General features: G+C 37.6%; 11 protein-coding genes and 2 long non-coding RNA genes across 19 annotated transcripts; 7 read left to right on the top strand and 6 right to left on the bottom strand.

Moving 5' to 3' along the window:
• Window positions 1-3,001: 3,001 nt before the first annotated feature.
• LOC145770817 (uncharacterized) lies at window positions 3,002-4,564 on the bottom strand. Its single transcript, XR_014289177.1, has 3 exons — window positions 4,540-4,564; window positions 3,525-3,637; window positions 3,002-3,031 (listed from the first exon to the last, which is right to left on the bottom strand). It is a non-coding gene; the product is annotated as an uncharacterized LOC145770817 (long non-coding RNA).
• A 19,807-nt stretch (window positions 4,565-24,371) lies between these two features.
• On the bottom strand, window positions 24,372-36,177 carry LOC145771373 (microfibril-associated glycoprotein 4-like). Its single transcript, XM_082583129.1, has 7 exons — window positions 36,006-36,177; window positions 35,058-35,168; window positions 33,674-33,810; window positions 30,368-30,464; window positions 28,810-28,906; window positions 27,959-28,026; window positions 24,372-24,671 (listed from the first exon to the last, which is right to left on the bottom strand). The coding sequence occupies exons 1-7, from the start codon at window positions 36,157-36,159 to the stop codon at window positions 24,415-24,417; spliced, it is 921 nt and encodes a 306-aa protein (XP_082439255.1). The 5' UTR covers window positions 36,160-36,177; the 3' UTR covers window positions 24,372-24,414.
• Window positions 36,178-54,685: 18,508 nt separating this feature from the next.
• LOC145770710 (VWFA and cache domain-containing protein 1-like) lies at window positions 54,686-91,404 on the bottom strand. 2 transcript variants are annotated; one of them, XM_082582406.1, is made up of 25 exons: window positions 91,149-91,404; window positions 88,566-88,631; window positions 87,851-88,009; window positions 84,650-84,852; window positions 83,597-83,756; window positions 81,418-81,562; window positions 80,638-80,727; window positions 73,781-73,924; window positions 72,907-72,956; window positions 71,953-72,091; window positions 71,368-71,517; window positions 70,299-70,416; window positions 69,310-69,421; window positions 67,538-67,703; window positions 66,827-66,963; window positions 66,009-66,187; window positions 65,688-65,798; window positions 64,434-64,559; window positions 63,645-63,837; window positions 61,948-62,112; window positions 60,790-60,856; window positions 58,855-59,110; window positions 58,117-58,229; window positions 57,775-57,920; window positions 54,686-54,877 (listed from the first exon to the last, which is right to left on the bottom strand). In XM_082582406.1, the coding sequence occupies exons 1-25, from the start codon at window positions 91,302-91,304 to the stop codon at window positions 54,740-54,742; spliced, it is 3,489 nt and encodes a 1,162-aa protein (XP_082438532.1). In that variant the 5' UTR covers window positions 91,305-91,404; the 3' UTR covers window positions 54,686-54,739. The 2 variants fall into 2 exon arrangements, with proteins under 2 accessions (XP_082438532.1, XP_082438533.1); XM_082582407.1 differs by lacking the exons at window positions 54,686-54,877; window positions 57,775-57,920; window positions 58,117-58,229 and having other exon boundaries at window positions 59,001-59,139.
• A 2,454-nt stretch (window positions 91,405-93,858) lies between these two features.
• LOC145770424 (VWFA and cache domain-containing protein 1-like) lies at window positions 93,859-137,032 on the top strand. 3 transcript variants are annotated; one of them, XM_082582068.1, is made up of 26 exons: window positions 93,859-93,967; window positions 94,048-94,181; window positions 94,975-95,131; window positions 95,907-95,966; window positions 97,697-97,861; window positions 98,521-98,735; window positions 99,515-99,674; window positions 109,177-109,321; window positions 109,546-109,617; window positions 109,991-110,134; window positions 113,346-113,395; window positions 113,770-113,905; window positions 115,661-115,810; window positions 116,935-117,049; window positions 119,631-119,742; window positions 121,361-121,526; window positions 122,934-123,070; window positions 123,715-123,899; window positions 125,130-125,240; window positions 126,156-126,281; window positions 131,082-131,280; window positions 131,734-131,922; window positions 132,098-132,201; window positions 133,292-133,407; window positions 135,237-135,391; window positions 136,447-137,032. In XM_082582068.1, exons 3-26 carry the CDS (start codon window positions 94,985-94,987, stop codon window positions 137,002-137,004), a joined length of 3,717 nt encoding a protein of 1,238 aa, XP_082438194.1. In that variant the 5' UTR covers window positions 93,859-93,967; window positions 94,048-94,181; window positions 94,975-94,984; the 3' UTR covers window positions 137,005-137,032. The 3 variants fall into 3 exon arrangements, with proteins under 3 accessions (XP_082438194.1, XP_082438192.1, XP_082438193.1); XM_082582066.1 differs by having other exon boundaries at window positions 131,073-131,280; XM_082582067.1 differs by lacking the exon at window positions 94,048-94,181 and having other exon boundaries at window positions 93,907-93,967; window positions 131,073-131,280.
• On the bottom strand, window positions 136,644-166,039 carry LOC145770425 (VWFA and cache domain-containing protein 1-like). Its single transcript, XM_082582069.1, has 24 exons — window positions 165,881-166,039; window positions 165,343-165,408; window positions 164,856-165,008; window positions 163,791-163,996; window positions 162,693-162,852; window positions 161,909-162,053; window positions 161,057-161,137; window positions 158,585-158,716; window positions 157,824-157,873; window positions 156,443-156,581; window positions 155,438-155,587; window positions 154,950-155,067; window positions 152,878-152,989; window positions 151,984-152,152; window positions 150,839-150,972; window positions 148,611-148,792; window positions 147,520-147,630; window positions 147,049-147,174; window positions 145,980-146,166; window positions 144,209-144,373; window positions 143,461-143,570; window positions 142,507-142,625; window positions 139,806-139,942; window positions 136,644-138,596 (listed from the first exon to the last, which is right to left on the bottom strand). Exons 1-24 carry the CDS (start codon window positions 166,025-166,027, stop codon window positions 138,453-138,455), a joined length of 3,243 nt encoding a protein of 1,080 aa, XP_082438195.1. The 5' UTR covers window positions 166,028-166,039; the 3' UTR covers window positions 136,644-138,452.
• Window positions 166,040-188,992: 22,953 nt separating this feature from the next.
• Window positions 188,993-191,789, top strand: LOC145770816 (uncharacterized). 4 transcript variants are annotated; one of them, XM_082582543.1, is made up of 4 exons: window positions 188,993-189,079; window positions 189,741-189,993; window positions 190,511-190,640; window positions 191,282-191,507. In XM_082582543.1, the coding sequence occupies exons 2-4, from the start codon at window positions 189,985-189,987 to the stop codon at window positions 191,494-191,496; spliced, it is 354 nt and encodes a 117-aa protein (XP_082438669.1). In that variant the 5' UTR covers window positions 188,993-189,079; window positions 189,741-189,984; the 3' UTR covers window positions 191,497-191,507. The 4 variants fall into 4 exon arrangements, with proteins under 4 accessions (XP_082438669.1, XP_082438671.1, XP_082438670.1 ...); XM_082582545.1 differs by lacking the exon at window positions 188,993-189,079 and adding an exon at window positions 190,222-190,305 and having other exon boundaries at window positions 189,199-189,993; XM_082582544.1 differs by lacking the exon at window positions 188,993-189,079 and adding an exon at window positions 190,222-190,311 and having other exon boundaries at window positions 189,203-189,993.
• A 1,066-nt stretch (window positions 191,790-192,855) lies between these two features.
• LOC145770422 (uncharacterized) lies at window positions 192,856-197,116 on the top strand. The gene is made up of 3 exons (XR_014289151.1): window positions 192,856-195,096; window positions 195,998-196,110; window positions 196,604-197,116. It is a non-coding gene; the product is annotated as an uncharacterized LOC145770422 (long non-coding RNA).
• A 3,568-nt stretch (window positions 197,117-200,684) lies between these two features.
• Window positions 200,685-222,421, top strand: LOC145771134 (FERM and PDZ domain-containing protein 2-like). Its single transcript, XM_082582871.1, has 14 exons — window positions 200,685-200,832; window positions 201,731-201,817; window positions 202,255-202,376; window positions 203,015-203,251; window positions 203,693-203,775; window positions 204,155-204,237; window positions 204,523-204,713; window positions 211,246-211,435; window positions 211,712-211,838; window positions 212,729-212,861; window positions 220,167-220,370; window positions 220,924-221,064; window positions 221,566-221,636; window positions 222,028-222,421. Exons 1-14 carry the CDS (start codon window positions 200,685-200,687, stop codon window positions 222,419-222,421), a joined length of 2,211 nt encoding a protein of 736 aa, XP_082438997.1.
• Window positions 213,023-219,203, bottom strand: LOC145770128 (uncharacterized). Its single transcript, XM_082581714.1, has 11 exons — window positions 219,032-219,203; window positions 218,482-218,681; window positions 217,686-218,107; window positions 217,265-217,513; window positions 216,687-216,967; window positions 216,020-216,180; window positions 215,483-215,587; window positions 215,010-215,147; window positions 214,576-214,722; window positions 214,210-214,279; window positions 213,023-213,769 (listed from the first exon to the last, which is right to left on the bottom strand). Exons 1-11 carry the CDS (start codon window positions 219,201-219,203, stop codon window positions 213,639-213,641), a joined length of 2,076 nt encoding a protein of 691 aa, XP_082437840.1. The 3' UTR covers window positions 213,023-213,638.
• Window positions 222,422-223,178: 757 nt separating the features above from the next.
• LOC145771308 (uncharacterized) lies at window positions 223,179-225,011 on the top strand. Its single transcript, XM_082583053.1, has 4 exons — window positions 223,179-223,252; window positions 223,755-223,910; window positions 224,284-224,440; window positions 224,860-225,011. The coding sequence occupies exons 1-4, from the start codon at window positions 223,205-223,207 to the stop codon at window positions 224,874-224,876; spliced, it is 378 nt and encodes a 125-aa protein (XP_082439179.1). The 5' UTR covers window positions 223,179-223,204; the 3' UTR covers window positions 224,877-225,011.
• Window positions 225,012-227,360: 2,349 nt separating this feature from the next.
• LOC145769917 (cytoplasmic tRNA 2-thiolation protein 2-B-like) lies at window positions 227,361-233,812 on the top strand. Its single transcript, XM_082581466.1, has 7 exons — window positions 227,361-229,458; window positions 229,971-230,042; window positions 230,381-230,519; window positions 230,903-231,067; window positions 231,628-231,752; window positions 232,175-232,415; window positions 233,276-233,812. Exons 1-7 carry the CDS (start codon window positions 229,400-229,402, stop codon window positions 233,810-233,812), a joined length of 1,338 nt encoding a protein of 445 aa, XP_082437592.1. The 5' UTR covers window positions 227,361-229,399.
• A 1,734-nt stretch (window positions 233,813-235,546) lies between these two features.
• On the top strand, window positions 235,547-240,554 carry LOC145769916 (glycerol kinase 5-like). The gene is made up of 5 exons (XM_082581465.1): window positions 235,547-235,716; window positions 236,406-236,499; window positions 237,007-237,135; window positions 237,786-237,929; window positions 238,300-240,554. The coding sequence occupies exons 1-5, from the start codon at window positions 235,616-235,618 to the stop codon at window positions 239,398-239,400; spliced, it is 1,569 nt and encodes a 522-aa protein (XP_082437591.1). The 5' UTR covers window positions 235,547-235,615; the 3' UTR covers window positions 239,401-240,554.
• A 21,239-nt stretch (window positions 240,555-261,793) lies between these two features.
• On the bottom strand, window positions 261,794-267,743 carry LOC145771133 (helicase POLQ-like). The gene is made up of 12 exons (XM_082582870.1): window positions 267,658-267,743; window positions 267,154-267,267; window positions 266,438-266,570; window positions 266,089-266,205; window positions 265,856-265,955; window positions 265,398-265,502; window positions 264,667-264,815; window positions 263,860-264,021; window positions 263,174-263,347; window positions 262,873-263,001; window positions 262,334-262,453; window positions 261,794-261,862 (listed from the first exon to the last, which is right to left on the bottom strand). Exons 1-12 carry the CDS (start codon window positions 267,741-267,743, stop codon window positions 261,794-261,796), a joined length of 1,458 nt encoding a protein of 485 aa, XP_082438996.1.
• Window positions 267,744-288,358: the final 20,615 nt, after the last annotated feature.

The raw sequence follows: 288,358 nt of genomic DNA, 5'->3' as shown, positions 1-288,358 counted from the left end.
GCAAAGCATTCACGGCGATTGATAAAATTGACGAAGTTATGTCATGAGCTATAAGCCTATAACCGATGTTGGTACACAGGATAAAAATCATTAATCTATAGTTGTTCCAGACGGTTGTTCGCCTGGTCAAACGTCATGTAGAAACCGTTCGGGTCTACTGAATATTACGTCATGGAAATTCTTAAAACATGAGCCAAAATTGCACCATCGTCCGTAAGACTCGTGTCAAACCTGTTGAAACCGGTTTAAACATTGTGCCTTTGAGTTATCACAAATTTTTCTGATTCATTCTCGAAGTTGTTTGTTGGAAGTCGGTCGCACATTTAACTGGTTTATTTGGTGCTTGCTAGCTGGACAAATTCTCCGTCTTTTATCCAAGTAATCTGTATCGTAGTGACAGTTTTGAGGTGTAAGGCGTTGCACCAGTCATCTCGATAGCCGCGGGCTAATTTTACAGAAATACACTGTTTGAAAAGAAGTTCAAGTGTGTGTTTCTTCGGTCATTATATACAGACGAACGGATTCGGGAACTTTATGTTAAAATTTTCCCACGAAGAGATTATGGTTTACCGCTGTGACCATAAAAAATAAAAGACGAGTTCTTGTTAGCTGGTAGGCCAAGAAAAAATTAAAGCAAATAAAAATAAAAGACGAGTTCTTGTCAGTTGGTAGGCCAAGAAGAAATTAAAGCAAAAAAAATAAAACGACGAATTTGTTAGCTGGTAGGCCAAGAAGCACTTGAAGGCATAAAATTAAACGACGTGTTTGTTGTCAGCTAGTGCAGAAGAACTAATTAGAAGTACAAGAAATAATAAAAGAAGATTTGTTGGTTGGTAGTCTACACTCTTACAGAAGCAAAGAAAAGTAAAGACATTTCTTCTCAGTTTGGTACAGAAGAAAAATAACTTTGACAATCATTGGCAAGAAAGAAGATTAAAAGACAATCCGTCTGTGCTTGTAGATTCAAGTGGAAGAATCCAAGCAAGTTTTGTGGACTTTATGACTTCATACTCGTACAGCTACGGTATCGTGCATTTAAATTCTTTTTTGTATTTTTACGGTCTTTGCAGTTAAGTTTTTTATAACTACTGTAGCCTAATAAATTTGTGTGTTTGTGTAACTTAATTTTTTTTAATTGTTAAATTTAGCCCCAACATTTAATATGTCTACACTCGGTGGCGACAAGGACTCGACCGCCGTAGACTCGACTGAGTTTAAGCCTGATGATGTTCTTTGCGGTCGGGCAGGCCATTCTGGGGAGGGACCCATTAACGATGAGGCTAAGTCAGTTCGAGAGGCCCGGCATCTTAGACGGGATATTTTGACTGAAATTGGGGAACTTTCTGTAGCCCTAGGTTCTTTGAGTGATAAGCAGGAACTGTTAATTTTTAGATCTAAGTTATCTACTTTAGAAGAGGAATTACGGCATTTCCATGCTCTTTTGACTAAAATCTTTAACTCTGCAATCTTGGCAGAACTTCGTGATAGGGTAGATCCCGAATTTAACTCGTTAAAAAATAACTTTGAACAAAAAGAAAGTGAGTTCTCAGATATGTTGGATGCTGACATACATCCTGAGGATAGCGCCTCAAATGTAAGCACTAGGATGTCTAGGACTTCGTCTCGGATAGTGGCACAAATTAACCTGCAGCTAAGACGAGAGGAGCTCCAGATACAAGCTGAGGCCGAAGCGAGAGCTGCTGAGGCTGCCGCGAGAGCTGAGGCCGAAGCGAGAGCTGCTGAGGCTGCCGCGAGAGCTGAGGCCATTCGAGCTGAGGCTGCCGCGAGAGCTGAGGCCGAAGCGAGAGCTGCTGAGGCTGCCGCGCGAGCTGAGGCCATACGAACTGAGGCTGCCGCGAGAGCTGAGGCCGAAGCGAGAGCAGCTGAGGCCGCCGCGAGAGCTGCTGAGTTCGCACTCAAAGACGCTCAGTTGAGGGCTGAACAACGTAAAGAGGTAGTTTTAGCTGAATATCGATCAGAGGTGGGCTCTCGGCGTAGCTCTAAGAAGGGCTCTTCTAGGCATTCCAGAAATGAACATCAATCGCAGTTTAATTTACATAACCTTTTCCAAACGCCCGTTCAACCTGTGAGTGGACCAGGGCAATCCACACGTTTTCCAGCTGTTTCAGGAGGTCTCGGGGCCGCGGCTAAGGGTCTTCCGAATGCTGTAGAGCCAAGGTCTGCGAATTACAACCGAACTCCTCCCCCAGAGCGTACAGGTCACGGGGCCGCCATTACCCAGCAAACATTGTACTTCGGCCCAACGTAGTGTGACAGTTGGTAAAATAATGCTCCTCCGTTGGCACTACGTTGTGGCCGAAGTTGACCCAACGTATCTTGCACCATTCGTCGCAGTTGGGACAACTTCTTTAAAATATTTGGGCCAACGTTATCCCAACTCTGCACCCAACGTAGTTAATCGTTGGTACCCTACGATGGCCCAACGTATTTTGCACCATTCGTCGCAGTTGGGACAACTTCTTTAAAATATTTGGGCCAACGTTATCCCAACTCTACACCCAACGTAGTTAATCGTTGGTACCCTACGATGGCCCAACGTATTTTGCACCATTCGTCGCAGTTGAGCCGACTTATTTTAAAATCTTTGGGCCTACGTAATCCCAACTCTACTGCCAACATAGTTCATCGTTGGTACCTACGCTGGCCAAACGCACTTTGCACCTTTCGTCGCAGTTGGCCATACATATTTTGCACTAATCGTTGTAGATGAGCAACGTTGGTTAAACTTAACCTGCAATTTCAAGTTGACACTGTCCTGATGATCCATATGCCAATACGATGACCATCTTCTCATACTGAGCAAATTTAAGTCAATGATGTAAACAAACGTAAAGTTGTTGAAAAATACATTTATTCGAATGGTAAAATGCACCACCCATGCACAATTCACAGCTACGACAAGACATGCACAAAAGTCTAAAAACACAGTGGACTGAGGTACTTCATGCCTCATCAGAAGACTGCGCCTGGATGTAACAATGTGATCTGTGGCGGCCTCAAACGCAAGTACCTATAAAACAATATGCAACATATGTAAAGAAAATATACTGTACAGTGCAAATTAGATCGTGTTTACAGCACCGCGAAAGAACAGACTCTAATTGCTACATATCTCATGGATATGTGTATGCAACACCCGGTTATTTTACAATAACAAGCATTTTTTTAATACATCTTAACATTCCTCAGTATGTTTTAATTCTGTAATTCGTAGCCTATACGATGGGGTGGGGAATGGGTATACTGTTATGTTCTATTAACCTCTAACATTAATGCACATTCGTTAATCGTGTTAATGTAGTTTGCCTTCTCTAACCAGTGCAAATTATTATTGTTATCGTTTGATAGATCTTCGAAGTCAAGTCTTAAAATGTGTGCATATTTCTTGAAGTTCTGCTCCAGTAATAAACTAATCGCTGGTTTAGTAAACAAAAATGCTTTTATTGCCCTTATTGAGAGAATAGTAACGATTTGTCAGTGACGGAGAGAACAAATGAACATACCCGCAGTACTTTTTTAGCAAGACGTTTAAGCCGGCCCCCATCGCGGTCTTCCCACGTCAGTTTGTGGTCGAGTTCTTGTAGAGTGCATGATTTCGTATTGCTCTGGACAACATCTATAAGTAAAGCAGTTTTGTAAACAAATAATGTTACATCGATTTTTATTTTGACACAATCATCTACAGCAGTGGCCAGCGGCTCTTAACCTGTGTGTAATTACTCAATCTGGGGAGGTTTGAGGTCTTCCAGAGGGCAATGAGCAGGACAGTGCAAATTATTACCAATTTTTAATCAAACTTAAATCATTGTTGGGTTTGGCTATTCTATTCAATTGATTGCCAAAGACTAATAAAATTGGTACGAATGGAATTAATTTTATGCTGCTGTTTGGAAGTCTTCACGAGAAGATGCAGAACAGTGTGTTCTTGTCGAAGGTTGCTTATTTGTGCGACTTTTTCTCTGACATAAACGCCTTGAACTGCTTGCAGGGCAAATGGACAAGGTTATGGGATTTAATAGACAAATAATAGATTTAAGATGCCCATTGCCCACCATGCTTAAGTGGGGTAACGGGTCAGAAAAGGTTAAGAACGTTGCTCTACAGTCTGTTTCACGTGCGTGGCACGAACATCAGGAGAGCTGTAATGAAAATAAAAGCGAGGACATCACCATAAACATAGCCGCCGAACCCGGGAAGGTCGGCCTTCCGGAGCTTTTCGCAGAGAAGGCCACCCTTCCCTGCGAAATCGGCCAGATCAATTTTCTAATCTCATCTTTTTTATTGCACACGAGTAAACAGCAGGTGTTTTTCAACTGGATCTAGACTGAGGCATTAATCAGGGATAGTAAACAGCAAATTGACAAAAAAGGATTACGAAAAAGGTAAACTTCAGATGCTGTAAAACTTATATCCAAGGTTGTTATTTCATTGAAAATTAATCATGAACAGTAAGTATTCTTTCTGGAGACGATATCATACCAACAAAAGGTGAATACAAAACTTAAACAAACTACTTACCTTAACCATGTTCTTTAAGTTTTGCATGGAATCACAAGAAAACTTTTTCTCTCCACTTAATTTATTTTTCCCCTTCCCTGTCCGCGAGACGTAACTTGCGACTTCGTTTAACAGCACCTGAGGCATCAATCGATTAACCGTGTCGTATAGGCTTCTTCCTCCTATACGACACAGTGTTTGAACTGCAATAGAACAGATGGATGTTGAAATGCATAAGCCGAGATTGTTAAAACAGCCCCATCAAACAGTCGCGGTGCGTACCAGGCTACCAGCGTACAATAGCATGAATTTTTTTGTATATTGGTGTGTACCATGTGATTATGTGTGATGAATTGTGCAATAAGCCTGTTGAGGCAGACATTAAATGGTTTAGAATTTATTCATTCAAGTTTAAACTCATTTTAGGCTAAATAGAAAAACTAACTCCCCACACATACAACTCATGTATTACCAAAAATGTGGGTAACTTTAGATAGGTAATGCGCAGTAAGAACTAAGAACATATCGTGTTCACTAACCACAATCTGATAGGTCTCCTCATTCTCCAGCATGCTGTTTACGGTTTTTAATTCCGCTATGGTTGTAGCAGGAAGAGTGACGTTCATTTGACGTTGCTCTGTCAGAATTGTTTGAAGATAAGTGAACACTTTTCCTTCTGTAAGCAAACGTAAATCCTGGTACAGTGAGCATCTGTATACTTAATATCTACTAGTAGTTGGGCTTAGATTTGTGCTTGTAACCCAATATTGATAACCTTAACCACAATGTCTGGTTGGCTAAAGCTTGCTTTCCAATAAAAAGCACTGTTCTTACTTTTGCAATACAACCGCTTTGAGGACAATCATGGGTTCCACTCCGATACCAAGTTTGGTCAGTTACTCGGGAGATGACAATAGGAGGGGAGACTAGATCCGGGTGAGAATCTTTTTCAAGGTGCCACACTTGACGATTAGGATATATATTTAAAATGGACAAAAACACTTTAAAGTTTTCAGAAAAGAGGACAGAAAAACTAGCGACAATCAACAAACAAGGAAGAAATTTTTACAGAAGCAGATAATTCTTTATATCCGATTTATCCGGGTCAGCCGTTTTCTTCAGGACTGCAGACTGTGGGGGGAAAAGCACTTTGTTTTTTAGGAGGGCAATGAAACAATGCAACAACGTAATCTGTACTAAGTGTACTAATCTGATTATGGTCTAACTTGTGTCGTATCGTAAAATCCTATAGGAAGTATTACAACAGTTAATCGCTGTTTCATGTTAACAATTATGTCAAACATTAGATAGACATACCTGTGTTTTCTCTTTTCGTGCAAAACACCTTTGGATGAAGATTGTGATTCATTGTCATCTGTTGATGACAATTCAACATCACTTCGTAATGTGTATTCTTTACACCATCTTTCAGCCCTTCGCAAGTCATCTAATATGTATATGAGGCATTCCATTATAATTCAACAAATTTTAGAAAGAAAAATGTAACCACTAGGTTTCAAAAGATGCTGGTTTTGATATATTTTGTTGTGTTCAAAATTTGAACTTAGGCAAAAAAAAAATTTTGAAAATCGTACAAGTGGTTTTTGAGATATCGCGTTTTGAAATTTTGTTGATGTCACTAGGTGGCGCTGTTGATGTTCCCAATGTTTTTTGATTTTAGGGTTATATTTGGGGTAGAAAGTTGGTTGAAGTGTCTATTCCACCATTTTTCATAATGCAGAATTCAAAAATGGTCTCAATTTTAGTCTAAAAGCATTAGCTAAGGAGTTATTGGGCATTTAAAAAAATTTGGGGGACCAAATTCCAACCCTCAAATTGTCATGTGGGTAACGAGATATCCCGAAAAAAAATTCTGTTCTTGAAAGCTTCTTGCATATACTTCATGATAGTATAATATTTTTTTATGAGACTTTTGTCCTTTTTGCACAATGCAACCTTATATCAAAGATCTATTAATGCAATGTTTGAATGATGCTTGCTTATGACGTCACAATAACAAATTACAGATTTCCCCAAAAAACTTTTTTTCATTGTGAAAATTGCCCGGGAAAACAAAATTTGACTGCAATTTTGAAACAAGGGCTGGTTTTCCTGAGCAATTTTCACTATGAAAAAAGGTTTTTGGGAAAATCTGTAATTTGTTATTGTGACATCATAAGCATGCATTATTCAAATATTGCATTAATAGATCATATAACTTCTCATGCAAGTCTTTGATAAAAGATTGCATTGTGCAAAAAGGACAAAAGTCTCATAAATAAACAGTATATTATCATGAAGTATACGCAAGAAACTTTAAAGAACAAAAAAAAATTTTGGGATATCTTGTTACCCACATGACAATTTGGGGTTTGGCATTTGGTCCCCCAATTTTTTTTAAATGCCACATAACTCCTTAGCTAATGCTTGTAGACTAAAATTGACATCATTTTTGAATTCTACCTCATGAAAAATGGTGGAATAGACACTTCAACCGACTTTCTACCTCAAATATAACCCTTAAATCAAAAAACATTGGGAACATCAACAGCGCCACCTAGTGACAGCCACAAAACTTCAGAACGCGATATCTCGAAAACCGCTTGTCCGATTTTCAAAATTTTTTTTTTGCCGAGATGCATTTTTCGCATACTATGACATATGCTTTAGTCATCAAAATTGAAGACTTAGTGGTTATTTGGATTTGTTGAATTATAATGGAATGCCTCATATATATATCAAAATATATGTTAAAGCTTTCATAGATAAAACTAAGTCTCATTATAAGTACTAAGTTCAGGTGTCGTGAGTGGTCAGTAAAGCCCATCGCCGCATGCTTTGTATCCGGGCCGCACAGCTACTCGAGTAAGATTACTGCATCAGTAGCGAGTCACTGGCAGCACAATGTGTGAAACTTACCCTTACTTCATTCTAACACAACACAGCTAGCAAGAATGAAGTACCAATTTATCATCTTGGTGTGACTCAGTCCGAACTTGAACCCGATACCTACAAACAGAGGGTGCACAACTGCACATGCTAACCACTAGGCCAGACAATCGGTAAAAAAATGCAGATAATTCAACTGAACAGCAGTGGACACTGGAGAATGTGCAAAATAATGGTAAATCAAGCATTTTAACACAATTTGCTATTTTATAGAAAGCATCAGAACATAGAGTTCGAAAATTAAACTTCAGTCATATAACATGTACCGGTAATATATTGAGATGTAGCCCACCTGTTTCATAAAGAATAGTTACACTGTATTCTGCTCAATCACTTTTAAGGGTGGCCATTGATTCCAACAAACCTTTGTAGTGCAATTTCGATGCACAAGGTGGCCATTTTGACAAATGTTTTTTATGGTTTGACCAAAGTGAACATATTACTTCCACAGGCATGTTCCGCTCTTTACAAAATTGCACAACTTGGTACCGGTACATTGCATTAGTAATTATATAACTAACACCTACAGAAAGTTCTGATATAAACTGAAACACAATATGATGTAAAGAAGTGGTTGTCAAAAGCCGGTCCGCAGAAGATCTTACTTTCTGCAAAGCTTATTTTAATATGGAGTCATTAGCATATTGTCAAATTGTGATCGTACTGTGAAACATGCACAGCTGTAAAACTGACATGTCTCTATGTAAAATTGTTTGATAATATAGGTGAACTTTTTGATGACCTAATTCTGTGCTGTTAATGATATTTTTGTGACAAATTGTGCGTAGTTTTCAAAAAATTTTGCAACACAGAAATACATAACCAAATGGGGAATTTTGTCCTTGATTTTGAAAAATTTCAAAGTCGTTGGTGACGAAAATCTAGAATTAGATAAATTTGAAGTTCCAGGATAGTCAAAGCCTGCAATAGAAATTTGCCAGAACCGGAGTTTGAGAAAGCAAAGATCTAAGTCATATATTTTTATTTGAGGAAAAAACTTGATGTTGTCCAGTGTAATAATTGTATGCACTGGCAAGTAAACACAGTGCAAACACACGCCATGTAGCTGACAACTGTTGAACTTCAAATATCACTACTTTTTGTTAAAATATATGCTCTTAAGATCTAAATCAAATATAAGCACTTTTTGTAGTATTAATAGTTTACCCTGAAGAATATATCTGAGTCAACTGAAACAAACCTTACCTGAGTTTCATTATGTGCGCTACTTGCGTTTTCCTGCACTAACCTGCCAGCTATGAAGCTAATGCAATGTGCAAAACTGCAAATGTCAGCCAATACAAATGTCGTCACGCCGTCAGCTTTGAAGCTAATTAATGCAAATGTCCTCCATTGGGGTTTTCGCGCGTTTTTTACTATCGCACGTCACAGACAAAGTAGCTTCTGATTGGCTCGAGACACTAACAATGGCGGACATTTTTTTTAATTTTCTCAATCGAGATGGGACAAGCGCAATCTAGTTGTTATAAGATGTCTATGGTTAAAGTGCTTACCTACGAACACATGGTAAAGGGAGCTGTGGTACAATTATTCAGCTCAGTGTTGTCATATTTTGTTTCAAAAATAAAATAAAAAAAACAAAAACAAAAATGAACCGAGCACGCAAAAATTGCGAGATGAAACTACAGCCTTGATTTGCGAATTAGTGTTTTTGTTCAGAATTAGTGATCCTCATAGTGATGCATGATTTAGAAAAACGTTTCAATTTTTTTTTTTTTCCTTAAAACAATAATGTAAAAAAATTGAGATATTACCGTAGTACATCCGCAAATAATGACGTTGGCCCAACGTTTTGTACAACTGCACACCAACATTAGCAAGACCGACTTTCTAATTCTAATTTTTTTTGCATTTTTATTGTCCCATTACAATTGTAAAAGGAATACAATAAAGCAAACTTAAATAATTCTTCGTAGGTATTATCAATTAAAATATTTCCAAAGTTGGCAAAGTTGGCAAAACTACACTACCCTCAGCCAACCCGAACAACCGTCAGCCAACGTTGGGCCAAAGAAAAATGTTTACTGGGTAGTAGTAATGCTTTGCCCCCTTCACAGTTTTCTGCGCCGTTAGGTTTTGATCGCCCAGCTACACGTAATTTGGGTGGTTGTGAGAGGCGTATTGCGTCTCCTGATTTTAACGTGTGTGAGGATCGTGGTCGGGCTGTGCATGTGACTGAGCCCACTCAGCCCCTTAAGGGATATAGCTTGTCTTCTCCCGCTAAATCGAGTTCTCAACAGCAGGATTGCTTTTTTGAATACCAAAATAGTAGGACGTTTTTCGATAAGGCGGCCTTGATTGGTTACGATGGTAATAATATGCCATTTATTTTCTTTAAAAATCGTGTTACGGCCTTAATGGCAGCTTCGCCCTTTAAGGGGACTTGTTTGACTTTGTTACAAGCAGCTTGTGTTAGAACAGCTGCGCAAACGATTGCTAATTTGGTTTCTGACACCCCTGGCTTGTCAGAGGAAGACAGGATAGAAATGTCGTTAGCTCGCTTGTCCCAGCGTTTTGGGGTTCGTGGAGGTCTTTTTGCAGAACCGGAAATTAGAAAGTATCGCTATGGTAGCAAATTGACTTCGACCTCTTCCAGTGATCTGAAAGAGTTTAAAGATGAATTATCGCAGTGTTTGCTTTACGCGCAAGCTTATGGTCAGCGTGACAAATTAGAAGGACGTTTTGTTTTGGATTTGGCTAAGCGACTCCCGTTTGACGCTAAGCAGCGTTATCTTGACTTTTTAGGTGATCAGTATGGTGGCACTGATGAGCCTACTTTTCAGAGTTTGTTTGAATTTGTAGTACGGGAGGAAACGCGTAAGTCGACTGATTTTAGCATTATGCTAATGGGCGATTCTGGTGAGTCGCAGCAATTTAAAAAGTTTGGCAAAGGAAAATTGCCTTCATGTCCGGTTAGGCAGACGTCCGTAAAACCCCATGATGATGTGATGTCAGGGAGTTCGCAGTACTCGACTGTTGTTGGCGCACCGCGCGGTGGTGAAGCCAGACGTAAAAACCTACCGGCATGCATTTGTTGTTCGTCACGTGGTCAAGTTGAATATCATTTTTTGTCTAATTGTAAAGAATTTTTGCGCTTGACACCTAAAGATCGGAGAGATGTCATTGTGAAAGCTGGCAAATGCTTGAATTGTTTGCGCCAGCATATGGTTAGGGATTGCGTTCATGCAAATAACTGTCGTAAGTGTGGGCCTAACAACGATAGGAAACACTATTTTCTTCTGCATGATTTTTATGTGACGTCACGTGATTCTCTGGATTCGGTTGGGAAAGATGATGCTCGTGCCAGAGTTCCTGTGCGTAATGTTAAGATTGGAAATGTTAAAGCAGCCTTTAACCGCGTTACTGCTGCTCGTGTTTTGAATCCAATGACTGGCAAATCGAAGTTGGTGTATTGTCAGCATGATCCTGGTTCGCAGTTGACGTTTGTTTCGAGTGACTTGGTGTGTGAACTTGATCTTAAACCGTACGATAAAGCGTCGTTTAAAATGGATACCCTGGCTGGTCAGAAAGCTACTTGTGCTGACCTTGTCAAACTCAACATCCAGTCGTTAGAGACAGATGAACTGTTTTGTGATATAACTTCGGTGGTTAACCCAGCTTGGGCTGATGATGTTAAGACTTTACCGCATAAACAAGATTTAAATGGTTTCCGTCATTTTCATGACGTGAATATGTTTCATTTGAATGATTGTAGTACTGTAGATGTACTGATTGGCAACGACAACGCTTATTTGATGTGGGCAAAAGAAGAACGTGTTGGTGAAAATCGTAGTGAACCGCATGCTTTACTCACTCCTCTCGGTTGGTTGGCTTGTGGTGGTAAGTCACCCTTAGAGGAAAGCGTTGCTAAAGTGTGCAGAGTGCAGACGTCTTCAGAGTCGGATGTAATCTCTGGCTTTCAGCGTAAAATTGAGTCTCGTGATATGGAAATAGCAGACCTGAATAAAGTCATTCAGGATTTGACGTTGCAAAATGAAACCTGTGAATTGTCTCGCAATGATAAGTTGGCTAGAGAACTTGTTGAACCGAATATTGAGTTGAAAGATGGTCGATTTGAGATACCTGTTCCGTTGAAGGAAGATATTGATCTACCTGACAATTTTGTGTTGGCGTCAGATAGAGTTGCTGCTTTAAGGAAGAAAGCTTTAAAACAACCTGAACTTCGTGATTTCCTTACTGACACCATGAAAGATCTTAAATCAAATGGCTATATTGAGCGTACTGGTGAAGCAGGAAATGTCAAGGGATTTGAATGGTATTTACCGTACTTTGTTACGTCACAATTAAAAAAACGCATTGTTTACGATGGCAAGTCTCAATTCCGAGGAACTTGTGTTAATGATGTAATGTTTTCGGGTCCTGACTTGTTAAACCCTCTGGTAGATGTCTTGGCTAGATTTCGGCTTGGTAGATTTGGTCTCATGGCTGATGTGACTAAATGCTTCTTTCAAATAAAGTTACCTGAGTCGCAAAGGGATTTGTTTCGTATATTGTGGTTTGAAGATGATGACCTTGAAAATGGTAGGATGGTACCATTTCGTTTTTGTGTACACCCTTGGGGAATAAAGAGTAGCCCGTATATCGCTTGCTTGGCTATAAAGAAAATGATCGAGCAGAATCCCAGCAGTGCTGGTGAATTGACTCTCTGCAATATTGCAAATAATATGTACATGGATGATTTTATATTTTCGGCTGATAGCTTAGAGCAGTGGTTCCCAACCTTTTTGACCTTGCGGCACCCTATCAAAGAGATAAATAGTTTGCGGCACCCTGGCAAAACTGGATCAATTTTATGAGGATTCTGTATTTCAAATAACTGTATGAAATGACACAGAATGAGTTGTACAGTAGCCTATAGTGTGCATAAATAAATGTATTTATTTAAAAGTCAGTGTGAAATTTGGGCTTGACTTCTTGCACAAAGTCCCTTAATATCTGGGGGCACATTCGATAAAGCCACCCGCATTTCTTCCTCGACTATAAGCAGTCGTTCTCGTTTTTTAGTTTTTATGTTCGTTAATACGGAAAATCCACTTTCACATAGGTATGACGTGGAAAACTGCAGCAAGCAAAAGCTTATAATAGCTTTCTTTCCAACGCAACGATATTCATTTTGAATTTTTATCCAGAACTCGTCGAGAGGCATCTGCTTATGCATAAGCTCAAAATTTCCATTGTTACGAATGTCAATTAATTCTTTTTCTTTAAGATTCAAAACAATATGAGAGTCCAATAAAAATGGATTTCTTGATTTCTTCGCAAAATAAAATCATGAAACCTGGCGATAATGATGCGTTTTAAACGTTTTTATGGAAAGAACAGCAACGAGTCAAAATATCTTTCACGCTGTTTTTCCTGGGCGAGAAAACAAAGGCATACCGCAGATTATGGGCCGCAGTATTGCAATATCTCAATTATCTCGCGGCACCCTTGAGCATGGAAATTGGCACCCTAGGGTGCCGCGGCACCCCGGTTGGGAACCACTGGCTTAGAGGAAGCTCAGCAAATCACTCATGAATCAATTGCTTTGTTTGATAGCCGTGGGTTTAAACTTGGTAAGTGGAGTGCTAACAAGGAGGCTATGATTGTCTTGTCAAATTTGGATAATGAGATGCTTTCACCTTTGATTCGTGACATTGACTTTCAGACTGAAAATATGACTTTGCCATCAGCGAAGACATTGGGTTGTGTGTGGCAAACCGAGTCTGACGAGATGCGTATCGTATGTTCCTTAAAGCCCTTAACTAAACACACGCGCCGAAGTATGCTCAGTCAGCTTGGACAAAATTTTGATCCGCTAGGCTTTGGAGCGCCATTTTTTCTAAAAGCACGCCTTATACTTCAGCAATTGGCGATAGACAAGTTTGATTGGGACACCGAGGTCCCTGATAGCTTTGTTAAAAAGTGGGAGTCGTGGCTTCGCTCTTTGGACCTGCTTAAGGATTTTTCGTTACCGAGATGGTATTTTGCAAACTCTGGCAGTGCCGTTCGGATCGTGAACGAACGCCCTTTGGTACCTTTGAGTGACGACCCTAGGGATTTTACTGTCATCACCCCTGCCTCACTTTTGACCCCATACTTAGACCCATACTGTGCTGTTGGGCAACCACATGATCGTGACCAACTAAGAAGGGATTATCGGTTCAATTTGTCACTTTCTTATCAGTTTTGGAGTAAATGGATCGATTTTTACTTGCCAGGTCTTCAGGGCCGGAAAAAATGGCTAAAAATGGCCGAGAATTTGGAGCCTGGTCAACTTGTAGTGGTAGGTTCTCTCCAGGGACATTGGTAAACGTGGGAAGTATCAACTTGGGAGGGTGCATGAGGTAGTTCCACAAATTAGGAAAGGGAAGCCTGTGGTTCGTAGAGCTAAAGTTGCCGTCTGCAACTATGATGAGAGTACGGGGAAAGTGAAAGTAGACTATGTGTTGAGGGATGTTTCGTGTCTCGCCCCCGTAAAGAACATCTAAGTGTTAGGGTTTGAGCCTGGTTTTGTCTGCGGTGGCCGACACTTGTCTGAGCCCAGAACAGTCGGTTATTAGCGCAATCATTGTATATAGCATCATTTTTGCGTGTACCTAATACCTATGATACCAATTTCATGTATCGTCGTGTTCTTATTGCTGTTCATTCTTCGCATGCCCTTTGTATTTGCGTATTAACTTAAACGTGAGTGATTCAAACAATTTGTGTATCATGTGTTTTTATTCATTGGCTCACAATTGTCGTCAATTCTTTTTTAGTTATGCCATGTCAGACTGTCATAACTAGGGGCCGCTATGTTCCAGACGGTTGTTCGCCTGGTCAAACGTCATGTAGAAACCGTTTGGGTCTACTGAATATTACGTCATGGAAATTCCTAAAACATGAGCCAAAATTGCACCATCGTCCGTAAGACTCGTGTCAAACCTGTTGAAACCGGTTTAAACATTGTGCCTTTGAGTTATCACAAATTTTTCTGATTCATTCTCGAAGTTGTTTGTTGGAAGTCGGTCGCACATTTAACTGGTTTATTTGGTGCTTGCTAGCTGGACAAATTCTCCGTCTTTTATCCAAGTAATCTGTATCGTAGTGACAGTTTTGAGGTGTAATAAGGCGTTGCACCAGTCATCTCGATAGCCGCGGGCTAATTTTACAGAAATACACTGTTTGAAAAGAAGTTCAAGTGTGTGTTTCTTCGGTCATTATATACAGACGAACGGATTCGGGAACTTTATGTTAAAATTTTCCCACGAAGAGATTATGGTTTACCGCTGTGACCAATAGTATATATGCTGATGTAATGGGTGGCTACCGAATTTGGGGGCCTTTTCGTCTTTCGTTGCCATCGTTGCTGTGCGAATTATTTGTGTTTATTCATTGTGTTTTGTATATTTTTGTTTATTCGCCAACAGTACAAAATAAACTCAACTGATATTTTTCTATAAAATTGATTGAAAATTAATAAAATCTTAGCGGCATTTACAAAGAATTTATATATTTTTTTCATTTGTAATCAATATTTCGTTGTAATCACAGCCATGGCAAAACTGTGGCTGCTGATAGACTGTTGACTAACGTTTGCATTTCTAAGCTAAGCATTGATCAACAATCTTCTGTCTCAAAACTAGTTGAACATACATAGCCTTATAAAACATTTATCTCTAAAATCTAAACAGAACCTTTGTGCGATGTCCTTCAAATTTTCAAACGACGCACAGTTTAGGGATCACTGTAACATACATACAAAGCACAACCAATATTTAAATGTCGTAATTCATCAATTATGCTGTAAACTCGGAAACTTTTATGGACCTAGAAAACATTTCGCGGTCTCCTTGGGGCTGCGCCTGCCTCTCCCCCGGTTAAGAACCGCTGTTGTAAACTGTTGAAATATCAATTTGTTTTATTAGTGCCAGAAAAACTTGTAAACGAAATCGTGTCACCGTTCCCTTGTTTTTTTGACAACTTTGTTTCATTCTACAATTAAGAAAAAACGTATCAGAAGAACAAATTGACACTACATTGACTTGTTTTAAAATGCTTTTAAACAAATATATATTTAACATCAATAGATATAGCGCGTCGAAGATGATAAATTAAGACGACCCATGATCATATTGGTTTAAAGAACAGAACAGCTAAAGATTATGGAAAAGCAAGAATAAAGAAATAAACAAATCATTCCTGTTATTCATACACGACTGTTCCTTCACAATCCATAGTTCTAAAGTTGCATATCTATCAATGATGAGTCACAAAAATGCAATTGTTTTAGTGATAGATTAACTCAATTAGCCTACTCGAATTCCAACAGGACTCAGTATCGATAGAACTATTCGATTATATCTATGGCTACTAAATGTCTGCTGAATCAAGCCAATTCTGTTGTGAAATTAACAAAAAAATGTTATTTAAACAGATGTAAGTGCAGGTTACCCCTTGCAAAAAATAAACAAAACACTGATCCACCAATTATTGTAAACATTTTCATATGATCTTCAGTTATATAATCCAACCAAAGCTACAATATCACTCTTGAGCACGAAAAAGTCAGTGAAGATATACGTCAAAGTGAGTTTAAATCAGGGAAGTGCCAAGTGGTCTCTATGAAACAAGTATTGCTCATTGTATTTGTATATAGTACAAGGTTGATTTAGTTGTTTTTATGTTTTCATCTGCAAAATATGTAATAAATCTTGCTATTAATTAACTAATCAATATTGCAAACAATAACAGCCATCAGTTGAGAAAGCCATGGAATAAGTCAACTATTCTACAACACCAAACTGCACTTCTCGCTGGCATAATTATGTTGCTCAACAGCACACCTCGAGAGTTAAACAAATAAACAATGGTTACTTGATCTTACCGCTTTATCATTTGAAGGATCGATTGTTTACTAAAAAACTTTCTGAACAAACAACAATCGTTAAGGCCAATGTGTGTTTGCAATGAAAATTAGATTCACTCATGTCAAAATATAATAAAAGACCTATTGCTTTTCTCTATATCTTTTTACGTCTCGCTAAAACAAAACTAATACACCTACATAAAGCTTGCATACCACGACATCTTTTATCATGAACTCTTTTAGATAGAAAGCTCTGGAGATTAAATTTGAAAAAAGCAAATATATATTGCATTGTTTTGTTTGGCTACAGATTGATTTCATTTGCAGATATGCCACAAACAACAATTATTGGAAACTAATATGCAAACTTTTCTTCCACTCACAAGTGTATGATTTGAACAGAAATGCTGAATATGTCACGATCATAATGTATTTCTGCCAAGTTACCCGCGTATACGTTTCTTGGAAGATATAATTTAATACGCTTATTCTGAATATGTTTGCATGAGAAAATGATTACTGGCTTGACGTTTTTATAACGTTAGCTTAAATCGTTTTAATTGTATAGTTTTTTCAACGATCGTTAGCATGCGGATTAACTTCTTTACTCTTAGCTGTTAGTTTTAAACAACGATTCTTAACTTGCAGTTTATTTCTGGAGGTAAATTTGCTTATTCTTGATTCATAAGGGAAGATCATTTGCAATAAACCGTCACTACCGGCACGTAATGGTAAGCTTGCAGTTTTCACCAGTGCTGAAGCTGCTTGTACCACAGTGAAGTAAGATTGCTTTTTTTTGGTAATCTTTTGAAGTGTATTTGAATTAATCTGGTGACCTTGATTGATGAAGAGTTTAAATGTGCAAAAAGGCTAAAGAACCTCTTGTCTGCAAAATTGGTTTGGTTCACTTAAGTTCCATTATTGATTTGTTGGTTTGTCTATTTTATAAAGCTCATCCCATTGTCGGAGTCAGATGACAGCATTGTTGGCAAGATTGTTTGATTCGTTGTCGTTACAGGAATGGTTATTGAAAATATGTTTTACTATCACGATATCAAGTCCTCAGTGCAGAACACCTTGACTAAGGATATGGACATTCTATCTTCCTATCTGCACCAATGGCGCCTCAAGCTGAGTGAAGCGAAGACCGTGACTTCTGTCTTTCACCTATGTAATAGAGAGTCAAACAGGAAAATTAACATCAAAAATAACGGCCGAACACTTCCTTTCGAAGCCACACCCACATACCTTGGAGTTCGACTTGATCGGTCCCTGACATACCGCAAACACCTAGAACACTTACGCGGAAAAGTGACAGCTCGCACTGCTCTCATGAAACGTCTTGCTGGTACAAGGTGGGGTGCTAGCCCCTCAGTGCTGAGAACAAGTGGTTTAGCCTTAGTCTACGCCCCTGCTGAATACTGTGCTGCTACTTGGTGCAGAAGTGCCCATACTGACCTTGTCGATGTACCAATCAACAACTGCCTGCGAACTGTCACAGGTTGCCTCCGCCCAACTCCAACTGACTGTTTGCCTGTCCTTGCAAGCATTGAGCCAGCTGCACTACGGCGCCAACGTGCTGTTCTTTTCCTGAGCCGTAAAGCCCTAAACCCTGGCCATCCGCTACACACAACCACGCTGAGATATCCACCAAAGCAGCGGCTAAAATCAAGAAAGTCATTTGTACGCGCTGCACAAGACCTTCTGGCAGCCTCTGGTGGAAGCCCTAGCAAACAGTGGTGCCACGCGGCGTGGTGTGAACAATGGTCAAGCAGCACGTCCCCACTTCGCCAAGTATTCAGATCCCCGTCCGAAAACCAGCTGGGACATGGCCTCTCTAGACTTGCCTCATCAAGGCGTAACCGTTTGCTCACTGGTGTTGGACGCTATGGTGCAGACATGTTGCGCTGGGGCTTGGCAGAGAGTGCTGCTTGTGAGTGTGGCGAAATGCAGACGGCAGCCCACATTATCAAGGATTGCCGGCTATACAGACCACCCCATGGTATGGAAGGCCTATAATTTCCATCGATGACGACACCAGGCAGTGGCTAACCAACGGATGCCCTGACATATAGCGACAACACGAGAGAAGAATTGTCAAATCAGATCGTGAGCCATCTTCTAAGGCTGTTCGAAACGAACGTTTTCAAGTTGAACCGAAACGAAATCAACATTTTCTTAAACATTTTTGTTCCGAAACGAAACCAAGATAAATAATTTTAGGTTGAAACGAAACGACATTAAGATAAGGAATTTCGCTTCGAAACGACACAAAATATTCTTGTTTCAAACAACTTGAAAGCGAATTTATTTTGACTTATGTGTTTTGGGCACTTTTAAATTCTTAAATTCTTGTATGTTTCGTTTCGAAAGCAAAAGGAAACGAAATAGCTTGGATTTTGAAATGAAACGAGAGGAAATTCTTCACACAAAAATTATTTTGAAATAATAAGAAAGTAAGACCAGGAATCTCGTTTTGAAACAAAACGAAATATTTCAAAATTTTAAAATATTTTGTTTCGAACAGCCTTACCATCTTTCATTGAAAAGGTTGTTTTCGTATTTTCCGGGTCTGCAACTGTTTTTGTTTGATGTGATTTATGAACTTCTTTGCTCTTTGCTGTAGTAAAATTTAGCCAAGGCTAAGCGTTTAAAAAATTGCAACTCATGTTTTTTTGACGTTTCTTCCTATTCGATATGTAGTTTCAACGACAGTTACGATTGCAAAATTTATTTTGACAAAATATTTAGTATCTGGTGCCCTTGCACAGCTAGGCCTGTTCGACCAGTAGCGAATCATCGCGTTAAAAAAAATTATATTTTTCTGTTATATTATATCATCAGTTGCCAAACATAGCAGAGGTCTAGAAAAAGGTAAAACGACAAAACGAGGACGTTATAACGTGCATGATACCAAAGCAGGTATGATATATTTTGATGTATTGTTGCTAAAAGGCGTTTATTTTGCGTTGTGAGATTAATATGATTGAACTGTTGATAAATTTACACGATCGGAACTAACATTATTGTTCCGAGGTAGTTTATCAAAAACCAGTTCACCAGTGTGGTCCGTGTATATCCGACAATGACTTGTGTATGTAACATCTGTACATCGATCCGTAGTCATGAGAACACGGCAAGAAATATATCATCAAAATATATCATCAAATAATTAATTAAAAACTGAATTAAAATAATTAAAATTACACCGTTGCAAGAATCTGCGTTTTGTGGCTTTATTGATCGTCACTCAGTGTGATAATGAATTAATGAATATAATGATGTGATATTTTTTATCTATTTTTCTTTTATTTGATATATGTGTAAAAATACTAGACCAAGATATCTTTTATGAACTCTTTTTTGGAAAGATCTGAAAATTATAGGAAAAAAACAAAAAACAATGTGCAATGGGAATTAAATACTTAATTTGTTTTTTTGACTACATATTGGTTTGTTTTGCAGAGATGCTACAAAAACAATTCCATTGTTTATGCAGATGTTTCTCACTCTCACAATATCTTCTGTCGAGATTTTCCTGATTTCATTTATATCTAACAACAAAGCTAAACTGCAATGTGTATGGCTTGAAATAAAGTACTGAACATATCACGATCATAATGTATTTCTGACAATTCATGCAAGTACGCTTCTCGGGAGATGTAATATAATGTGCTTCTTCAGAATATGTTTGCATGCGAAAATGATTGCTGGCTTGACAATTTTACAATGTCAGTTTGAATAGTTTGAATAGTTTTAATGGTTTAGTTTTTTCGATGATCGTCGGAACACGGGCCTTTTGATCACAAAGCAAGCAAAGGAAGTAGCCTACGTGATAAAAGAGTAACTAATATTAAAGTTGTAAAATTACTTTATGATAAACGAATATGATAAGTCCCATGAACCTCACACTGAAGAGCAATATTTTATATTTTTTGATGTGTTTTATTATCACTGGTCACAGATTAGTGATTTCACAGACTAATGATTGTGTGGCAAAAGCTCTATAATAAACTTTGTTTTATCAGTTTGGTGCGATACTGTCTGCTTTTTTAATCGTGTAATATATTTTATAAATACAGTTTTCTGTGATGGAAAAACGAAGTACCAAATCTCTTGAAAGTACATAAAAACATGGAAGCTTCGTTGTCAAACATAGCCTATACAGAAAAGACAGGCTACAAATGTTGACAGCAATTAGGTTACAAATGTTGACAGCAAGTAGGCTACAAATGTTGACAGCAAGTAGGCTACAAATGTTGACAGCCAGGGCCTCTGAGAGAAATTTTCATCAAGGGTACAAAGAGTCATTCCGGGCCCCCCCTCTCACTCCGGGCCCCCTTCGTCTTGGGCAAAGCGCGTGATGTTTAATTAGGCGTATTGCACACCATACAACATTTTACTGCAGAATTAGACATCTGTGCGATATAATAGTATCAGGCTGCAATAAAAATATTACTTAATATTTTAATAGGCTATGCACAATAATATTGAATATGAAAGATAAATATGTCACTTAATTACCTCATATGATATAGGCCTACCCTGCCGTGCTGCCAGATAAGATAAGACTGAGCATCATGAAATACAAGTTTATGAGAACAGAGAATTAGATTGGCCTATTCTAAATTAAATTCTATTCCTATGCATCTGAATAATGACAGTTCAGTTTATTTTTGTTTTGTTGGCGAAAAAGAAAAGAACAAAAATATACAAAAACACAAATAATTCACACAACAAGGATGGCAGCGAAAGACCAAAAGGTCACCAAAGTCAGCTGCCACCCAAACATTTAAACAAAAGACCCAAAATTAAGAATATTAACACATATAGCACAATACCAGCATTCTACATAATACATTAACAGTGGAGTAACACAGGGCAACATAAAAAAAAAACTGTGCAGAGAAATAAGCAGATGATATGTTTCAGGAGTGATCATTGTACAAATTCTTTAATAAACATTTATATTTAAAAGCATTATAAGACTTCCTGTATTTCTTTTGGAATTTGATTCCATAGTTTCACTCCATTAAAATATAGCATCTTCTTACCAGATTTTGACGTTGCAGAACATAAATGACCGGGCGCCACAATGCTCTGCACCTAAATATCCTGACACCACAGTGTGTGCCTATTTGACCGGCGCCTAATTATCTGCACCTAAAAGACGTGGACCCACATACAGTCAGTAGGCTACTATTGTACAAAGAGAATAATTTGTACAGTTTAACAACTACATTAACAGTATAATGTGCTATTACTGTACAACTTTGATGTAATGGACCAACACTCTGGTCAGTTTTTTTCTCCAAGGCATTTGGATGTAACAGATGTCAGATTTCTGATACAGGAAAGGGCAAAAAGTGCTGCCCATGAATAGTCCATTATATCCAAATTCTGCTGAACATAAAAAATTCACTATTTCTAGTTATTAAACAATCAGTCCGTCATTTAACTTGAACATGCACAAAATTTTGCTGAGATTGAGAATGACAATGACCGTCCAAAAGCAAAAAAGCTCAAGTAGTTTCAAAAGTTCACGCTTCAACAGGCTCAAGAGCATCAAATTAGTAGCTGTAGTATGGTATGATTGCAAGTTAGCCCACAATCAAAACTAAGACAATATACTGTAATACCTGTACTACAATAACTTCGTGATCGGTATTTAGTTACTAGTTAGTAAAACAGCTTGTCTGGACTTTTCTTTCAATAACTTTTATAACTTGGCCAAAATAAACTTTGTCAGGGTCTTCTTTAACTCTTAGCCAATGCTTGCGTGTCAACTATCATCATCATCCGTTCAGTCGTTTACGACTCTCGGTCACTCTATACGTCATCTTTCTCCACATCTCTCGATCCCACGCAGCCTCCTTCAATTCATGCATTCCCATGCCACTGTCATTTACAATCGTGTCAAGCCATCTTGTTTTCGGGCGCCCCCTTCCTCTTCCTCCGCTCACCAAACCAAGCATGATGTCTTTTTCCATTGATTTGCTTCTCATTATGTGGCCAAAATATGAAAGTTTCTGCCTGACGATTCTAGCTTCTAGGGATATGTCCGGTTTAATTTGTTCAAGAATTTTCTCGTTTGTTATTTTGGCTGTCCAAGGAACACGCAGTAACCTTCTCCAACACCACAATTCAAATGCGTCAATCTTTCTTCTGTCTGTTTTGTTCATTGTCCATGTTTCGCATCCGTAAGTTGCAATTGGGAATATTATAGTTTTGATCAGCTTCTTTTTTGTTTCTAATTTTATATCCTTGCTCTTCCAAATGCTATTCATTCCAACAAATGCATTTCTTCCCAGCGCTATTCTTTTCCTTATCTCTGGTGAGTTATTAGAATCCCAGCTTATTTTTGAGCCTAAAAATATGAATTCATTCACTGTTTCAATTTCTTGATTTTCGATCTTGATGTTTATGTTATCTGCTTTACCAGTTGTTATAATTTTTGTTGTGTCAACTATATAGCCTACTAAAAGCAGTATTCTGTAGCTTACATCGCTGACTTCATTTATTCAGCAAAACAGATTTTTCTTGCCTTTTTTTCTGCGAAAACTTTAATACCGGTAACTTTATCAAAATTAACTTGTCTGGCCAGGCCCGGATTTAGGGGGGGCAGAGGGAGCAGGTGCCCCGGGCCTCCCGAGTTTTGAAGGGCCCCCTACGTGGAAAAAATGTGATTTTGTGTTATTTTTTCTTCCTTTCAGCCTTTGAAGTTTCTGCAAAATGCTGTGCAGTGCTGAATTGATGGTACTAGACGCAGAGGTGGTTTTTCGCGACGTAGGCGCAAAAAAATTTTTTGCAGGGGGCCTCACGATCTGAAAGTGCCCCGGGCCCCCCATCAGCTACATCCGGCCCTTTGTCTGGCTAACTTTGATTCTATGCTAAGCCTTGCCAGATTGACTAAACGCTCTTCACCTGTTGTTGATCTTAAATAATTTTTGATCAGCTTTAGTTTACACAAGCTTACCACCTTGCTTTGCGTTTTTAATTAGTGTTTTGTGTTGTGCATATCATGTGATTTGTCACTCGCCAATTTGTGTATCCTGCATTGAATTCATGTGTCAGTTGTTGATGGTGCTGTTGAAAGGTGTCGCTTGTACAGCTTTAATGTAAAACTTTCAAACTTAGTTATTTATCTTAGATGTAGCCTATAATTATTCCAAATGAGGACACAATGTAGTGTCGAAAACGTTGGATTTAGTAGTTTTTTATTGTTTTTTTTTTGTGTTTAATAAAAAATGTTAAATCCGTTAACGTTACTGAGTGTCATATGTATCTCGTACAACAAGTCAAGCTCTCTACCAAGGCTCAAACACAACATCAGGTGAAAACATAATCAAATTAATCATCTGACCAATAACCTTTCTTCATTAACTTTTGCATTCACCACATGCTTAGCAGAGGTGAATGAAGCCACCTTTTTTTACTTCGGCTCCGCTCCAGCTCCGAAAGCATTGACTCTGGCTCCAGCTACAACTCTTAAATTCATTTTGAAGTAAAATAAGCGTGAAACTACCTTTTTCAAATAGTTTTTAAAAAACAAAAAACAAAAACAAAAAAACACCCGGGCTTTTAAAAATAAATCTGGCGTGTTAGGCAATCTCAACCTTGCGTTTGCTACGCTATGCTCTCCCAGACAGGAGAATAACCAACTTTTATGATTTAATTTAGGGTGCTTTTAACAGAACATTTTTAATGTAAAGCATTAAATCACCACTTTGGGCCCCTAATTTGCGCACAATGCACTTAGTTACCTTTCCGGGCCCTCTTGCTACATTACGGCCCCCTCCCCCAGGACTAAAGAATAACAACGTTTATGCTTGAATTTAGTCGTTTAGGATGGTTTTAACCAAACATTTTTGCGCGTACACTATAAAATCACATTTCCGGGCCCCCCAACAATCACAGGCCTGGGCCCTCAAGAGTACGCCGTACCCTCCGTACCCCCCTCTTATAGGCCCTGTTGACAGCAATATGTTTATAACCAAATCAACAATAAAAGCAAATTTATTTCGTATCTTTTGTTTGTGAATTTACTGAAAATGAAGTTTTTTATTGAAGCATCAAATTCGTTGGATCTTCATTTCTGCCTTTTTCATCGAATAGCTGTCTCCCTTCCAATGATACCAAATGATTCCTTTATAACCACTCGTACGCCCTCCATCGATGTATTCTCCATTCAAGTTTGAAAATAAGCAAGAGCGAAACCACCACGCACCAGGATATTTCACGGCACAATTGTTCCCCCACGCGTCATTATCGTTGTCTTTTGTGGTGAATGGCTGATTATTGTGGTAGGCCTGGTAGGCCAATGAATCACCTTTAAAAATAAGAAAAAAATAATTTGAAATCAAGAGGAAATTATTTTTAATTTTTAATCATTCATCATTAAATAAGAATTAATTTTTATTTCATCACATAGCCGCCTTCTTTCCAGTGATACCAATAGATTTTTTTCCAAGCACTGGTACGCCCTCCATCGATGTATTTTCCATTTAAGTTTGAATAAAAGCAAGACTCAAAACACAGCGCTTCATGATACTCCATAGCAGAATATTGCTCGCCCACACAGAAATTGTCAATTATTATTTTGAACGTTCATTGAGTTACCTTTAATTGTACCAATTAAAATGGTTTGAAATCAGAATGAATTTAGCTTGAACACACAAAGCGATGAATTGCTGGCTGAAAGGTACCCCGGCTTGCAAATTTTTTTTTCCCCACGAACTTTTAGCTACTTCGTATAGAGTTTGCATTTACACCGTGTGAATGCAGACATTTTTCGTTGGCGTATTTGGTTCCGTAGTTTCGGCTTTTGCCTTATAATCGTGAGGACGTCGGTTCGTCGCCCATCGAAGTCAATTTTCTTTTCTTTAGGCCTACATTAATTTTTGCGCTGCACAAAAGCTTTTCAAAAAAGTAAGGTTAGGGCTAATGGATTAAGGTTAGGATTAGAGTTAATTCGTAATCAATTCGGAAAATCTTACTTTGAGACAAGTGACCACAATCAATTTCTTTTCTCAACTTTTTTAAACTTGACTAGACTAGGTGTGTCTCCAGGCTACGTATTTTTTCAAGTTCAATGTTTAGATTTGGACCTGGAAGGCGAAAATCGGCTGCTGTGAGGGCGAAAATTGGTATAAACATTTACACGCGACGCGCGGTAACCTGTAATGGCTACACTTACAGAAATATGCAAATGAGACAGAAAGTTCGTGGAAAAAAAATTCGCCCCCAGCTTAGAGGTAAACCAATCATTTGCTCTTTCATAAAAATGTTTTTATTGACAGTCAACACTAGTAAAGATAAAATTCACATTTATTCAGTTAGCTTGTAGAAGGAAACCTTACGACAGTTGTTTAACGCTAGGCCTACCCATGGCCACCTGGAGATGTGGCCATGGCCATTTAGGTGGCCATGGCCTACCATATTTTCATCGCCTAAAAAGAGGACATGTTTTGCCAGCAAGTAGAGTTTTACGCTTGAAGAATCGTTTACATCATTTTAGAATTTAGATCATTACAGTAGGCTATAGGCCTACGCAGCAAAAGTTACCGAAAAAAAAAACAAGAAAACAGATTGACTGAACGTTTAACTTACTTTTTCTCATTTTTAGTGCTTCCATAAATCCTTAAGACAACAAATGATTTTATATTTTTAAAAATCAGCAAAAAGTGAAAAAATACCTAATTTTTAGACAGTTTCATTCAGACAGCCATGATCGCAAAAATCTGCAAAATGTAACACAATGAAGTGCGATCTCCAGGTAGCCAAGCCTTAACTTTTTCAAAAAGGAATGGTCAGCATTAACGAAATTGTTAAATTACTTGCAAGAAATATGATTAAAACAGTAGGCTGCACATAACCGTTAAGATGCTAAAACGACGTGAACTAATAATCTGTCCCTTTACTTGTAAAGCTGTAGGCCTATCCATGCCACGATTTCTTTTGCTGGAGTTTAGGTGTTATACACATTGCATGTTTCAAGTAACAAACGAACCAAACTGAGTTGGTAATCAACAACGTTTACAAGCGTTGTATCAATATAAAACGTATTTAGGTAAAAGAATATTTTTTTGTGAAAGTGTGAGGTGAGCAATCTGAGCATGGCCTTTAAAATGTCGTTTAATATCTTACAGTGAACCAGGCAATGAACGCTAAACAACAGTTCCATAAAATGCGCCGATTTCTTGTAGAATTTATAAATCAGCATGTTACATTGGTAGCTTATACAAAATGTTTATAAAATAAATAGCCTACATCAAGCTGTCGCTGAAAAGTCATCAAGCAATATAATCTCGTTGAAAATACTGTATAAGCAAGAAAACCCAAATTGTCAAAAACGAGGACATTTGAACATTTTTTAGTGTCCTCGGAGGACAGTTCATTTTTCTTGAAAAAAGAGGACAAATCCTCTTAAAAGAGATCGTATGGTAGCCCCATTAACGCCGAAAACATATTTTTTTAATCTTTTGAATAGATATACACAATACTGTAATACAAAATTAGCCTATGACCAGTTTTGCCTCTCACTACCCTAGATACCTTAGTTGATTACTTAGTCATAGGCCTATGCAGTTTTAAAAACATCGTAAATTTAAATAGTTACACTAAGTGATGAATTGTGTTCGTGCGGAAAATATCATTCAGTTGCACCATGGCCATCTGGAGATGCGGCCTGATTTGTCACATTTTGCAGATTTTGATTACAGCTACTGCTAGTGCTTGACTGACATTTTTTGAGATGTTTCACTTTTTGCGGTTTCCTAATGACATAAAACTTCTTTTTTGCCTTGGGGAAGCAGTAGCAAATGAGAAAAAGTAAGTTGAAAAACGCAAAGTCAGACTGTTATTGAAAATTAACAGTCTGACTAAAATTTTCGAAATCAAATTTTCTTTGTTTTTCAACATGTGAAGATGTTAAAACCTATTGTGTCATCTGAGGAAAACAGTAAAGAAAGCGTAAAAATCTAATTTTTAGAAAAATTTATTTAAACCTTCGCCCAAAGTTAGAAAAACCTGGAAATTTCTGCAAAATGTGACAAATCAGGCCGTATCTTTAGGTGGCCATGGTTGCACCTAGTGAACAACACTTCAACAATTGGAAAACTTCACTCTGTCAAACTCGGTAACCGGCCCTGCGTCAAAAGCCTCTACAAGTATGCGAAACTACCAGGAATAACCTATCAAGGCTTCGTCAGTCCGAGGATAAAGATTCAAGATTAAAAAAACAATCAAAACCAAATTTTTATGTGCCTATGATCATTTATCACATGAAAGATGATTAAGTTTATAGCCTACACTTGGAGATAGACCTAATTTGTTGCATTCTACAGACGTTTACAGATTTTGCCAACGTTTGGTAACTGTCTGCATGAAATTGTCAAAAAATGATATTTTAACGTTTTTTTTACTATCTTTCCAAGGTGACAAATGGAGTTTTAACATCACAGTCTTTGAAAAAGAATGATATTTTGATTCAAAAAATTTTAGTGACAATTTAATCAGACAGGAGTAGTAGCGGTAATCAAAATATGCAAAATGCAACAAATCAGGTCTCACCTCCACGTCGCCATGACACTTTTTTTCAAATAAACAACAACTCACCTGCTGTTCCACTATAACTTCCGATATTCAATCGATAGTTTGTGCTGGCATCTCCTACAATTATGGTACTGAAAAAGTAATTTAGCCTTGTTTTGAATTGCAAATTAAACGCTGAATTCTTGCCAATTGATATAAAAAAAAAAAATTCAGGCTAAATTGATACAGGACATGATTTATGGACCTGTTTTAATATTGCTGGTACAAAAACTTCAGTCGTAACGTCAGGCGCCAATGATGTACACGTTGTTGCCTACAGTGTAGCCTACAGCTCTACACTTTACTTACGCCAAACATTCAGATTGCACTGAAACGGGCATTGAGTATATAACCACAGTGTAATACTACGTGTTGTATGAACAAATAGACCAGCTCAGTGGCCGAGTGGTTTCGCCTTCGGCTCTGGTGCTGGTAGATCTGAGATCGATTCCAGGTCGGGTCAAACCGAAGACTTTAAGAACGGTACCGATTGTGTTCTTTCCTGCATAGTGCAGTGAGAATGAGTCGGGTAATAATGTGATAACATCGTAAACCTGATACAAATTAAAAATGAGCCCTGTCGCTAAAAGACCTTAGCTGTTGTAGAGCGACAATAAATAAAACCATAACATTATTATTATTATGAACAAATAGGTGTACAACACTGTCAACACATATGTTATACTGGCGCCCACAGGAACATCACCGTATATCACATATGTTATGCACGTTAGTCAACGTGTGAATATTAATATTTCATCAAATATAGTCCTTCGATAAAATACCGAACTGCGACTTTGTAAAATAAAAATTCCATCCAAGATGATATGGAACAGCCACCAACATTGTGATTTTTGAACCAGGTTTTTGTTTACCTGTACTCAGCATAAGCAGTGTTTCCTTCCCAGTCTTCAAGATCAATGCGAAGTTTGTATGAACCAGAACTGGTGATTGCATGAAGATTATCCAAGCCTAATGAAAGAAAAAAGACAAAATTGTGCTGTAGTTAAGTTTATTTATTGTGATGCTGGAATTTAGGCTTAAAGTAAACCGTTTCTATTTCTAGAAAGTTTGTGTATTGCGATGTATTTGCACACGTCATTATTTGGGACTTAATTTAAATGCTTGAGTGAGTATGCAAGCTTTAAGAAATGTTACTTTTATTCATTTTTGTTCACTTTTGCATTTACAAGATCATTTAATGATTGAAAAGTTAGACTAACTAAGTAGAAGTGATAAAATATTCTGGACTACTACCAGTACGATGTAAGCTAAGTAGTCAATTAGTGTTAAAAGTGTCAAAATTTGGAATCTTTGATATTACAAGTTTTAGCCTGCAATTCTTTTGAATTTTTTTGAGATTATGCTGTAACATAATTTGCTTTACTAGAATTTGATATGCATTTTCACGCATTGTAAATACGTCTTTTCTTTTACAAAATAATTTTTGCTCGTAGCCTACTTATGGTGTGAGTAACCTTTAAACAGAAAAAGCTCGTCTTGAGACTAACGTGTAACTCGTGACCAGTGCTTCCACTTTTACAAAACTAGATTATCACTTGTATTACCACATTTGTCCTCAGATTACCACATTTTTTACTGTGAGTTTCTTCCCGATTTTAACCGAATTTCGACTTACTTTTACATTAACAAAGTGGCTATTTTTACCCACTTGTTGCCATGGTTACAATCAGGTGTTGCCAGAGTTAGGATTAAAGTTAAGAAGGTAAGGGTTGGACTTAGGAATAAGATTAGGGTTTTGATCTTTACCCAGACTAAAAAATTCCAAAATGCAAGTTTTTGTTTTCAACAGCTTTGAACTTTTCTCAAATTAGGACAGAATTCCTTATCTGGCAACGCTATTATTTGGCTATATTTACACTATATAGTGTAAAATAAGGTCTAAAACAACTACTCAGTTTATTAACGGTACCGGTTATTAAAACGTCCAAAATAAGTAAGCAAAGTACTGTGTCTGTACTTGACACCGCAGCTAGAATCTGAAAGACATCTTAACTATGAATATGATCACACGGTCACCCCACGTTCAAGGTCAAAAGTCAGGACGCATTCCAAAATCAAACCGAAAACAGCGGAACATGCTAGTCACATGCTATTATAAGTAGTTTTTTGCATATCTGTTCGATTTCGGAAGACAACAGTTTAAATGCTCTTATTTAATGATAGTATTTTATGTTAAATTTTCAAAATTTATAATTTCCACATTTTGGCAACATTTCCACACAAAATTTCCATATTACCACAAATTTTTCATTATCACATTTTCACCACAAGCATGATGAAAATACCACAATTGTGGTAATTACCACCAAAGTGGAAGCGCTGCTCGTAACAAAGTCGGGTGTAGTGGTATCCATCTTGAACTTTGAGCGTTGCGCAAAAGAAGAAGAAAAAGAAAGTCAGGCAACCTACCAAGCCAAAATTCACCACTTTTGTTTCCGAACCCAGCTTGATATTCAGACCAACCCAAATAAAAATCAACTTCTCCTGAGTTTCTTCTTTGAAACACCTGGAACAGTGGAGATGTGAACGCTTAAATTGTGTATTTTATTTTATTTAAAATGCTTAACAACAACAGGAGTGTATTGTTTAAGCAAATTCATACAAAACTAATTACGAAATAAATGTTTAATTAATTTTTTTCTGTTTCAAGACAATAACGTTGCCATCTATGTTTTGGCAAAACACGGGAATATGGATTAGAAACGTCGACTCTAGCAAATGCTTTTAAAGGAAGAAAGTAAAAACGTGACGTAATTGAATCAGAAAAACCACACAGTAAAAGAAAAGCACAAATTTCTTGTTCAAAGGTGGATTATTAATTTGGAATGGCGAGCTTCAAATTGTGTCAGTTGAATTTCCTAATTGCTTCAGAATAGGATTTTAAAATGTTAACTTGAAACATTACACTGGGGAACAATTTTGAATTTTTTTTTTGTTGACTTTGATTTTGCACTTGATTTAGGCTAATTCCGGCGTGCTGATTTCAAAAATGCCACCAGTTTTCTTCTATCACGTCAAGTTTTTGCTCTACAGCATACATCCAAAATATGCAACTTTTCACGAGTTTAGCCGTGTTGCTTTTCCATACGTAAAAGGAATGCACAAGCTAATCATATAGTAAGTTATATACAAGGAGGTTCAACTGAATTATTAAGTAAAAAAGGCACATGCATCGATTTAGGTGGATGCTAGGCTATTTCCCCATTTTTGGTAGGAGGATGCAATCATCCAACGAAACTAGATTACCGTGATGAAATTGAAGTTAGTTGCTTTCCACTTTCAACCATGTATGTACTACAATCTACATGTTTGTTTGTTAGAATACTATCTTGTTTGCGTCTGGTGTTTCTCGTCGTCAGTGTCTAAATAATCCGGATTCCTTTTGCTATATTTGCAGCAGTTTTACTATTTTTAGCCAAAGAAAAGACGTCATTTGTTAAACAAGCCTACTTCACATATTTTAAAAATAAAACTTGGTGATCAAAATAAGTCTTGGGCACCCCACAAGGTATGCAAGCAGTGTATCGAGAGTTTGCGGATGTAGACCAAGGGAACACGTGACAAATTGGCATTCGGTAGACCCATGGTTTGTGGCGAGAGCCCAAAGATCATTAGTCTACACAATTACTTTTGCTTGGTGCAAACTTCAGGGTATAAAAAGAAAAACAAACGTAAAATTGAGTATTCAAGTCTTCCATCAGCTATATGTCCAGTGCCTCATTCAGTTGAAATCCTAGTTCCAGTTTTCGTTCAAACACCTACGCTCGAAGATTTGGATCATGATGAATGTTTTACTGATGAATCAATCATTCTTTATTACAAAAATATATGGAAAATCAGCAGAGCCCAATGGGCATATGCATTTCGCTCTAACTGTAGAGCATCATTACTCATTAGTGCCTTATTCAAATAGAAACTAAACTGTAACTGTAACTAATACAATAACAACAATAAATAATATAATAATAATAATATGTAATAGAAACTAAACTAAACTCTAACTGTAGAGCATCATTAGTGCTTTATTCAAATAAAATCTATTTGAATAAGGCACTAATGATGCTCTACAGTTAGAGCGAAATGCATATGCCAATAGGGCTCTGCTGATTTTCCATGTATTTTGTAATAAAGAATGATTAATTGATACTTGATGGAGAATAGCTGGCCTGCTGCTTCTTAGTCTGGAGATCCCCTAGCCTATCCTAAATGGAAATCAATATATGTATTGTTTTAGTGATGGCAGGCCTAATGATGAAGATTTTGAAATTGAAGACGATTCAGAACGTGGTGTATTACATCAACATGAGTTGAATGATTTGGCACGAGATTTAGAACTAGGAAAAAAAGCTTTGGAACTCTTAGCATCCAGATTAAGTTAAATGAGAAAAATTTACTTTGAAAAAGAGCGAAGGTATCATACTTTCGATCGAAAGAAAGTGCGTTTTTACCGTACTTTCGAAGTGACAGTAGCTTTGTTACCGAGATCTGACCTTAAACCTGGTGATCTCAATATTCTACATGAGCCACTTGTTGACAGAGAGAAAATTATTTTCCCACCTCTCCATGTAAAGCTCGGCCTAATGAAGCGATTCGTTAAAGCATTGCCAACTGAAAGTGAAAGCAACTGTTTCAATTACTTCGTTTTGGCTTTTCCTGGCCGGTCAACACAAAAAATTAAGACTGGTGTATTTGATGGTCCACAAATTCGGCAACTGATCAAAGATGAACGTTTCAGTGGTTCAATGTCAGAATTGGAAGAAAATGCGTGGTTATCATTTAAAAACTTTGCCAAGGGGTTTCTTGGGAATACACGGGCAGAGAATTATATCGAAATTATTCAGAAGCTATTGGAAAGCTACAAAGAACTCGGCTACAACATGAGCATCAAGATGCATTTTTTGCATAGCCATCTTGCTAATTTCCCGGAAAACCTTGGTGCGATCAGCGATGGGCAAGGAGAAAGATTCCACCAAGATCTGAAGGTGATGGAGGAAAGATATCAGGGAAGATGAAACTTGCATATGCTGGCTGACTATTGCTGGAGTATTAAGCGAGACTGCCCATAGCTTGAACATGCCAGGAAAAGCTACAAGCGTAAATTTTGCCCTAAAAGTCGCTTTTTATTTGTCCTGCAAAAGCAATATCCGTTTTAAAAAATAGAATATAGCTGTACAAATGTTTATTTGAAAACCATGGAGTTACTTTCGGTTGCTTGTAGTTCTTAAAACGTTTTATACAATAAACGCAGATGTCTTAAATGTTGTACTTTTTGTGGGTTATGAGACAAAGTGGTGGGTGCCTAGCTCAAAAACGTGACGTGATAGAAAAAAACTGATGTCATTTTTGGATTCAGCGCCCAAAAGTTAGTCAAAAACAATTGTTAGATCGAAGTCAACAAAAATTGTGTTCCCTTGTGCGTAAGCACTTTCGACCAACCGAAAATCAAATCTAGATGCAATACATTACATATGTTGCACCTAAAAAAATCTTTTACTGCCTCATCATATTTGAAACAAACAGTGGATTAATATAGCAAAACGTTAATGAGAAATTGAAAATTAAGGGGACAAACATATTATATAAGATAGTTTTGGAATTATTTATCATGAATAGGATGCAAAATTTTGCTTTTGCCTCTTGAAATACGCGTCTGAAATGTAAAGCAAAGAAAATAAATCGAAAACAAATGTGCAATTGGGTTAAAGTTTAACTTACCAACCAGCTTCTTTCATCAGATTCTAAATCGCAGTACACATCTAACAGTCGTTTATTCACTAAAATCGTGTAGATTCCATTAGCGGTGTGTCCTTCCTTGGCTACATCGTTGCAGCTATTTCTTTGAAGGAAAGTCGCTTTTATTTAAAAACAACATAATTAAGTTAAGTATTGAGCCAACAACATGTTTGAAATAAATTTAGTACACCGTGTAGTTAACTTGTTTAGCCTTTAAGTTGTATTGATTTTGCTAAACCAAAGTTAAGGAAGTCCGGTGACCTTCGTATTTCTTCGGTTAAATATGATCTGGAATGGTCACCATTTTACAATGGCACAAGTTGAATTTCCAAAATGAATGGAAAATGATGCACCTAAGTGCAAATCGTATTCCGAATCTGTGTGCTATTCTTGCTTTTTATTGCATGATTCTAAGTCAGGGCTACTCAACTAATGTTAGCAAAGGTCTATTTTGACAAGTTGAATATTTGTGCGGTCCGGTAAATATTTCATATGCAACCACGAAAATTAAACAACCAGTAGCCTATGAGCAGTTGAGCACCGAAACACTTTTGAAGTAGTATGTAACACGACTTGGATTTTTGTCTGACACAAACAAAGAAATATAAAAGGAAAAAAATGTATTGTGTTTCTTTGTAGTGTAGCTGTGTGGATCCGCACATCAGAGAAGACGGCAAAGCGCTGGGGGGTCTGGGGGCGAAGCCTCCATCTCCTCGGATAATCACAAAAATTGCTTTTCCCTAATGGAAATCTGTTTAAAGAGGCCCTAAAATGTGGCAATGAGGTTATTCTTCCAGAAGCCCGAGTTCCACCTTCAACACCCAGAAGGTCCGGATTCGGACCGCGGTCCGCCAGTTGAGTAGCCCTGTTCTAAGTTTTAAGTTTCAAGACCAAATTGGTGTGGAAAAAATATTTTCGTGTAAGGAATGAAATTTTTAACAGATCTGTACTTGGTGTATGGAAATTTTTTATCTTTACCAACAAAACAAGGAACAAACTCAAATCAGTGTTTTTATTTTATACGATGGATCTTTTGGCCTTTTTTTCTGACTGGACGTTTTGTAGGTCTGCATTTACTTTTTTCCATTTGTTTTGTGTTGATAATGCAATTAACAAAAAAAATTATCTCTTATCACCATTTACCGGTCAACTGACCGCTATGGTAGTTTTAGGAATCTAGTTATACTTATTACTTTTTCGAAATTTTTGGTATAAAGCGATTACCTTGATTGAGCTCATAGTTCATATTTAATTAAAGAATTAAACGGAATATCAGCTGAATGCGGTTATTTTTAAGAAAATATCGTTAACACAAAATGCCCTAGCAATTACTTCACTTGTATGATAATTGTAATGTTAAAAAAACCTGCATAATTTTCTACTTTCCGCTCCAGTGCAAGTAACTTGTTTTGCAACCTCTCCAACCCAGCGCTGGTGTCATCAGCTTGTCCTCTTTCACCCTTCATACCTTGGTCACCTGCATTAGTAAAAAAAAGTTGATTTGTCACAAGCGAAATGACAGATCCCGTCCCTATGCAACACAATGAGCAGTTCATGCTGCACAATGACGTCATGTAACTTTACTTGATTTAGACTACATAAGTTTACTATCGCAATGGTGGATTTTAAGAATTTCCTTGCAAAATGATTAATTATGTTTTCCTAAACTTGTGTTAAGCTCAAATTATTTTTTCAAACCATCACCATCATGATTTTCCAATTTGCTTTGCAGAGCATCAAGTCTCTTTGTACATACCCGTGCTGAGAGTAATCCTACTGATGCGTGTACAATACTTGTACTTAGCGCTGCTGTGATTGGGTTTTCTTTTTCAACTTTTAAAGCCTTCTTATTTATAAGCACAAAGAAGGAAAAAAATTGAACAATCAGAAAAACTGGTCATTATGGATCAGACCACAAAACCTGAGCATGAAGCAACTTTGTCTTCTATTTGACATTTTAGTTGAAATACGAATAGGCTAGCTCAAACAATCTCTAAACGAATAAATTTTATAGGATCTCCTAACAATTTGGATACGTTCATGTAATTCATAGAAATTTCAAGGCAGGCACCTATCAAGCAGACCAGTCTTTTCATTAAATTAGCGTCTACAGACGTTAAACCAATGTAAAAAGAACTGATTTTCTTGGTTAAAATAGATGTCATGAATATGAAGCTGCAAGCCAGGCCAAGGTAAAAAAGCCCAGGTAAATACCTCATTTTACATCTAATAAGATGCACCAATGTATGCATTTATTAGGAAATGACAAATTTATACCTTAGTAAGCTTAGTCAAAGGAAAAAAATACACTTACCCTTCAAGCCCGGTAAGCCCATTGGACCCTTCTTGCCAGGGGGCCCGGACAATACCCTTTCATTTCCACAACTGTCGTCCGGTCTAACTCCACAGGAACAAGTCACTTCTCGCGTAGCTTTGACAACCAGCCAACAAATGGTCAAGATGCTCATGGTGATGAACAATTTTGTTATTTTCATCTTTTATGGAAATCCAATGGCAGTGAAGAGAATGTTTGTATAATTATTAAAACAATTTTTTTTATCTTTTTTAACAATAACAATAGATTTGCTTTGAACCCTTTATAATATCACATTGTTTGCTGATGCAATGCAAAAGACAACAGGAAGCAGCAAAGAAGCATATAGTTATCGAGTCTGAAGCTCTTTTTATTCTGACATGTTTTTTAACTGTTTTGTCAAGACGCAATCGCATACTTTGTAGCGGTATCAAACTGACGTTCTTTCAAATTTTGTGCAGGAGATCGATTTTATTGGCATCTCAAAAGAAATCATAGTCATGAATAATTGCAAAAAAAACAAACTTGACTATAAAATTAAAAAAAAAACGTTTAACACACGTACCAAGATAGGTGAGATATCGATGTAGCAAAGCGAGCAAGAAGTTTATCTAATTTTAAAAACTGAACAGCTAAAATCGCCAACGTTTTTAATAAAAAAAAAAAAAAAAACAAGATGCGACTTTTTTACTAAAATAGTTACTTAGTGATAGAGATGACATCATATTAGATGAATGGTTAAAATTCACAACAGCACACAATCCACGGATTAAGCTAATGATAATGCGAAATTGTCAGAACCAGTAACCTAATCACCTTAGCATGAAAAATATTCTTAATGAACATATCAAATTATGACGACTTCCAAGAAAAAACGTGTGTGCATTAGTAATGCGCGTCGCGCCGCTTGCCGCGTAAACTTTCAAGAAATTAAACTTTCGTAAACGTAAACTTTCAACTTTTCAAGAAAATCAGTTATGAAACTTCAAATTTAAATTGGAAACACGGATCAGTTTTTTTTTTTCCTTCGAAAACCCTAAGCTGGAAAGCTATGTAAATGGCTTGCAGTTGACATGGTTTTTGGGGATAGCTTATGAGGAAGCTGTACGAGTGTTTTTGGTTAATAGCCTGGCTGATAAACTCTTCTCCCAGTTACCAGGCTTTAGGCCTAGCGCAACTACTGCATTAGTCACTATAACAGTGAGTTCAGTGAGTACAGGCTATAAGTTTTACTTTTGGTGTCTTGTCTGTCTGTGTACGGTAGTTCATGCAGCCACTGACATTAAAATTGCATTATTGCTTATAAAAATTGTTCAAAAGTCCAGATACTGGATCCAGCAACATTCTATTTGAAAAAGCATGATGTCTTAGAACTTAGATGCATTGCTGATCAGAGAATATGATCTGGTTAGCCTAGTCAATTAGTGCACAACTGTACCATAGGTTACCAGATATATGCCATGGGTGCTTTTTGCCACAATTGACTTTCTAAAAAATAACGCGTTAAAATATTTTTTGAAAATTTTGTAATTTGCAGTGTGCGGTGCGGTGCAGTGTCAAAGTTCCAAATAAATTGCGGTGCGGTGTGCGGATAGGTGATTCAGTTGCGGTGCGGTAGGGACAGTACATTACAGGACGCGCAACTCTGTTGTTCCGCCAACATTAGAAGGGTCAATTGCCAATTTGACATTTTTTTTACGCTTTGCTGCTGGCTTGCTTTCAACTAAAAACCTTAAATTACTTTAAAAACAACTTCACTCTTCTTATATAACCCATAAAAAGTACAATATTTTGTAAATTACAAAAAAACGTAAGCCAAAAGCGGATGTAGTTTCGCATCCCTATGATCTACAATCCCTACGGTGCGGTGTGCGGATAAAAATTTTCGGTTTGCTGCATCTCTAGTGTGCATTTCTGGACAGCAAAATCCGTCAATTTTACAATAATTGAACGTCTGCAGACTTTGAATCAATGTAAACTTGAAATATTTTGCTGTTCGGGTTAAAAAATATAAATGCAGTATATGATCGTGATATGTTTGGCAGTTTAGTTTTAAACGTTGCAGTTTAACCTGGTCGTTTGGTCGTTAAATATCAATCAAATTTGGAAAACCCAGAGTCCTAGATCATGGGATTCGAAAGCAGAAGAAAATCTGCATATAAGAATTCAACTTTTCTCTGCTGCAAATCTGCAAAAGAAACCATTCATTGTCAAAAACTATTTAAATTTAATCTTCAGAGATTTTTAATAAGATGAGTTCAAGAAAGATGCTTTGACATGTATTCTAAGCCTTATGTTGGTGCATTAGTTTGATTTGTATGAAATGTGAAAGAATCCAAATAGGAAGAATAGGTTTCGAAAAATAAAATTGTACTTTGTTTTGATATCGATGATAAATGATCAGTTGCCACTACATAATAAATGCTATGTTGTTTTACTTTTCATAATGAATGGATCTAAAATTTTAGTGCAAAATTAACAATATTATTCTTGTCAACTATTGTCCATCTCCAAAGGTGACAAAAATGAAGCGTCAAATTGAAGCGACGATTGTGTAATGAATGCTTGAGTGAAGTCATAATTACTGCTTACAATAAAGTAATAGTAATTTTTATTGTATATTTTCTTAAAATAATAGAAAGAAATTAAGGTTGGCTTATATACAAGTAGGCAGTGTTTGTGCAGTGCAAATCATTTGATCCTCATCTAATTGGACTTCCTTTGACTTAGACATCTGAAAAACTTTACAAGAATTGGTGGATAAAGTAAAGATAAAGATGATTTTGACGAAGTTTCAAAGCTTCTCGCAAAAAATGTTGCAGAGATACAGTAAAATAAACATAATTATTTGCGATTTTTCCTGATGACGTTTTGCAGCATCTGAAAAGTAAAAGCAAAATAATGACAAATAATTTCACAAAACCGTGGTTTGTAAACGCTTCACAAAACAATTTTGCGAATAACGTTTGTAAAAGAAAACTGTCGGTTTACTTATTTATAATGTCTGTAATGGTGTGTCACAATCAATATACCAAGCCTCATGACAGGCTACATTATTATGTGTCTTGACCAAGGGTACTGTTTTAATTGTATAATTCATACGAAATGTTATTATCGGTTACTGTCCTATAGTGACCTTTGATTGCGAAATTCTTATTGTGTAATATATTTCTAGAAGATTCTGCAATCTGCATACGTGCAAGACTTGAAGGTTCTCCAACTAGATCGAACAATTTGTCAGGTAAGTAGGTTGTTATGACATCACAAAGATGTTTACGGGTAGCAAAACTTGACTAGAACAATGATTTCTTATGACGTAACATTATCGTACCTTATGGAAGTGACTGGTAAAAAAACTTGCTTAAAATAGTGGCGTAATTTGCCTAATTGATATAGTAATTAAGATTATTATTGAATGAGAGTTGAATTGAAGTTGAAGGTTTTAAAGTTATGCTTTTATGTGTTTTATTTTTGCTGTATTTTTAAGTAACGTGTGTTGTAGTTGTGCAGGTAGGGCAGGCATGTAAGTTTGTCTTAAAGAAAAAAATTTCATGGTAAATACTTCTTAGCGTAGAAACCCAGCCAGGAAGTCAGTCCATTGAACCTTTGCAGACGATAGAAATGGATATAAAATTGAAAGCGCATATAAACCTTTGAATGGGAAGCTAAAGCAAATACTTCATTTGTCTTTATCAAATTACACAACTGCATGTGTTTATCAAAAAATGACCAACTGATAACCTAGTTAAATAAAGAAATTTTAATTTATCTTTTAAGCCCGGCAATGTCAAGACACAATCGAATGTTTTGGAGCGGTGTCGAACTGACCTTCTTTCGAACGTTGTGCAGGAAGTTGAATTTACAGTTCCAAACATTGATCCAAGATAACAAAGAAAAAGTTTACTACCTACCACACCCAACTAAAACAAGGTTGGAAATCCTTGTTCTAGAATCTAGATTAATTGAAATACAAATTCAGTCGAAAAATTATCGAAAAAATGCTGTATAAACAAATAGTAGTACAGGTTACTCCTTGTACAAAAACAAAACACAGATCCCTCAATGACCGTAAGCTTTATTACATGACCAAAGCTCCAATATAACTATTGAACATACAAAAGGCAGTGAAGACATACAGTACGTCAAAATAGGTTTCCAGCAAGTTGGCACTAAATGGTCTTAGCAGTACAAGTATTAATCACTTCCGCCCGATAGCTCAATTGGTTAGCGCGTCACTTCTGGAACGAAGAAGCTTCAAGATCAAGCGGCGCTGGTTCGACTCTGGGTGTGCGCTTGAGCAACGCACGTTAAGGACTGCTTTCCATTCAGCGGCATCTAATGGATGGAATAGTTCCCCGGCAACAAGACTTCAACAATCGGAAACTTCACTCTGTCAATCTCGGTGACCGGGCCTGCGTCAGTGATTCAAAGCCTCTACATTCTACAAGTATGCGAGGATTAAGCTCTGCAAGAAGCTTTCCCAGTCCAAGGATAAAGATTCAATCAATCAATCACTTGCATGCAACTGAGTTTATTCGATTTAGTGTGCAAAATATGCAAATAAACATGGCCATTCAATCATTGCAAACAACAATTTAAAATTAAGCAGTGGCAACTCCGAAAGTAGCTGAACAAGTAATACAAATTTTGTAAAGAATTTCACTTGCCAAGAGTTTCACAAATGCATGTTTTAGAAAACCAGACATTCTCTTTGCTAAACTTATCGATCTTACTCAGGTTCAGAAAAAAAACTGATTCAAGCTTGAGTTGGCAGATTGACTGTTTTAAGCCAAGTTTGACAAACGTCTTTTGTTTTTGATATGCATTGAATTAAAAACTTGCGTTTGGCTTTTTTGGACGGTTTGTTAACTTGAAAAAGTGCAATTTGGGTTTTTAGGATTTTCAGGGTTTGATAAGATAAGTAGACTAAATGCAGTTTGGTCTTTTGCTAATTTTTTAGCACTAAGTTACTTACACCGGTTGTTTTACCCAAGCGTTTCACTCAGTGCTCAGTGGTCACACATCGCAGACATTCAGCATGAGTCGATACTTTGACATAGGACAATTTTCCACACAAAGCTACTGATTGTAGTTATGCAACCAATGCACGTCATATTGTTAACATTTTTTTCAAAACATTTCTGATAGAAAGAAATTAAGTAGGCTAAATGTTCGCCGTCGGTAGGGTGGCTCAGAAGTCTAAGGATTAGGGTTAGTGAAGTAGTCGTTTCGAAACAAGAATTTCGAAACAAAAACAAGAAACAAATTTCGAAACAAGAATAAACTCTCTGGCTGGGCGCTAGAAGGGTCACAATGACTGCAATCAGCTGGTTCATGATAGTGTGGGAGCCCGCGACGTATGTGTAACACTATAAGGTACAAACGGCTTGATCGTTTTATCAAACTTGTCCAACTGTGAAATGTTCAAAAGCCCACATCCGGGGTTTCACTGCTACGGCTTTTGGGGGCTACAAGCCTAGTGAAAAAATTATTTGAAGTTTAAAAATATCATAAGGTATAAGAACAAAACTTACGCCAGAATTTTTTTTCTTTATTTGTGGACTTTGGAAAAGTCGATCTGGGTGCCCCAAGCGGGGCATTCCCGAATAAGGGTCACACAGAGTTGGTTCAAATCATGTAAAACAACATCATGAAATACAAAAATTGAACATGTATTATCAGTTGGGGCACATGATCCACTGAGTTGGAAATAACATTTCTTATGGCCTCAAGGTGGAATTTAAGTACATTTTGAAAATACAACCCCTCAAATTCACAAAATGCACGTCATGAGATACATAGATGAAACCAAGTGTGGTGATAGTACCTTACTTAGAGATTTCAGAGCACCAAAATTTGGCAGCCCCAGATAGATCATTTCTGAATAAGGGGCTCCTAAATTTGGGGCAAATCACGTAAAAATAACATCATGAGTTACAAAAATTAAACATGTATCATCTGTTGGAGCACGTTCCGCTGAGTTCAAAACAACTTTTTTATGACCCCAAAGTGGAGTTTAATCTCATTTTGGGGGTACATCCCTTTATTAAATTTTCATGTCGCACATAGATTTGTAGCGCGAATTATAGCCTATTATCGTTCGCTGTTTTATGTTATAATATTTATAATTTAACATGAGCCTGAGTAACGACCAAGACCTAGAGTCACCCCACAGCTGAAGTGTTCTCTATCAATGACTGCACTTTGCTCTTCACGGGTGTGAAGCGCACCCCGGGATGTTGACAATTACCTGTTCGCTTTTCATATTTCCTTTAATCACTAGAAGCACAGTAACTCCGATAATTTGTTTTTCTTGTCTTTTCCACCAAATTGCAGCGGATCTGATGATATTAAACTTAATACTAAAAGTTGTGTTGTTTTCTTGTAAACTCAAGAATTCGGTGAATTTTGCTGTTTTTAGCTAACTTCCAGCAAAGCATGAAATCGATTGCATTGCGTTTACAAACCATAAGCTCATAATTGCTTCCTGTATCAATATGCGCAAGCAGAGAGGCGCATCGTCTAGTTTTCCATTGTTTGGTTTGACCACAATAACACAAAGCGCATTATTTCTTGTGCTACAATATAAAAGCCAGTGTACACAAGGTTTTTAATTAAAAGTAATAATAGCAAATGTTTTATGCCTTATCAGCTTTACAAAGAACAGCAATCCACGATCAAAATAGTATGTAAGCCACGAACTATTCAAAATAGTTGTTTCAACCAGCAACTATCCATTTACGAATAAAAAAACGTTACAATAAGAAATATTTCCTTGGGTGATGAGTGACATGAAAAACCAAGTTTCGAAATCACTTAAGACGAACAACAAATCAGCTTTCTTTGATTCATTAATTCAACATCTGGAGACGTTGCGCCAATGTACAAGAGACTGGCTATTGTGAAGACCTGCCAGTTCAGTTCAGTTCTGAACTGAACTTGGAACAGACTAATGGATCAAAGAATAAAAAAACAATACAGAAAAGCTAAATCTAAGTAACAAACAATTCTGACAACTTCATTTGTCTTTGAAAAATGCCGCCCAAATTCATCAACAGAAAATACTGCAAACAACGACAGAGATCCCAAAAGCAAAATGTTCTGGACGTTAGCAAGAATTTAGTCATATATCTAATAATTCCACATATACAATATTGGTCACTCAAAAGCTGTAAGATGCAAAGTCAACCTGGTTCTATCCAGTTTGTGTAACAGTTCAGAGGAAAACACCACTTGACATGTTGCACTACTAAAAAGATTTTCAATCAAGACTGAGTCGAAAAAGTGGATTGTGGATTGTGCTGCAGAGTGACTTCAAGTCTGGCACAGAAAAGCACAAAAATATCACGATAAAGACAAAGAACATACTGCAGTAAGTTACTGCAGTAAATCCAAGATCAAATACTAACCGTAAACATCTTTGTGACGTCATAACAACCTACTACCTGTCAAATTGTTCGATCTAGTTGGAGAACCTTCAAGTCTTGCACGTATGCAGAACCTTCTGGAAGTACATTACACAATAAACATTTCGCAATCAAAGGTCACTATAGGACAGTAACTGATAAGAAAATTTCGTAAGAATTATACAATTAAATCAGTACGCTTGGTCAAGACACATAAAGTAGCCTGTCGTGAGGCTTCGCATATTGATTGTGACACAGCATAATAGACATTATAAATATATGTAAACCGACAGTTTTCTTTTACAAACGTTATCCGTCTAATAGTAAAGTTGCCGCAAAAATGTTTTATGAAGCGTTTACAAACTACGGTTTTGTGAAATTAATTATCATTATTTTGTTTTTACTTTACATATGCTTGCAAAATGTCATCAGGAAAAATCGCAAGAAAACATTTCATTATTGTAATATAGTCGGCCTATAGCTCTTTATTTTTTTATATAATAGAAGCCGCGTTGTTTCAATAAAGAAGCCATTTTTCGGAAATAAAAAGTTATAAAAAATAATTGCAATTCTGAAAATGTCTGGAAAAAAACTAGAAAATCTTTCATAATCTGGCATAACATAATTATGTTTATTTTACTGTATCTCTGCAATATTTTTTGGGAAAAACTTTGAAACTTTGTCAAAATCATCTTTATCTTTACTTTATCCACCTTGTAAAGTTTTTCAAATGTCTAAGTCAAAGGAAGTCCAATTAGATGAGGATCGAATGATCTGCACTGCACAAACACTGCCTACTTGCATATAAGCTACCCTTAATTTTTTTTCATTCATTTAAAAAAAATATAGCCTACAAACTAAAATTGCCATTACTTAACTGCAAGCAGTAATTATGACTTCACCAAAGCATTCTTCAAAACTATTTCGCTTCTCGCCTGGCATCTGTTGCTCAGCAGCACATTACAAGAGTTACACAATGGCCGTTTCCATTTTACGCTTCATTTTTGTCATCTTTCAAGATGGACAACAGTTGACAAGAATAATATTGTTAATTTTGCACTGAATTTTAGGTTCATTCATTATGAAAAGTAAAACAACATAGCATTTATTATATAGTAGCCACTGATCATTTGTCATTTGCTGTATATCAATATAAAATACAATTTTTTTCCAAACCTATTCTTAATATTTTGATTTTTTTCATATCTCATACAAATCAAACTAAAGCACTAATATAATTAGAATATATGCCAAAACATCTTTCGTGAACTCATCTTATTAAAAACCTCTGAATATTAAATTAAATACTTTTTTGACAATGACTGGTTTCTTTTGCAGATATGCAGCAGAGAAAAGTTGAATTCTCATATGCAGATTTTCCTCTGCTTACAAATTCCATGGTCTAGGACAGGGGTTCTTAACCGGGGATAAATTTACCCCCTGGGGGTAAATTTCACCTACCGAGGGGGTAAATTTACTGAATCATAAATTAAAGCAAACTTCATCTTTTCAGTTATAAAAACTGGTAGTGTTGCACTCGATTTTTATTCAAATTTATGCTTATTGTAAGTTTTCGTCTCTTATCTCCACGGAAGTAGACTACCAGTTTCATTTCAGCAGCGTAGCCTATGTGTGCTACATTTTCACTGTACACAACCTAATTAGGACTTCGAACCACAAAGACGAAATTTGAGCTAGTAAGGCAAGAATTAGTCTTCAGCTAGACGAGTCAACTGACTTGTCGAACTGTGCATATTTGTTGGTTTACTGTCGATATGTGCATGCTGGTGAGTTGAAAAAGGAATTCTTGATGTGCAAAAGTTTAGAGACGACTACCAAAGCGGTTAATGTTCTGAAAAAAATAGATAATTTCTTTCAATAAAATAATATATCCTGGAATTATGTGGGTTCACTTTGCACAGACGGTGCCCCTTCTATGTTCGGTGCTAAGTCTGGCTTTACAACTCTGGTGAAAAAACGCGCACCTAACATCATTTCTACTTACTGTGCCCTTCATCGACATGCACTGGCAAGTAAAACTCTTCCAGAATATTTGAAAGCAGTATTGAAGCATATGGTTAAATGTGTGAATTTTATCAGGACATGTGCTCTTAATCATCGTCTTTTCAAAGTGGTTTGTGATCAGATGGGATCAGAACACTCTGTTCTCCTTTATCCCACCGAAGTTCGGTGGCTCTCTTGGGGTCTTGTTTTGTCTCGAGTTTTCGAACTACATGGTGGAATCGAGATTTTTCTTCGAGAACGCAAATCCCCGTTGAGTAAGCACTTTGGCGACAACAAATTTATTGGTGCATTGGCTTACTTGACAGACATTTTTTCAAGTTTGAACCAGCTCAATATGCAAATGCAAGGAAAAAGCGATACCGCCGATACCATTATAGCCTAGCCCTAGATGTACATGATAAAATTCAGGGCTTTCAGACAAAATTAGATCTGTGGAGTAGAAGAATTCAAAAAGGAATTTACTTAAATTTTCCAACATTTGATGAATGGAAAGTCAGTAGAAGTCACAACGAGATTTCTGACCTCGAAATCTGGACACGGACATCACAAGGGGCCACCAAAACGGTGGGGGTAAATTTTACTTTTTTCATTCGGCAAGGGGTAAACGAGACAAAAAAGGTTAAGAACCCCTGGTCTAGGAGTCTGGATTTTCCAAATTCGATTGATATCTAATGACCAAACGACTGAGTTAAACTGCAACGTTTAAAACTAAAATGCTAAACATATCACGATCATAATATTGTTTAACCCGGACAGCAAAATCTTTCAGGTTTACATTGATTCAACGTCTGCAGAAGTTGAATTATTGTAAAATTGACGTATTTTGCTGTCCGAAAATGCAGACACGTTTTTTTCTTGGAATTCGTCATGATTTCATGGGTTCATTAAGAATATTTTTATGCCAAGGTGATTAGGCTGCTGGTTCTGACAATTTTGCATTATCATTAGCTTGAATAATTTATTGGAATAGCTTTGTGATGTTTGTTGGCACACCGAATATCGGCTTTAGCCTTAGTTGTTGGTTCAAAACAACATTTCTCAATTTGGAGTAAATTTACATCAGAATAAACTTGTTTGTTCTTGGGTGTGAATTTATGCAGTCTTGACTCAGTTAATGTTTATGCTGCTGATTTGAATAGGAAACCAGAATTATTCTGGTCCCAGGGCAACATAGACAACACAGCACTGCCAATGCTACCACGACTCACTTTCGAACCGGCCCTTACTTTATGAAACGCCATATATAGCCTACATTTTATCGCCGTTACCAGAAATAAGGATCGACCATTGATTTTCGCAGTAAGGGAACGAGATGGTGTTCACACGGCACTGACTACAACTCTTGCAACTCTAGAGTCTACGTCTCACGTTCTAAAAGTACAGTATAGGCTACATCTCTCGGCTTCTAAAAGTGTAATTTTCTCAATCTATAACTGTTATTGCAATTGAACAGTCGTCCATTTAATCAATATATTCAATTTCTAGAGATCTGCTGTCATTGACTCATTGTTATAAGGTGGTAACGTTTTGGAAACATATTTTTCAAATAGCTTTGTTTCAGCTTTCATTGAAAATCCATAGTTTCAGCGGATTGCTGTTAATGCGTTGACAGAATCGTCACCGGTGCATTGTGGTAGAACTGGAATAACATGAGGAATCGCTTTCCATAATTTTTGGCAGTTGCTGAAAAGTTGTAGTAAGCATCGTTAACTCGCTTTTTTTTATGTTGTTTCACAGCAGCCGACTGTAGCAAGAATTGACAGCGATTGACACCGTGTATCGCCCATGAGCCTGGGCTCGTCGGTAGCGCACCACTAATTCATGTCACCAGGGTTTTCGTCTACCGCCATTTGATGCGTTTTTGCTCACACTGTAGCTGATTTCATTTTCCAGAGTTTGTGCTTTTAAGAGATGCATTGATTGCTGGCTTAGTAAAAGTTAGGCGCGGTTACATATCGTACAGAACTTATGGTTTATAAAGTAATAATCTTAACTGTTTGAAGGTTGGGGGGGGGCTGTCAATTCAACTTTTTTGCATCAACAGTTGTATCTCTAAAACCACTGAGGCTGCGACTACGAGATTTCTTGACTTTTCCTAACTTTCATTCACCTCTATTGAGCTGAAATTTTGAGCGAATAAAGGTTATAAATTGAGAGATATAAGGCATTTCTCAGCACATCCTCTGAAATATTTCATATTCTATTGTTCAAAACTTTCCTACCAGTTGGATGAAAGTAATTAATTTGGTCCATGTCTCGTTAATCCTAACTGCTTCACAGCGTGAAGGAAATTGGCAGAATGCGTGGATCTTTTGTTCTCACCACGGCTTATAAGCGACGTCGATACAGGAAAAGCTTCAACTTTGATACGATGATTTACCGTCGCTTGCGGTTGAAATTGCGTAAAATTAAACATAAGACTTGGTGACAATACATCTAGCGCGACAATTGTTATTCGCAGAAAATGATGTCCTTTCAATCAAACAAAGCATAGGCTACAACGTTATTACAATGACTCAGCGTCATTTGGAGTAGATTTGATATAAAATGTGAGATAAGTATTGAAAGTGATTGGCTGGTTTCTTTTGATTGCATTTTCCTTTCTCGTGACATATTCAACGTTATTCAACGTATTATCGAACTGTAAATGTGCAGCCACTTGTAATTTCAATGTGCCTCATTGCATATTCCTAAATATTTCTGAACTTGTGTGTACATAACCTGACAGAACACAGGTTGCTTTACCATTGAATCAAGTTGAAAAACGTTGCTGCAAGAGCCTTGTGCCAATTGCTGCAGTCCGGTATTGCTGTAACCAAATCAAAATACTTATCAATATCTTGCTGCCAAACTGACATTTTTATCGCATAAACGCCCATTAGGCAGCTAATTCTTTGTAAAGTATTTCTCCAGGTTCACAATGATTTGACGCATAATAAATACTACTTTGAATAAATCTAAATATTGTTTGGATTTTAGTGTGTGGCATATGAATCTTAGAGAGCTTATTGAATCCACAAGAAAATGACCCGAGGCATTACAGATTTTCCTTTTGGTGAAAAGCGTTGTGACGTTCTGTTTATTAATGAACCGTAACTGTTTTATTTTGAATTTCTTTCTGACTTCTGTTTACGTAGAGCATCATCGACTTTATCGGGTAATCTTACTCCTAGTACTAGCCTTGTATGTAGCCGAGTTCACATTGAACTTACATTGAGAGACGCTGTTGCAACTACAATACATTGCATTTAAACCGCGTTTTTTGTTGCATGATCTTCCATTCGTTTCGTGGATTACATAATAGTATTTGATAAACGCGACCCTGCTTCTTCAGCTGGTCTACATTTGTTAATAAAGCGTAGGAGTTGCTGTTCTTGGAACCGAGGTCACAAGATCATAATCCAAATTGGTGTGACACGCGTTCAGAAATCTCATTACTGCATGTAATAGATGAAGCATTGTTCTTTTAGTCAAGTAGCGAGGTTTATTTTGAGCGTGGGAAAAGTTATTATTTTGCATGAAAAATATAGATTCAAATTGAGATTATGTAAAAAAAATTTAATCACAACATTGCAATGCATGTTCTTCATTACTCTACCAAAAAATAATGTGTAAACTCACGCTACAATCGCTTTAATCGCAAAATAATCCAAAAGTCATAAGTCACCTCAACATTTCAACGTCTATGAGCAGTTCTAAAATTCACATAGGTTTAATTTTCGGATATGCTCAGCGTAAATAATTTTACAAAGTGAATCCCAAAGTTTGAAACCGTACCTTAAAAAATAACAGAGATATCACTCCTAAAGCATAAGAAGAATCGACAGCCCCCCCCCCAAACTGAGCAAGACTCCAGGGAGCCCAACCTCGTAAGGGTTAAATTGTCTGCTTTTAAGAAAGCAATTTTTCGTTCGATAACTTTGGTGAAGCCTCTTCGTTTCTTCCATTAGCCGTGTGATACCTTGAAGATGCAGCCATTTTTCTACAAATTATTGATAAACGTTCTCTGTTAGATTGTCTTTCGGTTTATTGGTGAGATGGTGTATGGAATTTGCTGTAAATTAAAGAAAAGTTTTTTAATTAAAATTAGCAATGTTAATTTATAATTAATCATAATAATTTATTGTTAATTTATAATTAAACATAATAATTTATTGTTAATTTATAATTAATCATAATAATTTATTGTTAATTTATAATTAATCTTAAAATATCAACTAGCACAGCATCTATGTTAGAAACATCGATGTAAGTGTCTACCCAGAGTTACATTAGGGCTCATAAAGGCCTTTAGACCATACCAGGATACCTTCGTTAATAGGAACTGAAGCTCAGCGAAAGTAAAACGGTGATGGCAGCTTGTCACCTCAAAACAGGAAGGCAAAACGTGACTTGAAAATGATTATCAACAGCATGATCTTACCGTCTTGTCCAGAGCCTACTGTACATACCATGGGGTTACACTTTCTAGGTCACTCACACACCGTCACCATTTACAGTCACTACGCAAAAGCTGAAATCTCGCATCGCCTTGCTAAAACGCTTGGCAGACACAACTTGCGGTGCTGGTGCCGATACCTTGCGCACTGCAACCCTGGCTTTGGTTTACTCTACAGCTGAATACTGCCCCCTGCCTGGTACCGCAGTGCCCATACCCGCCTCTTCGACCGCTCAAACAACTACACATTGCAAACTGTGACTAGATGCCTGCGCCCATATCCATCACAGAAGGCTACTTACCAATCCTCGTAGGTATACACCTTCTGAGCTTCCCCGAAAGGGAGCCATTATACAAAAAGCTCGTCGGGCCACTTTGTATATTTACGTTCAAGTTTGTGCACCCAGTTTAGTTCCTTTAAACCGCAAGATTAACTGAACGTTTATTGCTTTTAAGCATGAAACTTTTATCTGCATTTCTTCTCTCTTCACTGGATTTTCCATCACATCATGAATGGCTGTAGCGAATAATTGAGCATCTTAAGATAGCGGGGTGGCCTTAGGTTGAAGGATCAGATACGAAGCAACAGCTTGCAAAGCGAAAATCAATTTTCTCATTTTCAAACCCCTTCAAAAGTATCAAAACTAAAGTTAAAAAAGATGGGACCAAAATCTTTTTACCAAAGATTTTTTGAAATTGCAATTTTCTTACAATGTTAAAATACACAGAGACAAATTTACGGATAAAGTTAAGCTAAAAAAAATTGAATTAGCAGAATCAAAACGAAACTCCACAACTTGTTTTTATTATGTGACTTTGATGAAACAATTAAAGTCAGCGAGGTACCGTAGTTGGATAGAAAATTTCAGAGCAGCAAATATCACTGTCGTGACTCAAACATTTTAATATTTGAAATGAACAGTTTGTTTACAAATAATAGCTACTGAATGCAACCAAAAATTTACGAAACTTTATTCCACATGTAATAAGATGTCATTAAAACTCTGTGAGGGCATAGACCTTTAAAAACTGGGGTAATTGTTCAGTGTTCACCCAAGCGACCCTCATCCGTGGGTACGTCTGTGACTAAAATTGCCTTGTTCTCAAGCTTGTGCTTCAGAAAATCATTAGTTACTTCCATAAAAAGTTACAGTTGCCGAGACTTGTTATAAAGTATTCTAGTGTTTTCTACTCCAAAACTATTTTTTTGTAAAAGGGCTGAATGAGTTGAAGGAAGTAATAAGGTTTCGATGTTTCAGGCCACTGGAATTCCAAGTTGTAAGGCTTGCCAATTTGACATTAATTTAATGTTTACTTAAGTTAAATTAATATCAAGTTTTGCTTGTTGAAAAAACAAGAAATCGTTATCACGGTAAACCTATATTCCCATTGTATCTTATAAACGCAGGGCACTTACATAGCTTTTACCTTAAAAATGCTCACAGTGCAGTTTTCGCAAAGTTTTTATCAAAGTTTCAACTGAAAAAACAAAGTCTTGCAGCAACAATGGATTGGCTGGATATAAGTTCATACCATAGGATTGACAAATTTTAAATTGTAATTGTGAAGTCATAAACACTTTGTTACCTATTAAAAGTAACATCGTGTACTAGATATATAGCTAGAATGTTTGTCCAAGCTGGATAGAAAATAAAAGTTCGGAATGCAATCAATCATTGTATATTTCATCATTAACGCGTCTGGAACAAAAAAATATACTACTAGCAACAATAGCCGCAATGCAGCACGTCAGTGAACGGGAAAAGGTGGCAAAATATTGAAAAGTTTAAAACATGCCTGAATAGTAGTTTATGCAGTTGGTATATCTCTGTAGCTAGCATGCCAACACAATCCCTCTCCGCCAAAAAAATAACCATAAACAGCAAAAAATATAACAAACACAAACCGAAGCACGAACAGTATGCACATAGGCAGTGTAAAATAACAGCAGAATGGAAAGTGTTGTGGTTTCAATTTTGCTAGTTCCAATATTTATGTGGATAAGCACTAAGCAGTCCACAATATCTGACAACAACTGAAGGATGGCAACTGTGCTGAAGTTGAACTTCGTTTGTGAAGTTACAAAAAGCTTCGACAAAAAATACAGCCAGCGAGTTAGCTTGAGATGAAAAAAATCTGCTAGTTGCAGTGTATCGTTATGCGATTGTTTAATGTACTTGAGGGCCTAAGCAATGTTGTTTCATGCTTGAGAATAGACTGAACTGATTCTCAGGCGATGTCAATACATGTCCTTACAACATGCCACGTTGACCTCGATAAAAAGTAAAAAATAATGAGCTATGTGGGGATCATATGAGGCACCATTAGCGACATGCTTTGAGAAAGGAACGTGAGGGCCTAGTTTTGCTCGATTAGCCACGCTGCTTAACGAGTAGATAAAAATGTTCAAGCCTATTTAGCTTGCAAAAAAATCAGTGCCATCTAAAAAAGCGTTTTTACGTCAGAAATTTTGCCCTGTAAACGAAGTGGCGCAAGCGCAATTTTGTGTGAATTTAGAAAGGATAGAGATGAATTTGTACAGTAAAAACTATGCCAAAATTTCGCAGCACAGTACAGAAAAAAAGATACAGGAGAGAAAATACAAGAGGGTTTATTGCGTATTACTGCTCTTCAATCAGCCGTTCCGAAAAAGCTGTCAACAAAAAATACTACTTAGTTGTACACTTTGAATTACACAGGCATTTATCTCTATCGACATTCATCGAAGTGAAATAATGTTGTTTCTGTGAAATAGGCAAAGGCGCTATCTGCTTTGTAGTTAAAATGAAATACTTTGGAATGGATGAGAGACAAGCGCATAAGTTAATTTTTATCATAGACCTTTCAACGTAAAAAAGCTCACCACCATGCTCTGCGGGCCACATCGAAAAGGCTTCTGTTTCAGTATAGATTTCTTTGATGTCTGTTTTTTTTTCTATCATATTATGATAAGTGTAAATCCACATCAATATTAGAAGTCGAAAAATTACTTTTGAAATTCAACCCGCAAGATTCTTCATTAGGTTGTGTATGTATGTTGCATATGTGCTGCATGGCCACCTAAAGATACGGCCTGATTTGTCACATTTTGCAGAAATTTCCAGGTTTTTCTAACTTTGGGCGAACGTTTAAATAAATTTTTCTAAAAATTAGATTTTTACGCTTTCTTTATTCTTTTCCCCAGATGACACAATAGGTTTTAACATCCTCACATGTTGAAAAACAAAGAAAATTTGATTTTGTAGATTTTAGTCAGACTGTTAATTTTCAATAACAGTCTGATTTTGCGTTTTTCAACTTACTTTTTCTCATTTGCTACTGCTTCCCCAAGGCAACAAAAAAGTTTTGTGTCATTAGGAAACCGCAAAAAGTAAAAACATCTCAAAAAATGTCAGTCAAGCACTAGCAGTAGCTGTAATCAAAATCTGCAAAATGTGACAAATCAGGCCGCATCTCCAGGTGGCCATGTGTGCTGCTATTTGTTTTGTTCCATTTTATCTGTTTGTTGATTTTTCTGATTTAGTGTGATACTGTCTAGTTTGTTTTCAACATTGACTAATCAGTATTTGTGATGAAGAACATGTTTTTCGTGTAGTCTGCTTTTTTGAGCTCATCGAGATGAAGAATGTGCATCTACATTGCATTTACGTCCGTTTTTGATTGAATAAGAACAGATTTTTTTTTTCTCGGAGGTTGTTTTCAATAGGTTGATGCGATATGACCGAAATTTTTCTGGTTTCCAAAACTATTAAACCAAGCGGGATTTGTGAAATCGCAAAAATTCCAAACTCTGAAAGATGTTAATCTGCAAATTTGGTGCTTGACTTGTTTCTTGTAATCTTATGTATTTCGCTCTTTACTTTGATTTTTAAGATTTACATAGCATCCTTTCTTTTATTTTTGCATAACTTAGACAAATTGCATAGGGGCTATTAGTACTTATTAACACAAGAACTGTTCCATTACCTGTGCATTTGTGTGATATTAGCATTGGTCATGAAGGCTCCAAGTCATGCAAGAATTGTAGTTGGTTGGTTGGTTTTGAATCTTTATCCTCGGACTGATAAAGCCTTAATTGGTTTTTCCTGGTAGTTTCGCATACTTGTTTAAGAGGCTTTTGACGCAGGGCCGGTTACCGAGATTGGCAGAATGAAGTTTCCGATTGTTGAAGTGTTGTTGCCGGAGCATTATTCCATTCATTAGGTGCCGCTGAATGGAGAGCAGTCCTGGAATGCGTTGCTCAAGCGCACACTCAGAGAGTCGAACCAGCGCCGCGTGATCTTGAGCCGGCGCGTAACAACTGAATTAACGGTGGTATTATCAATCTGTTCCTTCGAACATTTTATTGGAAACAGAGTGAATATTTAACCCGAAATAAATTTTTATCTTTGACATCCTCAAACTCTTGTCTGATGATTTATGATGTTTCTTAAACTGTCGTTATCGTTGATCAATTATTATCATTGCATCTATTATTATCATTTGGCAAACTATTCTTCAAAGAACCGTTGTTAGAAAAAACTGTTATTTGCGCTGCTGTCGCTATACCATTGTAATCAAGATCTCACGCCAGATCTTTATGTAATGACATAATAGCATGGCTGGGACAACATTGGTATATTGATTCTAAACGTGTATGCAGCATCAATCTAACAGGATTTGAACTTTTTTCACCAACAGCTTGTATTTTTTTGCCTAATTATAGCATCTTTTCTAGAAAAATAAAATCACTGTTTCAATTTTTTTGTGGTTTGAAAAATTGTCTTACTGAATAGGTAAGGATTAAGAAGGGTCAATTTTAATGACTTGGACTACTTATAGCACATTTTTAATGTTTGAATTTAAACAATACATGTAAGCGCATTTCAATTCGACAACGAAGCCCTTTGCATGACATGGCGTTCGGCAGAGTCAACTCTCTTCAAGGCTTTGTTTGGATAGGTACTGTTGCGTCGTCCATCTCTGGCCGATCTCAACGCGTTGGTGAACTTGACAACTTGAGCCTAACATGTAAAACAAAAACAGATACTCAGTTTGTTTTTGTATTTATACATACCATTTGTATTTTAGGTTAACAACTAGTTAACAACTGTTGTAGTTAACAACTGGTTAACAACTAGTGCTGACAAGAAGCGTTTAGGAGGTACTTGTACACTTGGCCATGAGATGATTTTAGGGTCCTCTTAAAAAAGTATTTTTAAACCAACAAACCGACAAAACTAACACCAACATACACCTAATACACAAAGCAAACAACAGAGAATCTTGGAAAATTTTCATACAAGAGGAAGTCCATGCTTGGAATCAAGTGCGACAATAAAAAAAGAAGAAGATAGGTTACTTTGCATCCAAACTATTTGTTTGCAATAAAATTATGCTTTTTGTGAAGATAAGCCAAAGCCATCGCTTTTAAAAATGATTTTATCAGTATCTTGCCCTTAAGAGGATTGTTTTTGAAGAGGTTTCTCAATTTGAGGTTAAGGCAATAGGCATTTCATTGAAACAAGGTCAAAAATAGTTTTCAAATTTCGTGTCAACTATATCGGAGCTAACTATGGCGTATGGTCTGGAAAAAGAGCTGCTTTGGCCTCATGAGTCTCATTATTATCGTTTCAAGTTCTGAATTATCATAAATTATTGTAAGACAGCAGCAAACCTTCTTTCTTGTTACAGCAACGGAAAAATTTTTTAACGCCATCAATACTACAAGTTGGAAGCCCATGAACAGTCGCGTAACCAAAAGTAGTTTTTTGAACCCAATACCGGAAACGTAAAAAAATGCATTATTATTAGGTGTGTACAATTAATATGCATCAAATCCATCTGATCTTGAAAAAATCTTTCTTCTTAAGAGAAAACTATCTCTTGCCTGGGTGATTGTATGAGTATTTCCTTTTCTGAGGAATTTCACAAGAGCTTACAGTAGGCTATTTCAACAGTGTAGTGTTTTAGGGCCCAAGAAGGTCTTCGCTACTTAACTCAAACCACCCCTTCAACGACTCTGGGTGTAATTATATGTTTGTTTCATCAGAGGGCATGACTGTGACAAAAACGTCTTTTCTTACGCAAAATATAAAATAAAACAAATGTTTCACGTTTAGCTTGCAAAACAGGGCGGCTTGGCTCTGAAACTCTATTAATGTTCTCCGATATATCTTGCAATATTTAGTGGCACAGATTCGACTTTTAAGGTGTGCGCTTCTTTTTGTCACGTGTCACACGGACGTAACCCAAAGCATTACGCAAGCTCATGCTATATTGTTGAACTCAGCTAAATCCTGTGCAGGCATCTTGCTGTTAGCACAGGCCATTCGAAAACATGCTGCATCGTTTTCTCCTGTGCACATTGACAACTTGTGCTTCCCAAGGAATACCCCAGTGTCGCATCAACGTCTTACATCCTCAAATAAATCCTCCGTCTCACGTCCTGAAGCTTTTAAATGGTCGAAACATCGTGAATACTTCTAGGGTTCCAGATTTTCGGGAGGAAGACTTTCTTTGGGAGAGAACTCCATATTGGCTGTAGTCGGGCTAGCTGCCAACTCCTCTTACCACAGTTTGACCCGCACATTGGCGGCGACCTCATCTTGACCCAGTGAGACAAATGAAACAAGGAAACTTTCTTTCCACTTCAACTACCTGCGTGCCGGGATTTGGTCATGTAATGGGTGTCTCAAATCCTGGTCCGGACAAGATCTTTCTTTTCTGCTGGTCACGCTTCTTTTAATGTTGGGAGAGCAATTACAGACAGAATGTGTAGGGACGTAATGTTGGTTGGTTTGAGACAGAGTGTAATTAAACGGCAATTTTGATTCAATATTGGGTCAATTTTCTTGGCATGTGCCGAGCGTTCCTAAACTGGGCAGGCATATTCTGCAATCGAACAGCATAAGGCTAAAGCAGTTGACTGTATTGTTTTCGGAAGGGTGCCCCAATCAAAGTTTCTTAGTTTCTGTAAGATATTATTTCGAAAAGCCACCTTAGCTCTTACTTTTTTGAAATGGGATTTGTATGTGAAGGACCTATCTAGTTTGACACCGAGGTATGTGCGATCGGTACAGTGCGCCAGTTTAGTTCTATTCCAGGAAATGGCTAGTTGGCGTGATGCATCCCTGACGCTTAAGTAACTCATTTCAGCTGCACTTGGTGGATGGAACAATTTACAGACAACAACACTTCAATCAGAACAACACCAATCTTGCTGAATGAACCGGCGTCAGTGTTTCAAATCTTTAAAACATGGATATCGAAAGAAGAGGATACGAAAGCTCGTAGCGACTGCCTTATTTTTACGACACAAGCAGAGCGATAGTTTGTAGAGTGTTAAACATGCGGTTCTTTTTTAAATTGCAGAAAGTTTTGTAGTGCAGCTGGTACAGTAAGCTACAGAAGACAGTTAGCAAATGTTATGTAAAGCGTATATAAAGAATAGGCTACTTGTTTGGAAAGACAATTGAAAAGTTACCAGTAAGCTGTTTTTCTTCACAAAAGTTTTGCAGTAGGCTAAATGTAAAGTAAGTATACGGGTAGTTGAATTAACAATTAACCATGAGCATGCAGTGAATACCCAGGCCTGATATAGCGCAATGCACGTTATCATAACAAGATTTATTAAACTACTATCGGTGTTCGGTGCCAATTGTCGTTTTACGATAAACAGAAACCTTTCTTTCTTGTCACACGTAATAAAAGCCTTTGTATCCCCTCCTTTAAATATCCCTTGTTTTAAGGCCTCTATAAGTATGCGAAACTGTCAGGGTTAAGCTCTCAAAGAAGCTTTCTTAGTCCGAGAATAAGGATTTCCACAATCAATATATATTTACACTACAAGTTTACTATATATCAATCTACATATCTACACTGCAAGTCTAGTATTGTATTGGTAATGTACAAGTTTTACCTGTTGTTCGCGCTTCTGTATGGCCTTCTTGTGTATTTCTGCTTGAACATTTGGGTGGTTGAACAAGACAACTCCTGCCATCGTGACTATGATGCCAACAAGGCATAGGGCAACCACCAGGGCAGTGGGAAACTCCTTTTCAACAACTAAAATACATTTTAATAAAAATCTGGGAGAATCAAAAGTTATAGAATATGACTAAGTTGAAATAATGTTTAAAAGAACTGGTTATGTTAGCAAAGATTTAAATTTTTTGGTAGACTCAATATGCAGTTGTCAAACTATTTCCAACTAAAAAGGAAACTTTCCATAAATTGATTGTTATATCAATGCTTTACGAACATATGAATTTTTCAAAGGCTGTGTTGTAGCACTTATCCAATAGAGTGAGGTCATCAAGGTGTTCTAAATGTACCACCGGTTTGCTCAAAGGAGTGCAAGGAGGAGCACTTTGACTGAAACAACAACAAAAAGTTTCCACAGACCAGAAATTACTTGCAAGTCAATGTTAAGTACTTCTAATGCGTTTAAGGTTAAGTATAGTATACAGTACATAAGGATAAGTTTCGCTTTCAGCAGCATGATCGTTGCTTACTTCACAAAGATTTACTTCACTATAATTGTGAAGTATTGTAAACAATTTCTTACTGAATTGTTTATTTTAGTTAGCATCCCTAAAACGTAGGCTGCATCAATCTTTTTGTACAATGCTTGATGTTCTGCAGTACAGAATATTATTAATTTTTTGTAACATATACTAGATGTCTTATACAAGCAATCTATGTTGAGATAAAAATATCGCTTACTCTGAATGATTGCGATGGAAGTAGAGAGTTCTATAAAGTACTTCTACCAATCAGAATTTTCAAACTTTCTTTCTGTTAGTAAAAAAGCAACCTGAACCACTTACCAAAACCAAACCTGTTCGTTTTTTACTGATTTTATACGTTTGGTTAAATCCTTTTACATGGATCCTACAAATAATATATGTCCTGCAATTCTCTAAACACCGAGAAGCCAGAACAGAGGTTAAGGGTCTTCAGATACATTTTCTTTTTCCTTCTATTTATATGTATTTACCTAACAATTGAATAGTCGTTGAGACAAGAACTAAAAAGTGGATTTTCGCTGGCACACGGACATTCGCAATACGAATCCTCCCAAGTGGCCATGCACAAGCCCAGTGTTGAACTAACGTCAGGCGGAATTTGTTCGAGAGAAGACACTTCCCCAATGAGATCATTCAGATAAGAAGCATCGTGGTCCAAATCCATTGTCTGTTCGTCTTCATCACCACTCCCGGAAGCGTCATTGGTTCTTGGAGAAGTTGATGCAACTAATGATGGAAGTGAGGAAGAGTTGGTCCTGTTACGTACTTACGTTATTACTTACGTTTACTTACGTACTTACGTTACTACGTTACCATTTACGTTTAGTTACGTACTTACGTTACTTACCCATTGCAACTAAGAAAAGGTGTCAATGGTGTTCAAAATAAAAAGCATTCTGTTACATTAAAACAAGAACAGATTCGTTCCAGATAGACTAGGATCTTAGTTTTATTTCCGGTTATCAGCACCCTATCGCCTGTACCACTGTTGTTATTATTACGGTATTTGGCTATCATTAATATTATTCAGAGCTGTGGAGTCAGAGTCTTTGGGATTTTGGCGTGTCTGGAGTAGAAGTCGTTAAAAAAGGCCGACTCCCACTTGATTCAAAATGATTAGCACTAAAATTTTGTTTGCATTTTCAGTAAAATATTGTTTCTTGTTTTCCGTATTACTCTAAAAATTTCTCTGAAAATAGAAGTGTTTGTTTGCGTCAGTTTTGTGAAAATCACATTTTGCGTTTCGATCATAACTGAAGTGAAATCAAGTTTTAAAAAACATTAAAAAGTAAAAATAAAAAATCCGGTAACCCCGAAAAATCTGGCAACACAAGCCGAAGTCGGAGTCGGCCACTTATAAACCGAAAGTCGAAATCGCATATTTTTTGCCAGACTCCACAGCCCTGACATTATTACTTAATGTTACAGTAGCTAAAATATGAATGCCTACGAAAAAATATGATCAAGGTCGGCTGACTTCAATTCGCTTTACAAACGATCCATTCTTTTATTATTATGTTGTAATGGTCATGTCAGTTTGTAATCAATTGCATTCCCAGTGAGCCAAACTAAATTACTTACTCTTCTTTTGAGAAATTATTCTTGAGTTAAATATAAAAGTATATGGATGTAGTTGAGCAATGAAAAAAAATTTAGTTGAGCTATGTAGGCCTATGTATTTTTTTTTATATTAAATCGTATCTTTGCTCTTTTTTTTAGTTTTTCTAAATTCTTGCAGTCACACTGAGCCAGTTTCCTGTACTTTTGCCTTGCTGAATCTTTTATAGCATAAACTTTTTTAAATGCTTTTGAAGACTCACAAAGCAAAAGTTCAGGAAACCTGTTACAGTTTGAAATTTTTCTTTGTGTTATAAAGTTTAATCGCCCTTGCACTTACAAGTGTTAATTGTAATTGTAGGACTATTTCACAAAAAAAATTTCTATCTCGCTTTCTAGGTTTGGTGGCTGTGCAATTTTAAGATGGTGGTAACACTGTTTTATCGATGTATATTTTAAAATTTTGGGTTTTGCCATCTTTCCCTTTTGTTGGTGTCAAATTTGTATGTTTACTTTGCCGTTCTGTACATGTTTGCGCCAGCAGCAAAAAAAAAAATTGAATTGAATGGAAACTTTGCACAACAGAATATCACAACTTGTGCTACGTTACAAGCAAAATAAAACCGATTAGTCCTAGTTTTGCAATACCTTACACTGCTGCACGTTAGTTGAGATGAACATAACTTTTGGAGTTGCAAATCATCAGCAATCAATCTTTCACACTGTTATCAGTTCATTTAGTCTTAATATCTCTAAATATTGAACTGAATCCGGTAATAAAATCATACTATACCATTAATATTCCAATGACTAGCTTCTCTGAGTAAACTAAAGGTTAATTTTCAAACCTGTACTGAAACTTGTACTTTGTGCAGAGCTTGTACTTATTGATGAGGTGCCTGTTTTTGTAGAAGCCTGAAAATATAAAACACTTTTTAAGTCTAGTTGGACGCTGTTGGCTGAAAATTAATCGCAAAATTTGTCATAACAACAGTACAGCGTGTATATTGCAACTCTACAACACCATAAACTTTTTATGTACCATAAACTTTTTATGTACCGTAGGCAACTTTTTCATTTTTTATTTATTTTATAATGTGACCACATGATCCACATCGTTGCTTCAATTTTGTTGGCTTTTTGCAAAATGTGTGCAATCAGTTAATTGACCTAATCTTTAACTGGAGCAGAGCTTACTAAACCTAACATACTGATCATTCGGGCACTAAACAAAGTTACTGTTCTTCCAAGTGAATTTTCATGATAATAATTTTTTACTTGATTGCTTAGCTTACAGCTATGCCATGTAAATCAATCTACTGTATTTAGTTACTTAGTAGGTTTTATTTGCTTCAGTTTCTACCAGTATTAAACACGAAATAGACAACTATAAGATGTTGAAAGTAGTGCACAGCTTCATTTCTAACGTTTCGTCAGTCAATACGTTTGCCTTCACCATTTTAATGGCCTAAGACAGAAAGCTAATATTGTGTTTTGTAAACTACTTGACTACCCTAGCATAGTACAGATATTAATTGCTCCAAATGCCTCTACAAATATGATCTTGTCAGTATTGCTAAGAGGAATTGATTTTTCATATTTATTTTGTGACACTTTTGCACATGCCTCGTGGTCGAAGATTTGTATGAATAGACATGAGAAAAAAAATGTATTTATCTTCAAGTAAGTTAATTACACATCTTTTCGAGCAGTAGAACGTAACAAACGTCAGTTAAACGTCATAGAAAGATGCAAATGCGTGTTCTTGGTAGTAGTTGAACCGATGCTCCCACTGCTCCGCTAGTAGTTGTAATTTTTGGCGCTAGAGTTAGTTTTTTGTTTCAGACTAAATTTTTGATAGTGGAGTTATTTGGTGTGCACAACTTCCCTAATGCATACAGAGTAAAGTTCCAACAGAGGAACGCATAAACATAATGATTGTTGTAAATAGATTTTTATTACTAAAAAAACGTGAATATTAGGTAAAACATCGTGCAAAATCTCACTTGGTTTCCACAATGGCAGAACAACGAATTGACGCACGTGCTGGTTGTGCGTGTCCGGATTATCAGATAAGAATTTGTTTGTGGAACTGGAATAAACTTGAATCCAAAAAAGTGTGAAGATCCGTGTCCGTAAGTTCCCCAGTATATTGACTGGCTGTCCTTCACCTTTTAATTTAAATATATCAGTAATTAAAAAGTTTATTACTTTAAAAGTATTATTGACTCAAAAAGACATTACGAAAAGTACTTTTACGAAAAGTACGAAAATACATTTACGAAAGTACATTTACGAAAAGTACTTTTCGTAATGTTTTATTACTTTAGTTGGTGATCGCTTTGTCTCCCTGGAGACTGTTAAAAACATAAAAAAAACTTACAAAAAGAACTAGATTAATTAAAAGAAAAAGAAGGGGTGTATAAACTTTGAGGCAGTCCAAGACAACTTTCTATTCTCATTTTTCTGCACTGAAGAGATTCTTAAGATCGAAGCATTGTCCGTTGCCTGCAGGTAACAATGTCATTTTAGACATTTTTTTTTCTAAAAAAAAAAAAGTTAAAAGTCATGTAATTTTCACTTTGTATAGCTACATGGACTTGACAGATTACTGATATTTATGATTTAATATATTAATTAATTTGGAGGTTTGCAGGCTACGCTATTAGAATTACCAGCAGCTTACCTGAAGTGGACCTGTTGTGAAAGTAAAACACGCTAAAAAAGTCGCAATGATGAACAATTTCTCAATAAAAAAAAACTGATAAAAAGAAAATCTTCCTTATTCGCCAAGTGATGTGCAGTATTGTATTCAACAACTGGAGTAAAAAACTTTTTTATAAATAACATCTCAACAAATTGTTGGAAAGTGACTTTTTGGCATAATTGCTTTGGTTGGTTGGTTTGAATCTTTACCCTCGGACTGAGAAAGCTTCTGAAAGTTCATTTCTGGCGGTTTCACATACTTGTAGAGCTTTTGAATCACTGACGCAAGCGCGGTTACCGAGATTGTCTGTGTAAAATCTCCATTTGTTGTTGTCTTTAAAGTATTCTATCCACATGGTGCCGCTAAATGAAGAGCAGTCTTCAACATGCGTTGATCAAGCGCATACTCAAAAATGTGAACCAGCGCTGCTTAATAATACAGTACTGTATAATTTAGCAAGTATGATACAGTATATAAAAAACGCAACATTAATTCAGCAAGTGGAAGCTTTACTCTGCCAGTCTAAGTGGCCATGTCTGTGCCAATGGTTTACTGTAAAGCTTCTGCACGAGTATGAAACTTCCAGAATTAAACTTCTAAAAAAGGTTTTTCAATGCGAGAATAAAGATTTCCATAAGCAAGTTGGCATATCATAAACAATGTATAGAATTTTAAAAGTGTAGTATTGAAAGTGCCTAAGTCACATTTTGCTAAATTGTAGTTAGCATTGGAAAAAGTGCTTTTAGCATTCACTTAAATGTTGTTGCAATATTTCAGCACAAAAGAGTACCGAAGTCCACTTTAAAGTGTGACAGATTTTGCAACACGCAAAACTTTTATTTTAAAAGTAACTACAGTAAGTTCTGTTTCAAACTTAAGAGCTTAATTTTGAAAGTTTGGACTTACGTACTTTCAAAATTACACTCTTCATTTAAACAATTTGTTTAACGGTTTAAATATACTTTCATCATGAGGTTTTGTAAAAAATATATTTACTTTGTAACTTCTCTGTAACAAGCCAGTAGCAATATTAGAACAATTGATCCTCTCCAACACGCTATCGCGAATCAGAACACGAGTAATTTGTGGTTCTATTTGAGTTAAGTGTTTCACTTCGGGGTGAGCAGATTGAGCTGTAGCGTATTCGTCCGTCACGATTACAAACCCAGCCTTGTCAATCAGAAGACATCTAATAGACGCAAATTTATTCCAAGTTAATTAATTGCTATTTCATTTTGTTTTTTCACTGTTTTGACTGATCATATGACTTTTTCAATTTTTTAAACATCCTTTCAACAGTTCTATTCATTAATGAATTCACCCTTTCTTGCCCAACGTTTTTTCGCAGTTTACCCGAAAAAACTCAGACAGTTCTGCAGATTTCTTGCAAGGCTACATTTCTGATACAATTTCGTAAAATTTAAAAGTTTCCCTAATTCCAACTTTTTTTTTCTTCTCAGTAACCTTGATATTTCCCATTCAAAAACTCATACTTTGAAAGCGATCAAGAATCTCGTAGATATTTTGTTGCGAGGCAAAGCTTTGTATCACGCATGTAGCTAGCATTGTTTTAAAATTACACTGGGTATCAAAAAGTTAAAATGAATTTCAAAAAACTTCAAAAGTGAGTTTTATTTATTGATCGTATCTAGTAGTAGGCTCAAAAATCTACACTCCGCTTTGCCTAAAACAGCTGTATGCTTTGCCTAAAACAGCTATTTTTTCAAGTGCCTTCCAGTACACAAATATTTAAGCTAAGTTAATTTTACAATGATTTAGCCTTACTTAAATGTAGCTTGTTGTGAACAAACGGGATACATTTCCATCAACACGCTGAAAAAATATGTCGGCAATAGATCAATTCCAATTACAGCAAATATTTTTCTGTTTTCTGTGTCGTTTCCTGTTTCCCTAAAGGAATATATTTTATTAATGAAGAGATTTTAGATCATGGGTGTGCGAAGCTACATCCACTTTTGGCTTATTCGCAACACTAGAAGGGTTACCGTTTTTTCTGATTTAGGTCTACAAAATTATGCACTTTTATGGATTATATAAAGAGGAGTAAAGGTGGTTGAGTAATAGGTTTTTGTTGAAAGTAACCTTGTAGCGAAGGGTAAAAAAACTTGACAAATTATTGGCAATTGATAATTCTAATGCTGCCTGAAAAGCGGAGCTGCGCGTCCGGTAACGCAATATCTCTACCTTACTGAAGCACTGGTTATAGCTTTCATCTATGTAAATTAGGTCTTCTAATTGCTTGGCAGAGTGGCTAAAGCTCCATTACAACTTCGCAAGATTTAAATTACAACTTCGCAGTGTAACTTCGCAAGACTCTTACAAGCATAACACCATGAAAGTAATTGACTCGATGGCTGAACAGTCTTTCGCTGCTTCTACGTGTCTGTTGTGGTACAGTCTTTCGCTGTTCCCACTTGTCATACAACAAAAACAACGGACTGCACTAACACTGTCTGCTTTGTAAAGCGCTAAGGAGCAATGCATATCCGCGATAGATATAGCGCTATAAAAGCACACATTATTATGATTTAAGAATTGAAAACTTTTGAAAACTAAAGTTTATAAAGCTTTGGTAGAGATTTAGCTTTGTTGAACCATAAAGAAATAGGCTAGAGCAGAGTGACCTCAGCGGGTCATACATTTTTACACACAAAAATGGCTATTTTTGTGTGTAAAAGAAAAATTGATAAATAATTTTATAAAACAAATTAAAAAAAAAGTTTGTAAATAAAGCAACTACGCTAAGGCGAAAACTTTAATTTTCATATAATAATCATTCGCTATCTCCGCTTGCAGCAGATTGTGCATTGACATGGGTTACTTGACAGGGTTCCATGTGATTTTATGAGCCATACTGCTTCCATGCTGGCGAAGGCAGATTGGAAGAGGGTGATATGTCACCAGTTTATTACCCGATTTATCCTCACTGCGTTATGCATGAAAGAGCACAATCGGTACCCTTTTTAAAGTCTTTGGTATGACTCGACCTGGAATCGAACCCAGGGAATTTTCATATACCTCTCTTCAAACAGAGCACTACAAATTGAAATGACTTGTGACCCGGATGCAGCATCGATGTAAGGAGGAGTGATGATATCTTTTCCACGAGATGCCACAGCAAGCTGAAACCTGGGCAAAAAACAGAGAAAAACATGAAATTGGTTCCGTACCAAGAAAAGCATTAGACTAAAACGTGCAGACAATGTTTATTATCTAAAACTGCAAATAAAAAGGAAAAGAAAAGACATAAACAAAATCTTTTTTGATACGATACAGGAACAAAACAACTTAAATATAAATCACTTTAGTTATGACTGAAACAAAAACAAAAAAAATTACCAGTCTCGTTCTGTAGGTGCAAATGCTTCAGGTAGTTGAACACCAGGAAATATACGATAAACTCCTTTCTTTGTACTTAAAAACCTCCACAAAATTTGACTTAGTTGTTCATTGTATATTGTAGAAACCCATAGTTCTTCAGCTTTTTGAGTTGCAACTACCTCATCCTTAACCCCTTCCTGAATATAAATGATGTAAGTTGTTATAGTGTCGCATCAAATACAAGTCTACAAAAAGGGTTCTCTATACCAAGAAAAACGCCAAACAAAGTAAATTGAAAAAACATAGTTATTTCTATTCAAAAAATCTTCACAGTTTGTTCACTTGGGATAAGATTTTCTTAGATTTATCATCAAAATAAAATCTATTATCATATTATTTCATATAGAACCTTCTACACATCCCATCAAGCCTGAAACAACCCGTTAAATTTGCTTTTGTATAGAAATATACAATGTGTTACATAATATTTGAGATAGTGTAGTAATTTCGAACCAGTGATACGCGACCCGGTGGTACGCAGTAACGGAGAAAGGGGTGGGGGTCCAGAGGGTATTTTTGTAACCGAGCACGAGATAATTTCATAAGCCCGTGAACATTTCACCGAGCCAGGAAAGTTGAAGAAACCATCGCATATTCTTTGGATGCGGTATAGTTCATGTATTGTAGAATTTCTTAGAATTAGAGGCACAAAGATATCATTGGTACCAGTGATAATCTGTTTTTGCCTCACTGTTCAGAACCTCTGATTCCTTAAGTTTAATTTTCCCTTCTACCTTGGAGCGTCAAAGTTCAACGTTTGTTAAAATACAACGTACTTTAAATTCACTTAGAATAGGGCCAGTTCCATCCATAAATTGTCCTATTTCTTCTACTTTTTTCCGAGTAGTCCGATGGAACAATGTGTATGAAGGATCCTCAAAAGCTCTCCATGAAAAAAAGACCGAACTTTTGTCTGACAAAATCACCAAAAGATGAATCAGTGCTAACTTAAAAGTTTTTTAAAGTTGTGAATCAAACTCACGTTTTAAAACAAATCATTCAGAGAAAAGTATTTTTTCTTTATCATAAATAAATTTGTATCAATAGAGTATTCTAGTAACTACTGTGTCATTGTCAAACAACGATGTTGTAAGAAGGTATACCGAAGAAGATAAGAAGAAGAAGGTAAGAAGAAGGTAAGAAGGTAAGGTAAATGTCTATATCTGACACACATGTAACAAAGTGATATTTAAAACAAATCTTGTCATCTTAAAAGTAATGAAATGTATGATGTATGAATGTATAAATGATGTATAAATGTTTGAAAATGAAATGAAAAGAATATTTATTGACTAAGGGAAATAACAGATTTCTATTTTCTCAGTTTCCTTGTTGCTTGTAGACCTGTACCTTAATATCATTAATATGCAAAAAGCATTTTAAGCAACCTTACGAGATTTTTTGCCAGCTTTTTCTATTGGCAAATTGAGAGATCACACACGGAAATAATAAATACGAATTCTAAGGATAAATATATATCCTCCTACCTTTGGACGCTAAACTGTTCAAATGGACACAAGGAGAAGCTGGCGAAATAAAATTGAGACCATGGTGGAAGAACGATCCACGCGGCAAAGACCCCTGAGAAGCAAGCTGAGACTCGGTGCTGTTTCTAGCCAACACAATACAGACAGAAAAATTTGTCTTTGGAATCTAAAAAAACACCAGAAAAAGTTTTTTATTGGTATATTTATTACACAGTAAATGATATATGTGCTATCTTCAACATAGCTTTTGTGTTTTTTATCTTCATGCGTGGCATACGAGAATATTTCTTCATTTCAGTTTATCTACATTTTTTGTGTATTCTATTGTCATACTTGTAGGTATGTAAGGTAGGTATGTACTTCTTAATACAAATAAAACTAATTGAATAGTTTGATAAAATCATTTCATTTGATATGCCACATAGGATCCTATTTAGAGGGTGAAGAAATATAGGATCCTATGCAGACGGTGAAACATGCTGTTGAAGTTTCTTCATAGTGATTTGATTCACTTAGAATTTTTACTCGGATTTGCACTTGACATTGAGAATTTTGTTTTGTTTTATTGATACCAACTTTTAAATCGTTTCATTGGTAAAGTATATTTTTGCTTGAGTAAACTTTTTTTCTTTTGTCTGCATTAAAAAGTGTGGTATGAGCCTCTGGGGACGAGGGTTTATCTTTTCACCACTCTAGATTTACAATGTTTCCGGACTAGGTTGCACTGGAAGGCTACTAGAGAGCATTCAGTCTTTGATTTCATCGTCTAAGACTCGCAGACCTTCCACTTCGTTGGGTGGCTTGCAAATGGTACAGTCATTGATGATGTGGTCTGCGATCTGTTCCTCAGCACCACATTCACGGGAGGAGGAAGAGGCCATTCCCCATTGGTGCATGGGTAAGTGGAAAAGTCCAACTTCCGTACGAAGATACTTGAAGCGCACCCACGCCTGTCTTCGTAGTGTCAAAGCGATGGGGCGTGCGTCGGCGTAGGGGATGAACGAATGGGGTATTGTGGTACTTAAATTCTATTCAGAATTCCATTTATGGTCCGCCGAATTAGCCGCAAAAATGTCTTGTCCATCAGCTTTGCGAGTGAAGGATCTTTGTAGACAAGTTTCACTTCTCATCTGCTTGGGTTCAGATGGTACTCACAAGATGAGGCATGGAGAGCCACTTGTCGTCCATCCCTTGTGGTCTATTATCTTATTGCAACACATTCAAAGGTCTAAAATTAGAATCAGAAACTTCTTTCAGTGCTATTTTGATACTGGTATGTTTGTTCAAGCTTTTACGTTGTCCACGTTAAACATCAAGATACAACATTACAGCATTGTGAACTGTTGTTTATTGTTAAGATTAAAAGTGTCATCTTGAGATGACGTAAGAAGATTTTTGATTTTTTTTCTCTAGTAAACTATTGTTTTGTTGAGTGAATATCATCATCATTTTCAGCCTGTGAGAGCCCACTGCAGAGCGTAAGCCTTCCTCTTTTCATGCCAATTTACATGATTATGTACTAGTTGGTACCAATTGGTTGTATTGCATTGTTTGTCAATGTCGTCCCTCCATCTCACTTTTGGTTTTCCTTTCTTTCTTTTGGTTTCTCGTGGTGTCCATGTTGTTAATTTTTTAGTCCATCTATTGTCCTGATATCTTGCTATACGACCTGCCCAGGACCATTTAAGTTTCTTGAGTGAATATAGGTTTCAATAATAAATATAAATAATATATAATTATAAATACAGCAAGAAATAGGTTTTAGTCTGTACCGCTTTCCAATAATATGTCGACAGCACGCGGTGTTGTATCACTCCCCGTTTATTGCTATCGCCATTTGGAAGAACCTTTGTTGCAAGGAAGGTTTTATTTCCAGATTCACCTCTGTGAACGAAATTGAAGTAAGCCAATTGTAAGCTAATCTTGATTAACATTTGTAGACCTATAAAGAATATCAATAATGATTTGGTTAAATGAGTAAAACTTTACATTTCTTAGAGTTATTTAGATTTTTTTGTTGATGCTAAGAAAGCATATATTTTCGTTGACTTTGTTAATTAAACAAGTTGAGTGACTTATCCAATTTATATTAAAAAGTATAGCAAAATCCAATATTAAATTGGACTTAAAACAAACTTTTCACACGGAAAGTATTAACCATAAAGCGGTAGTACAAAAATTGTCTATTCAATTCCTCCCAGAAGGTTAAGTCATATTGAGCTGTCTACTTTCTTCGGATTGTTGGCAATGAGTTAAACATCCCATAAAAACACTTAATTTGTTTTGCCTTCGTTGTGACAACACTAAGAAAACATGATTTTCTTAATTTTGTTGTTGTGACATACATAATTTGTGAATGCGACAGCCTAAATGCACTTCAACACAGCTTAAATGCACAGTAGAAGATGCAGCATAATAAAAAGCAGAAACCAATCAAAACTGTATATTCAACTAGTGAGCTGTTCTGATTTTGCCATTATTTTCTTGGCAAGGGACAGTCAACTGCTCATAAAGAGTTTTAAATCAGTATTGATGAGAACGTTAGTTTGGATGAAAACTTACAGTCAAAATAGCCTACTGTTCACACAGTACATGTAAAAATCCACGGTTTAACTAAATCGTTTGGTTTATGAAAGACTGATCTTCAATGAAGTGTATTCGTACTAAAGCATTGATGTTTTCACATTACTTTATAAATACGATAAATCTTACTTCCAATGCACATGAATTTGTCAGTATGACAATACTATTTTGGAATTACCTTCTCATGGATTGAAACACAGCATCGAATTCAGGTTCCCTTTCAAGGGCCGTCGCACTGACATACAAAGCGTCGGCATTATTCAAGTATGGATAAAGGGGATGATTTACAATGAGGCCTAAGCAAAAAAACCAAATCCGTTTATGTATAATTTATAGTAATGTAAGCACAGTGAATACTAATATCAATAACCATATTGGTAATACTTGCTATTTCTTTTTAAATATTTACTTTACTATGTAGGTTTTGCTAGTTTTGTGCAGCATCAAAACAAAATTTTACAAATTAAAATGTTATTAATGCTATTTTTTGCTATCATTGTGATTATACAATTTTGGTAGAAAGGCGACTTTCTTTAACCATAGACAAATAAATCCAAGCAACCACACGGCATTTAACATCATGCAATTAGAGTGAACATAATCTATAAACTACGAACGTTTTTAGCCATACTCAAGTTAGCCCTTCTCAAGTAACGAAAATAACTGATTTTACAATAACATCTACATTGAAAATAACTAATCTACACAATGAATGGTAAAACGAAATGCGCAAGAATGAAACTGCAAAGCAGAGGAGAAAGACACATCACATGGCGGTTAATTACGCGAGGCAAAACAGCGTTTCCTCGCCTCAATACGCAGTTGTTTGCCGCAGGTGCTTCCTATCTCCTAAACGTTTTTTCATAATTCGTTGTATGATGAGCTTTTTGCCTTTATTACTAATTATTATCACATTATTATTTCATTATCAATTATTATCACCTTATTATTTTATTATCAATTTCTATCAACTTATTATTTCATTATTAATTATTATCACCTTATTATTTTATTATCAATTTCTATCAACTTATTGTTTCATTATCAATTATAATCATCTTATTGTTTTATTATCACCTTATTATTTTATTATCAATTTCTATCACCATATTATTTTATTGTCAATTATCATCTTGTTAGGTAACCATCTAATTTTGTAAAACATTAAAATGTTATTAGTATTTTTGTTGTTGCTACCATTGTTATCATGATTGTTATTGTTATTATAATCTATGAGGTTGTGATACCAAGTTTATCAATGACGAAAGCATAGGAATATTCATTTGGTCGAAAATGTGTTGACTCAGCAAGCAGGTCTTCCAGAGTAACATCAATAGCAGCTACTCCAACAAATTCATTGGCTACATAGACGCGTAATGTACCAGTGATTATTTGACCTAGAAATAAATAAACAATATTCAAGCAACGTCAATGGAAAATCTTCTGCAATCAGAAATTAGCTTTTGGTTTTCATCAAAACATAGCTACCTGGAAATGCAACGTGATTTGTCACATTTTGAAAATTTTGACTACCCCTACTGCCACTGTGAGACAGAAATTTTCTAAAAAATTTCAATTTTTTAACTCCACTTGGAAATATTACTTTTAGAAGCTTTCAATCATTTCCTGCACTCAGTTACTGCGCCCGGTAAGATGACAATTTTTGCAGTGTTGAAATTTTATTCCGTCTGTAAATGTCATTGTAGTCAGCATTTTATCATGGATTCCTTGAAGGCTAAAAGTTAATTGTTTTTCTTAGTTCTAGCTTAGTTTATTTTAGTCGCTTATACCAAAACAAACTCAAAACTTTCATAGAAGTAGATGTCACTTACCCAATCCACCCCAGTCAAGGTAAGGCACGGACCAAATTGGGTTATCGCTAACTGGGGCTTGTGCGTACTTTTTTTTGTAGAAATCGGACAGCTGTTCTCGGAGCAGACTGGGATCAGTCACTCTGGTGAAATTTCCACCCTAATGAAAATAATATGTCATGAATGCAACGACCAAATTGTGAAGGTTAAAGTTTATTTTTCGTGTTGCAAATCTGCAGTAGTAGTCTAAAACCATGTCGTTCTTGAATGTCCCATTTACAATGCACCAAATGGAACGCATGGTATAACAGCTCTAGACAAAGCTACACTCAGCACCTGGCTTTCCATCACCTGCCCTGAAATTTGAACAATCTTGTCTCAAACAAGAGAAGAAGATTGCAGGTAAAAAACTCCAGAAGTTTTCGGTTTCAAACCTTCACGATTATGTTTCGTAGTGCAAAGAAATTCGTATAGCTGAGTAGCTTGCATTATGCGTAACCAAGCACTAACGCCTGAAAGTTATGACCTACAGCAGGCTTAACTTTATTTTGAAGCATAATTCGTTTTAAGCATGGAAACTGCCTTTAGGCTACATGCTTTTTAATAGTCAAGAGTTGATTAATTTTTCTTTATTTAAAATAACTTGATCAGTTCATCACCCCACGGCTGTGATGGCTATCCTTATAGTACAATAGCAATCACTAAAGTTATCATTCTCTAAGCTTTTTATGTCCAAATCCATGATAGCAAGTTGTACAGACTTTCATTGAATGTTATTAAAAATTATACAGTACTAGTAATTACTCGGACCTAACACGCTGAATAGTTTATGCTGTACAACAAAGTAAGCCAATTTATCACCACAAAAAAAACAACAACAACAACAAAAAGCCAAGACATGAATATTTATGCAAAATAACGTTTTAAAACCGTAAGTAGTCCAAACTGCATCAAGAACAACTTCAAAAACTTTACCTGGAGTTTTCCGATGCTTATGTTTCCTAAGTTTTTCAAAACTTGAAATTCTACAAATAAAATTTTATAATTATTAAAAAAGCAACAAAGTTTGATGGATGAGTTCATTTACAAAATATTGTACATTTTGTAGGTTATATAAGAAGAGTGAAGTTGGTTTTAAAGTAATTTAAGGTTTTAAGTTGGAAGCAAGCCAGCACCAAAGCGTAAAAAAATGTCAAATCGGCAATTGACCCTTCTAATGTTTGCGGAACAACGGAGTTGCGCGTCCCGTAATGTACCGTCCCTAGTTAATAACGCAACAACATCTTGTTTGCCTCATTTTCCCTTTTTTCATCATTTGTCGCTTCATTATTTTTTCATCATCTTTATTAAAGTGAGCCAGGTAAACTGTTACTGCGTTATAACAAAGCCCCTTATATTGTAATAAGCTATGCTATGTTTATTCAGAAACAAACTACTGTAGCCTACTACTGTAGCTAGGTGTTGGGTTTACTGGTAAGCAGTGAGCACACAGTCCAGTAATCTAGGCCAGCCAAAAACACTTACTCTTTCTTCTCTTATTATTACCTACAAACCTACTTAACATCTAGCAATATCTCCACCAGATCAAGTAAGATCAGTAGCCTACTGCGTCTGAAGATCTGCACCAGATTAAATGGCTTTGTTGGTTGCTACACCTCTTTGCAATTAAATACTACATAAATGCAATGCACCTTTTCAAGCACGACAGAATCTGTTTGATAAGCAATACTAATTATTATTGTGAAAAGTAACAATTAATACTTATGGTTATTTTGGAACAAACCGCTAAATTATCATTTAAAATAGTTGAAAATATTAACGTGTGTTAAAAAGTACACAAAAACTTTACCAAAATTTCCAACTCCGTAAGTCAAAAGATAAATTGGCCGATTAAAAGTTTGAACTTTTCTTCTTCCTGCCGCCAATAAGTAAGAAGTCATGTCATTAGGCGATCCATCAGAAATCATGTGGATCGTGCAACCAGGGAAATTATCTGAAGCACAAAAATATCATTTTTTTTTTTTTATTGACAGGCAATATGACCTTCAACCCTTTTTTGATAGAACGCTTTTCAAAACTCAATAAAACAGTGCTGGCTATACATATATGTAACTTTTTTGTGATCCCTTCCCTGCTTTTGTTCTTTACGAAAAAGAATTTTAGTAGAAGGAGCGATCTTAAGGCTGAATAGCCTATCCTTACTTTAGATCAGAGAGTATTGCATATCACTTATCATACACCGCATATGGTGATTAATCAATATACTGGTGCAGCCACACTGATTTTTCTAATCTACAAATGTTTCTCTGCAGTCGAGGGTAAAAAGAATATATAGCAATGAACAATGGACGCGTGTGTCGGCTGAGGCTGAGCTCATTAGTATTGTGCCATTAATTTATGCTACAGAGTGCCACAGAATATGAATTAATTGTTATCAACAAAAGTAAATTACGGAAGGTTGCAATTACGTAATAAAAAGCGAATAAGAAGAGCAGTTTAACAAATGTCAGTAGTCGCAACAATCATCATCATCGACCAATTTTGATTATACAGGCTATGAATTAATCCTCATGTCGAGGGTGTGGCCTGTCTGTCTGTCGAGAACGAAGTCTTCCGCTCCACACCTCGCGACTTATTGAGTTGGCAGAGTCCATGTTCAGGGCTACAAGGTCACGTTTTACAAGTTCTTCCAAAGACACTATGTGTCATTTTATAAAAACCTTTGCCCAAAAGCAATTAATAATGTACTAATTATAATAGGCTATAGTGTAATATTTATGAAAATTATGTATAACATAAACATAAAACAATAATTACAATAATTATAAAATTATATTTATTATAATCATAACAATTATAATAATTAAAATATTCATAATAATTGTAATAATGATGTGGAATAAATAATTATAATAATGGGTTTTCTGAACACAAATTTAGTATGACACATTTCACAAAAATTATTCGCTTTTATAAAGTTTTCATAAATGCAATCGTAAAATTCCCAAAGTCTCTGATCTAAATTTGAAAAGAAAAGAAATTTCGTAGCGTTGCAGCAATATCGATTGAAAAGTCAAAAGTTAATGGATCAAAATGGATTGTAGAATCAAAATCATTAATCGCATCAGACAAATCCACTAGGGCAGGGTTTCCCAAACTGTGGTCCGCGGACCATTGGTGGTCCGCGACGACTGCACAGGTAGTCCGTGGCGATATGACAAGAAATTAAAAAGTCACACATATACGCTGTACAGTACGTACCGTACCCTGTCAAAGAAAATTGCCGCGGTTCTTTACAACTTAAATGATTTCGAATGCTTTTGCCATCCAGTATCGTAAATCTTACTTGTTGCACCTTCGTTGGCGTTAAACAGTTGTTTATGAAAAATTGTCCATGGCCCAAAAAATTTCGTAAACAGTGGTCCGTCGCCCAAAAAAGTTTGGAAAACCCTGCACTAGGGACAACTAAGAGTACTCCAGTTCTAATCTCATCTGTTACGCCACTACAGTTCAGTGCATAACAGTCTCTGCTGTCGAGTGAAAATTGATGTGAGAGGTTGAGGTGGATGGATTAGTTCAAAAGAATGTACAAGGTTAAGTGTATTTTAGCAGACTTCAGCACAAAATACACCATAGTGTATGTTACGCTTGTAGGTAAACGTAAAGAAATTGAAAAGAGGTCTCAACACGAGTAGAGCTAGAAATGAACTAAGGCCAAATCATTGTGTGGCTACCAAGAAGTCCTGCTGCCGTAATTACCAACTACTCACAGCCACAGGGCGGCACGACGTAATCATGTGCACGTGACCCGGTGCAATGCACTAGGCAATGACCATAACGCAAAATAAACGTTACTAACTGTATCACTCTTCCCTTATAAATTAACACTTAGCAGTAGAAATAAAACATTACAGCTAAGAGAGGGTGATACTAACCAAGCATTCACGACTTAACATACACAATATATATAGTGCTTCTGACAGATCACTGCAATAATGGTCGTATTACAATTAGAGTCAGAAGCACATACGACTAACAAACGTATTGACTAAGCCTGATAAAAATCAGGTTTGCGTCTGTTTCGAACTGGATAGCGTCTCTGTGGGACAGCTTTACTATGCCCAGAGTGTTCATTGGTATCGGTCGGTTCGAAATCTTTCTTTGGACTTGGTGCAACCTTAACTTTACTTGAATCAGAAAAATCACTTTTACTTTCAGTATGAACGTTTTGAAACCTGGGCTGAAGTTGATTGATGTGTCTCTTCCAAACGCCTCGTTCCGTTCGTACGTTGTACAGGACACGTCCCCGTCTTTTAATTACCGTACCCGGGAGCCACTTCGAACCAGATGCATAGTTTCGAGCGTAAACCAATGAACCTTCTTCATAGCTTCGCTTATGAGATGCAGGTTCTTGTTTTGAATTACTTTCTTCCTTTGGCGAGAACAAGGACAATAGCGTTTTCGGCTGGCGCCCATGAAGAACTTCGGCTGGAGTCTTCCAGTCGAGGCATGGGTGAGGTGTGCTTCTGTACGTTGTGACTACTAAGAGATGAGCATTTTGCTTGCTCACTTCTCCCTTATAGTTTTTTTCCATCGCCCTTTTAAAGGTTTGGACGAAGCGTTCCGCTTCGTCATTTGATGCAGGATGGAACACTGGCGAGGTGATGTGATGTATTCCTAACTTGATGCAAAATGTCTTGAACTCTCCGGACGTAAACTGGCTTCCGTTGTCTGAGACAATCGTGTCCGGAGAGCCTTCTATCGCAAAGATTTGTTGAAGTGCGCTGATCGTTGCTTTAGAAGTTGCCTGTCCGATGTTCTGCATAGAAACATAAGGATATTTTGAGTGGGCATCAACGCAAATCAGCCACATCTTTCCTAAGAAAGGTCCAGCATAGTCGAGATGAATCCGCTGCCACGGCTTTGTAGTTTTCGGCCATGCTTGGTACTCTTTGTCCGGAGCTTTTGCGACAAGCCTGCATGGTCCGCACGACTTCACCATCTCTTCGATGCTTTTGTTCAACTCCGGCCACCATACGTATCTGCGTGCCATCTGCTTCGTTCGGGTGATTCCCCAGTGACCTTCATGCAAGAGTTTTAAAACCTGTGCCTGCAAACATTGCGGAATTACTGCTCGTGGAAAACCGTCACGTTGTAAAAGTATTACATCGTTTTCTACCCACATCGAGTCTTTATACGAAGCATAGCAGCGCAGCTTATCATTGTCAGGTAATCTTCTAGGCCAACCGTCCTGGATATACGACAGAACTAATTTTAAGACCGGATCGTGAAGCGTTTTTGTTTTAAGCTCGTTCGAAGTTAAAGGTAAACCGTCCATGGTTTCCTCTACAGAATGCGAAACCTCCGCATTCTCTCGCTCCTCGTTTTCATCAAACGCTTTGTCTACCCCCATAGGCAATCTAGACAGTCCATCTGCATTACCATGTAGATTAGTTGGTTTGTACTGAATATCATATTGATATGCCATTAAGGTAATAGCCCATCGTTGAAGACGCTGAGCTGTTAGGACTGGTAGATTCTTTTTTGGTGAGAAAATCGAAACTAGTGGCTTATGATCCGTAATTAAAGTAAACTTCCTACCGTACAGGTATTGGTGAAACTTCGTTACTCCATAGATGATAGAGAGCGCTTCTCGTTCAATTTGTGAGTACCTCTTCTGGGTTTCACTCAAAGTTTTCGATGCATGGGCGAGTGGACGTTCCACACCATCGTGCTTCTGCATCAAAACTGCTCCTATTCCGTACTGGGATGCATCGGTGGCTAGTATGAGTGGTTTGCTCTCATCGTAGTGACTTAGCGTGGTTGCATTGATCACGTCCTCCTTCAGTTGTTGAAAAGCGAGTTTGCAATGTTGTGTCCACCTGAACACTGCTCCTTTCTTCAACAAAGAATTTAAAGGTTTTGCCTTGTCTGGAAGATCTGCTATAAAACGACCATAATAGTTAATTTTCCCTAAAAAAGCTTGAAGTTCTTGAAGGTTTTGCGGCTGGGGTAATTGTTTTATTGCTTCGACTGATGTGCTCGACGGTCGCTTGCCGTCTTTGTCGATTATATGACCAAGATATTCAACCGAATCCTTGAAAAATTCACATTTTTGTACTTTAACACAAAACCCATACTCGCTTAAACGATCCATAAGCTTATCTAAGTTATTCCAATGATCTTTTTCTGTCGGTCCCGTAACTAAGATATCATCTAGATATGCTGCTACACCAGGGATTCCCGAAATCATTTTATCCATGCAACGTTGAAATTGGGCTGGGCTTGACGCCACACCGAAACACATACGATTGTATTGGAAAAGACCAAAAGGTGTGTTTATGACACAAAGTTTTTTTGCTTCGTCATCAAGCTCTAATTGCAAGTAAGCATCCGACAAGTCAATTTTAGAAAAGTACTGACCTTTTCCCAGCGATTCCAGCAACGTGTCCATCGTCGGCAACGGATGTTGATCCACTTGTATTTGCTGGTTCAGTCCCTTGAAATCGCCGCAAATTCGTATACTTCCATTTGCTTTCGACACCGCTACGATCGGAGCTGCCCAGTCGCTATAATTTATTGGCTGCAAAACGTTGCGCTCCACAAGTCTGTCCAATTCTTCTTTGATAGCTTGCTTTTTGGAAAATGGAATTGGTCTTGGTTTGGAAAAAACGGGCTTTGCTTCCGGTTTTAAGTGTATAGAAACTTTTGTCTTAACACATTTACCAAGATCAGACGAAAAAACTCTGGAAAATTTGCAAGTTAAAGCTGAAACTTGCCTTTCCCTCTGCTTTAGTAAGGATTCTTCTGTCTGCTGAACTTGTGAAGATACGAGATGTTTTTTCTTGTCTGAAACTTGATCTAACACCGAAATACCCTGACTGGTCAAGCCAAAACTGTCACTCCAGTCTAGACCCATTAGGTTTGTGCCTTTGTTTTCATTTAGTACGATTAACTTCATCCTTGACTTTAGTTGACAACCTATTTTAACATTTACGAAGCATTGACCTTTAACATGCAAAGGCCTACCACCATAAGCATGTAGTGAGGTTTCTGATGGATAGCACGTGGGAGAACCTAACTCATGATATCCATCTAATCCAACCATGGAACATGTTGAGCCAGTGTCCCACTGGCACGTGAACGGTTTGCCGTTAACTTCGGCACGGATCCAAATTTGCTTTCCGATGCGTTGGTAAGCTTTTGAGTTCCGCTTTTCCTTCCATGGAGGTGTCTTTCGAATTTGGTTGCAACTGCTTACATGGCCTATAGCTTCTACTCGGTCTTTCTGCTGGCGTTGTAACCCCTTTGCCTGGCACACAGATTTGATGTGCCCTTTTTTTCCGCACTTGTAACACACGTAACTTTTGAACGGACATTCACCCTTAGAATGTTTAGAAAAACAATCCTGACATGACTTCCACGCCTTGCGACCTTGATTCGTGGGACCAACTGAGGGCGTCTTTCTCTTCATGTAGGTTGCGGACATCTTATTAACGACAACTTCATCTGATGTTCCTTCCCCTCTTAGGATGTTATCAGTTTGCACAGTTCTGATATAAACTTCAGCTTTGTTGAGAACATCATCAAGTGAAAAATTTAAATTCGTCAAACATTGACGCCTGACTTCAGGGTGCGGGGTGTTTAATACAATAACATCTCTAATCTGCTCGTCGACATAGCTGAGATGATTGCACTGCTCACTTTTGCATATAAACTCACAATTTTGAGCAAGCCCTCGTAAAGTTGCTGTCCAATCTTTATAAGACTGACCCACTTGTAATTTACAGTTGTAAAAACTATGGCGCGCTGCTTGAACATGGATGGTTTCTTTAAAATGCGATGCTAACTTATCTGAAATTTGGTTGAACGATTTATCACGTACGTTTTTGTCACCAAAAAGATTCTCAATCAAACTATACGTCTCGGGGCCAACCCAGGATAACAAACATGCCTTTTTCTTGTCATCAGTTGCAACATTGTAAATGTCCATGTGATGCAAGAACCTTTGCATATACTGTTTCCATTTTTCCTTATCCTGGTTGAAACTTTCAAACTTTGGCGCTGATTCGTTGGTTTGCATTCGACTAATGTCATTTAACGTTGATAAAAACTGTTCCTGCTGTTTCTCCATTGTGGCTAGCATTGCTTTGACTGTTTCTTCCATGACTAATTTGTGCAGAAATCACTGCGACAATGTAATAACTTCTCACTTCAGAAAACTGCAACGTGGATTCTATTTTACTTCTGACACCACTGTTACGCTTGTAGGTAAACGTAAAGAAATTGAAAAGAGGTCTCAACACGACTAGAGCTAGAAATGAACTAAGGCCAAATCATTGTGTGGCTACCAAGAAGTCCTGCTGCCGTAATTACCAACTACTCACAGCCACAGGGCGGCACGACGTAATCATGTGCACGTGACCCGGTGCAATGCACTAGGCAATGACCACAACGCAAAATAAACGTTACTAACTGTATCAGTGTATTCAATCATTGCAGCAAGTCAAGAGGTTTTCCTAAATTGCTCATTTCCCTAACTTTGTCCGAAGTAAGTATGAATTTTCCAATCTAAGAACAAATTTCCTAAAAATGAAAACGCTGGTGGTGTACTGAAACCAAGCGTTTTGAAGGTACAAATTAAATCATACTGTTGCTCCATTTATCCCTAAATAGATTAAAGAAAGCAATCAAATATTGGTCAACCTGTCGTATTGAACTGAAGAAGATGCGCCTCGAAAGCAGTTTCTAGATAAGTAAAAGCCTTGTCAAAAGCAAGTTCATAGTAAGATCCACCTAAAATAAATACATTCATTAACGTCAGCTTCAAAACATTATTTTGTGCAACAGCATAATGAAGCCACAACGAAATTAACAAAACAGGAAAAATCGTGCAATGAGCAATATTTCATATTTGAAATGAATACAAATGCAAAATATTGTACCTACAATCGGATTCTATAAAATATGCGAATTTTTTTTCAGTTTTTTGACACATGGGAAGGTTGTGGTCCCTTAAAATCACGCCTGACCAGGTTTTAAATACTTCTGCATCCCTCTGTCAACTCTACTGTAATTGGAGTTCAACTTTTTGTCCAAGTTTTCAATAATATGACCTTTGAGCGTTGACTAGATCAAGCTTCTCAACCTTAGCTTAAATTTTAGCTTGTTGCTCGAAAAACAACATAACACTGAATGTGTTTTTGCTCTTCCACCTTTATAATGAAGTAGAAATGCTTCCTCTAGAAACAGACATATTTGTTCATTTTTGTTTTTATTCTAATGGGTTTCTGTTTAGAATCTTACAGTAGGCCAAAATAAATATTTGTAGTTGTGTTCCTTATCTTTAACACGCCTTTACTTCAAATATTTTATTTGGAAGATTAACTTCTTTTTAAACACTTATCATTTTGCAACAAGAAACACATACATAACATCCATTAGTGAACAAATACTGATGCTTTTTTTACTTATCGATATATTTACCAGCTGCTTCCAAAGTGTCAATATATCTGGACAACCTTTGTTTATTCTGTGGAGTTGATTGTGCAAGTACCTTTGTAAAGCACCCTCCGCCTTCTGTGGCCTCTCGCAGGGTTTCTGGTCTGTTTGCAAATGCAACCACAGCAACCTACAGTAGATTGGAGTTCTTGAAATTATAATTGGACAGAATAAAAAAACAGTCACCTTCACGGGGTCCCCCATGTAAGTAGACTTATAAAAATGCAAAACGAAGACTCCCAAACCGAACCTCGACCCGGAACGCTCAGCACAAGACCCCACGAGAACCGCTGTTTTCAGAGCGCAGCAGTCCCACTTTCGACAAGTAGGCCTACCGTCATTCCACCATCTTACAGTTGAATGATGGGAGCATCACATCCAGCAAGGTTGATGTGATCGAGCAGCTCGCTCATAAGCACCGAGCTTTTGTCATCCTCATCATTGGCACACTCCATTTAATCAGGTGTTGCAACATAAACGTGTGTTACAAATAAACTCGACTTGTAATTGTGTGTGAGCAACTTGTAAAACAACGACGCACAACGAGGTTTAGTCTACACTCCAACAACGAAAATTAAGATACTACATAGAACAGTAACAGTACTACAGTATCTGAATGCGGTAGGATGGCGCAACGGATAAAGCGTTGGTTTTCCAATTATGCAATCCTGGTTCGACTCCCGGCTTCAGTTGGTTATTGAAAACACCGCTCACCTCTACCTAAGGTGTAATAAATTGAGTGGGCATAATTGCTGCAGGAAAGGCGGCCGAGAGAAAGGAACTGGCCACCCTACTCACCTTAGTGCCGAAGGCTTAGCCTTAGTACAATGAGAACGTTATCTTCTCATACCTAACACTTGAATCAAGTATGGGACCACCTTTACCTTTTTAATATCTGAACCATGGCCACCTGGAGATGCGGCCTGATTTGTCACATTTTGCAGATTTTGATTACAGCCACTGCTAGTGTTTGACTAACTTTTTCTGAGATTTTATTACTTTTTGCTGTCTCCTAATGATATAAAAGCTTTTTGTTGCCTTGGAAAAGCAATAGCAAATGAGAAAAAGTAAGTTGAAAAACTTTAAATCAGACTGTTATTTAAAATTAATAGTTTGACTAAAATCTTCGAAATCATATTTTCTTTGTTTTTTAACATGTTAGGATGTTAAAACCTATTGTGTCATCTGGGGAAAGCAGTAATGAAAATGTAAAAATATAATTTTAAGAAAAATTTAATTAAACATTCGCCCAAACTTAGCAAAACCTTGAAATTTCTGCAAAATGTGACAAATCAGGCCGTATCTTTAGGTGGCCATGTCTGAACGTGCAAAAAAAATAGTGTTGCAAATAAATTAAATTTTGATATATCACCATGATACTTGCCTGGAAAAAGAGTTCTATTTTTATAAAAAAAAAAAACACTGTTCGACTTAATTTTTTATTGACAAGTTTTTCTGTTGATTACAAATATGAAGTCGATTATTTTTCAAGTTTGTAGTTTTTTACAATTTAAAGTTTAAATTTTTTTTTTTATACTGCTAATTATAATTTGTTTTGAAAAACATGTGTTGTTGTGCCAATGTTACCATTGTCTTAGATGAATCACTTTTTATGAGATCAGAATAATTCCATTGTGGCATCACTGAGAAGTTTTATCATTAGTAGAGTACTTGAGTTTATCTCCGTGAAGGTTGAAATAATGACTAAAATATGTAATGTTGCATACACTTGGAAATTATCTAAATCCATAAATGTATTAAATTTGGAAATTAGGTTCCCTTTGTTTACAATTTGGTATTAAACTTCTTGACCAAGATGAATATTTTCCTACATATTGCATGGAAACCGTATAAATCTATACTGCACATGTCGTGTCAGAAAAGCCTCAAGATAAAGTTTTTGGCATCCCTACAGTATGGAGAAAGCAGGATAACCACCAGGGCGATTGTTATTTTGTGTAGTAAATACTAAGAAATTTATACAAAATCTATAATCAAGTTATTCAATTTCAGCAATGACGCCTCTAATCATTTCTAATGTAATTTTTATGCCGCATTATTCAACAGAGATAAATCGCAACAGAGATCAATTGCTCTTAAAAATGTGAAAGGTGCAAATGATACAGATCACTTTTGGACAATGGTTTCAAGCTGTTTTCTTTACCCTGTCGTATGGATTCAGTGTGTCAATAATTGCTTTTGCGGTTTTGATTGCCATGCTCATCAACGAATTTCCTTGATAAATTCGTCTCATCGAAGAGCTTTTATCAATTAGAATCACAACTTGTTTTGATTCGTGGGCGTTTGCTTCTATATACCAGGGTCTGTAAAGAGTACTTTCTTATTAAAAACTTTATTGCTACAAGCTACGCTAGCTGTTGAAATATATTTTTTAAAAACTATAGGTTAGATTATAATTTTTATTTTGTTTGTGTTAATCAAAACACTGTTGTAAGCTAAAATTGATAATATCAATGAAACAACTGTTTTATACTGTACTACGGTTAATTTGGGAAAGCCTCTTTAAAAACTTATTCCTAGCAGCTTCGCATGCTTGTAGAAGATTTAAACTACTGACTCAAGCATGGTCACGGAGATTGGCAGTGACGCTTCTACTGACTCAAGCTGACGTGTCGTTGTCTGTCAATTATCGTCTTAACCAGATGCCTCTTAAAGCTGTCATTGAAATGCGTTACTCAGCCAGCGCACCAAGAATCAAACCACGTTGCTTTATTTTGTTGTTTTGTGTGACTAAGTCAAGTCTTATGAATGCAAATTAGCAGCGCTGCAAAAGCATTGGAAATAAGCATTGAGATAATTCTTGAGAATTTGAAAAAAAAGATTAATAATTCTTTGTGTTTACCTAGTTGATTTGAAAGCTTTGCAAAAACAAGGACAGTATAGTTCTCAAAAAATGCTTTTTAACCTATTCTAAAATGTTAAAATTTAATTGTTTATTGAAATCTATATTTTGAAATACTTTATCTATCGCTTTATAAATGGGAATAGTATGTTTACAGTAACATTTTTTTTCGCTTTCACCCTTTTAATGTATTTTCGTAAGTAGGTACAGACAACATATGTTTCAGTTTTAAAAACTTTTAAGAAGTGACTTAATATCGACGCTTAATAGCACAAAAAAGGATAAAATAGAACAAAATTATAACAACAAAATTGACAAAGTAAACATTTTAAGTACATGCTGGTATTCTGTCACCTAAATCTGCTGTCAAAATCAGCGCACGCTTTACTGGCTGGAAAAGATGTCATGACTCCTTGTTCGCTGCCGAAGTATTGCCACTTCAATGACGGAACTATTTTTAAGTTTTGAATGCATGCATCTTTAAACTCATCCAGTAAAGTAATGTAATTGTTTGAAACAGTAGGTGCTGTCCTTTCACAAACTCTATCAGTGACGACCTAGAAAGATCAAATTGAATGGTGAGTTACAAACAAGTGGCATCCAGCAAGTAACTTGAGGCCAAGGAACAATGTTAACAAGACACAATTATGTGTAGGTCTACATTAACTCGACCTTGCTAGTAAGTCGAGAACAAATTTGTATTTTAGGGGGGTGGCGATGGTTCCAATTGTCTCCCACTATTTACAAAGCATTATAAAATCGTAATTGATCTAAGTTAACAATTTGGTCCAAGTACATATCATATATAATAACTACAGCAAATATAGTTATTACTATTCAAACCCTTGACAGCCTGTTTCACCTAAAGGAAGATCATCAGAAGCCCAGAAGGTCCTTATTCAAATAGAAATAGATTCTATTTGAATAAGGACCTTCTGATGATCCTCCTTTAGGAGAAACAGGCTGCCAAGGGTTTAGATAGTAATAACTATATTTGATCTAATTCACTCTGCTTTGCTTTTGCTTGGCATTGAGCACTTTTTGTAGTATTAATAGTTTTCATTGTTTAATAACTACAGCATATGACAATACAAACGTGTAATTCAACATTTTAGAGAACATCTGTAAAATGATGCTTGTAACACCATGGAAGTCAATGCTCAATACCATAGCCATCAATGTCTGCCTAACAAAGACATAGCCAAACTACAGATCCGACCACATGTTTACCACAAACAACCCGGGAGAGCTATTTTGAAAACATAGTTGTAAATATGTTGAACGATAAATATTATAAATTATATATATAATAATAAAAATAATAAATACTGCATAATACAAAGCCTAATTTTTAGTAGAGGTTTTACTTTTGTACAACAGGCTTATAAAACTGAGTATCGTTAAGGGTTTAATATAGTTTCTATTTTTGTATAAGTAAAAAACATATGTACAAAATATGAATGATCAAAAGTAGGAAAAGCTAATTGAAAAAGGCGATCTGGTACTACGACAATTTCTCAAATGAGCGATCTACCTTATAATCAAAAGCAATCACTAAGAAAACGTTTAGACTTTAAAAACTGCTATTGATAATACAAATGAAATAGACTTTCAAACGATTTCAATATGCTATCATTGTGGCCTTATTAGTAATAGCCTAATTTACATCTGCAAAACAAAAAGTAAATTGATATTAGAAGTTCAATTTGACTATGCATTGACTGCAACAAATAATCATTCAGAACAAAACAGTTTCTGCTGTTCAGTTCAGGATTTTGCAAAAGATGCCAGTATAGCAAAATGGCTCTACTGTATAGCCGAAGTCACAATAGTCGAGTTTTACCGTAGTCTTCTAGTAGTAGTGCGGGTGATCACTTCTATTGTATACAAAAAAAACTTATTATACATTTGTACAGCAAAACTTAAGAATGAAACCGTCCGGACCTCACAGTCCTGGCTTCAACATTTCTGCATTTACGAGTTTAATCCTACAAAATCAGGCTGTTTTTTGTAATTATCTGTAAAGCAACTTGCAATAAACTGCCAGCCAAAAAAGTGACAACGTGTCATACACAATTACACAGCCTATTATCCCATGGCCGAAAAAGTTGCTTTGTAGGAACATTTGTAAAAGTCTTAATTGTTACAATCATAGTTGGTCTGTCTGCACTGTCTAAGTACCAAAGGATTGGTCAACAGTCTAAATACTTTATTAGAAATCGATTTCATGAGAGGCCGTAGCTCTCACATCTTCAGTCTCGTATCAAGTCTCTTCAGTCAAGTATCAAGTCTCGTAGCATAGTAGCCGCTCAGATAGTCAGGCAGATCTCCTCCATCAGTTTACTACTAGAGAACTTCAAAGACATTGTTACAATCATGATTTTTTCCTACATAGCAACGTATTTGGTCGTGTTCTGGTAGACCAGGGGTGTCCAACCAGTTGGAAGGTTATGAATGGCTCGGGCGGTATTTTTCGAAATGACTTATATTATCAACTTTATAGTCTCTTTTAGTACAAGGGTGCACAACTGTTCAAGTTGATTTTATTGCTTCTTCTTCATCCGTTCAGTCGTTTACGACTCTCGGTCACTCTATATGTCATCTTTCTCCACATCTCTCGATCCCACGCAGCCTTCTTCAATTCATTCACTCCCATATCACTGTCATTTACGATTGTGTCAAGCCATCTTGTTTTTGGGCGCCCCCTTCCTCTTCCTCCGCTAACTAAACCAAGCATGATGTCTTTTTTCATTGATTTGCTACTCGTTATGTGGCCAAAATATGAAAGTTTCTGCCTGACGATTCTAGCTTCTAGGGATATGTCCGGTTTAATTTGTTCAAGAATTTTCTCATTTGTTACTTTGGTTGTCCAAGGAACACGCAGTAACCTTCTCCAACACCACAATTCAAATGCGTCAATCTTTCTTCTGTCTGTTTTGTTCATTGTCCATGTTTCGCATCCATAAGTTGCAATTGGGAATATAATGGTATAATAATTTTATTGCATCACAATGCATATTGTTGCGCATCACATTTTTCTCAGTGTTATGTTCACATCGTTTCCACACAACCGTAGTCGCGCTTCAAGAGTCAGTCAGTCAGTCAGTCAGTCAGTTTGTTGACTTCCCTATATCTTGGTATGTCTATTGTTCTTATAATTGTAAAAGAGGATAAGTTAATACACATTTCTAAGATTAAAATTTTGTTGTGAGGGTTTTAATCACAAATTATAGTCGTTTCTAAGATTACAAATTAGCAGTAAACACTCACGTGGCCGGCACAATCATTCGTAAACCGCATGTGGCCTTTTGACCAAAAAGTTTGGACACCCCTGTAGTAGACCGTGAGGTCATGCAAACTCAAAATTGCAATAAATGCAACTGAAGAACCGCATGAAACAACAACACAATGACTCCAACACCATTCGTCATATAGCACATGACTAGGAACTGTGTTCCGAAAGCTAGTGCAAACCGTTACTCCCACAGCTAACTCGCAGCATCAGGCTAAGGTCGTTTGTATCTACATTGTGAAGTAGGCTAAGCTCAAACTTACTTTTCCTTTGAACTGAAAATTGTATTCTGCTTTGAATTCAAAGCAACAAAGCCCATTCGATTGATGATTCTGTGCGAGAAATGACTTGATAACGGCATTCTTCAATCTTTGTACAGCTCGAATTCTTGCTTGAAATCTTTTGCTAAAAATGTCAACCATCTGAAAGAATTGATTGTTGCAATAAAAACAAATTGGCAAATGATAAGCATAGGTTACGTTTAAAAGTCATGTTCGTAATTTGTAATACGATGACTTCAACTTGTTTCTAAAGCATGTTCACCAGAATGTTTTGCACGTTGTACTTTCATTGGTGTTAATCGTATCAACATATTTTGTCGTGGGATGTATACTTGTATCACAAAGTGTCTATGTGGTCCAGATGAGCACAGCAGGCTTTACTGTCTATTCAATATTGATGTTGATCAACATTTTGAAAATTTGTTTGTAGAGAAATTTGTCAAAATCCTGTTCCTTTCTTTGAAATCTTATGCATTTAATGCTATCAAATCTCATAGCGTTGGTTTGGGATTTTTGAGAAAGTAAATCTTTTTCATATTAACATTATGTTGAAATGGGATTTATGGTTTGAAATCTTGTTATCTAGAAACGTGTTTAGATAAGAGGCAAAAATACATATGGCAGTTGATTAGAATGAAAACAGAATTATCCTAATAACAGATTCTTTTTTCAAATTTCTTCACAGTTCTGTGGTTACCAAACTCAGCTCTTTTTCGCCGTCAATGTCTTCATTGACATTTTTCAGGTTGTCCCAAATATGGTCCTGCAAGAAAAATGCTGCCGATGAAATTTGACAAATATTTGTTGATATCTCTAAAAGAATTTATAAAATAAAGCCAAGAAGTTGTAGTATTTTCATGGCTTCATGAGCCAAAACTTTTGTTGCAAATTTATTGAGCTACAAACCAGTGACTTAACGATAACGTACAGACTTGTTTTTGATGAGTAAAAATAACGAAGTTGTTTCAATTACTGTTGTGTCACTTGAGCTGTTTCCAAAATCTAACCAGCAACACATTTATTATAAATCAGGTTAATCAATCTCAAACGCAGGGCCTGGGTTAATGTTTGAAAACGTCTCCTAGTTCAATTCAGTTTACCGTAAGTTATACTTCTGACCTGTAGCGCACCCAGCATGGGGCTAAGGGGGCTCAAGCCCCCCCCAAACTCACCAACAAAAATGAATTTTTTGTATGTTCAACATTTATACTTTTTGCTTACAGGTTAGATATGAATAAGACACAACAATACAACAGGGCTAAGGATCATAACAATATATTTTACATATTTACAAATAGTTTTAACAAGTCGAAGGTTTTCGGCTTAACTTTAGCCCCCATCAAGAATCAGAAAATATTTATAAAAATGCAATAAATTTCAACTTCTTGAAGATAAAATTACATTAGGAAAAGGCAACTACATAAATAACTACAAAAAAATTGCACCACAGGGAACGTGATACATCAAGTAAATGTTGAAGAGAATGGACGCGCCTCCAGCAAATAATTGTTTGTTTAAATTTGGGTTGTAGCGTTTGATCAACAGTGCTTCCTATCATAACAGTGAATTTTAGTGTCAAATTGGGATTTGCTTTTGCGTGAAATTTTAAATGAGTCGGCAGAGAAATTTCGATCTGTGCAAAAAGAACAATCCATGATATGGTCTTTGATGGCGCTTTTCTCCAACTCCCTAAAGTTCAGATGCTCCCGTACTCTCGTGGTCAAATGTCTGGTGGACGTACGGATATGCGTACGTCAATGCCGAATTACACGGACATGTAAAACTGCATACGACATTTGAGCAGAGAGGCGAAGGCGTCTGGGACTTTAGTTGAAAATACGAACTAAATTTGAATGTTTTGTAAGTAGGAAAAACGTCCACGTCAAATTTACTGTTTATAAAATTAGTGTTTTGTTTCAAACTGTTTTCGTGGTAGTTCTTGTTTTCGCATTTATTTGTGTTGGCAAACGGAAAGCTAATTCTATTTTGTCATACATGACAAAAAAGTCGAGATCTATACATAGAAGATTACGAGAGTGGACGTAGGGATGAGGATGGTGCTAGTAGCATGGGCAGGCGCGGATTTATGGGCGGGAAAGCCCCCCCTTCCGACATTTTGTGAGGAATTGTTGAAATTGTATGTTTCCGCATCAAATGGTTTGATATGCTTCTAAATAGCTGATCTTAGTCCCACAGCGGACTTAACTTATCCCGCAAGGGGATAATTTTTTGTTATTATTATGGTTGAAATTATCCATCGATCAGACTCCGTTATTTTCTTTCATAGAACTTCAAATACATTTCAATAGCAACATTTGTTTGAGCTGACTCAGCTGAAACCAAATGACGTCAGTTGAAACAATCTGAAACCTTGAATGGCTGTTTTATAGTTTTTATTCTTCACATGGTCTTCATTATAATTTCAATCAATTACCATATAAGCCTGCAAACATACAAATATCCAATTGGTCATGGACACTGCATACAGGGTTTTAAACCAGATTTCAAGTTTACTTTGCATGGTTAGCAATTTTTATTCAAGCAAAATTTATTTTTTAAACATTCACAATTGATGAAAATGGCTGTTTTAATGTCTATTTTATAGCATATCGTAAATGCCGTAGCATCATTTTTCATATCTGTTTTATCTTTTTCTTTCTTTTTAATTGATTTTTAAATTTTCTGCCCCCCTCCCCGAAAAAAATTCCTAGATCCGCGCCTGAGCATGGGGTTCACCAGGCCAACTTCTAGTCTGATTGAGAGAACAAATCCTGATATATCGGCAACCGGTGGATTGTAAGTGCTTTTAAATACCGTATTAATCAAAGGGATAGGCATTGGCCTATTGTCACTGTCACTATTGTCGCAAATCATTCGGCCTGCATTTCTGAATTAGCCCCCCCCCTAAATTTTTTTCTGGGTGCGCTACTGCTTCTGACCATTATGAAAATAGTACATTTCAAACATAGCAGAGGTCTAGAGAACGGTAGAAGCAACAAAACGCAAAATGTTGTAACGTATTTAAATCAAGAGCGGATCCAGTTAGGGGAGGGGCGATTTTGTCAATAATGATGACAATGATGTGTAGGTCTGCATAAATTCGACCTTGCAAATAAACCGTGAATAAAGTTACTTTTCTGTGTTTTGGTGTTACTCGATAGCCCCAATCGTCCCCCTCTCCCTGGATCCGCCGCTGATCTAAACAGTATCTAAAATTTACAATTAAACTTTTCGGGAGGCTTTTTCCTTCCCAGAATAGAAGCAAATGCATCTATGCAACCTGCAAATCTTTTCTTTTTGCTCCTTCATCCAGAAAATCTTTGATTTTTTTAGTCAATAAAACCGGATCCAAAGTCATGTCACTGGTAGATGTGACAAAATAGATACAGCGTACCAACAAAAACACATTTGTTACAAACTTTATTTTTATTTCCATTTGAATCCCAAGTTGAAGCCGAGTTAACTTATTGTAAAAGTAAGCACTTTTTTTAAGATAATATCAAACTTTCAAGATTTAGGTCAATATAACTGCAACATTTTTTCATTGACACCAAAAATTATTTGTAAAAGGTAGAAACTATTGGAAACCAAATGAGTTATCACTTGTGTCGTGACAAAGCCGCGTTGTTTCATCATTAATCCTGTTTCTTCATCAATAATCCCACTCTAAACTTAAAAAGTATTAAAATTGTCAGATTTTCTCACAAATGCAAAGTGTTTTTGTATGGAGCCAACTGCTAAGGAGATGTAAAAAAAATTGCGCTTTGTGCAAATGCAGAGACTCTGTAGCTAAGTTAATGTCCTTACCTCTGCTATTTGTAAACCTATAATCCGATGCTAGGTTGGTAAATACCAAATATTTTAAAACCTGTTACGCTTGTGTACTTTCTTGCGTAAAATAGTGAAGACGCTGGGAAATAATGCAGTCACATTATGTAATTAAAAAATTGAAATTAATGAATCGCTAAACAGTGGTTGAGCATCACACGCAAACAAATGTATTCATTTCTATTTATAGAGGTGTTCTTTTGAAAGGGCGTAGACATTGGTGTAGGAAAAGGTTGTTAGTGTTTGTGCACGGCCTACTAGAACACGGCCAAATATGTTGCTATTTGAGGAATTTTCTAAGAGTCTGAATTGTTACAATCATAGCTATGACAAACCTGTCATCTTCCCATTTCCAGAAGTAAGTAGAATAAGCAATATTTGCAACTAGACATATGTTTGGCTTGTTTAACCGAAGATTAGGTTTTTATGTTAAGCACAACTTATGCAATAACAATGTAAAATATGTAAGATTTTCCAACTGCATCCTGGAGGTAATATCGTTTGGTGTGTCGCTTTTGGTGCAATTGTATGTTCCATTTAAAATATCAAGCATTTTTGTGAATTCTATATTGTAAGCTGTTCATTTGATGAGCCAATTTAAATTTTAGTTCGTTTTGTTTTTCACCAAGTTTAATTTTGCAAGTAAAATGTGGCTATTGGCAAAAGATCCTGCTATACAAAAAACCTAACGACTGTATGATGAGACTACCTCCAGGATGCAGTTGGAAAATCTTACATATTTTACATTATTATTGCATAAATTGTGCTTAACATACATATCTAATCTCCAGTACAACAAGCCAAAAAGATGTCTAGATGCAAATATTGCTCATTTTACTTACTTTTGGAAATGGGAAGATGTCAGGTTTGTCATAGCTATGATTGTAACAATTCAGACTCTTAGAAATTTCCTCAAATAGCAACATATTTGGCCGTGTTCTAGTAGGCCGTGGTTTGTGGGTGCGAAAGAATTATTTTCCTAATAGCCTACTAGATGATCAATTGCGCCTAAATATTTTTGTCACAAATCAATCATAGACTACCTAATTGAAACTTTCACATATATAATCTTGTGTAGAAGAGCATTTTGTCAACTTTTTTGACATTTGACAGTAATAAAATTCAACATGAACATTCCTTAACATCACACTGGGACTCAAAAAAATCATAGCTTTTAGAGTTTTAATGCAATCTGCCAGTTTTTCTTAAATAAACGTATTGGCCTTTCGTTGATTACTTAATTTTTATCCATGACGATGTAAACGGCGTACTTGTCGAAACGTTTGCTGAAGAAAAGTATAGTTTCTGCATTTCGAGCTCTTTATTATGTATTCAGCTTGGACTAACATTTCAACCATATTTCTTGAAGACGTTTTTCACGTCGCTGTCCTTCTTTTATGACATCACAAGTTCGTTTATAATTGCCTTAAAACTTTCTAAGTTAAAAGTTCGAGGAACTTTTCACGTCTTAAATTTGGTAAAGTTTAAATCGCCCTTGTTGCAAATGTTAATAATTTAATTGTAATTGTATCCACGTTTTTTTGTGTTTTTTTTTGTAAAACAGAGGGATTGGGCTTGTTTTTGCAACTTCAGCAAGTATTGTGCGGGGAGCTGGCGGGTTTGGCATGCACGGGGGTGTTTTTTTTCTGTGCTGTGTCAGTTTGCAGGTGCAGTGGAGGCTTCTGACTTGCTATAGATAATCGTGAGGTTCTTCGATGCTTTCAGTTGTGTAATCATTTTTTTTGCGAATTGACGAGCCTGGAGTGCGGCTATTTTTGTGTATGTTGCTTTTGCTTTGTTTACTGTGCAATGCGTGTTGGAATTTGTTCTGAAGCAAACTTGCTCTCTCATGTTTACTCCACTTGTCTATGTTACTTAATTTGTCTTTGTAACGCGAAAAAACCTCTGGCTTTTGTTTCTATTGCATTAAGCATAATAATGTAACGTTTGTTTTTTGTAGGTTGTGTATTTTTAAACGCGTAAACATTGTATTGATCTGCTTTCTTGTCGGTAGGCGATGTGGCAAGAAATGACAGCGATAGACACCGTGTTTCACCGATGAGGTTGGACTCTATTCATTTTCTTTAATTGATTGGTTTTTACTTTGAATATAGACTAAGGTGTTTATGACTTCACAATCACAATTTAAAAATTATCACACTGTATGATTTTAATGGCAGGATTTTATATCCATTGTTGCTGCAAGGCTTCGTTTTTGAGTTAAAACTTTCATAAAAACATTGCGAAAACTGCATTGAGAGCATTTTAAAGGTAAGAACTATGTAAGTGCACTGCGTTTAGATGATCAAAATGAGAGTAGGTCCATCATAAAAAAATCTTGAATTTTTCAGCTGAAAATCTTTGTACTGATTTTACCTCTGTAAATACCCAATCAATGCCAAAACGACTAGTTTACAAGCTGGAACTTCAGTGACGTTACACCTCGCTACCTCACTTCTTTCAACGCACTCAGTCCTTTCATAAAGTAAGAGTTTTGAGGTAGAAAACTGAAGTAGCCTAATTTACAAAAACAAAATCTCTGTAACTGTAATTATTTATGGAAGTTATCAATGAATTACTACAGCAATCAATCATTCTTTATTACAAAATACATGGAAAATCAGCAGAGCCCTATTAGCATATGCATTTCGCTCTAACTTTAGAGCATCTTTAGTGCCTAAAAAGCAAACATAAGAAAGCAAAACCTAAAAACTGTCACTAAATAAATAAATAAATGAATCTGCTAAATAAATAAATAATTATAAATAAATAATTATTTATTTAGTGACAGTTTTTAGGTTTTGCTTTCTTATGTTTGCTTTTTAGGCACTAAAGATGCTCTAAAGTTAGAGCGAAATGCATATGCCAATAGGGCTCTGCTGATTTTCCATGTATTTTGTAATAAAGAATGATTCATTGATACTTGATGGAGAATCGCTGGCCCGCTGCTTCTTAGTCAGGAGATCCCCTAGCATATCCTTAATGGAAATCAATATATGTATAATTACTACAGCATATCAAATGAAAGATTGACAACAAGGCAACTTTAGTTTCATTTAATCAAATTTAAAAAATGAAAGAATAAAAATTTGACAAATCATAGTTGGAGATTGTTCATGTAACTCAAGTTAGAAACAAATTGTGGAGTCTAATTTTTATTCTGCTGATTGATTTTTTTATAATTTTATCCACAAGTTTGTCTGGGTGCATTTTGAAATTGTAAACAAATTGTGAATCCGCAATTTTTTACTCAATTTTTAATTGTAATGCTTTCAAAGGGGTTTGACTATGAGAAAATTGATTTTCGCTTTGCAAGCTGTTGCTTCGTATCTGATCCTTCAACCTAAGGCAGCCCCGCCATCTTTGGATCCTCAGTTATTTGCTACAGCCATTCATGATGTAATGGAAAATACAGTGAAGAGAGAAGAAATGCAGGTAAAGGTTTCATGCATAAAGCAATAAACGTTCGGTTACTCTTGCAGTTTATAAGAGCCAAAATGAGATTACGAGTTTAGACACAGATATACAAAAAAGTAACCGTATAACTTTGCTTTTTTGATGCAAGTTACAAATCCTTTTGACCAAGACTAATTTTTATAAGAAGTTTCCATTACGTGTACGCTAACTTATACAACTTAGCCTACAAGCTTATTCGTGAACTGATTTTGTCGTTACAATTTGAGTATGAAAGCAATCAGAACAACGACCTTGCTGTTTAGCCATAAGGCTAAATGTCTGTCAGCACAAAGGCGATTTCCTGACGCGTAGGTTGGCGCACCGGTCTTTCTAAGGTCTAAGCGAAGTGCAGCAACTAAAATGGTTGAGAAACACTCGTGTAAGTTATTACAACGGTGATATTGCAAACATCATATCAACAGTGAAAGATCAAAGGGGACATTTGGTATACAGGGGTGCACGGGTTTTTAAACAAATTGAGAAAAAATATTATTTTTATCACTAAAATTCATCAATAAACGATATTCCATGCAAAATTGTAAATCATCATACTAATGAGTTTCTATAAAATATCCACATGAACTTCTATATTTCCTGATATATTATATAGCCTACTACTTCAATCATAGACTTGTATGTGGGCTGAGCAACTCTATAATAAACTTTATCAACTAAAACGCTTTTTTTATTTTGCATATTTACAGACAAAATGTCATTTACGCAGCAGAACAGAGTGACATTTATTTCTTTTCAGACTTATTTGGATTCCCTTATATACGAAGAAAGGATACCTCAAGAAGACCAATTGGAAACAGTAACTTTTTAACCACTACTCGAAATAAAGTTGTGCTTACTTCACAATCTAGATATTAACGACCTGTTTTAGCCTGATGCTGCGAGTTCGCGGTGGTAATAGCAAATTGCATTAGCTTTCGGAACACAGTTCCCAAGTCATATGTTATGACGAATGGTGTTGAAGTCAGTGAGTCGTTCTTTAATGCGGCTCTTTTGTTTGACTTGAGGCTGCTGTCTGTTGAGTTTCTGTGTTGTTAGGCGTTATTGCAGTGAAATTTTGTTGAATCAGTTGATTAATAGATTAGGTCAGTGGTTCCCAACCGGGGTGCCGCGGCACCCTGGGGTGCCAATTGCAATGCTCAAGGGTGCCGCGAGATATTGTAACTTTAACCCGTTAAGTGTGGAATTTATTTATTTATTTTAACTCTAATCCACGGTAGGCCTTTGTTTTCTCGCCCAGGAAAAACAGCGTGAAAGAGATTTTGACTCGTTCCTGTTCTTTCCATAAAAACGCTTGAAACGCATCATTATTGCCAGGTTTCCTGATTTTATTTTGCGTTTCACGGCGCACAAAGTCAAATTGCAGTGATGGATTAATTATAGGATTGTGTGACCCAGCACGATTATAAAATTGCACGATTGTTTGCGAACCATTATAAAATAGAAACTTTTGCATGGGGAATACCATACCTGCACATACAAACACGATAGCCTACAGCCCTACATAGCTAATCGAGAAAAGGCTAAGTTATAATTAATTTGTTCTTTATAGCCTACTTATGAATGTATTTTGTGAACTGCTTTGCGATTACAATTGGGTCTCCAAATTAGTGGATTTTCCGTACAAACGAACATTAAAACTAAAAACGAGAACGACTGCTTATAGTCGAGGTAGAAATGTGGGTGGCTTTGTCGAATGTGCCTCGAGATATTAAGGGACTTTGTGCAAGAAGTCAAGCCCAAATTTCACACTAACTTTTGAATAAATACATTTATTTACGCGCGCTATACTGTACAACTCATTCTGTGTTATTTCATACAGTTATTTGAAATACTGAAATCTCATAAAATTGACCCAGTTTTGCCAGGGTGCCGCAAACTATTTATTTCTTTGATAGGGTGCCGCAAGGGCAAAAAGGTTGGGAACCACTGGATTAGGTGATGTAGTTTGTCCCTTTCGGCACGGTTATTGGTTAATGAATTCTGTTTACTTATGAAAATGGCTTCTTGGAGGCGGAATTGTAACTGTACCAACGATGTGGTACAATTACGCTTCAAAGAGGCCATTTTCATAAGTAAACATAATCCAAAAATGAACAACCTACGATCGGTCCTGTATTAGTAGTGCATAGCCGCTCAGTGGCATTGAAAGAGAGTTCAGGGGGTTCTTTTGGATCCAGCACATGCATGATATTATGGATCCAATATTTTTTCAAAGTGACCGGAGTTTGAAGAAATTATCGCGCATTTTTTGGATATATCGCGTTTTTTGTAAGTGTCTTAAATTGGGCCGGACGATCCTATTGGTACCAGGTCTCAATTATCATTTCAACAGGTCTGTATCTGTGGCCGCTAATACACACGTATGTGGAACTGCCTGGATTGAGCTTCCTTACTTGTTCCTTAGATTGAGCTTACAAAATTCCACATCCAATGCATTGTCACAATTTTTATTCCTACGTTTTCCCGTTAATTTCTCCTTTTTTTTTCAGAGCAAATGAACTTATTTTCACATTAACATCTTCTTAGATGGCAGAATCTATGGGCAAGAAGTTTGAAATTCGAGAAAGATTGATACGGAGGCTACAACAAGCCGTAATCGACGTCTATGAAAAGAATGCGACTGGACCCCCGCCCGTTGAATGCTGTCTTATCAAAGAACAGTTCGAATTCAATCAAAGATACAATTTGAGCGTATGTTAACATGTTATGATGATAATGACGTTTAAAAGTAATATAAATGCACAATGGTTCATGCAATAGCAATGTGATTGCATAATGATTGCATAATGAGCATTATGATTGCATAACACTGACAACGCTTGTTAATTGACTAGGCAGGGTGATTCCAAAAACGAGATCCGATCCCAAAGCCTCTATTTTAATTCACCACTGCAATTACAATACTTACTATTAATACTACATACTACTAAATACATAATACATACTACATACTGCACACTGCACACTGCACACTGCACACTGCACACTGCACACTGCACACTGCACACTGCACACTGCATACTACATAAATAATACATACTACATACTACAGTACCACATAGTACTTATACTACATACTCAATCATTAATACAAATTAAAGCCAAAGGAATAACCCTGTATCACACAGCTTATTGGAAGTGGAGTTGCATTTCTTAATCCATATTTCTTATAAATTGTGATTTCGAATTCTGACTAACATCTGCAAGGTAAAACGGACGTTAGAATAGCGGTACTGCAAGATCAAAAATAACTTTGCTTTGCGTTTTATGGACATTTTCCACTGTCCCTAGATATTTTTAAATGCTCTTTCATTCTTGTGACGCACATGTAATGAATTTTCAATAAACAGATTAATTCCGCGAAAGTGTGCTTCATTATGCGGGTGCTGTCTTCTCGTGGCTCTTACCGCATGCCTGCGGAATCTACTTTTAAAGAAGCATGCCTTAAAAACTTGGAAGAGCTTCCCATTTTGAGATGGCAGTATTTTGTTAGTGAAAGAGGTGTGGCTACAATATTTCCAGCATTTAAGTTGCGATCGTGCAGAGGAAGAGATTCAAGAACTAGGTAAGAAATCCCATACAGTACTCAGTACTGTGTACACTTGCAGTAGAGTCGTGTGACCTATCCACGTACGTACAAAATGTGTTAGGTTGAAAAAATGTATGGAGATATATGATAACAAATTTATTTTTACTTGTGTAGTCATGATGATGCAGCGGCAGACCTTCGCTCCAGTGCTAATGGGAGATAGATTTCACGCTATGCAGTAATCAAAACTAGCAGCAGCCATAATTTCAAGCAAAGTTTTAAAGTTTATTTGCTGCGAATGCATTTATGAAAAAGCACGGAATTGTTTTCTTTTCAGCTTTTCCAAATTTTACTTTCCATGATAAGCTATTACATGATAAGCTTGAGGTGTAGTTAAGAAAACATCTCTGATCTGAATTGATCAAAAAAAGGCACAGAGCACTAGGGCATTAATCTTCTTGGTATTGAATAAGAAACGTTAACGACAAAGACAACCGATCCCTTCAAAAAGATTTAATCTTGAACCAGTTTGATCATTACTTTCATGTCATGGACAGTATTTGACGTGGCTGACATTGTGCGTCATTTTGTACGACTGTACGTCACGCATAAGTCTGCCATGAAAATGAGATTACGCATGAGTCCCACTTGTACGACTCCAACTAAACTGCAATGTCTAGTTCTACTGGATGAAATTATTATGGCCGGAAAAATCGCCACTTGTCCTATAGCGTGACACAAGTTTCTTCTTACAAAAATCATAATCACTGCATATACGAGTATTGTCTTTATGACCTTTGAACTCTTGTCTTCAGCTCGTGGTACATTCAAGCTAACGTACCTAATCCAAAAGAAGTAGTAATTGTGATAGACAAAAGCGGCTCGATGGACGCATTTCATGGAAGCATTACATTAATGGACCTTGCTGTCGAAGCCGCCAAATCGGTGGTACTGACTTTGAACCCTCGAGACAAGGTTGTTATTATTCTTTGTAAAGTCTTTTCAGATAGTTCAGGCCCTTAGGGGCAAAAATGAGCATCTTTAGGCTAAACGTGTTACACGTTGTTTTTTTGCATTTTTTTGTAGCTGATGAATCTAACTTCAATTTTAGTGGGTGCCGCAACTTTTTGGGTCACGTGATCACCCCCAAATCGGGGATTCCCCCCAAGTCAATTTTGAGCTCTTTTCACGGCATTTTTATGCAATTAGATACGTTATTTTTTTTACATTTGGACTGACTGCCACTACAAAATACACGAGATAAAAATCGCACAAAATTATGTTATTAATGACGTCATTGTGACGTCATGTATTAATTTTTTGCTTGTTTTTTTCTTATTGTAGTCGCTTGTTTGTTGTTGGTGTTACTTTTTTGGTTACAATAAGTTACCAATGGTTTTTCAACTGATTTGATTAGTATTGAGTGTCAGTACTAACATATTCAAAATCTTAAGGAATCCAACTTCCGGAAAGTGGTTATTTTCAAGATGGCCGCTAAACCATTGAACAAAACAGTAAATTGACCATAACTCGGCCATCATATGACCAAAACATGTAGTTTTGGTGTCTGTATCTAGGTTTTTATACCCTGTGAAGTCAATGAGACTATTGTCAGAATTGTTGAATTATCTGATAGCCTATAAATTCAATATGGCCATCCAAGATGGCCACCAAACCATTAAAATAACAGTAAATTGACCATAACTCGGTCATCATATGACCAAAACATGTAGTTTTGGTGTCTATATCTAGGTTTTATACCCTGTAAAGTCAATGAAACCATTCTCAGAATTGTTAATTCATCTGATAGCCTATAAATTCAACATGGCAACCCAAGATGGCCGCTAAACCATTAAAATAACATAGTAAATTGACCATAACTAGGTCATCATATGACCAAAACATGTAGTTTTGGTGTCTATATCTAGGTTTTTATACCCTGTGAAGTCAATGAGACTATTCTCAGAATTGTTGAATTATCTGATAGCCTATAAATTCAATATGGCCATCCAAGATGGCCGCCAAACCATTAAAATAATAGTAAATTGACCATAACTAGGTCATCATATGACCAAAACATGTAGTTTTGGTGTCTATATCTAGGTTTTTATACCCTGTAAAGTCAATGAAACCATTCTCAGAATTGTTAATTCATCTGATAGCCTATAAATTCAATATGGCAATCCAAGATGGCCGCTAAACCATTAAAATAACATAGTAAATTGACCATAACTAGGTCATCATATGACCAAAACATGTAGTTTTGGTGTCTATATCTAGGTTTTTATACCCTGTGAAGTCAATGAGACTATTCTCAGAATTGTTGAATTATCTGATAGCCTATAAATTCAATATGGCCATCCAAGATGGCCGCCAAACCATTAAAATAATAGTAAATTGACCATAACTAGGTCATCATATGACCAAAACATGTAGTTTTGGTGTCTATATCTAGGTTTTTATACCCTGTAAAGTCAATGAAACCATTCTCAGAATTGTTAATTCATCTGATAGCCTATAAATTCAACATGGCAATCCAAGATGGCCGCTAAACCATTAAAATAACATAGTAAATTGACCATAACTAGGTCATCATATGACCAAAACATGTAGTTTTGGTGTCTATATCTAGGTTTTTATACCCTGTGAAGTCAATGAGACTATTCTCAGAATTGTTGAATTATCTGATAGCCTATAAATTCAATATGGCCATCCAAGATGGCCGCCAAACCATTAAAATAATAGTAAATTGACCATAACTAGGTCATCATATGACCAAAACATGTAGTTTTGGTGTCTATATCTAGGTTTTTATACCCTGTAAAGTCAATGAAACCATTCTCAGAATTGTTAATTCATCTGATAGCCTATAAATTCAATATGGCAATCCAAGATGGCCGCTAAACCATTAAAATAACATAGTAAATTGAACATAACTAGGTCATCATATGACCAAAACATGTAGTTTTGATGTCTATATCTAGGTTTGTATACCCTGTGAAGTCAATGAGACTATTGTCAGAATTGTTGAATTATCTGATAGCCTATAAATTCAATATGGCAAACCAAGATGGCTGCCAAACCATTAAAATGACAGTAAATTGACCATAACTAGGTTATCATATGACCAAAACGTGTAGTTTTGGTGTCTATATCTAGGTTTTTATACCTTGTGAAGTCAATGAGACCATTCTCAGAATTGTTAAATTATCTGATAGCCTATAAATTCAATATGGCAATCCAAGATGGCTGCCAAAACAATTAAAAATGTACAATAACAATATATTGTTTATTAATAAACCCGGTAAATTTCTATATGTATTTGGGTTAACTGAGCAGGCATAAAGAGCTCATACGATGTGGTCATGTAGACTCTTGACATAATCAGCGTAAAGAAAGCAAATGGATCAAGTATTACTAATGCTCATCGCTGTGACTCTCGTTGTCATCGTCTGTAATTATGTGATTGCTGTATGGACACATGAACCAGTTTGGCATGGTCCACATCCAGCATGGTATGGTAGCACATATCTCCGGCAACTACAGTGAGGTGAACACGATTCGCAATTGCAGTGATCACTTTCAGTAGGTTGTCCGGGGCAGCTTTCATGTTCGTCATGATTGGAACCATCTGATTATTGTCTACTTTCCATCCCCAGTCTAGAGCATCCATACCATCGTCAGTAGCCTACCCATCCTGACCATAATCTGGTAGTAAACTCTGAGGCAGTGGAATTTGGTAAAGGATGATGTAGGTGGCAAGCGTTCAGGGTGAACAAAGGATTTGGCTGTTTTAATTTTCTTGACCAATGTATTGTATCGCTGTGTTTCTAGGTTACTACTGCCATCGTTGCCAAACATAACGGTCATAGCTTTGTTTCCAAGATCCTTAATGATGTGGTCTGTCTGATTTGGGAGAATAAAGCAATTTGCACATTCTTTGATTATTGGTTGACTTTTCACTAGTTTCTTGAAAGCGTCTTCTTCCCGATACCAAATATCCTTGACGTTGAATCACAACCGGTGAATGAATGAATGAAGAGGAGCTGTAAGCATAATTATGTCTGGTCCGATGATTGCTTTAAGTTTGTTGATGTCGTGTATTTTGGTTGCGTAAGCCTTTTCGGAGCGGAAGTAGAGGTCTTTAATGTCTGGGTCAGTGTCAGCATAGCGTAGTATCAATATTAAAAGGTCCGTGTCTTCACCAATTAAAGCCGTACTATGTCGATGAGGGCTGTCCATCTGCCGTCTTGACGATGTCAACATCTGCATCACCTGGAGCGTTCATCACATTGCAGCTTCTATTCCTCAGTTGAGCAGAAATTAATCCTTCCTTGTTGGAAGCTCGAGGCAAGAACTGCTCCTTCTTTCCAATGAACTGGGTGTCTACAGTAAAGTGAACAACCGGGTGGACGTTCATGCCGCGTCTTTGATGGGTATTGTCTTTGATAGACGGACCACCATATCCATCAAAGACCACCGTTGCTAAGCGATAATGACGAATGGTAAAATCTGCATACGACTGTGCAATAGACCCATAACTGTCTCCAGTTTCCATGGCACTCGATGCAACAAGAACCCTCCATCAAGGACGTAGTGATCGGTTTTCGAGGCAGATTCTTTCACTACTTCATAATCGGCTGACATCACACTGCTGGCATGTTCTGTGATGGCAGTAGCTATCTGAGGCTTATCTTCTGCAAGAAACAGGGTCTGGATGTTACGTGGCTGTCACAAGTAATACTCGTCTTCCTCTCAACTGGTCTGAGTTTTTGGGAAATGACAGCAACAAAACTGCGTTATATCAACTGGTTCAACAAGCTGTGATAACTTCAGTCGATCCAAACTTGTTTACGATTGTTGTAACATCATTAGATACAGCTCTTAACAATCAAACATTGGACATGTCTGATGTTTCCCCATGTGATCACGAAGAGGCAGACACCCGTATGTTTCTCCATGTGAAACATGGAAAATCCGATGCCATAGTCAAAACAGTAGATACTGATGTGGTAATTATTGCAATTTCGTGTTTTGACAAGTTAGAAATCTGTAAACTATGGGTTGAATTTGGAGTTGGAGAAAAAACTCGCTTCATTCCAATCCATGATATTGTTTCATCTTCACCTCAATCTCAGATGACTTGCGCTTCTTTACCTTTGTTTTATGCTATCACAATCTGTGATACTGTTTCGTCTTCGGAAAAAAAGGCTTGGGATTGTTGGATGCTTAATCTTACCGCAATGTGTGGCTTATTTAACTATCTGAATTTCTCAAGCTCACCTAGTTCTATAAATGACATACAAAAGTATGTCATAGCTCTTTATGGCAATGGTCCTACTATCACGGATGTAGACGAATGCCGTTATATGATGTTTACCAATGGTTGCACTATTGAAAAGCTGCCACCAACGTCAGCTGCTTTGATGCAACATACACGCAGAGCGATACATCAAGCTGAAATACGGACATCAAGCTGAAATACGGAAATCAAGCCTCGTAAATGTTCAGCAACTACCTTCTCCTTTAGCTTGGGGTTGGAAACATAATGATGCAAATCAGCTTGTTCCGTTTTGTCAGTCTACTTGTGGCTCTCGATGTCCCTGTAAGAAAAAATCCATAAAATGCACAAATCTTTGTTCATGCGAGTACGAAACATGCAATTCGACCACAAAATATCCAATCCTCTCTGATGTTTCATCTTCAATCCACATTGACGTTTCATCTCCAATCCACAATCATCATTCAAGAAATGCTTTTGACTTTCTAAACTCTATCTTGTAACTTGAAAAAACTTGTCGTACACGATTTTTTTTAATATCAAATTACGTATGGTAGGAATTTAACATCGAAAACCGCTAGTTTTTTCATCTTGAATTAACAGTGTTAAGACTCTGACATTGCATCATCTGGGGTCGTGTATTAATTGGATTTGTAGATCATAATTAGGGCTACATAATTATTTTAAATTTTAAAGTGGCATGACCAAAAGGGAAATTCACCCCTGGTAGCTGCTCTTCTGGTTATTCCCTTGATGACGTCGTTATTGCGTCATACTGTACTGGAATTATTGTTATTGCTTGCAATTGTAAAATTTTAAGCATTTGCAAAACTAATAATGAGAGTATTTGATCGCTTTTTTCGGAATAAACTTACCTTTGGTTCCTGAATTTGAAGTTGTCTAGTTTTAATAATGTAATGATGACGTCATAAAAGACGCAATCATGACGAAACTACTTTTAGGAATTGTGAAATGGTTTTAGTAACCGGTACTCCAACTAAAACCAACAGCAAACGACCAAAATAGGTTAACCCTATTTCCTGTGACGTATTTTGGCCAATTGACTTGCGGAGGGGGGGGTCGGTTCGACACTATCACTTTCAGCTCGTGTAACTCAAAAACTACGCAAAATAGATCAATCAAATTTTCACATGATGCAGATAAATTATCTGACAACATAGCATCGAAAATCTTTTGCAATTTGTTCAACAGCGTAACTTGAAAAATCAAATAATTTGATGGTTGGTCATATTTTTTTATTTGACTTGAGAAATCGTTTCTTAATTACTTTATAATTGAGTGTGACGGGATAATTCCATTGTGTTGGATTTTAATCTCTTACGCGTGGACGTCGTCCACGCTTCAATGAAATCGTAATTGGCGTCTGACTTGCGTTTGCTTGTTGTTTTGCCCGAGGCATTGCAAAAATCTTTCGCTTTGTCTCAACATTTGCAGAGAATGAGACAAAATCACGGCAAAATAAACTGTTTCAAGTCATTTTTGAGCCATATGTTATATATAGTCTACACATTTTCAAATGTACTGTCATCGCTTGATATTAAAACTAAATCAAGCAATGAGCTTTAGTAAACATTTTATTTGTAACAATTGTGTAACAACTGATTTGTAACAGTTCAGTTTTCTTTTCACACTCATACTGTCCAATTTGGTTATACATGATCAAGAAACACTTTGCAGTTTACAGCACATCCCAGGGAGCTATTTATTTGTTTTTAACATTGTTTCAACGTCTAGAGACGTTGAATCGATGTAAAAAGTATCTGATTTGCTTTCTAGCTAGTGATTTGCTTTCAAAACTGATTCCATACCTACCAACAATGATCACTTTGAATGAAATAATTTTGCAAACAATTTTGATAAAGTGAAGTGACAATAATCGTTTAGTCAAATCGTATTGGTAGGCTATAGAAGAGGTCGTTTGTACATTGCCAAAGGGAACTCCCGTTCTGCGTGACAAAGTCAAAGTCGTGGCATAACGATAGGAAAAATAAATACATTTAGCAAGATATCAAATCTTGGAAAAAAAAATCTTTTTTAGGCTGATTGTTATTATCATACAAAAAAATCACTAAAATTTTGACTTTTTTCTTCGGCAAAATTGAAGGCTTTTGATATTTTGAAAATGCACGTTTGTGTCTAAGCGATTGAAACGGCTTTTTTATGTTGTCAACCAGATTTGCAAGATAAGGATTTCTACATGTTTTTCTAACTTGTTGGACATGCATTTTGTGTCAAGCTATTTCTTACGCATTAGAAGATTTCTTTCTCTTCAAATTTTGAAATAACATTTTAGATGCAGTTTGCGGTTGACGGCATTACTGCAAAAGCCATCTTTTGTAATTGATACATAACCAAAAACAAAAGGCGCATAAACTACTGCTGGCTGATAGACCACGTAACAATACATCATAATGATGTTTTTCCGAACCAAAGACCCAGAAAACCAATTTTGTTGTATATTAGTTCAGACGTTGAACCAATGACAAAAAGTGATTTGCTGATTTGAAACAAAGTGATTGCTGTTCCCAATGCGCAAACATTTTGATAAAAGTAATCAAGTTTTGGCCACAGCTTTCTGGTCCACTGAGGCTACTCTGGTCAATCGACTCACGTTGCAAATAACTTATCGACATTATTGGGTAGGCTCACACTAAAGTTGTTTTGTGTAAAGTCTTGCTTGTGAAAAAGTCGAAGTAAAAACACAAAAATGAAGTAAGTTATATTTACAAAGTAATATATTCTTGAATCAACCACAGTTTTAAAAAAAATAGTTTGAACAGGTTTCATGTAATAGAAACTACAATTGATATCATCGCGAAGGATCAAATAGCTGTGAAAATCACTTCAAGCAATTGTTTGTTATGATTTTCATTTTTCATCATGCAAACCAAGGTGAACCTCAATATCATATTTTTATGCCAAACGATAAAAATCGTTTTTATTTTTTTTTTAGTTACTTTTAGGAGACAAGAAAAACAATCCGCATAAAAAATAATTCAATTCAACATATTTCCCTTATTTTGTCAGATATGTATTTCGTGCAACAATTTTTTAGAAAAATTGCTGAGTATGGTATCGCGTTTTAGATGCAGTCAGAGAATGCAACTTCGCGGTTGATGGCGTTATTACAAAAGTCAATCTTTTGTCACGGAAATGTATTCGAAAACAAAAAGGCTCAAAAGCGGCTGACTGATAGGTTACGTTGCGATACGTTACAAAATCAAGGCATTGATTTCAGATTCTTTCAACCAAGCAAACAACTTTGCTCCAAATGACATAAACATCCAAATTTATTGAGAAAATGATATATGGCTATACCTTTTTGAGGTAAGCTTTTGTGAAAATAAGCTTTTGAAGATCAACATTTGAAAACAAAGTTTGAAATTATTGAGTTGGTCCTAATAGTGTTTCTGCTGAGATATATCAAAACTTTTCAATCCTCGTAGAGAAAAAATAATTTTGTAATCTCTCAAGCAACTGCAAAATTACCATTTAGGTAAAGATTCATTGCTGACAATACAGTATGTGCAATGTTTGTCAAAGCACAACAATTTCGCTGCGCGTGTTTTTCCACAAAAGCAGAGCAGTTTAGATAGACGATGTCAAGTTCTTTTCAGTATCCTTCAATCTCTCGTTTTTATAAAAACGTTTTAACAACATCCATAAATATTTATGTGAATATAAGTGTACCGGTACATGCAGAAGTTTATTGGCGGGTCAAAAACTCACTCCTTGTTGCTTTCCGACAAGAAATCAACAAAAAACTTCCCACATCAGTTTGTTTGTTTTGTGAGATAGACTGAGTTTTGTCAAGAAATTTTCGTACGGCTTCTTGTTATAAGTTAGAAACAAAATGTATTGGCCATAGAAAACTATGTAAAATTACATCTTTTTCAGCATGGCTTATCGTATACTTACTCTCTGATATAATTTCAAAGAAACCCAGATGTAATTAAAAGATTAATCAAAGCAACTCAAAACTCGAGTTTGCAAACAAAAGGCAGAATCATTATGGTCGAATGCTTTACAACAAAGCCAACTCACGAGATATCTGCGTCGCAGTTCCACGCACGACGGAGCTCAGTAATCCTATTAATCCGTATAATTAGAAAACAAAAGGACTAGCTAGTAGCAGGCTAAAATATCCGAGTATGTTATGAAAATCATGTTATATCTCTAAAACTATAGACAAAAGCAATGCCATTTAAAGCGGAATAAATACTTGAATAATTTTTAGGAAAAGTCAAAAAATTTCAAAGGTGTGGATTGCGTAGTTCTTTAGTGATATTGCTTTGAAAAGCGCCAAGTCCCACCCGACCCCCCCCCCCACAGGACAAAGGGTTAAAAAAGCAAAAAAAAGTATTTGATGACGTCACAATGACGTCATCAATTAAATTATTTTGTGTTTATTTTGTCTCACTTATTAGTATGTGCTTTTTAAGTTAAAATATACAAAAATCGAATATGTAATTGCACAAAAATGACGTAAAAAGAGCTGAAACGTGATTTCTGGGGAAATCCCCGATTTGGGGGTGATCACGTGACCCAAAAAGTTGCGGCACCCACTAAAATCAAAGTTGGGTTGATCAACTGCAAAAATATGCAAAAAAACAACGTGTAACACGTTTAGCCTAAAGATTCCCCTAAGGACCTGAACTAAGACTGAATAAGCTAAATTAATAAACAGTCTTGTTTTTTTTCTAAATACATTGAAATTGACTATTTATAAAAGAAAGTAAGAGATCAGCTCAGCAAGTCAATTGCATTAACTTCATTTCAACCTCTGTGCGTAATTGGGGCCCCTTTTGTATGTTGACCTACATATGACGTTGAGGTAGTCTACGAATTGTACTCTTAGAAGAAAGGATATATAGTTTCGCAAAGTTCCCTAACATTTTGCAGATTAGTGTAAAGCATTACGGTTTTAACTACATCCCTATTGAGCTTGATCGTGCAACTAGGTAAAGAACCAATCACAAGATATCAAAAATAATTAATTTGACCCAATCAGACGTTTAATACGGATACGAAAATTTGAATCGAGTCCAGACTCTAGACTGAATATTTCCATGTGTTTTGTCATCATGCATACATCGTAAAAGTCATGGAACGAAATGCTATCAGAAAATTGTGATTCAAAAGATGAATATAAAATAAATATCATTGTCATCTCAGTTTGCAGTTGTAGCCTTTTCGAGCTCTGCTGAGGCGATCAGAGCTGACAAGGCCGACCAGACGTGCTTTACATACGAAATGGCAAAAGCGACTCCACAGAACAGAGAAGTTGTAAATGCTTTTCTTGACAATGTTGAGGCCCAAGGTATTTATGATCAACTGCAAACTAAATCACTAAATAATAACATGTTGGATGGTACTGAATTCCGAAACTGTAATAAATATGAATTCTCAAGGACAAAATGTCGTATTATTATTAAAATATGGAATGAATAAAATCCTTTATGAAAATTCTCCTATTAAAAACGTTTCTCATGGTGAAGATCTATCAAACTAAATTACTAATCTGTAAGCTGTTCTTTATATCAGGTGGAACATTTTATGGAAAAGCAATAGCCAAAGCTTTTGATTATCTACAAAACGAATTTGATGCTTCGTCAGGTGATACAAACGAATTTATTTTCACTCGAATCAGTTCAGTCATAAACAGCTAAAAAAATCGCCAGGCAATAAAGTTAAAAATCGAATGTTTTCTTTGACACTTTGTTACTGTGTTATGTTTTGTATCGCTTTGTATTCTGACTTGTTTGTGTTTTTTTTTCCATTGGCCGGAAATAACAACACAAAGCAGAGACGGGAAAAATTTCCATTTTGCCACATTGTGAAGTAACCAACAATCATGCTGCTAAAGGCAAAGTTCAATCTATTGCAATTATCCAGTAGCTTTAAGATTTACAATTACAAAATAACTAAGCAAATTGGTAAATCCAAAAATTTTAAACAACTAATTAAAGAAGTTTTTTTCTTTATCAAGATAATTTGACAAACCGAGTCATCTTATTCATGTCGGACGGGGCACCGGAGGATTCACGACAAAGTATTTTTAACCGATTAAGATTTGACAGAGAGGCGCTTAACAACACAGTTGTGATCCTAACGTATGGAATTGGGAATGAAAGTCAGTTACACACTTTTTTTAAATAGAATAAAAAAAATGTTTTCAAATTTTATACTTATTTTTCTAACTAAAGCGATTTTGCTCTTATCATGATAGAATGTTAAACTGAGATAAAATGTTGTAAAACTAAGTTGTAAAAAGTATTGCTTTGAACTTACTATGCACTTTTGCATCACCTACAGTATGCCTAACCACGGCCCACGGCCATAATACGGCCCAGTTGAAAGATTTGTGCGACATTGTTGTTATGTTTACTATTTGATTTCATGTTCTAGTGAAAGTAAATTATTTTTTAATGTTGTCAGTGAAATTCTTCCCAAAGAAACTTTCAACGTGTTTAATAAGCATTTGGATTGACACAGATTGCTTCCCGGCAAATTGCCGACCACAATAAAAGACTACAAGAGATCAGCCAATGCCTGGTCTGTTTTAACATTAAACCCACGTAAATTTTCCATTAGAGCTAAACGTTAAGCAGAGAAGCTATTAAAACCATTTTTAATGCCTTTGGTATGAAACAGTCAAGGTTTGTTCCAACAGCCGGGACGTCGCAACAATAGCATCTGAACTGAAAGCCGAACGCTAGGCCTCAACTTGTAGGGCAAACAGGATTGCCATATTGACGGTTTTAACGCCAAATTAGCGACGTCCAAGCTGCAGCCTGGTGCATTCGAGTTGCAAGATAGCTGGTCTGTCACGGGGTCCACAAATTTTATTTTTTCTCTTCTGTAGCGTACCGTAAGCCTAAAAATGTTAGGAACCACACTGGCGAAAGTTCTAAAGCAGCCCAATCGTTACAAATTAAAACACCAGCTCAGTGGCCGAGTGGTTATCGCCTTCGACTGGTGCTGGTAGATTTGAGATCGATTCCAGGTCGGGTCAAACCGAAGACTTTAAAAGCTGTACCGATTCTGTTCTTTCTTGCATAACGCAATGAGAATAAGTCGGGTGATAATGTGATATCTTAAATCTGATATAAAATTAAACATGAGCACTGTCGCTAAAACATTTCAGCTATTTTAGAGCGACAATAAATGAAACCATCACATTATTATTACAATTTAAAGCAAACCCAAAATGGAAAACTTTGCGTTACAAAATATAAATAATTAATTAAACATGTCAAAAAGAAAATTGTTAGTGGAAATGGTGTTTTTTCTTTGAAAATCGGTTTGAAATGAAACGAATCCAATGGAACCAACAAACTGCATCTGTAAAAATTTTAAAAATTATCTAGTAACTTTGGATTGGATTTGCAACTATACGAATTAACGAATAAATACGAATTAACGTGTTCTTTTCAAGATCCTCGAAAGACTGATCTACGCACGCGTCAACCCAATCATCGACCCGCTCCTTCCAAAAAAGCAAGCTGGGTTTCGGCGCGGAAAATTCACCGTAGATCAGGTCACACTCTTAACCCAAGACATCGAGGATTGCTTTGAGGCAAAAAGAAGGCTGGCGCTGTCTTTCTTGACCTTACAGCTGCCTATGACACCGTATGGCATCGCGGCCTTACTTGCAAGCTGCTTCGCCTGCTTCCTGACCGACATATGGTTCATATGATTATGGAACTTGTCAGGAATCGAAGCTTCACCCTCACCACCGGTAATCCACGGCGAAGCAGACTGAGACGCCTGAAAAACAGCGTTCCACAGGGATCGGTCCTTCCTCCCATCTTTTCAACATCTACACCCACGACCTGCCAACTACGGTCCCCGCATAATATGCTTATGCGGACAACCTGGCAATTCTACACTCCACAACGTCGTGGGAAAATCTAGAAGGCACCTTGAGCCAGAACATGAAAACTCTCTCAGCCTATCTCCAGAACTGGCGACTGAAACTCAGCGAAACCAATAATGTGGCAGCAGCTTTCCACCTCCATAATCGGGAAGCTGATCGTGAGGTACACGTCCAGAACAACGGAAAATCCCTGTCCTTCTGCCCCGAGCCAAGATATCTTGGGGTGACACTGGACAAATCGCTCACATACCGCCACCATTTGGTGTCACTGCGCAAGAAACTGACATCCCGCGCTGCGCTACTCAAGCGCCTGGCAGGCTCCAGCTGGGGGGCGAGGGCTGACACTTTGCGTATAGCAGCCTTAGCCCTTGTCTACTCTTCAGCAGAGTACTGTGCACCTGTTTGGTGCCGCAGTGCTCACTGCCATAACATCGACACTGCCATAAACAGCGCCCTGCGCACAGTGACCGGATGCCTGCGTCCCACACCATTGGACAATCTCCCCATTCTCGCTGGCATCCAACCCGCTGAGCTTCGTCGCGAAAAAGCCACTCTGTCCCTCGGTCGACAGGCACTGGAGCCCGACCACCTTCTCCACCACAAGATCTCTGCTCTCCCAAACGAGCACCCCCGTCGACTGAAATCAAGACACCCATTCGTGCCAGCCGCTTAACTTCTTATCAACAAAGCTGATGTACAAAACATCTCTGCGGCTGCTTGGGCGGACCATAAATGGAGTTCTGAATGGAATTCAACCGCCACCAGACTCTATTCGTTCATCCTCGACGCCGACACACGCCCCATCGGTCTAACACTACCCAGACAGGCATGGGTGCGCCTCAACCGTCTCCTACGGGCGTCGGGCTTTTCCGCTCAACAATGCACCAATGGGGAATGGCCTCTTCCTCTTCCTGTGAATGTGGTGCCGAGGAACAGACCGCAGACCACATCATCAATGACTGCTCCATCTTCAAGCCACCTAACGGAGCAGAAGGTCTGCGTGTCATGGATGATGAAACCAAAGACAGGCTGCTCTCTAGCAGCCTTCCAGTGTAGTCCGGGAACATCGTGAATCTGGGGTGGTAAAAGGATAGACCCTCGGCCCCAGACGCTCACACGACGACGACGACGACGACGAACGAACGAATAAACGTGGAACCGTTTTATTACTTGACACATAACGTTCCTTTCTTTTACAAAAAGTACCTTCGCATGGTGAAAATTAATTGTTCTTTTTAAAAATTAAAATCTGAGCGTAAACATACTTAACATTTCTGTAAAAGGTACTTTTTTTTTCATAAGACGATAAAATGTAGCAACGACACGACAATTAATATAATACAATTCACTATAGTGAAAATAAACTACAAATGATAACGTTTTCAGTCATGAAAAAAAAACTAACTTAAACTAATAAAAATAAATTGAAATATTTTTATACATGCAAGCCCAACTTGATTTGCAGATTTCGATATTCTCAAAGACATGGCTACAGAAAATCCTGACCCACAGAAAGTAGGTAAATTTGGATGCATGCTGGTCTAATACTTTGATTAATTAGAGAAGACTGAATCTTTTTATTTCATAATGCAGCGTTGTACAATAGGTAAGTTTAAAATTTCGAAATCGACAAAAAAAAGCATTAGTGAATATGCAACAACGTTTTAAGTGTGATTAAAATACTTCAATGAGATCTGGTTAAATTTGGAAATAAGTTTTTCAGTTAGTTCAACTCTTTTAGAATGAATAACATAACGAAACACAGCAAAATTGAAAAAAAAATTGACTTGATTTTAAGTGAAATCGAAACTACAAATTGTATCTTTCTTTTTAATTTTTTTTTTCTATTAGGCCTACTATATTTTTAAACAATATCAATTTTGTTTCAGAAAGGAGTGTTCACTCCAATACAAGATCCTCACGCTCTTCGAAGCGAAATGTCTTCTTACTACAGATTCTTTGCTACCGATAATAATGATACAGAACCACGTTGGACTCAGCCTTATCTTGATAGGCTGGGAGCAGGCAAGAAAATAACAATGCACGTTTTGAGACATATAGCCTTGTCATATGCAGGCTCATGGCTAGTGATTAAAGATTCAAATGTATAACTTATGTATAACAAGGCATACATATTACACAGTGACAATCGGTGAGGGAAAGCAAGGAAAGCAGTGCTTACCTGAGCGAAAACTATGCAAAATATAATGACTGAATTCTAGGTTTAACTTCTTATTATTTTTATCACGTCTATTTTAACTTGAAAATTACTGTATTCGTGACTAGAATTACTCGTAACGCTTGTGAGTAGTCTAAGTCCTCACCAAACCGCATGTCTTGCCTATAAATGCCAATTAACGCAAACTCTCCTGTCAGAAACAACCACTGAGGCTCCAGGGAAGCAACTATCAAAGTTGCTTTCTCCAGGTTCAAAAATGTCAAAAAACGCCTTCGTTTTATCCAATCCTTACTCGTTTTGCAAAACGTCACCAGCTGCTTAGCCAATCAGATGTGTTATGGTTAGAGTTGCTTTCCCAGTGACGTCAATGTGTACATTCGCTAGACTAACTCGTCAGAATAGTCTATCGTCACGGTACACAGCGCAGCATTATAAAGCCGAAAAGATTGTTGCTGTTTTTTGATGTCTCCTCGCCACGTACGGTACTTTAGCCTACTAGCTTTCATAGTCATGTCTTTGCCCTTTTTACAGCGTTGATATAACGTTACTTCGCCAATGAACGTTCAGGTGCGGGTGCAATATTTAGTTCGTTAAGCTTCTATACGCAGGAGGCAAACTTATCCAGCTTTTTGTACAAATTGCTTGCGGTTGTAATGTTTAGGCCTAAGTGTTAGTTTTTGTAGTGTAGGCCTTACTGAGTATCTGAGAATCAACATTCATGACGAATTAAATATTTAGACAACTATTATTCCATGTCTAACACTGGATTTTGGTCCTGCAACGTTAAAATTAAGATCGCTCATGACTTCTAAACATTAAATGGATGTATGATCACGACATAGGCGAAGCACAATTTGACAGATTTTTATTTTTGATTTGTTTTGGAAATGCTCTCAGAGCGCACCAAATTGGAAGTGTTTTTCAAAAATTTCTGGGGGAGGCCCCCCAGACTCCCCGCTGGAAGTGTTGCCTTCGGCAACAAGCCTTCGGGCTTCGCCCGACGGTTACGCCCTTCGTGCCTACTACCTTGCTGCAGCATATTTCCAAGTTGCTTTCCCAACGGTTTAAGCCACTGAACGTCACTGATATTACATACATAGCAATCGTCCTCCAAAATTTTATGTTGACCCCCAAAGAATGGGTTTTTAATGCTATTAAAAACTTTTAATGACATCTTATTACACGTTGAAACGGCGTTTCATGAATGTTTTCCCGCATTTAGTAGCTATTATTTAAAAAAAACTGTTTGTTTCAAATATTAAAATGTTTGCTCCCCCTTCCCAAGGTTGTTCTTGCCCCTTTAAAATTGTCTTTCTGGCTACGTTACATCTTCCTTGTAAACCCTAGTTTCTGATGCAAATTTTAGAAACTAAACAAGTCGGAACAATTTCAAGTTTTTGTCTCCAAACACCTTGATATTTACCACCTGGCGACATGCATTTTAAAAAAGGACAATAAATTTCTAGATGGTCTGTTACGAAACAAAGCCTTGTGTCACTATTAATCAGCATCATTCTAAAATGATGCCTCCGTTTCCCATTAAACTACAAATCATTTTAAAATGATGCTAGTCATGAGTTAAACTTAATGTTTTAATTTAGGCCTTTTGGTAACTGTCAGCATGCCTGTCTTCGTGAGAGGAACACTAGTGGGCGTCACAGCATTGGATGCACCTGTACAAGACATTTTTGCCGAATCGACCAACTTTAGGCCCACTGAACACTCATATGCATTTATCATTGATGAGAAAGGTTTGTGAACATTAACAACAAGAATAATCGAATTTATGATGTAGCCACGTTTATGATCCGAATTTGCAATCCGTATACTGTATTACAGCAAGTTTAAAACTCTTTTTGTATGACCCAACCCGGAATAGCACTATACCGCAAGTTAGAATCTGACTGACTTACCACACGAATTTTCAATTCATATATTACAGTAAGTTTAAAGATCTTTTTGTATGACCCAACCGGGAATAGAACTATACCGCAAGTTAGAATCTGACTGACTTCATCAATCACAAGCTACTGAGTGCACTTTAAATTTGGGTCAACAAATAATGTTAAAACAGGGCGTTTATTATACACTCGAAAAGTGTTCAAATAAACAGATAAAAATTTAATGCAATGGGATTAGGTTCATCTACATAATGATAGCTGCTAGAGACGTTAGAACCAACAACTATTTTGATCATTATATCGGGTTTTGAATTCTCTAAACGTTTGATCAAATGCGTTTGTCTCAAATAGATTTAGATATTTTTCCTTTACTGACATCAGCTTACAGTGACGTACGCAGGAAAGCCATTGAGAGATGCCTCTCCTTCTCTTACATTTTCTTGGAGCCGTCTATAAGATATAAAGTTGTAACTGTTTATCAAAAATGTCAAATTAAACCCCCGTTACAAAATTCTGCATATGCCACTGTCAGCAAATCTCCCAAAAGCTTTAAAAACGTTTTATATCTGTCAGTGCACGCAAAATATCTGAAATTACTTGTATAATTTGGATGAACAATTCATAATTTAGAAAAATTGTATGCTGGTACTTATCCAACTAATAGTTTCAGCTATAGTCTTGCTCGGCGTGTAAAATTTTGCATTATAAAATTTACATTAGATCGTTTATCTCTACGTTTTAACAGTATATGATACAGAAAGTCAAATTCCAGGTTGCGAATGAGTGTGAGCATGGCGTAACTTTTGCGTAACCCCATAATGGAATTTAGCATAACTTTTGATCATGCAAAGTCTGTGTCTAAATACAATATGCTTGAAGGTAAACCCAAGCCTGAATCCAACCAAAAATACATTTGTTATTTACATACAAAGCAATGTGATATTCTTTTGAATATAATGACATTCGTCTTACAGGTCTGGTAATGGACCACCCATTGTACAAAGCTTCAGTCTTTAAATCGATCTTTGTGACAATAACAGCACTAGAACAGGATCCAGAATTTTTGTCCGTATATGAATCTATGCTTAGGTGAGCTTACTTTATTGGTTGGATGGTTTTAAATCTTTATCCTAGGTCTGACAAAGCCTTGATTGGTTATTCCTGGTAGTCGCGCATACTTGTAGAGGCTCTTGACGCAGGGCCGGTTACCGAGATTGACAGAGTGAAATTTCCGATCAGTGAAATGTTGTTGCCGGGGAATTATGCCATACATTAGATGCCACTGAATGGAGAGCAGTCCTTAGAATGCGTTGCTCAAGCGCACACCCCGAGAGTCGAACCAGCGCCGCTTGATCTTTAAGCTTCTTCGTTCACGAAGTGACGCGCTAACCAATTGAGCTATCGGGGCGGATATTAGTTGATATAACAGTAGTTATTAGTTGATATGATGAGTAAATTTACAGACGCTAAAACAAAAGCAGACGTATTGTATACAAGTTAGTTTTCTGCTTTTCGAAAATGCGCTGAGTTTTGTGCTTATACACATCCCTTACATCTTTATATTATTCCTCGCATATTTTGACCTTGCACAGTTCTTGTTTGTGGCAAGTATATAAACCATTGAGTGATTTAGATTGTTCTTCTTACAGTATATTGATTTCACCAGGACAAATTCATTTCATTACCAAATAGGCTACTGCATCTTTCTTTCCAGTTAACATTCGCGATTTTGATTAACATTTCGTAATGTTACAGTCTTCTATCATCTGCCTTCCTTAGCTTCCACGTTTCTGAATTATATACAGGTAGAAATACTTACCAAATCAGAGTCTAACATTCTCTTTTTTAAGCTATTTACCAGAGTTTGATTAGTTACAATAGTAATTGAATGTACTGTAATTAATTACATAGTTTGACGTAATATATCATTGCAATTGAGAATTTTGTTGTGTAATAGTAATTTCAAAAAATATTGGTTCGAATTTCAAATATTGGTAAGTTGTGTACATAATATTAGTAGTTTTGTTGAGCCGATAGTTGGTTTTTAAAAGGGACTTTTACAATGCAACCAAATCGTTATCAAATGCAGTTGCACTGTTGTCGATAAAATCAAACTGCAAAAAATCATTGTTGATCACAAATATTTGACAATAAACTAATAAAACCTAACAACGGCATTTAACATAATAATATGAAAATAAACAAAAAAATACGAACGTTTTCGGCCATATTCATGGAGCCCTTTTCAAGTAAACAACTGACTGACGTTCTTGAAATAACAGATCTGATTTACATGCACAAAAATGGAAAAAAGCCTGCTCATAAAATCTTGCAATTCTCGCCTCAATAGGCAGCTGTTTGCCGTAGGCGACTCCTATCTGCTAAATGTTTTTGACGTAATTTTGCGTCATTGATTTGTCATTTTTCCTACGCAATGAAGCGTCATGGGACTTTCCTCTCCTAGGCTTTGCCATTTCATGTTTATGCATTTCTTTTTTTTCGAATTTTGTGTATGTACAGTAGATCAGATCTGTTATTTCAATTTATGAAGAACATCAGTCAGTTGGTTACTTGAAAAGGGCTAACATGAGTATGGCCGAAAACGTTTGCAACTTTTAGTTTGTTTTCATGCTATTATGTTAAATGCCTCTGGTTGTTAGGTTTTATTTGTCTATGGAAAAAAGTCACGTTCGTACCAAAATTGTACAAATATTTGAAACATTTAATTTTTGTAATTGAAACGTGTAATTCAGAACATTTGAAAGTAAGTTAATTGTAATTTGAAAATTTCAGAACAATTAATTTAAAATCTTGATTGTGTCATTGTAATTGAACTGAAGACTATTTAATTAATCCCACTCTAGTATCAACTGATTTAACGGAGTTGTTGACAATTCTCATCATTCACAAAATGTTAATTTTGCCATTCCAGTCTTTGCTTTGATCTTTTTCCAGCAATATCCATCTTCAGTCTTCAGTTGGCATCTTTCCAAACTATTTGCAATGAGATTCTCGTTCAATTCATTGTCTATTTATTATAATACTGACAATCTTGCTTCATCAATTTATAGCACTTGCAAAGTATTTTTAGTTGGTTGGTTTTGAATCTTTATCCTCGGACTGACATAGCCTTGATAGATTATTCCTGGTAGTTTCGCATATTTGTAGAGACTATTGACGCATGGCCGGTTACCGAGATTGGAAAAGTGATGTTTTTCCGATTTTTGACGTGTTGTTGCCAGGGAATTATTCCTTTTCCTTCTCTCCCATATTCTTCTAACACCAGTCTATAGAGTCTGTTTACAAATTTCAAAACCGTTGCTTAGGGCGTTTAACCATCGCTTGCGAACCTCCACCGCGTTTCTGATTTTCAGCTTTTTCATTACCTAACCATTTCTTCAACATATTTAGCATGCACCACAAATGCGTGGAATATACCGGTGATACTGCTGTATCAATAATACTTGGCTCTGTGTTATCTCCCGTCGTTGGAATAATTCTCTTATATGTGCGTGTTTGTGTGTGCGTAGCGTGTGTATTTATGTGCGTGTGCGTATTCACATTTTTACTTACTAACTGCATTTATGATGTAACTTACTATAAAATCAAATTCATCAAGGATAAAAACTTGTGAAACTTTTATGCAGTATCAGACAAAGTTTCTTTCCAGGGGTGAAAGTGGCAATAAGACATTCAACTCTTCAAGATTCATTCAGAACGGTACAAAGCCAAGCAACCACGTACGAAAAATAAAAGTCCTGTCCAGGTACATTTGGAAAAAGGTGGGTAAAGGTATTTTAAAGGTGAAAAACTGGATAGACCAACAGCGGATGATTTAAATGGCCTAATACGCTAGCCGTCTGAATAGACTGCCTAATCAAGCTGTCTAACCAGACGGTTAGAGGACGACATAAACATGACGAAACTAATAAACAGTAGTGAATTTCGGATGATTTCTCTAAAAGTATTCTAATCCAATACTAAAAGTAACAAAAACAATGAGATGTGAGAAGCACAGGACCGATAAATTGTTGAATCGTAAGTTTTCTTGGTTAGAAGACAATAAGAGATGCACGTTCCAGCTGTGATTCATTCAATAAGCAGCATATTTCAGTTCGTCTTCTTTCCCTGCACCTCTTTTTTTCTACCATGCCTTCGATAACCAATTTTTCAAGCAATTGTAGTAAATTTGGTGTGTTTTATCCAGTAAAATGCTTTTCTGTAATCGATATATGCAATACAAGTGTATTTTTCTTTTCTATTCTTCGTTCGCCAATCGTTCGTAAGAGGAAGATTCCATTTTTTGTTCCGGATCCTTTTTTATGTCCTACTTGATTTTCATCTATTTGCTGTTGTAGTATTGGGGGTTATTTGGGCCTCTATAAAATGGAATGTTTAGGGAGCTGATTTTCTTTAACCCCATCCCTATGAAGGTGCCTCAACATGATGTAGAGGTGAACCCAGGCTGAAAGCTATGCCCATTTTTAGCAACTCCTGGGGCTAATAGGCACACGTAAAAGTTTCCAACGACAATCTTGTTTTGATGGAAGAAGGCAGTGTCTGACGGGCAGGTATTCTGTAAGGCGGCCTTGATGAACAAAGTACTTGGCAGCCCAATGCAACCATTTCCGCTGAAGCTGTACGTTTCTACCTTGCTGAACCGCGGTGGACATGGAGGTGGCCAAGAGTGTGTACGTAGCCCTCGCGTAGCCGCGACCAATCGACCACCCTAAACAACCATATGAACTAATGGCCTTTGTTTCAATTTAGACCTAGACCAAATAAAGTCCAATGTCGATAATATCACGGGTAACGGGGCAGGCTTAGTAGAGTTGGAATCCTCCATTCCGGTCTCACACATTGGCGGCAGATCTATGATGATCGTCTCCCAATGAACTGCGGTGACATTGGGTTCCAGTAGCAAGACCCGTGTCTAGGCTGGCCTATCTACGATTTCCTGCAGCCCACCTCACAGGAGGAAGCTCTTAGTAAAGGTGGGGTAAACATCGTGCCGACGACGACGACGATTGGGATTGTTCTGTTTTGATAATGTGTAGCAGAATTTCACTGGCATGTAATATCAGACTAATGTTTTTTTTTTCTTGTATATTTTGATCATTTTCAGTTTTCATTGACACATTTTTAATTTTAGGCCTATGTTAGCAGATTTAAAAATTATATTTTTATTTACTTACCTACCTACCTACCTACCTACCTACCTACCTACCTACCTACCTACCTACCTACCTACCTACCTACCTACCTACCTACCTACCTACCTACCTACCTACCTACCTACCTACCTACCTACCTTCCTACCTACAGTAGCCTACTTATAGAAAGTTGTATTTTCTTGTTGCCATGATTGTCCTTCCTTATCAGCACTGTGTTTTTTACAAGGTTTCTGGAGAAAATTTTTTTCTCTGTCTTGTTTTTGCTCTTAACGAAACCACCATGGACATATCACCAAACAACATCCCTATATCAGGGCCTTTGCTTTATCATCGTTTAGATGTGATCACTCCTAAAGCTCCGTGCAAGCATGTAAGCCGATTAGCCTCATCAGGTGAGGACTGCAAAACATAGCTCATAGGCTACTATTTGTGTTTCTTAAAAGTTTTCATCTACAAAACCTAATACAGTAGAATTTATCTAATTTGTCAGCGCTTAATTCGTCAGTCTTCCTTCTTCATAAAATTTGTGTAGGTCCGGAACACTTCCGATGGTTTGACCTGTTTGCATAATCTACCAGTTTGACTAATTTGTCACTTTTTGTTTAATCTCCTTGAGGTGACAAATTAGGCGATTTTTTTGATATGCGCAATTTATTACGTTTGATTACAAATCTAACCTACTGTAGGCCTACAGTCTTTTTCACATAAAGTTAATGACTTGAAGCTGTACGTAAAACGTTGTGATGCAATTCTAGCAAAAAAGTTGCTTTATTAAGCCATTAAACAAACTGCAGCAAAGAATAAAACAGCCTTCAATCCGGACCCTCTGGGTGTTGAAGGTGGACCTCGGGCTTTTGGAAGAATAACTTCGCATTGCTACATTTTGAGGCCTTTCTAAACAGATTTCTATTATGGAAAAGCATTTTTTGTGATTATCCAAGGAGCTGGGGGCTTCGCCCCCAGACCCTCCAACGCTTTGTCGTCTTCTCTGATGTGCGATCCACACAGCTACACTACAAAGAAACACAATACATTTTTTCCTTTTTTATTTTTTTGTTTGTGTCAGACAAAAATCCAAGTCATGTTACATTAAGGTACTCGTTACCACCTGAAAAGTGTTCGTACTGGTTGTTTAATTTTCGTGGTTGCATATGAAATATTCACCGGACCGCAAAACTATTCAAACTTGTCAAAATGGACCTTTGCTAACATTAGTTGAGTAGCCCTGATCTAGTCCTTGCCAAGCAGTTGGAAAAGTGATTTAGCCTGTATTGAAATTGAAAATAAGGCTTCGATAGAGAGTTTGGCACGTCTTGTTTCGTTGCCGTTACTCGGCTTATGACGAAATAAGAAAATCTAGAGAATGGATTACGTGATAATTTTTTTAACTGCTTCTCGAAGGCTAGATGATGTCGGTCACATGATTTCGTTTATTTGTAGAACGACCTTGGTTAAAATCAGAGACTTGATCAGTGATCACAGTAAAAATATTGACTCATTGGTTTTAAGTTTATTTCCTTTTTTCACTTCACGAATTTGACTCCGTTGTCTAATGATGTTCCTGCAAGTTTACGAAATTAAATTATTTTGTCTTGTAAATAGTAGTCATTGCAACGTTAAAACTGGCTATTACTCATCATGCAAGTAGACATGTAAGAAAGCAGCAGCGTCTAGTGCACTGAGTATTAACATGACAATCAAACTAGTTCTTCAGCATATGAGTTTTAAAGTCAATAAAGTTTTCGGGTGTTCTTTGGAGTTTTAAGGAGTTTGAGATTGAAATTTTCATGTATTTGCAGATCAAAATTCTCTGTTCCTTTCGGAACGTGTGTTCAACGATTCCGACTTTTATAGATCAAGAAATTTTTCCAAAAGTGATATCGAGAGCATCATTAAGTTTATAGAAGGCACAGGGCCGAATGAATTGAACCTGGACGTGAGTTGGAGTCGTTTGAATTCAACTTATAAAGCTAAGCTATATCACCGTTTAACATTGCTTCAGTTTAAACGCAAATGTGTTTAAACTCCATGGGTCTGCTTTGCTTAATGTCCAATTAACTTAATGTCTATTATGTTACTAATATGATTGTTTTGCTTTAAAGATACCCTTCAACAAAAGATGCTTTAACCTAACTTGTCTATACTATTCAGTCACAGTTAAAAATTTGTTCTTGTTAAATTGGTTTAAGAAAATCAATGCAAAAATGACTGGTTTGCTAAAAGCAAATATAGAATACAACCTTTTCTAAGTAATAGACATGTAGCATCTTGCACCAATTAGCGTAGCTTATATTTAATAGATTCTTATTTTCGGGGTGGTGGGTAGCCCATGAAAGACACCAGATGTAGTTTTGAACACAGACGAATGTTTGTGGAGCAAAACCTGATAAAAGCTGAAAACATTTCACATCTTGTCATCATGTTAGGGTTTTTGCCACTGTCGTCTAATGATGTCTATTGTGACCCGTAATGATGTCACCATGCCCCATTTGGCAGCTAATAATAGTCAGAAAGCTACATTTTCTCGACACTAAAAGTGTTTAACGTCAGGTTGAACTTTACCTTTACTCTATTATTTAGGAACGCATAAAAGAGGATGTGTTAGTCACTAAGAAGGCTGAAAGTCTATGGGTTAATTCCGCCAGAGAATCGTCAACAATGTCACAGTTTGTCATAGTACGGCTTCTTGGCACCGAAAATGGTGTATTCAGTGTGTTTCCTGGATTTCAAGTGCCCAGTGATTTTGACCCGAAAGTCAGAGATTGGTAAGTTAGCAATTTGGGTTTCTTAAATTAATAGCTCACTTATTTGACAATTCTTGATAATAACAGATTGTTTCTTTCTTAAGTAAACTTGCACTTGATGTCTGATGGTTAACAGTTTGAATTCAGAAAGTTGAAACCGAAGGAACCAATTGTTCTGTTTTAAAGTAGGCAATTTGTATTTTAACCCTACCCAGTGTGCTTTAGTTAAAGCTAATTTTACTAAAATCACTCTTAGCATCCAAAAAAAGCTTCGTATGAAGTGGAATAGGCTACTTCTTTTTGTAATTACGACCAAGAGCCCTTTCTGATTTATTCAAAATAGATGTAGCCTACGGTTAGCAAACTGCCATTTTCGTCGATATGATTTTTGTGGTTTTACTATCTGAGCAGTGGTATCCCAAATTAGTATGGTGTTGTTACCTCATATTTCAAGCTTTTTTCATTTATCCACGTGTTTTATTGTGACAAAACTAGCACCTGATTTTCATAGCTGTATTAAAACATAGATTACCGGCTCAGTGCCTCAGTAGTTAGTGCGTCTGCTTCTGAATCGGTAGCAGGGGCGTTAACACAGGGGTCTAGGTGGTACTTTTGGACCCGGGCCAGGAATATTTAGAGAGCCCGGATTTAAAAGATTCCCCGCGACTTCAAACATTATCAAGATCTTAATATAATCAGATCTAAAGGATTACCATCAGAGGTTAAAACAGCCACTTCAGCCGTCAGATGGTAAAGTTACCAGGCCCCCTTCTGGGTACCCGGCCCACTTCAGCTCTCTGGTGGTAAAATAGCTACTTCAGCCATCAAACAGTAAAATAAGAATTTAGTTTAGTCTAGTATGTAAAAACAGAATATAGTAGGCTATCATGTTTTTGACTGTTTGAGCGTAGACATTACGTTTATCGATACAATACATTGTGATAAAGTATCTTTTTTCTTTTATTAGGAACTACATGTAGCACAATATCCGTTTTGGAACACATCGTCCAAAATTTCATGAATTGCAAATCAAACAAAAACCTAATATTGATAAATAGTGCTGATAAAATCTTGCTGTTTTATTTTTATAATATTAAGCTTCTTGATATAAAACTTGCATTGTTTACCGTACCGGTATTTGAATTGACACTACTGATTTTCCTTGCGGCTTCCTCCTGTTTGCAGTTTTCCGCCAATGTTTCTTTCATTGAACAAGCTTTCCCACCTCTGACATAAATACTTGTTTTCTAGGTATAAAAATGCAATAGCATTAAACGATTTGTACGCGATTACAGAACCAAGTCTTTCGCTGTCTGTACCAGCCCCTCTGATAACCATCTCTAGAACGTTGCTCAAAAGAAGGTAACATGTTACAAATTATGACTTGGCAAAATTTAATTGCATTTCCTCAAACAAGTCTTTACAAAAAAACAATAGCATTGCCACCTTAGCAGCATCATCTTGGTACTTCAACCATTTTCTTGAGAAACTGATGTTTGCAGGCAGTGCCGGGTTTAGGGTTTTTCGGGCCCTGTGCGGAATATGCTTTGTGGGCCCCAATGACAATAATCCAATTCAGTGGCGTAGCTAGGTACTTTGAAAGGGGAGGGGCGCGGTGGCGGCGTGATCGCCAAAGACGACAACCAGCGGCGGGGGGTCTGGGGGGCCTCCCCCAGAAAATTTTGAAAAATTACTTTGAATTTGGGACATTCTGAGAGCATGTTCAACAAAAATTTAGGTATGAATATTACTGTGAAATGGTGCTGTCCGGTGGCATAGCAAAAGGATAAGATCATGCTTTCTTTGGCATTTTTCGGAAATGAAGCTATGTCTCTACAGTATGTTGAGTCTGGATGCAACCTATTTCGTCCCCTGAAATCGTGTAGCAAAATTAAATTTCGACTTATTTCGTTCCCTGAAAAGATCGAGAAATTTTGAAATGTTTGCGGCAACTCCGATCAGCGATTTCGGCTATGTCGTTTTTTTTTCTCGATCTTTTCAGGGTACGAAATATTCAGGCGACGAAATAGGTTGAATTCGTTGAGTCTCTATGTTTTCTTGTTGCGAATTCCTTTGCTGAATTCACTTGTTGAATTTTTCCTTTGAAAATGACAAAATTACTGCATTTTCTGAGTAAATTGCGGGCCCCCTAATTTGCGGGCCCTGTGCGATCGCACGGTTTGCACATCCCAAAGACCGGCACTGTTTGCAGGTTTGTCATATTAGCGCAACATCAAAAGGTAATTTTTAAATTTAACAGCAGTTGTGTTTTTGCAGTGCCAACAATCTTCAAAATGAAACGAAAGAGGTGTTTGGTGTGATTGGAACCGCCATAACGTTAAGCTTTTTTCTTCAACGCTTTGACGAAGTATACGAAGAATTTGTATCTACCGGACAAACCAAGTAAGCTTCAACTTTAAAATTTGAACCATAAAACTCTAAGGCGTGAACCACGGCTTGAACATAACAACTCTGTGAACCTGCAAAACGTTTGATGCAAATTATATTCCTAATGTGTACGCTTTCCATCGAAAATCAATACACATGCCCCTATTCTTAGACTGAATTTACACAGTTTATTTTTTTAAATTATGCTATTTGAATGACACAACTGGGACTGAGAAGCCTCTCGGCAAGCAGGAAATGGGATGGGATGGAAGGGAATGGAAGATGGCATGGAAGACCATGGCCACCTAAAGATACGGCCTGATTTGTCACATTTTGCAGAGATTTCCAGATTTTTCTAACTTTGGGCGAACGTCTAAATAATTTTTTCTAAAAATGATATTTTTACGCTATCTTTATTCTTTTCCCCAGATGACACAATAGACTTTAACATCCTCATATGTTGAAAAACAAAGAAAATTTGATTTCGAAGATTTTAGTCAGACTGTTAATTTTCAATAACAGTCTGATTTTGCATTTTTCAACTTACTTTTTCTCATTTGCTACTGCTTCCCCAAGGTAACAAAAAAGTTCTTTGTCATTAGGAAACCGCAAAAAGTAAAAACATCTCAAAAAATGTCAGTCAAGCACTAGCAGTAGCTGTAATCAAAATCTGCAAAATGTGACAAATCAGGTCGCATCTCCAATTGGCCATGGGAAGACAGATTTTGGGATGGAAGATGGAAAATGTCAAGGATGGAAAGGAATGGAAGATCTTAATGGTGGGATGGAAGACAATCTTCCATCATTCCATCCCAATTCCATCATTAACTTTCTAACGCTTTATCAGGACATGTAAAATATTACGTTGCTTGCTGAAATAATTCGATTTTCGGTTCGTATTAAACCAACGGGACTGTTGCGTAACGCGTATTTGTCAAACCTACTGTCGTTAGGCAGAATTGACCAATCAGAAAGCAATAAACGATTCACACTTCTCCCAAGACGAGGAAACTTCTTGACGTTTGACAGCATTCCATCATACGACACTTGTATTCTATGTTTGGAGATTCTCGTGGGTTTTGTTTCGAGAAGGCAGTTAAACGAAATAGATTCTTGTACATTTCGAAACGAAAAACTACAATGGCAAAGTTGAAACAAAACAGAAATGTCTCAAAAGTAAACGTTTGAAAGTATTTGCAACCTGAAAAAAAGTAACGTTGTGCAATAGGTTGGTTGGTTTTGAATCTTTATCATCGGACTGACAAGCCTTTGATAGGTTATTCCTAGCAGTTTCGCATAGGCTACTTTTTGTTGAGGCTTTGAGCTACCGACGCAAGGCGGACGTTAATATGTATAGAACAGCGTAGCGCTTGGCCTACATTTGTAGAATGTGGCAGAAGAGTCATATTTCAGCTTTAGCTGCGCTGTAGCCTAGTTTCAAATGATTGTCGATTGGTAGGCTTAAACACTGATACATGTAATGCAGCTTATGCAATTTTTTGTGGTTGCCACCAAGGCCTATGAGAGGGGGGTACGGAGGGTACGGCGTACCCTTGAGGGCCCAGGAATGTAATTGTTGGGGGGCCCGAAGTTGTGATTTTATAATTCACGCGTAAAAATGTTTGGGTAAAATCATCCTAAACGAATAAATTCAAGCATAAAAGTTGTTATTCTTTAGTCCCGGGGGGGGGGGGCGTAATGCAGAAAAAGAGCAAAAAAATTAATTGAATGCATTGCGCGCAAACTAGGGGCCCAATAAAGTGGTGATTTAATGCTTTACATGCAAAAATATTTGTTAAAAACACCCTAAACTAAATCATAAAGTTGGTTATTCTCCCGTCCGGGTGGGGGCGTAGTGTTGCAAAAGTAGGGTTAAGAAAAATCCGTTTTTTTAAAAGCCCAACCGCTAGGTGTTTTTTAAAAAGCCCGGGTATTATTGGGCTGTTTTAGTGTTTTTTAAAAACCATTAGAAAAAGGTAGTTTCACTCTTATTTCACTTCAAAATGAATTTCGTAGCAGGAGCGAAGCCGGAGTCAAAAAAATGACTTCGTTCATTTCCGCTAGGCATGTGGTGAATGCAAAAGTTAATGAAGAAAGATTATTGGTCAGATGATTAATTTGATTATGTTTTAAGAAGATATTATGTTTGAGCCTTGGTAGGGAGCTTGACATGTTGTACCAGATACATATAACACTCATGCAGTAACGTTAACGGATTTAACATGTTTTATTAAACACACTCAGAGATGGGCGTGATCTTGATCTTGAAGATTACAAGTGATCTTGAAGATCAAGATCGTGATCTTGATCTTGATCTTCAAGATCACTTTTTTTTTGGTGATCTTGATCTTGATCTAAGATCACTTTTTTTGTGTGATCTTGATCTTGAAGAACAATAAGATCAAGATCACTTTAAAATTGAATTTTACTTCCTAAATAAAGGCATTTTTTTAGAACTCGTACTGTACAAAGCAGTTAGTGGCAACTACTAACATTAAGCCACTGTTAATATAATATGTGTCCAACAAAAGACGATAGTCTCCGTCTAATCTGGTCAGTGTTGCCATTTCAAAATTGAAAAAGTTTTCTGTGTTGGTCATAATGAAGAAGTCAACTTCCGTGTACTTTATGTTGACGCATAATAAAAAATGATTTAATTTTGTTCACAATTTCCATGTGTGAATTTTAAAGAAATGTTTTCTTTCTTTGACTCAATTTTAGATGTTTCAAAACTCTAGAATGGCGGCGTTAAAAAATCTGGACTCTAGGACGCCGACTTTGGTCATGTAAAGTGGTGTATTGCAGCAAATCAACCAGACCAAGACTTGTTTAAGGTCTGAGTATGGAGCGGTTTGTCTGACCTCAGGCCTCTGAACTTTTTTGATAGCAGACAACAGCATCAAGGTTGCCAGATAGGTAAATGGTGCAATAAACATTGACATAATACAGTGAAAGTTAAAACTGCTTAGTAACACGAATAAAAACTCCCACGAACCAGACAAAAATTTGGTAAAAAATGATGCAGTTCAAAGTTTATTTTTATTTATTTATTATAAATAAAACGTATAAAACTAATTGCAAATTTTGCGACTTTTTCAGAACAACTGTAATTAACCTCGGCCTTGGGTGTGACGTTGCGATTCTACGCAAACTACATCAACAATTGATAGGCCTAATAGCAACAGTCACTAACTTATCACAATTCTTAGGCCAGCGATCGAGTAGTTAAAAGTAAAAGTTAGCAATACCAACTATATACCTTTACCCAGGTTGCTTATAGTAATTATTTTTTGCAACATCACTGATCAAAAACTTCATTTTTTTTTCAAGTACACAAAAAGTGATCTTGAAAGTGATCTTGATCTTCAAGATCACGATCTTGATCTTGATCTTCAAGATCACATAGTTTGGTGATCTTGATCTTGATCTTCAAGATCACCTATTCTTGGTGATCTTGATCTTGATCTTCAAGATCACCAATACTGGTGATCTTGCCCATCTCTGAACACACTAAAAAAAACAAGAATAAACTACTAAATTCAACGTTTTTGACACCACATAGTGTCCTCATCCGGAATAATTATAGGCTACATCTAAGAAAAATAAATAAATGAATTTGAAAATTTTACATTAAAGCTGTACAAGCGACACCTCTCAACAGCATCATCAACAACTGACACACGATTTCAATGCAGGATACACAAATTGGCGAGGGACAGATCACATGATATGCACAACACTGAACACTAAATAATAGTTTTTATTGCAGCCTGATACTATTATTGCGCACCAGATGTCCAATTCTGCAATAAAATATTGTGTGGTGTGCAACACGCCTAAGCAAACATCACGCGTTTTGCCCATAACAATAAGGGCCGGAGTGAGAAGGGGGCCCAGAATAACTCTTCGTACCCCTAGTGAAAATTTCTCACATAGGCCATAATGGCTGCCACCCATCAGTACGCTACTAGTGTTTTTGTTTGTGAAACTCACGCAGGACTAGCCTCCACCACATCATCCGACGATGATGACTTTAACTTGTGCTTTTATTACACTAATTGTCCGCGATGCTTCTCAAGTATTTTCGTTACTTTTTATCTTCTCCAGCATGGACTACTACTACAGTTTCTTTAACTGTGCTACGTGTTGTTTCTTTCTGTATTTATAGAATCAATCTACTCTTCTAGTTCTAACACCAAACGGTACGTAATCCTTAGAAAAATACTGCTGTTAAATTTTTAGTTTAAATTTAGCCTATGGCTTTTTGGTTTACTTGTGACATAGTCAACGCGTAGATCACAAAATGTGAAGGTGGAAGATGGAATGGAAAATGGAGGAGATTTCTGAGATGGAATGGAAGAAAATCTCAGGAGGGAAGATGAAAAAAACGTCTTCCATTCCATCCCATACCCTGTCGGCAAGCTTGATCGAGGAAGTTTCTCAAAGTTATAGAAGTGTTTCTGCACATCTAGTCAAGCAGCCTATAAACTAAAGTGTTAGCTTCGAATTAGTTTTAAAACAACAACTAATTATTCCACTGATTAACTACAGTATTTTGTCTTGTTCAGACTTACACCCGGTGGTTGAAGATTTACACTAAGTGGCCGGGAAGCCGATGTTCATGTCCATCTTCATGCATGACTTTTAGTGTCCTGCCAATGACATGACAGCATGCTCATAAACAGTATTGAACCCGTGCCCTTTCAAGTGCCGCACCAGAGTTCTCACCACTATGCAGTTGACAACAATATAATATTATTGCTTTCATTATTTATTTTGTGACTATTATTTGCACTTTACCCTTAGCTCTCCAAGATACTACATAGTGGACACTGGTGGTTACGTGGTGGCTTCGAAAAGTTATTTGAACATCGAGTACAACAAAAATCAACCCATTGTGAAGCATTTGACTGAGCTTGAGCCACAAATCGCAAGTGTTCTCATAAAAAGTCAAATTCTAGAGCGAGTCAGCTGTTCCCTTGCAGAAAGTACGCTCCTCCAATGGCAATACGCAGTACGTTGGTAAAGCAAAATGATAAAATTAACACTAAAGTATTTAAATGATGATTTTGCCTAAGGTACAGCAGCGAAATCACCATTTAAATACTTCAGAATAACGTTTGTAGTGGGAACTTTGAGAACTAATAATTTATCACTCTCTGAAGTAGCCTACTGTTAAGTACATTTTAATTTTGCTTTTGTGAGTAGATTCAACTCTGTGTCGAAAGCGTCGTGTTAATAAGTGATTGCAAAAACATTTAGCATTCGGCTTTATCTTTGACAAGCCGTATAGCATCTGTATAATGGTTCCGTACACAAAGAGATTGCTTTCGTTTCCTTATTATCTATTTAGCCAAAGCCTATCAGAACCTCCCAGGCATGTGCTTGCATGCGGGAAAGTCAATCTACCTGCTTTTAAAAACAAAAACTTTGTTATTGTCTACTGTACTTTGACTTTTTCGTGAAGATATCTCAGACTCAGGTGGAATATCAAGGCAGTTACCAGCCAACAGGATCACAGCTGTGTCAAGAATTTTCCTTTCTCAGCGTTCCTGGCACGAATATATTTATATTGGCAATAAATGAAGAACCATTATCGTGTGATGTTTCTATCTCGTATTCTTCTCATTGTTCGACATGCGAATGCAATTCTGAGGTAAACATTTTTATTTTTATTTTTTCAGCACTTACTGAAAGTACCTAGGCTAGCCTACCACTATCCACATGCAATGCTCATTGCATCGGGAAAACAATGACCAAGAAAAAGTAAATGCAAATGGCAATTTAAATTTTCTATGGGGTTTTTAAAACAGTTTCTTCGTGTATTTCAGAAAACTTGCACGACTTCTTGGTGGACAGATACAATGTGCGAATGCCCTTGTACGCAAATAAACTCGCAGTACATTCCGTGCAGTAACGAATACAAGTTTTCCAGGTAAGTTCTTTTGTAAAGTCCAAAAATGTGACCCTTCTTGTTGGTACATTACGACTGGTGCGTAATGGCTTTTACTTAATCCACTACAACAACGTAAGCCTACAATGTACACCACTTCTAATTAATTCCATCACTTTAAGTATTAATTGCACGGTAACTTTAGTTTTTTTAATACCGGTAACGCTTTGACTACCGTGCTGTAGGCTAATTTATGATAGGTTTATTAAACCTATTGTTGCTTTGGCATTTTATCTTTGTATTTATGTATCGTTGTAGGCTATCATTTAATCCTATTTATCTACAATCAAAATCACAAATAATGTTACAAGACAGCAGCTGTTCAAAATACAAATTAAGAAGATATAAAAAAATATATTTTTAATCTTTGACATATGAATGTTTTCCGTTTGACTTGAATCTTTATCTTCTGACTGAGAAAGCTTCTTTAGTGCATTAATCTTGGCAATTTCACAGAGGCTGTTTGTAAAGGCTTTGAACCACTGATGTAGGTCACCGAGTTTGACAGAGTGAAGTTTCTGATTATAAAAGTGTTGTTGTCGGGGAATAATTCCCTTCATTAGATGCAGCTGAATGGAGAGCTTGCAACCAACGTCATCAGTTCAGTTGTTTTGTCATTATCAACCACCCTCCGTAGCCTACGACACGATCAGGGCCGTTGATACATAATCTTGGGTCCTGTAGGCCTACCAATGAAATTTGTAGGACCCAAATCAATAAACTTTATAGGAAAACGCACTATATCCAAAGAATACGCTGTGGTTTCTTCATGATCGCGGGCCCCTTGAAAAGGTTCTGGGCCCTTAAAATTATCACGGCCCCATGTTCAAAAGTCCCCCTTGTCAACGCTGCTGAACACGACCGATTGTACTTTAATAACGGTCGTTTGTTACTGAATGACAGGCAGCACCAAGACTAGGAAACCGCAAGGTTGATCGGTGCTGCCAGTCCTTTCTGCATTATGCAGTATATGTGTTGTATTTGTGTAATTATGCAATTTTTTTTCGTGCTGGAAAGACAAATAAAAACATCTCTCTTTCAGTAGGAAACTTTTTATTGTTTACATTTACAGCCAAGGTTCTCTGCTGTGCACACCAACGACAAGAGAAATACAGAATCCCGTTCCATTGCTTTCCAACCCGAACGAATACTCGAATTGTTATGAGATCTCTTTTGGTACATCCACAGGTAGGACTGTGAGAACGGTACGGTATAACCTACTGACGTTTAGTCGCTGATTGCTTGTGCTCTAGTGCTGTAGTCTACACATAGCCTAGGCAGGCTATAATAGATTCTATTTGAATAAGGACTTTCTGATGATCCTCCAATAAGGGTGAAACAGGCTGTAGAGTAGTGGTTCTCAATCGGGTTCCGCAAAACGTTTTCCGGGGGTAGGTGAAACTTTTCGAACGTTCAGCATGACTTTATAAATTATGACATTTAAAAATTGGCTGTGCTTTATTTGTGTATTACAGTGATTCTCAAACTAAGCGTTGTAACGCCCTGGTGTGTCGTTTGAAATTTCAAGGGACTGATGAGCCCAGCCTTATGGGCAAAACACGGTGTAGGCATTCAATTTTTGCTACAATCGGTTGCTGAGAAATATAGTTGATTGGATGGCCTAAATGGCTAGCGGGGTTATTATAAGACTATGTGGGTTCAATTTAATGCTTGTTTGACTGTAGATTCTTGATCAATGACTAATTTTGCAATGCAAACGTTAGTTAACATTCTATTAACACTTAGGGCCGGATTTAGCTGATGGGGGGCCCGGGGCACTTTTAGATCGGGGGGCCCCCCCTGCAAAAAAAATTTCTCGCCTACGACGCGAAAAGCCACCTCTGCGTCTACAGTAACATCAATCCAGCACTGCACAGCATTTTGCAGAAACTTCAAAGGCTGAAAGGAAGAAAAAATAACACAAACTCACATTTTTTCCACGTAGGGGGGCCCTTCAAAAGTCGGGGGGCCCGGGGCACCTGTCCCCTTTGCCCCCCCTAAATCCAGGCCTGTTAACACGCACAGTTTTTCCATGACTGTGACTATGAGATATTGATTACAAATATAACGACAATTTTTTTGTAAAGGTCGCAAAAATTCTTATCAGCCTAATTTTCGATGAAATTGATAGAAAAACAATAAATTGGCATATAGGCTACTGACTTTTGATCCTGTGTGCCAACATGTAGGCCTATAGGCAAGCCCAATTTGTAACATAACTTCGTCAATGTGCGTCTGTGTCACCAACCCTCAGTCGCTTGAAAAATTAAAACGTATGAAACATTTGTTTTCGTAAGAAAGATATAGGCCTATACTAAAATTTCAGATAAATGTTTTTCTTTGGGACTGACGAAAAGTTGAATTTTATCTCATTGGCGTCAATATGCTTGCTTGATTGTAAGGCAATGTTTTGCAAACATTGCAGCAATCTTTAAGCTCTTGCGACTGCTCTGCAAATGCAAGTCCTTATTTCCAGACGAGTTTGCCAAATTTGCGGTTCGACTATTAGGCGACTGACTAGTTCGCCTAATGGACGCGCCGGCCCTGGGTTGCATCTACAATGGTGATGTAGCCTACAGCCTGCTTTAGTTTGATGCAGTTGTTTTTCACACAAGCACGCACAAACTCTGTTTGGATTTTGAATCTTTATCTTCGGACTGACAATAAAGCCTTGATTTGATAGGTTATTCCTGGTAGTTTCGCCTACTTGTAGAGACTTTTGACACAGGGCCGGTTACCGAGATTAACAGAGTGAAATTTCCGATTGTTGAAGTCTTGTTGCCAGGGAATTATTCCATCCATTAGTTGCAGCTGAATGGAGAGTAGTCCTTAGAATGCGTTGCTCAAGCGAATACCCCGAGAGTCGAACCAACGCCGCTTGATCTTGAAGCTTCTTCATTCACGAAGTCATACGCTTACCAACTGAGCTATCGGGGTGGACAAGTTTTCTCTGGACAAAACGTTGTGCACATTTGTCTTTTCTCGTGGCTAACCTAATGTGCTATTTTATATTTCAGCTCGCATACAAGTGACGGATATATTAACGTGGCTGCTACCAACCCTTGCAGCTGTGGCTTTAATCAGCGCTTTCTGCGGATATAAGCGACAACGGTACAAGAAAATTCATGTCACAGAAAAGGCAAAATCCAAAGCACTAGAAACACATCGCATGGTAGGGCTGTGAGTTACAAGTGTAACTTACTTTGTCAAACATTAGCGCTCTGCAACTAAAGCTGGATTCAAGTAAACAATTTTTGTTTACTTTACAATAAGTAAGTTAAAGGTTTTCAAGTGAGTAGCCTAATTAGCCTACTTACTTGAATCCAGCCTTAGCCTATATGCAACCTTTTTGCAGATGAGCACAATTATAAACTTTGGCAAAAACAGACAAAAACATTAGATGTATAGAAACTCTATAAGATTTATTGCAATGAAGTAGCATATTTGTGATTGTTTTTATTAGACCCTTTGAAAACTATTTAACACATCCTACATGACTTATTTTCAAATAATATCTTTGACAACTCTTTTTAGAGTGAGATAAACAATTTTTAGAGTGGAAAAAATTTTAGCGAGTTTTTAAGGTTTAATTTTGTTAAATGTTTTTTATTTAATTGGAAACACTTTTTTCCCCGCACTTAGAATTTTATTTTCCGACATATGAAATTTGGTACCCGGACACTTTGCCGAAAGGACATTTTGCTGAAAGACATTTTGCTGCATAGACATTTTTCCGAAACTCATTTTTGTGTTATATGTAGGCAATCGATATTTTCCACAGTGTGTTTTAGTCTATCGTTCACAACCTTAGTCCTTTCGGCAATTTGTTCGTGCACGTGAAATTTAATGTCCATGGTAAAAAAAAATTCTAAATTTCTTATCTACTTTAAAGGATAAATAAAAATATAGGTCCGTCAATTCTATTTCATTATCTTTGCGATTGCAATAGCCTATAATCTTTCAGCAAGTTTATTCAAATCAATAGGCTACCTTTCAGGATATTTTGAGCTGAGAAGTGCTATTGGCCTAGGCTATAACTAATATTTGGTCAATTAGGCGACACTTTGTTGAAGACACAACAAATTTTGTTTGTAAAACTATGAGGTCGGAAAAGCCGCTAAACCTTAGAATTTTAGTTTTTGGAAAATTTTCAAACTCGACCGATCTCAGCTGTTTATTGGGGTAACCCATCTTCTCTGGTTTAATTAACCTTAAGTTATATTCCAGACTCCAACTTACCAACAAAGCAGCCGAAGACAAACTGACAATAAAAGTTTATCAGCCGTCTCCAGAAAGTCAAGCGCATCCTCCGCACATATTACTTCTAAAGAAAGAAAAGAGGATCGTTCATCTATATTATCGAACGACAAATGTCTTCCCGAAACCCAGACAAGCTCAATGCTTCCAGAAAACATAAACTCCATACGATATGTACCCGCGCCTAACTTTCACAAAGTCAGCATTCAAACTATCTCTTCAAAAGCGCAATCTATGGAAAGTGACATCAGCTCCAGTATGAGCAAGAACGCATCAAATGAAGACCAAAAAAACGAGTCAACGAAGTTCAGTACAATTTCGCAGCATCTGCCAACAATCACCGGAAGTGATTCATCTGGTTATTCTAGTTCTACCCACAATGCACCGGTGACGATTTTGTCAACGAACCAACAGCAATCCGCTGAAAGCAATGAATATTCGAGAGCTAAAGCAAAGCCATTTGAAAGCTCTGATTTCAACACGTTACCACCTGATAACAGTGCACTAGAAATTGAAAATATTGATTAAATAAACTACTATTCAATTGCGTACTCCAGTTGGTTGCAAAGTTGTAGTTAGTGCCATGTGAGCATAATCTCATAATCCCTTGGTTGGTTTTGAATCTTCATCCTGGGACTGACCAAGCCTTGATTGGGTATTCCTGGTAGTTTCGCATACTTGTAGAGGCTCCTGACACAGGGCCGGTTACCGAGATTTTTTTTTATTATACCGAGATTGGCAGAGTGTTGAAGTGTTGTTGCCGGGGAATTAGTCCATTCACTTCTAGATGCCGCTAAATGGAGAGCAGTCCTGTAAATGCGTTAGCACTCCTATAAATTCCTTACGCAAAATTCAATAGCCGACCCTTATTTTTGGTGATGGCGATAAAAAATTTTCATGGTGTTTCATAAACTATGGGCCGGTTCGAAAGTTGGTCATAGTAGCATTGTGCCCAGAATAATAAACAGAAAAGTCAGAAAATACTGTCCATGTAACAATTCGTTGGTCTACCCGTAAACCAACAAGATAAACCGCAAAGCAATAGCCATGTATGCTGTGAAAGGAACTAAGGCGAAAAGTAGCCAGCAAAGCTTCGATGTGATGAAAACGTCACAAGAGTAATCACATCAGACGTTTGTAGCCTGCACTGTTCACGATAATATTATGTCAACTAACGTAGAAAGTGAACATCTTTGTTAAGCTATTTATTAGTATTATCATTTCGGCTTCAAATTTGCGCTTCGACGTTCGCGTTTTGTTGCTTCTACTCTTATTAAAACACCTTCTGGCCTATAAAAAGGTAAAGGTGGTCACATACTTGATTCAAATGTCGGGTATGAGAAGATAAGGTTCTCATTGTACTAAGCCTTCGGCACTAAGGAGAGTAGGCAATTATACTCACCAACTTAATTACAACTTGGGTAGAGGTGAGCGGTGTTTTCAACAACCAGCTAAAGCCGGGAGTCGAACCAGGTTTGCATAATTGGAAAGCCAACGCCTTATCCGTTGCACCATCCCACCGCCTACAGAAAGTATATTTTTTTGCATCGATGATGAGAACTTAGCTATAAGTAAAAATAAACTCTGTTCTTTCATTGGCATGAAAGACTGTTCGAAAATCACATGACACGCCAATGCAACGTTTCTTAAGGCTTTGTGATAGTCAGTAGTGTTGACAGGGGGTCCAGGGGGTAGGCTTTTGCACCCGAAATGATTTTAGAGGCCCACAACCTCTCTAAAGGGCCTTTAAGTTTGAAAAATAGTACACTTTCCTTAGTTGAAGTCTCTTGATTTGGGGCCCGAGGTCATCATTGGTACTGACCCCAAAATATCCTCTCAACGGCCAAGTTCTAGCCGACGTGATAGGCTACATTTAAACAACCTCAGCACTGCAGTAGGTTCTTGTAATAGAATGAAGTCCGCCATTGTTGGGATACAGAATCGTTGTTTTAAGCGAAAAACAAAAGAACGCTGAGCTAGACTCTTGAGCGTGGATTTGACTTCCTCAGCTTGGAGAATAATCGAGTCATCTTGTGAGAGTAAACAAAGTGGTGGTGACCTTTAACTTTTTCGCTTTCGTTCGGTTTCATCAAGTCATTTTTCAGGGCTTCAATGGCCGCCTGCAAAACAGTGATTACGTAACAATGATTCATCATCATGTCCTGACAACACAAAGGGGCTAATAAGGTACGCCAGGCTCTCAGAACTAACGTACTTCGCAGTACCATGTTTGGTTAATTGCACCAACCGTTGATTCTAATGGATTCATCTGATTGCCGTCATTTTCAGGCACCGTAGAGGTAGAGTTTTTCTTGTAACAATAACCTTAAACAATGATTACGAACCAAACATTGGAAGTGTCATAATTCACAAAAAGTAATGGAAGATAAATGCCGCGATTGCACTAAGCATCTATTGTTCTAATAAGGTCGCATTATTTGGAAACCCCCGTAATCCAATCCTTTCAACAATGTACAGTACCCAGTGACGTAGCTAGAAAGAAAATTTTAGGGGGCAAAAGCAGCTTTTGGGGGACAAAACTTTTAATATTTGAAATAAGGAGTTTGATTAAAAGTATAGCTACTAAATGCAGCCAAACTTTTATGAAACGTCATTCAACATTGTAATAGGCTACCATATGACTAAAAGTAATATCATTAAAAGCTCTTTTGTGGTGGGTGGCGATTACTCTCCCAAACCCAACCATGGCTAGACTACGTCCCTGCCGGATAGTGGGGATGACCAAGACTTTTTTGTTTACATGCTAGACCAAAATGTTTGTTCTAAGCTAAAAAGAATGATTTTTTTACAACGATGCCTTTAATTCAGGGGTGGAGAACCTTTTTAGTATTGCTGGCCAGTAAAAATTTCGAAATTTTATTTACAAATAAAAAATGCAGCGAAGTAGTGACGTACACATTGTGACATACACATTGTTGCTACAAATGGCCTTCTATCATAGATTAACTAGTCATCGAAGGCCATTCGCAATATACCGAGAATGCAGAACCTACTCTTTTTAAGCTGTTGTTTCAATATATTTTGGGTAAAGAAATTTTGACGCAGGCCACATGGAACAGTCACGCGGGCCGCAGGTTTCCCACCCCTGCTTTAATTTCTCGCTACGACGTTGGTGACCCTTAACTTATTAGTTTTCATCTGAACAATTACGGTATTTAAAACAATATTCACTTCTCAAATAATCTGGCAACTCTAGGTAACTGCTACTCATAAGTCTCTTATTTGGAAAAAAATTAAGTCTTCTAATGTTCATTCCTTCTATTCACCCAAACCGCCACCAACTCTTGATGGACGTAAATTCAACTCACCTCTTGAGCTTTGAGTCTGCGTTCCTTCCTGCGCTCCTCAATCTTCGGATGCGACCAGAAGAAGCATAATGAGATGATGAGAACGACCACTCCGAGACAGCTCCCAACTATGTGGTAAGTGTAATCAGTCTTCGCTTCTGCACAGATTATCATGAACATCGTTAATGCAAGAAAGCATCATATTATATCAATGCTAAAAATTGAATCAGGCTGTTCACCAGGTATTTAGTTAAATGACATGATACACGCAGGGGCGGATTTAGCTGATGGGGGCCCGGGGCATTTTTAGATCGGGGGTCCCCGTGCAAAAAAAATTTTCGCACCGACGGAGCGAAACACCATCTCTACGTCTACAGTAACATTAATCCAGCACTGCACAGCATTTTGCAGAAACTTCAAGGGCTAAAAGAAAAAAAAACACGAAATCACATTCTTTCTACGTCGGGAGGCCCTTCAAAAGGGGAGCCCGAGGCACATGCACCTTCTGCCCCCCTAAATCCGGGCCTGGATACACGTTCTTCTGGTGCAAACTAACCCAAACTATCACAAGATGTGTAAAGTGATCATCTGTTTGTGAGACTTCATGGAACATTTTGTAGTGAACTTTCCTTAAAATTATGACAATAACCTCTCATTCTTTATCCGGTTAGGCCTAAGGTTCAAAGTCAAGTATTTTATGGCCGGATGCCTTTCCTGGCGTCAGCCAAGCATGTTGTTGGAAATGGTAGACACTCCTCCGGCTAAAGACAGCTTGAAGCATCTACGTTAGGGTGTCCCACTTTTAGGGGACTTTTCAGGAAAATTGGGTTCGGGTCAAATTCTGACTGGATTTTCGTCACTGAGTTCAAAAATGACATTAATTTTTCATTATGACGTCATCTTGATGCGCCAGCTAGCGGATTTTTGCTATTTTGGCCTTATCACGAATATGGTAAGAGCTAGAGAGTTGGAACTTGCGCCAAAAGACCGGAAGGGACGATTTCCTATTTGTTGTCAATACAGTGTGAAACGCTAACTGCAACAGAAAAGGAGTTATTTTGAAAAAACATGTTTTTGGTCATTTTTGGACAAAAAAAGTGAAACACAGCAATTTTGCTTGAGTTTTGCTACAGTGATGCTTTTATTTCGATTGTTAAGCTGAGCCACCTTGCTTAAAAATTAAGTACAGTGGTAGTAGCTTAACAATAGAATATAATGACGCTGTTATTTCAATTTTTTTGTCATAAACAGTACATCCTAAAATAAAAATGATGCAAAATGATGCAATCAAAAACCAAAGACAAACCCGATGGAGGCAATAGGAAGCCATCGCAAAACAAAGCAATACAGTTACTTTGAATTCACAGTTACTAGAATAAACAAGTGAATAAAAAAATAACAGTTAACCTCTCAAGTACATGTAGCTCCACACAGAGTGAAATTTACATGCCTTTTGACTCTTTTTTATTTCTTTAAAAGTATTATTGACCCAAAAAGAATGTCTAAAAAGACATTACGAAAAGTAACTACGGACAAAGGCCAGTGTTTCGATCTTCCGATCTCTTCAGCGTAGTAAAGTGAAAGTAGAAAGTTGTCTTGAAGGGTTGGTCGAGATGATGATTTGAAACTTGTTTGTTTGTGTTTGTGTTGATTGTTACTAGAATAAGGTTGTGTTTTTTATCCGGTAACATAATAATAATGCAGAATTATTGCATTTACTGTACTGTATATGGCGCCACATCAACAGTGCATATAACTATGTTCCTGGGTGCTGTACATAATGATGGTGTTAAAATAATTCTTTCAGTCACAGCAATTTGTAAAATACAATGTTATTTATATTATATTATAATACAAGTGGAAGGCCATGATGATGAGTTCTGCCATGGCATCGAAACAGTGACAGACTTCTGTTATCTGGGTGATCGGATAAATGGAAGTGGTGGATCTGAAGCAGCAGTGACAACAAGGGCAAGATTGGGCTGGGCAAAGTTTAGAGAATGTGGGGAAATGTTGTATGGCAGAAAATTTTCACTAAGGATGAAAGGAAAAGTATATCGGAGCTGTGTGCGGCCTGCAATGCTATATGGTAGCGAGACATGGGTACTGAGAGAGAGTCAATGGTGAGAGCAATATGTGGGGTGAAAACGAGAAGAGAAAAAAGGACTGAAGAATTGTTGGATATGCTAGAGATGAGAGAGACCATAGACCAACTGGCAAGGGCAAATGGAGTAAGATGGTATGGACATGTGATAAGGAGGGAGGAAGGAAGTTTTCTTAGAAAGGCACTAGATCTAAAGGTGGATGGGAAGAGGAAACGCGGTCGTCCAAGAAGAACGTGGAAACAACAAGTGAAGGATGAGTTTAAAAAAGTCGGACTGAAGGAGAAAGATGCAAGGGACAGGGTGAAATGGAGAAAAGGGATTAAGACAATTGCTGCGCGGAAACAATCGGCCACCCCCACTAGTGGGGAACAAACCGACGATGGATTATGATGATTTTCAAGCGAGTTACATCAACAAAATTACACACAAACATTGAATAAAATTAATGTGCATTAAGTCTGCTGCTGTACTTTATTCATGACCAAAATCAGACGAAGTTTCCGTTGCAACACGCTGTATTGCTGATGACCTTGTTAAAGGTGTTTCAACAAAACTATTCCACAAAAATGAATATACAAGTATAGCCTACATATTATGCAAAGCATCCCACAACAAACCTATAAACCTTTGAAACGATATGTTGTAGCAGTTCGGTAAAAAGGACAAGTCGTATTCAATGCTCAGAGGCGTGATGCTTGGGCTTTCTGGCGTGCAAGGCAGAGGGGAAGTGGGGCCACTGTATGAATACAAAGTGAGCTTCATTAAGAGCAGCAAACTTCAAAGACAAAGTGTTGAAGACATGTGGTCGGAAGCGTATTTGTAATCATTAGGTCGCGGCAGCAGGTGGGGTATTTTCACCGGGCGAATTTCTCTATGAACCAGCTGACTGCAGCATTTCGATTCTTGCCTTAAACTTCGTTTAGTAATTACAGAAAAAAAAAAAAAAGAGTAATGGTAGCGTAGGAGTGGGAATCGAACTAACGTTATCGAAACGAGTATTCCCTAACCTTCTAGCACAGCGAAACGTTCGTATTATTTAATTTTGTAAAGTGCATGAGTCGCAGGGCTGCAATCAGCTGATTTAAATGTTGCCTTCTGATTGATTAATAAACCTCATCTGCTGCAGCGACTTGCAAATTATAACTACGCGGTCGGCAATGATCTGAAATCGTTTGGAGGGTGAAATGTCATATCGGAATGCAGTGCCAACCTTGAAGGTTCAATACGAAGACAACAGATTCTCATATGCTTTGCATAAAAATGTTATAGCTTGGTTAGATTTGACAACAAGATTGTAGATTTTGCTGATGTCAAAAAGTATTTCTCTTGCTAAGTAGGCCCAGTCATCTCAATCTGGAGCTTGCAATTCCTGCCAAGTCTAAGTCTTAAGTTACATTTAAGAAAATGGTATATTATGTGGAAAAAACTAATTTAAGAAGGTCGCTAACAATGTGCATGTAAAATAAGTTTGTCGTAAGCTGACCACCTTTCGTATAATCACAACTTAGGTTCAAAGTTTGAGCTGAGAGATGGCATAAAATAAAAATACAACAATTAGACCACAATTTTACGCTGTGTAAGTATTGGAGCATGACTCGTAGTACGGGTTGTTAGATGGGCAAGGACATTCACAGAATCTGTCCTTCCACGTCGATTTGCAAAGCTTATCTTCAGCATAGACCTGCAAAAAGACATCACATAGGCTTTCAACATACAATATAGATTTAGGAGCAAGCAAAGTAACATGCTCATGGCAAGAGGTCTGGTGTTACACACTACATAGTATTATGGACAATACTTTTTGAATACTTTTCTGAGTCATGTTCGGGTATTTGCAATACCACCAGATAAGTTATCATTAGTTTAAAATGTACTAACTAAAATGTATTACGTCTACTATAAAATTAACTACGTATTTTCAAAAATAGTTTGGTTATACTATTTTTTGGCACCAAGAAGTAATGAAGGCGGATGGGAAGAGGAAACGCGGACTTCTAAAAAGAAGATAGGAAGAATAGGTAAAGAGTGAAGCAGACAAAGTCGGACTAAAGGAAGAAGATGCGATGGACAAAACAAGATGGAGAATAGGAGTGCAGGCAATCGCTGCAAGGAAAAAATCGGCCACCCATTTTAATAGGGACAAGACCGAATTTGATGATGATAATAATAAGAAATGTGTCACAAATGCTCATCAGCCTATTTAATCGTAACGTTACAGACTGAGAATAAATCATGGTGAACTTGCTTTGTTTTGCTAAAAGCATATCTTTGCATGTATAAAAGCATACGCACAACAGCATAAAAAAACAAATAACATACGTTTTCCTGGCAATGGCAATGGAAAACATTAACGCATTTGCTGTCAGATACAGATCGAATAATTAAAAAGGCGTTTGTTCCAGGAACAGGGAGGAGTTTGAAGCCAAAAAAATCCCAAAAACCTCGCCCGTATGTCCCCCAGAATTCACCTTGGTGTTCTGAAATCTTGAGGTAAGTACACTGTTAACGATCGCCTAGCTGCACAGCTACAATGGCAACTTTTGCGTTTATAAACTACAACAGCAGTTTTGCTATAAACCAGGGATTCATAGCATAGAGATCACCAACTTGGCTGGATATCTGAGAATCGGATTGTAAAAATGTTGCCAGATATTTTTTAAATTTTTAGAAAAAATCTCATTTTGGCATTTTTAAAGTAGCAGTTGCTCAAAAATTGCCCATAAATAAACGGACAAGCTTTGGGCGAGCACTACTCTTTAAAAATGCCAAAACACTAGTTGTTCTAACAATTTAAAAATTATTTAGCAACACTTTTACACTCCGCTTGTCAGATATCCAGCCGAGTTGGTCAGCCCTATACTATGAATCCCTGCTGTGAACTATAGAGATCTGACGTCTTGTAACATTCGCTTTTGTTTAGACCAGACGGCGCCATTAAAATTCTATTGAAAAATCTTAAATCGTCATAGAGAAATATGGTAAAGAAGTTGCCATAACCACAAGAAGCAAACATATATACAATTGTATTTTGGTATAATTTGTACCGTACTAAAATAAGACCTCGAAAACAAAAACGATTCTTTAATTAAATTATTTGTTAAAATAGAAAACGTTAACTTCAAAATCAACATATATTGGGTGATGTGATAAGGGCGAAGGAGCAAGCGTTTGACGCCATACGACAATGGAAGAACATGACAATCACACTTTAATAAGCGTAAATTTCACTCTGTCAATCTCGGTGACCAGGCCTGCGTCAATGATTCAAAACATCTACAGTCTACAAGTATGCGAAACTGCAAGAAAGAAGCTTTCAAAGAAGCTTTCTTGGTCCGATGATAAAGATTTCAACCATCAATACTTTTCTGTCTATTGCTCTCTGCAGCTGTGCCGTTCGGGTGGGGGTTCTTTGTAGACAAGTAACGCTTCTCGTCTTCTTGAATTCAGATGTTACTTGCAGGATGGGGCACGGGAAGCCATTTGTCGAGAGAAAATTTTGTTCAAATGTGACTTAAGCAATTTCAGAACTTAAGTCTTCATTTACTTGCTGCAAGGCCCCCGCAAATACATCTCTGCTGTACATTGATTTATTTGTAACATAAAACTTTATCCTGGGAAAGAGAAGGCATTTGTGGAAGCTTAATCCTAATTGTTTCGCACACAAGTAAAAGCTTTAAATGGCTGATGCAGACCACATAACGCTTGAAAAAGGTGACAATGATAAAATAACTGCCAAAGTAAGGTAAAGGTGAGTCCCATACTTGATCCAAGCATCGGGGGATGAGAAGATAATGTTCTCATTATAGGCTACTAAGCCATCGGCACTAACGAGAGTGGTGGCCATTAGGTGGCACTAAGAGTAGGGTGGCCAGTTCCTTTCTCTCGGTCGCCTTTCCTTCAGCAACTACGCCACCCAATTTATTACAAGCTGGGTAGAGATGAGCGGTGTTTTTCAACAACCAGCTTAAGCCGGGAGTCAAACCAGGATTGCATGATTGGAAAGCGAGCGCCTTATCCGCTGCGTCATCCCACTGCCGCAGTAATATTTACAAATACGACGAATAGCACTGTAATAAGTTTCAGCACCTACCGAGTAAGTTCTTTGGAGCAAGCCTGACGCAACATTTGAGCACTCGACCCTTTGCAGAACCCCCTTCCGGATCAAAACACTGGTGACTTGAGGTTCTATTTCAGCCAAGTGAACTTCGGATTGAAATGAGCCAGCTATGTATTCATCAGTCAGAATAACATAACCACCATTGTCAATCACAAGACATCTGTATAGTTGTCTGTCAGTTAGTAAGATTGGACAATTTAGACGACATGAGATGATGAAATGTACAGTAATTGGTGGAAATGCCTTGGCGAATCGTGTTTGATTTGCCGTTATCGAGACTAAGAGAAGCAAAGGTTGGTGTCCATTTTACACTTCCTTCCTAGCGAATTTATCCATTACAGTCAGTTTTGATGCAAAAATTTAATTCCATAAAGAAATATGTGAACTACTTGGACAGCATAATATTTACAAACTAGATTTGGATTTTAAGCAAAAACAGGCTATACTCAGCCATGGCAACCTGGAGGTGCGGTTTGATTTGTCACATTTTGCAGATTTTGATTAGCGCTACTGCTAGTGTTTGACTGACATTTTCTGAAATGTTTTTACTTTTTGCGGTCTCTTAATGATATAAAAGCTTTTTGTTGGCTTGGGAAAGCAGTAGCAAACGAGAAAAAAAATAAGTTGAAAAACGCTCAATCGGACTGTTATTGAAAAATTAACAGTCTGACAAAAATCTTCGAAATAAAACTGTCGTTGTTTTTCTACATCTGAGGATGTTAAAACCTATTGTGTCATCTGGGGATACAGAAAAGGCGAAAAAATATAATGTTTAAAAAAATTCATTTAAACTGTAGCCCAAAGTTGACAAATTCTAGAAATGTCTGCAAAATATGACAAATCAGGCCGTATTTATAGGTAGCCGTGACTCAACAAAAAAAAAAATACATAAAACATGACTCAATAAGCCTTCATCAGGCCTTCAGGAAAGCACTAAAACTATTAAAACTAGTGGTTAGTCACTGGCCAGAAAATGATTTCAATAAACCAGGCACATCAACACTAAAATTCTTTTCTGATTTGGCACTGGCACAACTCTTACTTGAAGTCATCTTCTTGGCAAACAGGATACATCCTCAAGAAAATATCATAGAAATATGTCAGCAGAAAATCAACACCCATGACAGCAAAAATTTCTTTGTTTTTCAAATCGTTTGCGTTCTCGGGTCTGATGAAATAAAAAGAAGCAGCAATGAAACTGCAAACCAACTGAAACTTTAGCCTCAATTACAACAGCATCATCTTTATTCACCCTATCTTCACATTGGAAGAATGATCAGGTTCACGCTCACGTGCAATAAGAATACAAAACAAAGCCATTTCAGACGAAATCAGTTAACCGCGGACCGCTTAAAACGCATAAACAGTTTTACCGCATAAAATTCCTAAATTTCAAATACAATAACCGGATAATCACATGTATCGGTTAAAAGTGCAAAGTTTAATATAATCATTGACTATGCAATTATCCGGTTATCATGGAATGTATAGGCTAAAACTGAGAATATTTTACCTTTTTTCAAAAAGGGCATGACTTAAGGAGATGACAGCCGAACCACTGGCTGCGTCCTTATAAGGAGTTGTGATGACGCTTTTGTTTCGATTCGCAACAGCTTGCTCGTACCTTCAAAAGGAGATCCCATGTCTGAATCAACGTCTAACAGATTCAAACAGAAATGCCGACAATGCGAACACACTTACCCAGACAACAAAATCGGTCGTTTTTACATTGATGTTGACGTTGAATTAATGAAAAAATGACGGATTTTGTTGTCTGGGTAATGGTTGGGTCAACACAAACACATCACGAGTTCCACAAATCGTCAAACACACTTGCATGGAATCAGAAACAATACAATCCAAAATACAATGGTCGTCAGACTAATCGGTATGCGACAACTCAGCAAGTGATTCAACTCAACAATTACATTTCAACTACTGCCAAGTCAGCAAATAAAATTTATTGTTCAGTTTGGACTAGCTTGATTATCGCTTTCTAAACTGAATTTGCTGATTTGTTGCATGCCGAGCTTCAGCTTTCTCAGTCATCATTTGCTAACTTCAGCCACTTGCTAAAATGTTGCTCGCTCAGTTGTCACTTGCTCAACTTCAATATGCTCAGTTCACATGTGCTGACTTGTAGGAGGCTCAAATATAATAATATCCACCGAGATTTAAATCCAAAACCCTCAAATCGATAATAATTTATCAATGAATGTAAGATCTTGCATTAATTTACAATGCTACTTCGTCTTGTAGTCCGAAATATAAAATGAAACAAAGGGATATGCCTGAACGACAAAAAATTCAAAGCCTATTTTTTTAAACAAACACCTCTTGATCTTGTTTATTATGAAATTCATTTAAAACATCAATCGCTTTTTCGATTGTCAAATGATACCTTTCCTAAGCCAATGCTTTACTAAATGCTTGCTGCGTACTTTTCTAGTAACTATCCAGCTTTTAATAAACAAAATAGGCCTAACACACCCATGTTCAGCAGACGTTTCCAAAACTAAATCGTTTCCATTTTCCAGTGATATCAACTAAAAAAAATAATTAGCTTTTGTTCTAGATATAAGCAAGTACGAAACTACACCTTACCATGATCTCCTAACAGGATCAAAATCGAAAGGTAGCTGCGTACCAGGATACACTCTGTAGGAGCCATGCTTTGTGCCTACATATCTCCAAATAACTTGATTCTTAAGCTGACTGTCTTGCCCTCGTTTAAGCCACAAATCCTCAGCCCAATGTGTAGCCACTGCTTCACGCCTGGCGCTTTCCTAACAAACAAGCAGGGGCGTAGTCAGGGGTGAAAAGAGGACAATCCCTTCGGAAATTTTGCTACCTAAGCCCTTGCAAACAAGCAAAGGTAAACACTAAATACAGTATGTTGAACGGTTGCCTTATCCAATATTTTTACCAACATACTTATTCCCTAAGACTGCATTACTGATGTATCTTATAACATTTTGGTTTAGCTACATTTCCACTTTTTGGGGCTAAATTTGAATATTTACTATTTTATGATTAGCATATTGCATACACCAAAAATGGAAACAAATTAAATTATGAAAAGTTCCTTTCGTGTGAGGTTAACTCAGGAATATCTAAAGAAGGGGATAGCCTACGAAGGCTCACAGAGATTGCTCATTCTCACGACACTACTAAAGCGGTATTTTGCAGCGCGTTAAACACGAGGTTCTTTTTTAAATCGCAGAATGTTTGTAGTGCAGCTGGTAGTCAACTATAGAAGACAGTTAGCAAATGTTATGTAGAGCATGTTTAAAGAATACTTGTTTGACGACAGTTGAAAGATTACCAGTCAGCTGTTTTTCTTAACAAAGCCTTTGCAGGAGGCTCGGTGTAAAGCAAGTAGACGGATAGTTGAATTAACAAGTAATTATGAGCACTCAGGGAATATCCCTGCCTGGTGGCAATAGCGCAATGCACGTTATCATAACAAGGTTTACTAAACTATTTGGAAATTGTCATTTTACGGTAGAGATTATTTACGATGAACAGAAGCCCTTCTATTGTCAGACGCAATAAAAGCCTTCGTACCTTCTTTAGATATCCCTAGGTTAACTGCATAAAATAATAGTTATCTGCCTATCTCTACGATTTAACGTCTATTGGTTCCGTATTACGAGCATTGGACGCCAACGAATATCTGCTTTGTCTAATGGCATTTCTCCATGTCACCCGGTCTTGAACTTCGACCCTGACGACATCTTCAAACGGCAGATCTTTCGGTTCACCGCACGCGCTTCGTCATTTCACACAAATTTTTCTAAATTCTTTTTAGTGTTCTTGTTTCAGGTTGACTAACTAGCAAGTATAATCAATTGCTCAACTTCATCTTATCTGACGCTATTCATCTTATATTCATCATCTTTCCATCAAAGTCAAGTCCAACTCAAGACAACAGCCGCCTCTTTGGTCTTTTTGCATCCAAATCTCTTACTTTCGAATCGTTTTCGCTCGTGTCTTTGTTTCCATTCCATCTACTCAACTCTTCAACATGCACTGTCTTGTTAAGCTGTACCGCTTTATATTGTTGTGGTCTTATTTATTGTCGCTCTACAACTGCTGAAGTCTTTTAGCGACAGGTCTCATTTTTAATTTTATATCAGTCTTCAGATGTCATCACGTTATCACACGACTTATCCTCACTGCGTTATGCAAGAAAGGACACAATCGGTACCATTTTTAAAGTCTTCGGTTTGACCCAACCTGGAATCGATCACAGATCTACAAGCACCAGAGCCGAAGGCGATAACTACTCTGCCACTGAGCTGGTCATGTATTTTTTTTTTTTTTTGAGCTGGTCATGTACCGCTTGGTCCATTGTTAATCCTCCAAGCAATTCAATCGTGATCTCATTTTCTGTGCTTTTGCAACTGCACCCCAGCTAGCAAAACATGTCATTTTTACATTGATTCAACGTCTGCATGACAGGTTTTGTTGACTGGGACGTTTCAAACCAGCTAGAAGAATTGATCTTTTTTACATTGATTCAACTTCTGCAGACATTAAATCAATGTAAAACAAAAACATTTCTTGCTAATCAAGAATAATCTCTGAAGTAGGCTTCTGATTGCCATTGGGAAGAAATCCACACAATCAAAAGTGTTTGTAAGCAGTTTGTTTTACTCCAGTTTGTTGTCTTTACTCTAATAAGCTAAATCTAGATAAAACTCCATCCTTCTACATTGATTCGACGTTTGAAAAAGTTGAAGCATAATATCAAATCCATGCAAAAGGAATAATTTTGTTAGTAATTTTTTGTACCACGCATTTCCAAGAGAATAAAATACAGCAGGCACCTTTATTTTTATGGAAGACGGACCATTGCTTTCAACGAAATCGGCTATCCCGCGCACGTCGCCCGGCTTCAAATCGATATTCACTGAATCAGGATCGACAAAGGCTCGCTTGGCGAAAAAGACACTGCTTTTGTCTTGAAAACAAATGCTGGATGATGAGCAACATCATCAATAAGAAGGTATAGGAAAGCGACCCTTCTGTGCATTTTGACACCAATTTCGTCTCTCTACCATGTTCCGTTACCGAGTTATGGGAAATCCCCTATTTTAGCCCCACACGAGTTTCGACCACGCGGTGCCACATCTAAATGACGTCATAATGGAATAAAAATTACATTTTTCAAATCAGTGTCCGAAATCCCATCATACGTAAACCTGAACGTTTTTAATTTCGAAAGTGTGGAAAAAATGAAACACCCTAATGGGCATCATGAAAGTGGGCACACCCTCTGAACACCGCGCTGGTTTGCAATGATCGTTTGTAGGAAGCTTTATCCTCGGACTGAAAAAACTTCTTTGGACGGTTAATCCTGGGAGTTTCGCATACTTGTAGAAGCCTTGAACTAATCACGCGAGCCCGGTGGCAACTTTCCAAAAGGTACCATTAAAAATCCCCTTTAAACTTTGTTTGGTAATTACAGAAGAAAAAAGAGCAATAGCAGTGGTGGGAATCAAACCCACGTCAATGAGTTGACTACCATCGCCATAACCCTCTGCGCCAAGCCAGCCGATGGCGAACCTATGACTCACAGTAATTTAGCTAGGATTTACGTTTTTCTTGTGTAGCTCAAAGGGGATTTTTGAATGGCACCTCTTGGAAAGTTGCAGCCCGGTCATAGAGTTTGACAGAACTTTTGCTGGGTTTGTGTTGTTGATTGTAAATTCTTCCATCTAATAGATGCCGCTTTCTGCTTCAATTCCGTCATAAAATGAAAAGTGGCGTCACCCAAAATCACGAGTCTAAAATATAAAGCTTACACTTGTGCCAATTTCCATCTAAAGGAGCCAATCAGGAAACATATAGGCCTAATGCAACACCTTAGCAACTTCTATATGAAAATCATAAATCACATGTTTTTTTATTTTTTTGCTTACGCATTAAACTAAATATTGAAATGAAAACCATTTGAGTGCTGGACCTTTACCTGGAGAAGCAAGGCTATTCACATGCACACATTGTTTTTTGGGTGGAACGACGTCAAAGCGGTGATAAAGCAGGGCGTCTTTATCTAACTTCTCTCCTCCTTTGACAATTCTAGTTTCTTTCGTTGGTTTTGCGATACTTACGCCAAACGATAAACTTGTTTTCGGGATCTAGAAGGTAAAAACTTTTCAAAATTTTTCTTTCAATACTTTAGAGCGGTGGTTCTAAACCTGAAGTTAATGGATCTCTTGAGGGTTCTTGGAAACGCTTTAGGGGGTCTACAAATATGTTAATTTTAAGATAAAAATAATCAAGAACTAAAATTTACGTCATCATAATCATTATGTTCCTTCCTCGTATGGAGGGTTAGATACAATGCGCCATTGTTCTCGACCATGAGCTGTTCGTACTGCACTGTAATAACTTAATTTTGTCCATTTAGTGATGTTTGTTGTCCAAATCATGCTTGGTATGCCTTTGTCTCTTTTACCGTTTATCTTCCCTTCTATTAATGATCATTGTAACGAGTTTTGCCTTATTGTGTGTCCGAAATACTTCAATTTTCTTCTTTTGACTATTTGTAAGAGAATTTTGCTTGAATTGATTTTGGTTAATACTTCGTCGTTAGTGATCTTTTGTTTCCACCATGTAATTTTTAACATTTGCCTGTATGTCCAGAGCTCGAAGGTAAAATTGAAAAATTTTACTCTTACAAGTTTAAGGGTCCGCAAACTTGCTAGTTTCCTTGAAGACGGTCAGTTACTATAAAAACGTTAAGAAACTCTGCTTCAGAACAAACAAGTTTAAGGGTCCGCAAACTTGCTAGTTTCCTTGAAGACGGCCAGTTACTATAAAAACGTTAAGAAACCTTGCTTCAGAACAAAGCGCAGCCTACCTGCATCCATGCGACTGTTGAAACAATTTGACGCTTCAACACACCGTACTTCTTACTGCTACCAAGAGAAAGAACTTTTGTGGCCTTGTAAGATACAGAGGCGGAAGAACCGCTGTAAATAAATAATGGAAGCAAATAATGGGAATTTGTAATTTTGACAAACCATGGCGCAAAGGTGATTATTGTAAACAGCTTGCAGTTAAATGAACGATGCTTTCGCAAATGCAGTAAAAAGAAGGTTTGGTTTTGTCGTATCCAGGCTTACGCCCGGTGATTGAAGATTTAGTAAGTGGACGGGAAGGCAAGGAAGTCAAACTTTGTGTATACCTTCCGGCCATATCTTTTAGTGTCTTGCCAAAGACACAACCATATGATGCTTTTGAGCGGTGTCGAACCAGCGCCCTTTCAAACGTCGAACAATGGCTCTCACTATTCGGTTATGCAGCCGTATAAAAGGAAGGTGTTGAAATTTCAGTGCAATTGAAATAAATTGGCAATTTGAATGCAGATCCTGTTTTTCGTGTTGCCCAAACAAAATGAAAATAGCACATGACTAGGGAACTGTGTTCCGAAAGCTAGTGCAATTCGCTATTACCACAGCGACCTCGCAGCATCAGGCTAAACCAGGTCATTGATATCTACATTGTGAAGTAAAGTGAAATGTTCGCCCATTTGCATAGATAGGAAATTCAACAAAAGATGTGCTGAGTGTTTTGGTAAAAGACAAAATGTAAACACATGGAGGTTGCAAGAAGTATTCTCTCATGAGTTACAACGATCAGTAGAAAACACACTGAGTTCCAGTCATTACAGGTTATTGACGGTGATTTATGTGACTGATATGTTTTTGCCCTTTAATTTTTCCCATACACTTAGTTTTCTTCGGTACAATTAATTGATTTTTTCAGCAAGGCTATAAACAGTCATGCTTTTGCTTCACGTAAAAGCATAGAGCAAATTGCAGGAACGACTTTAGTGAAATTTTTCACTCACACTTCGGTTGCTGTGGATCTTCTCTTACACATTGGTTCTGTTTCAAGTTTCAGAGTGGCCACTCGAAAAGCACTGTAGGCAATGCGCCAAAAGTCAAAATTTTAAGTTGAGATAATTTTTTTTTAGACTAATTTCCTTCCTAGCTCATACTCATACTAGCTCACTGGCCGAGTGATTATCGCCTTCGGCTCTGGTGCTGGTAGATCTGAGATCGATTCCAGATCGGGTCAAACCGAAGACTTTAAAAACGGTACCGATTGTATTCTTGCTTGCATAACGCAGTGAGGATAAGTCGGGTAATAATATGATTACATCTTGAACCTGATATAAAATCAAAAATGAGAAAGAACCTATAGTAGCAGTTGTAGAGCGACAATAAATAAAATCATAACATAATAGCTCATATCCCATAGATGCGATGTAGATACTGGTATAAGTTACCCAGAAACACACATCAAAATAGCATCCTTTTCATTTTAAATTAAACTTAATTGTTCCCAGCGACTTAAACCCAAGAATGAAGCAACCAGGTGCGTAGCCTGCACAAAATTTCATGAGGGGCAAATAAGTATATTTTGTATTGGATATACTTTGTATTGTTTTTTTTTCTTGTTTTTTTCTTTTTCATATCTTTATCCTGCATTGCGGGAAAGCGGACTTGAGCGCTATGCATCGGTGTACGTCTTCCGACGTACACCTGAACCACGCTGCAGCCGACTGCAATGTCTGCTTCCGGTTGTGTATTCTACTTATGACTGAAATTTGGTACTACCCATTACTCGAAATCGATCACTGGGTAGAGGCAATTATCGTAAAGTGTCTTGCCCAGAGAAACAACAGCAAGTGCGGGTGGCTGGAGTCGAACATGCAGGCTCTCGACTGCGAGCCCAACGCGCTAACCACTCGCCCACTGCTGCCAATTTAAAATGTTTCGGGGGGGGGGCAATTGCCTTCTTTGCCTTCCTCCTGATTACAACCCTGGAAGCAACCTGTTTGCCTTTGAAGTGTCAAACATTACCATCATGTTAAAAGTTATGCCTGGGGTCAAAAAAAAGCGATTTGAAATCCGTATATCTTACCCTTCGATAGATTGTACGTATGGAAGCAAAGCAGCATCAGTCTCCAAGTCAACGATTCGAATAAGAGATGAATCCTCATCGCTGGAGAAGGAAAAAAATGGATGGGAAAGCACCAAACCTGAAACAAACCAAATCTACTCGCTGGTATGAGTAGCATTTGGTGCAGATGCAGATGATAACGTTGGGATTGCCCAAACCATATCCCTATCTGGGTTCGAAAATGCTTCGGGCTCATAGTTGTTGTGGCGAGATAAATGGAAGTCACAATGTAACATTCTTAAGTATATTTCAAAAGTTGCTTCGGAAACTTAGTATACGAAACGCTACATTCACTTCATTAATTGGGAGCGAAGGCAAAATAGAGAAATATACTCTGAATAACAACGTTGTGAGTTGAACTGTAGTTTCTAAATCTCGGCGTATTATAGTCCAAAGTTAGACGTGGTTAGTCACAAGGGATAGTCAATTTAATTGAAGTTTTATTGTACCTGAATGTGCAACAACAAAAGCGTACGATAGCTCGGATGGTTTGTAAAATGACGCTCTCGAGAACACATCGTTTAGATCAACATCCAAGCCAACTACCCCAAAGAACAAATTCCTCTTGTAAACTGGTAGACTCATTGTCATGACTTGGCCTGGACAACAAGTGTCAAGTGAGGCGAATGAAAGTGGACATAGAAGACCCGAACTTGAGCTTAAGAACAGTCGTATAACGTCACAAATGCGTGATAATCTCAAATATGTCGTATGAAAGTCACGTGCAAGGTGACGTGGTGTTTCGCTTGGCTGCAGTGGTTGGTTATTTTTTCCAATTTTACAAGAAAGTACAACTAACTGCCAAAAGCCTTGGCTGACAATTATGATACTTGAAGATAGCTAGGCTTACAAAATAGTGTGTAGGACTTTCAATATCATTTGCACCACTCGGCTTCAGTGACCGAGTGGTGAAAATGCTGGCACAACGTCCGAAAGGACGTCAGTTCGATACCTGTTGAGGAAAAAAAAGCTTTGTCTTTGGCAAGATACTTAAAAATATGTTTGAAGGTGCACAAGAATGTTGGCTTCTTGGTTGGTTTTGAATCTTTATCCTCGAACTGACAAAGCCTTGATTGGTTATTCTTGGTAGTTTCGCATACTTGTAGAAGCTCTTGACGCAGGGCCGGTTACCGAGATTGACAGAGTGAAGTTTCCGATTGTTGAAGTGTTATTGCCGGGGGATTATTCCATTCACTAGGTGCCGTTGAATGGAGAGCAGTCCTGAAATGTGTTGCTCAAGCGCACACCCCGAAAGTCGAGCCAGCGACCCGTGATCTTGAGCCGGGCGCGTAACCATCAACTACGGGGCGGACTTTGCCTTTTCGTTCACTCAATTTAAATCTTCAACTACAGTACATAAGACTAGGTGCGACAAAAACAATTTATACCACAGTCAACAAAATATATATAGTTTTTACAATCACATTGTTTAAACAACAAATGAGCAAACCAACCTAAGCCTGCTGCATCAAGATACGGGGAAGACCAGCTCGCTATGTTTATATCGGTTCTTCGAGTGGCAATCCCATGATAGATATCGGCCATTTGATTTTTAATGTGGGTTTTATCTCGGATGAAGTGCAACTTTAATCCCTACAGAAACGTTATATGAAAATGAAAGTTAAATTTAGTACTACAGGTAGGCCATTATAAAAACAGTAAAACATCGTTTTTTTATGCACGTTGTAGCAAATATGAATTATATACTCTATTTGTAATCAAGTGGCAACACTGCTTGCCATTATGATATATTTGTTGGTAGGCTACAGCGGTACAACTGATATCAGTACAGCAGAACTACTCGATTCTGATGTTATAATATATAATAAACCATTTAGTTGTTATCAGTTAGTGTTTTATGTTGCGTTTTAGTTTAAATTACTGACCATACGAGGTCAGGAAATACTACACACGTTTTTATTCAATGTCTCCCGTTGACTACTCTATAGGTCTACATAGCTTCGTAGTTCTTGATTTTTTTATATCGAGTTTAGGCTTTAGCATGGTGCCCAAAGATTTGAAGGAAGTCGGCGAATAGGCAAGGAAGCAATCTGCATCTACCTTCAAGTGATTAAGTGTCTTGACAAGTTTGTTCTTGAATGGAGTTTGAACATACGTTACTGAGCAATCGTCAAACAACCTTACCAATCAGTCACGGCTGTATAGCCGAGTGGTGAGACCTCTGGAACAGCAATCGAAAGAGCGCCGGTTCGACACCGCTCAAGAGCATGCGGCTGTGTCTTTGGCAGGACACTTAAAGGCATGCCTGAAGGTGGACATGAAGATTGGCTTCCTTGCCTTCCCGTCTCCCTAATCTAAATCTTCAACCACCGTGTGTAAGCCTGGATACGACAAACAAATTGGTGGTTATAGCGTGGACGTCGCTATAATAGCATCTGGACTGGAAGCCAAATGCCACCGGACAAGATGAGGCTCAAACAGGATTGCCATTTTGGCGGATTTAATGTTAAATTTGAGAAATTCGACGTTTTTAATGGATTCTCAAGTTAAAACATGGCACGGTCGCAACACCTTTGGCCAGTGGTCAACTTGAGAATCCATTAAAAACGTCGAATTTCTCAAATTTAACATTAAATCCGCCAAAATGGCAATCCTGTTTGAGCCTCATCTTGTCCGGTGGCATTTGGCTTCCAGTCCAGATGCTATTATAGCGACGTCCACGGTTATAGGTACAATTTCCTATTTAAAGTTGACACAAAACAGCTGTTTTTGAATTGTTAGGGAGGGTATATAACTTCTTCTGTTATAAATAGTGTTATTTATGTGTATACTAAAAACCATGGGCAAAGAAAAAAATTGAAAAAAAAAACATACCAAATTATGTGGAGCGGCAAAACTGGAAAGTTTCGTCAAAAATGGCGAACCTGCAAAGCACCACATGATCACAAATGCAATGGTTATATTGCTGCATTAATAATGATTTAAAAAGGATTTTTTACTAATACTAAACAAATAACAACTAAAGCAGCCATTGCGCAATGAGCAATCCCAGTTCACGAAAAGGACTCTTAACAATAGAGATGTGGAATCGGGCGAAAAATGTACGACTCCGACTCCTCGGTTTATAACTAGCCGACTCCGCACAGATCAAAACCCCTGTGACTCTGGCTCCAGAGCCCTAACAGAGCAGTGCAACCGTGCAATAAAATATACGACTTCAACTCCTCCGTTTATAACTGCCCGACTCCGGACAGGCCAAAATGCCTTTGTTTAGCTGCTAGATACCGCATCAAAAAATAACCCAAAGTGCATCAAAATATATTACACGAAAATTTTAATCTTGTAAAGATCAATAACTGAAAAACACATTACGTAAAACATAGATTTTTCCGAAGGAAAATTTCAGTGTTGATGAAACCACAAAACGCTTTCAGTTGGAGCAGCATCCCGAAGTGTAGGAAAATACAAATATTATCAACATTCAACATACGCAGAGTCTCTGAACATACGTTTTATCGTTTGCTCTAAAAACATGAGCATTTTTTCTTCGCTTTTGTAAAAGTCTTCTTTTTACCTCGACACAAGTTTAACTCTACAGTTCAAATTTATTTTCTTTTAATCATTATGATACTTACTGTCCTCTCCAATCCTGTAAGCTATAAAATGGACAGCTTTGGCCAGCTCTAGCGCTTTCAGAGAAATAGTTCCGGAGACCAATGAGAATACGTCATCAGTCTCCCCATCCGTCAGGAAATGAATGACGTTATCTACACATCAAAGATATATTAAGTGTGTATAATATAATTATATGCTATAAACAGAGCTAAAATCCAGTGTACCTGCTGCACTGATGAGGCTGTAAGGCAGAAACAGTGTTCCACTGCCTGCAGTTATCAAACGATAATTATATATACACACAGTATGATAATGAATATGTTATGTTACTGTACCTTAAACTCAAACAATAAACGATTGTTGAATCTAAGCATTGCACTCAGAAAAAATGTCAAATAGTCACCTCGGACATTTTGTTCTTTTTCGGTAGCCAGTCCTGGGACATTTTTGCCAAGTCACAACTTTTAGTTGGCAATAATTTTGGATTGACAATGCTTAATTGTTTAGGCCAGGGGTGTGCAACGTGCGGCCCGCGGGCCAAATGCGGCCCGCGAAGAAAATCTGTGCGGCCCGCGAAAATGTGCTAATTTTGAATTTTGCGCGGCCCGCGAAACGTGTTTATAATTTAGCTTAGTCTGATAGGCCTACGTGTGAACAATTCATTGTGGAGTGAATTATTGTAGCCTACTGTAGACTTAGCACCTTCTGTTAATCATTTTAGAAATTCTCCACCGGTGACCGCAAATCCATTGTACTTAATCATTTGGAACGTAAAAATGTATGGTCACATAAAAGGCTTTATGAACAAATTACGACTTTGGAAAGCTCACATGCAGACTGAAATTTTTTTCACTTTCCAACTTTGAGAGACTATGGAATGCATCCTGAGAAGAAAACTGAATTTGCAGACCAACTTGAAAAATTGTTGTATGAATTTTTGGCTCGTTTCAAGGACTTCAAATCTCATGAACATTTGTTTGGTATATTCTCTTCGCCATTCAAGACAGACATTCACAAAGCACCAGCTGATATCCAACTTGAACTGATTGATCTTCAAGGGAAAACGGATTTGAAAGCAAAGTATTCATAAATGAATCTTGGCGATTTTCACCGAAAGCATCTTAAACAAGGTGACTTTCCACATTTGAAAAAACTCATGGCTTCAAAAATGGCTCTTTTTGGCTCAACGTATTTGTGCTAACAATTTTTTTCTAAAATGGTTGTCATAAAATTTCCCTATCGATCGGTTCTGACAGACGAACATTTGGAAAATGGACTTCGAATTGCGAGCACTTCCATTAAAGTAAATTGGGAAAAAGCAGTCGGAAAAAAAAACAGCTGCAAATTTCCCACTGAACTGAAAATAAAGTCGGTGTGACAATAAATTTGAATAGCAGTTTTCTTTAGAAAATTATGCGTCTTGACTTATTATATCTGCAAAGAGATAACCCCCCAATAATGCCATAAGAATAACATAAAGAACAAAAAAAAATACATTTTTGTTCCTGCAACTACTAGAAACCATTATGTTAAATAAACGTGCGGCCCGCGGTTTCACCCAGTTATTTATATATGGCCCTCCTGTAATAAAGGTTGCGCACCCCTGGTTTAGGCCTACGTAATAAAACGTGTCAGGCTATACATAATTGCATTAGAGACATGGTAAGGAGAAAACATTATATCGGAGGAAAGAGAAAATTTGAAATTGAAAAAATAAAGCGAGGAAGGCCGAAAAAAAGTCCTAGAGACTGTGTGGCAAACGATATGGCAAGAACAGTGGAAGTAAAAGAAAAAGATACTGCTAACAAAAAGATGTGGAGGACTCCAATTTGCATCGGCGACCCCACTTGAAGTTAGAATGAAACCAGAAGATACATATCCAGCTAACTGGAAAAGTCTTTATGTTAGATATTCCTTTTACAAAGTGCCTCTACTTTCAGGGCTACTTAACAACAGAGATGGAAGGGGTGTTTCTAGGGGGTGCGTGGATGCTGATTCGTTAAGGCTAATTAGAAGACGGCGTAATAACCTATCAAGGCTTTATCAGTCCGAGGATAAAGATTCAAAACCAAACCAACCAACTACCGTAGGACTTGAACCTACATTCTGGATTGTGGGTGATTATTGCTTATTTTAGAAGGTTCGAGAAATGGTTGCTGATTTCAAGGTGGTTCAAGCAACAAGGAAAAGGATTAAGAACCATTGTTTTGGTTAGATATAAAGTTGTCCCGCTAAGAAGTTAGTTTCTACTTACTGATACTACAATGTAGCGCACGTCGGACAATGTTAGCGTTTCAAATCCCTAATAAACGGCACAAATCCTTAAGGAAACGCCCAAATTCTAGCCAGCGTTTCAAATTCCTAACCAACACAGATTTCACAACGGCAACAAGACGCTAGGAAACATAAGAAAAGCCACAGGTGCCACAACAACATAAAAAACAAAACTCGTCAAAAAGTGAAAAAATAAAACGAAGCGAAAAGAGCCTTACCGGTACCGGCTGGATTTGCATTCGCTTCTCGAATAAGGAAATCAAAAGCCACTGTTATGGGAGCAATATAGGAAGAACCGCCTGAGAAAGTTATAAACAGTTAGAAAGTTATTGTTTCAGTGAGGTAGATGACTAGATGTAAATTAGCTGATATCTTGCAGGTTTTGGCTATATAGCCATATTATATACTGTAGATATCACTATATAGCGATATCTAGCAACTTTAGTTGAGACATTTTTGCTGAAACTTCATTTGATTAACCACTAATTGTTAATCACGAAAAGCCGTTTGACAACTGTTTTATTTGTTTCGCTGAGCCTTCATTGCTGAAACCTTATTTAATTAATCTCTATCATAAGCTAATTCCATTGAATAAACAGATGCCGCTGTGAAATTTTAGAAATGTCCGAAAAAGGCTGTCTTCGAATAGGGATTTCTCCGAATAGCAGCAGACCAGTCATTTATTATGTAAGATATATACTTCGTATGCATCGACGTCGTGAGCATGTTACAACACAGTATTTGTCACAGTACTTCATTTCTTGTTACATTTTGTGGTAGTCACAACTGTTTCATATTCACAATACTACATATACGGCTTATACGCTATGTCTTTTCTTTATCTGATAGACACTGTCTGCTTTGTAAAGCGCTGAGGAGCAACGCATTCTGCGATGGATACAGCGCTATATAAAAACTAACATTATTATTATTATTATTATAGTGTTGATATGAGGAGCTAGCGTTAACTAACATAATTTCGACGCTGATCTAAAAAGGTGTTATCACTTCACAAGTCTTCTAACTTGATTTTGTAAACAACGATTTAAAAAAATGCAATTAAAACTTACCTCTCGCTGTCAGAGAGTCAACAAAGCCTGATAAAAGATTTTTGTTTTTAGGAGTAGCGACGCTTAAGTTAGTAGTGGGGCATCCGCCACCACCATAAGGGGATCGCCATGTCTCGGGACGATTGGCAAACGCCAAAACTCCAAACTAAAGAAATAGAAAATTATACAGTTATCTGAAATCAGAAATACAAAATAATAAAATCTCTTTTTTGAAACATTGCTGTGGCCTGACGTGGGATAACCCTAAAAAAACGTTGAATTAAAACAGAGCTTCTCAATATTTTTTGCAGCAACCAAACAGTAAGGCTATTTCAAAAGCAAAGCTTTGTTAGCCCACACAGTCCCTAAGCTACACTACTTAGTATTTTAGAAAAAATGAATGTCTAATGATTTTCTAACCGTTGGCCACGATCGATCAAATTAGCCCAATTTATCGTGTGTTTTTTCGTAGGAACTTCAGGGCACCTGGCAACTCTGATTCTGACAATGAACATTTTGTTAACGTTTTTGCGGAAGAAACCATGCACACTACTGCAGGCAGCGACCCAGCCAAATGAAACAGCAACCCACTTTTGAGTTTGAGTCGCGACCTATAGGTTGAGAAGCGCTGAGTTAAGATAATAAATTTTTTATGCATTTGCTAAAACCATGTTCAAGCAATACAAAGTCACCATCCGTTAAACTTAACCAAGTAGCTTCCATGTTCAACAAGTATAAAGTATGATGCAATAAAAAGCAAATTAAGAACTACCAATAATAACACTGTAGGCTTAGCTAAAGTTACCTTGTCATAAGGGTTCAAAAGCTCAATAATGGCTTTGGCCGATTCTTTTGCTAAATCCATTAACTTTATTCCTTTGACAATTCTTCCCATTGATGTGCTTTTGTCAATCACAATCATGACCAATTTTGGATGACGATATATGGTTTGCAAATACCACGGTCTGTGGAAGCAAAATGAACATGTGGTTACGTGGAGAAAAATGCGTTTCTAAGTTTTCTTATATTTGGTTGGCAATACTTGGCTAACATGGTAGGACGAAAGGGGACTGCTGCTTGTAAGTGAATTTTGACAATTGCATTGTCAATAAATTCATCTCAAATGCAAAGATTGGTGTAGACTGTAGGATATCTATATAGAAACGAAATCTTGGGAACCTTTAGCCCAGTGACTAGCCGAAAACGTTCGCTTATTGTTTTTATAATGTTAAATGTAGCGTTGTTGCTGAGTTATGTCTGTTTATGGTTTAGCTCTGTGGTTCCCAACCTTTTTAGGCCTATCACAAGTATCACATCCTTCAAAAGATATAAATATTTTGTGCCATGTTTGGTCGCCGACTTTCAGAAGCCTAAATTTATCCACTTGCGTTTGTACTTTAAACGTTTTTCTCCACCCGCATTTGTACGTGAAAATTTTTCTCCTCATGATACAAAAAAAAACTTTTTTTGTTAAGTAGGCAAATGTGTGGGTGGAGATTTAGATTACGCAGATGAGAAAATAAAATAGCCAATCTTAGAGTCCAACTTCATGTCGTTAAACGCTGTGTCAATGACACGGTTGCGTGCTTTGGACATGTGTCGCACTGACGTCTTTGTACACGCGCTATCACCCCTTAAACAAAGCTACGACATTTTAAATCATTAGCATTTGAGCGAAAATATAATAAGGGCAAAGCTTTAGAAGAATAAAACAAATAGAACGAACAAAATTTTCCCAAATTTTGTCTTGGCAAATATATATTTATTAACGCAGTTTAATTTACGATTTTTTTACCATTTTCTCAAATAACTGGACATTTTTTACCAAATTTTCAATGTTTTTTGTAACAGAGCAGCGACTGCATCCCTGCATCTCCATACGGCTATGACTAAGGTTACAAACCTAAATCTGGTATCGGCAACGTTGCAAGCCGAAGAGGAAGAAGGATACAAAGTTGTAACACCATCACCGCTTGCAAAATACATCCATTTGATATGAGGATGAGCTGTGGCTGTACGCTCGCACGTTTCTTTGAATACATTGTTCAAATGAAATGGATTGCTCGACAGTTTTTTTGCTAAAATAACACAAGCTTTGGAAGAGTCCACCTGGGAAAAATACAACAGTAAAAATGACATCAAAAGTAAAAGAACGTTTTGTGACACCTTAAACCAGGAAAAAATCCCATTGATCTTTTTAATGTGATGCAACGTTAATAATGCACTGTTCAATTGCCTAACAATTGAAGTAACGCTGTAGAATGAAAAAAAAATGAATGATACTTTTGATCAACTACCATTGAAACGACATTGCAAAATTCAAAGGCTCCGTCACAGGTGACAAGCATGCAAAACCCGAACCAAGTCTTTATGATGCAATCCGTATGTCACCATATCCGAACAATGAGTCGGAGTCGTCGAATTGAAAAGATTTTTCCAACCCAACGGATCGCGACGTGTGGAGATGAACAGACAGGCCACACCCTCAACATGAAGATTAAATCATGGTCTGTATGATCAAAATTGGTTGACGATAATGAAACGACAGACTCGCGTCAGTCCTTATTCTCGGAGTCATTACGTCATTGTAACATTCGAATAAGAAATAATTGATGTCAAGCAACATGGTGGCAAATATCCCGTGTCATTTGAATTTGCTGTCCCAGTGTCATAAACGTTGTCCAACTGTGGTAGACTGTGCAAAACTATGGAAATGCAATTTATATGAGAAAACTAGATGAAGCTGATAATTTAAAAAATATTTTAAAAGCGTTTACACTTGCAGTGTTGAAATTTTATTGTAACTTGTTCTATGTATAGTATTATGTTAAAGTTTTCCATGCAGCAACCAATTTTAAACTCAATTAGAAAATAAAAAATAATGACAATCTAATCACTGTCTTCTTTAAGTAAAATAGGAATCACTTGTAAAACAGGAAGTTACTAAATATAATGCTCAATAGCATACCTTAAGCTTAAATCTTGGATTATATTTCCCTGTAGCAGACGTACAGCACGAATGAGATGTGGCTACTTTTGTAACATGGGCTTGCAATGCTGCTTTTCGTAAGTCTTCTATAACAGATTGCAAGCCCAAAAGGCTGCTGTAGAGATTTGACATCTGCAAAACATGTGAATAGTTTTATAATCGTCTGTACACAAGTGATTAGGAGTGCTTGTTTTAAATGGGCTATCACATTTCACAATCCCAAGGCCTCTCAACTTAAGGCTACAAGACCTTTAATTATAATTATTTAATATTTAACCAAGAACTTGTGGTAACCCACACCACTGACTTTAAGCAAGCAGTGTGGGGTTGATCAAGAGCTGTTACGATGCTTTATGGCAATGTTTAGTGTCCTTCAATAGGTTTTGTTTATTGGTAAAGTCTCGGTTAGATTTCAAGCTAGACATACAGAAACCACAAAATAGTAATAACCAGGATAAAAACAAACCTTGTTTAAATCTGTTTGAACATTTACGTTGTCTTTTTTGAAACTTAAATCTTTATAAATATATTCCTGAAATTTAAAATTTGTAGGTTACTTGACACAGATCAGTCAAATACTAATGCGGTGCACTTCAACTCGCCCGTAGTGACACCTAAAGAAACCTTCAAAAAAACAACACTGTTGCAAAATGTCATCATAGTCAAAATCATTATAGCCGAATTATGCAGGATATAACTTAAACGTTACGAGGGAACTAGTTTTGTTAAACTATCAACAAGAAAGTAGCCTAATTATGATCAACAAATTTATTTTATTTGTTCTACAATAAACTGTTGTGCGATAGCTTATGCTACAGTGCCAATAAAAAAATTAAAAAACAAACATATTAAAAACTCATACTTAACCAAAGCATTGACATTTCATAATTTTTCAATAAGTAACCAATAAAACAAGCTATAGTGAATACTAAACAAATTTTCAAGTTTTATTCTGGTGCAAATTTACAAATGGTTTGGGAAAGCTTGCATAATATTATAATCACCTGCATTTCGCTTCGTTTCAAAGCTGAATTTACAAATGCCTTCACAAATGCAGACAATCGGTTTGGGTCAAGTTTCATTTCGCTTCTACTAATGACACATTTATAGGGTAATGAAAAGATCACCATCATGACAGAAAATACTTTCATGGCTTAGTCCTGTGAGCTTAATCTGAATGATAAAAAAATTTAACCCCAGCAGAAAGATAATATAAAGTTTTGATAGATGAAAAAGAAAGATAGCCTAGTAACACTCCAAATAAATTTTTGCAACTTGCACAATACATGAACAATAGGGTGGCTCTTATTTGGCAAAAAATGAAAAAAATTTGAGTTTTGTGTGGGACACCCTTTTAAAAGATGAGGTTGTCAGAAAAAAAAACTCCTGTAAAAAATTTTTGAATTTCCAAAATACCAAACCTGCATAATACATATCTCAAAAACTGCTTGAGCTAGAGATACGGTTTTTGTGTCAAAAGATGCAGAAAGCATGATTTCCTATCTGCTTTCTGAACAGTGATTGCGTCTATCTTGAGTAGAAAAGCAGTTATTTAGAAAAAACCTGTTTTTGGTATTCTAGCACAAAACAGTGCTAAACAAGTATTGTGGCCCAAAGTATTCAATAAACAAAGTTCATAAACTAACCTGTAAAACTGGTAAAGCAATAAACGAAATAAGTATTCCTAAACTTTTATGCATTCATTTCCTTGGAGAAACTCCTGAGCGTGGAATCCGCTTTCAAGCTTCAGGTGCTATGCATCGCACTTGTTGGATGGCAAAAGCGATTTATGCAAAAAAGCTTGGTCTGCATTTATGGTATCTGTCCGAAGAAATGGTTGGACTAGCCTTGTTTGACTCTCGTTTGTCTGTGGAAAGTAAAAAGCTAACGACGGCAACCATGTTAGATGAAACAGGAGAACGTCCACCAAGGAGACCAAGCATCAAAGTAGATGCGTTTCTTAGCAATAAGGGTCTAGAACAGTATTGCACTCTAATTCAAAATGGTTTCCTCAGCTGTTGGGTGAAGACGAAGCAATAATTATACTTTCAAAGGATCCTGCTCATTGGACTGAAGATGATGCATTTATTCAAGCTTTACACATGGCGAAGGGACTTTCAGTAGTGAATGACAGAGCAGACAGAGGAGTTTCTCTAAGTCTAATCCAGGATTTTAACAAAATCTTAACTGAAGATGAGTACCAACTTCAGTTTCTTTTGCAAGTTGTTACTGAACACAGGAAACTGTTTCCAAATTTCAACAAGAACAATATTGTCGATTCTTCTTCGTTTAAACCTTCTTTGTTACTCCAGGGGCCAAGGGCTTTGTCTTTTACCACTCTTGGGCAGTGGCAATGCGGTTTAGATGCTTGAGCAGGTGTAGAGCAGCAATCCTTTGATTCGTCATCCAGTTCAAGCAGACCACGCACACCATTTAGTGCAGTTACAGATGGTGTGGTCTGTGGTTTGTTCCTCTTTGCCACACTCACAGATTGCGGATGGAGCCATCCCCCATTTGTGCATGTTAGAGCAGAATAGTCTGTCTCTAGTAGGCTAGCCCAGTACGCAGGCGGTTGAGCCGCACCCAGGCCTTCCTTGGCAAATTATGCATTCCGGTTGGATGGAAGCTGGTGTCGGAGATACAACTTTAGAGTCTTGAGGAGTTCTTCCTCCACTCTGAGCTCCATTTGTTGTCCTCCCAGGTAGCCGCGCTGATGGATTGGTCTTCAGCGGTTTTCATCAGGAGTTGTGCGTCACATACAAATGGTTGTCTCGATTTCAGTTGCCGAGGATGCTCGATTGCTCACTCACAGACTCGTAGAGACTTGAGTGGAGCAAGTGGTTGGGGTTCGTAGTGCGGCGAGAAAGAGACAGGATGGCTTTTTCGCGACAAAACTCAGCTGGTTGGTTGCCTGCAAGGACAGGGAAATTGTCCGATGGTGTAGGTCGCAGACATCCTGTGACGATACGCAAGGCAATATGTAAAATATTGTCGATAATATCGCTTCTTCCAGTATTGACCAGAATTACATTTTGAAATGAATATCGCTACCAGTGTTCCCTCTAAGGTGCAAAAATTAAGACAAAAAAACGAAATTCCGTAGACGGTTTTGTGGTCACAAAAAAGGTTGTAAAATCAAGATTTGGTCAAATGCGTTTTTTCTAAATAACTGCTTTTTTACTCAAGATAGATGCATTCAATGTTCAGAAAGCAGATAGAAAACCATGTTTTCTGCATCTTTTAACACAAAAACTGTATCTCTAGCTCAAGTGGTTTTCGAGATATGCAGAATTGGTATTTCGAGGGAGGGCACAGAACTTTAGGGGGGGAGGGCCACCTCTAAATCAACTTCAAATTTAAAAAAAATTTGCAAGAGATATTTTTTCTGACAACCTCACCATTTGAAAGGGTGTCCTAAGCAAAATTCAAAAACTCAATTTTAAGAGCCACCCTAATGAACAAGTAGAGGCATTTTTTTGTGTTGGTTGCATCACAGAATCGTTGCCAAAAAGGGTAGTAACCAGAGGTTACTGTTGCCAAATAAAAAATTACAAACATGGACAAGGAAGTGACTCTCAACCGTGGTCCATCGGGGCACATGCAGCCCTCAATCATTCTTTTTACGCCTTCATTAATGTAGCAAAAAAGTATTATTTGTGTTAGAACAACAGTCCAAACTAGCGAAAATATATATTTGTCACATAGCTTACGTGTTCGTACTACCCAAGAAATGCCTTATAGTAAAATTTCTCAACATTACGAATGCAGAGTGTTTCCGGAATGGCCCGATTCGGTGAGTCCGATTCGGTGAGTTCCCTATTCGGTGAGAGCCTATTTCGGTGAGAGCCCTATTCGGTGAGTTTTTTTTTTTAAATTATTGCGCGCCGTAGCCTAATTATCATTGCCGTTATAGGGTTAGGGGTTAGGGGATAGGGGTTGGGGGGGTTTGGGGTTTTTTGGGGGGTTTTGGGGTTGGGTTTTGGGGGGTTTTGGGGTTTGGGGTTTTTTGGGGGTTTGGGTTTTTGGGGGTTTGGGTTTTTGGGGGTTTGGGTTTTTGGGGGTTTGGGTTTTTTGGTTTTTTTTTGGGGGGTTGGGTTTTTGGGGGTTTGGGTTTTTGGGGGTTTGGGTTTTTGGGGTTTGGGTTTTTGGGTTTAGGATTAGGGGGTTTGGGGTTAGGGGTTTTAATTAGGCTACGGTACCCGATAATTTTCAAAAAAAAATTCAAAAAAATCACCGAATAGGGCTCTCACTGAAAAAGGCTCTCACCGAATCGGACTCACCGAATAGTAGCAGACCCGAGTGCGCCCTGCGTTTCTGCTTAGATCTTTTCAACGTTTGTTACTGTTGTGAAATTGTCGTTCTTTTGCATATATCGACGGTCAAAAACAAAAAAGTGGTAAGTGCATTATTACACTTTGGAGTAAAGGGCTAAAAAAACATTTTTTTTTTTCTTTTTTGAATTTCGTTAATGCTTTTACTTTGAGCATTAACATCTGTAACTGTAGTACTAGTAAAATAGTAGTAGATAGCCCTAAGTGCATAGGTTTTGAAAATGCAAAAAGGGAATTTCTCAAAATGTCACTTATGACTTTTTTGTTTTCGACCCTCGATATGTAGGCAGTCAAGTAATTGTGCAGTTGTGCTTCAGGATTCTGAGGCGTGATCAGCAATTTGCGTGCCTCTCTAGAATTTGCATGCCCATAAACTAAACGCATTCTTGCAACCAGAGTTTCAATCACATATACGTAATTTGTTGTCTCTTCAACATTATAGCCTACAGATGCTGGATGCCTCAGCAACTAAATATATCGCATCCTGGCCTTTAATTCAACACAGAGAGGATTATTTTGGTGTAAAGACTAAAGAGTATGTCAGAGTACGGTATGATTTTTGCCGCTATCAGAGCACAGTCTGATTTTGCGCACCCAGTATGGCATAACTTTGGTGCAGCTCACTATATGATTTTGGCACAGTATTGATATTACTTTGGCTCCGTCAGACAACGTTCAGTGTGCAGTTGCCTGGGTTGAACTTATGATTTGAATTATGTTCTGAAGTGGAAAGACGACTGCAATCTTTTAAGTTATGTAGTGACAATAAAATCATATACATAGTCGTAGCCTAATAAAGAAGCCCAGACCTCGTTCTCGGATCATTTCTGCCGCATTGTTGCACCTGAAATGTCGCTTTAGACTTAGTATTACAGCTAGGTATGGGCGGATAAGTTATCTGCTGTCCGTTACACAGAGCAATTAGCTTTGTTTATCAGGGGAGTTACACCAGACTTTAACATTTGCAAGCAATTTCTCACTCTGCGTTCCATTTACAAAACAACAAAAGAGACAGGCTATATATGTTTCGTGCATGTTAAGTCTTTTAGAAGCACACTTGGACCCCTCAAGGCTGTGTTCATTTGCAACAGATGAGTGTTCTTCTGGTATGGGAAGAATCAGGATCTTTATGGACTACTCGTTAACAGATGGCGTGAAGATCGTTAACAGATGGCACCATTGTATTTTACACCAAGAAAATATCGTTATTAAGTCACTGAAAATGTCTAATGTGATAGAAATCGCAACAAAAATAGTAAATTGGATTCATGCAGATGCATAACCAGCACTAGTTTTAAGTAATTCCTGGCAGATATATATTGATGCCAAGCCTTAAAGCAGCCGGCGGCCTTCGCGGCCATGGCCGCTAAGTAGTGCTTGAATGACCGCCTGTGCTACCTCCTTCGTCGGCCAAGTTTGGCCGCCGGTTTCTTCTAGCCAATTATTTAATTTCGCAATAGAATGATCGTGGATTGAATGTCGAAACTATGTAGCATCAAAGAGTGACGCAGAATTAGGTCAACGCATCATAGTCACTACTGTTGTATTGAATGCATCCAGCTGCGATCACCAGCGCTGTAAGTCTTGTTTGCAATTCCAGATGTTTATTTTAACGAAGTGTTAATCCGAAGTGCTAATTTACATCGGCTGGCAATATTGTCGTTTTTATATCGATTCAATGTTGTCGGACATTGCATCGTTGTTAAAAAGGAGAACTAGGTTAGTTGACATCCGTGAGTAAAACACGTGTCTTCATAGTTGAGAACACTGTGGGTTAGTGACTTCACACCCTCAATGGTGACATCATAACGGAATAAACGGTCAGGTTTTATGTAAGGCGGTATGCAGTTGAAACAATTTACTGAGCTGCGAGCGAATAAAACAATTTAGGGTCGTTAGATGGTCCGCAATACCGGATTACAATCTCGATAAAGCATTTAATGCGTGGTACAACGATTCTATTGCAGGATGTCACCCAGACTTCAACAACGCTAAGTGATCATTTTAACATTGTTGCAAGTTCAATGCTATTTACTTGTGCTATCGTTATTTTGTATTTTGGCCTCCAAGCATGCAGATTTGGCCGCCAAGAAGGAGCTCTCAGTAGGCCACGATGGCTGCAGGAAGAAAACACGAGTTTTAAGGCCTGGATGCTATGGAGAAGCGCTCATCTTCACTGCCGTTTGTTGGTTGAGCCACGTCATGGCCAGAGCATCGCAAAGGAACGGATCATTTCAAAGTACACTAGACTGCATAGCGACATGATTGATGAATTTGAAACTTGCATTAACAGTAGCCTATCAATTATTTTCTGCTCCTGATGAAAATATTTGCAACACCTATGACAATACACGTGCAGCAACCATCACCCAGTGACTTTCAGCTGGAGCCACTACATTTGTAGTCAGATGTGAAGCTGACATAGGCTAAGCATTCAAATATGATCATCTACTTCATTTTTGGAGTCAAAACCCAGAAAGAAACTAAGTTAACTTGATAGTTAATGCACTGAAAAATGTCTCTGTTCAATACAACTTGCATAATTAAAACACTTTACAGAAAAATGGTTGGAATAAAATCCAAATATCACAAGCAATGGACAAACCATCATTTTAACCAGCTTTTGAGTAGGCTTACTGAATATCAATAATATATTATATACCTCTTGTTTTTGGAAACTTATGGAAAGTCAAAGCCAACATCAAGTTTCACATCAAATTGCTTTTTTTTGCAACCCTTTACAAAAATATTAAGACTGGAATGCCTGTTGTCGTCAGGCAGGCCATGTCATGAAGAACAAAGTTGAAACAATGCAAAAACAATGTTCGTACAATTACAAACCTAAGAGAGAGCTATCGAACCACTGGAACAATAGTATTTTGTCAATTCACATGCATGAATTTTGTTACATATAAATTCTTTGAGAAGAGCAGTCACATAATTATAAACGTTCATCCAAGAGTAGCTTATGCAAAAGAATTTTTTTAAGCCTGACCTACATCCAAGATTGCCTAGCCCTTTAGTACGCAAAAACCTTAAACACAAGCTATGCCAACACTTAAGCGTCAAACCTGACTCAAAAGCTGATCTTCTTCTTGCTGATGCTTGATTACAGTCAGAATCGCTAGAACAGTCAATAAAGTTATTGCGCATAGCTGATGGTATGGGCTGTCTTTCTGCCCTTGTTACTATGTAAATCTTAAACTAAATACTGTAGGAACTTGTGCTAAAAATCTGAAAAAATCTGCTTAATAAGCATCTCCAATGGCTTTAAACTTTTTTCAAATAAGGCATGAATTCGTTGTTGATTAGTGATCACACAATGCCTGTTTGGTTTCTCAAAATTATAATTCCAAAAAATTATCTTAAGGTAGGCTATAATATAAAGTGCATTTAACCAATACACAGAAATCAAAATAAAATCAATTTTCAGTTATTACTTTAGCAGGGTTCCCACACATTTTTTATAAACAAATTCCCTACTTTTTCAATACTAATTCAATACTAAATTTGTAAAATTCCCTACCTAATTTCGATTTAAATTGCGCATTAACAGTGCTAAATCAATGAAAATTTCTGTGCTGTATTATTTCTAAACACGATCATGCATAGCATAGGTTTAAAATTGTATATCCGAACTCTATTACATCCGAATCAGTATGAAAAAATAATAATGTCAAAAGATTCCTGTTTGAACAAAAAACTGTTTTGTTTTTTTTCAAAAGACCCAAACTGAAACCAGTCGGGATAAACTGTCACCTTTATACTGAAATTGCAATTCAAAGCTTCATTAAATAGGACGTGGCAACCTGCCATAAGCCAAACCAAAACAATTAAAGTTCACACTACTAGCAAAAATGAAATAAGGAAAAAGCTACTGAACACTGAATCACAAAATCATTTAAACACTGAATCACAAAATCATTTATAAAGGCCTAGTACTAAATAAAAACTTCAAACCGGAATTAAGCATTAAAATGCGTAAACTGAACATTCAAGAATACATTTCAGGAAAAATTACCAAAAAAAAAATGTTTTCAATGGCGCTGGCAAGGCCCAAAGTCCAATGTTTCATTTATTTTCATTTTTTTTCCAAAATAACCAAAAGTGCAAACACTGCTCAAGAATACGTCACAAAAGACAGCAATAACAAAAGCCACGTTACCACATCTGACGTTTTGAGCAAACTGTCTGATGTTTTGATGTTGAAATGTGATGTTTTGATATACATTACATAGATACATAGCCTACAGTCAAATCGGCCGCAGTAACAATTATTGCGAGATCAGCTGACTGCTAGTCTCTAGTGACGCAGACTGTACACTGTACAGTCGTACGCTTCGTTGTTCAAGCCCAATCTCGTTTTGAAAGCTCTGACAAAAGCACGCGCGCAATGGTGGTCAGACCGCAATGGGGCAAAATTTTATTGAAAATCGTTTTATGGTAGCATGTTAAACAGAAAGAACGTGGAAAATCGCCAAGTCAAGTTTTTCCTTTAGTATCCCTTTAAGCGCCAAAGTTATTATTTTTAACAGTGGATTCCCAAGTCCAGATAAATGGTTATATATGTAATATGTAGGCTAGGCTATAGGTCTACGTGTATGCAAAAACAAACTACCGAACACCTCTTTTTTAAAATCCCTGGAAAAATTTGCAGATCTATCTTTTGATTCTAAGTTATGGCTTGAATTTTCTGGAAAAAAGTTTCACACTTTTTGGCATAGCCGAACGTTAGAGCGAAATATTCACCATTATATGGCTTAGCAGTAACCGCACTCCTGCCGTTAATCTCCATGTAGGCTATGTGTGTGTCAGTGTTTTCAACGTTGATAAAATACCGTTCCAGCGTAAGTAACATTGAAACTGCCTTGAAACCAGCATTGACAAACATCAGGCCAAGGCTAAGCTTGCTTTGTAGCAGAGAACAGTTGCACCCATCAGTTCATCACACTCAACAAATGTGTTTACTTTTTGGTTTTGTTTCCAGCAGGCTACATGTAGTAGGCTTCGATTAAGGATAGCTTGTTCTTAGTTTTCGTTTAAATTAAGCCTTTTAATAAATCCTATCAAAAACGTTTATTTCGCATTGTTTATCCTTTTAACTGTAAAGGGTCGCGGAAAATTTTAGAAGATTAAAAGGGGTCCCAAGCAAAAAGTTTGGGAAGCCCTGAACTAGCCTACACGTAGTTGGGTTAGTTCTCCTACCATCTGACCACATATATAGTCACTGAAAATCAGTTATTAACCAAGGCCTAGCTTACCAGCACTCCACGTCTGAACAACGGCAGGCACTTCTGTAATTGTGATCAATTAAATCAGTAAAACCATGCTGGATGGATTGACCTTACAATCCAAACACAAACTCAGAAAAACCGCTTGGTGCAGTAGTGATTTATTTTAACAGCTGATCCAGCTGACAAGGACAGTATTGTATCCGGTTTAATCCAGTCCATATCGCATGATTTTTTATTTACAATTTAGTCATCAAGGTTTTCCATACTTTTTCAATACCATCAGGAGGTTTCACGTAATTCCCTACCTTTTCCCGGTCTGGAAAACGGGTTTTCAAATTCCCTACTTTCCCGACTGCGTGGGAACCCTGCTTTAGGTTCACAGGTTAGCAAGGATTATGTACAGCTGTAAGGCATGGCCTATGGCTATCAATCAATCAAGTTCATTACGGCATAGCTCCGCATTCATTTTCAATGTATATACAATTCTATAGCTACGTGTTATTGTTACTTATCTGCACACAACCTCATAGTCTTGTCAGTTATTTTTTAGACCACTGCTATATTTAGCATATTTTTTTTTCGTTGCGATTGTTAGAAATGAAAACAAACTGAACTGAGTTAAGCCTCACAGTCCATGGTACCTCACACAATAGAGCTCACACCTTGAAACTTCAAGTCCAATGTTTCCACTCCCTTGTCATGGAAAGGTACTAGATTTGACTGAAAAAAACACTAGATTCACAAAAAAAACACTAGTATCATAAATACACGACCATTTACATGCATAATGTAAAAAAATGACAGCCAATGGCGTCAGTGAGTGTTAAAAGTCCTTCAAATTTCAAAATATAACTGAATTTCCTTGAAAGTGAGCCCTGAAGTCATGGCCGTGGGAGAGTAAAACTTTTTTGGGGGGGGAACAAAACTTGCTCAAATTTTCCCCAAATTTGGCCTTTGCAAATATATTGTCAAAAACGCAATATTACTCACAATCTCTGAGGTAGTGTAGTCTAAGAACTCAGTTCAATTCAGTTCAGTTGTTTTTATTTCTGACCATCATATCAAAACTCCACACTCATCAAATGTAAACCGACAAAATGTAAGCCTACCATTTAAGGTAGGCTACGCTAACTACTTTAGTCTACTTTGAACACTTTTCACATTCATTTGTGTGTATTCTTTAAACTATTTATGCTAAATATCTCAAATTTGGTCATCATTGGGTGAAACCAGACAAAAACTCACTGCCCACTTTGAAAAGCAATACAAAGACATTGATGCAGGTGCAGCCAAACAAAAAATAGGTGGGGCTACTTTGAACAGTGTCAAAACTTATGCACACCAACATAGCGCTAAATCGCTAAAAAACACTAGAACAATAGATGCAACCCAAAAACACTAGATCTAGTGGAAAAACACTAGGAGTGGCACCACTGTTCAAGTCTCATAACATAATGTTGAGTTGACACTTGACATACGACAAGTGTTGCCACAGCGCTTTCATTATATTAAATTTTGAAAAATAAATAACTTATAAGGATAAAGTGAATGAAGTGATAGAATAGATGTCAATTGAAAGATGTTTTTTCCATAACATTTGTGTTTTCAATGAAGCTCACGTGTTTGTGAGCTGCTGAGGTTAAACACGCATCAAGATGTTTTCCCGTCACGATCATTAGCACACCTGATAATGCACCATGGCTGATTTACACAGCAAGCGTCTATTTTACAAATCTTGAAACTATTTGTTTCCGATATAGTAGGGTAGGCTATGTAGTAGCTACCCTGAATATGTATTTTTTTGTTTGTTTTCTTTTATTAAAAATGTATTTTTATTTTCTTTTGTCTGAATGTTTCTAAAGGTGTCTTGACCATGCAATCTTTTAAACAACTTTAAGACATATTTCCGTCTAAAGCAGGTTTTAACGTTCACCCTTTGTCGCTTATACTTTTTTTTTTCTTGACCTCAGCTAAGTTGACGTGTATTGTTTTTTGCTGTGATGGTCAGAAATAAAAACAACTGAACTGATATGGTGACGTCAACAGCAAAGTGTTCATTTTTTGGTCGTAGTGTTCTAATGAAGATGGAAAAAGAAGTGAGCCATCAACTGAACCATCGTCGCTGTTTTGAGGCAAAAATGGTGCTCCTACTTTAAAATTATCGAAAAGGTTACAAACGAATGAGGTCGTCTTGATTCCAATGACGTAGCCTACCTCAAACGACTGTGAAAAAAGATTCAACAAGAACGTTGGATTGTGGGAAAAATCAACAATACACAAGTAGACTACATAAACACATAGTTTTCCGACAGTGGGTCCATGACTTGGAACCTTATCCTGAAAATAGATCACCAATAAAGTTGTAACTTATCAAAATAAGATACATTTAAGCAGGACCATTGAAAGGATAATTTGATGCGGTGCTCATGCGATTTGCAGGATTCCGACATAGCCTATTATTCGTGCTTTTTTATGTAGGCTACTTTTAATGTGTCAATTTAGGCTACGGTAAGTTACTATTTTATTATTCATCTGAGAATGCATGATCAACCAGATATCCCTGGATTAACTAGTCTGATCAAGATTTAAAAGAGCGTCTCTTATCAGTAGGGCGATTTTTTGTTACTAAAGTTACTTTTTTTTAGTTGTAGGCCTATCAATTAATAAAAGAAATGTAGAACCAAAATTTCATGGTTGTGAGGTCAATATTTAAGAAGTTATAACGTTACCAAAAGTCAATTTTTGTATTTTTAGGTTACTTTTCATTTGTTAGGTCACTTTATTTTGCATGCTTTTTTGCGTTAATCCCTTGTTTATTTATCGTTCATTGCTACTGTAGAAATGAATTCATATTCCATGTAGGCCTAATGCCAAAACTTTTAATATGTCTTCTACTATGGTACGGATATTAGGTTTGCACGAGCCCATGCTTGTTCGTATCGCGTGTAGGCCTATTCCCAAAAACTCGTAAAGTAATTTATTCGATGAAACAAACTGTGTTAACTAGGCTATATTTAACCACTTGTTTTCCTTGCAGCAGCTAAAGCGTTTGTAGGCTACATAGACTCGTAGGCTATGTGTAATTTGAATGTGCAACTACAATTTGAGCACAAATTGAAGCGCTATTTCTTTTGCTTTCTTGTTTTCGTTGAATAAAGTTACTTTTAGGTTACCGGTAGGCTACTTTTTTGCAAAAATAAAGTCACTTTTTTGAATTGTTTAGGTTACAAAAAATCGCCCTAGCCTACTTATCAGACTAGCATTTGCGCTGTTAGCACGTCAGAACAAATTTTTTATTCAGTTCAGTTCCAAGTGATTTGGTGAGCGGACGCTTTTTATTGTCTGTGTTGTGTTTGAAACATCATCATCATTTAAACAAGTTTTTTGAAAGTAAAGAAATCTCTATTGTTGTTTATAATCAACCAGCAAGGTAGTGTAGGCCTACTCTGACCATTTCCAGCAAAAAAAATGCTTTTCCGGAGACTAGTGTAATCTCTCGGCTAGATGTAACCTGGTGGTTGGGCCATTGAGTCAGATAGTTTCCACAACTGCTACACGATCCTTGGGCCTCAAATCAAAACCCAAGAATAACCCAAAACTCAAGCGAAAACCGCCCCACATCCAAAGAATAACCCTGTTCCCGACAATTTTCACCAAATCAAACGTCATATAAAAACTGTTCAAGTCTACTGAATATTACGTCATGGAAATTCCTAAAACATGAGCCAAAATTGCACCAGCGTTCATAAGAATTGTGTCAAACCTGTTTGGGCCTGTTTGGGCTTGTTTAAACAGGAAATATTACATCAGCTTTAAACACCTGTTGGAATGACTTCATAATTGTCTTTCATTATTGCGTCACAGTACTGCATACGTGAATTTGAGATATTGCTATCTATTCTGGTCATTCGTAAAATGATTGTTTGAAAGTTGGCCGCACTTTTAACTGTTGGCTTAGTGCTTGCTAGCTGGACAAAGGTTCCGTCTTTTATCCAAGTAATCTGTTCTGTAGTGACAGTTTTTCAGTGGTGTAAGGCGTTGCACCCCCTCGTTTTCGGTAGCCGTGGGCTAATTTTACAGAAATACACTGTTTGAAAAGAAGTTCAAGTGTGTGTTTCTTCGGTCATTATATACAGACGAACGGATTCGGGAACTTTATGTTAAAATTTTCCCAAGAAGAGATTATGGTTTACCGCTGTGACCAAACCCACAGAGCTTTCTTTAAGTTCCTGGACACCTTGGAAAGGTTAAGAGCCCCTGAAATCACCCTGGGTTGAAAACATGAAACGGCAAGACAGAAGAGAGACAAAATCACATGACGTCTAGGAAAAAACACAAATCAATGACGCAAAATTAAGTGAAGACATTTAGCAGATAGAGGGCAATGTACTGCGCTTTAGTACGGTATCAAATTCGGTGATGCATTTACGTAGAATTCTAAAAGACTCCAAAGATGGTTTATTGTTTGAACAAGTTTGACAATCGAGTAGGCCTATATGATCTTTAATGACGATTTTTCTCTTGAGAGTTGTTGAATCTTGTGGCCAAATGTCGCGTGAAGATATCAATGTAGCCTATGTAGGCTACCGTAACCTACAGTCCGCGTCGCGCGAACAAGAGAACTTGTACACGACATGCACACGACAGAACTTGTAGGCTACAGGAAGTTTCAGATTTAAACTGAAAATAATAACCAACTATAGGCTAGCCTCAGGCCTGGATTAACCATTGTGCTAGGGTGTGCTAAAGCACAGGGGCCCCGCAGACAGAGGGCCCCACTTTTCCTAAAAATGAAATAAATAAAATAACAAAATTTTCCTGAAAAATATTTTCAAGAAAAGAAATTAAGAAAAGTGGGGCCCCTCTGTCTAAAAAAAGTAACACATTTATCAATATATCTCCCCCTTCAATGCAACTGCTGACTTGCTAGAAACTTCTGCTGCAAGAGATAAATTTAGGATAAAACCATTTATTCCAGTGATTGATGCTCTTCGCTCTCATTTAAGCAGAAGAGCTACTGTGTACAAAAGAGTTGCTAAGAATTTCTTGTTTTTAATTGATCTTCATGCATCAAAGCAATAGATTTTACAGAGTGCTGTGAATTTAGCGAAAGAGTTTCCTACTGATGTTGATCTCTGTCTTGTTGATGAACTTTTGAATTTCTCCCTGTATCTTAAAAAGGCTTATGGAAATAAAGCAAGTTTTAGTCATGAAAACAATTACCAGATAATAAAGAATGACAAAGTTGAAGCTGCTTTCCCTAATGTAGAAACAATTCTTAGATTGTTTCTTTGTATGATGGTCACTAACTGTTCTGGAGAAAGATTATTCTCTAAGCTGAAAAGAATCAAAAAACAATGACACACTGTCATTGTTTTTTTCGGTCTACAATGACACAAGGGCGGTTGGCTAATCTGAGCCTTCTCAGCATAGAGTGTGATAAACCTCTGGATAAACTGCGACTTCTCAATTCAGAAAAAAGTCGTTCGACTGAATTTCATGTTAGTTTTCTAAATCCTATTGGTAGATAGTAGTGAATGAAAGAGCAGTTTAGAATAGAAATTCAGAATAACCTTTCATTGCAATTTGCAGTGTAGTGTGCACAAAGGTGGGCAGTAACTAGTTAAAAAAGTAACTAGTTACATAGCTAGTTACTTTTTGAGTAACTGTAACTGTAACTTCGTTACTTTTTTGAAAAAGTAACGATAAGCGGTAACTAGCTACTATTTTATCGTTTTTCAACAGTTACTAGTTACAGTTACTTGATTTCCCAAACAAAAATGGGTCGTTTGTTTTTCAGTTTATAGCAGTTTTTTGTAGTGGTCAAATTATTTGTTTGGGAGAGATTATAGGCATTCGGCGACAAGAAGCGAGGTTGTGTACAGAAAGGAGCTGTGTAAACTGCGAGATAAGATTTTGCAGTGTACCAGCGACAGAAAGGAGGCCGCGTAAACTGCGAGGTAGGATTTCGCAGTGTTCTATACGGATTGATGTCTGTGACGCCACAATCCGTTGTTTGTTCCCCCACTAAGCTGTCTGTTTTTAGAAATTTCAGCTTCTCCTTTTTTGTAAAGCGATTCTTTTTTTGTAGATTGTGATTATATAGCTTTGAACACAGGTAGACGCGGTAGTCAGTAGTAGAAAGTCAAAATGGATTAGTTTTTGTCTAAAGTATCAGAGACTGAAGCAAACCCTACTGGTAATGCCACCAATATGCCAATATCTGGACATTCTGCAATCAGAAGAGAAGGCATATATGGGCATGACGAGGAAAAGACTACAAGAACTTCGAAACAGCGACAAGGTGGCTGTCTGCCTGCCATTACTACCCGATTGTTGAAATCTTTGGAAAACAGATTTGGCCATGTTTTTGATGATAGTGACTGCCAGTTAGCTGCTGCTTTTCACCCACAATTCCGACTTTTTTGGCTTTACAAGGGTGAAGAAATTAAGACGCCTCTACATCCCAAAATTGTTAACCTATTACAGAACCACAGCAATTCAACATCGACGATGCAGCAAGCAACAGCGACACTGATGTTGACAGGCATGCAACAGATGACTTTTTTGCTCTGTTATTTGAAAAAAAAAAAAAAAAGGAAGTTAGTGCCGCAAAAATTTTAAATGAATTTTTCGAACGTAACCCAACAAAGGCAGTTACGTCTGATGCATTCCCCAATGAAGCCATGAGGCGTTTGTTCTTGCGTCCGCCCCGTTAGCTCAGTGGTTACGCGTCGGGCTCAAGATCACGCGGCGCTGGTTCGACTCTCGGGGTGTGCGCTTGAGCAACGCATTTCAGGACTGCTCTCCATTCAGCGGCACCTAGTAAATGGAATAATTTCTCGGCAACAACACTTCAACAATCGGAAAACTTCACTCTGCCAATCTCGGTAACCGGCCCTGCGTCAAGAGCCTCTACAAGTATGCGAACAAGTACCAGGAATAACCTATCAAGGCTTTGTCAGTCCGAAGATAAAGATTCAAAAACCATTCAAAAACCAAACCATACAATACCCCTATCCCCTCCAGTGCTGCTGTTGCAAGACTGCTCTCCCTTGGAAAGGATATTTTGGCGCCAAAGCAAGCTGGACTTAGCGATCAACATTAATTTTGAAATATTGATGTTTCTGAAAGGAAATTGATGTTGTGACTCTTCGTTCATTTTAGATACCCGTATAAAAATATTGACACGCTCTATTGCTTATCACGGAGTGTCCTGTACATGTCATTTTTTCAATTTTTTATTGTTTTATATTCGGTTGGCGGACGTTTTGGTTTTGGGGTTAGATTATGGATTCTTAGAAGCATTATAGTATGTGGACAGCTAGCGGAGTGGTCGCTGTTTTGTAGTTAGGCAACAGCTGTTTTGTATGTTTCTCGGCAGCCGATTTGTAGCAAGAATTGACAGCGACAGACACGTGTTTCGCCCATGAGGCTGGGCTCATCAGTATCGCACCGTATTCTGCCACAAATTTATTCGACCACCGCTTTACCAGTCAGTTTAACTCTTATCTTTGTGGAAACAAAGAAAGAGCCAACAAAACCAGCAGGCGCCAGGGCAGAGGACATTGTGAAGAAAGGGGCGTTCTTCCCGGCTATCAGCACAAGGCTGAGCACTCACTAGTACAGCGAGCAACTGCGATTCGCCAACCATAACGGTGTAGCTTCCACGCTAGCCATTCAGACTTTCCAATCAACAATATGTTTCTCGGCAGCCGATTTGTAGCAAGAATTGACAGCGACAGACACGTGTTTCGCCCATGAGGCTGGGCTCATCAGTATCGCACCGTATTCTGCCACAAATTTATTCGACCACCGCTTTACCAGTCAGTTTAACTCTTATCTTTGTGGAAACAAAGAAAGAGCCAACAAAACCAGCAGGCGCCAGGGCAGAGGACATTGTGAAGAAAGGGGCGTTCTTCCCGGCTATCAGCACAAGGCTGAGCACTCACTAGTACAGCGAGCAACTGCGATTCGCCAACCATAACGGTGTAGCTTCCACGCTAGCCATTCAGACTTTCCAATCAACAATATGTTTCTCGGCAGCCGATTTGTAGCAAGAATTGACAGCGACAGACACGTGTTTCGCCCATGAGGCTGGGCTCATCAGTATCGCACCGTATTCTGCCACAAATTTATTCGACCACCGCTTTACCAGTCAGTTTAACTCTTATCTTTGTGGAAACAAAGAAAGAGCCAACAAAACCAGCAGGCGCCAGGGCAGAGGACATTGTGAAGAAAGGGGCGTTCTTCCCGGCTATCAGCACAAGGCTGAGCACTCACTAGTACAGCGAGCAACTGCGATTCGCCAACCATAACGGTGTAGCTTCCACGCTAGCCATTCAGACTTTCCAATCAACAATATGTTTCTCGGCAGCCGATTTGTAGCAAGAATTGACAGCGACAGACACGTGTTTCGCCCATGAGGCTGGGCTCATCAGTATCGCACCGTATTCTGCCACAAATTTATTCGACCACCGCTTTACCAGTCAGTTTAACTCTTATCTTTGTGGAAACAAAGAAAGAGCCAACAAAACCAGCAGGCGCCAGGGCAGAGGACATTGTGAAGAAAGGGGCGTTCTTCCCGGCTATCAGCACAAGGCTGAGCACTCACTAGTACAGCGAGCAACTGCGATTCGCCAACCATAACGGTGTAGCTTCCACGCTAGCCATTCAGACTTTCCAATCAACAATATGTTTCTCGGCAGCCGATTTGTAGCAAGAATTGACAGCGACAGACACGTGTTTCGCCCATGAGGCTGGGCTCATCAGTATCGCACCGTATTCTGCCACAAATTTATTCGACCACCGCTTTACCAGTCAGTTTAACTCTTATCTTTGTGGAAACAAAGAAAGAGCCAACAAAACCAGCAGGCGCCAGGGCAGAGGACATTGTGAAGAAAGGGGCGTTCTTCCCGGCTATCAGCACAAGGCTGAGCACTCACTAGTACAGCGAGCAACTGCGATTCGCCAACCATAACGGTGTAGCTTCCACGCTAGCCATTCAGACTTTCCAATCAACAATATGTTTCTCGGCAGCCGATTTGTAGCAAGAATTGACAGCGACAGACACGTGTTTCGCCCATGAGGCTGGGCTCATCAGTATCGCACCGTATTCTGCCACAAATTTATTCGACCACCGCTTTACCAGTCAGTTTAACTCTTATCTTTGTGGAAACAAAGAAAGAGCCAACAAAACCAGCAGGCGCCAGGGCAGAGGACATTGTGAAGAAAGGGGCGTTCTTCCCGGCTATCAGCACAAGGCTGAGCACTCACTAGTACAGCGAGCAACTGCGATTCGCCAACCATAACGGTGTAGCTTCCGAGAAACATATTGTTGATTGGAAAGTCTGAATGGCTAGCGTGGAAGCTACACCGTTATGGTTGGCGAATCGCAGTTGCTCGCTGTACTAGTGAGTGCTCAGCCTTGTGCTGATAGCCGGGAAGAACGCCCCTTTCTTCACAATGTCCTCTGCCCTGGCGCCTGCTGGTTTTGTTGGCTCTTTCTTTGTTTCCACAAAGATAAGAGTTAAACTGACTGGTAAAGCGGTGGTCGAATAAATTTGTGGCAGAATACGGTGCGATACTGATGAGCCCAGCCTCATGGGCGAAACACGTGTCTGTCGCTGTCAATTCTTGCTACAAATCGGCTGCCGAGAAACATATTGTTGATTGGAAAGTCTGAATGGCTAGCGTGGAAGCTACACCGTTATGGTTGGCGAATCGCAGTTGCTCGCTGTACTAGTGAGTGCTCAGCCTTGTGCTGATAGCCGGGAAGAACGCCCCTTTCTTCACAATGTCCTCTGCCCTGGCGCCTGCTGGTTTTGTTGGCTCTTTCTTTGTTTCCACAAAGATAAGAGTTAAACTGACTGGTAAAGCGGTGGTCGAATAAATTTGTGGCAGAATACGGTGCGATACTGATGAGCCCAGCCTCATGGGCGAAACACGTGTCTGTCGCTGTCAATTCTTGCTACAAATCGGCTGCCGAGAAACATATTGTTGATTGGAAAGTCTGAATGGCTAGCGTGGAAGCTACACCGTTATGGTTGGCGAATCGCAGTTGCTCGCTGTACTAGTGAGTGCTCAGCCTTGTGCTGATAGCCGGGAAGAACGCCCCTTTCTTCACAATGTCCTCTGCCCTGGCGCCTGCTGGTTTTGTTGGCTCTTTCTTTGTTTCCACAAAGATAAGAGTTAAACTGACTGGTAAAGCGGTGGTCGAATAAATTTGTGGCAGAATACGGTGCGATACTGATGAGCCCAGCCTCATGGGCGAAACACGTGTCTGTCGCTGTCAATTCTTGCTACAAATCGGCTGCCGAGAAACATATTGTTGATTGGAAAGTCTGAATGGCTAGCGTGGAAGCTACACCGTTATGGTTGGCGAATCGCAGTTGCTCGCTGTACTAGTGAGTGCTCAGCCTTGTGCTGATAGCCGGGAAGAACGCCCCTTTCTTCACAATGTCCTCTGCCCTGGCGCCTGCTGGTTTTGTTGGCTCTTTCTTTGTTTCCACAAAGATAAGAGTTAAACTGACTGGTAAAGCGGTGGTCGAATAAATTTGTGGCAGAATACGGTGCGATACTGATGAGCCCAGCCTCATGGGCGAAACACGTGTCTGTCGCTGTCAATTCTTGCTACAAATCGGCTGCCGAGAAACATATTGTTGATTGGAAAGTCTGAATGGCTAGCGTGGAAGCTACACCGTTATGGTTGGCGAATCGCAGTTGCTCGCTGTACTAGTGAGTGCTCAGCCTTGTGCTGATAGCCGGGAAGAACGCCCCTTTCTTCACAATGTCCTCTGCCCTGGCGCCTGCTGGTTTTGTTGGCTCTTTCTTTGTTTCCACAAAGATAAGAGTTAAACTGACTGGTAAAGCGGTGGTCGAATAAATTTGTGGCAGAATACGGTGCGATACTGATGAGCCCAGCCTCATGGGCGAAACACGTGTCTGTCGCTGTCAATTCTTGCTACAAATCGGCTGCCGAGAAACATATTGTTGATTGGAAAGTCTGAATGGCTAGCGTGGAAGCTACACCGTTATGGTTGGCGAATCGCAGTTGCTCGCTGTACTAGTGAGTGCTCAGCCTTGTGCTGATAGCCGGGAAGAACGCCCCTTTCTTCACAATGTCCTCTGCCCTGGCGCCTGCTGGTTTTGTTGGCTCTTTCTTTGTTTCCACAAAGATAAGAGTTAAACTGACTGGTAAAGCGGTGGTCGAATAAATTTGTGGCAGAATACGGTGCGATACTGATGAGCCCAGCCTCATGGGCGAAACACGTGTCTGTCGCTGTCAATTCTTGCTACAAATCGGCTGCCGAGAAACATATTGTTGATTGGAAAGTCTGAATGGCTAGCGTGGAAGCTACACCGTTATGGTTGGCGAATCGCAGTTGCTCGCTGTACTAGTGAGTGCTCAGCCTTGTGCTGATAGCCGGGAAGAACGCCCCTTTCTTCACAGCTGTTTTGTAGTTAGGCAACAACAAAGTATCATCTTGCCCTTTATCATGTATTTTTCAACTTGTACTTCATAGAAAGAAGAATAGTTGTAGATCAGTACTCATATACATTCATCTTCTTTGAAAAGTAACTGTAACTAGTAACTGTAACTAGTTACTTTTTAAAAAACGGTAACTGTAACTGAAACTAGTTACTTTTTAAGCGAAGTAACTGTAACTGTAACTCAGTTACTTTAAAAGTAACTAGTGCCCACCACTGAGTGTGCAGTAGCCTACTAACAGTGACAGTGGTCCCTTGCTACAATGTTTTCCCTTGCACGGTTTCGTTGATTTAATTTGTGTGATTTTGCATCCATTATAACGTAAACATTGTTGACTAATTTGCACATGCTTATTTAATCATCGATCACGTGCTATTTCAAAGTTATCTAACTTAGCCTACCTAAGCAAGGCTCGGTTTCCTCTGCAAGCGAAACCAGCTTACTTCCATTACGCTTCACGTAAGCTGGTAAGGGCCCCCATAAAATTCATTAGCACAGGGGCCCCATTTGACCTTAATCCGGGCCTGGCTAGCCTAAATGTTTTAAATTGATTGATTGATTGAATCTTTATCCTCGGACTGGGAAAGCTTCTTGCAGAGCTTAATCCTGGCAGTTTCGCATACTTGTAGAGGCTTCGGATCACTGACGCAGGCCCGGTCACCGAGATTGACAGAGTGAAGTTTCGGATTGTTGAAGTCTTGTTGCCGGGGAACTATTCCATCCGTTATATGCCGCTGAATGGAGAGCAGTCCTTAACGTAATATCACTCTAACACCACTGTCGAATTTAAATTTAATAAAAATAGACATATTCTTGACAAAACGTTTGGATTCTTTGCCAATAGCCTAAAAGACTCTAAAGAGACAGTGAGAGAGTTTTCTTTAATTCGAGTTCACGTTCCTCCGTGTGAGACTATGTAGATCTTGAATCCAAAAACCATCTTAGCAAGCACTTTATTAAAAAACCACGAAGGATAGTTGTTAGCATTAAAACATGAACGTAAGCGATTGACTTCATAATTAAAAGGATCAGAATTGGACCACGAGACATTTGCTCCAATTCTAATCGTTTTAATAATCGTTTCTCATCGTTTGAGACTTTGTGGACACACATTAAATGTTTCACGAGTGAGACCCGCGTTTCCTGATTTTACTAATTCTTCAAAAAATTTAATAATTTATTTAACATCAAGATCACTTCCAAAACTGACCAAGTTACCGGCAAAAGAATCATGGTTTTGAATACGTGTTATCTGAAAAACTGATGTCGGATCCAATTGAAAGTCACTTTTGGTGGTATCAACAGGCAAAAACTTGGTAGTCTATCAACAGGTGAAAATTTTTTTATGTCTGTGAAGCAAATTGCTTTTAACAGAAAAATAAATTCCCAGTGCAACATTTATTCAGATAACATCTAGAAATTGGTTTGGATTTGAATCTTTATCCTCGGAATGACAAAGCTTTGATAGGTTATTTCTGGTAACTTAGTTTCGCATAGGCCTACTTGTAGAGGCTTTTGACGCATGGCCTGTTACCGAGATTGGCAGAGCGAAGTTTTCCGATTGTTGAAGTGTTCTTGCCGGGGGATTATTTTATTCACTAGGTGCCACTGAATGGAGAGCAGTCCTGAAATGAGCTGCTCAAACGCGCAGAGTCGAACCAGCACCGCGTGATCTTGAGCTGAACGCGTATCCACTGAGCTAACGGGGCTGATAACTATAAAAAGATGACCGACCACAGGTCAAACCAAAACGAGAATGAAACGATTGTTTTGTAACTAAACTAAAATAATAATGTGATGAAAACAACTGAAATGCACCCACCTCCCAATCTGGACCAATTTTCAAGTCTGTACAATATTAGAAAAGTGTTGCCATCAAAAGTTTGAAAAAGGCACTCGACGCGACTAAATTCAATTTTTTTTAAAGCTATATTAGGGATATTAGACTTAGTGTCAGTCTTAGTGTTAGTGTCTAGGTATCCCTGAGCTATATCTATAAAAGTATGCAAGTTAGGCAAAAAACAATGTCATATTTGGTTTCAGCATTCCAAATTACATCCCAGCTGGCGATGACTGTCATTTTTGCATTAATTCAACGTTAGCCAACGTTGGATCGGTGTGAAAGTGGCGAGTTTAGCTGACAGGGGTCTAAAATTATCGCTTTATCAACGCAACTTTTATCAAAGCACGCTTGATATCTTTAAGACATAACTTCCCTGGGTATAATTGAATTTCCGCAAGATGATGATGTTGTTTTTTGCTAGTTTGTTTTATTTGTTTTTTGTCATTGTTTCATGTCGTCAAGTTATACCCAGTAAACATTTTTCTTTGGCCCAACGTTGGCTGACGGTTGTTCGGGTTGGCTGAGGGTAGTGTAATTTTGCCAACTTTGCCAACTTTGGAAATATTTTAATTGATAATACCTACGAAAAATTATTTAAGTTTGCTTTATTGTATTCCTTTTACAATTGTAATGGGACAATGAAAATGCAAAAAAACTTAGAATTAGAAAGTCGGTCTTGCTAATGTTGGTGTGCAGTTGTACAAAACGTTGGGCCAACGTCATTATTTGCGGATGTACTACAGTAATATCTCAATTTTTTTACATTATTGTTTTAAGGAAAAAAAAAAAATTGAAACGTTTTTCTAAATCATGCATCACTATGAGGATCACTAATTCTGAACAAAAACACTAATTCGCAAATCAAGGCTGTAGTTTCATCTCGCAATTTTTGCGTGCTCGGTTCATTTTTGTTTTTTTTATTTTATTTTTGAAACAAAATATGACAACACTAAGCTGAATAATTGTACCACAGTTCCCTTTACCATGTGTTCGTAGGTAAGCACTTTAACCATAGACATCTTATAACAACTAGATTGCGCTTGTCCCATCTCGATTGAGAAAATTAAAAAAAATGTCCGCCATTGTTAGTGTCTCGAGCCAATCAGAAGCTACTTTGTCTGTGACGTGCGATAGTAAAAAACGCGCGAAAACCCCAATGGAGGACATTTGCATTAATTAGCTTCAAAGCTGACGGCGTGACGACATTTGTATTGGCTGACATTTGCAGTTTTGCACATTGCATTAGCTTCATAGCTGGCAGCTTAGTGCAGGAAAACGCAAGTAGCGCACATAATGAAACTCAGGTAAGGTTTGTTTCAGTTGACTCAGATATATTCTTCAGGGTAAACTATTAATACTACAAAAAGTGCTTATATTTGATTTAGATCTTAAGAGCATATATTTTAACAAAAAGTAGTGATATTTGAAGTTCAACAGTTGTCAGCTACATGGCGTGTGTTTGCACTGTGTTTACTTGCCAGTGCATACAATTATTACACTGGACAACATCAAGTTTTTTCCTCAAATAAAAATATATGACTTAGATCTTTGCTTTCTCAAACTCCGGTTCTGGCAAATTTCTATTGCAGGCTTTGACTATCCTGGAACTTCAAATTTATCTAATTCTAGATTTTCGTCACCAACGACTTTGAAATTTTTCAAAATCAAGGACAAAATTCCCCATTTGGTTATGTATTTCTGTGTTGCAAAATTTTTTGAAAACTACGCACAATTTGTCACAAAAATATCATTAACAGCACAGAATTAGGTCATCAAAAAGTTCACCTATATTATCAAACAATTTTACATAGAGACATGTCAGTTTTACAGCTGTGCATGTTTCACAGTACGATCACAATTTGACAATATGCTAATGACTCCATATTAAAATAAGCTTTGCAGAAAGTAAGATCTTCTGCGGACCGGCTTTTGACAACCACTTCTTTACATCATATTGTGTTTCAGTTTATATCAGAACTTTCTGTAGGTGTTAGTTATATAATTACTAATGCAATGTACCGGTACCAAGTTGTGCAATTTTGTAAAGAGCGGAACATGCCTGTGGAAGTAATATGTTCACTTTGGTCAAACCATAAAAAACATTTGTCAAAATGGCCACCTTGTGCATCGAAATTGCGCTACAAAGGTTTGTTGGAATCAATGGCCACCCTTAAAAGTGATTGAGCAGAATACAGTGTAACTATTCTTTATGAAACAGGTGGGCTACATCTCAATATATTACCGGTACATGTTATATGACTGAAGTTTAATTTTCGAACTCTATATATGTTCTGATGCTTTCTATAAAATAGCAAATTGTGTTAAAATGCTTGATTTACCATTATTTTGCACATTCTCCAGTGTCCACTGCTGTTCAGTTGAATTATCTGCATTTTTATACCGATTGTCTGGCCTAGTGGTTAGCATGTGCACCCTCTGTTTGTAGGTATCGGGTTCAAGTTCGGACTGAGTCACACCAAGATGATAAATTGGTACTTCATTCTTGCTAGCTGTGTTGTGTTAGAATGAAGTAAGGGTAAGTTTCACACATTGTGCTGCCAGTGACTCGCTACTGATGCAGTAATCTTACTCGAGTAGCTGTGCGGCCCGGATACAAAGCATGCGGCGATGGGCTTTACTGACCACTCACGACACCTGAACTTAGTACTTATAATGAGACTTAGTTTTATCTATGAAAGCTTTAACATATATTTTGATATATATATACATATTAGATGACTTGCGAAGGGCTGAAAGATGGTGTAAAGAATACACATTACGAAGTGATGTTGAATTGTCATCAACAGATGACAATGAATCACAATCTTCATCCAAAGGTGTTTTGCACGAAAAGAGAAAACACAGGTATGTCTATCTAATGTTTGACATAATTGTTAACATGAAACAGCGATTAACTGTTGTAATACTTCCTATAGGGTTTTACGATACGACACAAGTTAGACCATAATCAGATTAGTACACTTAGTACAGATTACGTTGTTGCATTGTTTCATTGCCCTCCTAAAAAACAAAGTGCTTTTCCCCCTACAGTCTGCAGTCCTGAAGAAAACGTCTGACCCAGATAAATCGGATATAAAGAATTATCTGCTTCTGTAAAAATTTCTTCCTTGTTTGTTGATTGTCGCTAGTTTTTCTGTCCTCTTTTCTGAAAACTTTAAAGTGTTTTTGTCCATTTTAAATATATATCCTAATCGTCATGTGTGGCACCTTGAAAAAGATTCTCACCCGGATCTAGTCTCCCCTCCTATTGTCATCTCCCGAGTAACTGACCAAACTTGGTATCGGAGTGGAACCCATGATTGACCTCACAGCGGTTGTATTGCAAAAGTAAGAACAGTGCTTTTTATTGGAAAGCAAGGTTTAGCCAACCAGACATTGTGGTTAAGGTTATCAATATTGGGTTACAAGCACAAATCTAAGCCCAACTACTAGTAGATATTAAGTATACAGATGCTCACTGTACCAGGATTTACGTTTGCTTACAGAAGGAAAAGTGTTCACTTATCTTCAAACAATTCTGACAGAGCAACGTCAAATGAACGTCACTCTTCCTGCTACAACCATAGCGGAATTAAAAACCGTAAACAGCATGCTGGAGAATGAGGAGACCTATCAGATTGTGGTTAGTGAACACGATATGTTCTTAGTTCTTACTGCGCATTACCTATCTAAAGTTACCCACATTTTTGGTAATACATGAGTTGTATGTGTGGGGAGTTAGTTTTTCTATTTAGCCTAAAATGAGTTTAAACTTGAATGAATAAATTCTAAACCATTTAATGTCTGCCTCAACAGGCTTATTGCACAATTCATCACACATAATCACATGGTACACACCAATATACAAAAAAATTCATGCTATTGTACGCTGGTAGCCTGGTACGCACCGCGACTGTTTGATGGGGCTGTTTTAACGATCTCGGCTTATGCATTTCAACATCCATCTGTTCTATTGCAGTTCAAACACTGTGTCGTATAGGAGGAAGACGGAATGGCCCGTTTCGGCGAGTCCGATTCGGCGAGTCCGATTCGACTAGTCCGATTCGGCGAGTTCCCTATTCGGCGAGAGCCTTTTTCGGCGAGTGCCCTATTCGGCGAGTTTTTGAAATTTTTAAAATGAAATTATCGGGTACAGTAGCCTAATTACAATTGCCGTTTTTACATCGTTTTAACGTCGCTAAACGTTGAAATCGTGCAGAAAGGAATAAAAATAAAATGTTTGAACTATTAAATTAAAATTCGTCATGTCAGTTCAGTTATTTTTATTTTTAACCATCATATCAAAAACAATACACGTCAACATAGCAAAGGTCGAGAAAAAGGTAGAAGCGACAAAACGCGAAGTTAAAACGTGCTTGTGACCGAAGTAAGTTATTGAGTTGAAAGAAATTTGGCACGGTCGCAACACCTTCAGAAAAATTTAACATATGAAGGGAAAATAAAACAAAGACAATGTTACAAAAAAAATCATGTTTATGTCTATAAGTTAGTACTTTTGAATAGTTAAAATGATTAGTTTGGATCAACAAATGTGTGACCTACAGCTTAGATTGAAAGGAAATTATCGGGTACCGTAGCCTAGCTATCCCGACCAGCAAAAATTTGTTCCAAGAACCCAGTTAGCCTAACAGTTCATTTTTACATTGTAGTAACAGAATAAAAAGGCTAACCAAATGTGTGGCCTATCGTTTTAACGTTGCTAAACGTTGAAATCGTGTAGAAAAGGGTGCTTTTGCTGACTAGGATACGTTGAAACTGAGAAACATTCACAGAAGCCCTATGATACGTTGCATTTTTAAGATAATGTATTCAGACGTTGAATCAATGTACAAATGAAATGTTAGGCTAAATGGGTTCTTGGAACAATTCGAAAGGCTTCTGTGAATGTTTCTCAGCTTCAACGTATCCTAGTCAGCAAAGTTCTCTTTTCTACACGATTTCAACATTTAGCGACGTTAAAGCGATGTAAAAACGGCAATTTTTGCTGGTCGGGATAACTGGGCTACGGCACCCGATAATTCCCTTTCAATCCAAGCTGTAGGCAGCCTACAGTAGGCCACACATTTGGTTAGCCTTTTTATTCTGTTACTACAATGTAAAAATGAACTGTTAGGCTAACTGGGTTCTTGGAACAAATCGAAAGGCTTCTGTGAATGTTTCTCAGTTTCAAAGTATCCTAGTCAGCAAATGTTCCCTTTTCTACAAGATTTCAACGTTTAGCGACGTTAACACGATAGGCCACACATTTGGTTAGCCTTTTCATTCTGTTACTACAATGTAAAAATGAACTGTGTTCTTAGAACAAATTTTTGCTGGTCGGGATAACTAGGCTACGGTACCCGATAATTTCCTTTCAATCCAAGCTGTAGGCCACACATTTGTTGATCCAAACTAATCATTTTAACTATTCAAAAGTACTAACTTATAGACATAAACAAAATTTATTTTATTTTTTTTTGTAACATTTTCTTTATTTTATTTTCCCTTCATATCTTAAATTTTTCTGAAGGTGTTGCGACCGTGCCAAATTTCTTTCCATAGGCGCCGACTTTTCAAAAAACCTTCATAACCATAACGCTATTTTACTCAATTAAAATAGTCTTTGATTAAGCTAAGTGTCGTGTTTATATTAACAAATAGGTCGCAAACCGAATTTATTAGAAGCGCTGCTTGAAAGGATTAGTTTTACGCATGCAGTACGCCTAGTCGTAAAAATTTTGATATTGTTAGCTCATAATTGGAACTGTTGGAAAACAAGCCGATTCATTTCCTTTTCGTGCGAGTGAATAACAACGATCAAGACAGTGAAGTTATCCAAATAAAACGCAAAAAATCATGATCTCAAGCAGAGTGAAAACCCGCTATCAGTTTTATTAACCTCGTTTCGCTAATTACTTTCAAAGCGTTGACAACGGCGAAGTGTTTTCTCTTCTGTTTTTTATCGAAAGTCTTTATAGTCTTTTATTGAATACAGTAGGCTATACTCGAGTAAAGGTCGAGATGTTCGCAAGTGATTTTCACCTCAAAAAGACAAGTTCAACTAACACGGGACAAGCTGTTGTCTCCAGCTCGGCAATTTTCAAAATGAACGCACTAAAAATCATTGTCGACGTAGATTACGGAGTGTGAAATCGCGTCGGCCTAAGTAAAACTTTTGAATACGTTTATTTGCAGTGATTCAAACTTAATTTTCAAATTCAATTATTTCTTGTCAATTCTAAACTTTATGCACTTGTTGAGCAATATGCAAAGCTCACGAGACAAAACAGAAAGAGGAAATCATTTTTTTATTTTTGCGTGTAGGATATAATCGTTCTTTTATAACGTAACATTCCATGATCGTTGAAGTCGATGTCAAACCTTAGCGGTCGCATAAAACAATGATGTCAGGTTAGCTAGGTGATAATAGCGGTAAGAGACGTCGTTAATGCAGGCAATATCTGCGACCAAGACCATTAAACACCTTTTCTTTTATCGGTTTTCGATTTAATTCTCACACATTGCGAAGAAAACAATGCGTTCTGTTGAATCATAATTGTCTCACAGCGGGAAGACCTCGTTGAAAATAGCGCGTCTAATTTAGCTGGTTTACTTAATATTGCAGTGAATAGTTACGTGACTATTCCAGCAGTGCAAGTTACTCTACCATCTACTTTGAAACTTCCATACCGTATGAGAAAGCCATGCGATCAGCTGCTGTTTTGGGGCGCCGCCCCCCGGAAGTCGGCGTGTATGTTTCTTTCAACTCAATAACTTACTTCGGTCACAAGCACGTTTCAACGTTCGTGTTTTGTCGCTTCTACCTTTTTCTACACCTTTGCTATGTTGACGTGTATTGTTTTTCATATGATGGTCAGAAATAAAAACAACTGAACTGACATGACGAATTGTAATTTAATAGTTTAAACATTTTATTTTTATTCCTTTCTGCACGATTTCAACGTTTAGCGACGTTAAAACGATGTAAAAACGGCAATTGTAATTAGGCTACGGTATCCGATAATTTTCTTTCACAAATTTCAAAAACTCGCCGAATAGGGCACTCGCCGAAAAAGGCTCTCGCCGAATAGGGAACTCGCCGAATCGGACTAGTCGAATCGGACTCGCCGAATCGGACTCGCCGAATAGTAGCAGACCCGGAGGAAGAAGCCTATACGACACGGTTAATCGATTGATGCCTCAGGTGCTGTTAAACGAAGTCGCAAGTTACGTCTCGCGGACAGGGAAGGGGAAAAATAAATTAAGTGGAGAGAAAAAGTTTTCTTTTGATTCCATGCAAAACTTAAAGAACATGGTTAAGGTAAGTAGTTTGTTTAAGTTTTGTATTCACCTTTTGTTGGTATGATATCGTCTCCAGAAAGAATACTTACTGTTCATGATTAATTTTCAATGAAATAACAACCTTGGATATAAGTTTTACAGCATCTGAAGTTTACCTTTTTCGTAATCCTTTTTGTCAATTTGCTGTTTACTATCCCTGATTAATGCCTCAGTCTAGATCCAGTTGAAAAACACCTGCTGTTTACTCGTGTGCAATAAAAAAGATGAGATTAGAAAATTGATCTGGCCGATTTCGCAGGGAAGGGTGGCCTTCTCTGCGAAAAGCTCCGGAAGGCCGACCTTCCCGGGTTCGGCGGCTATGTTTATGGTGATGTCCTCGCTTTTATTTTCATTACAGCTCTCCTGATGTTCGTGCCACGCACGTGAAACAGACTGTAGAGCAACGTTCTTAACCTTTTCTGACCCGTTACCCCACTTAAGCATGGTGGGCAATGGGCATCTTAAATCTATTATTTGTCTATTAAATCCCATAACCTTGTCCATTTGCCCTGCAAGCAGTTCAAGGCGTTTATGTCAGAGAAAAAGTCGCACAAATAAGCAACCTTCGACAAGAACACACTGTTCTGCATCTTCTCGTGAAGACTTCCAAACAGCAGCATAAAATTAATTCCATTCGTACCAATTTTATTAGTCTTTGGCAATCAATTGAATAGAATAGCCAAACCCAACAATGATTTAAGTTTGATTAAAAATTGGTAATAATTTGCACTGTCCTGCTCATTGCCCTCTGGAAGACCTCAAACCTCCCCAGATTGAGTAATTACACACAGGTTAAGAGCCGCTGGCCACTGCTGTAGATGATTGTGTCAAAATAAAAATCGATGTAACATTATTTGTTTACAAAACTGCTTTACTTATAGATGTTGTCCAGAGCAATACGAAATCATGCACTCTACAAGAACTCGACCACAAACTGACGTGGGAAGACCGCGATGGGGGCCGGCTTAAACGTCTTGCTAAAAAAGTACTGCGGGTATGTTCATTTGTTCTCTCTGTCACTGACAAATCGTTACTATTCTCTCAATAAGGGCAATAAAAGCATTTTTATTTACTAAACCAGCGATTAGTTTATTACTGGAACAGAACTTCAAGAAATATGCACACATTTTAAGACTTGACTTCGAAGATCTATCAAACGATAACAATAATAATTTGCACTGGTTAGAGAAGGCAAACTACATTAACACGATTAACGAATGTGCATTAATGTTAGAGGTTAATAGAACATAACAGTATACCCATTCCCCACCCCATCGTATAGGCTACGAATTACAGAATTAAAACATACTGAGGAATGTTAGGATGTATTAAAAAAATGCTTGTTATTGTAAAATAACCGGGTGTTGCATACACATATCCATGAGATATGTAGCAATTAGAGTCTGTTCTTTCGCGGTGCTGTAAACACGATCTAATTTGCACTGTACAGTATATTTTCTTTACATATGTTGCATATTGTTTTATAGGTACTTGCGTTTGAGGCCGCCACAGATCACGTTGTTACATCCAGGCGCAGTCTTCTGATGAGGCATGAAGTACCTCAGTCCACTGTGTTTTTAGACTTTTGTGCATGTCTTGTCGTCATAGCCGTACGAGCCAGGGGGGCAGGGGGGGCAGCCGCCCCCCCTGTTGTTTCAAAACGTCGCGAATCCGGGCAAAATCTTAAAATTATTAGGGCAAAAATTGCTATATAAAAAGCTACAAATTTGCATGAATTAAGAAAAACTATAAATTAATATCTTTTACCTATCAAACTAAGTACAGCCTCTTATTTGCACAAGAAATGTGCCGCAAAATTTTCATTTGGCACATCCGTACTGATGTATTGTATTGCATGGTGATCAAACTATAGTATGAAATGCATTTAACCAACTGCATCATGCCAATTTGGGCAGCCACCAAAATATGTCTCTAATACTTTTGTAAAACTGCCCAAATCAAAACACAAAATTTGCTATATAGCTAATTTTATTAATTTTCACAAATGCATCGTGTTGATTTGGGCAGCTAAAAACATGAAATTATTTGATGAAACTGATTAGTCTGTCTGTTTATGCAACTGCCCAAATTAGTGTGAGGCAGTTTCCCCAAAATGAACAAATTCATTAATTTTTCCCATTTACATAACTGTAAAGTTTAGATTTAGGCAACAAAAAATATGAAATTATCTGATCATAATCTATTTATAAAACTGCCCAAATTGGCATGATGCAGTTGCCTCGCATCAAAATTTACAAAGTCTTTAATTTTTTTCATAATATCCATAAATGCATCATCTTGATTTGGGCAACTACAAAATATGAATTTATATAAATCTGGTGAATAGCCTACCGGTACTTTTACAAAACAATTCAGGTGGGGAGGCCACAGTACTTTTTCAACCATAAATGGACATAGCTAAGCAACACCACTACAACATTTAACAAAAACATGTTATACCTGTTAAAAGTACTGTAATGTTAAGGTGTTGCTTAGCTTTGTTTGGTTACTTTTATAAAAAGGTTCTGCTACTATTCGGCGAGTTCCCTATTCGGCCAGAGCCTTTTTCGGCGAGTTTCCTATTCGGAGATTTTTTTAAAATCCAACGACGCCTTCTGCAAATCCGATGATTGAATATTATTCAATATTCAGACATTGAATCAATGTAAATACGAACTGTTAGGCTAATTGGGTTCTTTGAATCCTACGTCACCGTCTGTATGCAAACTTAGAATATATTAAACTTAGTTATTTTTGTCATCAAATTACCTAGCCTAACTATATTTTTAGAAGTAGTGCTGCCAGACCTTTTTATTTTTGTACTAAAATTCGTATCATCAAAACTACAGTACTTTAATTGATTGAACAAAGTTTATTTGAACAGAAGTAGTATGTCTGTGTTTTATTACATTTAATTATAATTTCTCTATAATTATGTACTTTTTTCTGAATCCGCATGGTCACCCTGAGCCTATTGCAAAGAGCGAGTTTTGCCATTACCAAGCATTCAAATATCTCAGCCAGGAATTAGCAACAAGAAAACATAGAGAATTGTAGTTTTATTTCTGAAAAATACCGAAGAAGACATGATCTTATCCTTTTGCTATGCCACCGGACAGCACCATTTTACAGGAATATTCATAACCACATTTTTGTTGAAAATGCTCTCAGAATGCACCAAATTCAAAGTAATTTTTCAAAATTTTCTGGGGGAAGCCCCCCAGACCCCCCCACTGCTGGGTGTCCTCATAAGCGAAACACGCCCTCAAAACCCGCCCTTTCAAAATTACTGGCTACGCCACTACTGGTGATCTTGTTATGTTACTTTTTCACTGTTATCATGCACCGCATACATTATAGTTGGGCAATTTCTATAAGAGCGTGCACATTTGGGCAAATTTACTTTCTGCCCCCCCAAAGTGGTTTGGTCTCGTACGGCTATGCTTGTCGTAGCTGTGAATTGTGCATGGGTGGTGCATTTTACCATTCGAATAAATGTATTTTTCAACAACTTTACGTTTGTTTACATCATTGACTTAAATTTGCTCAGTATAAGAAGATGATCATCGTATTGGCATATGGATCATCAGGACAGTGTCAACTTTAAATTGCAGGTTAAGTTTAACCAACGTTGCTCAACTACAACGATTAGTGCAAAATATGTATGGCCAACTGCGACGAAAGGTGCAAAGTGCGTTTGGCCAGCGTAGGTACCAACGATGAACTACGTTGGCAGTAGAGTTGGGATTACGTAGGCCCAAAGATTTTAAAATAAGTCGGCTCAACTGCGACGAATGGTGCAAAATACGTTGGGCCATCGTAGGGTACCAACGATTAACTACGTTGGGTGTAGAGTTGGGATAACGTTGGCCCAAATATTTTAAAGAAGTTGTCCCAACTGCGACGAATGGTGCAAAATACGTTGGGCCATCGTAGGGTACCAACGATTAACTACGTTGGGTGCAGAGTTGGGATAACGTTGGCCCATATATTTTAAAGAAGTTGTCCCAACTGCGACGAATGGTGCAAGATACGTTGGGTCAACTTCGGCCACAACGTAGTGCCAACGGAGGAGCATTATTTTACCAACTGTCACACTACGTTGGGCCGAAGTACAATGTTTGCTGGGTAGCCTATCTATTTTGTGAGTCGTGCAAGGCCTGGTGCGTTGCGCTTGAAATGGCTTTGCCGTGGTAGGATTTCTTTGTGGGGTTTTCTTTGCCTGCCTTGCTCTTTGCTATGAGCTAAACGCATCAAGACGTGTTCCCCTTACGACCATCAGCACTCTTGATAACGCACCATGGCCGATCTTCATAGCAACTGTCCATACAAATCTTCAATATATCAGCTAAAGTTATGTAGGTTAATAAAGTTTTAGCCTATATATGTTTATTTGTTTTGTAACATTTTTTATTTTTTTATTTTCCCTTTATATCTTAAATTTTTCTGAAGGTGTTGCGACCGTGCCAAATTTTTTTCAACTCAATAACTTACTTCGATCACAAGCACGTTTTAACGTTCGCGTTTTGTCGCTTCTACCTTTTTCTTGACCTTTGCTATGTTGATGTGTATTGTTTTGATATGATGGTCAGAAATAAAAAAAAACAACTGAACTGAAACAATCTTACTGACTAAAATTTATTCTTATATTAGTTGTAAGTGAGCAAAAATGACATTTTTGGATTTCCGAAAATGCAATAATTTACCCCCTTTTTTGCATGAGGTACCGATTTTCAAAATGACACTGTGACTAAACCAAATAAGATATCAAGATAAAATTTTCAGTTTTGTGGTCAGGAATGATGGTAGGAAATAACTTTTAAATATGAATAAATTTTCAGAGGGTGGGTTGTCAGCCTGGTGAAATGGCATGGAATGACCCAACATTTCATTCTTTCATGATGAAGTTATCGCTATGTTAAACAATATGGACGCCAAGATCGTATTTCCGCATTTTCTACATCGGCATTAAATCGCTACGGTACTTCTGCGAACAATACGCCATTTCACGCCCGGCTTATTTCCGCGTTCCGCATTTCCGCATTTTAGTGTTGCCTCAGCTTGAGGATAAACATTCAAAACCAAACCAAAACCCCACACTAACTTATTTTAAAAAGCTGCTTGATCAATGCAATTGACAATCATAACTACATGCAAGCACAGTAAGAGTAACATAACTCCAAACTATTTAATTGCCGACTATATAGCTGAGTAGTAAGAGCCTTGGTACTGTACTCCAAAGAGGGGTCTGCTACTATTCGACGAGTCCGATTCGGCGAGTCCAATTTGGCGAGAGCGCTTTTCGGCGAGTTCCTTATTCGGCGATTTTTTTATTTTTTTTTTTAAATTATCGGGTATCGTAGCCTAATTATCATTGCCGCTTTTACATCGTTTTAACGTCGCCAAACGTTGAAATAAGACCCTTACCCCAACCCCTAACCCTAAAACGGCAATGATAATTAGGCTCTGGTACTCGATAATTTAAAAAAAAATTAAAAAATCGCCAAATAGGGAACTCGCCGAAAAGGGCTCTCGCCGAATCGGACTAGCCGAATTGGACTCGCCGAAATGGGCCATTTCGCCAAAGAGTGTCTGCTTGACACTGATCAAGAATATGCGGCTGTGTCTTTGGACACGGGCCGTGTTCTCAAAGGCATGCTGGAAGGTGGACACAAATATCGGCTTCCTTGCCTTAATCCAAACCTTCAACTACCGGGTGTGTAAGCTTGTAGGGTTTTGCTTATAATTGGCTATATTTTTAGTGTAGACTTTTGGTTATTGAGAGACTCTGAGTCTCTAGCTACAAAAAGGGCAATTTAGGTTTCTGTCTAGGTCTAGGGGTATGATTTCCTACAAAAATTTAACAAGTAAAATGGAATATTAAATATATTTTATTATTAATCAAAGTTACAATTTTGCTATTCGGGGAATTGAGAAAAGTCTAACCAATTTAGTTTGTTGAGACGGGTGTCAGATAAGCGACATTCTCTCGTCCTGAATTTTACTTTCTCGTTCTCATGTTCAGTCCGTTCGCTTTGCAAGTTTGTCACTGAGTGTGAGCATTTTTCAATTCCCCGCTTATTGCATAATATGCCGGTTAGTACCTTTTTATCAGTAGCCTAATAGCCTATTGTGAGAGTTATGAAAGCAAAGCCGGTTACATAGTTGTGTCGCTTTAGAAATACAGATGTGTTGAGCTAAATTCTGTATGACATTGGTTAAACAGAAAGCGTGACCTAAGTTTTGTGAGAACTTAGGTTTTGAATTTGCAGTGTTGAAATGCATTTTGCAATTCTGATAAGTTTCGGTTAAATATTAAAATATAAATTTGTTGCTTAAAAACATGGTACATGTTACAAGCTTGGGTAAACAAAAACAACATTTATATAATTCAAATGGTTATACATATGGCAGTATGGCACCATTAAGCAATCCACTGTCTCAATGTTCTATAAGACATGTTTTCAATCCACAGTGTGGTGAAAGATGGTAGGATATGATGTAACTGTAAAGAGTGTAAAAATAAGGGCTTTTGTGTTAATTAAGTGATGGGTAGATTTTGCAATCTTGATACCTTACTATGTTTTCTGAAATAAGTGTAACCTTGGTTGAAGTGCTAGAAGTGAGAGGACAACCATTAGAAGAAGATGTCTTGTGGGTAATTTTACGACATCTTGTGCAGGCTTTATCACAGCACAAAGGTTAGTAAAACTTTTATAGTGTTTGCTTCAATAACCAATCAATATGCTGAAAGAAACTTTAACATTTTTAAAAGCTTGATGTTATGTATGCGTAGAATGTAAAATATTTTCATGCAACTTTTATTGAAAAAATTAGCAAGACATGGTTACTCATTTGAAATCAAATTTGTACAGCCCCAGAAGCTTTCATTTTTATTCTATCACGCAGATTATAAAGTATAATAATTGTTACCGTACTGTATCACTATGTTTGGTTTTAAATCTTTATCCTTGTACTGACTACTAACAAAGCCTCTGATAGGTTATTCTTGATATATATTTGATAATTTAAGACAAGACAATTTTTTCCAAGCAAAATCAGTGTATTTTATAGCAGTTAATAGCTAAAGTTCTTATTTTTCAATGTCACGTAGTGTAAAATAAACCTTTTGTTGCAGATGGTTTACCATACTTCAGAATATCTGCTTGCCATGTGCTGCTTTTTCCATCTGGTTGCCTTAAGTTAAATTTTGATGGAAAGATTGATTCCTTTATTGAATCACCAACAATGAGTGAACAGGTATCTTACAATGAATTAAATGCATTGTTTATTATGTTAATTTCAATTCTCAAAACTTTGAACCATCCTTATTGTTCATGGTGTGACACTCTTGCGAGTGTAGCGCTCTGTTGAACAGACTGCAGATGCTGTCATGAACAACTATATACCTTACTATTGGCCTATCCCCACAAAAGAAATCAGACTTTCTGCGCTTTTGAATGGAGAGACCTGAGTTTGGGTTGCTCTCCAGCAGTTGACTGGATAAACTTTGGAAACATGAGGTGGTGAACTAGTAAAACAATTGACCCTCGGCTTAAATAGGGGTTCAAATGATGACAATGGTTATTTTCATGAACAAAAGTTTTATCCTTTATTGCATGGAATTATGCATAATGTAGCTCAAACAAACTTTTTGATCTTCTGTATATTATACTACTAATTTTTCTCATTTAAAAAGCAGTATATCTAGCTAGGCTCCAGTTTACATTAGACAAAACATGTTTTTTAAAGTGGGATGCAGTAGAGTGTATGTATACCATACCATAGCCTAGTGATGCAATTTGAACATTGAAAAAAAAGTTATTCAATGTGATTCTAATTAATATTTATATAGTTCTTTGGGTGTTTGACATTTAGTAACCTTACTTCTTTTGTAGCTTCGCAATGTTGCCTTAACCATTCTATGGTGTGCTGAATACAAACTAGATAGGAGCCTTCCACTAAGCGTTTCAAGTGGCCTCCAAACACTTCTCACCACCATGTGTGATCAACAAGAGATATGCACAGTAGATCATGTGCAGGAAATATGTAACCATCAACTCAATGCAAAGCCTTGTGATGATGTTTTGGTTATATCAAATCTTTGTGCTTCGATTCTGGGCAGCAATGAAGAGGTTTCTATAATTTTTAATGAGTTTTTAAAACATTAAATATTGTTTTGTTGTTCAGTTACCCCATGTCTGTTAATGAATTTAAAACATTGTTAGCAAGCTTTAAACATTTTATGTGTTATTGATAGACGTTGATGGTCAATAGTGCTTTGTTTTGGACCATGTAGTGAACAGATGCGATGTTGCAAGTTTTTTTGTTCTGTACCAATACCATATATAAAATATTTTTTTTCCTAGTGTGGCATGTCACATGGTTTATTGAGCAGTAATGGACAGCAATATTTAGCTTACATTAAGGTGTTATTTTGTGTCTGCCAATTGTTTATCATTAAGCTACCGATATTAATCTGGTGCTGTTAAAGAAGCTCTATTCCGTTACTCATAAAATTACTTTTACCAACTTAACTTTGTTAAAGTGTTCACATAATATGTATGTTTTTACAGATTGGACAAGATGTTGTGAATGAGAGCAAATCTTCATTTGCAAGTGAGGATGCTTCTGCATCTTTGAATGGTACATCGGGCAGGTTGGTTTGAAACATCTGGTAGGGTTTTAAAAATGCATAAAAAAACTCCCAACCATCATTGGCAACATGGGTTTGGAATTTTTAAATGCGTAGTTTTGTAAGTTTTAGTTGTATGGTCTGGAGTAGGTTTACCTAATGTATTGTAGAAATGCTTCGTAAAACCTGGTTGTTGAAAAGTAAAACTTGATGATAATGATAATATCCTAATCCTACTAAACATACGGTTTTACCTTGAAATGCTACACAGTCACTGCATAGGCTAGTTTACTGAATATTCTTTAATCAACTACTAGAGTTTTGTGCTACTGTATTACCTACACTTCCGCATCATTGAAAGACAGAACTTAAACATCTACTAATGTTGGGCACATACATACAGCTTTTCAGATTCGTCGAGTATGGACAGCCAGATGGGTTGCTTTTTTGGAAAGACATACATGACCGGCTCGTCACAAGTTCAAGGTACTGTTACAAAGTTGTTTGGCATGCTTGTATTTTCTTACTTACAAATATTTTTTAGGTTATATGATACTTTGATTGGAGTTTCGGCTAATGACAATGAACTGAACTGTCATTTTTTGCGGAATGTTCTTCAGGAGAAAGTGTTGTCATTTTCTTGCTCAATATTTTGAATTCATGAAACTATTCTACAAAGATCTCGTATTTTATTTTGAATGATATCAATAGCCTAGCTCTTTTTGGCAAAAATTTAGCAGACTTTCTTTACTGATCTGTGTTTCATTTTAGGTAAAGACTTCAAGCTAAAAGATAAGTCAAATAAATCTAACCGGAAAAAAATTGAAAAAGATTGCAGTTCTGACATGGATCAACATGTGAGAAAGAAAATCGAAAAAAGGCATTCAGCCAGTTTTTTGCCAATTGAACCACTCAAGAGTATCCTAAAAGTTAATGAGAAAATCACAACAGTCTCCATAAAGGTACTAAAGGTACGTTATTGCAAATTAGTGAATATAAACGTACAAATTTAGTCTGACAATAGTCAGTTATGGAACCTCTGAAACCAGAAGATCAGGTTCTCATTGCATTCGACTTTGTACTATTGAGAATAGGTGGCCTTCTTCCTCTCGTCTGCTTTTCTTTTAGCAACGACGCCCAACCAATTTACAACCAGGTTAGAGGTGAAGCGATGTTGTTTGCACAACAACTTTCTGCTGAGAGTCGAACCAAGATGTGTAACTGGAAAGTGATCACACACGATCACATTATTCGCTGCATCATTCAACCGCTTTCAGTGAATATAAAGTTTTCAAATGAATTTTTTTACATTGTTTCACAATGACTTCATATATAACTAACTGTCACACGGAAGTTTGAGAAAAATTGATATTATAACCTACTTAAAGTGCAATTGCACAATCGAATTAACATTGGCTAGAATCCATTGCCAAGACATCCGGTACCGGTTGAAAAACTCACTTCCTTACAATTGAGGCCCACAGCCAAGAAACAGACCTTTTTCCCACGCTCTCTAGCGCTTCTCACGCTACCTGGAAGTGGCAAACTCGTCAACGCCATCTGGTGATATGACGTCAGTTCAAGGTGAACTGAGTGGAGACCAAACTAGCCGAGATAAGCTTGGCATCAAATAATAAAAGGACTTGTAAAAGCGATTGTCCCTTCGAGGTCTGTCTCTAACTGACGTCATAATGCGGTGTGTTGTGCAATACAATCCGCCGTTGCAGCAACGTGGCCAAAAATACAAGCGCGTGGAGAACCATGGTTTTGATAATTTTTATTGAAAGATAAACATAGCTTTAAAATATAATGGCGAGGACGAGGTTGGTATTTATAGATTGAAACATGCTCTTTTTTATGTAAAGTATATTCTAGGAAATATACCGCTTTAACAGTCTAATTTATACCACAAGTTTCCACTGCAAAGTCGTATTCTCAAAATTCGTGTTTATCTACTACGTAAGACTAGGAAACGATATTTCAGTCAAAACGAAGCTCTACATAAAGAAGTTGTACACTTAAAGTTCTAATGAAGGCAATAGATTTTGTGTTAAAACTAAACGAAATATGGTTGTTCTTACTTGTATGGCTGCACAGGGCTGCGATTTTTTCTTTCTTGTCGAACGGCCAAAAATTCTGCGTTTGTTTGTCGAATAGTACCGCAATATGACGTCACAAGAGTCCGATTTTAAGCGTTTGGCCGCGAGTTACCGCACAAGTTGTGTGGTTACTGTGGTATCAGAGTCAAAAAAAAACAGAGTCACTTACTTAAGTTTTTAATCGCACGATGGTTGAGTGATTGCAAAGGAGTATCAAGCGCTGAGTTATGTACCTACCCAGACATGGGCAAACTACGGCCCGCGGGCCAAATCCGGCCCGCCGGCTCTTGTATTCTGGCCCGCCGGATGTTATCGACATGTTGCAAGTTTTATTATTGTGAAGTTTCAATAGGAGGATTAGATACCTCTTGTCTCTAAATAGCGATACAATGTAGAATGTAGAGCATTATGATGTCACAGGTACATTTGTGCGTCGCTTGACGCAACAGTGCTTTCTGCTTTTAACCAGTAATGTCTCGTTCTGTTGCTCAACACAACAAACAGTTTACCAGCCTCATTTTTTTAAAAAAATTTGTTTGTTTGTTGTGTTGAGCAACAGAACGAGACTATAGATAAGAGACAGTCAACCGCTTCAAGTGGACAGTTTGCTGGGAGGTTCACTAAAAACAGAAAGTTTTATTAGTCAATTTAACCAGTAATGTACCATATTTCTTAGTTTAGTGTTTTTATCAACAGTTTCGTCAGTGTGGAATGCTAAGCGAAATAGACATTGCTAAGTTGTTAATAAATTATATTGTTAAAATGAGTGCAGCGAAGAAGCGTAAAGTCGATAGTGAGCGCAGAGTGTTCAAAAAGGAGTGGACGACGAAATACTTTTTTACCGAAGTGGGATCAACTGCGGTATGCCTTATTTGCCAAAAAAACGTTGCTGTTTTGAAAGAATACAACATCCGCCGCCATTTTGACACCAATCATGCAAACCATCATAGCAGCCTGTCAACTCAGCAAAGAAAGGACGTTTCTCAGAGATTAGTGGCAAATTTTCGGATTCAGCAAAGCACTCTTTTTCAGCAGAGTGCAGTTTCTGAGTCAATCACCAAGGCAAGTTTTTTACTGGCTTTCAAAATAGCACAAGCAAGCAAACCATTTTCCGATGGAGAATTTATCAAGCAGTGCATGGTAGAGACAGCAAGTCTCTTGTGTCCAGATGCAAAAAGCAAATATGAACAAATCAGTTTATCACGCAGAACTGTAACTCGCCGTATAGAACAAATTGATGAGCACTTAGCTAACGAGTTGAAAGGAAAAGCAGATTCTTTTGTATTTTATTCGTTAGCGCTGGACGAAAGTAATGACGTAAGAGACACGGCACAGCTTTTGATTTTCGTCAGAGGAATTAATGACAAGTTTGAGATAATAGAAGAACTTTTAGCAATGGAGTCGTTAAAAGGGACTACTCGAGGAGAGGACCTTTTTCTTAAAGTCACTAGTGTGATCGACAGGTTTAAATTACCATGGAACAAACTTACGAATGTCACCACTGATGGATCACCAAATTTGACAGGAAAAAATGTTGGACTGCTAAAAAGACTTCAAGATAAGATGAATGAGGAAAATGCTGGGGTGGATATAACTTTTTTGCACTGCATTATCCATCAGGAAGCCCTGTGTAAATCTGTACTGCAGCTCAATCATGTAGTGAAGGCAGTAGTAAAACTGATCAACTACATAAAAGGGAGAGGACTTCACCATCGCCAATTTATCAAGTTTCTTGAGGAAATTGATTCTGATCACCAGGACTTGCTTTATCATTCTCATGTGCGCTGGTTAAGCTTGGGTAAAGCATGTAAACGAGTCTGGAACCTTAAAGAGGCAATTACCTCATTTTTGAAGTCAATCGGGAAAGCTGATGAATTTCCTGAGCTGGAGGACAGAGATTGGCTCTGTGATTTTGCTTTTTCTGTCGATATATTAACACATATGAATGAGCTGAATGCAAAGCTGCAAGGGAAAGAACTCTTCGCTCACGATATGTACACAAGCGTTACGGCTTTCAAATCAAAATTGGCTTTATTCTCAGCACAAATGTCCAACAATTCTTTTGTTCATTTCCCCACATTACTGACGATGAAAGAAGCCCCTAAACATGCAAATAAATACAGCAAATCACTAAATGATTTGCACCACGAATTTTGCCGTAGATTTCTTGATTTCGAAAAACTCCAAAAACCATTTCAGATTATTTCGGCTCCACTTTCACAAGTCGCTGCAACAGCACCACAAGAACTGCAGTTGGAATTGATCGATCTTCAGAGTGACTACGTTTTAAAGGAGAAATTCGAAGCCCTGAAGCTAAATGAGTTTTACGCATCGCTAAGCAACACCAGATTTCCAGAAATTCGAAAGGTGGCACAAAAAATGCTGGTATTGTTTGGTTCCACATATATTTGTGAACAGACGTTCAGCTTGATGAATTTTAACAAATCTAGCCACAGGTCTCAGCTGAGTGATGCGCACCTCAAATCTATCCTGACTATCGCCACAACCAAAATGATGCCAAATTTCGATGCTTTGGCAAAAAATAAAGCTTGACAATCCTGTCAGACGTCGTATTTAAATTCGATTTTGTTTTTTGGTTGTATTTTTCAGTTATTTGTTAATTTAATCTTCCGTTTTTTTTGTCCCTTTGTTATTCGTGTGACAAACTATATGTAAGTGGCGGCTCGATCACTTGGCCCGCCAGTCTAAGAACAAAATAATTTTGGCCCCTAATTCAAAAAGTGTGCCCACCCCTGTACCTACCGGACCTGCATACAGCCCTCGAAATTAGCTTCCATCTACGACGGCAAAAACATTGCAGTTCCAAATCAACAAACCTTGGATTGCGGCGGCAATTGCCGTATGCTTTAATCAAACGAAATTTCATGCGCTTCTTCATCGCGTGTCAAACGGCGGTAGCCCAGAGCATCACGCAAGCTATTTTATGCGCTGACAATGCTCTTGTGAACTGTAGAAAGTTTGCAACCTTATAAATATCGGCTTATTGTTACGCAAAGTTATTCTTTCATCGAATGCTTGTTGCTTACCGGTGTCGTTGCGAATATAAATCATGGTGAAAGAAGATACAGTTAAAAAGTGGAATTTACCTGCTATAAATTATCAAACAGAAGGAAAAGTTAGTGTGGTATTTTGCAAAATTTGTAAAAATTTTATGACGGAAACAAATTGGAATTAGAAAATCTACGGGGTCAAGTTAAAAAAGTAGGGTGTCCGACAAATTGTTCGCAAGCAATTGTTCGTAAAGCAATTGTTCGTAAGCAATTGTTCGTAAAGTTAATTCTTCGTAAAACAATTCTTCCTAAAGCATTTTTTCGTGCATGCAGTTAAAATTTGATGTATACGAAGAAATGCGTTACGAAGAATTGTTTTACGGATTTCATTTTACGAAAAACAGTTTACGAACAATTGTTTTACGAACAATTGCTTTACGAACAATTGCTTACGAACAATTTGCCTATAACCAAAAAGTAGTACGAAATTCGATAAATGGTTCGTTGGCAGTAAAGTAATGCTTCCGATCATATGGCATTGCGCGTTCATGAACGGGAAGTTTTGCGTCTTCAAGTATTCCAGTGACGACGCGACAACCTCATCCTCCGATACAGCATCTGATGATTCCTATTCTGACAGCTAGTTCTTTATCAAACAGACTCGTGTTTGCTCGCAGTATCCCAATTGTGCCGAAATTACGCTAGTGTAAACGTAAATCGAGGCAATCATCTCGCAGTGAGCTATTAATTTGTTACCGGTACCTGGTTGAATAATTAACGTTATTTTATGATAATTCAACGTCGCTAGATGTCGAATTAATGTAAAAAAAACGTAAATTTCTTCTTGAGCATTGTTACGCAGGCAGCAAAATGCGTTATTTTTGCATTGACTTCACATCTCTAGACGTTGATGTAAAAATGCCAGGAAAATTAAATCGATTTGTGCTGACTCGAACGTTGAATCAACCCAAAATTAACTTACTTTTCCCCCCTGAGTTATTTAACGTAACAGCGTGCGTGTCGCTACTTTTGGTATTACTGTACTGCATCACAACAAATCAAACAGTGCGGTCGTGATAGACTACGGTACTCTAGTATATTTTTCGCATCTCGTTTTTTTTTCCATTCAACGTCTGCAGACGGGTTTTGCTAGCTGGGTTGTGTGCATTTGTGAATGCAAGTGCAAAATCGCCCATTACGTAATCACAAAAACCCTTTTAGTGGAAGGAAGTCGAGTTGCAACCGTGCTTATCTGTCGACTATTCTTTATTCATATTGCAGAACATTTCTCCAATCTTGGAACAAGTGCATAAGTCAGACATAAATAGCCTACAAAATTGCATAGACGTTGACAACTAAAAGTAGTCTACTTAGATTATTTTATCTATAAAAGAAAGTTAAAAACCCGTTGTGTCGAATAGCACGAAACGTGTGTGGCGAAATGTTTGATGCCAGGCGTTAGAACTTCGTTCAAAGCATTTTCCCGCAGTGTTCAAAATGTTCTGGAAGAGGACTCCTTTCCATAAAAATAGCGGCTTTTTTCATCTGTATTTCTGAACATCTGGTCGGAAACTAGACTGTTTTCTACAAGTAAAAAACTTTCATAGCAAGTATCCAACAGTCATTTTACCAGAGCAATATTGTTGATTGGCTCAAACGGCGAAATACAAACTGGCATAGACGTTGACAACTCAACGTAGCCTAGGTTATTTCATCTATAAAAGAAACCCGTTGTGTCGAATAGCACGAAACGTGTGTTGCGAAATGTTTGATGCCAGAAGTTGGAACTTCGATCAAAGCATTCTCCCGCAGTGTTCAAAATAGCGGCGCTGACGCCTTGGGAGTTTCTCGAGCGTCGATTTTAGACCTTGCTTTGAAGTAGGCTACCTGGCGCAAGAAAGTTTACGTAAGTCAGCACTCTTATGATTGCATCACGTGATGCCCCCCCCCCCCCGATTTCTGTAAGGTACGGTGTTTGTCGAATAGTGATGGCGCGTGTCGAGTGACCTCGTCACCGAAAAAGGCAAAAATCGCAGCCCTGTGCAGGCTGCATAATAATTGGTAAATCGTTTTGTTTCAAAGTTATCACGAAGCAAAATTGCATTTTCGAAACAAAAGCAAGACAAACGTTTTACTGGCTAAACTAAATCTTTCAAATAACTTCAATCTTCTATAATGTTTTGTTTAAGAAGAATGTTTTTCTCACAAATGCTTGGTACAAGTCTTCAACGTTCAAACTCAATAGCGCACCGTACTATATACAAGGTAACTGTTAACATATTCTCAATCCCTTATGCACGAAACAAGTATATAATATCTAACATACTGTATTGCATGCTCATGTAGCATGTCAGCTAAAACAATCCTATATTCATTGCTTGCAGTCTGAAAGCGGAGCTGCTCGATCCGTGTCTGTTGCTGTATCTTTTGTCAACCACTCAAAGGTCTCTGTTGTTGTGGAAAATCCTGCTTCCACCTCAATTCTTGACTTGTTGCAAACATCCCTCGTTACGTTTTTGCCAAAAATAGAAGACAAAAATGTCCTTAAGCACTTTGCTCTTGCCACCTGGATAGGTATGCATGTCTGCAGAATTAATTCACAATAAACTAATTCTTAACAACTTTGCTAGCCTCTGCAGTGTCTGCACATAACGATTTGTATGTGTTTTACAATTAGCCGACTGTAGCACTGTACCTTGCAATTTGTATGTCAGCTTAAACATGTACTATGGTTGTATTTGCAACACATGGTTGTACGGTTGGCACATGCCACATTGCCACACCTTTGGAATTTAGTGCACGATACTATTTTAGATAACCTACAGATAATAATATTGCCTTTATTTTTAGACTCTGACTACCACTTTTTTGACAACTCCACACTTTTGAGTCAAGTTTTCCAACAATTTCCATCCTCCATGAATGATGCTTTTTGTTTACGAATCTTATATTTCCCCCCAGATACTCATGTGGTTAGGTGAGCGGTAACAATAAGATACTAATACGTGTAGAAATGATAAAAATTCCAATACAGTAACGATAACGCTATGACATAAGCATTACTTTACGTATCTTACTGGCTATTTTTGTGCCGTGACTACTTCAGAAGTTATCCTTTGCATATTATTGGTTTCATTTGCATGCAACCGTCCTCATGGTTACTTTTTAACGTGCTATTTTCAATTCTGTTCAAATCTACTTTGTACTAGCTTTGCAGTTACTTTGAATACGTTGGATTAGAAATGGGCGAGTTTGCAGTCACTTTTCAGTACACAGTTTCAGGTGGAGCACATAACTTAATAATTTTTTTGGTTATTATTTCCAAAATTTTGATTATCAAGTTAATTTATTCATATCATGCACTCTTTGTGAAATGAAGTACTGGGTGGAAAAATAAATTCCTTTCTTAAAAACTTTCATCTATAAAAAATGAATGTGTGCTTTTGTTAAATCTTAGTCGTAAGATAGGCTATATAAAAAAAAATAAAACTTTAGAAACCTTGACCGTAAACAATTTGTTTACGGTCAAGTAAACAAATATATGTATAATATGTATATATGAAAAATATGTAAACAATTGTGCAATTGGCACAATCGCGATATTTTTATTGCGCACCCATTTATATTCAAAATTGCAGTCCAAATTACAAATTCAACACAGCGATCAACTGCTAGTAGTGCAATCATCTAGTTATGACAAGATTGCACTGTTATTTAGTCAGCTGCTCTTATTTCCGGCATGCCTTTAAGTGACTTGCCAAGACACAAAAGTATGCTCTGGTGCGGTGTCGAACCAGTGACCTTTCAAGCGTCGTGCAGGCGCTCTCACCACTTGCCACTACCACTACAAGCTTCATTTATATTTAGCCCAACGCTGCTGAGCGCAATGTACATCCAACTAAGAGCCGATATAACCGACGAGAGAGTTACGAGTTCCCATGATGACGCATTGGCACTGTCAGCATTAGCATTGCAATGTGAGCTTGGAGATTATAAGACGGTGAGTTGAATGAGGTTTGTTTCTGATTCTACGTGATGTACATAGAGCTTCAAGATATCTTGGGTTTCTGCTGTGACACCGGATTGACAAATCAAGACGTTGTCGAGGCGCACGATCAGATTTGAAGTCACTTTATTTGTCATGTAAGTTACTACTACCCAGACAGCAAAACCCATCAGTTTTACATTGATTCAACGTCTGCAGAACTTGATAAACCGATGTGAAGGTAAATGACGATGAATTTTGTTCCTAAAACAGTTTTGATACTATTATAGTTTTTTCATTCCATAATTTTCTGTAAATTGACGAAATGTTACAGTAGGACAACACTGTGTTGTGCGCATTGTTGCATACCCAGACAGCAAAACCCATCAGTTTTACATTGATTCAACTGTCTAGGTACTTGATAAACCGATGTGAAGGTAAATGACGATGAATTTTGTTCCTAAAACAGTTTTGATACTATTATAGTTTTTTCATTCCATAATTTTCTGTAAATTGACGAAATGTTACAGTAGGACAACACTGTGTTGTGCGCATTGTTGCATACCCAAACAGCAAAACCCATCAGTTTTACATTGATTCAACTGTCTAGGTACTTGATAAACCGATGTGAAGGTAAATGACGATGAATTTTGTTCCTAAAACAGTTTTGATACTATTATAGTTTTTTCATTTCATAATTTTCTGTAAATTGACGAAATGGTACAGTAGGACAACACTGTGTTGTGAGCATTGTTGCATATCCTGCATGGTTGCTCAACAGGGTATGTGCTCTTATTGCATGGCGGCGTAACTAAGAAGTCCTTTGTTGGTTACGAACTTTGAGATTGGGGTCTCTGGCTTCCATGTCACTTTCTTCAACATTTCCATTTCCAATCTCTCAGGATCGTTTTGCCATGTTTCATCTGATTCATATCATACATAAATTTAGTTATGCTTGATGCAATCATACATGGTATAATCTACATCGAATAATCCACTGAACAGCAACTTTTTAACTCTTATTTTGATTTTTCTATTATGAAGAATCGTTGAAAAACCAAGAGCGTGGAAGGAAGCGTAACAAGCGGTACATGTTATGTTTTGATCCACTGTAGAAATGTACCATGCAATACATAAGTAACACTAGCAGCGGAGCTATTTTTTGCTACGTTTTTCTCTCTTGCCTTGTTATTATAGATTTAAACCAGCAAAGTGGTAAATCAATACCAGCTCGTATCATTTCTACCAGTGTCATACTATGTCGCAAACAGATATTCAACACGGACACGGTTAACTGTATTCAATATCTACAGTAGCTGCTTATAGACGCATATGAAAGGTGATCGATCAAATTATTACTTACCTTGAAGTTCGTGAGATATCCCTTCTCCAGTTGTCATCAAATCCGGCATCTGAATTGCATGGTGTTTTGTCTGTAGAAATTCAGTCAATAAAATATTTCTTTATAGACTCTTTAGCTGTGTTGCTGTTTATTTCTTTTGGATCGAACTATGCAATCGTCAAGGCGGCGATTTGTTGAACATTTTACGAAACTAAATTAGTGGTATTAACAATATCCAACTAAATATAGAACGACACTTGTTCATTAGAAAGTCTCAGAAATTCCATGAAACCTGACTTGTGCATATGATTTGAATGCTTGCACGGCACGTTAAGTTTAAAAAAAAGTCTCTTTCCTCTGAAGTCGACCATTGTCTCATTTGCTCACCTTCCACGTAAATTCTGACGTCAGCACTATTTTTCCATCGTTTACGAACACTTGAACAAGGGCAGGCACGTCTCGTTGCATCAACGTCACGTGGATATGTTTCCGAATATTACATTCCGGATGCCACAAGTTTTCCCAAGGAATGTCCTGTGAATGTGTTTAATTTCTTTCAAAATGCAGGGCTTTGGTAAACTAAAGTTTTAAATTGCTTTACGGCGAGGCAATGCCACACGATGAAGCTGTTTTATTGAAGTAAAACCAGTTTAAGTTGATGACATGAACCGGTCCCAATGCCTATGATAACGGCTAGGTAATGTAGGCTATTCACGGTCTTCCTTTCGTACAGGCTTTGCATTGCCATTCAGCAAAATAGCGTTGCCATTTCAAGCCTCATTGTTTACTGACTATAATCATCTCGACATCTCGAATCTTACAATCTTATTTGCATCCGCGCTGCAGAGAGTTCGGTCCACAGCTTCAATATAGACAACAAAGTTGTTGCCTTCTGGAATTGTAATGTTGGAACAGCTGTCGGTGTACTTCAACCACTGGGGCATACTTTCTATTCCTCTCTGCAGAAAAATAAAGACGTGTCGTTTTTCTAAACTGCCAATTGTATTTAAACGTGAAGGAATTACTTTCTCAACGGTTTGGCCTCACAAGATAAAAAACAGCTGCTGTTACGACCGTCTTTAATCTGTTTCCAGATAAGAATATCCAGGGATGAGAATATCGTCAGACTTTTTCTGTGTTGTTACCAACAAGTATTTCTGGAAATACTGTTTCTTTAGCTTTTTACTTTTTCATGACAGGTTTAGCTCCCTATCACAGAGGTGTTGTGTTGTTGTTTTTGAACTAGCCATCTAACCCTATAACGCAACGTTATGGGTGTGTTGACCAAGATTACCTGAATAACATGTGGTAAATCTTCAGTAATGAGAATGGAAATAAACTGTTTTTTTCGGTCGTCAGAGCTCTTGAATAGATACACAGCCAGCCTCTTGTTTAAGACCTGTCCAGCCTATAATAGATTGTCACTTTTTATATACAACAAATTGATAAGAATTGTCAGTAAACAGTTTGGATCAGAGCTTTGTTTACTGTTAGGGGTTGGTTCAATCCTACCCAAAGTTAACTTAATACTCAGAAAAATGTTTTGTCGTAGACATCAAGTCCTTGTCTCTGTTTAATAAACTTAGAGTACCGAACTAAGAAACACAATCACTTTTCAAGAAGTTGTCAGGGAAGAAAATAGTTAAGAACAGTAATAATTGTTAGTGTAAAATTACAGCAGTTATACGTATAATTTTATTACTGTAATTTTACAACCTTTGTTTTCAGAGGTTATTTTTTTCACTCTTAATCATTGATAATTTTGTATCGTTGCAAGTGTGAAAATAGGTCTATGGTAATCAGTAGAAACTCTATTGCTAGCACAGCATACCTCTGAATCATCATTTTTATAAAATGCGCAAAAATCTCCGAGATCTTGCGTCTTGAAAAGGATACTGTCTGATGAGCGGAATACTTCAATGTCTGTGTCCACCCAAACATCTTTTGTCTGTTTGTTGCGAAGTTTCACGATGATATTGTCTGCTTTGATGTCTAAATTCAAATGTTTTTGTAAAAAGAAACAAAAATTCATATTAACATCATAGTTTTTATTTCAAAAATGTTTACCGTACGTGCTTTGCGAACATCATGCATATTATACGGCTAGAAAAACTTGTGTAGTTGTGTGATGAAAGTTCAGCTTTTTACCCTGACTTTCTAAATGTTCTGATTTCAAACACATTTTGTTTGGGCATGCATTGCTTTTCATCAATATTTGTGTTGTAATTTTCGCGTAGCCGAGTCCATTTCGACATTTTTATGTAATTGAGTTGAATCCATCATGGAGTACTTTTAAAGAAGAAGAATGTGCTCTAGGCTAGAGCTCTAGCTTCTTATTTAAACATGTGTAGCCTATTTGACTTGAAATGTGTTTCACTAAAATAGTCAAGAAATAAATGAAAAATACTATGTGATGAGTCTCTGTTAAGAACTCTACTCGTGAATGTCTTTTCTTTTTTCACGAAACTCTACACAATAGCATGTTTAAGGTTACTTACCATTGTGGTCATCGGAAGTAGTTGCTTCATTTTCGCCACTCTCTGTTTGCATTTGATCATGCACGGCCGCACATGTAGGAAGAGTTACTGTGATTGGCTTGAGGAGTTCAATGTCTACAGGACTGATCTTCACTGCTGGGGCTATAGGCATCACAACAGACCTGACATTATCTTGTGTATGATAAAAGATCCGATCAGTCTTGTGGGGAACTTGGGATATGTCAAGGATGGATATGCGAAACAAGCCCTTTTTCTCAACTCCGTTTTTAGGAACTTGGAGCCTGGTAATACAATTATGCATAAAACGTTTTACACGAAATGAAATAAATATCACAAAAAGTGTTAACGCTTTGCTGGTGAAGACTTTCTATGCAGAAACAAAGAAAACAGAAACATCTATTTAAATATTTCTATTACATAACCTTCGTAATGACAGTAGCTTGCTTTTACATGGTAATTTATTGACTAAATTTCCTAATTTTTGCTTTATTTATACGTACTCCACAAAGTTGAACCTCTGTGGTATTTAAACAGGTACAGGTCGCAGTGTAAATATTTTAACCGAAAAAAAAACTCACTTGCACCCAAAGCAAGCCAAGCTTCCCCCTTCTTCGCCAATGACTTTAGAATTGACTGCTGTTTGGCTCTGCTTTGCTGACGCTACTGAGCTTATTGTCGGTGCTATTTGATCCATGGCCAAAGTGCTGTGAAATTGTGGTTCGGGAAGCTGTTGTAGTGAAAAACTTTGTGTGGTGCCCTGCTCTACATGACGTCTAGGAAGACTCGGAGATCTCTTTCTATCTTGTGCTGTGGTTTCTTGAGCAGGTCTGCCAGAAAAACAGTATTGTGTTAATTTTCTATTTTAGTTTTTTAAAGTAAAAATTTATAAAAAAGATTTTATTTTACCACGTATCCGCCACTCAAGTATTTATTTCAGTTCATTAGTTCAAACCTGGATTTTTAAATACTAAGCTACTTGCTCGTGATAGTTAAACTTACGCATTTATTTCCCCCATTTGGATTTGAACTGTATTCGTTCCTTTACCATCATCATAAACAAAAGAATGATAACGCGGCGAAGCCATTGTTTCTACTTGACTTTTGGATGGTTGTTTTTTGGTTGCTTGCTTTGACCGATAAACCAACCTATTGTTTGGTTGCTGCACAGCCACTGGGATAGCTGGTTGCGGGGGAAGAGCTATTAGATTACGCTGCTGAATGGCTTGTCTTCGTAATTCTTGTTGAGGAATGACTGGGATTTGTTGCTCGACTCTTGTGCTTTCAAGAGTCCCATCTGGATGTTGCTTTATCAACGCAGCGTGGTAGCCATCGGTGAATGTGTCGCCAAGTGTACTGTTCTCCGGAATTGCAATTGGCGGAACAATTATATTCTTTCTTGGGCTTCTATTTAATGATTGTGCCTGAAAGTTGCAGAAAAAAATGTTTTTTTGCTTTGTTTTCAGTTGAAGTTGGCCCCCATGCTCTACCTGGCTGTGAAGAAACTTTAAGTTTAAGGTACAGTTTTTGCTCTGAGAACTGATGTCGGCCGCATTCACATCAACAAACAGTTATAACTTTCATACAAAACAAACTTTAGAACATGTAATAGTGTAGTGGTTTTGCTACCTATGCACGACTTGCACTTATTATTTTGGTTCAAAAACAACTAGTTTATTTTTATTTTTTTAATTGGAAGATTTAGCCAGTACGTTTTGTTTACATTGCAATGTGGACACTCTATCTATCAAGGTAGTTTAGAGTTGAACTCTAGTGTGTCTTACGTATTTATACTTGCCTGAATTGGAAGTGGAGCTCTTTGCAGTCTTGGGCTGAATTGCTTGTTTTGTTGAGGAAATCTCTTTTGTGAAAGCAGAGAAGTGTTAGTTGTTTCTTTAATGAGGCCATCTGACTCCACAATGTTCTGACCTGGCACCATCATAGAGCGCGGAGAAAGGCCGTACAAGCTGCTGTCATCCCGGAGTAGATTTTGAATTGCTGTGATAAGAAATATCACTTGATTACTCTCTTTTTTCAAGTGAGTTTTGGAAAGGAAAATATATTTGATGCTTAATGTGCACCATTTTGCTGGGTAAACTTGAAATAAATTATAGGGTTACTGGCAAAATTCTTTTTTAAGAAATGCCGATTTATATATTTTTTTTATCTGTGCAGTGCATTTCAAAATACTTGAACAAATAACTTGAAGCCCATTAGTAGATCTTAATTTACAAAATGTATCACTCTTCTGTTTAAAACGATTTTTTAGCAGAGCTAAATTGTCGTAATAGGCATGGATTTCTCAACCTAATATCACCTTAGATTGATCGGGATTCGATATTTCATACCTGGCTTTTGGTTAAGGGCCTCTCTTATCCTTGGGTCGCCATCAACCACCAATTCTTCTATTTTATTGAACAACTGAAGCACTTCCTTAACATCAGCACCCTCTTCCTCCTTTGGCAAAACAGGTTTTGTTGCTTCTTTTACTTTCTTCTGTTTCTTGTCCTTTTTCCCCATTGTTTAAACTCAAATAAGTGCAATTTTTAGAGTCTCATTAAAATCATAAAAAAAACATCAAAATTTATTGGAAAAATTCAAACAGTTTTTATCGACTCTAAGATAGCTTTTCAATCTGAATTCGCCTGAATCTCAGCTAATTCCAAAACGTATGGTTTATTAACAGAAACGTCTCAACAAAAATTTCATTTTGTCACCTTGGTAAACTATTAGGTTGCTATGAATAATATTCTATTCATAACATTCGTGAACGCAAAGCATGAAAAAGGCAGTTGTCAAGTATTCTTTTTCTTCTTTGCTACGACTGGCAATAATAGTATAGAATTTTTTATTGATTTAAGCCATTGTTTGAGGTTCTTTTCTTAATCCTCATTCATTGAGTGCCTCAGTGTTTGCTTAAGACGGAAATTGTTAGTTTCCATTGTTGAGATTCAATATTGATATGATTGTAGTGCTACTGTAAAGATTACCTTGAATTTTAAACCACCTTCTTATTGGCGTCAATCAATTTGTTTTCACGGGTCTTAATTCCGTCACCTTATGGTTCAAATTTTATGAAAAGTTTTTCTGCCGTTACCATGATCTCTCATTTATATTCGGTTGTATGTTAGTGTATCGTGTTTAGTAGCAAAACAATTTAGTTATGCAATTTATCTTTGCACGCCAGCTTACTTAGAATTTAGCTATAACAATAGCTGCTGGAAAGCTGTTACCAGAAGCAAGTCAAAACTCCGCTACAGTGAAACCACAAGACTGCGATGCTTGATTATCAAACGTTTTGACAACTCTGCTACAATCAAAAGCGTTTTTCTAATCCCCAATCCATGCACATTGCACGTGCACGGTATGTTGCTCACTGTACATAAACTGTTTTCAAATTATCATCGATAGCTATTTTTAGCAAAGGACACATAACCGTATGTTGTGTATTTGTATGATATTAGTGTACATGCTTGTTTGCAGGAATATGGCTGCAGCTATTTTGTTGTTGAGGAATTCCTGTCTCCTCATGTTGTGTCCCAGCTTGGGTTATCCTACATCCGTTCAGAACTTCCCGCTCTGCACCGACAGTTGGCTGGCATCGGCCAAAAAGAAGCCCGACTTTTATTTTTGAGGAAAGCACAACGCTTAGACGAGTATGGCATGAATTTTCATAAGGCGTATCGGGTGAGTTATACGTTTCTCATATAATTAACATACTGCACTGACGAAAATAGACTGCAAATATTTTGATACGGAATTTTGACTTTTCAACCCGTTGTTACAGTTCTGTTTACTTCCAACTTAAATATAGTCAGCTAGAAGTTTTTGTGCTTGCGTTTTTGTCAATTTAAACCGTTTCTTAAAGCTCTTAACTATATAATTTAATTTAGCATGTCTGTAACCTCACCATCAAGTGCATTTTCATATATGAACTATAAACTCACCATACGCCCCCCAGATCTACCTAGCAAAGTTGTACTTTTACCGTAACAACATCGCTGGACGTTAAAACGAGATAAAGGAGACAGATGTTTTCTAACTGAGCCGGATATTCCCTGGCATGTCTAAACCCAGTGACCGAGCAGTTTGACCGTACTCACTCGTTCAAGTCAGTCAAGGTTCGAGCCTTGACCTAGCTGTTTCATACGGCGAATTGAAAAGCATAATTTACCTGTGGTGGTGAGGTTACCAATGATGCAAAAGTTACCATATCAAGTTTGTTTCTTATTGATTGTAGTTGAAGACTTGTAAAGAAGAGAATGCCACCTGGATCGGTGTTGGGCCCTTGGGGATCACCATATTCGACATGAGAGGAAACTTCAATCGAATTAAAAGGCACACTTTCAAATGGGCAGAACTCAAGAAGATTGCTTTTAACGTAATTAAGTTTTTTTGTCTTAAATTTGTAAGTTACTCGGCAATGAACCAAAAACTAAACATATACCCAGCTAGCAAACTTTACTCCTTTAGTATCGATTCAATGTGTACAATCAATGATGTTGCATCAATGAAATAGATTGTATAGTTTACGTGGGTAATTGTGCAGGTCATTTCTTCTTCTTTATTGTTAGCGCTTTCTAAAGCTAGTGGCGTGGTTTGTATTTTGATTCATGTTCTCACTAGTCCTGTATTCTTAGATAACTTTACACAGTCTGATGAAACCTATCTTGAAAAAGAGGTTAATCGATTCATATCAGTTCACCATATCATCATTTATACATCATTCATATCAGCTAATGCACCAGCTTTTTGTATTATGTATAGAAATATATCTTGCTCTCAAGCAAGAACGAATCCTAGTTTGTTTCACATGTAGTAACTAGTGCACTTACACTCAGGATGTTATTAATAATCCATTACAAGTAAAATATTTATTCAGGGTCGCAAGATCGCTCTGACAAAATTGGCGCCCGAGGTAAAGTTAAAATTCTATCAGCCAGAGGCAGCAAGGTCTGTATGTTGAGCGTTTTATATATGTAATTACGTATATGACTACGTGTGTGTCTTGACCTGTTTATGTAGGTTGATGTTTGAAAATTGTTTAAATGCAGTACATAAATCACGTTTTTTTTTTCTGTTTAATTAAGTCTAATTTTAATATTTCCATCTAAACAAATTGAAAATTGTACAATCTAAAGTTTTAAAACTGCCTTTGAGATAAAAACAACAGCCAAATAATGCAAAATATTGCTTTTTTGGAAATTATAGCTTTGTATTAAATTCGAGTTTCTTTGCAATTTCTTTTGTTCTCACTGCTTGGTGTGGCTAACTCAATTCGCAAAGTAGTGCATCTCTCATGAGGCAAACTTACCCGTGTTAAGTCTTCGTTTGTACTTTTCAGGGCAAAGTACGTTGTGACTGTCATTGGAAAATTGCACAAATTCTACTCGGAACACAGCTCCCCGAGCCAATATTCTCCGCTTGCCCTGTTTGACGACATTACAAAGCTTTCCTCAACGTTAAACAGCAGTTTAATCACCCAAGCTTCCCCAAAGCTTGATACCCACAATGGTGAAACGTCGCAAAGCAAGCCCCCGTCCCCATGGACATACAACAACCCGAAATTTCGAAGAAATAACCAAGTTTTGAGGAGACATTCTAATATTTCTTCTACTTCATCTGTTGACACAGAGTTCACGGAAGATCAATTGGTTAAAAGGGATTTCAAACTCGCATCTACCATCGATGTACACAAAAAACCGCGGAAAAAATCTAACACTGGAGGCACGTTCTAGTTATATCCTTTTGAGCAGTTGATTGTTTCATCAAGATCATCAGAGGATGGACTTGTATCACATAAGCATTATTTTATACAATTCATAAACAAGAATTCTATTCTATTTGAATAAGGACCTTCTGATGATCCCAAGTGAAACAAGCTGTAGAGGTTTTTAGAGAATAGAAATAGACAGTAACTGAATTTTATGTAATTTGCTCTGCTTGACTTTTTGCTTGGCATTGAGCACTTCTTGTAGTATTAATACCAGTTTAATTTATAAACAAGATGTTGTTATTAATTCGAAAGATAAAAACAAACTGAAATCCAATGAGACTATCTCTATGCAAATTCCAACCATATACCGCCGTCGCGTTATAGCTTTGAAAGGTCTTCCAATTTCAAACGTGTGCGTTTTGTATCTTTAAGAATTATTACTGTGATGGAGAAAGTCATTTTAAAAGATTTCGACTCTGTGAAAGGTTTTAATTTTTTAAGGGACTACTGTACTTCTGCAGCTTTGGTAGCGAAGTTAGTGTAGACAAGGCACTTGAAAGTTTTCAAATCTTACGCTTCTACGTCATCTCATTGCGCAAATATCTGCGTGACGTGGATTGCGTAACGTAGATATGTGCGTGACCTGAATTGCGTGACGTGTATAGTGCTCAACAAAAGCAGTCGCAGTTAAGAAAACTCTTGATTAACATCGCAATTAACAAGTGGCCATATGAAAAACAAGGATTGTTGCTTTAAATTTACAGAGAGCCTGCGACCAAGTGAGGGCGACACAGTTGACTTGACAATGAAACGCTTGGAAAGTATATTATCACAATCCACATCATCTACTTTGGTAAGAACTGCCAAGTTTCTTTCACGCTGTTCACAACGTGTTGCATATATTCTTAAGTGTTCTTTGTCGTTGAAGTAGCTTGCAGTACAATATTACATCCCAGACAGCAAACCCTGTCATTTTTGCATTGATTCAACGTCTGCAGACGTTGAATCAATGCAAAAATGACTGATGTTGTTGTCTGGGATGTGTATCAACCAATGTTGCAGTTGTTGTAGATAATATTTTCTTGTGTTTATGAAGCTACAGTTTCCGAAAGTAAACTCGGCTCATCACGTCTTTACAGCAAGCACAAGTTGTTTATTTTACATCGCTGCAACATCTGGCAACGTTGAGAAGTTGAGACGACGTAAAAAGTAGAACTTAGAACTTACATTTTCATAAGTACGATCTTATGAGGTGCATATTTTCTGCACGTTATTTGTCACCATTTCCATCCGATAGTTGTTACTGAACTTTCATGTGCTTGGTACAAAATTGATGTTTGAACTTACCTTCCCAGCACTCATCAGTTCCCAGTAGCAGTGAAGAACAAGGCAACGGAAGGTTTCTGCCAAGTAAAGCTCCAGAAAACGGCCAATCCTCCACAACTGCTGGCCAAGTAATTAGTCCCACCCCCTTGCCTCGAACCAAGCACAAGGCGAAGATAATAGCCCAAGTAAGCTTCCATAAAAATTATCACATCATTTTGCACTTCACTTGCGTATCCAGCGAACAACTTAACCTTTTGCTACATTGTTTCAACATCTGCAATCGTAAAATCAATGTAAAAAAAACGATGGATTTGCTAGTTGGTTGGGAATCATTAATTGATGCTCTCGGCTCAATGGATCATATACGATTGTATAAAAACCCCAAAAGATCAGCCAAAGTTGCTAGAAGTGTTATTTAAAGTACTAAGCGTTTGATATTTTGCTTTCTTTACTTTCTTGGTAAATCTATCAGCAACGTCGACACTTGAGAAAAACCAAAAGCTTCTGAGTTAGCATACAACCTAATATCCATCGTGATTACCATCCTTTTCGTTTCAGCATCATGCGATGGGTAATTCCTCATCCAGGAAGGAAAATGCTGAAGCGAACATCCATCTTACCGCCAGAAGCTTTTATCGCAGCTCGCTTGGTGATGACGCTCTAGTGCCACCAAGCGTAGAGAAATTAAACGAAACCTTGAAGACGATTCAATCAGGTAAGAAAGGCAATGTCACGGGTTGTTAGAAAAGCTTCACACTTTTTCTTCATGCCTAGTCATAATTTAATTGAATTCGTATCAGTTTAATCAATCATCTTTCAACCCAGACAGCAGACATGATAACGTTTTATAATTTTACTCAGGTGAAAATCGGTTTGTTACATCAAGTAAATATATCTTTCTGATAACCTGAAATGTACGTTCAGTCGTTCATTGCATATTTTCTGGTTTGGTCAAGCTTTTGTGTTGCTTGTATCAGCATTATTGTTATCTACATTTGTACGAACTCGTGTTTATGTCTGCAGTCATTGCTTTCCCAAGTGATGTTGATAGAATAATGAAATACATTCTAGTTAGTGTTGATAGCCTACTATGCCAAATTGCAACGTCTAGTAAGTGAAATTTTTACATTTCAGATGCCCCATGTTCATGAAACAACTTGCTAGAATGTACGTGCCCACAGTGCGTTATAGAATTGCACAACCTATCACGTATTAAAATCAGTCTCAACACAACTCGATCATAGGCTTGTTGATCTTACCTGAACGCTTTCTATCCAATGTCCTTTACTGGCCTGTGTATTATACTATGTTGTTGTATTAATCGGTGTTTCTTGAAATGTCTTGGTGTCTGATACTCATAATGTTTATATTATTTTTATATTTTTTGATGCTTTTGTACAGTATATTTTACATATTTGTTTACAGAGCTTTGGTAGAGAGTTTGTCTTGTTGAACCATAGGCGTACGAAGCCAAGTAACTTAATCAGATTTAACTTATTTAAGTTGATTACATTTACAAAAACAAAATAAAAGCTACATTAAAATACATTTTATCATATCTAAACAAAATACAATGGTAAAATATTAAATTTTTCAACAGGAAAAATACAAAAACTGCCGCCTTCTGACTAGCTCAACACTGAACAATAAAAATTAAAATTTTAAAGATCACCGCATTAACGGCTTTACTGTTTGTAGGGAAAACTTGATTTTGAAGTATATACAAAAAAGCGCATTTAAAAATCACATTTTCTCATGTGCAGGATGTCAAAACAACGTTTCTATGAAGTGATTTGAGATCAGGGGCAGGTCTGAGTATCAAACCAAGGTTTTGGAAGCCTTGCAAATAAAACGCAATAATCCACCTTTAAACAGACAATTGAATGCTTGCGGCTCGTCTTTTTTGCTCTCTGTATTTTGAAATTAATTTTTCGCGCCTTGCCAATCGTATTATCAGATCATGTGATCTATTTGACGTCATTAATGCAGTGACCTTTGAGATTCTCGTGTTTATTGTTGAGTCATAAGCTAGTCAGAAGCACTGTGCAGTTTTTGTTTTTTTCCTGTTGATAATGTTTAGATATGGATGAAATTACTGCATACGGTAGTATTTCTGAAGAGGACATCATGTGATGTCGAAAATGTTCGAAATTTGTTTCAATGTAGGCTAGTTTTTCGTTTTCTGTAAATGTTGTAATAAACTTAAATGTATTAAATTTGCTTAAGTTACTTGGCTTCGCATGCCTATACTTGTTTACCCGGAATATTGTGACAACTGTAGGTATTTAATGGAAATTGGGTAGTATTTCACAGAGGTTTACGGATGCTTCTTGGAAGGCCGTTGCTGAAATAGTTTGTGACGAATGAGTTTGTATATCCTACAAAAATATGATGCAATTCGATGACTGACATAACAACTCATGGCGAAAACCACATCCCTGACAGAAAAATCCATGATTTTTACATTGTTTCAACGTCTGCAGACGTTGAATTAATGTAAAAATGACAAATTTTGCTGTCTAGGATAAAACAATCTTCAATCCCACCCTAATGTCCGATCCCACCTTTAACATCCCATTCCAACCTCTTCTAGACTAGTACCTTTCCCTTCCCTTATGTTAATTTTCGGCTTAACGGCACCCGTTGAATACCTTTGGCAAACTTCTATTTGCAATTAAAAACTCCTGGTTTCAATAGCAATAAATTTCTGCAACCTGTGTAGCTTTGCAACTATAATTTATTCTAGCAGCCTATTAGATTTTGTAGTATTTATGTGGTTTAGTGCATCAAATTGTTAAGATTAATCCTTATTTCGTATCATAATCAAGCGTTGTTTTTTAGTAATGGGGGATGTATTTTAAGATTTTGTGCACAAGTTTTACTTTGTTTTTATCCTGGTGCGTTTACAGCCCATTTTTTTCACTGATAGTCTATATGGAAATAATTTTTCTGCTTTATTTTAGTTTTTCAACTATGCGGTACTTCTACACTATATAAATGGTTCTATGATGCACAAATATAACATTTATGAAAAATTGCGTAAATACCATTGCATTGTTACAACACAACAGCCAGTGTCAAAGCGCTTTGATGTCCAATGTTATATTATAATAATGTATTTATTGCTGTCTCATGACACAACTTTGTGCTTGACAATCACTTGCTTGTAAACGTTGTTGCTACTGTTGTATTTCAATTTGGGTAGAGAGGTAACTCTTTTAAACCATAAACATACATAACTCAGCAACAACACTACATTTAACAATAAAAGTAATTTGCGTTCTTCTGGTGACTATTTACTAGGTTACCTCCTGATGTTAAAGATGATAACTAGCTTTTGTATTTCCGACGTTTCGTCAGTCAGCACGACTGACTTTATCAAGGTGGCTAAAACAGGTTAACACAACCTGTTCAGCAACGATGGCACAACACAAAAACGTACTGATAAAATGAATAAAGTAAGCAGCAAGAATCAGAATTAAAACACGCAACAAGATACCTAGAGGTTAAACTGAATGCAGTGAATGCCTAAAACCAGTAAGCTGCTTTCCAAAATGATAACTGGTTTTAGGCATTCACTGCATTCAGTTTAACCTCTAGGTATCTTGTTGCGTGTTTTAATTCTGATTCTTGCTGCTTACTTTATTCATTTTATCAGTACGTTTTTGTGTTGTGCCATCGTTGCTGAACAGGTTGTGTTAACCTGTTTTAGCCACCTTGATAAAGTCAGTCGTGCTGACTGACGAAACGTCGGAAATACAAAAGCTAGTTATCATCTTTAACATCAGGAGGTAACCTAGTAAATAGTCACCAGAAGAACGCAAATTACTTTTATTATAAAATGCCTGGTGAACAGTCTCTCTCTGTTTTTACTACATTTAACATTATAAAAGCAAAAAGCGAACGTTTTCGGCTAGTCATATAGCCCTTTTCAAGCCTATAAGAAAAATACATTTTTAAAAGAAATGCTAAAGAATTATATAGTATCACAGCAAAAATATGGTCAAATCTAAACATTTGAGAAACTGCCTCGCTCACACAAAATGATAACTGAAAATTACATAGCACAATGGGTCTAGTATTTCAGAGTTGTATTTGGTCGCACGTGTTTTTGGTCGACTGTTGTATTTGGTCGCACGTGTTGACACGTCGCACGACTGTTGTATTTGGTCGCACGTGTTTTTATTTTATTTCTTTACAAATTTACACTGATTCATATCGCCTATTTTAATGTTGTGCTGTGTTGTAGCCAGCTAATCAGCCCATGTTTACATTCATTCGTCTACAGACTTTAAATCAATGTAAAAATGGAGTGATTTTCTACCCGAGATGCAACTTTCAAAAAGGTACCATAAAAAAAATCCTCTATGTTGAAAAGTCGGAAGAACAAAGGAAAAACGCAAATCCTAGCTAAATGAAGTCATCGGTTTGCCATCGACTGACTTGTATCTGCCGATGGCAAACCGAATTGAATCGGCAGAGGGTTAGGGCGATGGTAGTCATTTCATTGACGTGGGTTTGATTCCCACCACTGCTATTGCTCTTTTTTCTTCTGTAATTAACAAACAAAGTTCAAAGTAATAAATGTTAAAGTGCCTACCCTACTGATCAGCGCGACTCTGATTGGTCAAATTTCAAAGTAGGGAATTTTTTATGGTACCTTTTGGAAAGTTGCACCCGGGATACCGTCCTTGGTGCTTCATGCTTGCCGCTATGTAAGTGCTTACTTTGTATTGCTTTGTATGCTTGCTTTGTATTCATCAGCGTATGTTTCCATTTCTATCCAAACCTGACGTTCTTATGTTGTGTGCAAGTAGCCTGCAGTCTGTGGATAACTACACCAGAGAAAACATCAGCCTCATTCTCATGCAGCACTGTAAATGTAGGTTTCACTTTAAAATGTATTATTTTTGCTATCAATGATGTTTCTCTTAAGTTTATTAAATATTTTGTTGGACTTGCATGTTAGATGATGACCCAGACAGCAAAATCCATCGTTTTTGCATTGATACAATTTCTGCAGATTTTGCTGTCTGAGGACTTGCATGTCAAATAGGAAATGTCACTACATTTAATCAACATTTGATGATGTTATTAACGCAAGTGTTTAAATTTTCCCCACCGTGATTTCGTCCACTTTGTAATGTATTGATTTCGTAGTCAAACTATGCCATTTCACATCACTCCAATGTCTTTATTACGTAGAAACAAGTTAAAACTTGAGTGATTAGTGAACGACCTTACAATTTAATCACAGGTGCAGACACAATGCAGATATACTTTTGTTTCATTGGATTGGCAACCTCTATATGTAATCGTGACCGAAATGGGTCAATGCCTTTTCGATTTTTCGTTTGCAGGTGCTTTTTTCAATGTTTTCTGCTGGAATTGAGTTTGTTTTTATCTCAGTATTGGATGCGCTTCTAGATACGGTTTTTAAAGTTGCAAATATTTTTGTGCGAAATTCGTCCACCAACGTATATTTGCCATGTGATTTCAGGGCTTTCTTTAGGGTTCGTTACCAAAATTATGTCAATGAGATTTTCACTTAGATTTCTGTTAAAATACTGGAACTGTTTGCATTAAATCAATGTAAGACGACTGAATATTACTGATCTTACTTGGAGTTTTCTGGAATAAAAGTGATTTTTGCTCTTTTTCTGGCAAGCCAAGTATGTGTCAGGTCTCTGATGACAATGATGTCTTGCTGCCCAAATCGCATCCTGCTTTAAGGCAAGTCTATTAATTTAACCATCACCCACTGACTCTTGATGTTGAATCAACATACTGTAATTAAATTGCATGAAAAAATTGATATCACACACCAAAGTGGAACAAAATTTTGTGGTGCAAATTTTAAGTTTATTTTTTAATCAAAATTTATTAAATAATACAAATTAGATACCTTACAAACAGCTGCAATGCTGCATGCTAGTAGTCATTGTACTGACACAGTAACTGATATGTCAGTAGAGCTGCAACCCTAGCTTTGCAAAATACTGCATAAAAGTGCATATCGACTTTTTCATTGCTGGCTTTAAAGATGGCAAACTTGTGCAGTTAATACTAACTTACAGTTCACTTTTTGGCTACATCAATAATTTTAAAAAAGTTGTGTTGAAATGTGTTGTTTTGTCTTGTAAGCTCTTCATCTTCAGCAGCATCTGGTTTTCGGTTGAAAATGATGTTTCACCGTCGAAGCAATATTCAAGTAAAAGCAACTCGACTTTGTTTACCTGTTGCAGGCTTACGAAAACTTGTGTGAAGTGTAACCAGAAGGCCATCCATGCTGTGGGGACCAATGGAACATTCTGCAGGTAGGAGGAATGTTACAAATTTGAAGAATATTAGCGTCGTGAACAGATAGTAGTGGTGACAATGAATACCCAGCTGGCAAAGGTAGACGTTTTTACGTTGTTAACAATTAACGTATACTTTTGCTGGCTGCGTAGTAGCAGTGACATGGTGTCAGGTGGCGACTTTTATATGCGCTTGTAAAACTGCCAAGTATGAACTTCAAAGGCAGTGTTCTGGTTCCTTGGGTATATTCCAGCCAGCAAATTTGTTTTTATTTACGTCGATTCAACGTCCTGGACGTTAAACCAATGTCAAACAACGGGTTTTTCTTGTTCAATGTTTTTCAATTCCTCTCCAGCCCATGCTTTGAAAAATATTTCACCCACAAGTTCCGAGCCTCTATGGGCCGCAACCCATTGGTACGGAACAACGATAAGGTCCTGCTCGCTTACTCGGGTGGAAATAATTCTGCTGCGCTGCTGCATCTGATCAAACAGGTACTGCTTTTGAATCTTTTGCAAATTTCTTAAATCGAACATTTTGCATCAAAGTGACATGGAATGTGTAGTGGTGATTGTGTTACCGATCTGATACAGACGTTGGCGATCATGGTTTTCCAAGAAATCTGTATAAACGTATAAAATCATAGATTTTTAAGCGTTGTTTTTGTGGCTCATTTATTTAGTCCGTTATAAAACGTTTTTCTGAAGAACGTGAAGTCTGCTGTTCGTTATACTTTGCTCACATTTTTTTTAACATCTGACATAAGGTGTTCAATCAAACTTATTTGCGATAGTCTTGATTTTGCATTGAAGGCTTTTTCATGAAAGGCACAGCTAGTATAGATTCACTATATGGTCACTGCCGCGTATATTATTAGGGGTTGGATCCAAGTGCGCCTCGGAAACTTAAGTTTAAGCCTGGTTTAATTTTCATTGATGAATCGAGTGTGTTCCCCGACCAACACTTAAAGAAGAAAGTTGAAGAAATTCAGTATTTAATGCAAGAGTCATGTCTACCGTGCTACACAGCAAAGCTGGAAGAGGTATATAACCCGGGTACCAAATGCATGTTCATCGTTTTTTGTTTGTTTTTTATCCAGGCTTACGCCCGGTGGTCGAAGAATTAGATGGACGGGAAGGCAAGGAAGTCAATTTTCGTGTCCACCTTCAGGCATGCCTTTAAGTGTCCTGTCAAAGACACAGCCGCATGCTCTTGAGTGGTGTCGAACCAGTGACCTTTCGTGTTTTGCACCAGGGTTCTTACTTTTCACTATGCAGCCGAGTTTTACTCGTTGATTTAAAGTTATCGAACGTAAATTACTATCACAATGTAATCTAAAAAATACAATGTACCAAATTACTATCTATCCCAGCAGACGGTAATTCAAAATAAAAAAACGGTTGATTTGCTTTCCGGGAGCAGCAATCTTCAACTCAATAACAACGAATGTCTCTGCGTGGTAGTTTGATGACATCGTTGCATCAATAACATGTTTGAACCTAAGATGTTCTTTCCAGAGAGTTTAGTAGCACTTCGAGTCTTTTGTTGGACTAAGCTAGCAAGAGAGAAAGTTATGTTTTCTATGGGTTTCATGTGATCTAGGTGTTCGAAGACGATGAGGATCGGGGTGATGCAAAAGCAAACTCGTCAGCCGGAGAGAAACTATCCACCCTGATGAATGGCGTCACAACAATGACAGCTAAACAGGAATTATTGTATAGATTGAGGTACGTGTTGTTGCGCTGTGATTTCATTACCTTCAGCCAGGGATATCTTCTTCTTTAGATATCTCTGCCTTCAATGACTTTTTTCGGAAAGCTCAATAAGGGAAGATGTGCGTAATGAATCTACCGACCTGACACAAGATGTTGTGTTTCATAATTAAGTTTTGTTTTATTGTGGACCAGAACTCACTGAGTGTCTCTGATGCCCCCTTATTCAATGCAAATTCGAAAACCACTCCTGGATTGCCAGTTGAAGGCGTCGAGGTGGAGAATGCGAAGGTTGAAGTACAAAGTAACCTTCAATAGTCCGTTGATTCGGTCCATCTTATAGTAATCAAATATTTTAAAATGTACTCTTCAACTTTCCGGGGACTCAGATACATGCTTCCATTTGGAGCGGCGCAATTAATATGATTTGTACGCAGGTGTCGATTGCTTTCACTACGAGCCTCACAACTGGGATACCAGCATGTGTTTCTGGGTGAAACCAGCACCCGTCTCGCCATCAACATCCTAGCCAATGTTGCTTTGGGTAGAGGGGCCCATTTGCCCCAAGACACTGGGTTTAGTGATGGCGACAGGTTCAAGGGCTCTGGGGTAAATTTGTTACGCCCCATCCGGGACATTAGCGCCAAAGAGGTTGTAATGTACAACTCCTTATATAAGGTACGTGGTCACATTGATATTCATAGCTTGTTGTGACTGTAGCAAGCTTTAGCTAGTTTACTAGCTTTATTTGGTGTGTTTCTGCAAGTTATCCAGCACAGTCCACAACTTGTTTTCGTCAAGCATAGTATAGCAAGAAAAATGTTATATTTTGTGACGTTGAGTCAACGTAGAAGCAACAAATTGTTCTGTTGTCATGTTAATTTATTCTATTGTTCCAATACTTCAGGGTTGCAGCAAGGACTTGTTTGTACTTGGTCAATGTTTGCTTGGTCGTAAAGCTTTGCACCGAATGCGGCCAACGTTTAAAGTGTGTTATTTTGACTTTAAATCAACGACTATTGATGTTTAGCAAATATAAAGTTATTTTTGCTTGTCCAGCTCCTACATTCTCATCTTTTGAACTGAACCAAAATAATATTTTTGTAGTGTTGCTGAAGTAGTTGACTTGCAGTTGTGTGCTTGTAGCAGCGAATGCAATTACAATTCAGCTGATTTCGCAAGTATCTGTTTGTGCTTGGGAGGTGAAGAAAAAGAGTACCAGGAACTTGCGTAATGAAATTAAAAACCACAGTGTTTCTACGATATAATTTAGGTTTCTGCGATTTTCATTTTTAAAGTACCTGATAAGCATTTCTAACGAATTTTCACTCCTGGCATGCTGCAGAAGTTTTCTCACAATTGTTATTTTTGTCACATTTCGGAAGTTTTCTTTTAACATCAAATTATTTGGAATATGTGTCATTTATTTCTAAAAATTTTAGTCTGCTGCCAGTGAGCTTGCAAACAATGCGTGTGACGTAGAAGAAGCGTTGCCAGATGTCGATTGTTGTGAAAAGATACGTTATGCTTATTTCCAGGTTCCTACTGTTTTTCTCCCAAGTCTGGACACGAAACAGCCCAACAATTCAAGCATTCAAACTCTGACTGAAGGATTTGTCCTTGGCCTTGTGGCAGGGTTTCCATCTACCGAAATGACCGTTTACCGAACATCAAACAAAATCAAGTCGTGCGACAGGACTAAGTCTGTAAATGGCAACATTGAAAATGAAACCTCCGTTTCGGCTAAATGCCAATTATGTTCTGGGTTCCTAGATAACACAAAGCCTTCCATTGGAGCCACGGCAAGGGAAGACATAACTTTTTCAGAGAATTTATACAAAGGGGCTTCCGTGCCCTCCGATTTCGATGAAACAGCGGCACAGGATCATGTGACTCGTGACGCGCTGAGTGAAACGAACTTTGCCCGTATGCTGTGTTATTCATGCTCGGCTCTGCAGAAGGAAGTCTCGGTGACAGGACAAACAGACTTTGTTGCGTTGTTGCCAAGCGCTTCGCGAAGCGGCAGTGCGTTAGAAATCGAAGATAAGTTGAAAGGTGTCTTGTTGACTGACTAAGATTCAATAAAGTTTTTTAAGTTTAATATTTTGCGCGCGGTGATCATGTTTTAGTCAAATGATGTTTTTCTATTGGTTTGGTGATTCCTAGAATATTTACAGCTTTTCGAATAAGATTTAGAGTAAGTATCTTTCCCCTGGTTAAATGTTAACTGGCTAACCATCATGTGGAAACCACGTAGGCTATTGAGTTAAAACCCTTATTAGAACCAAAGAATAATGTGGAAGTTGTTTTGACCATTTTGGTCTTGCGAGTATTTATTACTATTTGCAGGAGTTGTCCCAGTCGGATTTTGGCTTCTCACATCATTTTTAGTGATATTGGCTGATTTGTTCTTTTTACGTTGATTCAAGGTTTGCAGAGGTTGAACAAATGTGAAAAAGAACTGGTTTGCTGGCTAGAAAGCTATTTTCAACGAGAATGATTGATTTCCTCATTAATTCAATAAAAGATAAGGAACCAATGATGTATCAGTTTTTGTGTGAAGAAATGTTCCAAGAGTTTCAAAGCAATTGCTAGACAGTGAAGCCGTTGTGCTTCAAATCGTTTTTTTCTGTTTACCCCCACCATAAACTAAATCAAATATTTATGCAATAAATCAATGTCCGTTGATGTCAAAATGATCGTGTTGCAAAACGTGACTGACGGCAATTTTAATGAATTTTTGGACATTTCGTTTGCCTGATGCAATTTGGTAAATGAAGAAGTTTCAACAACTAAATTGTGTCATTGCTTGAAACTGACAGTGTTGCTGCTTCATTTATCGCCGCAAGTTAGCAAGGCGCAGTGCCAACCAAGACAGTAAATCAACCGTTTTTTACGTTGATTCAACGTCCGCAGACGTTGAATCAACGTAAATAAACCGGTTGGTTTGCTGTCTGGGAAGTTGGCTTGTAGTTGAGATTTAGTGATGGAGATACGATGTTTATTAACCTACAGAACACAAAGTTCGACTCTGGTGATACCAGTCAAAACCCCAGTAGTGTAACAGTTCTTTTCACACCGGTTTAACGTGAATAGACATTGAATCAATGCGCAAAGAACTGATTTTCTCAGGCCCAAAACACATGAGCCGAGATTGACTCGTAGATGCATTAGGCATTTTGATAAGACAAGTTCTGCAAACAAAATGCAAAATACCGCACTGTGGTAGCCTAAGTGTAGAATACACTCGTTTAACAGCAAAAGGGAGACAGGATTGTGGGTAGAGTCTGCAGCGTTTCTGGTCAGTTACAGTATGGTCAGTTACATTCCAGACAGCAAAATCTATCATTTTTATATTTTACGTCTATATACGTTGAATCAATTTTCTTGCATTGGTATTTCTTGAAGTTGGTTTTGATAAAATTAGCCTCCATCGTGATAGATTCTTCCCAATAGTTATTCCAGAGAAAAATTATTAGTTGAGAACTCGAAGCATTTTAATTATCTCCGTAACTGTAACCTACTTGTTGTGATATGCTTAGCACGTTAAGGGAAACTTCATCAATAATAAGTAATGAAATGCTACAAATCTAAATGTTGCAGCACTCTTCTCTCCTCCCAATTTTTGTTGTTGCACAGTTTAGTTTCTTGTGTGTGTTTTCTCCATGGTGTGTTACCCAGACAGTGAACCAACCGTTGATTAATTGACTTTCCAAAAACGATTGACTTGCTGTCTAGGTATGCACCGTTTTACCAGGTCACGATTTTGCTTATATTTTTACACTTGCAGCTTGAAAAAGAATAAATGACCATGGGACTGTGGTTAAAACGAATTGCATTACATAACTTGTAGCGTTTGTTGTATCTTTGCACAAAGAATGGGTTCTGATGCTGAAAGCAAGTACATTCTTTCTCTTGACGTGGGAACTACCATCATAAGATGTTTCATTTACACAAAGTCAGCTACTGTAGTTGGCAGGTATGTTTGTTTTATGTTAATTCGTTGTCTTTTTACATTGAAATGTTATTTTTGGCAGTGTAAGGGATGACATTTTATTTTCATTGTCTTCTATGCCTCAGCAATTGTGAATATGCAATTGGCTATCATGGCAAATACAATGCTAAGTAAACAATACCTAAAGTAAGATTTCAGTAGCACACAAAAATGATTTATCTTCCACAGTCAATGCAATTGCCGTATTTTGATATGTGAGCTATACCAAGACAACAAAATCTGTCATTTTTACATTGATTCAACGTCTGCAGACCATGAATTCATGTAAAAATGGCGGATTCGGCTGTCTGAGATAGATCTTACCTTACAAACACAATTGCACAACTTGTTCTTTTCAACAATGGTTAAACATACGTTGAAGTGATAAAAAAAGAATCGTTACATTACATCGCTTGAACATCTACCGACGTTGGTCAAGACACAGTTGACCCTGATATGTAAAAACCTGATAGGTAAAAACATAACATGATAATAAAAACATGGTAAAAAAAAACATGACTCTGATAGGTAAAAACACATATTGACCCTGATATGAAGACATTATTTTGGTTACAACAGTTGGGAGATGTTGCCTGAATTGCTGCCTCATAAGCAAGAAGAAGAAGACAAAGTTGACTGGTGGTACTAACCAATAAATCTCATTTGCATTGCAGATCGGCTTGTCCAATAGAAATCTTATATCCCGAACAACAAGGCGTTGAGATTAATCCCGAGGTGTTGTGGAAGCAAGTGTTGCAAGTTATTGAGGTGCTACAGATAACTATATTCATATAATTGACCATGCTGTCTATGGCTGTTACGTGTTTGTAATGGTAAATGTTGTTGCTTTGGTAGAGTATATTGTTTTCAAATTTGCTGAATGTTATATTACTGCTATAACTTAACGTACTGAAGTTCTATTGAAGTTCTATCCAACGTTCTATTGCTATAACCGTACTGAAGAAAATAAATGAATGAGTGCTTCATACTTGCATACTTTTGTGCAGTAATTAAACTGAAAGTTGGTTGCCTGTCCTTTTTATTAGACTTGAAAGCTAATGTAATTTTTTATTGGTTGAAACTTGAATGTTAAGCATTGATCTGCCCATAAAACAACCCAGACAACGAAACCCGTCATTTTCACATTGATTGAACGTCTGCAGACGTTGAATCAATGTAAAAATGACGGATTTTGCCATCTGGAAAGTTTTTCATCTCTCAGCAAGTTAAGAACAGTATGCCACAAAATGGGGAAACCTTGCCTGTGCATTACAGGGAGCTATCAAAGATGCTTCAATCCATGCAAGGTCCATCGCTTCCATTGGTATATCAACTCAAAGGGCCACATTTACACTTTGGGACAAGGATACTGGAAAACCTTTTCATAACTTGATAGTATGGCAAGTGAGTTGCAATTAGCTTAACAACAATAAAGTGTCCTTCATTGGATTAGTTCTGACATGCTTTTTGTATAATAATAATGTATGTTTTTATACAGAACTGTATCCCAGTTGTTGCTTAGAGCAGACAACGTCAGTGCAGTCGTACAAAGGCGCAGCCACCCAAAGCAGATATGTTGCTCTCAACGCCGTTGGCCCACAGTTTCAGCTCGGCCATACTCGAGAACATTGGCGTCCATTTCAATGCTGAGTGCTTGGTCACAGTTAAAGGGAGTTACGCAACAAAGGGTATCGAACCCACATCTGCCGATCAAGGGTTTGGCGTTGAAGCCATTACATCTTTGAGTCTGTCTTGGTTTACAAGTCTCCTTTCTGATTGTGTGGGTTCGTCTGTTGCTGTATTGAATATGTCGAACTGAATCCTTGCGCTATTGTTGGAAAAACTTTGCTTTCCACTCATGCTACCCACACAAATGCATTAACATGTTTTATCACTATTACAATATTGGAACGATAATGTCAATTCGCACCGTTTCAAAAGGAAATCAAACCCCTTTGACAGCTTACATTGCTTTAAAGTTATGGAAGCTATTGCCTTGCAAACGAGTAACGACTGGCGCTAAAATAAGTCGAATAAACAGAAACTCTTTCCAGGATACGAGATCACAAAACTTGTCTGCGCAATGGAACGCCTCCTACTGGATGAGAACAATTCAAACTGCGTCGACAGCTCTCCACACGGTGACACGAAAGAGCAGATTCCTCGCGGCTGCTGTGCTTCGCTTCAGACCCCAACAGGTAGGTTGCACGTAGACACTAATCACACAACCCTGGTTCAATACTCACTGAAGCTAGGTGTGTCCAAAATGTCCTTTACTTTCACTCAGGTTGTGATAAATTAAAGAATTTCTCCGTTTCGCTTCAAAGAAGCCTGGTCTTTATGTCAAAACATCAGGTCGACCAGTTTGCAGCGAGGCTACTTTTCCAACTCTGCCGTTAGTATTTCGACAATAAATTAGTCAAAAATTGGCCATGTGTGACAGTTTATAATCTTCTTACTATATGAGTTACGTCTTTTACTTTTGCGCCGCAATTTTAACTTTTCGTCACACTCAGACAATTATTGTCTGTTGTAACTTGTGACGTAATTACTGCTTTGTTTGTTCAGGTATCAATGCGGTTGCTATGGTTATTTGAAAGAAATCCAAAGTTGAAAAGACTTTGCGAAAAAGGGAAGGTTTGTTTTGGTACCATCGATACTTGGCTGGTTTGGAAGCTAACGAACGGGAAGAAGTTTGTATCGGAATATTCTTGCGCGAGCTCAACTGGTTTGTACGACCCATATCTTCTCTGTTGGAGCGGCTTCATGTGCAATGTGCTTGGGATTCCTGTTCAAATCTTCCCGCCAGTGTTGGACACAAGCGGCCATTTTGGAAAGTGCGATAAAAAGTTTTTTGGCGAAGCCATCCCCATTTGTGCTCTTGTAGGTGATCAACAGGGGGCGATGTTTGGACAGTGTTGTTTTTCACCTGGTGACCTAAAACTCACCATTGGCACCGGTGCCTTTTTAGACCTGAACGTTGGCACAAACGCTCATGCGTCTGTCGCCGGGTTTTATCCATTGATTGGTTGGAAAATTGGCTCCAAAGTAGTTCACTTGGCAGAAGGTTGTTCCAACACCGCCGGTAATGCGGTCGAGTGGCTAAAGAGTATGAATTTCATCGCTGAACCTCACGAGAGTGAAGACATCGCGAAGCAAACAGACAGCTCCGATGGTGTTTATTTCGTCCCTGGATTCAACGGTATCCAGGCGCCCGTGAATGACTACCACGCGTGTGGGAGTATCATGGGAATCACCCAGAAAACACGGACCTGTCATATCGTGCGAGCAGCTTTGGAGTCGTTAGCTTTCCGCAATAAACAGCTCTTTGAGTCCCTGAAAGCTGAAACAAACCTACCAATCAAACGGTTTGTCTGCGATGGAGGGGTGTCCAACAACGACTTGGTGGTCCAACTCTCAGCTGATATGATCGGGAAAGAGCTCACAGTTCCAGAGTGTTCTGACATGTCAGCCCTTGGTGCTGCGTTCTTAGCCGGTCTCGCGGTTGGCTATTGGAAGAGCGATAACGAACTCAAGGCTTTGGTTCACGCCAAGCAAACATTCAAACCTAACTTAAAAGAAGCACGAAAGTACAATTCCGTGTTTGTCTCATGGCAAAGGGCGACAAAGCGTTCTCTCCGTTGGTATAAGGACGATTGCGTCACTTAAGCGATACTTTATTTTCATAATTATTTACTTTCTCACACGTTGATTTTAGCCAGAAAAGGTGGTGACTCGTAAAACTCATATTTTTCTATCACGTCAATGATGCTATTGAACTCATTTTGAAATGTTATGCCAGGAACTGTTCTAATATCATATGACGCTTTTAGAAGGGGTCTCAAAATGACCCTATTGCGTTGTATCGGGTGGTGTTATAATGACGGATGGGGTCAAAAAAGCGGGAAAAAGGCGTCATATAATATTTAAACAGCCCTTCCATAACCAGACTGTTCCCGGATATCCTGGCAATAGTGCAAAGTATCCAACGTGCTTGTCATGGCATTCATGACACAAATAGGCTGCGCATTTATTTTCACACGAGCCAACAATCTTACTAAGCTTGTCATTTGGATAAGCTTAATTGAAGATGATTGCAGATTCACTTTGAACCCACTCACTTGAAAGAAAGTTTATTAGCTGCTTGTTACGAAACACTTATCAAGTTTTGTGGGTTTGACACCTGCCAAAAGATATTTTTTTCCTTATTTGAAAGATGCTTTTTGAAAACTTTGCCGCACCTATACTTTTCTGTAAAAGAAGCTATTAAATGTCATATATGGTAGTTTATTTCCATTTCTTCCTTCACCCTTGCGCATGTGTAGCCTATATGACATTTGTCGCCAATCTATGTATCCAAATATAACGATTCCGCCCTGTCCTTTAAAGGACATCATGCTCCTAACTATGGATGAAAATTTAGTGTGAAAAAGCTGAATAATTTTCCAGTTAAATTGTGTGGAAGGTTTGCCACGCTCTTCACTAACCTAAAGTATATGAAAAATGGGAATATGACTAATTATGTTTTGTTGAGTTGTTTTTTGCATGTCAGTTACGTGGTAGACTACATGGGGTTGCCAATTTATCAATTTCTGTGTAAAGCCAGAACATGACTCATTCGTTGAAGAACTGTTACTTCTGTGAATACAGAATAACTGCTGACGCTTTCATTGTGTGCCTTTCATGATCGTGCTTGTATCCCGCGTTTTCTAAATTGCTTCCATTCAACCGAGATTCTGCTGTTGGTGCTGAAGCATACATTATGTTAATCATTAAAAACTTGTTTCAAATTAAAAGTGCAATAAATAAAAATCAGTTGTGAACATTTGTCTTTCATCATGTTCAGGCAGTTGCTTAACAGCAAAAGTAACACCAGCAAAACGTCCGGTAAATACAACCTGACAACGTTATGTTTATGTGTTGCTAGCGTATTTGTTGTGGTATGCCAGCTTCAACCTTACAACGGAATAGTTTTGCAGCTTAAATACCAAATCAATGCCAACGTGACAAAGTTACATCTACACCACGTTATTTATGGCAAGCCATGCACATGGACAGTAGCGTTGAAGGGTTTTGGGGGGTCAAGGGGTAGCCTACTTTTGGATTCGGGGCTCGAATTTTCTGTAAATACAAAACAAACCTTTTGAAATATTTTTTATCAAACAGCCCAATCATTTAGTTTTGTTAAATTTTGTAGTGTTTGTCTACAATAAACTTATGATAATAATAATAATACACTGATAGAAGCAGGCCGCCATGATTTTGGTAAACCTAATATACGCCATTTTGCCAAAAATCACTTTTTTGCATTTTTCTATGTTTGAAGACTTCATGCATCTCCTGACAAAAATTTGTGCCCCAATGTAGTATGGTTTTCGAGATAACTGGTGTGTAAAACCTAACATATTCTAATCTGTGCAAGAATAATTTTCTGAAACCTAACATTTTCATCTACTCCAATCACGTAACAGGATATCGTCACGTGACAGACAAAATTTCAGCAGCATTGCAGCAGGCTTCTTCACTACATCTTGCATCTCTTGATTGCGTGAAGCGGATTTAAAAGCGTTCGATAAAGTAGATTGGGCTAAAATGTTGTTAAGCACTAAGTAAGCTTACGAGAGAGTCAAATGACTGGTTTTGCCCCTAAGTAGGCCTAAGGGTAAAACAGGTCAGTGTTTTTTTGATGAAAGATTATATTTACACATAGCCTACAAAGTGCAGTTACACATAGCCTACAAAGTACACTACTGCAGACATTTGTTCAGAACAGACATCAGCAAACGTGCTGGATTCCATTTTATGACATTACTTTTTCAATTGCTGTGGCGAGTATCCATGGTTCTTCTGGACCAGGGGTCACCAAACCTTTTTCTCTGAGGGCCGGATTGCTGCGAGATTAACAGCTGCGGGCCGGATGCAAATTGCGAAAAAATATACAACTATTTAGAATCTCCATTGACTTGAGCACAATAAATAACAAAGTCAGCGGTGGAATAGAAAAGTTGTGATGAAAATCGAAAGGTTGCTGGAAAAGTTATCCCCTGCTGTGATACACTAAAGAGCATCGTGCTCTTGAAAAAACATTACATGTTTCCAAATTTGGCCTAGGCTGTCCCCATTTGTGGTGGCCTAATGATAAAGGTGCAATGTGATGGTAGCTCAACAGCAACGTTAGTCTTTTGCAAAAAGTTTGGTAACTTTTTTCCTTAACAGTTGTAGTGCAGCTGTTATTTCCGCAGCACGTGGCGGGCCGGTTCCGGCCCGCGGGCCGTAGTTTGGTGACCTCTGTTCTGGACGACAAAACAAACTGAGCAAGGAAGATTATGACAAAATTTGCCATTTTGTTCACTGACAATGAGGTTCACATGGTACATTACAGTTGTCAAATGTTAGAACAATTGCTTTGTGAACAATTGATAGAAACACAATCAAAAATACACTTCAAATGTTTTCTAGTATAGTTCAATATTGTTACATTTTTTTTAAACCTTTCATTTGTGATTTTTTGCGTTTTTGTCCAAACTTTGACACACACTTTCTATAAGAAAACATTGAGAACCATTGCTCAATTTTGCATGGCAGACTTACCATATCTTAGTAAATTAGTAGACAAAATTTCAGTGCAAATTTTCACTGGGGTCCTGGGTAACCAAGATATGCAAACCAGGAATGTTCTCCTATGCGTTGCATCACTAAATGTTGACGCTAGAGACCGCACCAATGTATCAAAAAACCAGAGATGTACGTATACGCCGCAAATTCTACGCCGCATACTTGCTAACGCTTCATACTTGCTAACGCTTGCAGCCACATTTTTTTTGGATAGTTTGCGCTTGAGGCTACGCCGTAAAGTTTTCGCGGTTTTTTAGCGCATAGCGTCAACGCATACTTTTTAATGTCTTTTTTCGCTACAACACGCCAATACCTTCCAAGCGCTGCAGTTGAAAGAATGTTTTCAATGGGCAAAGACATATTGGAATCAAAACACAGCAAAATGTCAGATGAACACTTTCAGATGCTTGTGTTTCTTCGTGGAAATTCAAAATAAAACTTGTTTGTTGCGAGTGGTTTATACCGTGTGAATGTTTGGCAACTAGCAAACAAAATTAGTTTACGCTAGTGTATGCGCTGACGCTGACAACTTTTTTTACAAGTTGCGTTGACGCATACGGCGTATGGTTTTACGAACGTTTGCGTTAACGCTGACGGCGTCAATATTTTTTGTATGCGCGTACATCACTGCAAAAAACATACATTTATTAGTATTTTTGTAATAAAACAATGCAAAGCTGTTCACTTCAAATGATGTTTATGAAAAAGATCTTTATGCAAGCTGCTTATTTGGCTAAACATATATCCGATCAGTCAAGTTCTTTTATGCAGAATTTATCATTTATCTTGAAAATGAATAAATATCGGCAAGGATTCTGTCGTGGATATGGCCCATGAATACCGAACATCAGGGAGTGCTTGCGAACAATTCTGGCCTGGTGCCAAGCAAATATCTTGACCTTCTTTGAACAAAAAAATACAAGACACCTCTCAAAACTCTCTTTTATCGGTTACCTTGTTCTTTTCCGCGAGAATACAAGTGTGGAACATTTTCACTGCAAATCCGGAATCTCAAAAAGTTTTCGCGCCCTTAAAGAGATCTTGGATCCGGGACTACAATTACTACTCCCGGTCTTTTTGCCAACTTTGAACATTGTTACAACCAAAGTTATCAGCATGACGTTTTTGAATCTTTGACTGAACTACGCATTTCGATTTGAAATCGTTATGCAGCTAATGTTGAAAATTAATCGTAAAACTTATTCTTGCTTATCATAAAAATGTTCCTTCAACCCTGAAAAACACGGCCTTGAGATTAAATTTGGGCAATTCTGTTTATATTAATATTATACAGTATTTAAGATTTTTAGCCTCTTCTTTGGAAAAAGTAAGTCCTAGTTAGCATTCTTACGGCAGGTAATAAGTACGATTACTGAACGACAGGAAAGTTAGGCTACAACCTATAACTGGTTGCACTTTTGCATGTTAATCGAAGATTAAAGATTTTTTTCTATTTTTGGTAAGTGAGCATCTTTATAATCGCTTGATTTTCATCAATTGTCTATTAGCTCAAATCACGCACAAATAAAAGACAAAATGTGATACTTAGGCTACTTGAAGAGGTCCAGTCTCGATCGACTCTAGACCTGTTCGGGCATTTGGTGACTACTTTGTGACAAGTAAACTATAACAAGACAAACAGATCAGGAAAAATGACAATGTAGGGGAAAGTAACCATAGTTGAGCCGGTTCCTTAGTTGATCCACCAGGATTTTTTATCGATTTGTTCAAAATCATTGCACCGTGACCACACTGGTCCGTGACCGTGACATCCGTGACATTGCACCGTGACCACAACTGGTTGCACTTTTGCATGTTAATCGAAGATTAAAGATTTTTTTTCTATTTTTGGTAAGTGAGCATCTTTATAATCGCTTGATTTTCATCAATTTTCTATTAGCTCAAATCATGCACAAATAAAAGACAAAATGTGATACTTACTTGAAGAGGTCCAGTCTCGATCGACTCTAGACCTGTTTGGGCATTTGGTGACTACTTTGTGACAAGTAAACTATAACAAGACAAACAGATCAGGAAAAATGACAATGTAGGGGAAAGTAACCATAGTTGAGCCGGTTCCTTAGTTGATCCACCAGGATTTTTTATCGATTTATTCAAAATCATTGCACCGTGACCACACCAAAGTGTTTGCAGTAAAATGGCTGTTCTTCGTTGTTAATTTCAAGCGGTTCTTGCGAAAGATGAGTTCGCTAGCTCAAATTATGTATTTTTCTCACTAAAAACCGTTTTTTCTTGAGAAAAAGTCAGCTTTTTTTATTTTTTATTTTTAGCTTAGCTCATTCAGGAAGTATAGCAGTTGGAAAGGCGAAAGTTTTTGTATGTATATACCAAAGCTTAAAGTTTTAATTTGCGTAGAATTTAAACTGCTGGATCAAAAGGAACTGACAAAATTTTCGTGTTGTGTTCAAACTGAGCGCTGCTCCATAGTTGAGTCACTTCACCGACCCTTAGTTGAGCCAAGTGGCTCAACTATGGCTACCTACTAAATAACGATATTCCACTGATGTTTGTCTTTCCTCGTAAACGATACAAACCGTACATGCTCAAAAATGCTCCAGTTGGTTCCTTGGGTGTCGCAAACCCATCCGGATGGATGACCACAGAATTATTTGTCCATTACTTAGATCATTTTTTAAAACATACTAAATGTTCGATGGAAAACCCCGTGCTGCTTATTCTTGACAATCATGTATCACACGTCTCCTGAACAGCCGTAGAAAGAGCCAGAGAGCATGGGATTGTGATGCTCACGCTTCATCCACACACTTCGCATAAACTTCAACCGCTAGATAAAGCCGTTTTTGGACCCTTCAAACAATATTACAACAAGTTTCTGGACAGCTGGATGAAATCGCACCCTGGAATCCCTTGCACCATTTACGATGTTGCTGGCATTGCTAAGGAAGCATACAACGTTTCATTTAGAAAAAACAACATTGAATCTGCTTTCAAAGCAACTGGAGTTTTTCCACTTAACAGAGATATCTACATAGACGAAGATTTCTTGCCATCAGATCTTACTGATAGACCCAACCCTGCCGCTACAGAAGAACAGCTCATTGAAGAAACTGTACATTGTGCTGATCCCTCAGTGACTGGTAACATACTTCAAGAACTCGATTCTTCTTTACAAATGCAAAATGTGCGTCAGGATGTTCCCTCTCTGCAGGAAAATGCTTCTGAAATGGGTAGAAGTGAAGGAACGTCAATTTACCAGACACCGATTCGAAGTGAACATGATTTTCCCAATTCGAATTATGTTTCACCTGCCGATATCTTTCCTTTGCCAAAAGCTTTGCCTCGAAAGCGTTCCAGTCAATCAAAAAATAAAATGAAACCAGCTGTCATAACAAGTACACCAGAGAAAAATCGCCTCATAGAGAAGCAAAAGCTATTAGATAAGAAACGAATGAGGCAATCTGACAAAGAAAAGCAGTCAACCCAAGATGAGACGGGCTCAACAGAAAAATAAAACGCTTTCACAAGCAAACACAAAGAAGGCAATCCTCTTCGAGAGTTCCTCAGAAGAATCTGATACTATGAGACTGCATGATAGCTCTGATTTTGATGAAGTTGAAAACATCTGTTGCATTTGCTCTGAAGTATACGTTAAAAATGTGGAGGAATAGGTTAAATGCCTTTGTTCGAGCTATGTTCATTGCAATCCATAGCTACAGCAGTGCAGGTCCATGTAAGAGCTGGGCACATGAAGCTTGTACTGATGATACAGCTATTTTCATATGCCAGTATTGCCAATAACTGACTAAAGCATTTGAAAAACTGATTTTTTTGAATAACTGACATAAGTTTTAATGACACTCTCTGACTATTTGTATTCGTTCTTTCTTTCATATTGCTCATTGTCAATACACTTTTAATGAAACCACTTAATCTCAATGTGTGTTTTAAGCTATAAAACGCACAGGTTCATCAGTTTATCAATTCCCTTTTCTACAATACAGTGGCTCAACTAAAGACACTGGGTGGATCAACTATGGCGCTGCGATTCCATAGTTGAGCCAAATGAGTAGCCTACTTATACGTGAAAAAAAATGCTACAACTAAGTTACTTACGAGGCATGTAAAAACACAAATCGCTAGTTTAAAGAGTCTCGTTTACGGTATTCAGTTTGTTTTGAGTGAAAACATTGCCGGTTAGAATTTATTGCCGAAAATGTAAAATTTGGCTCAACTATGGTTACTTTCCCCTACATGAAGTGACAATGTACTTGTAATGACAATGCACATTGATGGAAACTTTACTTTCTCAAATTAGAATTTCCTCTGGAATGGAAAAATATAACTCATCTGAAATTGCAGTGAACTGTAGGCCAATATTGTCACAATGGAAAATGTAGCATGATTATTATCTTTTTTATTGTCGACTTTTATGAACAAATTTACTTTCGAGCGGTTGCCTGTTTTGTACTAGTAAATAATTAAACTGTGACAGCATATGGTTAATAGCACCACTGCAATCGTTCAAACTTTTTAATGAGCGTTTGGCCAATTCAGTTTATTTGCTTTTATTACAAACAAGTTTAACTTTGGACTGCTTTGATCAAACAAGCCTATACTTCACCGACAATAATGTTCCAGATAAGCTTGTTACGAATAGGAAGAGCGATAAAGGTTGCATCGTTTGCGAGCAATTTCGTTTGCTTTGTGACATTGTTCACCATGGAGCGAAGGTAACTTATCGGTGCTATCTAGATAATCTTTGACATTGTGCCAGTAAGTTGAGTGCAATGAAGCGTTTTGTAACAAAATGAGGATGTTGATGAACAAGTGAAAATCCAGCTACCTAGTAAAATTCGCTCCTATTACATTGATTCAACGTCTGCAGACAATGAATCAATGTAAAAATAGTGGATTTTGATGATTGTGAAGTTAACAACGATGCAGTGGGATTGAGGAGTCTTGTTTGCAGTTCTCAAAACTTGACTCTGATTTGGAATTTTTTAAAGTCTGCTATAGTTGTTCTGTTGTTTTATTTTATGTAGGGTAGCCTATGACCTTACAAGCTCTTTTCAGTCACCAATCCGGCAAAGTTTAACGCAATTTTATGTTTTATTGAATGTAATATTTAAACATTAACGAGTGTATCTTGCTCACTTCAAAAGTCGTGATGTCACATTCGATAAATTTGCGTATTCAAGTTAATAGGGTCCCTTTTTGTTTTAGACGTTGTTGTGCTGGTAATTCGTGAAACGATGAAGCACTTATTAACTCTTTCAGTGCCACGCTTTTTTTGATAAAATTTTCAGGATTTAGTTTGAGCAAAGGCTTTGATTTTGAACAGCTGTATTTTGAGAACCGTAACTGCTAGAAAAACAATCAAAACATGAAAGTTGTTGCATTTTCAACAGTCTTTTACAGTATGTTTACAAATTTTGTGTATTTTTTTTTTAAAATGCCTTAAATGACTAAAATTTCTGACAAACTACAAAAATTCTGTGTTTTTTTGACTTTTTTTCGCTTCCGTTTAGATATCGGAAAAAAATTTTCAAACTGCGAAAAACTTCACCGGTAGATGTCAGGCAAGTACTACGCTTGCCGCACAAAGGTTGTCACGGAGATGTTGATGCGTTATGCGAGGAAAGAACTGGATAAGCTTCACTTTGCACAAAAAATGACAGTTTTTTACAAAAAATGACAGTTTTTTACAAAAAATGACAGTTTTTTGTAAATAATTGATGATTGCAGAAAAAATTTAAATACAAACCTAGTAATTTCTTTCCACTTTTAGACAATACAAGTCTTCCTCTTTCTAAAACAGTTAGATTCATGCAGTTTGGAAAACAATAAGACCAGATTTATCTATTTATCAAATGACATCAAAATTTTTGTTTTTACTACGTGATTTCACGTAGTAGGCACTGGCAGTGTTAACTTGCCACCGATTTACATTTTTATAATTATACAAGGGCATTAGAAACCACCCCGATAGCTCAGTGGTAAGGTTGTTTTCCTTTGAATTGGTAATTGGTTTCCTCTGCATATGTTTGGAAGCTTGCTGTTTTCAAAAGCTTAGACTTTACTAACCAAAGACTTTTAAAACGTAGTAGCCTACGGAATCTTTTTAGTGTGTGGCTCTCAGCAGAAGAAACGGATTCAGGCCAGGGCCATAATGTGCTTTGCTACAACATGGCTGTGCTGACTGCTTTGTAAACTGCTGAAGTCATACATTATTATTGTTAATTTATCTTTATCTGATCAAGAACAATGGTAAACCAAAAAATAATAGCCCTACATATTAAGTTTTGCCGATAGAAGGATGTGATAAACATAAGAAGTGGACTTTGGTATCTTTGTAGAAGCGAATGCATTTCGACTCTATTTTATTTCTGTGTTTGTCTGTATTTCAAAGCAGAGCACGTCTACGCGTTTGTTAATACCGTAATAGTTGTATTTCTTTAATTTGTAACACTTGTATAAAGTCAGGACAACTTATTGATTGACCAAAGTTAATTTGAAAAAGCGGTAAGTTGACAAACAAAATCAAACATTTTAGCAGCATGAAATGACAACATACTGTTTGTGTTAACTCTATTTCCTGTGGGGGATTGGTTTGACCTTGGTCTTGGTACGTTTTCAATCGACAACCTATTGCTAAAATACTACACAATAAATATCTTTGAAATTTTATAAACGTTCCTAAAAGTTTTTCACAAGTTAATTCTACTTTGAATGACGTAGTTCTCGTGTGTGGTTTTGAAGGTATGATCTAATTTTTATAACATGCTTTGATATTCACCTGGCTGTTGGCTTTGCTGTTTTTTTCAAATTATATGGAACCAATGGGATTATTGAGCGTCAGATTGCGTCGAACAGCTACGTTGATCACGTGATGGGTTTGTTGCAAGCGTTCAACCTTATCGATTACACATTTTGTTTGCACACTCAAATTCTGCGTTGATTTCAATAATCTTTTGATTCTACGAAAGTTGTTCGAAACGAACAAAGACTATACCTACAATGAAATTAATTTTGAGAAAAAATGTGAGCAAGGTCATATTGTAAAAAAGATGCAATTTTACGTTGATTTTCCAAGATCAATGTATTTTTAGTGATGCACCGAAAACAACATTTTGGCCGGAAGCAGTTGTTTCGGCCAGAAAATTGCAACTCAGCTGCTGGAAGCCGAAACCTTCTGCCTTTGGTATTATCTACTTTATACATGTAAACAATGTCCAACTGAGGGGTTGTACTCTCACCACTCTCACCAAGCGCTCTAAAGGTGCCTCATGGCAATGTTTAGGAATCGTTAAAAGGATCCATTCAAGAGTAAACTTTTGGGAAGATTTCAAATTTGGCAATGTTTTCTATCCACTCGATATAGTATTTTATTTAAGATTTTTGACTAATTTCCTTGACTCCATTATCAATGTTACGTTCCCCGTAGCGCCCTATATGTTGCATGTATGCAACAAAGATTTCTGGGAAGTGCATGGCTTTGGTAGAGTAAAATGAATATCTGAGAAGACAATGAAAAACAGAGAAATACTTTCAAGAAACTCTTTATAGCTCAGTGTTGCAAGTTTGCAACATGTTGTACTGCTCAATATTTTGTAGTTGTTCTAGGTTGCGCATGTTTGAAAAAACAATCTGACATTTTGATTTTTTTCTGAGGCGCTACGAGTTGACCAATGTTACAGGTAACATGTGTAATTGTGTAGCCTATTCTTGCATTACAGCAGTACCGCAATGGTACAAAAAAAGATTTATTCAAGGTTATGAAAATGACCACAGGCACACACACATTCGGCTCCGGCCCGGAGCCACTGTCACCTCCGGCCGGGAGCCGGAGTTGAAAAAGTTGCCCGAGTTTGGCAGGAGCCGGAGGTTATTCTATCATTACATACTCAGAGGTGGGCACCCGCTACTTTTAAAGTAGCGCGCTACCCGCTGCCGCTACTTGGGCCAAAATAACGCGCGCTACTGCCACCCGCTACCCATTTAGAAAAGTAGCGCGCTACCCGCTACTCGGGTCAAAGTAGCGCGCGCTACCGCTACTTTTGTCTAAAATCACACTAGGAAACACTCAAGTCCTTAGTGACGCAAAAATGACCTTGAAAACGAATGTTATCATTCGTTTACACTGTCATTTTAACGTCGTTATAAAAAACACATTCTAAGGGAAATTTATTGTTACGCATCTTTCAAAAACACGAGCATTTCAAAATGAGAGTCACTAAGTCCTGCCCGCTTTGGCTTAAGCACATCTTTTCCAAAAGAGAAAAGTCTCTCCACCGCAGCACTAAAAGGAATGGGGGTGTTGTATTTAATGAACAGATATTTTAACTCGGCATTCGAAAAGCTCAAGGACTTGCTCTTGTCCGAAAACAAGGCGTCCACAATTGCTGCTTCTTTTTGCACCGACGTTTCACGGGATAGCGCGAACACTCCAAAAAATACATCCTCTGAGTCATGACAGGTCTTGGTGTCACTCTTTTAGGTATCAACCTGGCTTGATGTCTCCCGCAACCGTCGAATTACATCTGTCTTGACTTTTTCTCGCAGTGCGTCAGCATCATCCGTGGAAACGTAGTGCAGAAATTGTAGCCACGACGTCTTGAAGGAGGGATGAAGACATGATGCCATAACGCACTTCATGTCGTTGAAGCACTTGTTGAATCGTTTCTTCACCCCTTCAAGGACTTTCACTTTCAACTCCTCACAGGTCACAAGATCACTGATCTTGGTCAAGTTCTTCGCGCAAATTGTGATGGTTGGAAGCAAGACTCCGTAACACGCCTTGGACTCGCCCTGGAGAATAACTAAAGCCTGGCAGATAGGCTTCATCGCACGGAGATATTCGCCGAAGAGGTTGACGTCAGCTACAAAAGACCGAAACTTCGCAACCAAACCGATTATATAGCTGCTTGACCACGCCAGTAATTGCCGAAAAAACAAGCATTTTTTTTTTCAATTTAAATTAAAAAGTAGCGGTAGCGGGAGTGCGACTGAAAAAACGTAGCGCCTCTCCCGCTACCGCTACTTTGGAAAAAAATAGCGCCGCTACTGCAGCCGCTACTCCAACTAAAAAGTAGCGCCGCTACCTCTACTTTTACCAAAAAAGTAGCGCCGCTACAAAAGTAGCGCGCTACTGCCCACCTCTGTATAAGTTTTATTTACTTTTAGAATTCTAGTATTTCTGTCGATGAAGTGGTTTTATTTAATAATAAATTATGATTTGTAACAACAGAATGCAAATTTTCATTAGAAGATATAGTTTTGAAGACTGAAACTCCATCAGCAACAAAAATATTGTATCAAACGCTTTTATTTTTTTTCACAAAACCAACCTTTTTTTTATAAAAAATGCTTTGAAGGGATACTAAAGGAAAAACCTGACTTGACGATTGTACACGTTCTTTGTGTTTAACATGCTTCCATAAAACGATTTTCAATAAAAGTGTGCCCCATTGCGGTCTGATCAGCATTCCGCGCGTGTCTTTGTCAGAACTTTCAAAACGGGAATGGGCGTGAGCAGCGAAACGTGCGACTGTACTATCTACGTCACAAACGACTAGCAATCAGTTGATCGAGCAATAGTTTTTACTGCGGGCGATTTAACTGTAGGCTATGTATGTATGTACAATTGTACATCAAAACATCAGATTTCAACATTAAAATATCAGACAGTTTGCTCAAAATATCAGATCTGCAGATATTCACCCGTGTCGTATCTGCTACCAGCCAGAGATCGATCGCTTTTTGCATTGATTCAACGTCTACAGACATTGATTCGGTGTGGAAGGTGATTGATTTGCTGGCTGGAATTTCCTTATTTTGTTTCCGTTTGTTACACCAAACGTGCACAGTTCCAAAGAAGTATTTGACTTTCGTAGGCCTAACCTCCTACAAGAATTTCGTTTCCATTAATGATGTGTTTAAACTACTGTATCGGATTATGTTGTGTCGTATTGCACCCTTCACTATGCCCTGTTGTGTTCTAACTGCTAAATGGTTATTATAATAATGACTGTCGCTAAAAGACCTTAGATGTTGTAAAGCGACATAAAATAAACCATAACAATCAATCAATCAGATCTGATGTTAAAACATCAGATGTGGTAACGTGGCTTTTGTTATTGCTGTAGTGTAGATAGTGACGTGTCTTCGAGCAGTGTTTGCACTTTTTGGTCATTTTGAAAAAATAGAAAATAAATTAAACATTGGACTTTGGGCCTTGCCAGTGCCATTGAAAACAAATTTTTTTGAAATGTATTTTTAAATGTTCAGTTTACGCATTTTGATGCTTAATTTCTGTTTGAAAATTGCATTTCGTATGCCTTAAAGCAATTTGCCCATTGCGATAGACTTCAAACGCTTTTACACATATTCACAAAAAATATTTAGATATGATAATTTTTGATGAGTTTTAGGTTGCAGTAGGCTATGAACAAATACAAACAGAATGATGTGAACAGCTAATGAAAGCACACTTGCTGATCATCTCAGGTTTGTATGCTACATAACTTTAAAGAATGTTTTATGCATTAGAAAATAATTGGTCAAAAATGATTATAAAAAACTTGTCAATATTGAGCATGTGGCTTAGGTAAGTGTGAATGAAACAATGTCCAAAGCAGAAGAATTCGAACTTGCTGATGCCCTTAAAAATGCTTGCTTTTCTAATGGAAAGGAAAGAGACATTTCAAAATCAGCAAATATTCTACATCAATTAGGACTGCTTTATCAAAAAAGGACTCCAGATAAAATAAGCTTGATACAAAGTGCAACTCTATTGAATGCTTCCATTACGCGAAAACCTGACAATGTGGCTGGAATAGAAGCTAGTTTAAAAACATTATGCTCACATATTCTTCATCAAGCTAATGCAGAAACGAAAGATGCAGATTTGATTGAAAAAGCAAGAGATGTGAAGACAAGCTTCACAAAATTAAGAGAATCGGTAGACAGGCTTTTGCTTGAAGTGAAACAAATTCCAAATGTTGTTGAAGATGATGCATTGCATCGACTTGAAGTTGAAAAAATTGAAAACATCAAATCCATTCAAGACATGATAAGTGATGAATATACATCAATCATGAAAGACATCAGTGACTACTGCGAATCTGTGATGGGAAAGCCACCTTGTGGCTATGCTGTCGTAGGAATGGGATCTTTGGCGAGAAAGGAGATCACTCCTTTCTCGGACTTTGAAAATGTTATCGTTTTAAAAGAGGGTTGCCAAAATCTTGATAATTATGAAAATGTTTTGGAATACTTCCGTTGGTTTTCAGTTGTGTATCAAATAATTATAATCAATTTACAAGAAACTATATTACCAAGTGTAGATATTGATTGTTTGAAAAGTAAATCTAAAGAAGGTGATTATTGGTTTTTTGATGCTATCACAACCAGGGGAGTGTCTTTTGATGGCATGATGCCGCATGCTTGCAAATTTCCTTTGGGTCGACAACAACTAACCAAACACAAACCTTGGAAAACTGAGCTCATAAAGCCGGTAACTGAAATGCTGCATTACCTTACCACCAGTGAATCATTGAAAAATGGATATCACCTTGGTGATATTCTCACTGAAACTGTTTTTGTTGCTGGAGAAAAGGCAATATACGATGAATTTTTTGATGGAGTGCAAAAATTATTACATCATTCCACTTCAGACAAATCTTTTCGAGATAGCATCATCAAACAAATCAAAGAAGATTTGGAAAAATTTGCTACTAAACCAAGTCTTTCAACATCTTCTGATAAAGACAATTTTAACCATAAGCGAGTTGTCTATCGAAGTGTATCATTGTTTTTATTAGCATTGAAAAGACTACATAACATTTCAGCAAATTCTTGTTTCGATATTGTCGCTCAACTTCATGAACAACATGTCATCACCAAATACTCAAAACACAAATTGTCAACTGCAATTGCTACTGCTTGTGAGATACGACTAAGAGTTTACATGAAGTACAAGAGACAAATCGACTTCTTAGAAAGCACAAATTTGAGCGACATATCGACTAATGATATAATTTCTTTGGTTGGAATTATTGGAGAAAGGAGCTGCATCAATTTCTTTCAAGTTGCATACTCTCTTCAATGTGACATCTGTAAACAATTTGAAATGCGAAAGTTACATTTTTATCCTAACATAACTTTGTTAAATGTGCAAATTGCACCTTTCTCAAGTTAAAACATCCAGCATTAAATCTAATGAAACTATTTGTTAACAATCCAACTTTTGATGAAAGACTGGGGGATTTTGAAACAAGTCAACGTTCATTAGAAGAGAATATGGAAAGAATAAACAGAAATGTTGAACAAACTCAAATTGAAGCCAATGAAATGCAATTCAAAAAGGAAATTGATATATTTTTAAACATATGTGAAGTTTTACACAGCAACGAGCATTATAGAGAATCACTGGAATATGGTAGGAAATATCTGATGTCAACTGAAAATACAGCAACAAATGATACTACAGTAGAATCCAGAAGAATGCAAGTTATTAAAATAATGGCTGACGATTATTACAATGCACAGCAATATGAAGATGCCATTAAAACATACACATATCTGTTGAAAATTGAGGAAGAGCAAACAAAGGATTCAAACTTGCAAAATGTTGCTAGTACACTTCAAGGGCTTGGTCGTTGTTTCTTAAAAACGAGTCAGTACAAAGAAGCTATGGATTATTTTCAAAAATCACTGGAAATCATAAAGCGAGTGTCAATAGATGAGGAAAGTGATGAAAGTGTGGCTGTGACTCTACACGAGATTGGTCGGTGTTGCTTAAATACAAATGAACATAAAGAAGCCATGGATTATTTTCAGAAATCACTGGAAATCAAAAAGCGAGTGTCAATAGATGAGGAAAGTGATGAAAGTGTGGCTGTGACTCTTGGCCAGATTGGTAGCTGTTGCTTAAACACAAATAAATACAAACAAGCCATGGATTATTTTCAAAAGTCACTGGAAATCAAAAAGCGAGTGTCAATAGATGAGGAAAGTGATGAAAGTGTGGCTGTCACTCTTGGCCAGATTGGTAGCTGTTGCTTAAACACAAATAAATACATAGAAGCCATGGATTATTTTCAAAAATCACTGGAAATCAAAATGCGAGTGTCAATAGATGAGGAAAGTGATCAAGGTGTAGCTGTGACTCTACACGAGATTGGTCGCTGTTGCTTAAACACAAGTAAATACAAAGAAGCCTTAGATTATTTTCAGAAATCACTGGAAATCACGAAGCGAGTGTCAATAGATGAAGAAAATGATGAAAGTGTGGCTGTGACTCTACACACGATTGGTCGCTGTTGCTTAAACACAAATAAATACAAACAAGCCATGGATTATTTTCAAAAATCACTGGAAATCACGAAGCGAGTGTCAATAGATGAGGAAAGTGATGAAAGTGTGGCTGTGACTCTACACGAGATTGGTAGCTGTTACTTGAACACAAATAAATACAAACAAGCCATGGATTATTTTCAAAAATCACTGGAAATCATAAAGCGAGTGTCAATAGATGAGGAAAGTGATGAAAGTGTGGCTGTGACTCTACACGAGATTGGTCGCTGTTGCTTAAACACAAATAAATACAAAGAAGCCATGGATTATTTTCAAAAATCACTGGAAATCAAAAAACGAGTGTCAATAGATGAAGAAAGTGATGAAAGTGTGACTATGACTCTACACGCGATTGGTAGCTGTTGCTTAAACACAAATAAATACAAAGAAGCCATGGATTATTTTCAAAAATCACTGGAAATCACGAAGCGAGTGTCAATAGATGAGGAAAGTGATGAAAGTGTGGCTGTGACTCTACACGAGATTGGTCGGTGTTGCTTAAACACAAATAAATACAAAGAAGCCATGGATTATTTTCAGAAATCACTGGAAATCAAAAAGCGAGTGTCAATAGATGAGGAAAGTGATGAAAGTGTGGCTGTGACTCTTGGCCAGATTGGTAGTTGTTGCTTAAACACAAATAAATACAAAGAAGCCTTGGATTATTTTCAGAAATCACTGGAAATCACGAAGCGAGTGTCAATAGATGAGGAAAGTGATGAAAGTGTGGCTGTGACTCTTGGCCAGATTGGTAGCTGTTGCTTAAACACAAATAAATACAAAGAAGCCTTGGATTATTTTCAAAAATCACTGGAAATCAAAAAGCGAGTGTCAATTGATGAAGAAAGTGATGAAAGTGTAGCTGTGACTCTACACGAGATTGGTAGCTGTTGCTTAAACACAAATAAATACAAAGAAGCCATGGACTATTTTCAAAAATCACTGGAAATCACGAAGCGAGTGTCAATAGATGAGGAAAGTGATGAAAGTGTGGCTGACACTCTACACGAGATTGGTCGCTGTTGCTTAAACACAAATAAATACAAAGAAGCCATGGATTATTTTCAAAAGTCACTGGAAATCACGAAGCGAGTGTCAATAGATGAGGAAAGTGATGAAAGTGTGGCTGTGACTCTACACACGATTGGTAGCTGTTGCTTAAACACAAATAAATACAAAGAAGCCATGGATTATTTTCAAAAATCACTGGAAATCAAAAAGCGAGTGTCAATAGATGAGGAAAGTGATGAACATGTGGCTGTGACTATACACGAGATTGGTAGCTGTTGCTTAAACACAAATAAATACAAAGAAGCCATGGATTATTTTCAAAAATCACTGGAAATCAAAAAGCGAGTGTCAATAGATGAGGAAAGTGATGAAAGTGTGGCTGTGACTCTATACACGATTGGTCGGTGTTGCTTAAACACAAATAAATACAAAGAAGCCATGGATTATTTTCAAAAATCACTGGAAATCAAAAAGCGAGTGTCAATAGATGAGGAAAGTGATGAAAGTGTGGCTGTGACTCTACACACGATTGGTCGCTGTTGCTTAAACACAAATAAATACAAAGAAGCCATGGATTATTTTCAAAAATCACTGGAAATCAAAAAGCGAGTGTCAATAGATGAGGAAAGTGATGAAAGTGTGGCTGTGACTCTACACGCGATTGGTAGCTGTTGCTTAAACACAAATAAATACAAAGAAGCCATGGATTATTTTCAAAAATCACTGGAAATCAAAAAGCGAGTGTCAATAGATGAGGAAAGTGATGAAAGTGTGGCTGTGACTCTACACGAGATTGGTAGCTGTTGCTTAAACACAAATAAATACAAAGAAGCCATGGATTATTTTCAAAAATCACTGGAAATCAAAAAGCGAGTGTCAATAGATGAGGAAAGTGATGAAAGTGTGGCTGCGACTCTACACGCGATTGGTAGCTGTTGCTTAAACACAAATAAATACAAACAAGCCATGGATTATTTTCAAAAATCACTGGAAATCAAAAAGCGAGTGTCAATAGATGATGAAAGTGTGGCTGTGACTCTACACGGGATTGGTAGCTGTTGCTTAAACACAAATAAATACAAAGAAGCCATGGATTATTTTCAAAGATCATTGAGCATCCAACAATGTCTGTCAACTCAAAAAAATAACCATAAAATTGTTGCGGAGTTGCTGCGTCTTATTGGCAATTGCACTGAGCAACTGTCTGGTTAGAGAAATTGGCGTATTCAATGATGACGTTTTGCACATATTCAACAATCTGTTAAAAGTTTTACTACATTGTTAATATTATTAGCAAAGTATCATTATTTTATCACTATTAAATATTAATGAAAAATGTTTGCTTTTCTTCAATATATGTATTTCGTATTGAATCAATAACTATCAATACTATTGACGATTTAATTTTATGAAACTAATATCGTATTGTAGTTTTGTTTTGTGTGTAAGCTATGTGATATTGCAATATATTGAATTTCGGTTTTGGCAGCATGAATGTTGCTTACTTCACAATGTAGGTACGAAATACTTGTTTTAGCGTGATGCTGTGAGTTATTTGTGGTAATAACGTTTCGCACTAGCTTTCGGAATAAAGTTCCCTACTCATATGCTATGACGAATGGTGTTAGAGTCAGTGTGTTGTTGTTTCATGCGGTTCTTTTCTTTGGCTTGAGGCTGCTGTCTGGATTGCTGTCTGCTGAGTTTATGTGTTGTCAGGCAAATGTCATTGTAAAATTTTGTCGAATCAGTTGATTGATAGAATAGGTGACGTAATTCTTCATTTTCAGCAAGGTTGTTGATTTTGAACTCTGTCGACTTATAAAAACGGCCTTTTTGAGGAGCAATTGCACCGAGTCGTTTTCTCAAGCAATGATTGTAAATTCAAAGTCGGCGAGGCACTGTTGTTGAAAGTTAGTGCAAACCGTTATTACCACAGAGAACTCACAGCATCAGGCTAAAACAAGTCTTTACTATCTACTGTACATTGTGAACTAAGAGATATTGTTTTACATGCAAAAGTCGTAAATGTGTGAAGATTTTGCGGTGAGTTTTCCTACGTAGGCCTAAATCTAAGATTAAACGAATTTCAGTTTGTTTTTAAGATGTAAGTTTTGCATTGTTTGTCACAAAATAACTATGTTTTCATTTTAGCATTGTCTCATTGTGCCAACCAGGGTATTTTATAACATGTTCATTTCTATAAATTTTATGTTTGCATTGCTTGGATCATATTGTTGTTCTGTAAAGAATTAACCTAAACCAACTTTAAATAACTGACAAAAACCGCGATACTTATCATTTTTACGTTTCGGTTAGGGTTGGCATCAACTGGTTTAACTAGGTTTAGGGTTAATAACAGGGTTACATGGAGATAACAGGAAACGAAATCATTTCAGGCCTGCTTGATACAGTCACACAAATACTTACCAGTCACCTGCTGACCAGGTTTTTCAGCTTGTGATTTAATGCAAGTTTTATTGTGCAACCCACAATGAGATATGACATCTGGCGTACGTACTGCAATAGTTCATGCGACACAACACATCTAATTGTTACATATTTGTTACATTGGTGCATAATTGTTACGTAATCATAATGCAATAATTTCCCGATCTAATAGAAAACAGGGTGCAAAATTCATGAAAATGGAAATTCAACAAATGAAGTGAAGATAAGAGTAGCGATGGCGAAGGCGCAGTAGGCCTACTGTTCAGTGCTGTGCTGTTCAAGATGGCACAGTGCTGTTCAAGACCAAACTGCGGATTGTGAGATCCATAGCAATGGCGGTATTTTTTAGAAAATTTTAACATTCAGTAACATTTAGAAATGCTTCGCGACCAACCAATGTGTCGTGACCCACCGGTTGGGAAGCACTGCTCTAAAGGACATCATGCTCCTAACTATGGCCGAAAATTTGTTGTGGGAAATTGAGTAATTTTCCAGTTAAATTGTGTGGAAGGTTTGCCACGCTCTTCACTTACCTAAAGTATATGAAAGATGGGAATATGGCTAATTATGTTTTGTTGAGTTGTTTTCTGCATAACAGTTACGTGGTAGACTACATGAGAGGCTGCCAATTTATCAATTTCTGTGTAAAGCCAGGACATGACTCATTCGTTGAAGAACTGTTACTTCTGTGAATCCAGAATGCTGACGCTTTCCTTGTGTTCCTTTCATCATCGTGCTTGTATCCCGCGTTTTTTAAATTGCTTCCATTCAACTAAGATTCTGCTGTTGGTGCTGAAGCATACATTATGTTAATCATTAAAACTTGTTTTAAATTAAAAGTGCAATAAATGAAAATCAGTTGTAAATATTTGTCTTCCATCGGATTCAGGCAGTTGCGCAAACAATTTTTTTTCCAGCTGACTACGGGGGAGCTGATCATACGTCGATTTCTACTTTTCACTTTCCTTTCTCAAAGGTAAAGGACGTTCCATGCTTATTTCCGAGCGTCGGGGATGAGAAAACAAGGTTCTCAGTGTTCTAAGCCTTTGGCACCAAGGAGAGTAGGATGACCAGTTCCTTTCTATCTGCCGCTTTTCCTACAGCACCTATGCCCACTCAAAGTAAAGGTGTAATAGTACGTTTTCTTTGTACGATACAAAATATGACGTTTTTTCGACCAAAGTAATGCAAAATGAGTCTCTTGAGTGCTTGGGCGGACCATAAATGGAGTTCTGAATGGAATTCAACCGCCATCAGACTCTATTCGTTCATCCCCGACGCCGACACACGCCCCATCGGTCTAACACTACCAAGACAGGCATGGGTGCGCCTCAACCGTCTCCGTACGGGCGTCGGGCTTTTCCGATCAACCATGCACCAATGGGGAATGGCCTCTTGGTCCTCCTGTGAATGTGGTGCCGAGGAACAGACCGCAGACCACATCATCAATGACTGCTCCATCTTCAAGCCACCTAACGAAGTGGAAGGTCTGCGTGTCATGGATGATGAAACCAAAGACTGGCTGCTCTCTAGTAGCCTTCCAGTGTAGTCCGGGAACATCGTGAATCTGGGGTGGTAAAAGGATAGACCTCGGCCCCAGACGCTCACACGACGACGACGAGTCTCTTGACAGTCCGATGTATGTACCATAAGTACACAACATCCTGTTGCAAGTTAAACGTTCTTTGGGGGCTGTTGTTACAGATAACTCAAACCGAAACATTTTACTGTGTGGTAAATTTGCACGAAAAGGTAGGCGGCTTATTTGACTTCAGTCTGTGTCTGTGTTGAGCAATTTATGCCCCTAAAGTAAATCATGTTATCAAAATGGCGGAAAGAAATCTGCTTGTCGATGTCAACATCTTTAGATAGTCTTGTCTCAGGTCAATGTGAGCAGACCAATCTAAGAGTGCCCGTAAGCTTGACGAAGAACTGCAATTTGTTTTGATGCGCATTTTTATTTCGAAAACAGCAACATAAAAAAACGTCTTCTATTAAAAAACAACCGTTTATTATGTCCCATAAGAAGACGTAAAAAAACAGTCCGCATTTGCTACCTAATTTTGAAAATCTGCTAGTAGCTTGATAGCATACAATATTGTATATCTCTTTTTATATAATTGATTCAACGTCTGCATACGTGCAACACAATGTAAAAATAAATACAGTAGAACTCGGTTAATCCGGATTCGGTTAATCCGGATCTTCGCCTAATCCGGATGAAGCTGGAAGTACAAATGAGTCAGGTTTGATAGAACCGTCATCGGTTAATCTGGATCTTCGCCTAATCCGGATGGAATCGCCAGTCAAATCGAATCCGTATTAACCGAGTTCTACTGTATTTACTAACTGGGAAGCTCTTTGGCGCTGAACAAGAAGGCAGCAGGTGCAAAAAAACATTATTGCAAAATTATTTTCAGGTAACTTATCTGCTTTAACGTTTTATAGTAAATAAGAAATAGATCTTTGCGATTTGCACGTTGAGAATTCTGACGAAACTAACGAGATCACCAACTGATGAGTGGATCGTGATACAGAGCGCTAGGTGATTGCACATCTTCGTATCGTCGCCGTCCACCTCTTTTGTGATGAAACAACCAACTCTTCCTCCAGGACCAGATGCTCCTAAGACGTCCTCCATTCATCGAGATCATCTTTCTATATGAGTCAATGCTTCTGCTTCTTCTTGCAGTGATTCTATCTTTTCCGTTAGCAAGATCTGCAGAGTCCAATCAAAATTTTACCAGGAGATGTTAATTTTTTATTCGAGGTTTCCTGAAAGTAAATCACAACCAAAAATACAAGAGACGTTTCACGGTTGTTGGGCACAGAAGACTCCTTCGCGTACACCAGAAAATGACCGAATTTTCTCATTAAATTTCTAAAATGTCCGCCCAGTTAGCTCAGTGGTTACGCGCCCGACTCAAGATCACGCGGCGCTGGTTCTACTCTCGGGGTGTGCGCTTGAGCAACGCATTTCAGGACTGCTCTCCATTCAGCGGCAACAAGACTTCAACAATCGGAAAACTTCACTCTGCCAATCTCGGTAACCGGCCCTGCGTCAAGAGCCTCTACAAGTATGCGACACTACCAGGAATAACCTATCAAGGCTTTGTCAGTCCGAGGATAAAGATTCAAAACCAACAAAATGCAAAATCTCATTATAACAACAAGTTATATGCTGCAGTACCTTAGCCGAGGCGATGATTTGAAGCGCATGCTTTCTTGACAAGAATTCAATGTCATTCACCAACGAGTTGCATTGAGCACTCGCTATATGAGCCAATGTTTTGTACCCGGCCTTGTACAACTGCGAAAGAAATATGAGATTATTAATGTTAGTAATGAGATTATTAACGTTAGTAATGAGATTAGTTTAACACAAACTGTCTGACATGGCAATATATCTCTGAAAACTTGACAAAACTAACAGCTTCGGTTTGAAAGCTCTCTTCCATTTAAACTCAGGTTTCTAGAAACGTGTCAGTTAGTTTCCTCAATGTGTTTGTCTCAAGACTGAAATCATTACTCGCACAACACAGCATACAGTGACACACGGTAACATAAACTACATTACGTCAAACAAAAATGGTACCGTGCCGTAGGTGAAATCAATACAATGCCAAAACTTCTTGGAAATGTATATGGACAAAACGAGTTTGATGATAAAGCCGATTAAAGCAACAGAGATAATAACCACAATTTGTTTTGAGCTTCTGGAAGTCTCACCTGTTTAGCTCTGGCCTGCTTGACGGACGGAATCTCCATCAGAGGCACCAACTCGGCCACGGTGCAATACTGAAGCACTTGGATGAGCTTCTCAAGAAGAGCATGGAATGGCCAAAACTCTTCAAATTCCTGAATACAATTGCGAGTTCTTTTAAGGGAATTCCAACTGAACCTACTTGATATCATGTTATAGAACGCTACTTTCAAAGTAACGAATGACTGTCTTTCTACAACGCAAATGAACGCGAGGCAAATTAAACACTTGCCTGGACTAAAAATTTTAGCAGCAAACTCGGCATACCTTTGTGAAATGAAGCACACACGAAGCGAAGGCGGCCGAGCTAGATAAAAGATTCTGGAGGAATCCTCTGGGTTGCTCGTAACGGGCGGAGACCTCCCAGACAGAGCGGCCTTTAAACAACTCGAACAACATCAAAGTTATGTAAAAGCGACGTATAACTGTTTCGTCCACCTTCTGAAAAACAAAATCTTCAAGATAATTGATTGAAAAACACACAAAAAGTGAGAAAAAATGTCATTAAAATAAAGTAAATATTTCGCAAAATCTAAGCTATCTTTAAAGTATTTATCCGATAATAAGATTATGAAAAGGCAACAAGTTATAAAGAATTTTCGCTATGGATTCTAATAATAATTAGGATCCATCAGTGTAACTTTTATTTCACATTTACGTTCCTAACAATCCAACCTCTAAGAAATGCGATCAACTTTGGTTTGTTTTTGCTATTTCATGTTGAAACTAAATGTTCCATCAGCATCTAGCATTTGACCACTTGGCTGTTAGTGGTTGTTGGGAAAAAACGTAACCACAATCGGAAAAGAACCTAGAGAGCAAGATGGGTAATTTCACATTGATTCAACGTTTAAAAAGGAGACATGTTGCTTGGTGGAGAGATGATTGCTTAGTTCAAGCTAACGGTAACCTTTGTACTTTTCACAACGTGAAACATAAAACTACAAACCGACCTTTTTCTTTGGGTTGTGCCCTGAAGCTCTCCTGGCGATGTAATGCTCAGGAACGCCGATGAGGTTGGCAGCTGATATCTCAGTTGAGGAGAGTCTGTTCAGTTCGCTCATGTATATCAGCCAGTTCGGTGATACGTGGGTGGTCGTTTCGTAAGGAGTTACCTGTTGGACATCTATTCGCATGAATATTTGCCTTTTGGCCATGGCAGCCTCTGTTGAAGCTTATTTCATGCGATGACGTCTACCTAACAAAGTATAGACTTTAAACCACTGACGTGGGTGAGGGAGGACCAAACAGTGTCGTGGAGTCTTTGAACACAAATAAATCAGTGTTGCATGCAATCTATCTCGTAGGCTAAAAATAATGAGACGTCGCCGAGCTGAGAGGTTTGCTAAACAAAGGTTGCTCCATATGAAATGCTGAGCACACACATAAGCCTCCCTGACCGAGACCCTATCGATAGATTCTATCTCTTTATCGCCTCATATTGTCGGTGTTTTCTGACTACACAGAAAATCCCAGATCTTGGCGAGACTAATTGAGTTTTTAAGAGTTGAACCACGTTCTTGTAGTTGCTTGTTCATTCACATAGGCGTCCATCAAATTAACTCATTTGACAAAACATCAACAGATGTTGTTCCCTTGATAAAACACTCAAATAAATGTAATTAAAAGAATAAAAAAGAATATAGACCCCACAATGACATTTAAATGACACAAGAAGACAAACCACAACTACACAGTACACACTTATAAAATAGTCTCAATCAAATATGTTCTAGTCCCTGGTTCTAGTAAACATTTACCAAGTATAACAAATGTAGATAGCCGTCCAGAACTAACGTCTCGAGAGCGTGTTTGAGTTCCTTGTATAAGTTATTGCTGATATTCAGGTCCACCCCACCTTTGTACGTGGCCATGCCAAGCTTAGTCGGCTGGAAGGCAAGCTTGTCATCTGTAACATAGAATGGCATATGGCAAACGCATTGCAGCCATGAAAGCATTAAATTTTATCGCCGTTTTTGTTCGCCTGATGTGGACACTGCATTGGCCTTACATCGAGAGAGACAAGAGCGACAGCAAGATATCTTCAAAGCACATGCATTACTACCAATTACCAAAAATGCATATCACTTACGCATGGTGCATAACTAATGTAAAATTACGGTGCAAAGGCTTTTAAAAAGATCAGTACAGTATTTATTTAACCGTTTAAAAATATAACTGCGGATCGTTCAATTGATATAATCACGAATTTGTAAAATTATTTCAAAGCACAAAACATAACTAAACAAAGCAATGAACATTGAACAACGAAATCCAAAACGTAAACCATAAAAAGTCTTCAACGCAACAACTGAAAGACATGGTAGACATGTGGCAAAAAAGGGTACGTAAGAACGGTTGTTAAAAGCACAGCAAAAGACAACTGACTGGTATTCCAACAAAAAAAATCGTCTTGTAACTGTTGGCACGTTTCATATGAAGATGGAATTATTGGCTCACTTTCAACTATATACACAACTTGCTGTCTCACCTGGCAAGGGTTCTATCAAGTTAAGCTCAGTTAGAAAGCGAATGGAGTGATGAGCTATCATTTCAATGGTGACTTCTTTTGAAGCAGCATCGCTTGCAACCAATTCTAAAAATATCCAGAAGATTACTTTGTCATTAACAGATCAAAGAAGCTGCGATAAGCAATACCGTATCTCAGTGATATATCTCAATATCACAATACAACATCTCCCAATAAGGAAGCCGAATTCATGAGTCTTAATGTTTAGCGTGAGCACCATGTTTAGTGGTGGACGAAAGTATAAACAAATGATAGTGGCAGAGAAACCAACCACCTGGGCATCGTCCGTAGGCTGGACAAACGCCAGGTCTCATTTACTAGAAAAGGGGCAAATGGATGATGTCCGTAGGCTACCGCACCAAGCTTTGACTACACACAATTGAGGTTTTTCTTAGTAAAACAAGCATGCCTGACCGTACCTTGGAACAAATCCGGGTGGGATTTCTCGATGCGTGTCAATTGTCTTGAGAATAGAGTTCGGGAGAAAAACGCGATTGCATCGGCGACGTTACTGATTGTCTGAAAGAGTTTAGGAAGAAAATAGTTTGCATAAAAAATGACAACCAAAGTCATCGCTTGCGCAATTGCAGATGTTTAAAAATACCGATATTGAGATAAACAATTATCACTTTTATCAGCCCATCCACTTTACCTTTAATCCGATTAGGTTGAGCAACAAAGCCTGAAATCCTTTTCCTTTGTCGTACATCAAACTGCTGACGCATGTCTCCATTGGACCCACCACAAGCTCACAAACTTTGACTTGGTCCTGGGAGCAACAGACATGACGAATATAATCGTTAACCGTTAATGGGATCATATATACCACATCGTATCGGTTAATTGAGTTGCGTTTTCACAAAAAAGACAACTTGAAATCATACCGTCGCTAGTCGATATTTAAAGGCATATATGGCATCACATTGAATTACGAATCTATTTGAAGTAGGAAAATGTTGAAAATGACAAAATTCAGGGAGTATATCATACTGTGTAGTTACCTCCGGCTTAGCGACCATCAGGTAACTTTCTCCTTTGGTGTCAATTCCCGCCCTCCCTGCTCGACCAATCATCTGCTTGTATTGTGCACGTGACAAGAAACTTCGACCAATGTGCGGAGATCTTATTATAACTCTGAACAATTATGATGTTCAACAACGTGTAGAAACGTAATATTCCAATCCAACTAGCAATGGTTTCTGTTTTACATCGTTTTAACATAACCAGACATTAAAAGAAATGATTTGGCAAGATGAGATACTAGATGATAAAAACAATACAATGTCAATTTAAATAAAAATAGCAGTACCAATTTAACATAATACAATTTTGGTAGAAAGGTGATTTTCTTTAACCATAGACAGATAAAACCAAGCAACCACACGGCATTTAACATCATACATTAGAGTGAACATAAAACTATAAACCACGCACGTTTTCGGCCATACTCAAGTTAGCCCTTCTCAAGCAACAAAAATAACTGATTTTACAATAACAATTTAACATAAATAAACAATTATCGATACCATTACAAACTGGAAACGTTTAACCCTACTACAAGTCATATTCGCCAACAAATAATGTAATACTTTATTTTATCAGGCTACGTATTCATTGTGATGGTCTATTCAAATGTCCAGTGCATTTATGAAAAGCAAAAGAAGAACACAACTTGAGGTACCGTCGTCAGCCTTTCACTTGCAAGGATATAACTTACCTTCGAGCGGGTAGATTGACCCCATCCGCTAACGTTGAAGTGCAGGTGATGACTGACAATACCTCACTCCTGTAAGCCTCTTCTATTATCCTGCATTCATCTGTGGTCAGGCCGCTGAAATGGCATTGAATCCAGGCTCAAAATATTGTTGCTCCCCCAACGTTAACAAGTGGGTATATGGAATTAAACAATAATTGGAAATGTTGGATATCTTGCAGTTAAACTTAAACTAAACAAATAACACTCCGACAAAATTAGAACTGTGAAATTGAAAATGCTAAATGGGAGAAAATAGCAAAAGACGATTTGCACTTAACAGACTTACAAACGATGCAATATAACCGCAATGCAAACTAAAAAGTAATAAAGTTTGAAAGTTGGTAAACTTCATAATATTTTTTAAAATGAATATACAGTGCAAATATGAATGCGTGTCCACAAAGCTTTCGCGTGGCATCTCAACAGTGCATCAGCATTTCAAAGCCAAGCAGGTTACCTACTCACCCATGATGATAAGTAACTCCATAAGGGATCGTCCTCCACAATTTAGAGCACACAGTTCCAACCCTGGAAGTCAGTTCTGCATCCATGATTCAAAATTTTCATCAAGAACATAATTACTGTAGCCTACTTGCTCAATTATCCTTGTCGTTTGATGGAAAAAGTTCAATTCAAAGTTTGTTGTAATTACAAATATTACGAAAAAATATGAAGATCACTATGCAAAAGTAACGGTAGAGAGAAACACCAACATTAACATCGCTGCAGGTCTGATCGCTTTCGCTTTTCTCGCCTTTTTCTGTCTCTTCTTCTTCTCCCATCGCCTTGGCAACGGTTATCGCATGGAAGATAAAGAAGACCTCAAGTTCAAGTACTAGAGAAGGCTTCTGCAACTCTGTTGTGAAAGTTGATTTATCTGTCTATTACATCACGTCAGATAAATGTACAATTAGCAACAATATTGCAAACAACAGACTTGATTTTAATTATTATTTATGCATAGTCGGAAGTGCGTTTTATCACGTCATCACTTGTGTGAAAACTAACAACAGAAACACGAACAAGGAGTCGTCTTCGCAATCATAGTGCAATTGCCGTTGCGATGTTTTTCTTGTCTAAATGGAGCGGCTTACCCCTCGTCTAGTTTCAGCAATGGCCTTTTCTTGCAACGGAACTTGAAATATTTTGATAATCCTTAAACTCTCACATTTGGGTAGATCTATTCTGTTGTTTGTTTTAAGGTCACAATATTGATCCAGAGATATTTGCAAAGCAAAAGGGCCGCCCCAGCGCGGCTGCTGGACGGTATTTAAATTAAAGCTGCTGTTATGAGTGCGAAAGTGTTTCATATGATATAATCTTGCTTGCAATAAATAGGTCTTATCAACAAACGCTTTGCTTGTTATTTGTTTCCTTGCACAAACAAGAAACACGGCTCGGTGTTTTCACTTTTCAACCCGTGTCATGTGACCACTGACCACCTGTCATGCATGGTAGACAGGTAGTCACTATACCTGGTCTAGCCCCCTGAAGAAGTCAGTCGTGTCTGATTGACGAAACGTCTGAATAAAAGCAGATTGTCACTGTGTACATCTTGTGATAGTTTAGCTTAATTTGCACCAGTAGAACATCTCATATTATTTAAGAACTGTTAGGTTGAAAAGTACATTTGATGCCATATGGCAGGGGTGGCCAAATTTTCATCGATTGCGATCGACTGAAAAATTTCTTAATTACTAGTGACTTTCTTAATTACTTGGCGATGAAGTCACTAAGCAACTGTTTTCCTGTGATATCTTTACTGTAAATAGATTTACATTTATCACACATTTACCATCGTCAGCACTGATCAGTATATTTAAGTTTCGGTTAATTTAACCCCATCGACTGAAATCAAGACCCATTCCAGCCAGCCGTTCAACTTCTGCTGAAAGAAGCTCAAATACAAAACATCTCTGTGGCTGATTGGGCAAACCTTAAATAAAAATCTGAATGAAAGTCAAGTACCGTCAGATTTCAAAAATCGATCATCCCCGAAGCCTACACTCGTCCCATCGCCCTGACAGTACCAAGATAGGCGTGGTTATGCCTCGAACATTTTCTCATCGGACGTCTGGTTTTTCCGCTCAACCATGCACCAATGGGGAATGGCCTTTTCCTCTTCTTGTGAATGTGGTGCCGAAGAACAGACAGCAGACCACATCATCAACGATCAAGCCATCTAATGGAGGGGAATGTGTGCGTGTCTTGGATGATGAAATCAAAACTGGCTGCTTTCTAGATGCCTTCCAGTGTAGTCCGAGAACACTGTAAATCTGGGGTGGTAAAAGGAAAGATCCTTGGTCTCAGAAGCTCATGCGAAGAAGAATAAGTTAATTTTTAGCAGTAGGCTATAGATTAAAAGTTGTTTGGAACCAAGATGGCGGGGTTGCTACGTGATAACGTCACACTTACGCGTTCCTTTGTTTTGTGACATGTTCACACAATGGAGCGAAGGTAACTTATCTGTGCTATCTAGATAATGTTTCACAATGTGCCAGTAAGTTGAGCGCAATGAAGCGTTTTGTAGCAAAATGAGGATGTTGATGAACAAGTGAAAGTCCAGTTAGTACAATTCGCTCCTATTACATTGATTCAACGTCTGCAGACAATGAATCAATGTAAAAGTAGTGGATTTTGATGATTGGGAAGTTAACAACGATGCAGTGGGATTGAGGAGTCTTGTCTGCAGTTCTCAAAACTTGACTCTGCTTTGGAAGTTTTTTTCAAGTCTGCTAGAGTTGATTTGTTGCTTTCTTTATGTAGGGTATAGTCTTGCAAGCTCTTTTCAGTTACCAATCCGGCACAGTTTAACGCAATGTAATGTTTTATTGAATGTAATATTTAAACATTAACGAGTGTATCTTGCTCACTTTAAAAGTCGTGATGTCATATTTGGTAAATTTGCGTATTCAAGTTAATAGGGTCCCTTTTGTTTTAGACGTTGTTGTGCTGGTAATTCGTGAAACGATGAAGCACTTATTAACTTGCTACCGATTTACATTTTCATAATTATATAAGGGCATTAGAAACCACCTCGATAGCTCAGTGGTAAGGTTGTTTTCCTCTGAATTGGTAATTGGTTTTCCTCTGCATATGGTTGGAAGCTTGCTGTTTTCAAAAGCTTAGACTTTACTAACCAAAGACTTTTAAAGCGTAGTAGCCTACGGAATCTTTTTAGTGTGTAGTACTCAGCAGAAGAAACGGATTCAGAGCAATAATGTGCTTTGTTACAACATGGCTATGCTGACTGCTTTGTGAATTGCTGAAATCATACATTACTATTGTTAATTTATCTTTACCAGATCAGTAACTGATGTAGCACAATGGAAAACCAAAAAATAGTAGCTACACATATTAAGTTTTGCTGGTAGAAGGATGTGATAAACACGAGAAGTTGACTTTGATATCTTTGTAGAAGCGAATGCAGTTTCGACTCTATTTTATTTCTGTGTCTGTCTATATTTCAAAGCAGAGCACGTCTACGCGTTTGTTAATACCGTAATAGTTGTATTTCTTTAATTTGTAACACCTGTATAAAGTCAGGACAACTTATCGATTGACCAAAGTTAATTTGAAAAAGCAGTAAGTTAACAAACAAAATCAAACATTCTAGCAGCCGAAAATGACAGCATACTTTTTGTGAACCCTATTTCCTGTGTAGGATTGGTTTCACCTTGGTACGTTTTCAATCGATAGCCTATTGCTAAAATACTACACAATAAATATCTTTGAACTTTTATAAACGTTCCTAAAAGTTTTTCACATGTTAATTCTACTTTGAATGACGTAGTTCTCGTTTGTGGTTTTGAAGTTATGATCTGAGTTTTATTATATGCTTTGGTATTCAGCTGGCTGTTGGCTTTGCCGCGTTTTTTTTTAAATTATATGGAACCAATAGGATTATTGAGCGTCAGAATGCGTTGAACAGCTACGGAGATCACGTGTTGGGTTTGTTCACCTTCACGCAGTCCCCTCTGTAAGTAGCATTATAAAAATGCAAAACGAAGACTGTCAAAACCGAACCTCGACCCAGAACGCTCAGCACAAGACCCCACGAGAACCGCTCTTTTCAGAGCGATCCCACTGTCGATAGGTACCGTCATCCCACCATCTTACAGCTGAACGCTGAGGGCATCACATCCAGCAAGATTGATGTGATCGAGCAGCTCGCTCATAAATGGCTGCTCGACTCCTGCCCAAACATCTAGACCGCGTCGCCGCCACTGCCCAAGGGTGCTAAAAGGCAGACCCGACCTCGACCCTTGAAGTGGCGAAAAAGAATCAACCGAAGAAGAAGAAGAAGAAGAGGATTACACCTTTTGTTCGCATACTCAAATTCTGCGTGGATTTCAATAATCTTCTACGAAAGTTGTTCAAAACGAACAAAGACTATACCTACAATGAAATTAATGTTGAGAAAAAATGTGAGCAAGGTCATACTGCAAAAAAGATGCAATTTTACGTTGGTTTTCCAAAATCAATGCAATCTTAGTGATGCACCGAAAACAACATTTTGGCCGGAGGCAGTTGATTCTGCCAGAAAATTTCAACTGGGCTGCTGGAAGCCGAAACCTTCTGCTTTTGGTAATATCCACTTCATACATGTAAACAATGTTCCAATTGAGGAGTTGTACTCTCACTACTCTCACCAAGCGCTCTAAAGGTGCCTCGTCGTTAAAAGGATCCATTTAAAAGTAAACTTTTGGATAGATTTCAACTTTGGCAATGTTTTCTATCCACTCCATATAGTATTTTATGTAAGATTTTTGACTAATATCCTTGATTCCATTATCAATGTTACGTTCCCCGTAGCGCCCTATGTTGCATGTATGCAACAAAGATTTCTGGGAAGCACATGGCTTTGGGAGAGTAAAATGAATATTTGTGAAGACAATGAAACACAGAAATACTTTCAAGAAACCCTTTATAGCTCAATGTTGCAAGTTTGCAACATGCTGTACTGCTCCATATATTGTGGTTGTTCTAAGTTGCGCATGTTTGAAAAAACAATCTAAAATTTTGATTTTTTTCTGAGGCGCTACGAGTTGACCAATGTTACAGGTAACATGTGTAATTGTGTAGCCTATTCTTGCATTACAGCAGTACCGCAATGGTACAAAAAAGATTTATGCAAGGTTAAGAACATGACCACAGGCACAGACACATTTGGCTCCGGCCCGGAGCCACTGTCATCTCCGGCCGGGAGCCGGAGTTGAAAAAGTTGCCCGAGTTTGGCAGGAACCGTAGCCGGAGGTTATTCTATCACTATATATTTTATTTACTTTTGGCATTCTAGTATTTCTGTCAATGAAGTGGTTGTATTTAATAAAAAAATATCATATCTACAATGAAAATGAATAACTGATCTAAACACTGAATTGAAAAACGAAATGCAAAATGAAACGGCAGAACATAGGAGAAAGGCATAGGAGAAAGGAGAGTGATGTGCCTTTCTCCTATGTTCTGCCGTTTCATTTTGCATTTCGTTTTTCAATTCAGTGTTTAGATCAGTTATTCATTTTCATTGTAGATATGATAGCAGTTATTTTTTGTTACTTGATAAGGGCTAACGTGTGTATGGCCGAAAACGTTTGTAGCTTATAGTTTTGTTCAATTTTAATCGATTATGTTAAATGCCGTGTGGTTGCTTGGTTGTATATGTCTGTGGTTGAAGAAAGTGACCTCTTTACCAAAATTGTTTATTGGTTGGTTTTGAATCTTTATCCTCGGACTGACAAAGCCTTGATAGATTATTCCTGGTAGTTTCGCATACTTGTAGAGGCTCTTTACGCAGGGCCGGTTACCGAGATTGGCAGAGTGAAGTTTCCGATTGTTGAAGTGTTGTTGTCAGGAATTATTCCATTCACTAGATGCCGCTGAATGGAGAGCAGTCCTGAAATGCGTTGCTCAAGCGCACACCCCGACAGCCGAACCAGCGCCGCTTGATTTTCAGCCTGGCGCGTAACCACTGAGCTAACGGAGAGACAATTGACTTCTTATTGTGCGGTGCGGCCCTCGAGTCGATTTACCAGTGTTCATTTGGCCCTCAGAGCAATTTGAGTTTGAGACCCTTGCCTTAGATGTTGTAAAGCGACATAAAGTAAACCATAACAATCAATCAATCAATCAGATCTGATGTTAAAACATCAGATGTGGTAACGTGGCTTTTGTTATTGCTGTCGATAGTGTCGTATCCTCGAGCAGTGTTTGCACTTTTTGATCATTTTGAAAAAATTAAAAATAAATCAAACATTGGACTTTGGGCCTTGCCTGTGCCATTGAAAACAATTTTTTTTTAAATATATTCTTAAATGTTCAGTTTATGCATTTTATTGCTTAATTCCCGTTTGAAAATTTCATTTCGTATGCCTTTAAAGCAGTTTGCCCATTTCGTTAGACTTCACGCGCTTTTACACATATTCACAAAAAAATATTAAGGTAATTTTTGATGAGTTTTAGGTTGCAGTATGAACAAATACAAACAGAATGATGTTAACAGCTAATGAAAGCAGACTTGCTGATCATCTCAGGTTTGTATGCTACATACCTAACTTTAAAGAATGTTTTATGCATTAGAAAATAATTGTTCAAAAATGATAAAAAAAACTTGTCAATATTAAGCATGTGCTTTAGGTAAGTGTGAATGAAACAATGTCCAAAGCAGAAGAATTCGAACTTGCTGATGCCCTTAAAAATGCTTGCTTTTCTAATGGAAAGGAAAAAGACATTTCAAAATCAGCAAATATTCTACATCAATTAGGACTGCTTTACCAAAAAAGGACTCCAGATAAAATAAGCTTGATACAAAGTGCAACTCTATTGAATGCTTCCATTGCGCGAAAACCTGACAATGTGGCTGGAATAGAAGCTAGTTTAAAAACATTATGCTCACATATTCTTCATCAAGCTAATGCAGAAAAGAAAGATGCAGATTTGATTGAAAAAGCAAGAGATGTGAAGACAAGCTTCACAAAATTAAGAGAATCGGTAGACAGGCTTTTGCTTGAAGTGAAACAAATTCCAAATGTTGTTGAAGATGATGCATTGCATCGACTTGAGGTTGAAAAAACTGAAAGCATCAAATCCATTCAAGACATGATAAGTGATGAATATACATCAATCATGAAAGATATCAGTGACTACTGCGAATCTGTGATGGGAAAGCCACCTTGTGGCTATGCTGTCGTAGGAATGGGATCTTTGGCGAGAAAGGAGATCACTCCTTTCTCGGACTTTGAAAATGTTATCGTTTTAAATGAGGGTTGCCAATATCTTGATAATTATGAAAATATTTTGGAATACTTCCGTTGGTTTTCAGTTGTGTATCAAACAGTTATAACCAACTTACAAGAAACTATATTACCAAGTGTAGATATTGATTGTTTGAAAAGTAAATCTAAAGAAGGTGAGTATTGGTTTTTTGATGCTATCACAACCAGGGGAGTGTCTTTTGATGGCATGATGCCGCATGCTTGCAAGTTTCCTTTGGGTCGACAACAACACACTAATAACAAACGTTGGAAGACTGAGCTCATCAAGCCGGTCACTGAAATGCTGCATTACCTAACCACTAAAGAATCATTGAAAAATGGGTATCACCTTGGCGATATTCTCACTGAAACTGTTTTTGTTGCTGGAGAAAAAGCAATATACCATGAATTTTTTGATGGAGTGCAAAAATTATTACATCATTCCACTTCAGACAAATCTTTTCGAGATAGCATCATCAAACAAATCAAAGAAGATTTGGAAAAATTTGCTACTAAACCAAGTCTTTCAACATCTTCTGATAAAGACAATTTTAACCATAAGCGAGTTGTCTATCGAAGTGTATCATTGTTTTTATTAGCATTGAAAAGACTACATAACATTTCAGCAAATTCTTGTTTCGATATTGTTGCTAAAATTCATGAACAACATGTCATCACCAAGTACTCAAAACACAAATTGTCAACTGCAATCGCTACAGCTTGTGAGATACGACTAAGAGTTTATATGAAATACAAGAGGCAAATCGACTTCTTAGAAAGCACAAATTCGAGCGACATATCGACTAATGATATAGTTTCTTTGGTTGGAATTATTGGAGAAAGGAGCTGCACCAACTTCTTTCAAGTTGCATACTCTCTTCAATGTGACATCTGTAAACAACTTGAAATACGAAAGTTACATTTTTATCCTAGCATAACTTTGCTAAATGTGCAAATTTGCAACTTTCTCAAGTTAAAACATCGAGCATTAAATCTAATGAAATTATTTGTTAACAATCCAACTTTTGATGAAAGACTGAGGGATTTTGAAACAAGTCTACGTTCATTAGAAGAGAATATGGAAAGAATAAACAGAAATGTTGAACAAACGCAAATTGAAATCAATGAAATGGAATTCAAAGAGGAAATCGATATATTTTTAAACATATGTGAAGTTTTATACAGGAACAAGCATTTTAGAGAATCACTGGAATATGGCAGGAAATATCTGATGTCAACTGAAAATACAGCCACAAACGATACTACAGTAGAATCCAGAAGAATGCGAGTTATTAAAATAATGGCAGATGATTATTACTGTGCACAGCAATATGAAGATGCCATCAAAACGTACACACATCTGTTGAAAATTGTAGAAGAACAAACAAAGGATTCAAACTTGCAAATTGTTGCTGGTACACTTCATGAGCTTGGTTGTTGTTTCTTAAAAACGAGTCAATACAAAGAAGCCATGGATTATTTTCAAAAATCACTGGAAATTACAAAACGAGTGTCAATAGATGAGGAAAGTGATCAACATGTGGCTAACACTCTACACGAGATTGGTAGTTGTTGCTTAAACACAAACAAATACAAAGAAGCCATGAATTATTTTCAAAAATCACTGGAAATCAAAAAGCGAGTGTCAATAGATAAGGAAAGTGATGAAAGTGTGGCTGACACTCTACAAGAGATTGGTAGCTGTTGCTTACACACAAATAAATACAAAGAAGCCATGGATTATTTTCAAAAATCACTGGAAATCACAAAGCGAGTGTCAATAGATGAGGAAAGTGATGAAAGTGTGTCTGTGACTCTACACGCGATTGGTAGCTGTTGCTTAAACACAAATAAATACAAAGACGCCATGGATTATTTTCAAAAATCACTGGAAATCACAAAGCGAGTGTCAATAGATGAGGAAAGTGATGAAAGTGTGGCTGTGACTCTACACGAGATTGGTCGCTGTTGCTTGCACACAAATAAATACAAAGATGCCATGGATTATTTTCAAAAATCATTGGAAATCACGAAGCGAGTGTCAATAGATGAGGAAAGTGATCAACTTGTGGCTGTGACTCTACAAGAGACTGGTCGCTGTTGCTTAAACACAAATAAATACAAAGAAGCCATGGATTATTTTCAAAAATCACTGGAAATCACGAAGCGAGTGTCAATAGATGAGGAAAGTGATCAACTTGTGGCTGTGACTCTACACCAGATTGGTCGCTGTTGCTTAAACACAAATAAATACAAAGAAGCCATGGATTATTTTCAAAAATCACTGGAAATCACAAAGCGAGTGTCAATAGATGAGGAAAGTGATGAAAGTGTGGCTGCGACTCTACACCAGATTGGTCGCTGTTGCTTAAACACAAATAAATACAAAGAAGCCATGGATTATTTTCAAAAATCACTGGAAATCAAAAAGCGAGTGTCAATAGATGAGGAAAGTGATGAAAGTGTGGCTGTGACTCTACACGCGATTGGTCGCTGTTGCTTAGACACAAATAAATACAAAGAAGCGATGGATTATTTTCAAAAATCACTGGAAATCACAAAGCGAGTGTCAATAGATGAGGAAAGTGATGAAAGTGTGTCTGTGACTCTACACGAGATTGGTCGCTGTTTCTTAGACACAAATAAATACAAAGAAGCCATGAATTATTTTCAAAAATCTCTGGAAATCACGAAGCGAGTGTCAATAGATGAGGAGCGTGATCAACGTGTGGCTAACACTCTACACGTGATTGGTCGCTGTTGCTTAAATACAAATAAATACAAAGAGGCCATGAATTATTTTCAAAAATCACTGGAAATTACGAAGCGAGTGTCAATAGATGAGGAAAGTGATGAAAGTGTGGCTGGCACTCTACACGAGATTGGTAGATGTTGCTTAAACACAAATAAATACAAAGAAGCCATGGATTATTTTCAAAAATCACTGGAAATCAAAAAGCGAGTGTCAATAGATGAGGAAAGTGATGAAAGTGTGGCTGTGACTCTACACGCGATTGGTAGCTGTTGCTTAAACACAAATAAATACAAAGAAGCCATAGAGTATTTTCAAAAATCACTGGAAATCAAAAAGCGAGTGTCAATAGATGAGGAAAGTGATGAAAGTGTGTCTGTGACTCTACACGCGATTGTTAGCTGTTTCTTAAATACAAACAAATATAAAGAAGCCATGGATTATTATCAAAGATCATTGAGCATCCAACAATGTCTGTCAACCCAAAAAAAATAATCATAAAATTGTTGCGGATTTGCTGCGTCTTATTGGCAATTGCACTGAACAACTGTCTGGTTAGAGAAATTGCCGTATTCAATGATGACTTTTTGCACATATTCAACAATCTGTCAAAAGTTTTACTACATTGTTAATATTATTAACAAAGTATCAATATTTTATCACTACTAAATATTGATGAAAAATTTCTGCTTTTCTTCTACAAATGTATTTCGTATTGAATCAATAACTATCAATAGCCTACTATTGATGATGACTATCAATCTTATGAAACTAATATCCTATTGTAGTTTTGTTTTGTGTGACAGCTAAATGATATCGCAATATATTGAGTTTCGGTTTTGGCAGCGTGATTGTTGCTTATTCACAAATATAGTTACGACTTACGAACGACGTGTTTTAGCCTGATGCTTTAAGTTAGTTTTTCGCACTAACTTTGGAATAAAGTTTCCTACTCATGTGCTGTGACGAATTGTGTTAGATTCAGTGTGTTGTTGTTTTATTCGGTTCTTTTCCTTGGCTTGAGGCTGCTGTCTAGATTGCTGTCTGTTGAGTATATGTGTTGTCAAGAGATGTAATTATAAAATTTTGTCGAATCAGTTGATTGATAGAATAGGTGACGTAATTCTTCATTTTCAGCAAGGCTGTTGATCTTTGAACTCTGTCGACTTATGAAAACGGCCTTTTTGAGGAGCAATTGCACCATGTCGTTCTCTCAAGCAATGATTGCAAATTCAAAGTTGGCGAAGCACTGCTGTTGAAAGTTAGTGCAAACCATTATTACCACAGAGAACTCACAGCATCAGGCTAAAACAAGTCGTTACTATCTACTGTACATTGTGAACTAAGAGATATTGTTTTACATGAAAAAGTCGTAAATGTGTGAAGATTTTGCGGCGAGTTTTCCTACGTAAATCTAAGATTAAACGAATTTTCAGTTTGTTTTCAAGATGTAAGTTTTGCATTGTTTGTCACAAAATAACTATGTTTTCATTTTAGCATTGTCTCATTGTGCCAGCCAGGGTATTTTATCACATGTTCATTTCTATAAATTTTATGTTTGCCATGCTTGGATCGTATTGTTGTTCTGTAAAGAATTAACCTAAACCAACTTTAAATTACTGACAAAAACCGCGATACTTATCGTTTTTACGTTTAGGTTATGGTTGGCATTAACCGGTTTAACTAGGCTTAGGGTTAATGACAGGATTTAATGGAGATAACCGGAAACGAAATCATTTCAGGCCTGCTTGATACAATTACATAAATACTAACCAGTCACCTGCCGACCAGGTTTTTCATCTTGTCATTTAATGCAAGTTTTATTGTGCGACCCATAATGAGATATGACATCTTTATCAGGAGCGCCGGAGCGATTTTTGACTGGGGGGCAGGATTATGAAAAAAGGGCACTTTTGTTGCTGAAAGGCCAATTTTTTTTTAAAGTTAAAAATATAGCGATAATGCTCATCTATCAGCTCAATATCGAGTAATAATACAAGTGTCCGGTATACAAAGAACAGTGGAATGGAAGGGCATCATACTATGTTATAATAATGTAACCTGCTGTGATACAGAATTTTGTGTCGTGAATATTATTTTGAGGCAAAAATGAAAGATTACAATTAGGCTAAAAGCGAATAGCATAAATTGTTATCGCAAAGTGTGCAGTAGCTTACATGATCTTAAAAGGGCACCATTGCCTCCCTGCCCCTCCATCCACAGAAAAATTGAGGGCAGGGGGGGCATCCACCCCCCCTCCCCCCCGCTTCCGGCGCCCCTGATCTTTATTATGGCATCTTTACTACTAGTCCGGGAGCAGAGATGATGGACCTTGCTGTAATGTTACACTTCTGACACCGCACGTTTCCAATATTACACTTGCATTGTTGTATTAAGTTTATTTTGCTGTTGATTTTGGTAGCCAAGGCTCTATTTTCAGAAACTGCTTGATGACATGTTGTCACCTTTGAGCAATTTGAGAAATTCAAGATGGCCACCATTAACTAGAAATGACCATAACTCCCTACCCATTCACCTTAGGAAGGTGATGTTTGTCTCTATACCTAGGTTGTAGGGGTCAAGCTATCCATTAGAACTAAGTATTACGTTAATATCGTATTACATAATGGTAATTTCCAAGATGGTGTCCAAGATGGCCGCCATTACCTAGAAATGACCATAACTCCCTACCTATTCACATTAGGAAGGTGATTTTTGTTTCTATACTTAGGTTGTAGGGATCAAGCTATCCATTAGAACTAAGTAATATGTTAATATTGTATTACATAATTAGTAATTTCCAAGATGGCCGCCGTAACACTAAAGTATCTTCTATATAGCCTACACTATTCAACCTTGAGGGAAAATATGAAAAGGAAAACGACCACAGGTTTTATATTATAACAAGTGTTCTTTAATTGTAAATCTGAATTCTCACACAGACTACCAAAAGCGTATGATACAATTCATAATTAAGGATGGCTACTACTTTGCCAAATGATCTACTGTACACTGTTGTGCATTGTGTTGCCCATGCGCATCATAAAGACATGCAATCAGCTATGATGTCAGGTTACAGTTGGTCACAGCGGTAAACCATAATCTCTTCGTGGGAAAATTGTAACATAAAGTTCCGGATCCGTTCGTCTGTATGTAATGACCGAAAGAGAAACACTCTTCTGAAACGTCTATTCAAAAAGTGTATTTCTGTAAAATTAGCCCGCGGCTATCGAAAATGGAACGCAACACGGTACGCCTCTAAAACCTGTCACTGCAATACAAACTACTTAGATAAAGACGGAATTTTCGTCCAGCTGGCAAGCACTAAGCAAACAGTTAAATATGCTACCAACTTTCAAGCAATCATTTTACGAATGACCAGAATACATTCAGTGCTTCCACTTCTGACAATTGATCAATCCTTTTCAATTTCCTTTTTTGTCCTGAAAAATCCCTTTTTTCTCAGTCGGAAATCCTTCAAAATTTCCTTCATAGGCGAAGTTATTTTTGACGTTATTTAAGTTTAAAAAGGTGCTAATACAACTTTAAAGTTATTATAATCTCAGTTAAAGCCATTGTAATCTCGATTTTAATCAGTAGCATCGGTATGTTGAAGCAACATTGTTTTATTAGAACAGTAGGCTGCACAAAAGCAGCACATACTTTACAATAACATGGTTTGCTTCGTTTGTTCACTGTCCAGCCAAAAAACTGCTTGTTAGTTAGTCGGTTCTGGGACAATTACCACCTGGAGTCCTGGACCTCATTTACCAATTACCACTCTCATCTTTCCTACCCAGACTCCTAAACCTAACCCATCCCTAACGCCGAAAATGTACAGATGGTAAATGTCCAGTAACGAATTATCCATCCATTAACAAATTTATCTTTGTCTTTAGTTCAGTTTTCCTTGATGCGCTAACTTAACACTATAGGCTAGGCTATCTCTTTTTTCTCCAATTGTCTGTACCGTCTTCACAATCATCTGAGCCTGACGAAAAACTTCACGATACTACTACTAGGCCTATTCGTATTCATGATACTGACTCAGTCTGACTGTGTACACTATAGTATACATGTTGTATAGGCTACACAGCTTAGCTAGCTCTATTATTATGGGTGTCCGACGTTTTCTTCGTAAACAGTTTTTTGTAAAACAATTGTTCGTAAGCAATTCTTCGTAAAAGCAATTCTTCGTAAAGCAATTCTTCGTAAAGCAATTCTTCGGGCATGCAATTGACCGTAATACAGTACTAATTGTTCGTAAGCAATTCTTCGTAAAAGCAATTCTTCGTAAAGCAATTCTTCGTAAAGCAATTCTTCGGGCATGCAATTGACCGTAATACTAATTGTTCGTAAACAAATGTTCATAAAAGTTAAGCTACAGCTTTTTTTTAAAAAAACAGTTACAATTGTTTACGAACAATCAATTAGGGTAGCCTATATGCTAGAGATGTGCTAATTGTGCTTAAACACATAATTGTGCCACCGAAAGAAATCTGCAGCTCCTTGCCCGTTCAAAGCACTGGTATGCTGACGGCACCTTCAAGACAATGCCTTCACTGTTTGAACAGCTTTACACAATACACGGACTGACGGAAAACACTTCAGTGCCTCTGGTGTATGCCCTGCTGGGGGACAAAAGGAGAGGGATATACATTCATGGAGTTGTTACCTGCTGTTGCTGTTCCAGAGACAATCATGACTGACTTTGAGATGACCATGGTCAATGCAGTAAGCAGAGAGTACCCACTTTCAACTCACCGTGGCTGGTTCTTCCATTTGTGCCAGTGCAGTTGGAGAAAAACGATGGGAATGTATTACCAGGTGTTGCTCAGCCAGTAATTGACTACTTTGAAGACACTTGGGTTGGGCGCCCAGATCGTCGTCAAGGGCGCCGTCCTCCAATGTTTGCAATTCAAATGTGGAACTGCTATGATGGCGTCCTCAGTGGCCTTCCCAAAACTAATAATAGCATTGAAGGACGGCACAGAGGGTTCATGTTCCAGGTATCTGCAAATCATCCAGATATTTGGAAGTTCATATCTGCAATTAAGCGAGAGCAAAACCTAAATGAGGTTCGCATTGAACAGTATGTCAGTGGCCAGGCAGGACTCCTTCCAAAGAAGAAGTACAAGGACAGTGCAGAAAGACTAACTAGAGTCGTCCGAACCTGGCGTCAAGACTTTCAAGATGATGAAATTTGTGATTAGCCTACTTGCGTGGAATTGCACACAATACTTCATACTAAACTTGGCTTGTGGACAATTTGTACGAAGTTACTTAAAGTAGTATTGGTAGTGTAAGCAAAGAATTGCTAAACACAGACAATTGTTGTATTCCAATAAATAACAAAAAATGCGCTTTTTCATTGTGCTTATTTGTTTATGTCTCGTAACTTGGTTATTCAGGAAAAGTTGCATTATGCAGTTATGCACCTTCATCGGAAATTGCAAGACAAACCTTGCTGTTGCGAAAAATTGTTCACGAACAATTGACCTATCACCTGTTTACGAACAATTCACCTATACGAAGAATTGATGTATACGAAGAATTGCTTTACGAAGAATTGCTTTACGAAGAATTGCTTTTACGGAAAACTGTTTACGAACAATTCACCTATAACCATTATTATGACATCATAATAAGTTAGAATAGGCAAAAACTAACTTTTCTAAACCGGAAGGATACCACTACCACTAGCCTAAGCTTATCACACCTAACTATCACACCTATCTGCCAACTTTGGCTGGCATTGCTCCTGCTCATGTCCGTAGGGAAGAAGCCTCTTACAAACTGGCTCTACATGCGAGACTCGATCCTCAACACCTTCTCCACAGTCACTCCCAAACAAATGGACCAGTCAGACCTCAACGCCTATCATCAAGGCGCCCATTCCATCGATATGCTATACAACTTGTGGATAAGAACTTCAGCTGCATGGAAACATGGGCCCAAGAATGGAACGAGCTGCCACATATCCCTCCCCAGTTTTCAGTTATGCCAGCACTCTCCATCCCTCCTGGAGCAGACCTCTCAAGAAAGGCATGGGTCACGTTGAACAGGATCAGATGTGACGTTGGCTGTACTGGAGCTAATCTGTTTAGGTGGGGATTGCATAATTCGCCGATATGTGTCTGCGGAGCGGTAGAACAAACAATGCAACACATACTCCACGAATGTTCCATCTTACGACCCCCAAGTGGAATCACTGGTATTCGACAACTGGACCCAACTACCGTATCTTGGCTGCACGATGAGGCATTGCCAATCTAAGCTGCTACAAGTCAAACGAGAGAAGAAGAAGATCACACCTAACTGTACGTCGAAGCTCAGTGAACTTTGTCATTGCTACTCAAGTTCAACTGTAAATCAAACAATTACCTAATTTTAACTAAAAGAATTGAGAACTACGGTAACTCACTCACTGCAGTCTGCTGAACTCACGTCCAATTCCCAAAATGGCGAGAAAAGAAATCAAGTGACAGAGAGGCGAGAATGGGAAAGAGAGTAAGAGGGGGTTTCGGATGGCGAGTGACGACGGAAACCAGCTGATCATCGTTATTCCAGTCGTTGTTAGAACTTTTGAACGGGAATATTAATAAAATTTTCTTTAAAATTGCTAAAAACAACAATTCCTTTTTTAAGACAAATTTTCCTTGTAAAATTGTTAAAAATCCTTAAAAAATCCTTTCTATCTTCATTCCTTTTTTTATCCTTCGAAACGTTGAAAAATCCCGATTTCGGGATAAAATCCTTCGAAGTGGAAGCACTGAATACATTGCAATATCTCAAACTCACGTACGCAGTTACTATGACGTCATAGTGAAACATTGTGAAGTAATTCTCAACAGGTGTGATACAAGTCTTACGAACAATGGTGCAATCTTGGCTCATTTTTTAGGAATTTCCATGACGTAAGATTCAGTAGACCTGAACGGTTTTATATGACGTTTGATTTGTACAGAGATTGGCCGTAACAACAGTAACCCTGATTATAGCAGGCGCAAAATATTGTGCATTTCATGTTTGCAGAGTTGCAACTACCAGCACATGAACTGCATGGAGTAGTACTGTGGCATCCACATTTTATTAGACGTAGTACCATCTGTGGGGCTAGTTCGACTTCATCAGGTAGGGTGACTGGTTGAAGAGACTTGTTTTGGTCATCCTTTACCCAACCATATTTCATTGGGTCCAACTTGGGTGGATTCTGCGCTTCTAGTGACTGCCATACCAAAGTCTGATAGTGAGCTCTTTTAACATTCTCTTTGAATGCCTCAGTTGTTGGTGGCAAGGTACACAATTTCCGTGTTGATGACCCTTTGCATGTTTGTGACAGCCATACCTTTAACCTTGTCTCTGACATTGTATTTCAGTCTGTTTGTCCATAGCACGCGAAAATGAAGGAGGTAGCCTGTTGAATAACAGATTTCATAGAATGCCCTGGTGCACCCAACAAGTTAAGTGAGTGCCCCGATCATTGAAGTGTTTTGAATGCAGTAGCCTTTCCAATTTTAAAAAAGGAGGCGACGGTGTCACAGCCAGAAAGTACATATGCCGGGAGTATTCCTTCAACAATCTGACAATGCTTCTGCACAGTTTTTCCTATATCAAGCATCGCCTTTCCTATGATGAGGAACTCCATCAATACACCTTTCTTGAGATTTGACATGTGATGATAATGCAGCAACAGTAGGCTACAAAGATGTCAGTGTCATCGGCAACAACAGTGATTTTGCTTTCCTCATTTTGCGCGGCACAACTCAAGACCTGCAGGACCATGATGTTGTCTGCTTCTTCGTGTGAAGCTGACAGATCTGCCGTGAGATGACAACTTCACCTTCGCTGATTTCGATTGGCACCGGATCTGCTCCTGTTACCACTAACTTATGATGCTGTGTGTTGTCCTCATGAAACTTTTTATCCTGGACAAAACCTTCAACTATCAGTTGCATCAGTTGCTTCTTGTTTTTGGAAGAGGTTAATGGAATCTTCTGCGCTAGAAGTTTACTGTTGACTCGCAAATGGTGATCCCTACTGACATCAGTTGACCTAGATCCTCTGGTAACACTCTTCGTGCTGTAATCGTAATATCTGTCAAATATCAGATACACGTCCTCGACCCATAACCTTTTTCATATGGCATCAGCAGGCCAAGGAACTACCCAAAGTATTGCTGAGCCATCGAGAACACTAACATTGGCATCACCAGCAACTCTATCAGACACCTCAACTTGGAGAATTTTTTTCAAAGTAGATTTAGATTTTGCAATCCTGATATCTCCAGTATCATCTAACATGGACGTTGGAACTGGCGCAAGTTCATGACCAAGCACATCCTTAAATGTCAATGCCCCGCCCAATAACCTGTAAGCCCAATTACCCTTGTGTAAATCAAGTTGGTATCAAATACTTTCACAGCTCCGACCTTCACATGTTTCCTTGCATGATCCATAGTAACAACTTTTTTCGTGATGGTTTCATAAAGTCCCTGCGGTAACCGATTTTCGAAAACTGCCATTTGTTCAGTCCCGATTGTGACAGTATTGTGGGCATTGACTTTACTTGAACCAATCTGGCCGCTAACTACATTGACCATACCACTGGGGTGTGGCGCAGAATTTAAAGGATTAATGCAAGTGTCGAGTTTTTGTCTTATTCCATCTCAGTCTTTCTTGTCTTTAGCAATCCTGGCTTTTGCCTCTTCTTTGTGTGTTGTCACCACCTTACTCTGAGTGTTCTCATCCGTTATGTCATCCAGATCAGATTCCAACCTGCTGGATGCATGCAAACTAAAGGCCCATGCCTTCAGCGTTTCTGGCTTAAGCGTGGTGCCAACTATCCCCCCAGGAGCATGCCCACGCCGCATGAAGGTCGTATGAATCATCATATCGCTCCAGATGCCATTCCATAAGCCAGCAGAGTGGTGTATAACATGCTTACCCTTCATAAAGTGTGACAACACCTCTTGTGGTAGCCGTTCCATCTCACGAAGGTAGCACAACTCATATCTCGCATTGTTAACATGCCCCGCAGCAAAGAAGTATGGTAGCATTTGCTTGTAGGTTGCCAAATGAAGTGGCCAGTCACTTTCGCACTCAGCCCGTACGAACATCATGGTGAGCAGGACAGGTTTAATCAAGACATCGACCCAAAATTTGATAGTTTGACTCTTGTTGGCTTCGGTTTTGAGAATTTGCATGAGGTCACCACTGCAATATAATGGGTTTATCTTGAATGATTCCGCGAAGTGCCTCTTCAGCTACCATTCGCAATGCTCTGACGTTCTGGGGAAACTTTATCCCTGTGAGCATTTTCAACACACCGCCAAACACAGAGGACATTATATCTGACAGACCGGTATTAGCCATCAGTGTCCCGATAGATCCAATGAAGCTCCTTAGAGAGTGCATCCCTCCCAACCGTAGAATAACATTTGAGAACCTGTCTGGATAAGTCCACTGAACTTTTAGAGCGATCTTGTACAGCTGCAGATCACAAGTAAAAACTACGAACCGTTGCCCGACATTGCGTGTGTAGACCTGTGCACCATTGTGTGTAGTGTGTAGACCATTGATATGATCATGGCATCTGGGTGTGACGGGATCATATCTATTAAGGGAAGGTAAACAGCCGACGTCTTTGGTTGTGCTAAATGACCCTGTCGACATGCATCCCAAGTATTGTACTCATTGTACTCAGGACAATCTAGTGCGCTGTTCATGTCTTGAAGGAACGCAAAGTCCATCTCACTGGAGTGGTTCTTCCCTTTGAAATTACTTGTTGTGCCAGCATACGCAAGGGCTGAACTGCTCATTGCATCGGAGGCTTCTTGGGACCATTATATCTCTTTACTTCGACGTCATACTCTAGTGCCTCAATCATATCTTTCTTTTTCACACGTCTAATAGTGTCTTCTTGGACTGTTTCACTGCTGTTACTATCTGGTTGTGTGATCAGCATGGCAAGGGAATGGGTGGATGACTTTCCGTTGGGAGACGATATGTTCATCTTGGACGCCATCTTGGAAATTACCATTATATAATACGATATTGACGTAATACTTAGTTCTAATGGATAGCTTGAACCCTACAACCTAGGTATAGAAACAAAAATCACCTTCCTAAAGGGAATGGTTAGGGAGTTATGGTCATTTCTAGGTAATAGCGGCCATCTTGGACACCATTTTGGACGCCATCTTAGAAATTACCATTATGTAATACGATATTAACGTAACACTTAGTTCTAATGGATAGCTTGACCCCTACAACTTAGGTATAGAGACAGAAATTACTTTCCTAAGGTGAATGGATAGAGAGTTATATGGTCATTTCTAGGTAATGGTGGCCATCTTGAATTTCTCAAATTGCTCAAAGGTGACAACATGTCATCAAGCAGTTTCCGAAAATAGAGACCCTTGGCTACCAAAATCAACAGTGAAAAAAACTTAATACAGCACTGCAAGGTTAAGGGGAAAAATGGCAGTTGGCTCCCAGACTATACTGGTGTAGGCTACGTACTGAAATAGTTCATGCGACACAACACATCTAATTGTTACATTGTTGCATAATTGTTACGTAATGATAATGCAATTATTTCCCAATCTAATAGAAAACAGGGTGCACAATTCATGAAAATGGAAAGTCTACAAATGAAGTGAAGATAAGAGTAGGGATGGCGAAGGCGCAGTACTGTTCAAGACCAAACTGCGGCTTGTGAGATCCATAGTAATGGCGGCATTTTATAGAAAATTTTAACATTCAGTGACATTTAGAAATGCTTCGCGACCCACCTGAAATAGCTTCGCGATCCACCAATGGGTCGTGACCCACCGGTTGGAAAGCACTGCTCTAAAGGATCTCATGCTCCTAACTATGGCCGAAAATTTGTTGTGGAAAAGCTGAGTATTTTCCAGTTAAATTGTGTGGATGTTTGCCACGCTTTTCACTTACCTAAAGTATGCGAAAGATGGGAATATGGCTAATTATGTTGTGTTGAGTTGTTTTCTGCATGACAGTTGCGTGGTAGACTACATGAGAGGCTGTCAATTTATCAATTTCTGTGTAAAGCCAGAACATGACTCATTCGTTGAAGAACTGTTACTTCTGTGAATCCAGAATAACTGCTGACGCTTTCATTGCGTGCCTTTCATGATCGT

Source organism: Aplidium turbinatum, chromosome 5, assembly GCF_918807975.1.
Source record: "Aplidium turbinatum chromosome 5, kaAplTurb1.1, whole genome shotgun sequence".
Classification (NCBI taxonomy): domain Eukaryota; kingdom Metazoa; phylum Chordata; class Ascidiacea; order Aplousobranchia; family Polyclinidae; genus Aplidium; species Aplidium turbinatum.
Note: the sequence above shows the minus strand (reverse complement) of the source record. Positions and strands in the feature narration are given on the sequence as shown.

What these genes read in the sequence shown, in the direction of transcription:
- LOC145771373 (XM_082583129.1), bottom strand. Translation starts at nt 36,159, where the DNA reads ATGAGCATCTTGACCATTTGTTGGCTGGTTGTCAAAGCTACGCGAGAA. An exon ending in GGGCTTACCGGGCTTGAAGG is followed by an intron (nt 35,169 to 36,005) that starts GTAAGTGTATTT and finishes TTACTAATGCAG; the next exon opens with GTGACCAAGGTATGAAGGGT. An exon ending in GAAAGTAGAAAATTATGCAG is followed by an intron (nt 33,811 to 35,057) that starts GTTTTTTTAACA and finishes TTTAAATAAAAG; the next exon opens with CGACTTTCCTTCAAAGAAAT.
- LOC145770710 (XM_082582406.1), bottom strand. Translation starts at nt 91,304, where the DNA reads ATGGAAATAAAAATAAAGTTTGTAACAAATGTGTTTTTGTTGGTACGC. An exon ending in TAAGCATCGGAAAACTCCAG is followed by an intron (nt 72,092 to 72,906) that starts GTAAAGTTTTTG and finishes TATTTTCATTAG; the next exon opens with GGTGGAAATTTCACCAGAGT. An exon ending in CTATTCTAAGTGAATTTAAA is followed by an intron (nt 66,188 to 66,826) that starts GTACGTTGTATT and finishes ATTTATATTCAG; the next exon opens with GAAGGGGTTAAGGATGAGGT.
- LOC145770424 (XM_082582066.1), top strand. Translation starts at nt 94,985, where the DNA reads ATGAGAAAATTGATTTTCGCTTTGCAAGCTGTTGCTTCGTATCTGATC. An exon ending in GTATATGAATCTATGCTTAG is followed by an intron (nt 117,050 to 119,630) that starts GTGAGCTTACTT and finishes GTTTCTTTCCAG; the next exon opens with GGGTGAAAGTGGCAATAAGA. An exon ending in CCAGGTACATTTGGAAAAAG is followed by an intron (nt 119,743 to 121,360) that starts GTGGGTAAAGGT and finishes GTTTTTTACAAG; the next exon opens with GTTTCTGGAGAAAATTTTTT.
- LOC145770425 (XM_082582069.1), bottom strand. Translation starts at nt 166,027, where the DNA reads ATGAAAGTATTTTCTGTCATGATGGTGATCTTTTCATTACCCTATAAA. An exon ending in ATCCAAGATTTAAGCTTAAG is followed by an intron (nt 163,997 to 164,855) that starts GTATGCTATTGA and finishes TATTTTTCCCAG; the next exon opens with GTGGACTCTTCCAAAGCTTG. An exon ending in GCAGACTCAAAGCTCAAGAG is followed by an intron (nt 138,597 to 139,805) that starts GTGAGTTGAATT and finishes ACTGTTTTGCAG; the next exon opens with GCGGCCATTGAAGCCCTGAA.
- LOC145770816 (XM_082582543.1), top strand. An exon ending in CACGAAAAGAGAAAACACAG is followed by an intron (nt 190,641 to 191,281) that starts GTATGTCTATCT and finishes GTTTGCTTACAG; the next exon opens with AAGGAAAAGTGTTCACTTAT.
- LOC145771134 (XM_082582871.1), top strand. Translation starts at nt 200,685, where the DNA reads ATGGGCCATTTCGCCAAAGAGTGTCTGCTTGACACTGATCAAGAATAT. An exon ending in ATTTTCATAAGGCGTATCGG is followed by an intron (nt 220,371 to 220,923) that starts GTGAGTTATACG and finishes TATTGATTGTAG; the next exon opens with TTGAAGACTTGTAAAGAAGA. An exon ending in TATCAGCCAGAGGCAGCAAG is followed by an intron (nt 221,637 to 222,027) that starts GTCTGTATGTTG and finishes TGTACTTTTCAG; the next exon opens with GGCAAAGTACGTTGTGACTG.
- LOC145770128 (XM_082581714.1), bottom strand. Translation starts at nt 219,203, where the DNA reads ATGGGGAAAAAGGACAAGAAACAGAAGAAAGTAAAAGAAGCAACAAAA. An exon ending in ATTTACCACATGTTATTCAG is followed by an intron (nt 215,148 to 215,482) that starts GTAATCTTGGTC and finishes ATTTTTCTGCAG; the next exon opens with AGAGGAATAGAAAGTATGCC. An exon ending in GATATCTCACGAACTTCAAG is followed by an intron (nt 213,770 to 214,209) that starts GTAAGTAATAAT and finishes GATATGAATCAG; the next exon opens with ATGAAACATGGCAAAACGAT.
- LOC145771308 (XM_082583053.1), top strand. Translation starts at nt 223,205, where the DNA reads ATGAAACGCTTGGAAAGTATATTATCACAATCCACATCATCTACTTTG. An exon ending in AATCCACATCATCTACTTTG is followed by an intron (nt 223,253 to 223,754) that starts GTAAGAACTGCC and finishes TTACCTTCCCAG; the next exon opens with CACTCATCAGTTCCCAGTAG. An exon ending in AGGCGAAGATAATAGCCCAA is followed by an intron (nt 223,911 to 224,283) that starts GTAAGCTTCCAT and finishes TTTTCGTTTCAG; the next exon opens with CATCATGCGATGGGTAATTC.
- LOC145769917 (XM_082581466.1), top strand. Translation starts at nt 229,400, where the DNA reads ATGTGTCAGGTCTCTGATGACAATGATGTCTTGCTGCCCAAATCGCAT. An exon ending in AAATCGCATCCTGCTTTAAG is followed by an intron (nt 229,459 to 229,970) that starts GCAAGTCTATTA and finishes TACCTGTTGCAG; the next exon opens with GCTTACGAAAACTTGTGTGA. An exon ending in ACCAATGGAACATTCTGCAG is followed by an intron (nt 230,043 to 230,380) that starts GTAGGAGGAATG and finishes ATTCCTCTCCAG; the next exon opens with CCCATGCTTTGAAAAATATT.
- LOC145769916 (XM_082581465.1), top strand. Translation starts at nt 235,616, where the DNA reads ATGGGTTCTGATGCTGAAAGCAAGTACATTCTTTCTCTTGACGTGGGA. An exon ending in AAGTGTTGCAAGTTATTGAG is followed by an intron (nt 236,500 to 237,006) that starts GTGCTACAGATA and finishes TGTGCATTACAG; the next exon opens with GGAGCTATCAAAGATGCTTC. An exon ending in ATAACTTGATAGTATGGCAA is followed by an intron (nt 237,136 to 237,785) that starts GTGAGTTGCAAT and finishes AACTCTTTCCAG; the next exon opens with GATACGAGATCACAAAACTT.
- LOC145771133 (XM_082582870.1), bottom strand. Translation starts at nt 267,743, where the DNA reads ATGGATGCAGAACTGACTTCCAGGGTTGGAACTGTGTGCTCTAAATTG. An exon ending in TGATGGTCGCTAAGCCGGAG is followed by an intron (nt 266,206 to 266,437) that starts GTAACTACACAG and finishes TGTTGCTCCCAG; the next exon opens with GACCAAGTCAAAGTTTGTGA. An exon ending in ATCTACATTTGTTATACTTG is followed by an intron (nt 264,022 to 264,666) that starts GTAAATGTTTAC and finishes GATGTCCAACAG; the next exon opens with GTAACTCCTTACGAAACGAC.